This window comes from Canis lupus, chromosome 34 (genome assembly GCF_011100685.1).
Source record: "Canis lupus familiaris isolate Mischka breed German Shepherd chromosome 34, alternate assembly UU_Cfam_GSD_1.0, whole genome shotgun sequence".
NCBI lineage: Eukaryota > Metazoa > Chordata > Mammalia > Carnivora > Canidae > Canis > Canis lupus.
Window position 1 is genome coordinate 24,927,651 of NC_049255.1, and position 288,358 is coordinate 25,216,008.

Consider the following 288,358-nt stretch of genomic DNA (forward strand, 5'->3'; position numbering starts at 1 on the left):
GATCCCCTTCGTTTTCTATTTAATGGCATAGTTTGAGAAGAATAGATATTAACTCTTCTCTAAATGTCTGGTAGAATTCTCCCGTGAAACCATCTGGCCCTGGACTTTTGTTTGCTGGGAGTTTTTTGATTACTGATTTTTTTTTTTTTTCCTGGATATCAGGCTGTTCAAATTTTCTGTTCCTTCCTGTTTCAGTTTGGTTAGGACATATGTTTTTAGGAATTTAGCTGTTTTTTCTAGATTGTCCAATTTGTTGACATATAGTTTTTCATAATATTCTCATATAATTGTTTGTATTTTTGTGCTATTGGTTGTTATATGTCCTTTCTCATTTGTGATTTTATTTATGAGTCCTTTTCCTTTTTTTCTTGATAAGGTATGCTAAAGGTTTATCAATTTTATTGATTTTTTTCAAAGAACTAGTTCCAGTTTCATTGATCTGCTATTATTTTACTTTCTATATCATTTATTTCTGCTCTAACCTTTAGTATTTCCTTCCTTTTTCTGGCTTTAGACTTTGTTGTTCTTTTTCTAGCTCCTTAGGTGTAAGGTTAGGTTTTTTTTTGAGATTTTTCTTGCTTTTGGAGGGAGGCCTATATTGCTATAAACTTTCCTCTTATCTACCTTTCTCCTCTTAACAGGGAGTTGAAAATCACTCTAAGGCCTACCAGACATAGCTAACACAATTGCCTGGGAATAAAAGAACAGAAAGGTGGACATTTGCAGCCATTACACTTGACAGCTATAAGGGGTAAGAACACATTTGAGCTCCTTAGCGAAGTTACTATAACTTTTGGTAGTTAATCACAGGCCTCTGTAGTATTCTTCAATAAGGTTATTCAACTATATTTAACTACTTCTTTAAGTAGGATTTAGGATGTTTTCAGTTTACACACAAACGCACACAGAAAGACAAACACAAGCACTCACATATATGAACATGCATACACAAATAACATGGAGAAGCTAAAAATAAATTTAGATGAAAATACCAGAAAGTACCAGGTAGAAGAGGGCAAAGATGAGATGCCAAGAATCTGAGTCGTCATGGAGGTGATAATGGTGGTATACTCATGGAGATGGTGGCTATTACTTTTTAGTGTCTTATTGTGGCTAGTCATGATGCCAGGAATTTTACCTCAAAGAGGCCTACATTTGAACATTATATTTATTAAACTCTAAGATTCTTGTGTCCAGGTCAAAGGATGGATATGATCTAGGCCAAAGGTGAATATAACTTAGAAATCTAAAAACAGAATTGGAATTTGTGGCAAGAAACAATCTGCCTAAATGTGACTCAAATACCACAGACTCTCTCTCCTTTGTTACTGAATTTTCATAGATACTTTTGAATAGATATTTCTTCACTTCCTGTTTGCCTTTACAGTCATTTCCAGGAAAAAAAAAACACAATAATTTCCAGGAGCTTTAATTTTTTTGTTTTTTAAAAATTTGTGTAAGTAGCACTGGGAAGTGTATCACTGAAATTCCTCATGCTGTTGTGCCAGAAATCAATGTCATTAGTGTACTTTTTAATGGATATACAGTTGACCCTAAGACAATCCAGGGGCGGGGTCACTGATCCCCCCATGCATATAACTTTTGACTCCCTCAGAATTTAGCTACTAATAGCCTACTGTTGACCAATAGGTTACTGTAACATGAAGTCATTTAACACATATTTTGCATGTTATATGTATTATATACTATATTACAATACAGTAAACCAGAGAAAAGAAAATGTACAAAAATCATAAGGAAGAGAAAATACATTTACAGTACCATATTTGTAAAAAAATTTGCATATATGTGAACCCAAGCTGTTCAAACCCATGTTGTTCAAAGATCAACTATATTTCACAATGTTCTGAGACATACAGAAGTTGAAGATGTTTAAGAAATAAACTAGGAAAAAAAAAAAGAAATAAACTAGGGTTTTATAAATTTCATGATTTATTTCAAACATGGACAAATTCCAGCTGGAGTTTTTGGTCTTCAGTAATCAATCTATACAATCAGGCTCCGTGTAGGTGATTCAGGTAATTTATTATTATTATACAAATCTCCCATTGTATGTCTATCTTGGAGAGCACTGAAGAAGAAAAAGGATTGTTTCTCTTTCTTTTCATTGGATTCAAATCCAATTGTTTTTGGCTAGTTAATTTTAATCAGAGCTAGAAAAAAACCTCTAGATTTTATTTTAATCAAGAAGTTCAACTTGTTTTTTTAAATTAAAAATTACTTTTTCTGAGTTTTATTGAAAATCAAGCAAAGTGAGGGGCACCTGGGTGGCTCAGTCAGTTGAGCATCTTACTCTTGATTTCAGTTCAGATTATGATCTCAGGGTCATAAGACTGAGCCCTGTGTTGGGCTCCATGCTGGTCATGGAGTCTGCTTATGATTCTCTCTCTCTCTCTCTGCTCCTCCCTCCCACCCTCATCCCTGCTCTCATATACATTCTCTCTCTCAAAATAAATATTTTAAGAGATCAAGCAAAATGAATGTTAATTATGATACAATTTTTTTTTTTTTAGAATTGGGGCACTAATCTAGAATCAAATTTCTATGAAACTAAAAAATTTCCAAGCAATCTTTATTTTTTTTAAAGATTTATTTATTTATTTATTCATAGACATACACAGAGAGAGAGGGGGGCAGAGACACAGGCAGAGGGAGAAGCAGGCTCCATGCAGGGAGCCCGATGTGGGACTCGATTCCGGGTCTCCAGGATCACACCCCAGGCTGCAGGTGGCACCAAACCGCTGCGCCACCAGGGCTGCCCCCCAAGCAATCTTTATATCAGTTAGAATTGGTTTTGGCTACATGTAAGAGGAAAATGAAAATAACATCTACTTAAACACTTGGGATTCATTTTTTTCTAATATAAAAGAAAGAAAGAAGGTAGAGGAAGTGGTCCAATGTTGACATGATGCTCCAAAAAAAAAAAAAAAAAATTCGAAACTCAGGTTCCTTCTCTCTCTCTCTCTGCATATGGTTTTCATCCTCAAGGCCATTCATGGTCCAATACACTTACTGGAGCTCCAACCATGTCTATAACTCACATAAGGAAAAGAAAACTGCATAATGAATGAAAAGTGCACCTGCCAGTTGCATCAATTCCCTTTTCTGGAAATACCACAAAATTTATGAGAGGGCACTGCTTCCACTAGCAACATATTTCACAAAACATAGTTACATAGCTACACGTGGCATTGGTGAGGCTGGGAAATACTTTTCAGATGGACGTATTGACAGTTCAAATAAAAGTTGGATTCGTTTATTGAGAAAGAAGTAAAGGGTTTTGGATAGGCAATTAACCATTGTACAACAATCTCAAAAAACAGACAATCATCCATACTTCTGCTTCTTCCCGCCTGAATTTATTGAAGTTGCCTGTACAGCCAAACCATACAAAATATTTACACCTCAGACTTTTTCCCCAAATAACTCTCTCAATAACCTCAAGGAAATTTTAGCTGCTGGTGGACCTCACATAAGCTAGGGCTCAATGGAAAGTTAAGCACCTAAACTGTCAAGTCAGGCGGAGTTGAGTTGAGTCCTCTGTCTACACTCTATAGGTATGTGAGTTAATTTTCCTCAGTGTAAAATAGGCCTATTGAGGGAACCTACCTCAAAGAACTGTTGTGGGTGAAAAGAATGCAAGATAATCCCCAAGGACTGTGCTCAATATGGGGTGAGCATGTTGGAAGTTTTAGCTACTCTTATTCTCCTCTACAGTTTTCTTTGTCATTTATCCCACCTGGCTTTTAATGACTTTAATCAAAATAGATGTAGAGTCCTAATTTAAGCAGAACAAGAATGTGTGTCCTATTCTGTGTCTGATGACATAAAGCCACTGCATTGCTCAAGGGATATAACCAGAAATACCCATGCAGATTATTTACTAGCCTCTCAGGGAGGTACATGCACACATTTCTAGGACACAGCTTTTATTTGGCCTATAGTCAGTTCTCAGTAATCCTCATGCAGCTAAATGGAGTCCAGACATGTGGTCTCACTTATAAATGGTACCAATGGTGACAACTGGTCAATGTACTTTGGGGGCTAGCTTGGAAATGTCCCAGGTTATTGGCATAGAGGTTGGTCTTTCACTTAGATAACAGTATATGTCTTAGGCATTTTATTTAGCTTGATCTTCCTGAAGAAATTCTTCCATTTTAGACTTTGTGTTTAATTTGATCTTCCTGAAGAAAAAACAGTTGTAGAAAATCTCAGGGGTGCCTGAGTGGCTCAGTTCGTTAAGCATCTGCCTTCAGCTCAATCATGATCCTAAGGTCTTGGGATGGAGTCCCATGTCGGGTTCCCTGCTGGGTGGGGAGCCTGCTTCTGCTTCACCCTCTGCTGTTTCCCTGTTTGTGCTTGCTCTCCTCTCTCTCTCTGTCAAACAAATAAGTAAAATCTTAAAAAAAAAAAAATGGAAGAAAACCTCAGACACCCAGGATTAAGGAATAAATAATAATATATCACTACCCTTTGCCCCTCTGGTGAATTTTCTGTTTTGTAAAATGATTTCAAATTCTTTACAGCCTCTGAACTTCACAAGAATCCAGCAAGGTCAGCAAAGCTGTAGAAAGGATCATTTTCCTTGTTTTGCACACGAGGAAACAGACTCAGCTCTAAGTGGCCTACATTAAGTCATATGGATTTCAAGCTGCAGAGCCAAGACCAGAATTCAGGCCTTCTGACTACAAGCCAGTGCCTTTCTAGCTCTGCCAGAAAGCAAATCAGCGGGGAGGCTGCTGAACAGCTTCTGAGTTGTCAGAAAGCAGAATTTGCAAGTGGCTTCTGAAGCAGTACTGGTGACAGCAGGTGACACAGGGCAGCTGTTGTTATCAGATTACAATTTTGTGTGAGAAGTGTCCATAGAATATCCTTCATTTACCCTCAAGGAGTGAGTGAGATACACCTTCCTTTCATTCGTGTCTGAGGTCTTGCAAGGACAAGGTACCAGAGCAGTGAGAATTGGCACTTGTGATTAGCAAAATGACTCCCTGGTGAGAAGTGCCAAATGATGGTAGGGAGACAGAAAATAAAGCAAAGGCAAACTCACTCACTTTTTCACTCCTCTAAGATTATTTAACCACCCACCACACACCCTACACCTGCAATCCTGACTTAGCTATTAGGGACACACCTGTGAATAATAGGTCACGAAACCATCAATTATTTTGATGCTGAGGAGGTCACAGAAGAGTGGAAAGCAGCTATGACAAGCATTGTTCTAGACAGTTATGAATAAAGTGCAATGAAAGAAGGGGAAATGCTGTTCCTTTTTAGAGTGGTAACATTTGAACTGAGCCTTGAAATATGAGGAGCTTTTTCCATTGACACAGGAGGCAAAAGGGCATAATGGACATGGAGATAAGATGACATTTGTCATGGTCAGGGAATTTTAAGTAGTTCAAATGCAGTGAGAACATATGGTGTAGTCCTGGAGGTGGCCTGGTGGGAGAGAGAGGTAGAAATGGGAGGTGCATTTGCAAAGGTGTAATGGGATCTAATATCAAGGCGAAAATGAAGGGCTGAGGAATTTACACTTATCTCACAGGTGGTAGAAAAGGGTTGAATCAAGGGAGGGATGTGATCACATTTGCATCAGAAATAATTTTGTGGGGGTTAAACTGAGGTGGGTGGGTGGGTGGTCTGGAATGGACAGGATAAGTAACTCAGCAAAAATATGGATGCTTCCTTGGTAGTAGAGCTCTTTTTGTATTTTCTTTCCCTTAAATTTGATTTTGTTTACTTTTTTTTTCAGTAGTTTCTAGGCATTCTAGAGATATTAGTGCTCTTTCTAACCAGTCCAGGAGTTATGTCCAATAGTTAACCTGGATATTCATGAAATACTATGTCCATTAAACATCACTGCAAAGAGGACTAGGCTATGCACTACAGAGTTGCTTACATGCACATGGGGGGACTGCTTTGCAGCTGTGATGCCACGGAGCTACAGCACTCTCAAGTCTGTCTGTGCCCTGGAGCCCAGTGCTAGCCAATTTACCACAGATAATCTCACTGTACTTTATATGCAAAATCCTAGGCTCTGGCCTCTAAGCTGACAGTATTAGCTCTGTTAAGACAGATATGGAGAATGGGTAGCCCAAGGATTCTTGACATTTCTTATAGTAATAAGCCACAGAGAATCACTATTTAAAGTTTAACATTAAGAAGCTGTGCTTCAGGTTGCCCTGGGAAGAGTAATGATTAGCTACCTGCTAAAAAAAAAAAGGCTGTTCCAAGCAGGCTAGAAGATAGAAGATACCTGTTTCTATTGCCCAATGGAATCAATCAGTTTGGGCAGAGAAAGAAACAAGGTCAGTTGAGCTAAAAACTTGGTTTCAATGATTTAGTGTCCTGGATGGAATGATTAATTTCTGACTCAATTTTCCAGCCAGTTCAGTGATGAGTCAAGTTTTATGTACAGTACAAACCAGAGAGAAATGGGCATCTGTGATCCATTTTATGCAAGGCAATGTCTTTTACAACTTTTGAAATAAATCACAATCTACAATGTCTTATTAATGGGTTTTGCCATTCTTTTTTACTTAGAAACTATTTATGTTTCTTATGTGTCCTTAAATCTACTCTGTCAAAGTTTCATTTCTACCATATTCATTCAAGTGTCCACTCTCTGACCACGTATCTACTTTGAGTAGCAATAATAATAAGAATAGCTAACATCTACATAGCATTTCCAAGCATTATTCCAAGTATTTATTGCTTATTAATTTGTTTAATCCTCACATTATCCAAAAAAAAATTCTATTTTCTGTTTTCATAAAAATGTAGGAAAACTGGGGAACAGACAGGTAAAGAGATCTGGTACAGTCACAGTGCTCCCATGGCCAAGCTGCAGTAGAAAACCAGGGAATGTGTCTTGACTTCTCACATCACAGCCTTGTCAAAGGTTCATATAGGACAAGCACTAGAGATTGGTAGAGAATCGATGATCTCAAAGGCAATGTGTTCACCTTTATTGTCCAATCTCTTCTGATTTTCTTTTTGATAATTCAACCGAAAGCCAGTTTTTAATAGACTGGAGAAAGCACCTATTTGATATTAATATGCACTATGTATGAATAAAGGGCAACAAGCCTGTGTCCTTATCCCAGATACCACATTTGACAAAAGACTTCACAGCCAGTGGTGATTTTCATTAATTCTATTTTACCTGTTTCTCATCCATGCTTTGTTGCAAAAGATACCTAAGTGATTGGCATTCAAATGTCATTTATTTCAAAATGTCTGCCTCACATGTCATCCTAAATGTCATGACAAAACGTGAAAAGCTCTTCTTCCTCCTTGAATGGCTCTAGGAGGAAAGAGCAGGATCCCATAATGTCGGTGTGATCATATCAGGTGGGCTGATGTGAAAGTCTAGTAGTGCTGGCATCTGTACTGTAAGGTGTTTCGGACCTTCTGATTTTAGGGTTCTGGGACTCTGAGCCATTATTTTCTTCTGTGCCCGAATGCTTGGGATTAGAAGGTAAGGAGGCTCTCTGGCCTCTTCTCTCCTGATCTACAGTCCTGTACAGGTCGCTTTTTCATCTATCTTCCCATGCATCAAACCTGAACTATGTTTCCTCACCCTGCAGCTGAGATATTAAGCCATTGGTAGTTCATGAAAGACATGAAGAGAGTTTATTTGGGTACAGCCTTTCTAGTGTCTCTTCCAGATACCCTTAGAATTAGGAAGACATTTTCACAGCCTACAGCATCAACCTGCCTAGAACTGAGCTTTGGTAACTTAAAAGGAAAAATGAATTCCTATCCAATATTCTGAGTGTGTGATTTACAATGCTACTTAAAAAGCTGGTCTTGCTTCTTTTGCAAAGCATGAATAAGGAAGTGAATTCAAGTAGGAAAGTATCGCCTCTGGCTCCTGGCCTCACCCCCCAATCTCACCCTCCAGCTCCATTACCGATATAGCTGTGTCAATCTTTCAGCAAAATGAAATTTCCTCAGCTTTTTTCCTTTTGTCCTGTTGAGGTATGCATGCCTTTGATCATTTTCCTTCATCTGTCTACCCACCTCCTGCCTTGATATACTCTTCTATCAACCTTCTCTAGTAGAATTACATAAGTATTTTTCCCCATGTAATCATTTGAAAATGTTTTTCTTTAATGAAACAGTAATTAAATTGGAAGGATAAGTCTTATAAATGGCTACACTTTCAAGATGTGAAAGGTGGAAAAAGTAGGAGCATTACAGAGTGAAAGCACTCTATTTATTGCCTCTGGATGATCTGGTTTATCAATCAACCTTGTGATATAACTGGGGTAATACTAAACATGGTGTTTTATTGGCCTGGTGATTTTATTAATCATTGTTTTCTCCCTTGGCGCTCTCTCTCTCTCTCTCTCTCTCTCTCGATGCTGAAAAAGTTGAATATTTTCTTACCTTTCTTTCAGACTAGGTAGCCCCTTGACCCAGTTCTAGTCAGTATAAGTTAAAGGGAAGTCTCCTGGGAGATTCTAGGGGAGATACTTGTCTCCCTGTTAAGAGAGATATGCAGAAAGAAAAAGGTTGTCTCCACTGCTTTCTATCTCTGAGGACAATGATTGGAGCAGCTGCAGCCATCTTGCAGCAAGGAGGAGAACACCAAGGGGATTGCAAAGACATTGACAGAGGGGCTTAATGTCATTCAGTTGCTCAAGTATTCCTTCAATCACCATTTACTGAGTGCTTATTTTGTATCAGGCACTGTACTGGTGCTGGGAATTCGTATGTTCATATGTACAAAATAAACCAAATCCCTGTTTACAGGGAATTTATATTTTAGTAGGAGGAAAGACAGCCAATAATAAATACATACCAGCTAGAATTAGAGCTATGTAAAATATTAAGATGAATAAGGGATCTGGAGAATGATGGGGTGAAATTTTATATAGGTTGATAAAGGAAAGTCTGATAAAGTGACAATTGAGGAAGTGAGGGAGCTAGTCATGCAGATATTTGGGGCATAGGAAGGATTACTTCAGAAAAGGGGGAAAAGCATATGCAAAGGCCCTGAGCAGCAGGAAGGCCAGAGAGGCCAGAACTGAGTGAGCAACAGGGAAAATGGAGGAATGAGATAAGACAGATAGCAGGCATCCAGATCATTTAGAGGCTGGAGAAGCATGGTAAAGCTTTTAGATTTAATTCTGAAGGACATAGGAAATCTTTGGAAGATTTTGTGCAGGAAAGCAACATAGTACTTACATCTTACCTTTCTGGTGCTTAAAAAAAAAAAAAAAAAAGGTTTTGGCCAGTGGATATAGAAATGTTTTTTTTAAAAAAAAGAGCAAGGGAGGAAATAGGGAGACAGAAAAATATTATGTGAGAGATGATGGTGGCTGGCCATAGGTGGAAGTGGTGAAGTGGACAGAAAGGTTCGATTTTAGATGTATTTTGAAGGGCAAACCACCAGGATTTGCTGATGGGGTACCATGCAGAGTATTGGTCCAACAACGGCCTATCTTCGGACTTAATACATGAGAAATAATAAATGCCTCCTGTTTAAGTTGCTACTAATGTGGTGTCTTCTTACTTAACAGCTGAAAGTATTCCTAATATAGCTGGAAGCAAAACTACTATTACTTCAGATGTTCTTTTCTTCCCAGTTTTACAAGTTCAAAGAGAGTCATTAGAGTCTTGAGCTATTATGGATTCTTAGGCAAGGGTTTACCTATAAAATTTAGTTCATTATTAAAGTCCATTACAAATAGAATAATAAAAAAAAAAAAAACAGGCCTGGAGAGCTTATGTAATTTGACAAAAGTCTCACAGCCAGTTAATGAGCATTGATATTGCAATTCAGGTTGTAATCTGCATTCGGGTTACAATAAGAAAAGATTATAATACAAAATAGTTTCACCTATTTTTCCAGTATAGTTGGAAGTGGCTGAGCCAATTTCAACACAGAGCAGCAGTCTCTTGCTAGGCGCATCCAATGCGAGACAGGGCAGACTGTACGCCCTGCAAGGGCAGAGTTTCCTGGGTCTCCCAGGGCAAGTGCTCTGCCTCAATGCCTTTCTGGAAGCAGAGAAAAAGAATGGGGCCAATTTGCTTACGAGAATTTTGCCATGGAGACTTGGATGGGAGAAAAGGAGAAAAACTCGGCCCAGAAAAAGGATAACATAAAGACCCCCACACACACTTTTTTTTTTTTTTTTTTTTTTTTTAGGTGAAAGCAATCAATGTTGCTTTTTATCCTGGTGAAATGTATGGCAGGCCAGCTGCGGGAACGAGCCAATCTGGTATATAGGAAATGAGAAAGACTCCTTCTGGAGGCTTTGGACAGCTTCATGAGAGCAGAGCTGTCCAATAGAAATATAATGTAATGCTAGCCACATATGTAATTTAAAATATTTTAGTAAGCAAATTTAAAAAGTAAAAAGAAACAGATGAATTAAAGTCATATACTTAGCTTACCTCAATATATTCAAATATTAACATTTCAAAATGAGATGAGTCACATTTCAAATGCTCAGTAGTCACATGGGGCTAATGGCTACCACATTAGATGGCACATTTTCAGAGAACTAAACATAAAAAATATAGTTAAGGAGAAAATTTTCATGAGGATAAAACAGTCTTTTTTTCTTAAGGTTTTAGATTTTATGTATTTATGTATTTATTTATGTATTTATGTATGTATGTATGTATGTATGTATGTATAGTGCATGCGTTGGGGGAGGCGCAGAGGGAAAGGGAGAGAGAGAATCTCAAGCAGACTCCATGCTGAGCATATGGAGCCCAACCTGGGGCTTCATCTCATGACCCAGAGATCACCATCCCATTGGAAGTCAAGAGTCAGATGCCTAACCTACTAAGGTGCCCCAAAACACAATGTCTTATTAAGAACTCAACAATGTTACCTGTTTCCGTGTATTTCAACCAAACCACAGACCATTTCTAAGTTATTAAAATCTAGAATAATATTTGAGAAAGAATCTAGGACTTGGCAATGATGGGGAAATGAGTATAATAATACACATCAACACTGATATTGGTCCTAAATGAGATGATATGTACGTTCTTAAAAATAGGACAGTGTGTGAATATGCCTCTATGAATAGTATTTCTTTTATTTTATCAGAATATTGGTCCTTGGCTATGTAAACACTTCAAATATCTGTAGATGATTCTTTCCTTCTGATATTTTTATGCTCTTTGCTTTTAAAGTAATTATACATTTGGAAGCACTGACCATAAACACATTCAAATTCCCAGAAATAATCAGTCTGATAAAAACTTGTGGCATTTTCTCTCACTAATCAAGAAATATCTGAATCTGCACACGTGGAAAATCTAAAGACTTTCTGAATGTAGCTAAAAATGGGGGTTGGGGGGAAGAAAAATGCTGATGGTTTCTCAAGCGTTTTCTGGTCAAATATCTGATTTAAGGATACTGTATTCTGAGAGATAGACGTACTTATAAATATATAAACATATATTTTTTTCTGCATAATGTCTGAGATTTCTGAATTTCTCTGTAATTACATTTAGCAGGAGAAAAACATCCATGCCTGTGCTGAGCAGCTCCCAGCAATCTGTCAGCTTTTCACAGCGTAGTAACCTACTGATCGCTGCCTCAGCCCTTCAATAAATACGTAGGCTGCGTGCGTGTGTGCTTAGAGAACTTCACAGGTTTCCATGGATACAGGAATTTTAGTGCTAAGGCACATTTACTATCGCTTTTCTTGTCACCGAGAGTCCTGTAAACACTTGTGTTGTAAGATTTTGTGCAGAAATTTAGCATTTTGTAGAGGACCAAGTCAGAATTACCTTTTCCCAGATGCATTGTATGATTTTTCCCTTAGGGCAAAGTCCCTGAAATCATTTATATTTGTGGCCTCTTTTTAGTGATGTGCTTTCATTTATTAGACTAATAAAAGACAATAAAGGCTTAACTACATCATCAGTATTACTTCTAAGTGGCAGGTATTTATACTATGTAAATGCTACAATTAAAAAATAAGACAACTTGCTCTGAATTTAAAATGGGAAGAGGCAAGTAGGGAAAGCAGACATAGGAATATTATATATATATTTAATATTAAATATATATACATATAATATTAAATATATATATATATATTTAGCCATTTCTCTTCCTGAATACAGTGAAATTTAAATGTCATTTCCAAGATATCCTGATGTTATATCTATTGACCAAGCATAATTTGAACTTATTCTCTTACTCATATTAAGCTTTTTGTATATTTTAAAGACCTTCCCACAGATCTATGAGGATGGCAAGCTATGTGTTATTTTTCCTATTTCATGCAGGTATTACTGAGGCTTAGAAGGTTTAAGGAATGTGTGCTGTGTCATGCAGCTAGCAAGTAGCAGAACTGGAATTGGAACCCAAGACTCTTGACGCACTAGTGGTCTAAGTCTTTTTTCTTGGGTGGAATACAGGCAACTTCTTCTCTAGAAAGCGCACCCATTTCCTTCCTTCCGCGTTTCTGAGTACCTCTGACCTGGGCCCCATTCAATAGCTCTTTTCTTTATCTCTATCCTCTTGGTGGCCCCAGACACTTGGTTCAGCCTAATTCACCAAGTTCAGTAATTTCAAAAGCACATGACCATTCAGAAGCAGTAATCCTAGAGAGATCACATAGCCTGAATGTGCACTGCATGAAGACTCTTTAGGCAAACAAATTTCTAGATCTGATCCTACTGACCAAGAATGTACAAAGCAGACAGAATGAGAGGCTCGAGCAATTTGTGTAAAAATCTAGTCTGAGCAGACATGAAACTGGAAATTGCAGTCAGGAAAAAGGCTTTTACTTTAATAGCATGGATTTTGGGGCACAGGGGTGGAACTATTTGAGTGACTGTCTCAACTCTCACTTGCTATTCTCATGTAGCCAGCAGACTCTGTGTCACCTCAGCAAATATCTCAGCTGAGGCCAGGAGATCTTTTTAAGATTGATTTTTGTGCTAGGCCTCATTCACCTCAAATTTATACAGGCCTTTTGTTTTTTGTGGTGTTTTTGCATGTGGGTGTCTTTCTTGTTTTTTGTTTTTAATCTAAAAGGAAGATTTCACTTTCACCATCTAATACAAAAGGGAGGCTGGGTAAAGGAAGAACTCTCCATTAAGAGGCTTGATCTTGGTCCAATCCCCACAGACACTGAATGAGGAGCGTCCTGGCTCAGGCTTCAGGGCTACTGCCAGGAACTGAGTAGTTATGGGTTTGTTGTGAGGATCAGATGAGAACAAGGATATGAAAGTACTTTGCTGATAGAGAGAGAGAGAGAGAGAGTGTGTGTGTGTGTAAAATATCCATACACACACAAAAAGTGGCTTGAACACTCTGACATTACCCAAAGCCAATTGGTTTTAGTCTCCATGTATTAATAAGGCAAATGATGATTTGTTATATCACCGGGCTTTTTGCTTGAATGTGGACTTTATTCATTGAACAACAAACATGACTAAATCATCTCCATTATAATTATTTCAACATGTTTCAACTGTTTCAACCTAATTAGGCAACAACTGAGGGTGCTATGCATGTGGTGCTTCACTTAATATAATAGCTAAAATAATGGAAAATGGTTATTTCATTGTAATCTGTCATATGTTCTCAGTGTATACATGTGCAGCCCAAGAGATGCCAGGATTATGACTCTAGATTCATATAAACTTTGGTTATAACTACCTGATGTTAATTCCTCATTCTTTCTGACTGGAAATTTGAATTCTGTGCTGCTCATCCATAGAGTACCACTGAGTGATTAACTATCACTCCAATCTGTAGAAAGGAAGAGAGAACTACAACGCTCTCTCTATTTTTCCTACAAATTTCACTCAGGCATTAAATTAAATTTACCCTTAACCGAATGCATTTTATCTATACCTGGCAGGGATCTAAAAGTAAAATCATAAGATTTATTTCATTTTAATTCTATTATGATGCATTTAATCACAAATACCCCCAAAATGAAATGATAATTTATCATTTTGCCCTGACTGAGCAATCCTCCTTGGTTCACGTTCATGAATCCATAATACAGAGAGGAGACTGGATGATTAAGTGTCCGATTAGAGAAAACAGATTAACCTGGCAAACATAATAAATTTAACTCATAAGCAGGATGGCTTTATAAATACAATAACTCTCCTGTTGAAAATCATGAACCACTTCCTTCAGTGATGACTCAATTGAAATAGTTGGGGAACATAAAGCAAAGGCATGTTTATGGCTTTCTCTTTGACACATTCCATGAGTATTGAAAGACATATCTGATTCAGCGTAGAACTCTAAAAATATATTAAATAGGCAACATGCAATAAAAATATAAGATCAAAACAAACCAAAAGCCAACCCGAAGCAAGTGTTCTAGTTTCCACTTTGCCAGTAATTGTAGATCCTTCATGCTTTTCATGTCTTTCTACGGTTCTCTCTGTCTCCAAAGTTGTCAAAGCCAGACCCAGTTTCAAACCATGCAGATTCACCCTTAATTTTCATAACAGAACCTGATTCCTTTATAAAGGCAGCTGCATCTTTACATAATTCTTATCCCACTGTGACAAAACACATAAAATTAGCAATCTATTTCAGCCTCTGAATCCTTCCTTTTAGCTGAGATTCCATTTAAACCAGGGTAAAAATCTAGGTTATGACTTGTTTGAAGGAAAGGCCTGTGCAGAGCTCCAAAAAGTTCATTTAGCGGTCCACCAGGCTTTGCGTACTTGGCTGGCTAGGCTGCCCGGCCTCTCTAGTTTAGCAGTGAGACAGGGGATACTCTTCATCCCCAGCTTTATTTTTAAACTCACACGGCTTTATTCCTGGAAGCCTCTGCTGGCCTACCTGGCCACCCTGCTCTGTCACATGCACCCAAGTCATGCTGAATAAGGGATGGGCAGAACCAGGCCTTTGGTAGGGGAAGGGCCGGAGAGGTGAGAGGGGTAGTGCACGGGCGGAGAGTGTCTTTCTTTAAGGAAGGCCCATCCCAAGAGGAGCCAGGTAAATTTGCCACTGGGAGAAACTAGTACCTGGCTGTGGAGGGGTTGGCACACCCTTCCCCTCTCCTTTCTCCATCCTTTCTGTCCTCTTTCCACTCTCAAGTTGATCTTAGGCTAGAGGGAGGTGACAGGGAAGGTTCCCAAGGGAGCGACGGGGGGCGGGGGGGGGGGGGGAGGGCGTGTGCGACCTCACAGCTCTAATTTGGGCTCCGGATCGGGCTCACAAGTACTCGTCCTGTCAAGTTGTGTGTGTGTGTGTGTGTGTGTGTGTGTGTGTGTGTGTGTGGTGGGAGACTGGGAGGTTTTCTAAGGTCATCCCCTCCCTCCAACCTCTGCTGAGCTAAATAAAGACTGAGGTGCTCTCTTGGGGCACAGGCACGGAGGGTTCTTCCCCGGGCACAGGGATGTGTGCAGCGCTAGACGGGTGTGCACGCGTAGCGGTGCGGGGCACATTCACGAGTGTCCGCGAACCTCTCCGGGCTCAGCAGGACGAGTTAACTTGGTAACTGCAGCGCCTGGCACAACCGTGGATGCCACAGAAGTTTGGTAGCGCGGCCGGGGGTGGGGATGAGGGGCGACGGGTGCCGTCAGCGTCAGGTTCTGCGCGGGGGCTGCGCCTTGACCCCCGTGTGCGCGCGGGGGTGCAGCTGAGCTCCGCGCACCGGGCAGGGCCGCAGCCTGGCTCCTCCGGGAGGGCGGGGCCGCGGAGCATGCGCAGCAGCGTCGGGGGCGGGGCCCGGGGGCGCGGGGCTGGGGCGGCGGCGCTGAGCGGCGCTGCGCTGCCCCGGCCTCGACCTCCCGCGAGCGCGGGTGCAGCGGGCGGTGGCCGCTAGCGGACCCCAGGGCGACCCCAGGACGCCGGCAGCCGCCCCGGGCTTGAGCGAGGTGTGCTGGGCGTGGGCGTGGGCGTGGGCGCGGGGGACGACCGCCAGGCTCCCGGACACAGCCCTGTAGGCACCACCTGTCACGTGTGGAAACTCGAAGGACCAATAGAAAGCATCCACCCCCCCCTTTTTTTTTTTAAATTTTATTTGTTTATTTATTCATGGGAGACACACACACACACACACAGGCAGAGACCCAGGCAGAGGGAGAAGCAGGCCCCATGCGGGGACCCCGACGTGGGACCCGATCCTGGGTCTCCAGGGTCACCCCTTGGGCTGGAGGCGGCGCTGAACCGCTGAGCTACCAGGCGATCCCCCCATCCAGACCCTTCTTTGTTACAAATGGGGGACCTGAGTGAGTCTACGGGGAGAGACTCGGTCCCCAAGCCACAAAGCTATTAAATGGCAGAACCAGGACTAGAAAACTGGTCTTGCTTAAAAGGTTTTTTTTTTTTAAAACCCACCGTCCTCCATGAATACGGATAATAACACAAGTAATTAGTATTAGAAAATATTAGATTTGGGGAACGGTGACAGTGCTTTGGCATTCAGGACTATTAATAGGATTTACGTGCTGGATAAACCCGGCTACTCTGTCTTCCCCTGGGCTTGGACTTCTCATTCCCTCGTTCATTAGATACTTGCTCCGCAGATACTTGTGCCAGGAGCTCTGCCAGGAGCTGGAGGTGTAGAGACAAACGAGAAGCGGCCCTCCCTACCGAGCGGAAGAGATTATTCCCCGGACACCAGTAACTGACGCAGGTGTGGGAAACGCCATGGGTGCAAGATAAACACACGGTGGAAACGGCATCGCGGGCTGGCTGCAAGAAGACCTTGGGGAGGAGGGGGCCTCTGGCCTGGATCTCTAGGAGTGGGACTTTGGGGGGCATTGGGAAAGGAGCAGCCGTGTTCCAGGTAGTAGGTTCAGTGTTAGCAACGGAATTCCAGGTGAGTGTGAGGAATCACGGTGAGGTTGGTTTTCCTAGAACGTAGAGATGAGCACACGGGAGGGGGGGGGGGGCAAGATGGAGAAATCAGTAGTGGAAGAGGGTTCATCCAGTAGGGAGGACAGTTCATCTGGTGGGGAGATGGAACCCTCAGCTGTAGTGAGGATGTGGGACCAAAAGCCTTGCAGCTCCTTGGGGGTGTGCAGTGGTCATTCTGGGGGTGTGAGGCATCATGGAGCCAGCTCAGTGCGGTAGAACCAAGGATGAAAAAATGCAGCTGAGACAAGAAAAGGTCCAAATCGAATTGGGAGACTGTTGGACTAGGGATGGTGTGTGGTTGTGTTTCAGACTTCCAACAGCATTCTTGGGAGTAGTTTGTGGATAAAAGGGTTCCTAGGATTCCTGTAACACAGGTGGCCTCATGGACGTGAGCAGCAGGTAATCAGCCTGCCCCTGTCTGTGCAGGGGGAAATTCCATCTTTCCGTGCATCCGGAGGGACCAACAAGGAGCTCTAAACAGGGCAGCCTGTTTTGGCAGTTGAAACAGGAGATTTCTTTTACAAAGATTGTAGATTTACCTTCATGCCACTCTTTATTATAGACTAGACAATTCTGTGCACATCAAGTGTTATTTTTTATCTTCAAGGTGACACACAGACTGTAATAGAGGCCTTTATAAATGTATGTTTCATTGGTTCTGTGTTAGCTCATGGGTATGAAGCACAGAATTATTTTCTTGTTCCCAAATGAGATGGGTAGATGTGGTCCATGCAGATCAAATTACCCAATGAAGTTATAGCCATTTGCCTATGGTCTGAGTCGAGGCATCTTCTAGATGCTTCTAGCCCGACCTTGACACCTCTCCTGTATGAGAAGATCAGGGATTCCCCAAGATTCATTTCCCATTACTCTCTGATTCTGCATAGAAATGTTTAAAAACTTTCTGTGTTGTTACATGAAATATATATTCCATGTGTTTTTGCAGCTTCTCCACTTTTTTCTTTTTTTTTTTAGATTATACCATTTCACATTTATACCACAATGTTTGAGGGTTGGTTCCGATTTTTCACATCCTTGCTAACATTTAATATCTGCCTTTTTAATTTTAGCCATCCTAGTGGGTATGAAGTGGTATTTCACTGTGGTTTTAAAGATTTTATTTTTTTTTTAATTTTTATTTATTTATAATAGTCACACACAGAGAGAGAGAGAGAGAGAGGCAGAGACACAGGCAGAGGGAGAAGCAGGCTCCATGCACCGGGAGCCCGACGTGGGATTCGATCCCGGGTCTCCAGGATCACGCCCTGGGCCAAAGGCAGGCGCCAAACCGCTGCGCCACCCAGGGATCCCTTCACTGTGGTTTTACTCTGCATTTCCCTCATGGCTAATAACATTGAGTAACTTTTCATGTGATTATGGATCATTTTTATATTTTCTTCAAAGAAATATTGATTCAGATCCTTTACCGTTTTTAAAAAGTTATCTTTTGACTTGTACCTGTTCTTTACTTATATAGATGCAAGTTATGAGACCTAGAGAAAACATTTGCAAATCTCCTTTCTATCCATTGTTTTTCACTTTTGACTTTGAAGAACAAAAGTTTTTAGTTTGATGAGGTACAATTTATATTTTTCTTTTGGCATCCCTTCTCTGTTGGTGTCTGGGTTTTTGAGAAAATTGTTTAGTAGCAGTTCCTTTGGTTCACAATGTTAATCTGTGGTATAAAGAGCATGCAGTCTGGAATAAGAAGACAGATCTGGAATTGAATTCTGTCTCTGCCACTTACTACCTTTGTGATTTTAGGTCTGACAGTTAACTCCTCAGAGCCTCAGGTTCCTCATCTGTAAAATGGTGATCCTAATAATCAGCTCACAGTTGCTAACTGGTCCAACAGTGCGCTAGAAGGGCTGCTGCAGAAATGTCAGCAGTGGAGGCAGTACAATGTGAAGGGGAGAAGCAGTTAGGATCAGAAGCCTGATCTTGGAGGTAGGCTAAACTGAGTCCAGTTGTGGGTTCTGGCTTTTTCCATTGTGTGACTTTGGGTAAGTTTCCGAACTGCTATGAATGTTGTATGCCTCATCTTTAAAATGGGGGAAATAATGATCTCTACTTCTTGGTATTGACTTGAGGATTACACCTAGCACACTTACTGGGAAACAGAAGGGGAGAACATTAGAGCTGAAAGGGACCTTACAAGGCCCCCTCCCCTAACTACTCTCGTCTCACCTCCTACCACCACGCTGGAGATGTTATTTTTGTCAACCTTGAGTGTATTTCAACGTTCCCAATGACAGACTGTGATCTGCACAAGGTGCTCTGTTCCATTGTTGGATCACTTGCAATGAAGTTTTCCTCATATGCAGCTGAAATCTGTCACCATATAACCTCTACATATTTGTCCTCTTCTAGGTCCTGTATTTTTTAAAAAAAGCATTGATCTCTATTATTATTTTTAGGTAATTGTAGATTCACATGCAATTATAAGAAATAACACAGAGAGATCCCTTGCGCCTTTACCCAGTTTTCCCCAGTGCTAACGTCTTACAAAACTGTACTGTGATATCACAGACAGGTTATTGACATTGACATGATTAAGATGCAGAACATTTCCATTATCTCTAGGATCTCTCATGTTGCCCTTTTATAGTTACACCCACTTCCCTTTCACCACTTTCTTAACCCCTGGCAACCACTCTTTATTCTCTATTTGTATAATTTTGTCATTTCAAGAATGTTCTATAGATAGAATCATACAGTAACTTTTTGGCATTGGCTTTTTCCACTCAGCATAATCCTCTGGAGATTCATCCAGGATGCTGCATGCATCAATAGTTTGTTCCTTTTTATTCCGTGGTACTATTCCATAGTGTGCCTGTACCACAATTTACTTACCCACTGAAGGTCACCCTGGACTGTTTCCAGTTTTTAGTTAATATGAATAAATTGCTCTAAATACTCATATACAGGTTCTTGTGTACATATAAGTCTTCATTGTCTTCAATCCCCTGGGTAAATGTCCAGGAGTTATCAGAGAAATGGTAGTTACAAGTTTTTGGTAGTTAGAAGTTTTTAAAGAGTTTGCTTCAGGAGGGGCTATGCCACTTTATATTCTCACCAGCAAATGAGTGATACAGTTACTGTGCATTCTTGCCAGCATTTTCTGTTGTCACTATTTTTTTATTTTAGTTATTAAGATAAGTGTGTAATATTATCCCTTCATGGTTTTAATCTGCATTTCCCAAATGGCTAATGAGTTTAACATGGCTTACTTGACATCGGTGTCTCTTAGGTGAAATGTCTTTGTGTCTTTTGGTTATGTTCTAATTGTATTCTTTGCTCTTTTAATCTTGAGTTTTCAGAGTTCTTTATATGTTCTTGATACTAGTTCTTCCTCAGATGTGTGGTTTGCAAATATTTTCTCCCATTCTGTAGCTTGTCTTTTTGAACTTTTAACAGGATCTTTTGCAGTGCAAAAGTTTTAAATTAAAAAAAAAAAGTTTTAAATTTTGAGGACGTCAATTTGTCAGTTTTTCTTTCTGTGGATAGTACTTTCAGTATCAAGACCAAGAACTCTTTGTCTACCCTAAATCCTATGTGCTCCCCCCCATATTTTATAGTTTTACATTTAATTCTATGATCTGTTTTGAAATATTTTTGGTATTAGACATGAAACTTAGGTGGAGATTTGGGTTTTGTTGTATTTTTGCCTGTTGTTTTTTTGCAATGAATATTCAATTGCTCTAGTACCATTTGTTGGAAATCTTTTGTAAAATAGTATATGACCTTTGGCATGTCAAATTACCTGTTACTATTTCCTCTATCTTGAAAATGAGGGGGCTTTTGCTATAACTAGATGAGTGTTATTCAAGCTCCATTCCTAGAATTTCTGGGGCCCCAGAGAACCTCGGTAGCAGCAGCAATGAGGAGCAGATGGGACTCTCATGCTCCTTCCTGACTTCATCCAGGGCAGAGCTACTTTTGTGTTTTATATTTTTGTGGGTCCATCTGATATTTGGTTTAATTCAGGGCCATGCTGCTAAAAACAAGTTTGGAGAGCAGTGGATTAGGTAATGTCTGACGTACTTTTCTGCAATAAATTGCTGTAATTCTAAGCACTTGGTGTTGGAACTCACTTTCCCCTTACATATTAGTCTCCAATCTCCTCCCTTAGTTTCTTGAGTGGTTACTCATATGAGATGTTTTCCTTGTTATCCTGCCATCCCTCATTATAAATATGATAGGCTTCATGAAATCAATTAACTTACATTTCATAAATCAGTTTACAAACTATATGCCAGAATTGAAAGTGTGTTAAATATATTAAGATTGTGCAGTGGAATCATCTGTTCCACAGAATTATTGTGGCTGAAAGGATAAGGAGCTGACTGAAATCACACAAAAACCATGAGCCACCTTCTCAACAATTATAAACAGCCACCTCTGTTTTACCATCCACCTGTTTAGTTCTGGACAGTTCACAAAGCCTGGTTACTGCAGCTCACCCCCGGTGCCCTACTATCGGGAACTGTTTTGTACCCATACAGCCATGTAACCACATTTTTCATTTTCATACAATACTCAATAAATTGCATGAGATGTTCAACACTTTATTATTCAACAGGCTTCATGTTAGATGATTTTACCAATTGTAGGCTAATGGAGGTGTTCTGCACATGTATAAGGTAGGCTAGGTTAAGTTATGATGTTCAGTAGGTTAGATGAATTAAATGCATTTTGACCTATGATATGTTCAACTAACAATGGATTTATTGGGATATAACCCTAATGTAAGTGATCTGTTTGAAGGTTTCAATGGGTGTTTTCCAAAAGCTGGCATTAGCTACTGTATATTTTTTCCTATAAAATGGAATAATAACATAATAAGCTCAAATCATTGTTTAAAAAGTTAAATAGGGTTAATTGAAATAGTGCGTTTGAAAAAAATGTTACACTACAAAGTGCTCTCTGTTCAAAGGGTGATTATTATTGTAAGCTTGGCTAGGTCTCTGAATTCTAGTAGGCAGCTGTGTGTGCTTGCTGAATCCTATTCATGGGAAATGTGTTTGTTTATTTCATAGTATATTATCTATTTTTCCTTTTAGTACCCATGTGGCCAAATTCTGAACTCCATCTTAAGACTCAAACATATTTGACAGAGTGGTTAGACTTAATGGTTTCCATAAAGTTGTTTTAATAGTTATTTTTCAACAGATGGACAGCTTACATTTGGCTGCATTTCTGTGACAGTGTGATGATTGAAGTTTTCAACAGATGGCACACAAATACTTGGGAAAACACCCTCCCAATATTAAGTGTTGTAAAAAAGACTTTTAGAGTGCCAAAAAAAATGATAGTCTGTATTCCCAAGTCCTTAGCCTATGCTATTATGATTATAATTTAGATGGCTTGGAAATTTCCCTTTCTGGCACTTGGATTTATCTTGTAAATGAGCATACATATCTATATTAGATCTAGAAATGATGAGAAACGCTGCTGCCAATTAGAGATTCAACATGGATATAGCACTAAATCTCCTTCTGAGTATTGATGAATGTCTCTAACTTTCGCCTGCTGAGTCATTCTACTTCCGTGCCATACATACATAGGAAATGTAACCTTCCATAAAAATCAACTCAGAGACTTATATGTTTTCTGAAAAGTATTGACTTAAAAGGAAAATAAAAAAAGCTTCACCAAACTTAGAATTTTCAGACATATTCATCAGCATGGTGAACTCCCCAACCTTCCAAGTTGTCTCACTTCTACGATGGCCACCTTACCCTGTTTCTGGAATGAGTAAGTAAGAAATCAGACAGTAAGTGAAGCAGTAGGGGAATGGTGGAAATCTGTGGGGATATTTGTGGTTGTTACATGACAAAGAGCATTTACTGATATTTAGTGGGTAGAGACTGCAGTGCCTAGACCTGCACGGTACAGCTTGGCCCAAGAAATAAATGTCCTGTATCGTGCAGTATGATTGAATCTCTGGATGGCCACTCATCTGAGCCTGGAACTTATCTATGGTTAAGTTAAATTATAGAGTAAGTTTTGCAATACAAAGTATTTTTTTGCGCAAAACATTAGTGTCCACCAATGCCTTGTTCTTTGATTTTACTGTGCTGATACATGAAAGGCCAAAAGATTTCTCATCTTCTGCTTCTGAACATTGACTTTTTCCTGCCAAGTAAGTGCAAGTACGTGGACACTTTATTATATCTTTTAGTACGGTTGTGACTATATAAGACACGTATTGACACGTAAATTGACTTCCCTTTTATCTTCCAAATAGGGCACTATATTAATATTTTTGAAATTTTTATATATAGTTAAGTTATATAATCTATTAATTTCTGGATATATTTTTTTAATTTTTAAGGATTTTATTTATTATTTGACTTCCTCTCCAGAGGGAGAGGAAGAAGTAGGCTCTCCACTGAGCAGGGAGCCCAACGTGGGGGCTCGATCCCAGGACCCTGGGATCATGACCTGAGCCAAAGGCAGATGCTTAATTGACTAAGTCACCCAGGCACCCCTGAATTTCTTAATTTAAGGAGAGAATTATAAAATGCTTATTATTGTAAAGGAGCCCTAGGTTTGATCAGAATGAGAAGCATTGCTATAGAAAATTAAGCAATTAGCAGATAAAATTCTTTCTCACATCTTTTTCACTTATGTACACATAATTCAGTGTTGGGATCATTCAAAGAAAAGGATAGTGGCATGAGTTTAAGTCTTTAATAAGGAACGCATTCCTAATACATTCTGTGTCCCTATACTTGTATGGAAGTCTTAAATCAATTTTCTTTTGGCAAGTCATGTCAGCTAGATCTTCTTTGTCTCTGTCATTGCAGATGGCGTTTAATGATTGCTTTAGTCTGAGCTATCCTGGTAACCCCCAGCAAGGAGACTTGATTGAAGTATTTCGTTCTGGCTATCAGCACTGGGCACTGTACTTGGGTGATGGTTATGTTATCAACATAGCACCTCTAGGTAAGGTCTGTTTCCAGCAACATCTGAAAGCTTTTGAGTTTTCTTGTTATAAGAAGGAATCATGAATGAAATAATGAAATAAGACAAAATAGAAATAAAACATAGAAAGTAGATTAATCTATCTGAGACAGGTTTAGGGAAGGGCATGCTAAGACCAAAGGGGCATTGCATAAATCACAAAGGCCAATTAACATTAAGATTGAAAACCTCTGGATTAAAAAAAGAAACGCACCCAATTAAAAAGTAAATAATTCCCCTGGGGAGCATATTTGTCACAAAGAAATGATAAGAATCAGTGTCTTTCACACAAAGTTTTTCAATTTGTTCAACATTTATTTACAGATTACCCAGTATGTGCCAAATGCTATTCTAGATGCTGGGAATACTAAACACCAAAATCCCAAAAAACAAATGGGTAAAGAATTATGAACAGTTTGTAGAAGAAGAAGAGCAGAAACCATCTTATCTTTAAAGGTAGTAATCAAGGAGTTGTATAATAAAATAACAGGTTTTAGGCCTATCACTTAGCAAAGATTTAAAAATGATAACAGTCAGTGTGGATAGGGTATAATGAAATCAAAACAAGGATATTGTTGAAAGAAATGAAAGTTGAGAACATCATTCCTGAAAACAATTTAACAATATGTATTAAGAGTCTTAAAAGAATTCATGTGCTCTGATCCAATAAAATTGTACTTCTATTAGTTTATTCTTCAGAAATATTTATAGAGATGTAGAAAAACATTCTTTATAAGAGTGTTTACTTCTGTGTCATTTATAACAGTTTAAAAAATAGACAATGGCAATAACAGATGTTGATGAGGACTTGGAGAAAAGAGAATCCTCCTGCACTGTTGGTGGGATTGCAAACTGGTGCAGCCACTCTGGAAAGCACTCTGGAGGTTCCTCAGAAAGTTAAAGATAAAACCACCTAATTATCTAGTTATTCCTCTGCTGGATATTTACCTAAAGAAAATGAAAACACTAATTCTAAAAGATATATGTACCCCTATGTTTATTGCAACATTATTTACAATGGCCAACATACCGAAGCAACCTAAGTGTCCATCCATAGATAAAGAAGATGTGGGATATACACAATGGAATATTACTCAGCCATAAAAAAGAATGAGTTCTTGCCATTTGCAACAACATGGATGGACCTGGAGGGTATTGGGCTAAGTGAAAGAAGTCACACAGAGAAAGACAATTACCATATGATTTCACTTACATGTGGAATCTAAAAAAACAAACACCCCCCCCAAAAAAATACCCCACCCACAATAATACAAATGAACAAATAAACAAGCCAGAAACAGATTCATAAATACAGAGAGCAATAGGTGGTTGTCAGAGGGGAGGGATAGGGAGATGGGTGAAATATGTGAAGGGGATTAGGAGAAACAAAAAAAGAAATCAACAGTGGCTTAATGTTCAATATGGGACTTTGCCACAGAATATTAGAATATTCTCTGTTTGGCAGAATTCTTTAGTTGCAAGTAACAGAAGACAGACACAAACTAGTGTAAGCAAAAAAGCAAATTCATTGCTTCCCTGAGATAAACGACAAAAAGGGTAAAGATGGTACTGGCTTCGGGGATGCCTGGATATAGGGATTTGAACATGATTATGAAGACTCACATCTGCATTTTCTTTCTATGTACTGTCTTAATTCTCCCAGACTGTTTCTCTCTAGGAAGCTGAACTTATAACTCTCAACATCCTTAGGCGCTCATTCTTACAGTCCTGTGACTGAGTAGGAGAGAGCTAATCCCTGTCTGTTGAAGTTAGAAATAGCATGGAGAACTATCCTAATTGGTTTAGTGTAGATCCCTTGCCCATCACTGGACCATTCTGGGCCCAGGAGAATGAGATACTATCATTGGCCCACACAAAATATGGGTAGGTAATGGGTGATTCATATTTACATACTTACATAGTTTTTTCTGTATTTCCTAAATGTTTAGAAATAAGCACAAATTATTTTTTCAAGAAGCCTGGAGTATTTTTTTTTCCTTCAAGATACCTTTAGAAAGAAGCTTTAATAATCCTAGTCTTACTATCTTGGAAACATCTGAGAATTTTTAATGAAGTAGTTTTCGCAACAATTTGAGATATTTGCCTCCTGTTATAGAGGGTTGGAAATAGAAATGGCAAATAAAGTGACATTTACGATACAGAGCCATTAGTTTCTGCAGAGTCTAGTGATTAACATTAAGCAAAGCTATATTTTCTCTGCAGTTTTCACATCTGGAAAATAATAAAGATTGTTCTGCTCTTTCCTCATTTTCATGTGTTAGCTCCATATTAATGTGGTTCTAGCACAGAGCTTTGATCCTGTAGACTGAAATCCAGTTTCTGGTTCTATTGTTAACTATTCACATGATATTTTGCAAGCCAGTTTACCTTTCCAAGCTGTGATTTCCTCATCTGTAAAATGATTGCATGAGACTAGTTTCTAAAAAGTTTAGTGATTCTAACTAGGAGATACATGCTTTAAGAACTTGTAACATATAAGGACTTCCAGTGTGTAAGATGTTAACTGGAAATGCTGCTTGAATGAAAAGAAGCTTGGGAGGTAGGAAAAAAGAGGAGTAGAAAAGAAATTTTGCTTTTGGTCATTACTAAAAGGAAGAGTGTCTAAACACTGGTTACAAGGAGACTCTCCCTCTTATGATTTACTTGAACAAATAGACAACCATAGCAGTCTCAGGCAGATGGAGAGGTACCAGGGCCAGGCATTGGAGCTGGACACTGAACAATCATCAGTCCAGCCTCAGATACTGACAGTGGCAGGCCAGGAGACATAGGTCCCTGGCAGTCTAGGCAGATCCTTGCCAATTAAGGCAGCTAAGACGGAGTGGCAGGGGGTGGGGCATAGCACAGGGCCACATCTAGTAGGACGGCCTACCAGGTTAGGTTCAGTTTCAAGACTTAGTTTCTTGGCCAAAAGGAGCTGGCAAGATAAAAGTAGGACCCCAGCTTGATCCTAGCTGACCTGTTAGAGGACTGAGGTACCCTGCAGGTTTCAAATTGGATCCAAATTGAATCCAAGTGTAAAAGCAGAGGAAAGGATAAGGAGCACAGTTTCAACACTAGGACAAGCTTACTAATCAGAATGTACAAGTGCTGAGGTCCACAAATATTAGTTTGGAAGGGTTCAGATGCTGAAAAAGAGCCTGTTTTATAGAAAAAAATGGACAATAATCTTTGCTGTACTATGCTAGGGACATATGCCAAGATCTCTAATAATAATGCCACCTGATAGAGATCTTATTCTTCGAGAATGGGTAGTTTTCTCACCCAATATGCTTTGTGGGCAGATACAGATTTACAAAGGGTTTCCTTATATTCTTACTCCTATAGTATTAAGTGTTATTGATAAACACAGAATGAGTTGCTCAGCCTGGCACGATTAAGTGGCTTCTAGTTTGGTGGTAAATTAACAGAGCTGGCTTCAGTGATTCCATCACTTACAAAGGTGTGATTTTGCAGTTATATGGCATTGGGGTTCACGGGGCTGCATCACTCGATCTTGCTAACCAAAATTCTCCTTTTAGAGGATGGCATTTCTACATCATTTACAAGTGCCAAGTCTGTCTTCAGCAAGAAGGCCCTGGTGAAGATGCAACTGCTGAAGGATGTTGTGGGAAATGATACCTACAGAATAAACAATAAATACGATGGGACATACTCCCCTCTCCCTGTGGAAGAAGTCATGCAACGGTCAGAGATGGTTATTGGACAGGAGGTGGAATATGACATTCTTGTCAACAACTGTGAGCATTTTGTGACTTTGCTTCGCTATGGAGAAGGAGTTTCAGAGCAGGTGAGTTTTCTTTAGAAGGTACATAGGCATCTTCTTATTTTTTTTTTTTTTTTACTTAAAGATTTTATTTATTTATTCATGAGAGACACACATACACACATACAGAGAGAGAGAGAGAGAGAGAGAGAGAGAGAGGCAGAAGCAGGCTCCATGCAGGGAGCCCAATGCAGGACTCGATCCCGGGTCTCCAGGATTACACCCTGGGCGGAAGGCGGTGCTAAACTGCTGAGCCACCCGGGCTGCCCATAAGCAGCTTCTTACATTGGAAAAACAGTGACTACTGACCATAAGATTCCCAGGCCACAAACAAAATGAAAAGGACAAGAAAATATGAAAACTCCAAAGGATAAAGAAAGGAATTGAGTTGTCCAAGGTCATGGAGCAAGTTACTGGCCAGATTAAAGCTAGAACGTAGTCTAGCTAGAACGTAGTCATCATAAATTTGGGTCTGGAAAGAACTTGAAGCAAAATCAAGACCATAGATAGCTTTTCTGTCAGTCCTACTGCCTGTCCTTCAGGGTTTTGTTTTGTTTTGTTTTCCCATTTTCCTTCCACATAGCGGTCTCAAATCAGTAACCTCACACACTGAAAGAAACATTCTGCAAAGAATGTTGACGTTTTTACGTGGGAGTTCATTTGCCAGAAACATAGATGGTCACTCTGTGATTCTTTTCCATTAGCTGAGAGAGGCCAACTAATGACAGACATATTTTGGTGGGTTTGAAAATGATTTCTGCCAATCTAGTTTTGCAATTCTAGTTTTGAAGGAATTTTATGCTTTTAAGCAGATCCTTTGATTCATTGAGCTTTTGAATGATTTTTAAAAGATGGATCAGGGGATCCCTGGGTGGCTCAGCAGTTTGGCGCCTGCCTTTGGCCCAGGGTGCGGTCCTGGAGTCCCGGGATCAAGTCCAGAGTTGGGCTCCCGGCATGGAGCCTGCTTCTCCCTCCTCCCGTGTCTCTGCCTCTCTCTCTCTCTCTCTGTCTATCACAAACAAACAAACAAACAAATAAATAAATAAAATCTTTTAAAAAAATAAAAGATGGATCAATTATTTTTAAAGTAGTATGCAATGTTGACATCTCTCACACTATTTCGAAGTGTAGCAGATTCCTAACTAAAAGCATGCTTGATTCATTTGCCTTCTTTCTACCTGTCATGCCTTCAGTCCAATTCCAATATTGATGTTTTAACCTAAAGATTCATTAAAGTGATATAAGAGAATATATAAAGGCTCCCAGTATTTTGAAATGGTTGAATATGTCATAAAACATTACTTAAAAGGAATGAGTTTACAATTCTTCTCACAGAAGCTTGGGAAGATAGGAGAGGGAACATAATGAAAGGATACATTTGTTTTCATTAGTAAATAATTTAATTGGAAATTCATTTTTATTAGGAAATACATTAACATAATGAATGCTCTATTCACATGTAACAATAAATTACTTCTGAGCCAGAACACAGAGGATATCCACACAAATTCCTGCTCACTTTTACAGTGAAAACTAGTGGTATAGCTAGGAAATGGAGTCCATCCTTTTCCTTTGTAAATGATAAAGTTGTCCACTGTGTCGAAGAAGCAGTTTTTTTTTTTAATGTGGCTTTTTAAAAAAAGAATTAGAACCTTCTTTTTGCTTTGACTTTAATTTACAATCCCTCATCTTTTTACCTTTCATACCCAGAATCAAGACCCGTGAAAAATTAATAATTCTTCAACATCTAGGACTGTTCTCTAGCAGGTTCTGTTGAAGGCAGTGCAGTGACAGCCTTAAGAAGCCACCTAAACTTTGGAGTTTTGCTGACCTGAACTAGAACCTCCTTTTCCCCAGGTGTTAGCTGTTTGGCTTTGGGAACATTGTTTATCAGTTTCCTAATCTATAAACTGAGGTTGTTTGGAGGATTCTAAGAGATATTTGAAGTCTGTTAGCACACTGTACTATAAATTATCCATCCCCAAACCAGTGTAACTTAGAGGAGTATTATTTTTAATTACAATATTTTAAGATTTTTATAGATCTTTGTTGGTATTCTTCAATAAAATTTATGTTGATCTGATAGAAACTATAGCACTTGTATTGTTTTTCATTACTACCAATAATTAATAGCATTATTACTAGTATTAGCTAATATTGGGCTCACTTTTGGGTCTCCTCAGGGCTTTGAGGTCTTGAGCATAGAACTTTTTTGGGGGAATAGATATGTATTTCTGCAAATTTAAAAAACTGCAAGTGCATTAATAAAGATTAGAAAAGTGGGAAGATTGTGGCCACATCTTTTTCTTCTTTGTGCCTTTTTGTATTAAAAACTTAATAGACTTTATTTTTCAGAGCAATATACAGTTCACAGCAAAACTGAGCTGGAAGTTTAGAGTTCCCTCATATCTCTCCTCATCAGCCACATACACAGCCTCCTCCACCATCAGCATTCCACATCAGCATGGTATACTTGTTACAAAAGATAAACCAACACTGACACATTACCTATGAGAGTCGATAGTGAAGGAAGCAAGACTGTGTCACCCCACAACATATGTAGCATAAGGATTATTTTGAACTGAAGGCAGTTGAGAACAAACCCTAAAAGTGGGACATACATTTTCAAAGGTGTCCCTCTTGCCTTCTCTAGCAGGAAGGATAAAAGTTAATCATCCAGTGGTTATTGTTAAGACTCTTATCAGCCTGGAGAGGGCACCATAAAAATCTAAATAATATTAATAATTAATTAATTAGCCTTTGTCATTAGTTTTCCATATATTTACCTTTCCATGGTCTGCAACCCTGGGCAGCCTAAAATTGCTTTCTTCTGTCCTGTCATTAGTCTCCAAATTCATTGTTCTTTGTTGAAGATGCTATATAGGCCTGAATTCTAAGCCACCTCTTTGAGTTACTCTTTCCTGAGTTTCTCCCACGTATATATGAGATGAATGTATTAATAAACTTCTATTTTTCTCTTGTAAATTTGTCTTGTATTAGCGAGCCTTAGCTGAGAAACTAAAGGAAAAATTTTGCCTCTCCTAAAATAGTTTACATTAGGGTTCACTCATAGTGTAATGCATACTATAAATTTTGACAAATGTATAGTGACATATATCCATCATTACAGTAGCACAGAATAATTTCCCTGCCCTAAAATTCCTCAATGTTCTGCTTGTCTATTCATCTTTCCTTCCCTCTAAACTTCTGGCAACGACTGAGCAGTATGCATACTAAGCAATATGCATATAAAATTCCTCCATATCTTTTCATAGTTTGATAACTCATTTTTCTTTATCACATTCCATTGTCTGATGAACAGTCACCTACTTAAAACCATCTTGGTTAATTTCAAGTTTTGGTTATTATGAATAAAACTGCTAGAAGCATTTTGTGTGCAGGTTTTTGTACAGATAAAAGTTTTTAGCTCTTTTGGATAAATATCAAGGAGCATGATTACTGGATTGTATGGTAAGAGTATATTTAGTTTTGTAAGAAAACACCAAAGTGTCTTACAGTAAAAGTGGCTGTCCTTTTGCAATCCCACCAACAATGAATGAGAATTTCTATTTTTTCCACATCTTTAGCATTTGGTATTGTGAGCATTTTGGGTTTTAGCCATTCTACTAGGTACATAGTGGTATCTCATTGTCTTAATTTGCAGTTCCCTAAATATGTCTAAAGTTAAGGATCTTTTCATATGCTTCTTCGTCATCTGCATATCATATTTGATTATGTATCTCTTGAGATCTTTTGTCCATTTTTATATTGGGTTGCTTGCTCATTTTCTTTTTGTTGAGTTTTAAGAGCTTTTTTGCAAATTTTGAACAACAGTTCTTTTAACAGATTTGTCTGTTGGAAACATTTTTTTTCTAGTCTGTGGCATGTCTTTTCTTTTAAAAAAAATTTTAAGTAGACGTTTTCCACTGTTACAGTCTTAACAAGGTATTAAAATGTTCCTCTCTTTGTGCAAGATGGCAGTGCCCTTGAACAAGCAGACCCACCATACACTCTGACTGTGCTTCAGTGCATAGCACTGTAGCCTTAGAGTCTCAGGGGAAGAGGAATTTTGATAAGCCCTGCAGTCATCTGTGACCCAGCTACACTGTGTCAGGACACAATGCTCCAGATTCAGCTAATGTTTCACTGGGCATGTATAGATCTTCAGAATGAGGCCTTTATTATGGCCCACAGTCAGAAAGCCCTGAAAAAGTCTGAAGAGTTGGCTTAGGTGATTTTATAATCCTAAGTAAGTTGTAAAATAAAAGCTCTTGTTCATACTGGTTCACTGAGAATATTCTGGGATGTTATACTCTTGCTGGCCAGATCCCATTACACGTAACTCCAAGGGATTGTCCAAATAACATAGAATTTTGCCATCTAGAATATAACTTGAAATAAGTGTTTGGAATTTGGGAAACTTCACACACTGCCAGAAGTAGCTTCCTTGTCATTGCATCTGGCCTATGTGTTTTTGGGAGATTTTGGTTTAGGATCACATTGCTCTCCCAGGCCTCTTAGATTTGTGGGATTTCCCTCACCTCTTGTGTTTCTAGTGGCTGAAAGAGACCCAGTGAGTTAGGTCTGCATTTAGCTGGGGCCACCCTACCCACAGGATCCTGTCATTTTCCCAAGGTTACATCTTGCTGCCATTTGACTTTTCTCTAAAAAAATCCATTGAACCTTCTTATTTGTTCATTGCCTACCACATTTCCCTGTATCACACCTTCTTGGGAATCTCAGCATCTTCCCAAAATCATATTATAAATCAATTAGGCTTGATTTATAATCCTTGATCTTTGTCAGATTATTGATTTTACTCCTCTTTGGGATTTTGTGCTTTATCTTATATCTTCCTGTCCCTTTGTCTCCCCATGTGCTAAGTGGATAGTTCTATGCTACCACAAAGTCTGACTCTTCCCTGGGAAATAACTTAGGTGGTGACTCATTAAAAATTATGAATCAAATAATCAACCAAACAAATAAAGGTAGAATTGTAAACTAACATAGGATTTGTCAGTTGTTTGGCAGTGACATTACCCCTGGCATCTGGGGTTGGTGGCAGAGCAGGGAGCTACAATGCCAAGCCCTGTACCTGCAGACCACTGGATGGTATAATGGAATGAATGTTCCTGTCATTGTGCTTCTTTCTTGCCCTGACCCTGGTGGTCTTTTTCCATGTTGGAAGGAGGCAGCAGTGTGTGGCAGTCCTGTGAAGGTGGCAGACTATGTGGTGGAGGCCTGTGGGTTAGACAGAAGGCATGATCAGCCGTGAGCTGAGTCAAGATTTTCAGCATTTGGGTTGGTCTCTAGAGCCATTTGGGAGAATTGTTTTGCTTTATTTGAAAGCCTGATTCTTAAATCCCTGAGAACTGTTGTTTTCAGAATACCTGATGACTCTGAAGCATCTGAATGTGACCTTTGGGTCATAAAATTGCACTCAAACTCATGCAGATGGAAGGCAATATTAGCCGAGTGCCATGAAAATCATGAATATTCATTAGCTCCCTCATCATGATGATGATTAATACCCTTAAAGCTATAAATGTCTGAACTCCTTTATGGACAATTGAGCTTGAGAGTGGTTTATTTTAGTTTGTCTACATGAGAAATTAATTTCTGACACAATAGTTAACATCACTATTGACTTCTTTTGACATTTGTTTATAAAAGTAGAAATTGTATCTTCCAAATAAGAGTTTATAGATATTTAGCTTAGATTACATCTCTGAATTGTTTTGCTAGTAGACAAACTCAAGTTCAGGGAACACACACACATGTGCGCGCATACACACGCACACACACACACACACACACAGATATTCACCCTGGTATATACCCAACCAAACCAGTGTGTGTTTAGAAGGTAGGGATTGTTTAGAGGGGAAACATATGGTTCACGACTCAACCTATAACTAAATGTCTTGGTGGTATGACCTCAGGCAAATCACTTAACTTACCAAGTTTTGCAAAACAGGAGTAATACTACCTCCCACATATACTATCGTGATTGTTAGGAATTGTGCCATAATGAGTTAAAATTGTTGGGGGCCATAAAAATATGTGGAGTATGTACTTATGTGTATTTAGCTATATCTTTGTCATAATTATAAAAATTATAAGTTTATTCATACATACTTAATTTTGGATGAAGTTTGAAATTTATCCTCTGTACATTAAAAGGGTCTTCAGTTTAGGAAACAAGATAAAGTTGGGTTTAGGATTCGGGAATGCCTTTAGAATAAAATGTGTTTTCTGTTTGTTTCTTGTTTTGTTTTTTTTTGTTTTTGTTTTTTTTTTATAGGCCAACCAAGCAATAAGTACCATTGGGTTTATGACAGCTGCTGCTTGTGCCTTCTCACTCCTGGGCTTGTTTCCAAAAAGACAAAGAGCAAAATACTATTAACAATTTACTGAAGAAATATTGGAACTGAAGGAATTTGTGAGGAGGAGAAAAAAAAACTGGGATGAATACTTATTTTCAATGCATCATTATTGTTCCAAATTCCAGTGATGGATGGCAGGCTCTTTAATAAATTGCTTACTGATATTATCTCATCATTGAGCCATGGAAATTTTTCTCCCTACTAGCAAAGATTTGCTGTGGCAGCTTAAACAAGAAGCAGTAGCCTTTTGAGCAAGCCAGCAGAGGATCTTAACAAAATCACATCATATTTTATCTTCTGCCATAAATATTGTTTTCCTTTTTCCTGAGGGTGGTTATTTTGTACTTGCCAGAGGAATGAAGAACCATTTATATTTGATTTCAAAAGAAATGTTAGGAGCCCCACATTGTTGGGATTGACATCTAACTTCATATTCCTTTTCTGGTCAGAAAAGAAACTGGGAAATTGAGCATTTGGTTAGGCAGTTTGAGGAGCTTTGATTAACAATCCGTTTGAGAGTGCACTCCCATCTCCCTTCCTGTGTAGTTGGGGGTGGGGTGGGTGGGAGATGGGGTTCTTAGCTCCAGTGTTTCAGATCCAGTGATTTCCCTGGAAGTGACTCATTTGTCAGGAGTATGTGACAAGCAAAAGTGAGCAGTTACTTCTACAGAGCTACATTGTTCCCTTTGGATTTTGAAGCATTTCAAGGATTTGACCCTTTTAACCTTAGCAAGAGATCATTAAAGGCAGGTTTAAAGTGCCATATTTAGAAAACAATATCCCGTGTTACTGTTTAAGACTTTTACTGTAAGTCAAGGAGTGTCATGATTTTATTCTTGCATTTTATTGATTATGTGTTGAATGAAACAAATTACTTTTTAATACCTTCCCAGTGGAATTCTTGTTGGTAGCAGGTAGAGAAAAGTGAATGCAGGTCTCTATACCCTAGGATTGTATCAGACATTATAACATTACATTACAAACCACACTACTAGCCAATGATATCCCTCTTGTGCCATAATTAAAAGCATGGCATTAAATAAAGAAGATGTTCAAATAAATGGAGGTAGGAGGCTATGTTTAGGAACTAGGAATGTGGTAGATAAAGTAAACAGATGACTCAATGAAAGTCTTGGACCTGTTAAACTGATTTAGATTTTACCCCAGGGCAAGAAATACTCTACGGTCTAATTACAGGGTTAAGAATGATGACAGAAGGGATAATGTACTAGATTCAGGGCCAGTAGAGACCCTATCTCTCTTCCTTATTCCCTGACTAATCTCTTCTCTTTCTTATGATACCAGTTCTGTCTCCAGATAACCCCAAAACTTCCCCTTTCTCCACTGGTCCTCTGGGAGGTATATTTCTACCAGATACCATGATCCAAAATGACCCCTTCATTTTTATTCTAAATTAAGTTTCCCATTCCTTTTATGCTCTTCTTTCAAGCAATAATAATAATAATAAACCACTTTTCTAAGATTAACAAATAAGGATGAAGATGGCAGCCATTTAATGTGTTACTTTTCCCAAGGTGTACTTGTTTTTTTAGTAAAGGATGACTGCAGACGGCAAATCTTACCTAAGGTAGGAGATTCAAGTATGGTGGAATTACCATACCAGCCAATGGGAGAGGGAGCAGAACCTTTCTAGAGAACTCTAGACATTTCCACTCCAGGAGATAGTCCTCTCTATGCTATGTCACAAATGCACTTTTAAATTGAATTCAAGGATACATTTTACACATATTTTTCAGACTACAGTGGTTTTTTCAGCCTGAGAGGAAAGTTCACAAAGTTAGTCATTAGTCTTCCCATAAAAATGGCCATTCTTGGTGATGCGCAGATTAAAATTGTACAGTTTGTGTTTCCTGTAGGTAATCATTTGATGTGTGGTCATGCTCATTGTGCTTTTGTCACATATTTCTTCCAAGACTATTAAACCGTTCTCTGAGAGTACTTTTAGCAAAGTCAGGTGTAGAGTTCAATTTTATCATGCATCCCCCCACACATACAAAGTTGTGTGAAATAAATATCATCTATCAAATAACAAATATATTGTTGGAAAACTGGGTGGAGGAAGCTGTATATTTATTGAATAATGATTTTTTAAAAATATTTTTATGTTATTTAGATGTCATGGTGTATCAGTTAAATCTTTGATTCTAAAGGTCAAATTACTAAATACAAATATGCCAGTTCAAGGAAACTGAGTTGCTAGATATTTTAAGTTGACATACATTTCTTAATAATAATCGAAAAATCTTTTCATCCTTTGATCTTTCATTGGTAGTCACTAAGTTAAAATTTTTAAAACTTTAAAATTATCACTCTTTGAAGCTGTACATCTAAGAAAAGGTTAAAAAAGCAAATAAAATGTGAATACAGAGGGTTTATTTTTATAGGAATTGGCACTTATGCTGCTGGCTTGTATAACATAATATGTATTATTATTTACAGCAAAGCATTGCAGAAATGTTAAAAACATTTTTTTCAATCCTAAAGATTCCAGAATTCTAAAGGCATTATGAATCCATACATCACAGTAGTAGACACATCATTGGCACTCATGGGATGGAATTGGCGCCAATGAAGATCTTAAATTGGCAAAATCAGATTTATTGTTACAAGGAAAGACTAGTAGCTAATTTAAAATGTTCACTAGGGATATATGTCCTCTCAAGGTCACAGTGAGCTTGATATATTAGAGATAATTGTGTACCGAATATATTTGCAGAGGATGTAAGTTTTCTTGTGGCATTAATGTGGCCATTAATAATTGACTTAGATAACAAAAAGATGAAAGGGAACTTAAGGTTGGTTAGCAGCCCGATGATTGTCATGCTGTAGATACATACATTATGGGTATTTTTTTTTAAGATGAGCAACGCTGAGTTTGAAACAACTTTTCAGCTTAGAACTTGAGGTTTCATCTGTCAGTGGCAAAGAATAAATAGAAGTGCCATGCTTTTTTAAGTAAAAAGTATACTTTAACAGTTTATCCCATTATCTCCATGATTTACTCAGGATTTTCTAGCCCATTGACCACAAAACAATATACTTCGGGAGATGCCAACATTGGTGGAGTTTGCTTAGATATAAACTGTGCCCAAGCCAAGATTATATGCAATTAACACACACCTCCATCACTCTCCACACCCACACTTAACTACAATTAGAGCTGACTTTTCTGAAGTAAATGTCAATTCTTGTTTCTCTGTGAAAGCAATACAAAAGAAGCAAAAAGAGAAATTTTGTAACATTGGGGAAAGGTATGTATGTAAATGATCTTCTCAACTGAATATAAGGTTAAGTAAACTTGTGACAATTCATTGAGAGATATGCTTTCCCCCCACCCCCAAATTCTTTTATTTCTGTAGATGCAAATGAAAATATATTGGTGAAACTCTCAAAGATCAAAGTCTTCTTCAATTTTCCTTTGTTCTACAATGTTCATACCCCTAATTTCAGTTACATGAAAACTTGTGCATTTGAGCCAGGATAATGCTATGCAATTTGAATAATTTATTAGGGGGAAGAAAAAGATAATCGAGCAAGTGCATTCTCTTCCCTAACAGCAGAGGATACAATCCAAATAAGCATAAAGTTCTCTTTTGCAAGGTTCAATACCTTGAGAAATGCACTTCCTCTCCACTGGAATGGAGAGAGAAGAGGGTAGACTATCATCACCTTTCCACAATGGTTCCGTTTCAAGGAACAAGGAGATGTGAAGCATGTATGACAACAATTCTGATTACAGCCTCGTCCAAAAATGCTCTTCCGGGGTTTGGCCTCCCAATTCTGATTTTGCTCTTGGAATCTGTTCAGGGTCCTCATAGCCAGGATTGATGAATCCATTTTCACCATCACCTGAATAATCTGTTCTGTGTGTGGGAGGCCAGGTGGAATCTTCTGCGAGCTTTTTCTGCCAGTTCCTATACTGGCTTTTAGAAGAGAATCCACATTCTTTTTTGATCCATAGCCAGAGCTTTCGGTTTTGAAGGATGACATCCTGAGAAATCAGGCGGAGAAAACCATCAAACTATGATTCCACTTTCACCTGCAGCCAGGTTGCTCACCACTGTGCTCTGTTCCCCCAGGCCTTCCTCTGAGACCTACTCATTACTGCTGCTTCTGTGGCAGCTTCTCCCTGCCATCCCCACGAAGTCCCTGATTCTTCCCCTTGAGAAGGAAGAGTACTTGTGTTCATAGAAACCTGCCCAAAGCTTACAGCCTTTCATTTCTACAGATGTCCTAGCTAAATCCTGGCTGGTGATTCACTTAGAAGTATTTTACTGCCAGACTGAAATAACAAAATAATGTACTCAAAATCATGAAAAGAAAAAAAAATATCACTGCTACCTGCCACATGCCACATGTGAGTTGCCACATAATGGTTTTCTGAATGAATGGATGAACTCCAGGAATCAAATGGTTTTGCTTTCCTTTGGTGGGGGGAGCAGGGGGGGAGGGATTCCTCTTTTTTTCTTTATAATAGAAATGGTCAAATTTTGCATTCCACTTTTGGTGATGCTAGACTTTCTGTCATAATTTGTAGCTATGGTCTTAATAATTACTTTTTTAAAAAGATTTTATTTATTCATGAGAGAGACAGAGAGAGACACAGGCAGAGGGAGAAGCAGGCTCCATGCAGGGAGCCTGATGTGAGACTCGATCCCAGGACTCCAGGATCACGCCCTGGGCTGAAGGCAGACACTTTAACCACTGAGCCACCCAGGCATCCCTTAATAATTACTTATAATGATCATAAACCATATTTTCAAATTGCTGTATAACTAAACAAAAAAAATCTCTACTTTTGAACACATGAGTTGAGTCTAAAATTTTACCACCATCAATAATACTATAATGACTACCTTCATATGTATGTTTTTTCTCTCCTTTTGGATTATTTAAAAATGTATATAGTCTCAAAAATTGAATTCCTTAAATACTATGAGAAATTTTATACTCCTTGTATACAATGATATGTGTGTGTATATATATATTTTTATTTTATATATTTTTATTATATATAAATATGTATATTTTTAAATTTGATTGCTTCCTTTTCCCATTCATTTAAAATAAATGAATCTTTTTTTAACTTTCCCTTTAAAAAAATCAGTGCTCGACTCAAGCCTTTCACTGAGTAGATGAAGTCATTTAGTGACACTGAGTAGAAGAAAAATGCTATAGGGGAAGACTTTCAAGGGTAAGAATTGACTAGAATGAGCAATGGCTTCCTTTCTCTCTTAATTAAGGAAGCCCTTCTGAAGACAGTTCTTCACTCGAAAGGTCTCATTGAATTTTAGAGCTGGTAGGTCACCTGGTCTTGTCTCTACTAGCTTATGAGAATACTAGAAAAATACAATACAATGCCTTCATGGGAAATAAAATTAGAGTTAATTTGATGTTTTGCTTTCTATGCTACAGATCCTGAGAGCACTTCTCCGCAGTCTTTAGAGAATTTTAAATCACTCTCCAAGGTATTTCCCCCAAAGTGAACATGTAAAAATTTTACAAACCATTAATAACTATCACTTTTGGGGATAAAAGAGGTTGCTCTAAAAAAGAAGCATGTATTGAGACTAAGACCCTTTATTTATTTCCCTAGAGAGAGAATAAGAAGCATACGGAAATCACTTTACCTCTACAAAGAAAGCCACACAGAATTGGGTGAGGACTGCCACCAAAATCAAAACCCTCCATGATGTCAGGGTTGGGATAAGCTGTTAAAAAAGAAATACCAAAAAAATAAAAATAAAAATAAAAATAAAAATAAAATAAAATAAATAAAATAAATAAAAAAGAAATACCTTTATACGTTGCATACCTTACATTTTGAAAAGAAAAAAAATATCTTGTTTAATTTATATATTTGTAACAATTCTCTGAGCTTGGAGGATAGGCATTACTTTCTCCATTTCACAGATGAGGTCAGAACCTTGGCCAAGGATTCAAAGCCAATCAATAAATGGCAGAGCCAGAATTCAATTGAGAACCAGCTGCCTCTTGGCCTGTGCTCCCTCCACTGCCTGACAATAGACATTTGGTAAATGTGCTCTGGGTCACAGACATGAGACAAAACACTTTGGAACCTGTGTGTTCCTCTTCATTTTTGTCTTTTCAAATAGAGGGAAGAGAATACAAGATTAGGTCATTCATCTAATAATATTATTGCTTCTAATCCTTGCAAAGTAAGATCTACTTGGAATTTATTCAGTAAAATTGATACATGAGTAAAACATTAAGGGGACAGAGGTTCAAGTTACTTTTGAAACTAGGTGAACATTTTCTGAACAAGAGTTGGCAGCCCTAAATCTAACAGCTTGATGAAAGTTGAACCCACCCAATCCACTTCCTTTTAGGGATAAAGGGTACATACTGACCACCAACTATGATTATTTTAATAGGTGTGAACACTGCAACTTCCCATGCTGCATCAATAGCAAAAGACTAGTCACACGTGCCCTTTCTGACCCAAAGTAAAGGACAGGGACTTAGCTGCATTTAGGACTAAAGCCTCAGGTCCTTCGCAGCGTCTAAATGCTCACCGACAATTCTCATCCCTAGTCTGATGCTGGTTTTTTCAAAGTAGCATGTTGTTATTTTCTTCTGCAAGTACAGCCAGCCTTTCTGAGGGTTGTGACACAGCACCTGGGTGGCAGGGCTGTATGGAGAAGGCTGCAAGATGTGGCAGCAGGTCAGATCCTCACAGAGAACCTGGCCCTTGCCCTCCCTGCTGCCCTTCACCCCGTGCTGGTCTGGGAGGTCTCTTCTCCATCTCTTGGCCCAGAAGACATTTGCCACACTACTTTGGAATTATCTGCTTGTGGGATGGTCTTCCCTCCCAGCCCCTGAATGACTTGAAAGCGGTATCCAATCTTACTCATCCATGGAGCTCCAGTGCCAAATATACTCTAAAGCTTCATGATGTCTTGTAAGTGACTAAATGGTCTAGGTTTTCATTTCCTAACTGTGTCTGTGCCCACAGCCTCTCTGCTCTAGCATATAGCCTTCCTACCATCGGCTAATTAGTCTTTAAAGCCCTGCTGAAAAACTGCTCGGATGTCTTCAATGACCTCGTTGCTCTCAGGAGAGATCCCAACTGTCCCCAGCTGCCTTCATCTAGCCATGCCTTCCCCACATTCCACAGCATGTTGCCTCCATCTTTGCCAGTCTTTCAAGTGTTCTGTGAAACAAGCCTGGCTTTTGATTTTTATCTCTGTGACCCTACATTCTTTTGCATTTCCAAGACAAAAGTGTTTCTTTCAGCAGTTCTGTGCTTAGGCTGTTCTCCAGGTTGGAAAGATCCCTACGTCTTACCTAGCAAAATCTAACCTATCCTCTGGGCACAGATCAAGTTGCACCTCCTCTACAAAGCCTCCCATGATAGCTACAGGCCCTACGAGAGTTCCTCCCTCCTGTATTCTTCCCATTTCTATGTTATACCCTCTTCAAGCATGGGTGGTCTCAGGTGACCATGCCATTATTTCTCTTGAGGGTGGCTCATCCTCACAATAAAACTATAGATTGCAAATCAAAAGCCAATCCTTCTCTTTCTTTTATTTCTCCCACAATGCTGGCTCCAAGAATGGGTTCAATGACTTCTTCATAAATTTTATTTTAACCCACTGCACCCTGGATTAAGTGATGTCCACTGAAATAAAACTCCCTATAGTTGATGTCTGACAGACAGAACAGGATTGGCCTGTAAGTCTGCCTTTTCTTATTCCTTTTGTAGCTACATTATAAAGGACTTCTACTATATGTTAAAAAATTAAACTTGAAGAATTAGTTATTGTATTAATACATTAATTTGTTATGTTAGTATAACATGGAAGGATAAACTATCCACACATAGTATTTTTAGGTGTGAATAGGATAAATGTTCTCAATTAATAATATAGATCATCTGAAAACAATCAGAGGGCAGCATGTGAGAGTCAGGTCAATGAGAACTGCTGCTCTAGTAAATGAGAAGAGCCTCACAATATTAAATGGTCAGAGAGAATATGGTAATAACTAACTTGCAAATTATGGTGCAGATATGGTCCCATCATACATACGAGTCACTGCAAATGAGATGATGAATAGCACTTACCTGCATTCCATGGTATATAGCTTGAAAGTCAGAAAACAGAATGAAAACTGTGAGGCCCAAGGCAGACATCAGCAGAAATGAAAACATATCTGAAGAAACACCAAAATTATTTTTAGATGCTAAATGAATGTTTCATATAATTTGGCACACATTGCAGAATCAATGATCTCTGTTGGGCAAATACCGGATACATCTTCAGATGTTTTGATATATCCTCATATGCTTTAAAATATGTTCTAATGCTTATAAGACAAAGGCAGAATCATAACATCTTTCTTTCAAAGGCGAGGAGCAGAAAACTGCCAATTAACTATATAGTAAACTCCATAAAGGAGGCATCTCAGCTGAGAAGTCCGGGGGAGCTGGGACATCCTGCAGGGACCAGCCCATGTAATTGGTCACCAAAGAAGCCTGACTCTCTAGGCCCTTACACGTCTAGTGAATCATGTGTGAGTGGATAGTCGGTCCTCTTGGCACCACTTCATTCTTCTTTGGTTGTCTAGAGAATAAAGTCCAGGGGTCTTTGATTGACAGTCAAGGCCCTCCACAGTCTGATTTCTGATCTTCCTTAGGTATCTTAGGGAAGTTAAATCACAAACCTGCCACTTCCACAGAGGCCTTTGTTGAAAACATACCCTGTGTAGATAATATTTTTCCTGTCTTGGCAAGTTTCATTTTTTCTTAAGAAGGCAAATTCGAATACCATTTTCTTTTTAAAGACTTCTAAACCTCTCTTACAAAGTTTATTTCGTATGGCTATGTGCCACTCTGCTTTGCAAGATCTTCCTTTATGTATCTACTAGACTGTAACCACTTAAAAATGACTTTGTATGTCCTGTTTAGGACTCTGAACTAAAAGAATGAGGAACTCTCATGTACGTCTGCTGGGTTCTCTCTCTCCAACCCGCCCAAATGGCTTTGTTTTGGGGAGCTAAACTTCCCAGGATGCACTGTGTCAACACCACTGTTCTTAGCCCTCCAACCTCACCCATGCTTGTGTCTTTAGAGCTTTTAGGCACTTTGTAGATGGGGCCTTATAAATATTTTTGATAAGATTAGCACCTTCAGACCAAAACAATAGCATTTAATCTGTGTCACTATGATATAAATGATTCTTACGAGCTTTACAATTCACGAACAAACTAGATTTTCTAGTATATTCTAGATTTCTATAAAGTAGATTTCTCATATATTCTCTCTACCTCCTTTATTCCAGTGTTTATGGTCTGCCAGTCCCCAACTCGATATATATATGTCTATACCAATCAGCAATCAGAGGTGACTACCCCTCTACAGCTGGCCCTATTTTTTGAAGGAACCAGAGTTCTGTTTTCACTCTTGTGCACCAACACACTCCTTCATACTCTTCCAAGCTTCACTATACACACACACACACACACACACACGTATATATGTATATGTATACACACACACACACACACACACACACAACCAGATGCAACACCTCCCAGAAGACTACCCAGGCTTGCTTGGGAGGGGTGTGAGGCAGAGAGAAGAAAAGCAGGAGCAGTAGGATCAGTTATCTCCCAAAATAAAATGATCTGAGCAACTTGGTGATAAGAAGAGCCTGGAGATGGCTATATAGATTTTTCATTTATTTCATTGTCTTCATGTCCCAGGGACCCAGCTGCTGGGAAGAAGATGATGCTTCAAATGTCCATGCTGATGAAGGCCTGGCTGTCACAGCAACTGAGCTGAGTGCTAAGCATGTCACAATGTCCTTAGACTAATGATCTGAAAAGCAGGCCATGTGTGTGCACAAATGACCATTATGGAAGCAAAACTAGAAGGCCCTCATTTAATTCAGTTTTAACTGGAAAACAATGAAGAACTAAATGAATATTGCCTCCTCTGATCAATTGCTATTGATGAGGAAACTTGAAAGAGTGGGACTCCTTTTGCACAAGTAATTTGGAAAGACAGGCCCTGGGCAAGCCACTACAGGTTGTTTTCAGACAAAGAAGGGGAAGGGATCATAAATATTCACACCTGTTTCCATAAAAATTAAATTTGTATTTTTTTTATATCTCATCATCATAAAGTTGATCTCCTGTCAAAGTCTACTAAGAAAGATACAGACTTGTCCATTATATTAAAATAAAATCTCTCGGTATTTTAATAGTAGGCCTAAGGACTTTTGAGAGTACATTATTTATTATATTGTTAGACTATTTGTTTATAAAACTTTTTTATTTAAAATTATCAGTTATATTTGACATAGGGCTTGAGTTCACCCACAAGCTCTAAGTGACTATGATGTAACTAATCCAATTCTCACTTACTTCAATTTATGTAAAAAGATTTTGTAGCTATTAATCAAATAAAAGTACTAGCCAGTGCAATATATCATACCCTCCTTATAAAATATATTCACAATTTTAAAACAGGAATTATCAGTAATTAACCTTAAAACAGAAAGTGAAATCTTGATTTGTTGTGACAAAAACCAAGGGCATTATCAAACGTTGAATCAAAACTTAGAAATATAAGAAATTCAGGAAGAAGTTTATAGGAAATATAAAATTAAAGAATATCTTAGCACGCTCTCAAAATCTTTGACAAAACAGCTATCTATAAAAAGGGGTGGTGGTGAACAAAGAGTGTAAATAATTATTAAAGCAAGTTTAATGTAGTAAATGTATCTTTCTAACTTAGTAAGAGGAATGGGGCTTACTTTTCTAATATCTACAACTTACTTAGAAAATTAGAGATTACAGGTTATGCAATGAGATGGTATAACTGTAGTAAATTCTCCAAAGCAGAAATTTTATTGGCTAGATTCTCTGATCATGACAATAAAAGTAGAAATTATTAACCAAATTTAAATGAAAATTCCCTTCCAACATACAAATTTAAACCAAAATTCTAAACATCTATTGGTCAAAAAGAAATCAAGTCCATTTTATTTATAAGCTATTGAGAAGAAGAGTAGTAGGAGAATGAAAACAAAATCCCTGCCCACTTGAAAATGAAAAATCACTATTCTGAAATTAGTGAGTCAAAGAGGAAATTCAGTCATAAGTAGAGACACACGAAAATGTAAAGAATATAAACCAAACTATAATTATTCATCTTGAATGCTTTTCCAATTTCACAAAATAAAAGAAAACACATACATTACAAAGTCAATTCAAACATTACATTTTTTTTTCAGAGAAAGTAATAAGGGGGAAAGAATGGGAAAACCAAATATTAATAAGTTAGAAAATAGAGAATTATTAAATTTTTAAAGAAAGCCAGCAAAAATACATTTCTGCTAAGAATAAATAATACACAATGCATACAGGATGAGAAGATATTAAAAGAGTTATAGAGGGAATTAAAATTACAAGAAAATATCACACAAAATCTGATGCTAAGGCTCAATAATCTCAATGAAATAGAGCTATCTGTAAAAAAATTATTGCAAAAAGTTTAAAAAGAGGATATCTTAAATGAATCCTTTAAAAAAATCTTTCAAAGGAAGGAATTATTATTTTTTTTTTTTTATTTTATTTTTTTTTTTATTTATGATAGGCACACAGTGAGAGAGAGAGAGGCAGAGACACAGGCAGAGGGAGAAGCAGGCTCCATGCACCGGGAGCCCGACGTGGGATTCGATCCCGGGTCTCCAGGATCGCGCCCTGGGCCAAAGGCAGGCGCCAAACCGCTGCGCCACCCAGGGATCCCCAAAGGAAGGAATTAGAGACAGATGATTTTACTGAGTTCTTGCAAACTGTCAAGAATAGATTATTTCCATCTATAAAGTATTTTTCCTGGGAAAGAAAAAGTCAAAGAATTTTCAAGTCTAATACTGAAACCTAACAAACACTATAAAAAAAATCAGACTAATCCAATATAAAATGTAGGTATTAAAAAACTATAAAACTCAATTTAGCAAAAGTATAATCCATCAGAAATAAGTAGGTTTTGCTCAAGAATATGAATAAAATGAAAAAAAGCCATACTCATCTCAGTAGATGAATGAAATACATCTCCCATTCCTGATTTAAAGACATACTCTTGATTTCATGAAAATAAAGGGTATTTTCTTTACATGATGTAAATCTACCTGGAACCAATATTCAAAATCATATTTACAGGTGAAAACTATTAGAAGTATTTTTGTTAAGGAGTAGAGTGCTTTGCTACCATGGCTATTATTTAATATTATCTTAGAAATTCTGGACTGCACACTGACAGAAAATATAAATAAGCAATTTAGTTATTAGAAAAGAAGAGGGAACATTATTACATGCAGATGATATTATCTTTCTAAAACACTCAAGAATCAAGGATGAATAGCAAAGTTCAGAAAGGGTTCTGGATAGAAAATAAAGGTAAACAACACTATAACTTTTACTGGTATTAGTGATAAACAGTTAAAAAAATATAATGGGAAAAAAGTCACTCACAATATAAACAAAAATATTTAAAAACATAAAATAAGTTTCTTAAATGTTTAGGATCTATAATGGAGAAAGTGACAAATATTTAATAAAAGATGTAAAAAAGAAAGCATGAACAAATGGAGAAGGATGACATGTCTTTAAATGTGAGGAGAACTAAATTGTATAAACAAATAATTTTTTCCCAAAGTATCAGAATTCAAAAAGGGATTAAAAAAAAAAAAAAAAAAAGCCTTATAGGGATGCCTGGGTGGCTCAGTGGTTTAGCGCCTGCCTTTGACCCAAGGCGTGATCCTGGAGACCCAGGATTGAGTCCCACATCAGTCTCCTTGCATGGAGTCTGCTTCTCTCTCTGCCTGTGTCTCTGCCTCTCTCTCTCTCTCTCTCTCTTTGTATCTCTTATGAATAAATAAAGAAAATCTTAAAAAAAAAAAAAAAAAAAAAGCCTTACAGTTTGTTCTAGAGTTTATCTGGAAGGATGAGCAAGCAACAGAAGTAAATTTTTGAAAAGTGAAGATTAATGAAGATATACCAATCTTACTACTTATTACAATGTATTCTAAAACTATAGCTAGGGCAGCCCCAGTGGCCCAGCGGTTTAGCGCCGCCTTCAGCCCAGAGCGTGATCCTGGAGACCCTGGATCGAGTTCCACGTCGGGCTCCCTGCAAGGAGCCTGCTTCTCCCTCTGCCTGTGTCTCTGCCTCTCTCTCTCTGTGTGTCTGTCATGAATAAATAAATAAAATCTTAAAAATATATATATTATAAAAAAACTATAGCTAAATAAGTGAAACTATGACTTTTAAAATATAGTGCTATATCAAGAAGAGACTGGTATATTAATGAGACAGAAAAAATAGCATAGCAACTAATTAATTACATAAAATTTAATTTGTAAATATATAACACATATAATATGGGATGTCTGGGTGGTGCAGTTGGCTAAGCACCAACTCTCGGTTTCAGTTCAGGTATGATCGCAGGGTCCTGGGATCAAGCTCTGATATGGGCTCTGCACTCAGTAGGGAGTGTACTCGAAATTCTTTTACCCTCCCTCTCCCTCCCCCTTTTCTCTTCCTCCCCACCTCATGCTCTCTCTTTCTAAAATAAATAAATTAAAAAAGTATTTAGATATAATATGAAAACTCACATAATATACATTGTGTATATAATAAAGCCATAAAAATACATGAATATGTAAGTATGTCAAAGGTGGCATTATATTCAGTTGAGAAATAAATGATCAAAAGAAATATTAAGTAATAAAATCTGCTGACAAAACTAGTGACTAGTTGGAAAAAGTACTTTGATCTCTACCTCATACTATATGCCAATATTAACATTAGATTTAAAAAGCATTAAAAGAAATGTAAAAAGCTAGACAAAAATTAATCTACCTGATTACCTGGTTCTGTGAGAAAAAACTCTCTGTGCATAAAGGCAACGAGAAGAAAAATCACAAAGGAATAAGCAGCTCATTTAAATAAATGAGAAAAAACTGTGCATTAAGGTAATGAGAGTAAAATCACAAAGGGATAAACAGCTCATACAAATAAATAAGAAATATAACAACATTCTAATTGAAAAAGAATGGATAAAAAATGTAAATAGGCAATTCAGAGAAGAAGAGAGATGGTTAAAAATATGAGAATATGTTCATCCTCTTTGGTGATTAAAGAAATGCACAGAATGGTTAAAGTAACTTGCCCAATGCTGTAAAGCTATGGAGAGGTTGAGTATCTGAATTGATTAGAAAGTCTTTTACAAGGACACCTGGGTAGCTCAGTAAGTTAAGTGTCCGCCTTCGGCTCAGGTCGTGATCCTAGGGTCCTGGGATCAAGCCCTGCATGGGCTACCTGCTTAGTGGGGAATCTGCTTTTCCTTCTCCTTCTCCCTTTGCACCTCTCTCCCACTTCTGTTCTCTCATGTGCTCTCACACGCTCTCTCTCAAATACATTATTTTTTTTTAAAGCAGGTCTTTTACAAAGTACCTTGACATTTCTGTAGGTGCTTAAAATCATTCTTGATGACTCACAATGGGACAGGACTCATGAGACCATTTAATAATGCATGCATATGTTTATCTGCCAATGAGGAGGTTTCTGCCCAGGCTTCTAACCCCTATGAAAATTGTCCTTCAATACTCAATGTTTTTTTAAAAAAGTGAAACAGAATTATATTTTTAATTACAAGATAAAGTTGAGAAAATGGAGAAAGCTGAACAAAATAATGAAAAAGGTGGGTAACTGGACAGGGAACTTAGAAGAATGAGATCAAGTCAAGACAGCATTATATAACCAATAAAAATTTCAGCACTCAATTTTGTTGAGTTCAGCCATCCTTTCACCACTGAGTTGCAACTCTGGGAGGGTGAGGAAATGGAAAAAAAAAATATGAAAAGAAAAATTAAACTTTGTATACTCACAGTTTGTGAAGATGGGTTTTCGAAATGGCTTTCCCTTAGAGAAGATAAATGCCACCATGATGCAGTTAATGGTGGTGATGGGCCACAGTGTGGTACTCTCAAAACTTAAAATTGAACCAGGAATCAGAGTTGCATTTCCAGTCCCATTTCTCTCCAAACTCACATTTGTTGAGAAATTACTTTGGCTGTCCAGAAAGCATTTACTACAAAAGAATTACCAGTATTTATGGGATTTTTTATTCTATTTTTATCCAGGTGGTGGTAAAAAAATATTTTTCATTACCATGAGATCTCAGCTTTCAAATTGTTCCAGCCAGTAACTACCAAGACATATTTTGTTCACCTCTTACAATGACAAAGCAGAAATAAAATTTAAAACGAGTCAAAATTATTCTTTGTCTAGCATTCCATTTAGAACAAGTGACCTGTCTTGGAAGGGCTTGAATGATAATTTTCTATGGTGTTCCTTTCAATTCAGAATAAATGACCATGAGTGCCTGTGTATGCATGTGTGCGCACGCATCTGTGTGCATGGCAGGGTGTGTTGTGCACATGTGTGCCTGTGCATGTTGTTTTCTCTTCTTTTTTAGATTTTATTTATTTATGAGAGACGCAGAGAGAGAAGTAGGCTCTATGCAGGGAGACTGATGTGGGACTCGATCCTGGGACTCCAGGATTACATCCTGGGCCAAAGGCAGACACTCAACCACTGAGCCACCCTGGCATCCCTGTTATTTTCTCTTCTGTGGACTAATGTAAGCCTACTAATTTAGTCCCTAAATTTGAATCTTGCTTGAGTGTCTATGGCTCTAGTTTGCTAATTAAGTCACAACTTCTCAGGCAAGTTCAGAAGACCTTCATACTCTGGTCTCAATTTGCCATCCTGCCTTTATCTTTAGCCAATTCTCCTGTGTTCCTTATACTCCAAACATATAGGAATATTTTCTGTTCCTCAAGTATCAGTTTGTACACATCAGGGGCCTTATTCTCTCTGCATCCCTTTATCTGAATGTCTTTGTCTTTAATTCACTGGCAAGCCTAACTACTGCCCTCCGTTCTCACTTCTAGTGCTGCATTTAGCTCATTGCTCTGCAATTATTCATTTGCATATTTCTATTTTCTGCCTCTGGGATGAGAGTTCCTTGAATATGAAATTTCTCTTTTGATTTTATTTTGTTATTATTTTACTCAAATTTACAAATCCTTAGCACCTAACACAGAAATGACACAGAATATTTGCTCAGAAAAATATTTAAGAGATGGGTTTTCTCAGTCCAGATTGATCTATTTGCAATGTTTATTGTTTTTAAATAATCAAACTCACAAATTAGTTTCTATCAGCTTTCTTGTTCCACTTGAAACTTTTTACCTTATAATTGGTTAGGGATGAAATTAGCTCCAAATAAATAGATGTAAATCTTATTATCCTGGATTTCCTAGGGTCCTGAAATGTGCTTTGCATATGGCAGATGTTCAGTTAATGTTTGCTGAATGCACTAATGAAACAAATAATCAGGATGTCTGAGTGGCTCAGTTGGTTAAGCACCTGCCTTCAGCTCAGGTCATGATCCCAGGGTCCTGAGATCAAGCCCGCATTGGGCTCCCTGCTCAGTGAGGAGTCTGCTTCTCCCTCTGCCCCCACACCCTCCACTCATGCTCTGCCTCTCACTCACTTTCTCTCAAATAAATAAATAAAATCTCTTAAAAAAAAAAAGAAACAAATAATCAGTAGTCACAAAGTGTTTTTGCACAAAGGGGACAGACAGAGAGAAGGCCTAAATTATAGAGTTTAATATAAAAGTGTACCCCATTATACTTACATCACAGATAAGAAAGTTAAGGTCTAGTAGGGCATAGCTATTAGTTAGTGAGAGAGGCAGGACTACCTATATCCATCACCCTTTGGGTTATACCAACTTGGCTCTTGGATTCAATCTGAATTTTATTTCTCTAAGTATATGTACTCCAATTAGGAGAAAAATCTGGTTTTGAGGCAAAAATGAATTCTACATTCTACACTACACTTTTATTTCTCTAAGTATATGTACTCCAGTTAGGAGAAAAATCTGGTTTTGAGGCAAAAATGTATTCTACATTCTACACTACACTTTTATTTCTCTAAGTATATGTACTCCAGTTAGGAGAAAAATCTGGTTTTGAGGCAAAAATGAATTCTACTTAAATGAATTCAAGTAATACTTGAATTGTTGAGTTTAGGATCTAAATGATTATCTTAGACATCATTTGAAAGTTTTTAATCTTTCACTGATTCCTGGGGTTCTGCTGCTTTTAGGATCACAGTGGAGTGTTGTACAAGCCTTCTTTCAAAAAAAAACCAGATCCTTTCTGCCTTTCCTTTTGGAGGCCAGACAAGCTTTGTCATAAAAAATAAAGTTTCAATATCTTTGGTATAGTTCACCTCATTTTACCCTTAATTTATCATTAAAGAAATTAAAACCCAGGGAGGTAAAGAGCCTTGCCCTGAGTCTAGTGTTCAATGCAATAAGAATAATGGTACCATCAACTAATATTTTAAACATTCATTTTTAAAACTCAAACTAATTTAAGTAAATCTATTAAGTCAGGGGTCAGCTGACTACAGTTCACAGGCCAAATCCAACTCAACACTTCTTTTTGTAAAAAAAATTTTATTGGAACACAGTCACACCTACCTTTTTTTGTATTGTCTATGGCTGCTTTTTACTACAACAGTAGCATTGAATAACTGCAGCAGAGACTGTCAGGTCCATAGAGATCTCTACAAGTAATATTTGCTGACTTCTGGTCTATATGATCTCCAAACCACCAGGGAATGTCAACCAATGGTTGGATCTACATATCAACAACCAATGTGAAGATCTTTTCCCACCCACATGGCTCACTCCAGGACTCTACCCAATAACTGTGTTCTGTGTTCTACTCTGTCATTGGTATTTTGCAGTGTGGAGACACAACTTCTGTTAATTAAAAATTTAGTGTGTATTTGCAAACCAAATTGTACAATGGCATTGGGTACTCATTGTATCGCCTTCAGAAAGGAAAATTTAAAAAAACTGAACTTTACCTGTATCTGTAGACCTCACAATACCAGGGCTGCTGCTTCACATAGAGAAATGCACAGACTTGCACAATGCAGGTGAAACAAGTGTTCAAGAAGACTGAGAGCAGCAAAGGGGGAGAGAGGAGCTGTCCTGCAGGTCGGTAAGGAGCCAGCTTCGGGTAGGCATGAGTTGAACTCACTGAAAAACAAATGCATTTTCCACTATTGCAATTTCATTATTGACAATAAAAGATTGAGATGCGTATTATTTCGAGACTGGCATTAGGGTTCAGATTCAGGAAACACAAATGAGGATTTACATCTAGGTAAGCACATTGCCTAGGTACATATCCAGTGCTACCGGACTTTACCTCTCCCATACTTTTGTTTCACCTTCAGAAATTAAAAGTAATAGGTTTAAAAATCTTGTAAATAATACATTTACCATATTATATGATGCAAATATTTTCTTTAAACAACCAGACTGACCAGGAATGCCATAGACAATAAAAAGGTGGCCTTCCACATGGAAAAGCAGTACTATGATCTCTCTCTCAGCGGTGGTGGGAAGGTGGAAAGTTAAGATGAGGAGAATAAAAGGCATCAGCCTAGACTCATCTTCATACGCTGGGTATTTTTTAAAAGAAGTACTCACTTCATTATTCATTCAGCCAACGTTCTCTGAGTACTTCAGTGTACCAGGACAGATGCTAGAGGTATGTTCTGTTCTATCCTGAATAAGTGCATAAATGGAAAACTGCTAGAGCACGTTAGACCCGGTTAGGAAAAATAGCTCATAAAAAAATCTTGCTTCCAGATGAGAGTGTTAAAATGTATTATGGTTTTGATCTTAGGGTTGTTTTTTTTTTTTTAATTTAAAGGCTTGGCAATGGGCAGGTATTAAACAGAACAATTACAACAACAACACAACAAAAAAGATGACTGCATTCTTCTTAGAAGCCATATATTCTAACAAGTTGATGAAAATGGAATGTACTTTACTGTTTAGAGCAGTGCAAGAAAGAAGCATGGAATGGTCAGGAATTAGATACAGTACATTCAGAGGTTAACATTATAGTCATGTTTCAGTTCTTGTCTTCATATCTGTTGCCTTTTTTCCCCTTTTTTATAGCTGATCACTGGTTTCTTTGATGTAAGGAAGAAAGTAGGGTACATATGCTTAGGCTTCTGTTCATGCATGTAGGGGCAAGGCAGTAGGAGTAGGCATCCAGTTTGGGATGATAAACTTTAAAGTAGGTCTTCAGTTTGCTCAATGGGTTCTTGGGTAATCACATGAAATCTCTGGTGCTTCATTTTCTCATCTATAAAGTATAAGTGTTAGGAATGTCTCAATGGTCTCCAAAGTCTTCCAACTCATTTACTCTAAAGCTCCATAATTATCTGAGGCTTTGTCTTTACCAATGTAATCAATGTTTCCCCAGGAGGATGCTAGGCTACAGGTTGTTGGGGTATGCAGAGATGAGGAGGACACCTCATATGCCCCAAAGAGCTTGAAATCCAATGGAAAGCACAGATGGGTTGGGTAATAAAGAATTTGGCTGACCTTTATTCCCAGTTCCTGGGATGTATCCTCTAAAGTGTTGGGATTTCTTGAGTTTATAGGAGTGTCTTTTTATACATGGTAGCCCTGATGGTTTATATGAACAAGAGGATAGATGATGGGCCCGAAGAAAATTAGTGATAAAGCGATGACTCAATATGGAGCTGACCATGCTGCAAAAAAGCTAGAGATTGGGATCAACTTCATGGCCAATGATTCAACAAATCATGTGTATGTAAGGAAAACCCAATAAAAACTCTAGACAAGATACCAAAGTTCAGGTAAACTTCCCTGTTTGGCAATACTCTGCTTTGTGCCACACGTGGATGTGCCAGGAAGATAAGGGAAACTGACTCCCCAGGAAGAGGACAATGAAAGTATTAGGATCTTCCCACCATGGGATCCTTCCACCAGTTTTCACCCTGTGTGTCTTTCCCTTTGTCTGGCTCTGATTTATATCCTTGTGCTACAATAAAACTATAATCATTGATACGAATTACTAAAATTGAAGGGAGAATGAGAACCCCCAAATTTGCAGCCAGCTGGTCAGAAGTACAAGTGGGATGCCCGAACTTATGGCTGAGGTCTGAAGAAAGGGCAGTCTTAAGGAGGCTGTGCCCTTAACTTGTGACGTTTGGCCTTGTTCTGGGTAGTTGGTCTGAGAAATCATTGCATGGCATGCAAGGAAGGGGCACACAATGTGGCCTGTTGTCAAGACAGACTGTGCTTTGGGGCCACAGAAGGCAGAGGTTGCAGTACTTAGAGTTCTTTCCACTTTCCTATCTCAAGGAAGAAGATGGCTACAGAGAACATGAAGATGCTGTGGGTGATGGAGGGAGGTATAATTGTATCTCTGTGCATTTGTATCTACCTCTCCTCTCTTTCTCAGGTGCTCACTGAGTTTCTGACTTTTCTTTTACCCAGAGACTGTATTAGATTGAATTATTGGCCTCATTGTGGTAGAGTGCACTTTACTACTCTTTAATTTTGGTTTCACTGTGAGATTTTCTCAGGCCAAAGAGATGTTAGCAGAAGTTTGAGGCCTGTTTGCATGGCCAGGCTCACTCTGTGATCGCAATGAGAGCATGCCCAAGTCTGTCATTCCAGCCTGGCCCCAGAATGAAAAATGTGGAGCAGACCTGAATAAAACCCATAGCTTGGACCAAGACCAACTGATCTACATCCTAAAGCTGATTAGATTCAGCTACCCAGATCAGCTGAGTGACAGTTTATCCACAGAGCAAAGAGTGGGTATTATAAATCACAGAGTTTTGGGGAGAGGTTTGTTATACAGTGTTATTGTGGCAACAGCTGACTGATGGAGAGTCCTTACATAATGAATATTTTAATTTTTTCCATATTAGAAATTCTGATGTTTTCTAATCAAGAATCTGCATATCTGATTATAAAAAAATGGCCAGGATTTTAGGGTCCCTGACATGTTCCATAGACAATGCTAAGTGTCTTATAAACATTATTTCTTTAAAAGGCAATGCAAGGGGCACCTGGATGGTTCAGTTGGTTAAGGATCTGACTTTTGATTTTGGCTCAGGTTGTGACCTCAGGCTCCCCGCTGGGCATGGAACCTGCTTGGGATTCTCTCCCCACTCCTACCTTACCATGCTCTCTCTGACCCTCTCAGCCACTCACTTTCTCTCAAAATTAAAACAAAACAAAACAAAACAAAACAAAACAACACCATTTTCCGAAAAAAGCAATGCAAAATAGATATTTCATCTCTATTTTATAGGTGAAGAAACAGGTTCAGAGAAGTAGGGTCCCTATTTAAAGACCCACAGTTTGTGAGCAACAGGGTGGTAATATATCTGTCTAATTATAAAGCCCCTCATTCTCTGCTCTACAGCACATTGAAGTGGTGTGGATTTTGTAAATTAAAAAGGATATGAGGAGCCTTAAAATTTGAGTATGTTATTTTCAGCAGCCAGAACTTCTCCGAATCGTCCAGGTTTCCTTAAAATGGTGATGATATATGCTATCATGTTGCATGCAGAGTAATGTAAGCTTGTGAAGTGTTATATTTCATTCAGAATTAATCATTCCCTCCTCTGAGTTTCTATAGCCCATTACTCATTTTACTGCTATGTAGTGAGGATGTCTTGCATCAAATCCAGTCATTTGCACATGCACTCAGTAGACCGTGAGCAACCTGAGGGAAGAAACCCTGTCTCATCACACTTTCTGTCCCTCACTGAACCTGGTACAGGGCCTGCTATGTAGGAATTCTTAGCAGTTGCAAATTTTTATTGTCAAAGTATACTTTTTAATTGTTCAGCATCATTTGGATATAATGTACATGTGCTTCTTCTAAATAGTTGGCTTGCTTTATACTGAGGACATTTGAAATCATGTTCATCAAAAAAAAAAAAAAAAAAAAAAAAAAAAAAAAAAAGAAATCATGTTCATCAAATTTCCAAAGGCTCTTGAACTCACCTAAACTACATGCAAACTGTTGAATGTGCCTCATGAGATTTTGAAGGTGAAAAGATCTATATCTTCCATGAGAGTCTCCAAAGGGACCAAGACCCAAAAAAGGTGGGGAGTCTTTGAAGCACTGATGAAATTTATGTAAGAGAGGCATTTATATAATGGATGGGTTTCCTCCTACAGTCTTCTTCTCTGGACACTGCCTCCTTCCATATGCTGAAGTAGTTGGCCTAAATAGAGCTAAATTACATGACCTCATCTTTATTTACAGAAATGACTAGCTTAGAAGTGGACATTTTACACAAGTTGGGTCAATGAATTTTCTCTCCAAAATATTTGCAAAGGAGACACTGAAAGGCTGAGCTAATTAGCTGTGCAAAGGCAAACAGAAAGGTTATGGATATTCAATAGTAGAGTCACCATTTAGGGTCATTTGCAAGGCAAATGAGTAGAAGTCACACAAAAACAGTAAGAATAGAAAGAAGAAGAAAGTGATAAGATGGTCTCTTGGGAAAAAAAAAAAAAGTGGCCTCTGTTTTCTATTCTTTAGTGTTCTAGTCCTGTCCTCGCCCCTAGTGCTTCTGAGTTTCTATTCTTAGATTTTTTTTTTGAGAATTATATTCTTAAACATCCCCCTACTTCTATTTTCCTGATCTAATTTGAGTAGGTTGTGTTAAAAAGAGTAGAGATGCAGCTAGAGCAAATTCTTTTCAGAATGGCTTCTGCACTTCTTAGGGTCAAATTGTGCTTTGAGATGTACATTTTCTTAATTGACTTCCCCGACTTCATTTTACTTTCCTCCTTGATTTCCCTTTAATATATTATATCTTGTTTTATTAGCTGCCTTTGTGTTGCCACAAAATTTTATGGGAACAAGACAAGGTGTATACAGATAAGCAAGTATGTAAATAAATTAAATACATGATGGTGTTGTCTTTGTCCCATACTAATTCAGGCTTGAAGTCAAAAGCCCTAATCTGGGAACCCAGAAAGGCAGGTACCTTGGTGAGAGTGATTTGACACTGATGGTCCAATTGTCAATGACTTACTAACATTCACAGATGAATGTCAACAGTTCTCAACCTGAAAGCCAAGCTCTGTGATCTGACCCAACTCACCTCTTCACATTTTATCTCCTGCTGTTTCCTTTCACATACATGACACTGTGGTCAAATTGAAAAACTCATGCCCCAGCCTTCTCTTGCTCATGCTGCTTCATTCTATTTGAAGTGCCCTTCTTTTGGGAAAAGAATTTTGAAATCTGTCCCATCTTTTCTATTTTGATGCAAATGTTATTACTTCTTCCATGAAACCATCCTTAGTATTTATTTATTTCTTCCACTGCTATCTCTTCCCTAACCCCAGATTTTCAGAAATAATCTCTCCTTTCTCTGAACTCCCAAAGCACCTGTTGTTTTCTGGGACTCACTACTTTTGATGTGCATTTCCTTCATTCGTGTATGTGAATCTCCCACTGAACTGTAAATTTCAGTGATCAGGCTTTTTATGCCCTAGGCACCGATGTGTCTAACATACAGTAGGAGATGAACACATCTAAGAGGATGTTAAATGGGGCTTTTCCTTTGTCTGGGACTTTCCTTGCTGAGCCTCATATTTGAAGACCATAAATGGTAAATGGCAACTGAATGGAAAGAGAGATGACTGCCATATCTCCATTGACTCATTCAGAGGGATCCATACTGGTCTTTCACCTGTAAACATGCCTCTAACTCCAAGCAATTGTCTATGTGCGGAATACATAAAACCATAGAAATCATTAAAAGATTCCTTAAAGGGAGTTTGTTGAGTAGCAAGAACTGTGTTTTTTTTTTCCAGCATCACTCCAACCCAATGAAGGAGGACAAACTAGCCACTCCAGGAGAGACCAGAAGAATTTTGGTGGGTAGAAATTGGCTTGCTCATTCCAGTTGCAATATCAGAGGAAAGAGACAGGTGACAGCAGTGCGAGCAGGCTATATCTATTATCCGGTAGATCAAGTAGAAGCTATGGAAATTAGACAGGCTGGAGTTGTCTTGGAAGGAATCTGTCCAGTGGGGCAATCAGCTGGGGCTAGATCAGTAGAGAAAGGCTTCATAGTACATATCACGGGAAGGCAGTTGCTGAGAGGAATTCTGAAAAATCAGAGGGAGAAAGCACTACCCATGTCAAGGAGTAGTCTAGTCCAGAGGAATTCACAGGAATCTCTGAAGAGCCCAAGAACCACCAGTGGGTCCCATGTCAATTAGAATCAATGATATTGCTTTTGCAATGTTGGATATTTTTAAGCAATTTGTATAATTTACTTCTGAACACACATTTTAGATGCCTGCCATGTTAAAGGGAAGTTGACAGGATAGAACTACAATACCCCCATATAAGTAAAAAGGCCTTTGTTCTTACTGCTCCCAGATTCCCTGAAGCAAAAGTGGAGAGTAGGCAACACAAGGAAAGTAGGGACCATGGCCTTCTCTCCCATTGTTTGCTCAAAGATCAGGTTTGATCTAGAGGAAGAAGAAGTCTGAATTGGATGAAAACATGAAATGTTAGTTTATAATACCTAGGTTATTAATGCCTAAAGATGAAATCATTTTAGTACCTGATACTGACCAGGAAATGGTCTGCCTGTGGGATGACTGAGCTTTCTTTCAGTGATAGAAAAACAATCGGGTTTGAAAGCAGAGGATAAAAAAACAAACACTGGGGTACTTGGGTGGCTCAGTCAGTTAAGTGTCCAACTCTTGATTTCAGCTCAGGGTCATGAGTTCCATCTAGCCTGACATCCGGCTCCACACTCAGCTCAGAGTCTGCTTGAGATTCTCCCTCTCCTTCTCCCTATGCCCCTCCCTCCCTCTTTGCCTCCTCTGTCTCTCTCTCAAATAAATAAATAAAATCTTTTTTAAAAATCCAACCAAACACTACTACCCATGTTTTTGGATTTCTACTCAGCCTACTTGTGTGCAGTCCTATTCTGTTCAAGGGTTCATTGAGTTAGCCAGTCATTTCAAAAGAAGGGAAAGAATAGGTGTAAGGTGATATCATCCATCTTATGATGAGTGCTTACAATGTGTGATGCACTGCTGTACACGTCATATGTATTGTTTTATCTCATCCTCACAACCCTATGAGGACATTTCATACCAGGAAATTATTTCATAAATAGTTTGTAAAAGCTTTCAGAGATAAGGAATGGTAGAGAATGGCCATGCCTGCACTTTCATGCCACTGCCTGATAGCTTAGCTCCTGGAGCTTCCTGGTGTTTTTTTTCTCTTTTTAAGCATCATTGATGGGCAGCTCGGGTGGCTCAGCAGTTTAATGCCATCTTCAGCCCAGGGCCTGATCCTGGGGACCCAGGATCGAATCCCATATCAGGCTTCCTGCATGGAGCCTGCTTCTCCCTCTGCCTGTGTCTCTGCCTCTCTGTGTGTGTGTGTGTGTGTGTCTCTCATGAATAAATAAATAAAAGCTTTAAAAAAAAGCATCATGGACCATGTTCACAAGTAAATCATACAGATTGCTTAAAAATATCCAGTACTGCAAAGGCAATATCATTGATTCAAAATGTTTCTGTCATCTGACTATTAAGAACGTACAGAAAAAAATGTGTTAATGGACTACGAATATATATTTCAGCCTGAAGAATCAAAATTGTTGTTACTTACATCTCTGATGCTGGTAACTTCTGTCTTGGGGTTGATGTAATAAATGACTTCAATATCAGTTTCATGTTTTAAGATGTTACATGAAATTCTCAAGGTTATTAATATCCTGCATTACCTGATATTTTATGTGTTTTCATAACACTTCTATTGTTGAACAAGGAAAAGAGATGACTATGTCATTCTTTTTCTTTGCCCTCTGTTGAGGCAGTCACCTTTCTCACTTATTAAGAGTTAGTATAAAGCCCCAAGTTCTTTGATGGGAAATTCTTTATCAGTGTCATCTCAAAGGAAGGAAATGAGCAATAGCTACTGTGAGCCATACCTTGCTTTTGAGAGAATTCCTAGAATTAAATGCTAGCATTTGTTCTCACATGTCAAAGGCCTAGCAAAAATCTGGTTTCATGTCAATGCGAAGTATAGCTGAATAATGGAAAGTGACCTTTGAGTTTTAAAGATTTCCATTTCTAGATTTCTTGCACATTTTTCTATGTGCAAGACAGACACCTATGAAAAACTCAGAATACATTGACCATTTTATGAGGCTAAGATCTATCTGCTTTCAGGATATTTTAGTGCCAAATCTAAGGACTTCAAGCCTCAACTTGCTCCAAACACCTCTTTCAAAAAACTCACAGGTAATGTGGTTTTAGTAATAAAGGTGCATCTTTTCAGAAGCTTTGATTTGTGTGAGCATTTCTAGAATGCCATGGATAAACACAAATAATTCTGTTTACTAAAACACTTACTTGTTAAACAGACCATCAAGGTAATGGCTACATCTTGCATAAGATACTGGTAATTCCCAAAGAGCTGTAGTTGCTGAAAAGGAAATACAAGTAACTACAAGGGGGCACATGGTTGCTCAGTTGGTTGAGTGTTCAACTCTTGGTTTTGGCTCGGGTCATGATCTCAGGGTCCTGGGACTGAGCCCCGCCTTGCAGTCCATGCTCAGCAGAGTCTGCTTGAGATTCTCTCTCTCCCCCTCTCCACGCTCTCTTTCTTTCTCTATCTTGAAATAAATAAATAAGTCTTGAAAAATAAAGTAAATACAAGTGTTGCATCTGCCATTGTTATCATTGCCAAAACTCCTTCTGAAAGTAATCAGAAAGCAACAGTTATTTTATTTCCTCTTTAAAAAGGAAATAACTTACCTGTGATCTTTAGCATCTCATTGGAGAGAACAAAACCAGATCATGATTTTCCCAGTGTTTAACTTAATTCTATATTAGCAACAAGAGTTAATCAGTTGGGCCACAGTAATCTGGCAGCTGGAGTCTCAGCCTGGACAGTTGAATTCTCCACATAAGATACCCATGGGGAACGCCAAGTTTAAAATTTTGAAATCCAAGCCTCAAATCATTCAACAGGTATTTCTTTCCATCCTTAACCATAGATTGAGAACACAATTTTGTTTTCTTGGGGTCCGTTCATTTTCACAAACTGAACACCTCTACCCCAAGTAAGCCCATTTCAGACTTCAGTCTGGTATGCTTGACTTTATAAGGTTTGTGTAGACACAGAGCTTGTTTGAAGTTCATGTTTATGGAGTCATATGTAAAAGTCAACTTGTTACCTCCAGGAACTTGCTTTGCAATCCCTGTTGCAGCCAACTCTGTTTCTCTGCTTCATAGCTGTTGACTAAGCACTAAATTATGACCTGGTCTGAACCATTTGAGACATTTATGTAAATGAGAAATATTTCTGGATTTTGAGTGTGGACCCAAGGCCCTGAAGTTTCTGATCAAAGGTCTGCGGGGGACACTCTTATTCAGGTCTAGACCATCAGAATGAATGGCTGCAGAGTGTCCTGTCTCTGCGTAGACACAACTCTATTCATGAAGACTTTGGACCTGTGAAGTCTTTCATATTTTTCAGAAGACAAAATTGTTCCTCATCCTCCATAAATGGTTCCCCAAGGTTCTCATCCTCCAATTTTCTGTCTTCTTTACATTTTTTTCCCCTCATATCCTTTCTTTCTTCTCTCAGAACGGTATAGTTATACATACACAGATGAAATGGAACAGGGATAAATTTTCAAAGGCAGCCTTAGTTTTTGTTCTAGAAACAGCTTTCCTAGAACAATGAAGAACTTTGGAAATCCACCATCCTGACCTCCCAGAGGCACATAAAGACTTAGCCAAGGATGAGATCTAATGCGTTCTGAGTTATAGAAGCAGAACTTGAATCTAGGTTTCCCAATTCTCAACCCAGTTCCTGTTTCTATCCACCTGGTTACTCCTTAGCCCTCCATGTGTGATTTTTGCATGCAATTGCCTACCAGATGCTAGAGTCCTATGGTCCTTTCTTTAATCTCTCAAATGTCTTAGAAAAACAGTATAATATTTGCCTCCCTGAAGTGTTACCTGAGCCTGTTAGATCTTTTCACTTTTGAGCAAGTTATGACTGAAATAATGAAGATTACTTTCAACGTATACATATTTCTTCCATATAGCTAATTGGTTTTTAAATGATTATTTTTATCATTTAATTTCAGAAGTCCTTTTAAAAAATTTTTAAATGCAAATCCTTTACTAATGACATGTCTAAGTGTGTAAGTTCTGGGCAGGTTCAGGAGTAAAGTTCTAATATGGGAGCTTTTCTAGTTTTTGAGTCCTTCAAGGTCAAATTCAAATACTTCTTTTTCTTTTTTATCTCTTCTTAGTCTTTTGTCAAAAATATTCCATAGTTGGAGACTGATGCATTTCCTGCTCACTTATATTTAGGCTGTTCTGAAGCTCTTTTCATACTCCAAGTAAAGAAATAGATGCTTGAAGAGGTCAAGTGTCTCAGGTTATCTAGAAAAAAAACAACACTCCTAGAAAACTGATCCCTAGCTCCTTATTTCTAGCTCCATGTGTCATGTGCATTTATGCCAAGTTCCCAAGTTTGCAGACATCTAATTCGAGAAATGTCATTTATTTATAAAACATTAAATCCTGTGTAGGAACCACGCCCCAAAGAATAAACCAAGGATGTAAATGCAATTAAAACTGGGAATAAATTATTTAGGTTCATACCCAATAGAGCAGTGATGTACCAATAAACTGGATTAAGCCGTACATGGTCAAGTATTTAAATACCCCAAAGGATGAAACCAGAGCAGCTCGGCCTTCTCTGTTTGAGAAAAAATAAAAATAACTGGTTATGCATGATATACATCTCCCAGTCTCTTTTATATTTCAAACAGAGTTCAAGTTTAATAGCTTGTTGATATACATTCACTTAATCAATGATTCATCCTCTCAATTATTTATTGAAGTGCTCATTTGCTCATTCATCCTCTGCTTCAATCATGACCTCACTCACTGAGTCATACACACACATTTATTTAGAGCTGATGAGGTACCAGCATTCTGCTTAGAGTCATGGAGGATATAAATGAATTAGGCATAGTCTTTATTTTCAGTGAATTAAAAAGATTAACACAGATATTATAAACATAACACATCATGATAAGGTGCAAAATGTCAAGCATTGACTCGATTGTGACTCGTCTCGTCCTAACAACACTTGCTTCTGAGAACAGAACTGTGTATGTTTGGAGTCCCACAGGAACTTCAAACTAAAGGGCAGGCATTTGTGCACAGTGTGGATGTGACTCCAACATATGAGATGAATGGGGATTTGTTGGTTCCAATACTCCAGGAAGAACCTATGGTAATAATCTGAGCTGGTGTGGAGTTCAAAAAACATAAAGACAACAGTAAAAACTGCAGGTTAAAAAGTAAGTATTTTCTCCTCTTTGAAAAAAATTCTGTTTGAGCTGTTTGTTATTCCCTTAACTGAGGCTTGGTTCTATGGTGGGTGATGACTGATAAAGAAGATAGTGTGGGGAAGGAGCTTGCGATGGAGGAGTGGGAAATGTGACAAACAACCCCTTCTGTAGACTGCTCTTGTCAAAGCAGAAGCAAATTCACTTGGGGGGCAGCCCACGTCCTCCCTGGTGGCATGGACATCTGTGCTGCTCAAAGACTTTGTCAACGGAAGGGGTACCCGAGAAGGAAACTCTTAAAGCCAAACTAGTAACCACTTTGCCTCAGGCCTGATGAGAAGATTTGGGAGAGACAGGCCAGGATGTGCAGGCCAGATGTTTTCTACCAGGCTGTGAGACACAGCCATTTGTTTTCCACACAGAGAGTGGAGGAGCAGACAAGCTGAGGAAGGGCAACCATGTGAAGTCTGGACCGTTTTCTCACACAAACTTTGTGGTTTCATCCTCTTTATCCTTTTTTGTGTACCTTTCCAGAAAAATGAAAACACCCAGATTCAAGGGAAAGTACAAAAAACTATTCTGAGGAAGACATAAAGGCGGTTTGTGTTGGCCTCCAAAATTACCACTATTCTTAATGATTATGAATTTTAAGAAGCTAACTCATTTATTGATGCATTCCACAAATATTCATTGAATGCTCTGATGTATCCAGCTTAGTACTGGGCACAATAATACAGAAATGACTAAGGTGCAGTCCTTGTCATAAAGGGCTTCAACTAGAGCAACAAGTCAACCATGTTTCAAAGGATACACATGAAAACCTGTGGGCCTCTGCATCTAAAAATGTACCTCATTGCCCCTCTGGAGGATGTTTTCTCAGGAATAAGCATGCATCAAAGATGGCAAGGGTAAAATGAGCCTAACAGAACTGAACCATATCTAATTTTTATGAATCTATGAAGTATAAAAGCAAAGAGCTTCTACCCTGAAATCTTACTAAACCATCTGCCACTGGAGAAATTTTACATCATGACTTGGATCTTAAAACACTGCATCACACTCACAAATGCATTAGGCCACATGTGTGAGACAGAGCATCTGAAATTCAAATGCCACTGCCTTTTGGATGGGTCAAATAGGCACTTTGTGCAACTGTCCAAGAGTTTAAACTCCCTTCACACCTGCCAATCCTGCTTACCTTCCATAACTTCCACCTGAGAAGGCTCCTAGCCCAACTGGGCTCTTGGGCTCTTGTTAACTCTCCAGTTAAAACCCCGTTTCTAAACATGGCTCTCCACTTCCTCCACCTGGAGTATCCTCCCATCTCCTTCCTGTTTACACACTTACCATCCATCCTTCAAGTTCCAGCTCCCCTGCTGAAACCTTCCTTCCTGGCTTGAGCTATATCTGTACCTTTATGGAACCAAGGCAAAGATTTGTTTCAACCTTCCTCCACTGCACACATTTCCAAGCACAATATTTTAAAAAGCTCCATGAGTTGTGTTGATGATGGAAAACATGACCTAGAGAGAGGGTCCTGGGCACTCTCATTTTGTGGTTGTCATGCTATGAACCGGAGTTAAAGCTGTAGAAGAGAGAGTAGGGAGAGGGCTTGGAGGGAGTCTTGAAAGACAAAACCAGTAAAACACAATGCCCGCTAGGCTACAGGTGAAGAAGGGAAAGAGTTCAAAGCACTTTGAGCTTCTCAGGGCTTTAAGGACAAGAGAACACAGGAATAGGAGGAAGAGCTTCTCTGGAGGTGCTGATGTTTCGGGGTGCAGAAGAACACAGGTACACACCCTCTGAGATCAGGGGGATGTGTCAAGGTGTCCCTGCTTCACAACCAGACACAGGCATGGAATGTCAAGAGTGGCACTGTTGGGTGAGTGATTCCCACTAGTAGTTGCCCATTCAGCTACACAGACACACCAAGGGGCATGCTGGAGAACTTCACCGTCATCCGTTTTAAATAAATTTCAAGTTTTTGTGATCTCTTTCAGACTGGTCATGAAGATAGATGGAAGATTCCCCATGGTATTTTAGGAAGCTACAGGGGAATAAGGTTTGTGAAAAAGAAGATGAAATCTAACATTTTATTCTTCACTACATTTCAAATATGAGTAGAGTCAAAATCAGCAATGAGAATAGAGTGGAGTGAGGGAGCTATACTGAGAAAATAATCAAGTTTTTAATTCCTTCCCCTTCCCTCTATCATAGTTTTTCATGGGATCATTTGGGATATTTGCTGATTTGTATCTTGGAAATGTAACAGTATTTGGAGAAGCTATCTGATGCAACATTCCCTTCATGCTTCCTCACCCACACCAATCCCAGGGAGGAAGTTTCCAGTATGTACCTCACATATAAAATAAGGGAGAGGAGAAGTAAGAAATGGCAACTGGATTTTTAATATCAACCCTACCTTTCAACTATCCCCATGACATAGGCTTTTACCCTATAAGCCTCAGCAAAAGTCATTTTTTTGGTGGCTTTTACTAGCATTTCCAACCAGTACTAATGGCTCTTTGATTAGTGCTCTGATAGCACTTTACCCCATACCTCTGTTGTGACATTTATCACTTTAAATTATGGTTGAATTCTGTCCCGAGTCAGACAATGAGCCTCTTGGTCATGGGGGTGGAAGGGGAAGTAGTGGCTTACCTGATGAGCTGAGGCACACACTCAATGTTTGCCATTTTCGACGTGAAATGGGAAGCCACCGATGCCTCCTGCTCTGACAGTGAAATGCCTGCATGAGCCATTTTCAAAGCCTAGAATGATAAATCCACATCATACTCAGGACTCCTTGGGTCAGGCTGTAACTCTTCAAACACCATGAAGCAATTCTTCACATTGTTGAGTTTATAACACTGTAACCTTCCAGCCCGAAGACTGTGTTTATGCTGTCCCTTCACTTGGAGTACCCTCCCTCTCCTGATCCAGAAAGTCATCAATAAAGAGACACCAGCTAAATAATGACCCTGAGGTAGAAGAGTGGTGGGTGTGTTCACATCCATGTGTGTGTGTATTGGTTGTGGGATGTAGATGTGATAAGAAAATGGAAGCACTTATTCAAGAAATCCACTAGAAAGATAATAGCATTTGAGTAGACATTTGTGAGGGCCTCCCCCATCGGTTCTTATCACTCAGCAGGCCATCTTCATGAACAAAAGGAGAAGATATCTAACCCTCACCTTTTCCTGGTGGCTTGATCTAGACTATGGGCTAACTGCTAGGATGAAGTACAGCATCTTCACTGCAGACAGGGACCAGATCATATGAGTCGCAGATCATTCTAGGACATGTGTTGCCTCACTAAATAAAGGTGAATTCATTGTCACCAAGACTAGAAGCAGCCGAGAGAGTCACAGAGCTGACAGTGGCTAATAAGCAGGTCAGCGACTTCTTGATCCTACAAGAATTGGATGACCATAAAATGGGATTTCACATTTCTATAGTTCTGTAGCACTGCAAAGTATCTGTTACCATGGCTGGTACATACTAAATTTCTGTTCAGTAAATATTAGAATATTTCCTTCTTCCTCTTTTCTCTCTTAGTATTTTGTTTCTCTATTACATATTTTAGGGCCATCTACTTTATGTTTGGGTTAATATGATGTGTGATTCTTTCCCTAACCAGATAATGAATTTTAAGGAGGCAGAGACTATGTCCTTTTTAACATATTTATTTCCTTTGTTATAAATTCTACATAACTATGGGAATGGGTACTCATTTTAGGTTTTGAAGAGCAGATTAACAACTGGCTTCTCATGAAGTGTAAGTTAGAAAAATTTATAATAGATCTTTAAATGTGAGCACAGTTTTTCACAATACTTTGAAGAAAACATGTAAAAAAAGAAAGTAAAACAGCTACCTAGATCTTAAGTATCTAACAGTCTTTGGAAATACAAAGCAATCCTCTTCAGTTTTGTACTAAAAATTTTGTACTGAAAATATTTTCTTATTTAGAAAAATCTTAAAGGTAGTCTACTGTTTCAACATATCTTCAAAACTCAGAATCTAGGCATGTCTGGGTGGCTCAGATGCCTCTGGCTCAGGTCATGATCTCAGGTCCTGGGATCAAGCCCCAAGTCAGGCTCCCTGGTCAGCGAGGAGTCTGCTTCTCCCTCTCCCTCTGCCTCTCCCCGCTGCTCTCTCTCTCTCTCTCTCTCTCTGTCTCAAATGAATAAATAAAATCTCAAAAAAAAAAAAAACAGAATCTAAAACATGTGCTGCCTTCTATTGTAAATGGGAAGTCATCTGCTGAGAATCATTAATGTAGGCTTGCTATAGTTTGTAATGGCCAAGTAGTTTGGTCTATGAGTTCACTGATGGTAAGGATTTGTGGTTAAAGCCAACTTTTAGAAACTAACCCTAGAGAAGTTTGGCAGGAAAAAAAAATGTAGTTTATATATAATTAAAACTTTAAATCATCCATTTCAAATGTTTTCTTCACTAAGCCTTCACCAGTTGTGACTTCAGACAAAATAAAAAAGTAAAAATAAATAAATAAAAATAAAATAAAATGGAAGAAAAGAAAAAAAAAAAGAATTCACATCCCTGAGATTCACTCTTGTATCAATAACACGAGAGATTTAAACCAGCTCATCTTGTAAAGTCCCTTCTGGGTCTGAACTTTCCTTGTCTTTTTTTATTCTGAGAGTTGTCAGAAAACAGCAGAAGTGGCTCATCTGACTTTGTTCTTCTTGGCATCCAGCCCACACTCAGGTGTGTGGGGGGATATAAACAGCCAACTGATGAAGCGATTCCTGGCACAGGGGTGAGGAGACACACCCTGGGGAACTGTGGGGCCCTCAAGAGGGACAGTAGGGAACTGCCTGCATTGGTTGAAGTAATTTCTACTTACCCCACAGTCATTAGCCCCATCTCCACACATGGCCACATAGTAACTGCAGGAGAAAGCATGAGAGAAGTTAATGCCTTAATGCCTCACTTGTATAATTTCCATCATAACCAACTCACATGTGATGTGTGTGTGTATGTGTGTGTGTCTTGAACACACATGCAATGAGGCTGATGGAAAATGACTTGGAGAGAAATATTCCCGGAGGAATAAGGCCATTGTGTTATTTAAATTGTTTCAATCACACAGAAGTGATAGTGATTCTGCCAAAGACATCCACCAAGATGATCACACATTTCAAAAGAAGTCCTGGGTGACTGTATCGACTAGGACTAAGCTTAAGAACGTGCAGCCATAATCACAGCACTTCCCACACCTAACACACAGATATAACCTAATCCATCTGTGTTTTGGGGGCTGACGTCATTGAGAGTTTAGAGTTTAGTATACACTAGGAGGAGAAACACTTGGGAAATGGTTGAACAGATAGAACCAGAGACAGAGACATATAATCTTGATGCATCCTGGAGTAATAGGAGATAATATGCTCCCCATCGATACTGGTTTGATGTGCAAAGACAGCAACATAAACAGAAGAGCAAATATAAAGCTATTGACAAAGAAAAGGAATTTCTGATGCAGGACACACTCTGTCTTCTCTTATAGGTAAATAATACACCATAGGTATTGATTAATGGCAATACTATTAAAGGCTCAAGGACAATTTGCCAAAAACACACAAAATAACAAAATCAATACAGGCAAAAAATGAAGTTCTCAGACAATTTCCTTATTACTAGTTGGCATATAAGAAATGGTCATTTTTATAAGTCAAAAATGATCAAATGTAAATAAACTCAAGAGGTTCGACCTAATATTTGGCTATTATACATGAAGATTCCCCCTGCGGATGTTTCATGTGCTCACGTGCACGTCATGACTATGCACATTTGCTAAAGTGGCTTCCTTTCTTCAAGCTTAAAGCACATGTTTAGTCTTTACATCACACGAAGAATCTTAAATGTGTTAGTGTTCCCTGAATGCAGGCGAGAACTTGGATAGCCTTATGTGCATTGCCAGGGATAAAGGCAGGAGGTGTAAGATGGGGAAATTGAGAAGACAGTTCATTCTGAGGCAACATCTATCTTCCTGAATTGATTTTTCTTTAGGGGAATATAGCTTTTCAAAAGTAAGCATATAAATTGGCAAAATTTCTTAGGCTTTTGAGAAGAGTAAAATTACTTTCCTCAGCCACTATCATATAATGACCATGTAAGTGAAATAGTCATTTTAGACACCAGTTACTAACCCAGCCTCAAGGCATTATGGGATTTGATAGGCAGTTTCTTAAAACTTCCCTAAAAAATGCTTTGGCAACAAAAAATAATAGTGAAAGGCAGTCTCCTGGTTTTACCTACTGCTTATCATCAGTTAAGTGAAGTTTCACCATTCCCCTTTCCTTTTCACTTTCCAGAAATCTATAGCCCAGACATTGTAATGTTCCTAGAAAGCTGTAGGTAGGTCTAGTCTCAAAAACTACTTCATACTGATGTGACCTGGTCATCTATATTTTTAAGGGATGGAAGGAAGGACTTTTTTTTTTTTTTTTTAACTTTGGCTTCTATACCAAAACCCCTGCCAGGGCCAGATACAGTGAAAATATCTCTCCACCTCTTTCCTGGAGGACCTGAAATCATTCACATATCTTCTAATGGACTAATCTCAAATAATTCCAGGGGACAACTCACACACTTCTCCATTTTTCCTGTTCTGAACTATACAAGTCTCTATTTTTCTATTCTCCATGTTCAAGCTGAGAATTTTCATTTAAGTTATGCTGTACAGGCCACAGAAGAAATTCTGTCTGGGGTAGGCAGCTTCCAAAATGGCTCTCTGTTACTGCCACCTCTTAGTATTCATAATGTTGTATAAAGCCCTTCCTTGATTGTGGGCTGCACTAGTGACTTGCTTCTCATAAAGAAAATACAGCAAAAGTGATAGGATATCACTTCTGAGATGAGAATATAAAAAATGGTGATACCTCTCTCTCACTTGCTCTTCTTGCTTGCTCACTCTTGTGGAAGCTAGCTACCAGACTGTGTGCTGCCTTATGAAATGAGCTGTGTGGCAAGGAACTGCGGGTGGCTTTTGTCCAACAGCCAATGGAAAACTGGGGCTCTTACCCAACCACCCACAAGGAACTAAATCCTGCCAACAACATGAGAGGGAGGCTGGTGGCAGGCTCTCCTCCTGCAGCGCTGAGGGAGCTGCAGTCCTGTAGACACCCCACTGCAGACTTGTGAGAGGCCCCAAGACAGAAGACTCCATTAAGCACACCTGGATTTCTGACCCATAGGATTGAAAAATAATAAATAGTGTTATTCTAAGCTACTAAATTCAGAGGTAATTGGTTACACAGCAATAGACAGTGAATACATTCTCCTTTCATGCAATAATACCTACTTTAATTTCTGAAATTCTTCGACAAGACTAGATTTCTGTGCAGGTGACATTCTTGCAAAAATGGTTCCATTCACCAGAATCTAAAGAGAACAACAACTATTGCAATAATATCAGGATGAAGAACACCTCTTAAATAAAAGAACAGCCCTGAAAATCATTCCTGGCCATCGTTTGAATACAGCCTTGGGCGGTGTGTCATTAGCCCAAATGTCAGGACAAGGAGAAAGGGGACTCAACGCTTTACTCTTCAACTTTCACTTTCATCCCCCACCACAACATTATGACCTCCTTCCAGGCCATCTTTCTGAGATGGGATAACCTTGAGTTAATAACTGGAAAGTGGTAGAAAATATGGGACAAAAATGCTTGAGGAAATAAAGTTCTTTTTACTAAACACCATCTCTACAATTGCAGCATAGGTAGAGGAAAAGCAATAGATGAGGAGTAGAGAACAAAGTTCTATTCTCAGCCCTGGTCCAAGTAGGTGGGCAAACCTTCAACAAGGGACCTAACCTCTCTGAGTCTCAGCTGCCCCATCTCCTCAAGGAGGAACTGCACTAACAACTTTCTAGGAGCCTCTGGGGTCTAGATTCAATGGTCCTTGACTGGTAAGGCGAATTTTCAAGAAACTGCTAACAGATGGTTGCTGCCCTCAGCTTGTGCTCCACTTATCTCCTTCACACTGACAGTACAACCCTGCACAGCACTATTTTTAAATAGACACACAGAGGACAAGATAACAAATGGTTTTGAAAATAAACCATGGGGCCTTTGTTTCCTGCTGCTGTAACTTAAGAATCCTGACAGGACGGGGAATAGAGCTCAACCTGGCATGAGTTGGTGGCTTTCAGAGAGAGACGTTGACCCACAAAGTAGGTAGCTCATTTGGAATGATTTGGGGTGCTCCTTGCTGAGGAGGAAGAGATGGAGGGAGACTGAGATCGGGCTGGCTATGGGGGTGAAGAGCTGTACCAGAGCTTAGATTCTGGAGAGGGGGTCAAGTACCTGTGCAGGACCAGGTTGGGCTGGGCAACTTCTGAAGGAGCAGTGCCCCCTTGGGGGTGTTTACTCCCCAAATCTGAGACAACTTCACTGATCATCGCCTTCACTACTCTCTTCTTTTTTGCCTCACTAATTTGAGAGCAAAACAAAACATTTCATTTCACCAGTACTTACTTTTGGAAGCAAGCTGTTGAAATGCTGAAATATCACTTGGTATGATTTCCCACTCATTGCAAAATGGTAACAGCTCCCTCTTGTTCCATCAGGCACTGAACTGTTCCCAATGTTGAGGTAGGTTTCCTAAATTCAAAAGGGCATGGTTTCCACATGGGTTCTTAAGGAATGTCTCTGCTTTCCTATGTTTTATGAAAGGAAGTTCGTTCAAGTTACATAACAGGGAGAGGGCCAGCAAACGCATAATGTGTAATTTGTCCATGGAACTTAGACTCAGATGAAGGAAACACTCAAAATGTCCTCCCCAAATTATATGAACATATAAGATGTTGACAACATAATGCTCAAGATCCTGTCTTAGGACATAATACAGTGATGTATGTCTACTAAGGAAATGTTCCAAGGTACCAGTTAGTGATTCCAAGGAAGATTAGATAACATTCGTCTCTCCTCTTTCTTCTCTTCTTCATGCAGGTTTTTATTTCCTAAGATCTTTTACCATTCATTCATCATACATCATGCCCCAATTTCTTCCCTTTAAAATAGGCAGACTCCTTCTTTCGGGCCTATTCCTTATAGTACTTGCCTTCTCCCCACCTCAACAGGTGACACGTTCCCTCGTGGTTCCCAGTTCCTCCTGCATACCTTATTTTCCATTGCACCAGTTCAACTCCTTTGCTGAAACCCTTTCGGTCCTGCCCTCCACCCATCAATGTGTCCTGTCACTGCATTCTAGACCCACTTGGCTCAGCCCAAAGAGAGAGAACCCATCATATTGATAGCTGATCATGTTTTTCATGCAACATTTTCCAGAGTTCCTTACATTAGTCTAGGACTCTGAGTACAAATAGTATAGAAGGCAAGAACATTTTTTTCACTAGAGAGATCCATTTTAGGGAAAGCATTGTGTTGGGAAGAAAAATATTTTGATGTGGGAGGCTAGGCGATACATCCTTCCCTTTGCAACCCCCATTGCAAAATAGCCAACAAAGGTATGCTTAAAGCATTCCATAGGAGGTAAGGACAAGAGCTCCTTTTGCTTTCACCAGACAGTTAGAGAAGGAAAGTGTGGTGGGAGGGAGGCAGAGAAGAGGAGAAAGCCTGAGACTGTAATGTGACTTTTCCCAGTAATACCCAAAACTTCAGTAAAGGTATTAAACTGGTGAATGGGTAATGTGAGTGGACTGTTTGTTAAAAATTAGTGAAGAGGGATCCCTGGGTGGCACAGTGGTTTGGCGCCTGCCTTTGGCCCAGGGCGCGATCCTGGAGACTCGGGATCGAATCCCACGTCGGGCTCCCTGCATGGAGCCTGCTTCTCCCTCTGCCTGTGTCTCTGCCTCTCTCTCTCTCTCTGTGACTATCATGAATAAATAAATAAAATCTTAAAAAAAAAATTAGTGAAGACCTGAGCTTTATCATATGGCATAATCGAGGCAACATGCATTGATGCAGAAGCAAATGAGTTTGCAAGGAAATAAGAACCAGAAATCTCTCTCTCTGGTGATTTCAGAGAGAACATAGAGAGCTTTCATCTTCATAGCCAATGAAACGGGGTTGAGCCAAGTAGGGGCAAAGTCACTCTGTACAGTTGTGCAGTTTGTATACTGAACAAGGTCTACTCTACACTTAACAAGACAAAGGGCTATCAGCCTGGAGGAAGGGGAATTTTATAACTTATCGCCTGGAAGACCACCTCCTTGAATTCACACATAGGCAGAATTTCACATTTAGTGATGGGATGTCAGGCTGCAACCCATTTTCTTCACAAAAGCACAGGAAGTTTGCCATGTAGAGAAGCCTGAAACCTCTTAACCTCATGTCATGGACACAGCGCAATCTTAATGCCCATGGATCTGGGTGCCATCAGATAGACTTAACTTTGATTTCCTGCTCTGCGACTTGCCAGTTGTGTGTGTTGGGCAAGCTTACTTTGCTGGGCCTCAGTTCTCTCATTTGCAAAATGAACAATTTGTCAGCTGTATAGCCTAACTGGAAAAATCAAATGGGAAATATGTATGTAAATCATTGGTTCTCAACAATGACTGCACATCAGAATCTCAGGGAAGAAGGGCTGATGCCAGCTCCCAACCCAGAGATTTGGATTTAATCAATAAAACCTTGGCACTGGAAGCTTGAAACCTCTTCCAGGTGATTTCTTTGTGCAGCCAGGGCTGAGAAGTGCTGGTGGAAACACTAAATGCTTTTCAAACTGCAGAACTCTGGACAGCTGTGAGGGGTTTTGACTGTGGTGCCTTCCAATGCTGAGAGAAGGCTGCTGAGGCCAGGGCTGTGGGTCATCAGGCCAGGCCACTGAGGATCCTTCTAACATTTGCTCACATTCCTCCCCAATCCATTCTCTTGGTCCTCGATCAGCTGCCAAGTCACAGAGGCAGGAACAAAATCTTCTGGTTCATTGGCTTCAACAAGGATCACTTGGCTTCCTCTAGGAATCATTTCAGAATTCTTTGCCACAGTGATGGCTGTTTGAAGGTTGTCACCTAGATGACAAAGAGAGTCAGCTTGCTTTCTGTATAAATCTCTTGGCAGCCAGAATTGAGCCCTGCTTCCTCTGAGTGGCTATACCACATTGTTGGTGCTCTTTGGGGGGGCATTTCCCTCTTTCTGCCCTATTTTATTACCATTTGGCAGCACCTCTTGCCCAAGCCTGTCTGTCCCTAGTGATCAAAAACTATGTCTGTATCTCCCTCCCACAATAGCATCATGTCCTGAACATTGCATATTTACAAAACAGGCACAAATGAATAAAGACATGGTTAAGCACTGAGTGGTGAAGGTAAATTGATGGTTCTCTGATAGCATGGAACCATCCTGGGGATGTGGATTGCAGTCAACAGAGAATAGAACGCTGAAAGCTGAGCCATGCTTGGATTGGATCAGCACATGCCATGCCTGTCCACAGCCCTAGAGGACAGTCTAGCAGAGTCTGAACAGCCTTTACACAGAAGTCTCACTGAGGCTTCTGATGAGCACATATTTACTCTTGTGTTTAAACATTTACTGTGAGCCTACTAGCACTGTGCTAAGCCTGGGTAGGGAGAGGGCGGCATTAGACATAGACAATGAAGTATGATCTCTGCTCCCAAAGCTCATGGACATGTCAAGATTGATGCACATATGCCTGGTAATGGGAACCCAAGGTAACAGATGACAGTTAAGGACTTTTCCTTCTACCTCAGCCACATGAACCCATGCAGCTCATATGGTCTTTTTCTGAGGCTTGAGATACATTAAATATATCAGGCCTCCAGAAACACACACCAGTAATCATCACCATCCTGATGTGGGCTTCACTCAGTTCCTTCAAGACTGGTTTGGTTTCCTTTTTCAAGCGATTCTCCATTATGAGAAGTCCCAGAAATGTCAACTCTGACTCCACCTTCTCTCTTTGGATTCAGAAAAAAATCAGTATTAAAGCTTATTAAAGTCTTGACAGTTGAACTTTATTTCTTCCTTCTAAAACAATTTCTAAGTTTTATCAATGTAATACATGCATATGTTTTCAAAATCAAAAAGAACCCAAAAGCTTATGATAAAAACCCATAGTCCTTCTCTCCATACCCCTCCACCCCTTCTCCTTCCCAGAGGCAATCACTTCTATGTCTTTTAGCAACTTCTCCCAGTTTCAACACCATTTAAAAAAAATGTACTTATCTACCAACTCTTCTGTTGGTTTTTTAGACTTTTGTTAATTGTATTATTATTATTTTTTATTTCAAAGACTTTTTTTTTACCTTATAATCATTTTAGTTAGACATTGATTAAGTATGCACTGCATACGGGATATTATGATAATAGTTGCATATAGAATCACTCATTTCCACCTCCATCTGTAACCTCCAGAAAATACAGGACATCAGCCAAACATTTGAAAAGTTTTCAGAATTTAAAATTGGAAGCTCGAAGTCTAATTGGGTTACATTCATTATGTGGGACCTCTCTTCAGGAATGGAATAAATCTCAGGTGACTTTAAATAGTAAACATGAGGGCCAAGATCTCTTTCTTAATCTCATATTTTTTCTTTTTCTGTCCAGAGAGGAGTTAAGATTGCAGGAAGAGAGGGAGATCTAGGGATCTAACCTTGATGCATATGGTCAGTCAACCCTGATGTTGGGTCCCATCACCACCTCCACCTTCCATAGTATGTGACAGAGCTAAGCCTCAGTCTCTCGGGTTCCATGGGGTGAAGCAACTTCTGTCTTCTGCTATCTCTCTCTCTGACATGGTGTAGACTATGCTTCTTCCACCTGCTGATTTAGCTGCCACTCCCTCCACCTACTTTACATCTTACAGAAATGTATAGAAATCTCTCATCTGCACTTATCACTTGTCTTGTTTTCTTTGATATTGTTTCTTTTCTATCATGTTGGTAGGACTTGGGAGGGAGAGGAAATAAACATGTGGTCAGTAAACCTCTTTAAGAGAAAGGTCAGGGTTGGATTTCCTGATGAAAGATATAACTCACACTTAGATGGGAACATGGTGAAGAAACTTCTCTCTGGAGTAGAGAACAAGTTACTACATCTTCATTCAAAAGTCCATTCATCAAATAACTAGTCTGTTTTAGACCTTATTGTAGGCACTTTGGTGAATACTCAGATAATTAGATATTAATCTTGCCTTAGTAATCTCAGAGAATATTACAAAAGAAGATCTACCTAATACAGAATGTGTTAAATTCCCATCATTTATCTTCGTGACTTTCTATTATAAATTGGATTAATATTTTCTAATGAGCTACAGCTAAAAGAAAGATCCAGAAACCTTCTCACCAATTGATTCTGTTTTTGGTCTCTATTTTACGACTCTTGCTCTCTTTCACCAATTCAGGCACTTAAGCCTCTTGCTACTCTGCAACATTCCCAGCAAAATTCTGTGCTCACTATTCCTATTGCCTGCAATGTTCTTCCTCTGCATACCCATATGCTTTGCTCCCTTACTTTACACATATTTCTGTTCAAATGTCACTTTCCAGAGGACTCACTGATCACCTCATGTAAAAGGGCATTATTATCTATCTTCCCAATTTAGGAATAAGCTTCTGAGGGCAAAGGTTTTATTTTATTCGCATCTGAATCATCAGTGTCTTGAAGAGCATCTCAGAGAGTCAAGCTCAATAGAAATTTGCTAAACCAACAAAATGGAGAATTTTGATAAAGTATTTCTTCTATTTTCTAGTTTGGGATGTTTATTTTCTAAAAAAAAAAAGAAACTCTTCTATTTCCCTTTTATGAAACCAGTTTTTAAGAAGTTTTTGATTTTCCTGATTGGGAAACTTTGCTAAATATAATTTGATTCTAATAAAACTCAAAGTGTTTTCCTTTTCTCTGCTTGAAAACAATAACTAAATTTTAAGAAGCATAATAGGCTCCTGCTACTCTCTAGGAAAATCTGAGATGGTTGGAAATCTAACACATCACTTTATTTTGTTATATTTATAATAATGTCTAGTAACTTTTTAAGAAAGATTTTATTTATTTATTCATGAGAGACACACACACACAGAGGCAGAGACACAAGCAGAGGGAGAATCAGGCTTCCCTGTAGGGAGCCTGATGTGGCACTCGATCCCAGGACTCTGGGATCACAACCTGAACCAAAGGCAGACGCTCAACTGCTGAGCCACCCAGGTGCCTACTAGAGACTTTTAAATGAGAACATCACAGCCGCACTACTATGTGGCAGCAAGTTGGTGGCTATCCTCCTTGTCTTGCTACGTAAATTTTTTCTTCACACATATACCTGGCTTTTGTTATTAGATTTTTGTCTTGAAAAATTACAAAATCCTGTGTGTCTTCATGCTTGCTCAAGAATAGCTAACACCTTGAATGTTAAATCTGAGAGTGCCATTCATCTATTTCAAAATGAGCTTTGTGATTCTATTTAGAAGATTAAAATTTCATGGCTGAAAGCGTCCTTAAAGATCATCCAATCCTATACTTTAGAGATGAGGGAAATAGAACAGTGTAAGGAAGGGACAATGATTCCACTAGAGCAGATGGGCAGAGGTTGTAAATAGTTACACTGAGCCAAGGATATCCACATCTTATGCAAAGGTGCTAATTGTGTGTAAGTGAAGGTCTCTATCAGTGAGACAAAATCAAAGATAATAATGCATAGACAACTTGTTACTCAATGCTCCACAGTATCTCACTACTCTTTTGTCTTAGACAATTCAAAAATAACCTTTAAAAACTGAGAAACATGAAAAGAAACAAGAATTCACAGATCATCCTCTACTAAGGACAATTTATACCCTTAATATAATTAAGAATACTGAGTTCTATTTTGTGTAACTCAGCCTGCACTCACTACCTCTCCAGATCTGAGGAAGGTTACTATTGAGCGCTGAAAGAAGCAATCTGAAGGATGCTGGAGGTCTGTCACATTGCCCATTGTATCCTTCTTTTAACCTCTTTGTATGTGGGAACCCCAAGTCAGTCAGCCACATAATGTGGTTGAAGGAATGTTGATTATTTTTGATGGGATGATGGAATGCAGGGCAGAGATAGCTCACGGACATCTGGGAGTCAGGAAATCTGCACTGCCATCCTTGTTCTATCACCAACAATCATTGTGACCTGAGCAAGTCTTCCCCAGTGTGGTTTACAGTTGTCCATCTCCAAATTGGGAGATTGGATGAGACAAGTCTTCATCTCCAGGAGGCTTCTTGTGATTTGAACTGTCCTGTCCATCTCCAGTATTCATTTATTTGATGCACACATAACCTGCCTTAGTGCTGATTTCTGAGTTCCTTACCGGGCTAAATTCTGTACTTCTGAAAGCTTCTCTATCTTCAAGGCTTTATGGGCAAGGGCAATGACACGGAAACCTTGTATTGTATAACTCCTCAGTTTCTGTGGAAAATCCTTTGGCACTGTCAGGTGAGAGGAAAGAGGTAAAGGTAAGGTCATATTGAAGGCTGCCTAGCTCCTAAGCTAGACTCTGGGATCCCTACACTGTACCTTGTTTTAAAACTCCAAAAATACTTTGATAGAAAAACTATAGCTCCATCTAAAAGACACAAACAACTTCATCAGTGTGCTTTTATTATTTTGACAGAAATAAATGCCAGAGATGCACTGGCATCAAATGGGTATCAAATCCACTGGCTGGGTTTAATAAGGACTGGCCTTAGGACTGTGTCTACATGGAAATGAGGAAAACAGCTGATCCTCTAGATCAGGAGTCAGCATACTACAGGCCAAATCTGGCCAATTGCGTGTTTTTGTAAATAAAGTTTTATTGAAATGCAGCCATGCCCATTTGTTTACCATCTATGGCTGCTTTGGGGTCACAATGGCAAGGTTGAGCACTTGAGACAGATACCATGGTGGCCTGTAAAACCTAAAATATTTTCTACCTGGCTCTTTGCAGAGAAGCTTGCCAATCCCTGCTTTAGATGATAGATGATACAATGGCAACATTTGTGTATTTTGGCATAGTGGTCATCCGGGCCACCCAGGCTGCCCCTGTCATAAGTAATATTAAAATATTTATAAAATCTTTATGGTTTGTAGAATGCCTATAAGGGTATTAAAAGGAAGCACAGCATAATGGAAGTATATAGTGGCTTAGGTAGCAAAACACCTGATTTTTAGTCTCTATTCTACTACCAACTTGATTTCTTGGGCTTATTAGGTCTGTCTTCCATACCTCAATAGAATGAGAAAGAGAAGAACTCTGTGTCCCCATTCCACTCAGACTTTCTGTAATTCTAAAATGTTCCAGGAGGTGGGGATCAAGGAAGCTCCTAGCTCTCTATTAAATGCCCGGGTCGGAAATCACTGCAGTCATTATTAGCATATGTCAAAGATCTGAGGTAAGGACAATAAGAAGAATTGGAAGTGCTACCAGAAGGATGAGAGGTGAGAAGTGGCAGGCCCATATCCTTACAATAGAGCAGGAACAATAGTCACCAGTTGAAATATCAAGAAGATACTCACTTGTATCTGTGAGGCTGAAAAAAAAATTAAACAAGAAAATATAGGCCATCAGTCTGTGAAGGATAGAGTGATAGAGGTAATGGGAGTTCTGAGAACGATCAAAGTCAGAAAAAAAGGGGCCGATTCTAAGGTAAAAATGGCTCTAAGTAGAGGAAGAAGTTAAAGCAATCATTTGCCAAATCTAGAATTGTGTGCACAAGTTGATGGCTATCAGCAATCATAAGAAGAATACAGATGAAAATCAGGAGAAAAAGACCAATTTTATCCAAATGAACTCATTTGAATGCAACAATATTCTTACAAATCTGGGCTGCTGCTTAGAGGGTGCATATGTTTATAAGACTAAGAAACAATACAAATCAGCTCAAAATCTGGCCCAGAAAGATGAAATTGCTGTGAAAATGATCAATTACATTGCTCTAATACCATCTAATTTACTCTAATCACTTTTTTTCTAAAAGATTTATCTTGTCTATATTCTCTTTCCATTGATCTGCATGCACAAGGCTTTTTAGGTGGTGCCAGCCCCCAGAGGTGACGGGCGGAGCACCCCAGCTGCCGGATGAGTGCCGGGTCCAGACCTGTCCCATTGGTTCCCAGTGCATACTCTTCATCCTTGCCCTTCCCGGTGACCCTTACATAGCTTCCTGTTCTGGCTCCTGATGTTTGCTTCACATCTCCTTCCCGGAGACCCCATTGTGGTTCAACTTTTCTGGATGGACCAAAGTCAGATATTTACTCTCTGCCTTTCTACCTTGAAATTCCCACTTCCACTCTATCAGATCTACTGGGCCCATTTCTCACTCACTGAGAAATCAATCATGTCCACATTCATTGATTTAGACTTGTGTGCTTTGTATATTTGGGCTTCTAAAATATTTAAGCTCCTGAAAGAGAACAGGGTCAACTAAATTAGTACCTGTTTCAGACTTGCAGAACTTGGCCAGCATCTCCGGGGCACCCTTCACGTAGACATGGAAGTGATCCTCCCCTGCCAGCTGAGTGACCACAGACATCCTCTGCAGGCTTGAGGAAAATGGAAACTGGCGCAAGATGGCTATGGCTTCTACAGGACTCTGCGAGAGCACCAAGAAAGAGGGGGCTTAAGGTGCTTGTGAGTCTTGTGAGTGAGACTTACCAGGTGCATACCAAAAAGCAGGGTTTGCTCTGCAACAAACCCAGGGAGATCATGAAGTGGTGTATGTCACAATATTGATATTTTTTTGCCCATCTCTAAGGTGATTCCTTTATCAGGTCATTCAGTCTGCAAAGCTATTCCCCATGGCTGCTTGGAGAAATCCTAATTATCTTCCAGGCAGAGTTCACAGGTCACTCTCTCTGTGGTGCTCCTCTCTCCCACCTCTGGACTCCTGCAGCTTTTTCTTCAGCCTTTATTATAGCACTTGGCACATTGTCTTGCACTTATTTGCACCTATATGGATTTTCTTCCCACCCATGTAATCCTCCCACACAGAGCCCAACATGTCTAGCTCTGAAATCACACTATCCTTTAGCACCTCCTAGTATAGTGATCTAACATACTTAGGCACTCCATGAGTGTTTGTTGAATAAATTAAAGGACAGATTCATGAATAAATTAAAGGATAGATTCAGGAATGAAGGAATGAGCAAACCTATGGACACTGTTAGGGTAAGGCAAAATAATAGGAATTTAAAAATCTGTGAAAGTCAGGGGAGATTTACCAGTTTCAAGGAGAAAGAGCCATCTGATTTAAAAAAGCAAATCATACCCAACTGGCTTTTGGTCCTGGTTTTATTATGGTGTTTGAATCTAACATCCCAAATTTGCAGTAGTCTGCACTGCAATCTTCCATTATCTGTTTTAAAATGAAAACATCCATAAGATTCCTTAGAGAAAAATAATAAGGAAGAAATACCTCTCATTTGCATAGCACTCAGAATCTCTTCAAAGCCCCTTTCACATATTTTCTCTTCTAGACCATTATCCAAATACCATCATTGTCAAATTTCTATTATGTGGTTTTATATTAAGGACCTTATTGTAGAATGTCAAAAAGTCAGAAATATTGTGACTACAATTTAAGTAGTAATCGGTGGAAGAAATGCTAGTAACAGGCCAATGGCTCTTCTTGAATGGTATTGTCTAGTAACTGGAGGTGAGTTTAAGTAGAGATCTACTCTCCAATATAGCTGAGCACATTAGCCCTCAGATGAGTTAGGATTGGGTCTTGAGATAAACATGGAATTATTTATTATTCTATATCTATGTTACTATACCTAATTGGTTAGCTACAGAATCAGCCAGTTAGCTGCTAGCAAATTAGAAAGCATATCTGAAAATGGTTTGTATTCCTTGGATGTTACAACAGTATAAATTATATATCTGAGAAACCAATATTAACAGAAAACATGGGAAAGGCCATCAGATATGCAAATAAGAAAAGAGGAGGCAACATTTGGCTTCTGCTCTTATCAGTTACTTGTTTATAACCTTGGGGACATTACTCCATTTCTCCAGATCTCAAATTTCTTCTGAAAAATATTCTAATATCACTTCTATCGCTAAAACCCTTAGAGTCTACAAGGGCATTCCCCCCACCACCCCTTATGTTTCATGAAAGGTAACTAAAACCAAAGGATATTTAACTGGAGACTTTTTCACCCAGCTTTATTTTTTTTTAAGATTTTATTTATTTATTCATAGAGATACAGAGAGAGAGAGAGAGAGAGGCAGAGACACAGGCAGAGGGAGAAGCAGGCTCCGTGCAGGGGGCCTGACGTGGGGACTCGATCCCGGGTCTCCAGGATCATATCCTGGGCTGCAGGCAGCCCTAAACTGCTGGGCTACCCGGGCTGCCCCTTCACCTAGCTTTAAACTCAGTGAATCATCTTGCACTTTCATGCTTTGTTTGGGGTGGATACCACTGTTCTTAAAGACAGTCCTTACAGAGCTATTACAAGATTTATGTTCTTATGCAAGACCCCAACTTGTACATTATTTGTACAAATAGAAGAAACTCCACCCCCCACCCCCCCACCCCCAATGGAGAAGAGGCACTGTCAGAACCAGGATCAAAGTCACATATAGTAATAATTACTCTAAGCAGCTCATCATTATGTCAACGTTAATGATGCTGGTAAGGACATTGTTTGTAATGATTATGCTGATTCCTCTCCATTAAGATGCAGGAAAGTGATTACTGCTTTGTCTTTATGTCAGAAATCTCTCCACAGCAAATGCTAGAATTTTCACTTACTGATATCAGAAATTTCCCTGTTTACAGGACTCCTCTTTCATTACTTTGGCTTCTAGAAAACTACAACTTTGCCACTATACATCTTTAAATTAGCCTTTTTGTGAGATGTATTTCATGTCCCTGCAATCATTTGTTTTCCTCTCTTTACCATTCTGTTTAAATGTTGTCCTGCAGTTGATATATCATTGTCAGTAGCTTTAAAACGTGTTTTTTTTTTTTTGAGAGCAGAATAATGTAATGAATTAAATAGTTAGTGAATGAATGAGTGCCTCCCCCCACTTGTTGGGCACTTTATAATGCAAGCAGGCCCTGTAGGCTCATAGGTTCAATGCTTACCACAAGTCTGTATATGAGGTATCATTATCACAAATGCACACATGAGGTAATAGACTCAGAGTCCTGGTTCTGGATTTGGGGTCACAGAGCTAGAAAGTGGTGGAGTCGAGAGGTCCGCCACCATGTCATGACAGCCACCAGGAATGTTTTATAGTCTTCAACTGTCATTCATTCTCAACTCAGAAAACTAAACCAATTGGACTCGGGGACTTCAGTTTGGTGTCTAGACCTATACTGTCTAATACAGTAGCTATCAGCCACTTGTGGCCATTTACGTCTAAATTAGTTAATGTGAACAAAATAGAAAATTTAGCTCGGTTGCATAGCCACATTTCAAGTAGTTGATAGCTACATGTGACTAGTGGCTGTTATGCTGGATGGCACTGCTTTAGACTACTGTTTCTCTGAGGGTGTTACAGGGGTTACTTATACCATGTTTTGGCCTGTCTAGGTTTTCTGGTCAAGTAAGGGTTTGGTAATTGCTACATATCATACTCCTTCTTGAATATTCACAGTGTATCACAGTATATAAAAAAAATCCTATAGGGATGCCTGGTGGCTCAGTGGTTGAGTGCCTCCCTTTGGCCCAGGGCTTGATCCTGGAGTCCTGGGATCGAGTCCCACATTGGGATCCCTGCATGGAGCCTGCTTCTCCCTCTGCCTGTGTCTCTGCCTCTCTCTGTGTCTCTCATGAATAAATCAATAAAATCTTTTAAAAAAAGAAATCCTACAGTTAAATCAATTTTACTGTCTTAAAACAGCAGTTCTCAAAATTTTTTGGTCATGGAACCCTATTTCATGTTGCACTCATTGATAGAGTTTTTTGAAGCAGAGGTTGGGAAATTCAGGTAGAGTTAGGCATTCATCCACATAGTGTTATAAATCTCTGGGTTTCAACCAAAGTTAGAAAAAGTTTACCAGTCCCAGTAATGATTTCTTTAAGTTTTTCTCATTGAGTCAAACCAAAAAGCTGTTGCCTTACCCAGGCAGTGCCCTCAAACATTTTGAGGTCCAGTGGGTCTCCCTGGATGGTCCCATTGAGAAGGATCAGAGAGTGGCAACTGGCCATGGCAGCACACAGAGGGCTCCACGGCAAATCTTTGCCTGAAGCAAAGCTATGGACTTCCTGAAAACTGGTATAGAAGATGATTAATAAGTGAGGGTTTTCGACAAAATCATTTCACACATTCTGAAACCTTATCAACATAGAGTTTCAATAATACTTAACCCTTATGTTCAAATCCTTCCAGAGCTCCTCATACCTTATATAATAAAGTTGGAGTGCTTGGATATAAGCACAGAGACCTCTGTCAGATTACTTGCAGCCAGCGTCTACGTAGTAGGTAGAAGGTTCTGACTGACACCTGCAAGCTCTGCAGAGTGGGCTCTAGAAACCACACCCCCTTGCAAGAAGTCTCTGGGCCAGTGTAGTAGTGGAGTTAGAAAGGAAGACTGCCTGCTGGTTTCTTATCCCTTCAAGTAAAAGCACACCTAGACTCTGAAATACTTCTCATGACTCAGCCCTTTGCTCTTTGCCCTATTCCCTGAAACCCCTAGCATGTATATCCAACATCTGAAGCCCATTTTCCTCTATGACAGTAGACTGACTGGGTTTACTTTCCTCTCCTCCCATCTTACAGCTAAATAGTAATTGTGTCCAGTTGTTTCTACACACCTAAAGCTTACTTAGGGGAAGGGAAGGAAAAGGGAGGTGAAAGCTGCAAACATTCTATTCCCTTTTCACTGATCTGGCCAATAGAGGACAACACAGTGCCTGTCTGGACAAAAGCCTGGCCTGACTGTCTGAGCAACCAGGAGCTGAACCACCATGAATAGGGTTGAACCCAAGTGTCTTCTGCAATGCCACACTGCCTGTCTGATGTTATCATGTGCCAGGACTGTGTTTGGTCCCATCACTGTTTTGGGGAGTCCCTGCATGAATCCTTCAATAACAGAGCCTCAATCACTGTGAGGAGTATCCAGAGTTTAAGAGCCAAGGCATCTGCGCTTGGATTGAGAAGGCATACCTTGGTCCTGCAGTGAAGGGAGCTAAGGCTCTTCTGTCTTTAGCTGCATTTGGGGTTGCATCTCTGTGATCGCCTTCTCCCCTCCCATTGCCAGCTTTTAGCCCATATCTATAAAAATTCTAGCCACACATGCTTCAAGATTCTATCTCAAATGGTATCTCTGTCAGGTGGTTCTCCTCATTCCATTCATTTTCAAAATTAATTTGTACCTTTTATCTACTATGTTATTCTAAAATTCAGGACTGTGTGTTATATCAAGCTATCACTACTGTTTCTTCTTCTCTATTCTGATATGTGTGCCTTAATCATAGCCCTTTCCACAGCTCATATTGTACATAGAAGGTAGGTGGGTTTGTGCCCTTTTTTTCACATGAGATATGAGCTCCATGAGGGAGGGGATGGAGCTTTTCCTTTTTGGACACCCCCCACCCCCAGCCCACTAATCCCCAGTGAGTCTTTGCAGTTTTTAATTAAGCAGAGTTCTGATTTCACTCTTTGCTCTTTTATTTTATTCATTCAGCTCCCTACTCATCCAGCTCATTTTATTTTTCATGTGGAGTTTGAAGGCCTACTTTCCCTGTCTGATTCTGAACTTAGAACTCATTTAATAAGTTAGAATAACTGGAAACTAGTTCTAGTAAATTATCATATATATTTTATGTGACATTCATCCCTCAGATGGATCTAAGTAATACCAAAGTAGCCACACCAATCCCACATTCCATCTTTACCAAAGTGCCTACCAGTTGTCAGCAGTTGGGACCACCCCCCAGAGGTCCAGCCCATCTTCTGTAAGAGTGCCAGTCTGGAAAAAATTAGAATTAGTGTTAATATTATTTAGTTCTTCTAATTACAGCATGATTTAAACAAAACAAGCTTCCAAGAAATTAAAGTAGATCTAGTTGTCCAAAGCCCTTGTTTATAAGCATCAAGTTTTAAATCAGAGGGTACCTGAAGGAAAGATTCAGCAAGTGACAAATGATTCCCCAAAAGCCTATGTTGATAATTAAATGACTCTAGATACTAGTCATTACAATTAAATGCTAGTGTTTTGTTTTTGTATGTTTATTGTTGCACTTGCTGTTGTTAAACGAGAGGCATTCAGTGAATGGAAATCCAATAAGAACCAGTGTGAATTTGACTTTTCAGTTGGCACCTGCAGTCTTTCTAAAGCAGAGCTCAGAATTTTTCTTTCTTTTCAAGACTATTTATTTCATAGTCTGCCATCTGGTCTACAGCAATTTTCTAAAATATGGGTGACATGGTGACTGTCCAGATTGATAATGAAATGTTGATAAAGGGCTTTGAGAATTTAGAAAGAAATGAAGTGCTAATAATAAATATTCATTAATGCCCATGAGTGAGTTTTATTGTTAGATCAAGAGGAAAATGGTTGGGAGATTTGATTTGCTGTATTATAAGTATTTGTCCCATAATGTAACAGAGAAAGCAACATGGAACTGAGTACTGTCACAGCACTTTGAATTTGCTCATTGCTTCAAGTACACCATTAATTACAGACTCCCATGTCTTTATGCAAGAAGTCAATGCCCCCAATAAGCACAAAGCCCTACTACTTCAGCACTGTCAAGGCTAAGCAGAGTATAACCAAGCGCTGGGGTGTATCTCTTTTCAATACTGACATCCAGGTCTCTGTCATCACTCTTCAAAGTCATTTCTGTATAAGACACTGAATTTTCTAGTTTTCTATCAGATGACATTTCTGTCATTACAGGACATTAAATCTGCATAATGCTTTACAATGAAGTGCTTCCATTGCTTCCAATTCTTATAACCGAGTAAATAGGGAAAGGAGCTTCTCAGGTTAGAGGTGAAATGAACAGCCTTGAGGTTCAGTGGCCTGCAGGTTGAAGAGAAAGAACCAGAATCCATCCTGTCTAGAGTCTCCCACCAGATGACAAATGTTAAATAAATTTTGCAAAGTATGCAGAAAGGCAAAACTCATACTCGACTTCCAATTAAAAAATGAAGGGATCTGTTCAATGAATTCATTTGGACTTCATAGAAAGCTAAGACGCATTGTGTGAGCTATTCCTTGAAGAACAATAGCAAAAATCTCTTTGCTTCATTTCTTTCTTGTATTTTATAAGGGTCTCAACCGTGTGCTTAGTTTTCAAATCCTCTTGACTTGTTCCACTTCAAAAAAAGTTAGCAGCTTTATTCAAACTGAAATATTTTCCTGATGATCAGGTTATATTTTTAAGTATCAATATTTTGAACATGAAAGCAGAACTGATACCACAACAAAACAGAAATAGGACTGTGCTATTTTCTCTATGTGAAAATTATCCTTGTATAATAAAACTAGCCATGAACAGAAAGAAAACTAACTTACAGTTGCAGTTGTAAAAGGAAAAGGCAAATTTCTTAGCATAAATACTAGCCCAGGCTTGGGTTGAGAAGATAGAAAAGAGAGAATTTATTTTATAACACACCAACGTAAACTAGAAATAGATGACAACAAACGGACTCAGAAGCCCAGTGGTGAATGTCTTCTAAATGGAAATAATAGTAGATGGGGCTTCAATTAATTGTGGGGTGCTTTATTCCAACACCGTATTGGTAGAGTTTTACAATATGAAAACTAGAAAGACACTTAGAGATCATTAGAGTTCAAACTTCTCTTAAAAGATCACACAGAAACTTAGTACCAAATCCGGGATTTGACTTCTCATTTTGCTCATTCCTAATCCAGAGTTCTTTGCACTATATGCTGTCGTGCCATTGGGGTTTGGCCATGTGTACAGTCCCTCAGTCGTTCTGGCGAAGGAACACATGAGGATGTGGAGGAAAAAGCTTTATAGGAGATGTAAAATAAACTCGCTCTGGAAAAATTAGTTTTAGAAACAGATGAATCTGTAATGAACATATTTTCTAAATCTCCCTCCTATATTATAGATACTAGTGAGGTTCCTGGGTAAGTATTGGAAATCTCTACCAGAAAACTTCCCAGGGGTGGTTCTCTGGCCCTAAAACTAAAAGGAAGTTACTGTTAATTTAACCCTAGTGGTTCCTGATGAGTGGGATTGAGGAAAGGAAACTTAACAAGAATAGAATGGAAATAATCTTAGAGCTCTTCTACTTCCAGCTGGGGGCCAAGACTCATCAAGTCTACTCATGGTGTCGCTCAAGCTGGTCCTCTAGTCTCCATTCTTGCCATCCTTGCCTACGACAATGTCCCCAGATAGCTTCCCATCTCTGTCCTATCTCCATGAAATAAATCAATCACCCCAGAAGAAATAAATAAATCATACCTATAAAAATATAACCCATCTTCTTAAAAAAATGGTAGGGCTGTTCCTATTCTCTTTCACAAGGTTCCACACCTTAGCTTGGCACATCAGGCCCTGAGAAAATGGGCTCCTCTCTCCAGCTACGCTGCCTACCACACAGCCCCCAGTCTAGCTGCATCCCCATATGTCATAGGCCCTGATGTCCTTGTGCTTCTGAACTGCTTGCCTCTGACCCCAGAGCCCATTCTGTCTAACAACCAAAGCCACAGCTCAAAGGTAATCTCCCATCCACAGCAGGTAACTTCACCTTGATGTTCTGTTCATAGCTTTTTAAGCATGCATTTCACTGCACTATCATTGTCTACACTTCCAGTTTGCCTGCTTCCTCAGCTAAGTCATGTGCAGAGCAAGGAATGTCTCATTTATGGGGCTCTTGGCCAATGTAGATTAGTAAAAAAAAGTGCCAAAGCCTTTATCAGTTATTCAAATGTGAATGAAGTGAAGACAGACAGACCCACTGTGTTACAGCAGTTAGATTGGCCTGCCCAAGCAGAGGGTAGGATCTGAATAGCAGGTGGCTGAGGCTGAGGTCCCTCCATAGGAGAGGCACAGGAAGAGGTCTCAGGACCTGTTCCAGAGGAGTAATCCTCCCCATTTGGACATACTTCTCACCTGCCACTTCCAGGACCCTAGGCACAGGGACACATTCTCTAGTCCAAAATTTTGATAGCCTGGGGATCAAAGGCGAAAGGAGGGACCCAGTATATCAACACAGGCACCGTCCCCTTCCTCTCTTTTTTAGAAAGAAGCAGAAGAGAAGAAGGGAGTATGTTCCATTAAGTAGAGGAAAAATCACTTCTGGGGACAGAAATGTTTCTCACACCTTTTTTTTTTTTTTTGCCTGAAAAAGCCAGTCAGTCATAGAAGTTATTACAATAAGAGATTGCTTTAAAATCCAACACAAGCACAAAAATATTAAATTTCATAGGAAAGAAATTCACGATGTGATAGCTAAACCACTTCCTTAGAACTCAGTGGAGTGGGCTTCTAGAACAGGGTCTCACACTAGCTCACTGTGGGACCTTCTCTGGCCTCGGTGTTCCCAACCGTAAAAGGAGCACAGTGAGCCAGGCATTCTTGGAGGCTTTTTCCAGCTCTGCTGTGCCTTGAAATCATTTACCTCCAACCCGGAAAGTTTAGATCATACTTTGTCAAAGCACACGAGGTTTATTTGCCCGCACATATTGATTCTCTGCTGGGAGATACAGAAGATTTTCTTTTTCTTCAGCCTCTTTTGTGCATACACGATGCCTGTGGTCAGGGCAGCTGGCAGCACAGGAGGGACAGTTATGGTGAGGATGAGCAGGGCCATGGTTGTAGTATCTCTTGGAGAAACCTGGGGAGGGAGGGTCATACAGGTTAGCCCAGTAGAGCAGGCTGGCACCTTTTCTGGCACCATCTTCTGTAACACCACAGGAGTCCCAGAAGCTCAGACTATTCAAAGTGAGCCAATTCTCTTGGTGGAGCTGAGAGTTCTCTTGGGTGTACCTGAAGAAAGGACAAGTTGTCTCCCACCGAGAACAAAGGAGACTCTGTTCCCTATTCCATGTCCATCCTGCCCTTTCCTGACTCTGTTTCTACTTACTTAGCATTCTCTTCACCTAGAGCACCGTCCCTCCTCTGCTCATCGTAACACATTCTTTGGACTCCCCAGGAACTGAGACCATTTTGGAGTTGTAATATTTTACACACTGGCTTGATAGTTGGGTTATAAATCTCCGCCAATAGCTCCCAAACTCCTTGGGTGCAGCAGCTGTGGCTTATACATCCTTGAAGTCATTTTCAAGTGCATTTCATTCATTTCAGATACAGAGCCTAGCACAGTTTCTAACACAGAGGAGGTCCCAGCACACGTATTAAATGAATGGTGACCTGATAAAAATGAGGACCAAGATTCCGCTAAGATCTCAGCATGGATTATCTAATATAGGGAAATCAATAGTAAAAATAGATTTTTCTCACTGCGCATGTTCTGGGGCTATTGTGTTAGGCTACGTATGTTATTTAGTGACACCTTAGGACACCCTTACAATGTAAATATTGCTATTTTTTTTCTATTTAATAGATAAGGAAACTGAGGCTTAAAAATTAAATAACTTCCTCAAGCCACAGGCTTGCAAATTAAATGCTGAGGATCTGAACCCTGGTCTGTCCCACTCCAGGCTACAAATACGTGACCAGTGTGTTATACTACCAAGTCGGTTCTCATGGAGTCAAGATCTCAGTCAGGTCTGCAGAAATTCATGTGACTAATAAGAATGGAGCCAAGATCAAATCACAGGGTGGCTTGTTTTATTTTTCAAATGTTCTAGATACTAATGGCTTTGCCCTAGATTTTTATGAAATCAACCATAATTTTAGCCATAAAGTTCTCTTCTGAGTCCTGGAAACACAGATTCAGGTTCAGTAACAACGCCTGCTAGGTACATCATTGGTTCAATCTCAGTTTATTACAAAATCCATCATTCCTTGCTTTTCCCAACGACAGCTAGAGTGTTAACTCTGAGGCCTCAGCCCTGTCAAATCTTGAGCCAGTACAGACAGAGGCAGCCAACAGGGCCACAGGTTATGACCCACAAGAAGACCAGTTCTGTGATTAGGGTTGCTGCTTTGGGATGGAGAGGATGTACTGGATGCTGAGTTCTGCCCAGGAAACCTTCAGTCCCAATCACTGCAGGGGCTTCTTAGTCCATACAAGAGAGCTTTTTGCTTGTTTTCCTGCTCAATACTCCTGCATCCCAGATGAAACTGGCCTGGCACATTGCCTCAATGTGCTTTAACAGTTTGTGGAGCTTTTTTCAGGGTCCATTCTACTGGTGCCAATATACTCTGGCCTCCTTTGTCCTCACCTGACCTAGAAATGCTCCCTGGGGGCTTATATCAGACTGAAATGACTACTCAGAAGGCAAATGTGAGCCTGAATATTGCCTGGAAATTCTTGTGACTGTTCATCAGTATTTGCCCCTCTCCACAATGTTTACCCTTCTCCCCAATAACACAAATATAGAATGCACTAAAGCCGCCAATTTGGGCATTGTGATTAGGCCACCCATACCTAGTTTCATATCTATGCTTTCACACTTTTATTCACAATTTTTCTTCTTCCTTATGAGCCCACATTGCTAAGATCCTAATATGTCTTACAGAAGAGACCACATGGTTTACAACAGAATCCGACTCTCAGGACTAGAAAGGACCTCAGAGGTCATTTATGATGGGTGTCTCTCTCCAGCCAACACAACTATTAAGAGGGACATTCAAATGAAACCAGACACCATGAAGCTTAAAAGAAAGTGGAGATCCATGCTGCATACAATTCTGTAAAAATGCACATTTATAATTGTTTACTTTTATTTATTTATTTATTTTAAAGACAGAATGTGAGTGGGTAGAAGGAAAGGGGAAGGGGCAGAGGGAGAGAGAGAGAATCTCAAGCCCTGAGTGTGGAGACTGACACAAGGCTTGATTTCATGATCCTGAGATCATGACCTGAGCTGAAACCAAGAGTCTGATGGTTAACTGACTGAGCCACCTACATGGCCCTGTAAAAGTGGACATTAAATTCCATTTCAGAACCTAACAGAACACAGAGCAACTCATTGCCTATGTGGTTTGTCAGGTATGCCTTGGACAATATACACACTCAAATATCTCAACATCTTCAAATAATCCACATTTCTGGGCATGGCATTCAAGATCCCCTTCAATGTAACCTATTTCTACCTTGCTAGACTTAATCTCTCAGTTGCTTACTGGTTCCAGAAGATCCATCTGCATTCCTTCCTTTGTCCCTTACTCATTCTAAGTAGTACGTCCTTTCTGTTCTCTGATCTAATTGACTAAATCCTCTCCATCCTATCAGACTTGAGAAACATGTATTTCCTCTGAAGCTGTTTGGGCTTGGGTATTACAAATGCCACACATGCAGTAACCTCTCATTCTCATCCAAGTGGTGAAATGAGCTATGAACTTTGCAGCTTTTCATAGCTGTGCCATCCAATACAATTTTCACTAACCACATATGGTTACTTAAATTGAAGTCAATCAAATAATCAAATTAGTTAAATTAAATTAATTGAAAATAATTAACATGAAGTAAAATTGAAAGTTGTTTTCCTTTTTTCTTTTTAAAGATTTTATTTATTTATTCATGAGACACACACACACACACACAGAGGCAGAGACACAGGCAGAGGAAGAAGCAGACTCCATACAGGAACCCCGATGCGGGACTTGATCCCGGGACCCCAGGATCATGCCCTGAGCCAAAGGCAGATGCTCTACCACTGAGCCACCCAGGTGACCCAAAAGTTGTTTTCCTAAGTCACACTAGCCACAGTTCAAGCATTCAATAAGTACATATGGTTAAGGGCTACCAAATTGAACAGTGTAGGTATAAAGTAGTTCCATCACCTAAGAAAGCTCCATTGGACAATGCTGATTCCCAAAATGATGAGGCTAAAAGGTAAACTTATCCAACCCTTTTGAGTTAGGTCAAGTTCCTTGAGAAAGCTTTGCTATTAAAAATCTTACCCCCAATACTTACTCCATGGTACATATATACACCGAGGGCATAGAGGAAACCCACAGCTCCAAGGCAGGCCAGGAACACTATAAACTTGAAGGCATCGTTGTATAGTTTGAAGTTCAGAGGCCGAGGATAGAGGATGGATCTCACCAAGTCCCCTTTGGCGGTATTGTAACCTACATGAAGATAATTGCAGATGGAGTAAGGTCCTTTAATGCAGTTTTCCCCACACCCAAAATGGTTTGCATCAAATTAAGGATCGGTTAATAATGTCATTTGAATATGGAATGAAAACACCATTGTTAACAGTACATTTACATTTATTATTCTTACAAGTTTCCAGGAACAATAAATGACATTCACTTAGCCCTGCTCAATTTCTCTTGCTTTGAGTCAGTCCTTCAGTGATTCACAAAGTGCAGCTTCTCACTCATACATGAGACTGGGGAAAAGAAGCCTAAGGAACCAACAGACGCAGTCACCAGAGAAGATGAGGTGCTGAGAGAAGAAGACTTTAAAGCCCAAATATGTGTTGAAAATAATAGAAAATTAAGAGAAAAAGAAAGCATAAACAAGTAATTTCTTAAATATATGTGCCTTTCATCACATCATTCCTATGCTCAAAAGCCTTCCAGAGCCTCTTATTTTTTATAATAAAGTTTAAATTCTTAGGCATGACTTTCCAAGTCCCATCAATCTGATGTACTTCTATTTTGCTAGACTTTTAGCTATGCACTGTTCTCAGAAGACTCCAGTGCATTCTTTCCTTTGAATTTTGCAGAAACAGATTAGTGTGTCTTTTCAGCTCTCTGATAGGATTGGCTAAATCTTTCCCATCCTATCAGGCTTGGCTCAAATGCCACCTCATCAAAGAAATGTTTCCAGAATTCTACTCCCATACTTCATATCAAAAATAATTTCTCCCCTTCTTTGGAGTCCTTCTAACATTTAATCACATGACGTCTATCACTGCTCTCTGTTTAGTTAGCTCTAAATCCATCTGTCTCCTGCACCAGACCATAATATTCTTTAAGGGCAAGGAGTATCTCACAATTTTTTTTTCCTTTAGTGCTCAGGGCATAACACTTTATAGATACTCATAAATATCTAACTTATTGGTGAAAAAATGGACTACTAGATATAAGTCACTATTGTTAAGTGTGAAACATGCCTTAATCCCGCTGTTTGATGAACCTCTGGTCTCCTCAAATATGGCTTTGCAGGCTTTACAGAAAAGGAACAGAGCTGTCTCTAACCTATTACCTCAGCATTTCATAAGCTCAGATCAGGTGTTTTCCATGATTTCCATCCATTTGCTCCTGCTTATCAGCTGGCTGAGAGACATTCTCATGCCCACCGACTACTTTGAAGCAAAATTTGATATTTTTAATTAAAAAAATCAAGTAGAACAATTGAATCATAGGCTAACTAAAGCATAGAGATAACAAAGTGCAAGGTATGTTTTTGAACTTATGCATATATGGGCTGGTGAAACACAGGTCAGGGGTGAATATGGTAGCTAGGACTGGCTCACAGAAGGTGTTGGCTGTATCATGTCATGTGAAAGATTAGGAGTAATATTAGTAGTTTCGAAAAAATTTTTGAGCATGGTGTGCATGAACTACTTCAAAATGTTTTAGAAATATGACTTGGTGACAGATCAAGGGATAGGTAGAACAAAGGAAAAGACAAAGTATTTCAGGCCAAAACTGAAAGGGAACAACAGTCAAAAAAATATTTCTGTTGTAATAGTTAGACAGGAGATGATGAAGGGCCTGGAAAAAACACCAACTGTGCGGATGAAGTAGAGGGAGACAGGATTTGGGAGGTATTTGTAGAATTGACAGAATGTGGTGACCTACTTGGTGTGGGAGAAAGTGAGGAGTTAAAGGTGATGTGGAGACTGGCTAGATGGCAATACTGTCAACAGAAAGAGGAGGATGAGTCTTTTAGATGCTTTGACTTTGAAGAGTCTGTAGGGAACCCAAGTGGAGGTATCCAGCAGAGACCTCGAAATAATAACCCAGCAAGGAGCACTTTGAAAGGAAAATCCTCAAGCAATAATGGCTGGAAGTGTTTTCTTGGTAATCACTTAGAGTGGATGTAGAGGGAAAAGAAAAGAAGCTTGTGAACATAAAAAAACCAAAACCAAACAAACAAAAACTCACAAGAACATAGTCTTGCCTTTGAGGCAAGGTACTTCATCTCTGTACATGCTTCATCTAGGTAAGGTTTTTGTTTGTTTTTTTAGACAAGTTTTTTTTTTGTAAATTTATTTTTTATTGGTGTTCAGTTTGCCAACATATAGAATAACACCCAGTGCTCATCCCATCAAGTTCCCCCCTCAGTACCCGTCACCCAGTCACCCCCACCCCCCACCCACCTCCGTTCCCCCACCCCTAGTTCGTTTCCCAGAGTTAGGAGTCTCTCATGTTCTGTCTCCCTCCCTGATATTTCCCACTCATTTTTTCTCCTTTCCCCTTTATTCCTTGTCACTATTTTTTATATTCCCCAAATGAATGAGACCATATAATGTTTGCCCTTCTCCGATTGACTTATTTCACTCAGCATAATACCCTCCAGTTCCATCCATGTCAAAGCAAATGGTGGGTATTTGTCGCTTCTAATGGCTGAGGAATAGACCACAGCTTCTTTATCCATTCATCTTTCGATAGACACCAAGGCTCCTTCCACAGTTTGGCTATTGTGGACATTGCTGCTAGAAACATCGGGGTGCAGGTGTCCCGGCGCTTCACTGCATCTGTATCTTTGGAGTAAATCCCCAGCAGTGCAATTGCTGGGTCGTAGGGCAGATCTATTTTAATAACAAACCATTCAGTTGAAAATGGTGACAACTTAGAACAATAAGGGTCTGACTGGAAATGAGTATGGCTGTTATTATCAGAATATAGCAAAGTCCGTATTCCTAAACACAATTTTCCCAATCCAACTCCCTCACCTCTAAAATGGACTAAATTTACAAAAGTGAAATCTACCAACCTGTTTGCAAGACAACTGCTCTCACTGGCCCTTGCCCAGATGGCTTGACCTGGATAACTTCTGTCCCACAGAAAAGGACATGTTTCCGATAATCTTCCGAGCTGTGGGATTTCCAGGCCATGGTGTTCTCTGAATGAGTCAATGGTGTCTTTGTGACAGGTATACTTTCTCCTAAAAAAGATTATCTTTTGTTGATTCTGTGTGACCTGTGACCTCAGATAGTCGTTCAGAGCCGATATTTTCTAATTTCAAGAAAGTATACAAACCACAGCTATTCAGGTCTTACTTACTACATACACCCTGAGTCAGATGATTTCTTAAAGGATGCTAGTGATGCAAGCAGTGGCATACTTGGTTATATTTAAAATATTCATTTAAGGCCTACCTATATTTTCCATATTTCCATCTGCATGGTTTGCTGCTGTATTTTGAAAAACAGGCCATTTTAGCAAAGAGAGTTGCTACTCAGTTGTCCCCTTAAGTGTTCTTTAAGCCCAGATCTATGCTAGGCAGTGAAGGAGCTGTAAAGCATTTGTATAGCTATTATTATTTGCCAGTAATTTACTTGTTTATCTGTCCATTCAACAAATATTTTTAAGTGCTGATTTGTGCCAGGCACTGCTCTAGGTGCTGAGAATATAATAATGAACAAGACAGATAGAAATCCTGCCCTCAGAGACCCAAGGAGCCAAGCCACTAAACAGTAGTAAATAATTAATAAAAATACAGTAAGGTAAATATTTTGATAGTAGCACCAGGTAATCTGAAGATCTAGCCCGGGGTTCCAGGAAAGAGGTCCTGGACAATTAACAAATGACAACTCAAAAGAAAATGAAGCCAACTAGACCAAAGAGAAGAAGAAAGTGTTCTTGGAGAAAGTGAGAGCAAGAGCATGCTATGCTCTGGGCACCAAAGATGGTTGAGGGTGTTGGAACATTGAGCATGAGGGTAGAGGTAAGCTGTCCTGGAAGTACAGAGATGAATGAGAAATTATACCATCATAAAATCTATAAAATATTCTTCATGATCTTTTTGGAGCTTGTAGCGAAAGATAGAAACCAATATAGCAAGACAGGACATCTCTTTTTTCTTTCTAGTTCTATTCTCATTAATTAATGCTTACAAATAGTTAGATCAATAACATGTATCTTCATCTTTACTCTCTCCTGTGTTCTTGTTTTATATTTCTCAATGATGGGCTATTCATCCCAACCTGGATATCCCACTAGCATCCTCAAGTCACCGTATTATCTACAATCCATATTAATATATTCATTACTAAGTGTCCTCTTGGCTTTTTATGGTTACCACCCTTTTGCTGAGTGACAGGTTTATAGTCTCAGAATCACCTTTGATTCCTCCTCTTCCCATACTCTGCCCTCTCATGGACTGATTTTCCAACTCTACTGCTTTTTCCGTGTGATTGAGTCTCACTGACTCATTCTTTGGACTCTTGCATTTGAGTCCCAAAAGCTTCATTGGAAATTGCTGACTCATAGTGGTTGCCTTATCAATGGATTACCTGTAATTGCTTAGCTCCGTGACATGAAATACATTTTAATAATAATAATTTGAGACTATGGTAGAACTGATACCTCTTTTTTTATGAATAAGTATCTCACTCAAATCTTCCTGTCCTCCCAAGTTGGGAAAAACCTTCAGTCCTCCTCTGTGTCTCCTTTGCTATGACACTACCACCACACACACTATTGATCCCCAGATGGGGGGTAGGTTTCTCCACAACAAGCAATTCTGTGATACTGGCTGGTTGTCCTACAATTTAACTCAATTTTCCCTTTTTTAAAAAAGATTTTATTTATTTAATCATGAGAGATACACAGAGAGAGAGGCAGAGGCACAGGCAGAGAGAGAAGCAGGCTCCATGCAGGGAGCCCGATGTGGGACTCAATCCCAGGTCCCCAGGATCACACCCTGGGCTGCAGGCGGCGCTAAACCGCTGAGCCACCCTGGCTGCCTAATTTAATTCAATTCTTGCAGTATCTACCTAGCATCAGGTCCCACAGGTTAAGGACTCTGTCCCACAAGACTGCTTGCACTCTACCTCAGATGCTAATTGTAAATGCACATTGTCACCTGTGCTTTTGACTAATAAATCTGAAGTTTCCACAACCCCCTTCTGGGGTTCAATTAATTTGCTAGAGTGGCTCACAGAACTCAGGGAAATACTTAAACTTACTAATTTGTTAAAGGATATGATAAAGGATAGCCAGATGAATAACCAGATGAAGAGATATATAGGATGAGGTTTGGAAGGGTCCCAAAGGCAAACTCTCTCACTAGATTTTCAAAGCCACCACAAACTGAGCATCCCTGGCTCTTTTTCCTACACACTCCAGCTAAATGAGGCCACTTGCAAATCCTATTATTGACTTCCAGTCTTTGCCAGTACCATTCCTCTACTTTTCCTTATGGCAGGAAGACAGATTATTTAAGATAACAAAGAAAATTAGCTCAGAGTTCAAAAGGATACATTTCAGAGACAAAATAAAAATGCTAATAATACTTCCTGGATCCCATATTTAAAAAGCACTAGAATTAATTTAAAATTCCATCAGTCTTTTGCTAAATGTTCAATTAGCAAAATAACATGTCATATTTCTAATTTGGAATCATATTGATTATAGTTACACAAATTCAGTTTCTATCTCTTCTTCTAGGTAATAATTGAGGGCAAGGACTTTGACATGTATAACTTTTTATACTGCTCATTTTCCTTGCTGGCATGTAATAGGTTCAAAAGATGTATTTTTGCTGAATACCTGGGTGAATTGAATAAAAACAATTACCCACGTTTTTCTATGACTGGTTTTTCAAAGCTTGTTTTCTACATGGTGCATTTTTTACGTCCTAAGTTACAAGAAACTGTACAATTTTTATTAGTGATCTTGAATATTCTCAGGAAATTCCTTTACCCAAGCACTGTCCCCAATTCATTCTCTTTAAAACAATCATGATATTTATCCTTTGTCTGGATTTATCAGTTGTGTTCTAAGTGACTTTGGAAAAGGGATGGAACCTTTTTGACAAATCTCCAAATTGTTGTATTCCCATTGTTTTGAAATCAGCCTTTGTAAAAGCAGATACTTAGAGATAAGTTCTAATGTTTTTCTGCCTTTGAATCATAGAATATTAATCCACAATATATTCTTAGACTAATATTAGTGAAGAGCTTCTGCACACACAACCAACAGTATTGGTGGCAGGCAGGCATTCAATCAACCAGAGATGGAAGTCATTTGGAGATAATGTTCCAAAGATAACATTCAAATTGGATATGATTTTACACAGAAACGACTTTCAAGTCTCTTTGACGCTGTTCACATATTAATAAGGAGTCTCCTGCTTGGCCTTTCTTGGGATTCCAAGAATATTTTAGAAGGCCATAGAGTATTTTAGAAGGAAGAACACTCATCACCAACTTCAGTGGGCTTCCGATACCTGAAGTCCTGGCTGCTGTGAAGTGCAGTCCTCTCCCTTGTCCCCAGTGAGCAGGTGCCTCCTCATGGGAGCAGTGTTTGAAATGCCACGTCCTTGTTCACTTATATTTATGGGACCCTTCAACTGTAGGCTGTTCAAGAGTAGCGGCCATTTCTCATTTGCCTTGTGACTCCAGGACACAACACAGTGCCTGGCACAGAGTAGGTATTTCTGAACTTGATTGAATAAATGGATTGGACGAATGAATAAATGAAAGAAAGGGAGAAGTGAGAGGAGGAAAGGAAAAAGGAAGAGAGGGCAGCCCGGGTGGCTCAGCAGTTTAGTGCTGCCTTTGGCCTTAGGCTCCCTGCATGGAGCCTGCTTCTCCCTCTGCCTGTGTCTCTGCCTGCACACCCCCCACCCCCGGGGTCTCTCATGAATAAATAAATAAAATCTTAAAAGAAAGAAAAAAAAAAGAAAGAGAGAAAAGATCTGACCTAAAGATCTGACCTAGCAACTCATTGTAAGATTGTCTGATAGGATATAAATGTGAAACCACCAATTCAGGGAATTCCTGTGTGTCCAACTTGGATTCTCTATGTACTTCCCACACACATATTTCAAATACATCACGAATTCTAATGAGTAGAAGGAGAAGGAGGGGATTTTGGTGGAGTGAATACTACTGCTCTCCCCCATAATTACCCCAAACAGAATGAGGGAGCAGTAGTCTCAGGCCTAGGCTCTCAGGTCAAAAGTCCTGGATTTGAGTGTTTTGCCTTCTTCATAGAATTTATAACTGTTGGAAATTTATGTCATTTATCTATTCTCATATTTTCTTTTTTTAAAAGATTTTATTTATTCATGAGAGACAGAGAGAGAGAGAGAAACAGAAACAGAGAGAGAGGCAGAGATACAGGAAGAGGGAGAAGCAGGCTCCATGCAGGGAGCCCGACGCGGGACTCGATCCTGGGACTCCAGGATCAGGCCCTGGGCTGAAGGCAGGTGCTAAACCGCTGAGCCACCGGGCTGCCCTCTCATTTTTTCTTTCTCCCCACTAGACTGCCACCTCCATGAGGGCAGAATCTTATCTGTGCTATTCGTTGCTGTATCCTCTGCACCTACTAGAGTGTTCCATAAATAGGAGTTAAAACAGATTTGTGGCATGAATGAATGAAAAAAATTAAATGAACCCAAACAGCAACTCTACCACTTTTAAGCTCTGTGACTTTAGGAAAATGACTTATCCTCTCGTAGATTGAACAAAATAATATATGTAACATATTAGCACAATACCTAATACATATAAGAATTAAGAAGAATGAGCTAATGTGCCAAGAGAAAATTTCAAAATATTAACAGAATTTCCCCCACAATATTTATTCCCTTTTGCCTTTTGACCACTTTATGAGGAGCATAATGAAGGGGCCCATTGCCTCCAAAGACAGAAAGGACAGAGGAGTGAACAACTGGCTTTTAGGTTTCTGAAGTCATTCATAAGTTCAACAGTGAATTTTAGAGACCACCTGAGAATAAAAACAGAGTTTTGCTGTTTAATATCTATGCCTTCCCTCTACTACTTTTCTAGCTAAATAAAAATCCCTGGATTGGAGGTTGTAAGAAAATCCAAAGGAATATTAGATATTGTGTGTCCCTAAGAGAAGGTTTTGCAGGTGGACAGGCCTGGGACATTTCCCAAGCCCAGAGTGGAGTGGGGAGCCTCAGACAGAAGAGCTGCCCTAGACAAGACCCATCTCAAAACCTTACACAACCTCAAGTAGTCAGACTTGGGTCAGGGGACCTGCCAACTGGTGGGGATAACTGTCTGACTTATGCCACTGCTTACTCTCAAGGATGATAAGATTTGAAGCAAAAATAAATATGAAATGTAGTTATAAAATTAAATTTCTTTCATAATTGAGCTCATGGCAATAGGATGAGGCTAAGGAGATAAGGAGAAGGAAGATCCTTATTACATTGTAATGGGCATGTGCTATGGGTGAGACCACCCAGTAGACAAAAAAAAGGTGATGAGGCACAAGAAATGACAGTTTTATGCCCCTGAGAATCCTCTTCCTCCTCATTCCTGTGGTCCCTCTTATCTAGAAGCAAATGCCACTCTGACCCTGATATTTGCTAGCTGAACAATCTATTTTTTTTCATCTGGGTTTCCTTATCTGGAAATTGATTATTATCATAGCTCCTAATTTGTTTTATATTACGACAGAGTGAAATAGAAAAGTTTTTTTTATAAAATGTAAATTACGATAGAGCCACTAGGAGTATGTGCTATTTTTCTTCCAAATAAAGACATAAATAAAAACTTCTATATATGCCAAGATCTGGTTTGCATATGAAAACAAAAACAAAAACAAAACCCGAGTCACATTCGCAGACAAATGCTTTAGGAAGACATATATGGTTCCAAGAATCTAAGCATAACATGATTGTTCAATCAGGATCCTTTTTACAAATGCATCCACGAGTGGGCAGATCTACGTAGACTGCGTAATAATGTATTTAGAGCATGATGGTACTTAGATATTTCCGAAGAAAATAACGAGAAAGAAATATGTGTATTTCTGTTTTATGTGTCTGTCTCTAAAATCGACATTTATCAGTACTTAGGTGCCATAGACATTAATGCTGGTGACCTTGTTTTTCCAGAAACAGACTTAAGAAAAGCCACTTACTTCTTAAGATCATTTTAGGTCAGTTTTGCATATGGTTGAAAGGCAGCATTGTTTACCATCTCTACTTTTCTGGAACTCTCTAGGGTTCCTTAGAATCAAGACAAGAACTGTGCACCCAAGTTAGTAGACCCAGGATAGTAAACACTGGGATCGGTCCTCCCCTTTTTGTTCACAGTCATGTTCCATTGCCAATGAGAGAAGCCACCTTTCATGGACGGGCTGCTGGGAAATGTGAGACAGTTGCTGTCTTTGAGGGAGGAGGACAGTTTTTCTTGGGCTTGAGGTTGGCGCATCGGGTACTATGGCAACATTCTGAATGAAAGACACGATCAGTATGCAAACCCTCATCACTATCATTATAAGGCAGTTAGATTTCAACACACTAAAGGGGTATTTTGTAATTATACTGAGCATATTTATGTTTACTACATTTTCCTATCTCAATTTTAAATTAAGCAGACCCATTTTTAATGTGAAATCTGCTTGTGTTGAACAATTTAGGAATCAATAATGATTCTCTTTACATTTAAGTGATATTAAAAAGTGTGCGTGTGTGTGCGCACGTGTGTGTGTTTTTCTGTCTTTAGCAACTTGGAAGCAGAAAAATAGAACAGTTTGTAGGCACTGAAAGAAGACAAATGCTTTCTATTTTTGTGTTATTGTATAGTTTCTCCTTCTCTCATTATAACATGCTGTGTATTTTGGGGTTTTTTGACTAAAAGATATTTTATACATAATGCCTTGAGAATCACACAAATCCAAGTGAACTTTACGAAGTACAAATGAGAATGACAGTTCAAATCATTACAAGAAAACTGGCTTTCTGCTTATTAAGATCAACTGGAAACCCAATTCTAAAGAACAGAATTGTTATATGGCCTTTCCCTGAAGGGGCTTCCTTGAAACTGGGGCTTGGGTTTCTATCCACAGAGAGCAGGGTTCAATAAAATTTCTGCACCACACCAATTGTGAGAGATGGTCATTTCTGGTTGTGTTGTGTTTGGACAGGAATGTAAAGCATGCTCACGTTCATGAAGACATTGTTCATTAAGCAGCCTAATGCACTCACCCTCCTCTGGACCAAACCACCCTATTCACCCGACCCATCAGGAAATGAACCAACCACATGTATTAGACTTTTCTTCTATTTATACATTTTTTATTTGTTGTATTTGATTTTTAAATTATTAAATGTTTCCTGTTTGCCTATATGGAGTTTCCATCTGCTTGAGTACCCTGGTTGTGTCTCCCTCATCTATCTCTCCATATTTTAATATCAGGCTGGTATAAAGGAAGCAAGGATATGTTGATCTTTGCTAATTCTTGGCCTAGATATTGGACAGGAAAAAAGAAACTCATGATAATGGCTTACCTGTTAGCATGCCTTCATTCACCACACAGCTTCCATCAATCAGAATAGCATCACATGGCAAAGAAAACTTTCCTGGAAGAATAATAGTATCTCCAGGAACCAAGAGACGGGATTCCAGTTCCTGCAAACCTACACAACAGCAAAGTTTCCATGACTGGGTGACCTTTTCCAATTTTTACTGAAGAACGCAAGTGGCTGAGAACTCTTAACCAACTGTTGAACAAGGACTACCCTACATGGTCACTTGCTCCAGCTCCTTCCAACTCATTTGCAAAATCATAGAAAACAGGATTAGAGATTTGATTCCAGGGACATAGCAAAAGATTAGCTGGGCAACACAATCCCATCTAGATCCTAGTACTTAGGACTGTGCTCTGCCCACAGGAGATAATCCCGAGTACTGGTCATCTGAAAGATACCTCTTTACTGCCTCTTACTTACTGGGGCTGGGCTCCTGACCCCCCGTGACACACTCTGTCTTTGGATTGGGGCCTAATGTAAACCATTCAGACAGCATCTGTGGCCCTGGGGTGCAGTGCCTCACTCCTTGCAGAGAACCAAGACCACCCTACCCCAGGCTGAGTCCAGAGCAAATGCCCAATGTCCAGCCAGCCATTTACAAATGTTATTCAGGCCTGGATTCTGGATGACAGATTGAAATGTCATGATTCAGGTCTATTTGGGATGGTTAATAGGGGAAATCAAAAGCCTCAAGAAGGCTTACCCAGTAACATTTAAATGAGTGAAATACGGAAGGCAGAGGGACCTGGAAGCCACCCAGACACTGAGTGGAAATGGTTCAATCAGGACGAGGATGCAAGGTACCCAGGGTACAAAATTCAGTGAGGTGCTCACCTTCTGGGTCCTGCAAAAGCAGGTGAACATTTGCATGATCTTTCCTCCTTAAGGTTTGCATCTTAGAAGCCTTATTTGCCTCCTCTAGCCCCAGTCCTCGGTTAATCAGAGAAGACTTCTCAACTAACAATCAATAACAAAGGAGACTGACTCCCCAGAAATATTAGGATGCAGAACACATCACTTACCTTTGCCTTTTACCATGACTGTAACCTGGACTTTGTTGTGATCCTCCACGAGGTTGTGCAGCTTAACTGATTGCTGCCAATGCAAAACCAACTTTTAAGTATCAGATCGTCTGTAGCTTGAAAACCATATGATCTCAATGTGGTAAATACCAAGCCTGCCATCACAGCCAAACCGACAGCAGGCAAAGACTCAGGTTCTACTTTTGCTGCTTCTGAGTCCTTGCCCCGACCCCTATCCTAGCCACCCCCCCGGCCTGTAGCAACAAATATGCTATGATTTCAGGTGCAGGGAACGTGATGCACAATCATTGTCCCCAAGGACCAACTCCAAGGCCCTGAGGCCGCGCTTCCAGAAGGCACATGATGAATCAGGGGAAAAGTAACAAGAAGACCATGATCAGGTGACTTTCCCTATTGGTACCTGTTTCCCTGTCTATAAGACAATAAAGTTGAATTTGATCTTTCCATTGCAAGAGCCTGTGAATATTTGGGTTGTGTTTTGGTTTTAGGAACAGCCATACCCTCCCTTATGAACTGGTGGATTTTCACCTTGGGTAAGTCTGCAGACTGGAGCCTTGCTGCTTTGTTTGGAACCCTGGTGCTTCCACTAAGGCATTACTCAACCTGTTTATCTCCCTTTTCCTCATCTGAAAGTGGAGATAATAGCAGTATCTGTTTCAGGTGGCTTTTTTAAAAAAAAAAATTTATTTATTTATGATAGTCACACACACACACACACACACACATAGAGAGAGAGAGAGAGAGAGAGAGAGAGAGAAGCAGAGACATAGGCAGAGGGAGAAGCAGGCTCCATGTACCGGGAGCCTGATGTGGGATTCGATCCCGGGTCTCCAGGATTGCGCCCTGGGCCAAAGGCAGGCACCAAACCGCTGTGCCACCCAGGGATCCCTCAGGTGGCTTTTAAAATTAAGTTAATGTGGGATGCCTGGGTGGCTCAGTGGTTTAGTCTGCCTCCAGCTCAGGTCGTGACCCTGGGGTCCTGGGATCTAGTCTCTCATTGGGCTCCCTATGGGGAGCCTGCTTCCCCCTTTGCCTATGTCTCTGCCTCTCTCTGTGTGTCTCTCATGAATAAATAAATAAAATCTTAAAAAAATATATATAGTTGATGCTTGTCCTAGTTATCCCTTTGGATAGTACTCATTACCATGGTAAGAGATCAAAACTGTTAATGATTAATAAGAAAGTTGTTGCTGAAAAACAATTGTCTAAGTGCATCCACTGAGAAGACTCACTTGGAGTAGAATTCATTGAGATGTGACCCTGTGCAAAGTGGAGGAGATGGAAGCAGCCTGAAGAAGAGGAGGCAAGTCTCCTGGGATAACAACTCAGGAAACAAAAAGGCAGAGATGAGATGACACGTGGTCCACACAGTTCCCTACATGAACTGTAGGGGCGCCATCAACTGGGCATTCCTGGAAGGCGTGGGCCCCTCCACAGGGATATCAGTTACCTGGATACTCCTAAGTAGAAGAGATCTGAATACTGTCAGCAGTACTTAAACAGTACTGCCTCACCTCACTCAAGTATAAAACTTTTCCCTTTAGATGTTAGGATGAATTATTTTTATCTGTCCAATTGATGATTTTTAGCTAATGGTAGCCAATGTCAGCAGTCTAAGCCAAGCATTACACACAATTATACAACTTTCCTCTTGGGAAATAATAATAAATTCTGTGTTTTTATTTATACAGAACAATGTATTATTTCCTTCAGTTTTTTTTATGAAAAGCTACATTTCAAACATCGGACCAACTGAGTGAAAGAGTTGTATGACTGTTAGGTACATATTCAGTGCTCTAACTTGACTTCCTGAGGGTTGCCTACTGGGGCCTCCATTTTAATGATGGAGAAGAGTGAGAAAGTCAGTCATGGTTCCATGATAAGAAAAGTGGATTCAGTCAGGATTCCCAAGTTGTGGGTCAGATTTACCCACTAACCAGCCATGTACTCATATATAAGAAATTTCACTTTATAAGTTAGTTTTTTCCTCTCAAGAAACAAATGGCATTGAATTGAATCATTTTCAAGTACGTTCCAAAACTCAGTATGTCTGATGCTGATTTATTTTACATATCAGAGATTTATCCAAAGCCCCTAAGACTTCATAGAAGAAATACCCAACATTTATAATGGCTCACATTATTATTATTTTTAAACAGTTCATTTTTTCTTTTTTTAAAGATTATTTATTTATTTATTCATTCATGAAAGACACACACACACACACACACACACACACACACAGAGGCAGAGAAGCATAAGGAGAAGCAGGCTCCATGCTGGGAGCCTGTTGTGGGACTTGATCCCGTGACTCCAGGATCACGCCCTGAGCCGAAGGCAGGTGCTAAACTGCTGACCCACCCAGGGATCCCCTTTTAAACAGTTTAGAAGACTAAGGAACTACTCTGTGCCAGGCACTGCTGTAAGCACTTGGAATATATTGCTTGATATATTTATTTATTTATTACTCATCTAAATAATCCTACAATGAAAATGTTGTCTCCAATATACAAATAACAAAATAAAACTCAAAACTAAACACAAGACAAAATAGGGGCTTAAAATGCTAAAATAACTTGCCTACAATTATTTACTTACTAAGTATTAAGATTGACAGTGAAACCCACATTCATCCGACTCTAAAGCCTTTTCTGTTGATGAATACGTTCTCCTAAAGTGCTTGAAAATAGCTTTTTTCCTTTAAGAGGATAAATAACTTTCCTTATAAATTTCTTTAAGTTACTTTCTTGCTTAGCAAACTCTTTTAGTCAATGCCATAATAACTTCAACCTAGCTTAAGAGGATGATAATCCACACATTTGGAAATGGTGAAGTATGAGTTCATAATGATTGACTGTAACTCTCAAAACTCATTATAGCATCAAGCTGGATTTATTCATCAGTCTCAGCAGTCTGTGAAACCTGCAATGCTTCCACGCCTTTGTTTAAGCTTATACCAAGACTCACCCTGGTTTTCTTCTAGCAAATTCTTTCAAATCCTTCACATAAAGCCCTGCTCGAATGTCACCTCCACTCTGTAAGTCACTAACATTCCCAGAAAGAATTAATTGTTCTGCTCTCTGTGTTTCCACCTGTATTAGTGAACTGATCACATTCCATTACAGCTGTTTTCTTGTCAGGTCTCCCCTGTGAAGCCGACAGTTCAAAGAAGAGCCAAGCACTCATCTAGGTACCCCTGGAGTCTTTCACATAGTAGGCCCTCAGCAAACATTTATTTAATATAACTGAATTATTTTATTTCTCTTAACAGCACTGGAGAAGGATAATGTAAGCATCTTCTTTGAGCTAATGTACCAGGAAACTCCACAAACACAGGTTTCCATGACAACCAACCAGTTAGGAGAAAGCAAGTCACTGTGCTGCTTCCCGTGATTTGGAAGCTCCATGCCTGATTTTCATTAAGCGCCCTATGGTTTCTCCAGGCCCTGGTTAGTGGGACCAGGATCAGTTTCCAAGACTAATTTGCATATTGTTATTATTCCGCATCTGTGGCTGTGTGTCCTTGTGCTTGCTGTGGCTGGATTTCCTCCAGAGATGAGTGGTAAGGGCATTAACTCAGGTATCTTTTGAACCCAGCTCGGTCATGACTGAAGGCAACTCACTGTGGGTCAGACACTGTGCTATTTCTAGCAGCTCCCTGCAGTGCCAGCAATGGAGTGGGCGCTTGGGCTCAGCTCGGGGTAAATACCATTGAATGCCAACTCAACTTGCACTCACACCTGCACCAAACTTGTAACAAAGGGGCTGCCATGGGGTGTTTCTTGGCTTAGGCAAAGTTATTCTCTCTTTGTGGCATGATTCACATGATTCAGGGCTAGAGTAGATGCATGAAGATAATATATGCCCCTCCTGTCAACCCTCCCCTCTTGCAGTTTTCAAAAGCTGGTATTTGTTCAGCCTGATTTGGAGATGGCAGGAGATGCTCCTTCCATTCCTTGCAACCCCCTTCCTCAATCTCTTTGTAATAAAATGATCAAACAATCATTTTTCCCTGCAAGGAGACTCGTAAGTCGCTTTGAAATTTTGCTCCATGGATCAGTGTGAAGTATTTGACTTAGAGTCAGGAAACCCAGGGCCATGATCTGTAAACACTGTTATGTCACAGGCCTGAGCAAGTCACTTCACTTCCCTGATAGTTCCTGTCTCCTCCCTTTGAGGCGGTGAGAGGATACAACACTTACAAGTGTATCATTTTAGAGTTTGCTGTGCCCCATACAAGCACATCTGTCACGGATGTGGGAGCCCATTGCAAATTGTAAAGGCTAAAGAAATATTGATTGTTGAGGATTTGTGATTTAAACTGCAAAGATACAGTTTCAGGAAACTGGCTTATTTTGTATGGTGTTACAAGATGCCTTACAGGGTGGGTCAGATAAGCTTTTCTTAACAATTATGAATTGCTAATGGGATTAGTATCTCCTTGTTAAAGAAATCTTTCCCAATACTGTCATCAAGTGAGGTTCCCAGGTCAGTAACTATTTTAACCAAAGGCATTTTGTTAAGATGAAGAACCTGAATGTTCAAGATTCTTTAAGGATTTTAAAATGAATAGTAAGAAAATTACAAGTAGAAAGAACAGAGCATACTTACTTTTGGAAGAGGAGAGCTTTTTTTAAAAAAAAAATTTTTATTGGAGTTCAATTTGTCAACATTTAGCATAACACCCAGTGCTCATCCTGCCAAGTGCCCTCCTCAGTGCCCATCACCCAGTCACCTCAACCCCCCACCCACCACTATTACCCCTTGTTCGTTTCCCAGAGTTAGGTGTCTCTCATGTTTTGTCACCCTCACTGGTATTTTCACTCATTTTCAAGAGGAGAACTTTGTAAGCAAAACAGGAAACCCAGAAACTCAGAAAAGGACAAGAGAAACATATATCTGACTAACACATTTTTAAATATCTGGGAAAAGTCAAGGTAACAAAAACAAGACTAAAAAATGAAACTTTTCTACATGTATGATGGATATAAAGAGATAGTATATAGAAAAGAAAAATGCAAATATCCATTAGAGGAAAATGTATCTAATCTCACTAATAATCAGCAAAATGTAAATTAAAACACCAGTGGAACACGATTTTTAAAAAAATATGTTAGATTGAAAAATTTAAAACATAGTATATAACACCAAATGCTGGCGAAGATCTGGGGAAATGGAGAATCTTATATATTGCTGTTATTTTATTTGAGGAAAATAATATCTCAGTATCTATTAACATCCAAAATATACTTATCTTTTGATTCAACTACCTAGTTTTTGGTTGCTTTGCTAAAAAAAAAAAATTGTGAACACTAATATGTAAAGACACATCTATATTGTGGTTGTGTGTGATTCAGCTTACTTGTGGCAAAAATTGGAGAGGAAGCCCAATATATAGAAAATATACATATTTTCTATAAATAAAAGGATGGTTGAGTAAATTATAATATACCATGGAATGTCACACTACCATTTTTAAACATACTTTAGAATTATTTATTTACTTGGTGGTGGCCATTATATGTATTATAAAATGAAAACTACAAGCTCCGGATTAATGTACAAAGTACGTTCTAGTTTTAATAAAACAAATTAATAAATACATAAATGAAAGCCCATATAAGCTAGTACTTCTGTGCATTTTATAGATTAGAAAGAGTGAAAAATGTGTCCAGCTGATGATGACATTAATAAATAACTAAATGGATGTATTTGGGATCCTAGTATTTGAATTTGTCTTTTGGTGGATTCCTTTGGAACAACAGCTCTTAAGCTTTTAGCAAGCATAGCAATCACTCGTTATGAAACTGTGAAAAAGTACAGGTTCCTGTTGTTACCCTGGATATTTTGATTTAATAGGTCAAGAGCCTAGGAATCTTGAGTAATTCTCTCACTGAAACACTGCCCTCTAGAGGGAAGAATCAAACCTATTTTTTCTGTAACCCTTTCCCCAACTCCCACACAGGAGTCTCTGTGTTCCTTTTACATTTCCCTAAAGACAGTTATACCTAAGTTCCAAGTGAAGAAATGGACATTATAAGGAAACTTTAAAAGAGAGACTGAAATTTGTCATAAATGTGTAGATTGGAAATGTGTGGAGCAAACACAGGATTTAAGTTGGGGGAAATATGTGGAAACATTGAGGGGGCATAACACATCAAGTGGTAACACCACATTTACTTGGGGCCCATTGATTACAGGTGACAGTAACAGGAAATGCTATGAGGAGCAGGTCATTCATTCTCTTCCCTGGACTCCATATTGCTCACCTCTGCATCTCACAGTGTGTTTAGTTCATTCTTTTGCTCTCTTTCTCTACACAAATGTTTTTTCTACTTGTCCATACACAGGGATCAAGGGTAGCCATTGTGGTCCTAGCTAGGCTTCATTTCTCAGATCACATTCCTAATGGAATATAACAGACAGCTTCAAGCCTTTAGGCTTAGATCCCAGGCAAAAAGATATGTTGGCATCATTCCTGTTGATGGACTGGTTTCTACAGGGTAAGGTGACCCCTGTTGCAACTATGTGTGCCAGTGGAAGGAGAGCGACACCTGAAACAAACTAGTTGCAGGCTGCTAGAGCTCTGGGTGCTCCCAATTATCAGAGAAGAAAAGAAAGGTAGAGCACTTGCTCCAAAGATTGGGAGGTTGGAGAGAGTAAGGTTCATAGGTCCAGGCCCTGTTAAAGTCTGCTGTACTTTATGTCCTCAGGTTCTAAGAGCCACTGGCACATATTTATAATATATATCCCTTTTATGATTAGGGTAGTTTAAATAGGTTGCTATTATTTGTACACATCCTGACCTGAGTTGTTCATCTAGATATGTAGGCTAACACCTAATAGGGTCCAATGGGAATTGACTCCAGTCTACAACACATGTTTCCAGATTTCCAGTGGCCAGAAAATTTCTTACTAGTATTCTAAAGTTTTCAAAGACTCTTTTTCATTCCTTATTTGTGGCCCAAGCAAAATAATAGAATCCTGAAATGGTGAAACCTAAAAAAAAAAAAAAAAAAAAAAAAAAAAATAGAGTATAGCTTCTACTACTTACAGATGAGGAAAGTGAATCCAGAGAAAACAGTCCCAAGAGATGCACGATGAGTAAGCCAATGGTCGTTAGCAGCCCTGTCCCCTTGTTCCTGTGCTGCTTCCTGGTTCACATTATAGGGCTCTTCCCTTCAATCTCCATGTCCCCTCCCATCTGTCCATTGCCAACTTTCCCAACTCCAGACAAACTAATAAAAGCAGCAATGGTAGTATCACTGATAATAAGAACTAGCGTTTGGTGAGTGTCTACTGTGTACTAGGAATATAATATTCAAATTCATTTAATTTCTCATTTAATTCTCTCTCATTTGAAACATACACATACACACCTCTTATTGATAAGGAGGCTGATTATAATAGCGTCAAGTAACACGAATAGGAGAGGGAAGGGGGGTATTTTTAACTTGATTAGATAAGATCTTCCTGCCAAAAGTCCTTAGAGAGTTCTGTATTTTTCCTGAGAACATTTAGATGGTTCATGATGATACATTCAGGTGAGTATTTGTAGATGTCTCCCCAGTGAAATGAAAGACATAGTGGGAGCATTGTACTCACTGATGCTTGACTTAAGCCAGAAAGCATATGAATGGCTTACAGGAATCATTAGATATTCTATCAAGCAAAGATTTCTCAAAATCCAGGAACTAGAAATTCTATTTGTGGGCTTCACAATACATACATTTATCATATAACAAAGGTAAAAACTTAGGACACTGAAGTTTCTTATTGTGGCTGGAAGGATGTGACAGATCTTTTATTGTCCTGGTGTCTATTTTCATTTTTGTGCTCAAATGCTTAGACTTCACCAGAAGGATGTCACTCTTTCCCCTGACTTGGCAGCCAGGCAGAAAGTATTTGCCACCACCAAAGGCAGTTTACTGGTCACTGTTAATATTTTTGGGATTTAAATTAGTTTGTGAAAAAACACACCAGGGCATTCATTTCTTAAGGGGGGGGGGGGGAACAAAAAACAAAACCCAGAAACGAAATAAAGCTCTTTTTGTCCTCACTCTTGAGTTCAAAATATCTCCATTTATTTAACTTTTCATTTTTAGGTTCTGTTTTCTAACTCTTTATATACTTATTGCCTTTCTTTCATTTCTCATCAAAAACTTCATAACTCAAAATTTACAGGATCTAAAACCAGATAAAGAGCCAATATTAGACCTAATACTTATTGAGTGACTGAAACAGACTTGGAATAAAAGATCCCTTTCAGTGGGACTTGAGCCAATGCTCCATGTCTGCCTTACTGACATGTGCCCAGAGCTTATTTTACCACTATCTAGAATCATCTCTCTTCTCACGCTTATGGTTTTGACTTCCATCCTCAGCTATGCTATTAGCTTTACACTGAGGAAATATGGCTCACGCAGTAGCATATCATTTGATATGAAGCCCTGACTCTTTCACAAACCTATGTTCTGACCTGAAACTAACTCCCTTGAATCTTAGTTTCCTTCCCTTTAGATGAGGGATGAAGTTTGAACCAGTTCAGTAGGGCTGACAGAATGACACATTGCGCTGTGCCACCACCCACACCCCCCCCCCAACCCATATATACAAAGCTTAATTCCACACTCAAGTTTTCAAAAATATATAATAAATACAGCAAGACATCTTTTTGGGGTGGCCTCATGATTCAGTCTAATGACTCTTAAGCAAAGTAGAACATTTTCTAGAAAGATGCTGTGGGAAGCTGAGACTTGCAGAGGCTATGGAGTTATATGTGATATTCAGCAAAATTCTTTTTCAGAATGCATTGTTATATCATTTATAAGGCTTATTTTTTTCTAAAAAAAAAAAAGAAGGCTTTAAATGGCTATATGATGAACAATAATGGAAAGGTTCTACACTGGCATCATTAATCCATCAGAGCCTTCTCTTCCACTACATTCACAACAGCCTCAGAGTCCTTCTGAACATAGTATGCCATTGAGCTTTCAGTTGATAATTTGGACTTTGCAATGACATTTTCATCCACCTGCTAGTCCTGAAGCACTCCTCCTGAGAACCCTCAATAAGTCCTTGCTTTTTTCCTTTATGACATATTAACAAAGCAACTCTGCTCTCAGTGGAAACTCCAGAAGCTAAATAGAATCCCACTGTGATTTCAGCTCTTACCTGTCGCAAATCATACACACTTAAGACAATGGAGATAACAGACAAGATGATGATGGCCACAGAGTATTCTATGTAACCTTGGGACAGCCACAACGTTAGGGTAAAGGCTTGGAACACGTAGAATGGATTTAAAACCTGCAGGTACAAAAACAGCATTTGAGTTACTTTCATGGACCTTAGTGGCAATCAGGATATTTCTTTATAGAATTTTTTTCCCACTTTTTACAACACACAACAATCTCTAACATTTAAGAATTCACTTAGAACTCAATTTCAGTAGAGACAATGTCAAGCACAGAGAATACGCCATGGTGGATGCCAGGTTATGTTAAGCACTCAGAGCCTGGCCACAAATTGATCATTCTTATTTATTTTAAATTTTGAGAAGTATTTTAGGGACCCCTGGGTGTTTCAGTTGGTTAAATGTCTGCCTTCAGCTCAGGTTGTGATCCCAGGATTCTGAGATGGAGCATCGGGCTCCCTGTTCAGTGGGGAGCCTTCTTCTCCACTTCCCTTACCCTCTCTTCCCTGCTGCTCCTCTCTCACTCACTCTTTTGTGCACGTGTGAATAAATGAAAAATCTTTAAAAACAAAAAAAGAAAAAAATACTTTATCAATAAAAAAACTAATAACTTATTTTTTAATCCAATATTTACCCATAATGGAGGAGAACCATGATTTAGTCTCTTTTTAAAATGAACTTCAACTTTGACCATTTTTATTGCAGTTCCTTCTTCATGTGATCTCATGCCACAGATTGAATCCAGGTATGTGAGGAAAATGCAAGACTGCATTTGCATCCAGGTAATTTAAAAATTACAGACTGTTCATGTCACAGGTCTTAGCAAGATGCTTTGAGAGTCAGGCAAGTCTGCATGGGCCTGACCTTGAGCAAGAAGGGACATGGTACCCAAAACTGTGGTGAAACCCATAGGCAGAATGTATTCCCAGCCCAGAGCGGGCCATCTGTGCATGTAGTTTTTAGTTTCTTTATAATATCTTCAACTTTTTTTATTCACTCAATTTTCCCCATTTTGGTCCTGCTGACACTATTAATAATGATGGCAGAGAAAGCAAACCTGAGGAGCTAGACGGAGTCATATGATATATACACATAGTGTGAATCAAAGAGCCCATCTGAGAAAAAACAAGGATTATTTCTTGGTGAAGTGCTCTTTATGATGATTATGAATTAGATGAAATATTACCTAAAACCAGTACCATTCTTTTTTACCTCTACTTCCTATAATTTTCTAACATGCTAAATAAACTTCTCCTTTAGTCTCCAAGATGAACTGACATCTGGTTAGTTAAGTTAATAGGCTGTATCTTAGTTTCTCAAACCCTTGGATATATTTTTTACATTAAAAAAGCTCTTGTTCCTTAATGTTTCTTATTATTTCCATTGCAACATGCTTTCCTTACAAATTATAGCTCTTCTGTTTGTTTGGCATAAAATGCTCTAATTGTAGATTATGCGCTAATGATAATATGATTTTGAGTTTATATAAACTCAGTAGAAAATTGTTTAAATACTTCTTGTATAGGAAACAACAAAATCATAATTAATTTAGCTCCCTTATTCAATATTCTTCTTTTGAAACCAAATACAGAATAGTTTTACCCGCTTTTTTTTTTTTTTCCTACTAAAGGCCCAGTAAGTAGGTAGAGAAAATATTATCACTCCTTTCAAAATAGACAAAATTGATACCTGGGGGAATCTTTGGCAGTTTGAAAATGAATAAAAATTTTAAAAGCAGCTTGCTTTTTGGTGGTGGAGGAGATTGTGTGTATGTGGGAGCATGGGGTAAATGGGAAAATCTCAGTACCTTCTAATTAATTTTTTCTGTGAACCTTAGATTGGTTTAAAAAAAAGTATAATAAAACATTATTTTGAAAAACATGACTGGGATGCCTGGGTGACTCAGTGATTGAGCATCTGCCTTTGGCTCAAATAATGATCCCAAGGTCCTCGGATTGAGTCCCACATCAGGGTCCCCACAAGGAGCCTGCTTCTCTCTCTGCCTATGTCTTTGCCTCTCTCTGTGTGTCTCTCATGAATAAATAAAGTCTTCAAAAAAAATAAAAAATAAAAACATAACCATGCTAAAGAAACAAAATGTCCATCATTATAAATTAGCAATAGACTAGAAACATGCAGCATGGAGTGAAGACTAGCACAATTGGCCCACTGGGTTCCACACAAGTACTAGACAGTGATGGCTAGGAGCTTGGTGCCACAGGGAATAAGACCAACAGTTGCTCCACAATTGGCAGAGGCCAAACCAGTCTTGCTCCCCTACCCCAGAGAAGAGGCCAAGAGAAATCACCACCAGCGACTGTTCCCTGGCAGAGGGCAGAGTGGGAAAGAACAGAGTTCATGGTGCAACTGTGAACTTGGCCAACCCAGCTGGCCCAAGGCCTGTATCTCCTAGAACGTTGGGGAACAGAGCCAGACACCCAGGAGAGGCCCTGGTTCTGAAATGGGAGCTATGGGGACTGTTAAGAGACAAACTCAGAGCCATACGGGATGGCAAGTGAAGACGGAGAGAAAGAGAGAAGTGATGGCAGGGGAAATCCTGCTTCAGGGAGCTCACTGCTGCCACCACCACCACTAATAATAACTTCAGAGTACACTAAGAAAATATCCCTAAATAAATAAATAAGTAAACCCACTAACAAAGCAAAAAGTCATCCTTAAGAAAATCGATAGAGTAACATGAGAAAGATCAAACTAATACATTTAAAATAATCAAAAAGATCATAAAAGTAATAACAATACCCCCACCACCATTATAACCATCATCAAAAACTTAAGAAAACAAAACAAATGGAAAATTATAAAACAGGAACCTGTCTCTCACACTGGGAAGGGATTTTTTTTTAAGTGGATTTACTTTAAAATAGGGAGTTATTGAAAAGGACTAGTTAGAAATCCTGGAATAGGGGCACCTGGGTAGCTCAGCTGGTTAGGTGTCTGACTCTTGATTTTGGTTCAGATCATGATCTCAGAGTCATGAGATCAAGCCCTGAGAAGGGGCCCATGCTTAGTGGGGAGTCTGCTTGGGATCCTCTCTCTCTCCCTTGTCCCTCCCCCCACATGCTCTCTATCTCAAATAAATAAATAAATAAATAAATAAATAAATAAATAAATAAATAAATAAATATTTTTAAAAATCCCGGAATAAGGGGCACCTGGGTAGCTCAGTTGGTTAAGCAGCTGCCTTCAGGTCAGGTCATGATCCCAGGGTCCTGGGATAGAGCCCCACATCAGGCTCCCTACTCAGTGGGGAGTCTGCTCCTCCCTCTCCCTTTGTCCCTGCTTGTGCTTTCTTGCTCTCACTCTCTCTTTCTCTCAAATAAAGAAGTAAATAAAATCTATTTTAAAAAATCCCAGAATAAAAAAATATGTATTTATTGAAGTATCAAAAAGAAAAGAAAACCTCTATGGACAAGAAAAGCATAGACTAAAGACAACAGGGAATAACAAAAAGCAGTTATATGAAATAAAGATTTTGTTCAGATCAAAGTATCCATGTATTGACTAAAATTCCCCTGAGTACCAGGAAGTAAAAGTAAAGGACCAAAAAACATTTTTTTTTCAAAAACAGATGAAAATAATTACCTGTTTAACAAGCAGCTTCCATATGGGCTGGATTCCTACCTCAATGGCATTGGGCCCGCACACTAATCTTCTGTAGGAGATTGATCACCTATTAGTGCCACATCTAAAATCTCATTGGTAAGTGAGTATAAGCCACACTAAGCAAAAGTCACTGCTCTACCCGTTAAGCACTTTGTGCCTTTAATAAAAAATTAATGCACAAATCCTAAAATATTAACATTTTTTAAAATGAAAGTGCATGATGGACAAAGTTGTTTTTTCACTTAAAAAATATCTTAAGTACAATGCAACTCAAGCATCAAATTGAAGTTAGTAAAGCATTTTCAGTTATTTTTTAAGTAATTGTATTCTAAGAACAACTAAAAAGACACAGATGTAAAGATATTTCCTAGAATTCTCAGGCATTCTAGATTGTTCTTGATGTTAAAGATCACTTCCATCTTACCTTGGTCTCTTCAGTACCTAGGGCAGGCCTTCAATATGAAAATAAATACATGAATGAATGAGCCAATGAACTGGAAGAGCCAATATGGTCTTCACAGCTAAGCCTTTGTAATTCCACACATATGCATGTTCCAATAAGAATGTTGTATAGCATTTTATACACAAAATTATCTCATTTAATTGTCACAATGGTCCACAGGAAAGGGCCAATATCCCCATTTTGCCAATGGGAAAAACTATCCGTTTGGGTGTTTTGCCGAAAGTATGCAGATCTAGTATTAATTGTGACAATACAACTTTTAAGCAGAGATGACTGTCAGAAATAGCACTTAGCCTTTTATATGTATTACCCCTATGAGATTTCCTAGTATCATCTTTATTAGAAAGAAAGCTGAAGTTCAGATAAAGTCAGTAACTGTCTCAGAGTCTCAGAGCTGGAAAGACGTAGATCCAGGCTTCACACCCTGGTCTCCATGCCTCCACTTCACACTCAGTGAACATCAATGCTGCAATGTGCATGAGGGGTCCTTGAACTAAGGCATAAAATAGCTGAGTCAAGGTTTGTCTGACTTCCAAGCCACATCTTTCCAAGTACAATTCCTGCGTGCATGGGTTTGAGAGGACTCAAACCAAGGTTTTCTGACTCCATGTGTGAAAACACTGAGGTGCAAGGATGCTGGAAGACAGAAAGGTCAAACAGCATACACTGCTGGGTTGGGGATATCATGTGTCCCCAAATTTCACACTGGGAAGAGAACATAACCCAGGCCACTTTGGTGCTCAGGATCTTCTCTGGAATAAGTGGAAATAACCTGTTGTTGGCAAAATGTCAGAACTTAAAGTGTCAGAACTTCTCAGAATCCTGAACTTGGTCTTCTTTCTTTCTCTCTTTCTTTCTCTTTCTCTCTCTCTTTCTGCTTGGAATGCCTTTCCCACTTTCCTCAATTTATAAAGGGCCTTTCAGCCTGTGAGAGTCAAATCTGATGATAGAGCCTAATGGCATAATTTGAGATCTAACAGACCTGGATTTGAATCCAGCTAAGCCTTTGCTGCTCGTTGGACTTGAAGCCAGATTCCCCTGCATCTTTGCATGGCTTACTCTTTTTCATTCAGGTCTCTGTTCAAATAGCACTTCCTTGTTGGAATTTTCCTTAACAATTCTATTGACAATAGCCACCCTGATACCCAACTCAGATTCTCTTTATCTCCTTACCCTATTTCATTTTTCTCTATAGTGTGCTGATAATATGAATTTGCACTTTATTTTTTACATGTTAGTAGGCATACAAATAAGAGATGGTATCATTCACTATAATATAGACTTCTAGAGGACACTAGTATATCTTGAATGCCTAAAACAGGGCCTAATACATATAATGCATTCAATAATTATTTGTTGAATGAATATGGGGTGAGCCTCCATTCCCTTATCTATAAGATGGGTTTGATAATACATTCCTGGTAAAATTGCTATCAGTAGTATAATATAAACAAGAAAAGCATTTAGCACAAGTTCCAAGGGCATGGCAAGTTCTCAATAAATGCCAGTTATCTTACAAGTCTTCCTTAGTCCCATAGGCACAATTAACTGTGTTTTTCTCTCCTCTGACATGCCTCCTTTTCTCAGTGATAGCAAGCACCTCTTTGAATTAGAGCATATAGTTATATGTGTTTCTTCTCAAGTTTCCTAGACCCTCTTTAATGGCAGGGATGGAGCTTTTTCAATTTTTTTCTAGCATCTAGAGGCACACTGTATAACATAGAATGTTTCCTAAGTATTGGAATTAATTAATGAAGACCTTTGTGACCCATGTCTACAATTACCTCTCCCCTAACAAGGCTGAAAACCCAGCTTACAGAACTACAGAAGCACACGGTTGTGGAAAGTCAGTTTAGAAAGAAACAAGGCAAGTGCCCGATGCTCTTCATCTCTTTCTGTCTGGTCAGATGGTTCCCAGTGTTACCATCAAAGGGAGCTCAGCTCCTGTGAGGACAGACTCAGCAGATTAATACATGACTATAGATTATCCTCTTTAGGAATTGTCTGGGCCACGTTTGGATTGCAGGAGCCTGGCATGCTCCTTGTTGGTTGGTCTTTTCCACTATCTCTTGCTGTAAGGTATTGGGTGTTTAGGATCATGTACTCATCTCAATCTGAACACAAGCCAGGCAGGATTTTCAGGGACATTGACCAATGGCTGAGCAACCAGAAGTAATGGAAGGCTTGAAGCTGGGTTACATGAAGAAAGTTCCGGGGAACAGAGGAGATAACACATTCTGACTAAAAATCTGATAAGCTTTTGAGGAAAGAAAAGAGGCCCTGGATTTATTCTGGGAGGCCTTACAAAACTAAATAGGCTGAACAAAATTATGTAAACTTGCCTTAATATTCAGAACTAGCCCTTAGGGGATAATTTCTTTGGAGGCAGAAGGTCCCTCTCTAAAAGAGATTGAAATATTTCTTAACAGGGAAGCTGTGGAGGCCATTTCAGGGTTGGCTATGACCTACAGTTGAAGGATCACTGAGCTTTCCTGCAACCATTCCATAATAGTAAATCTGCTGGGATATATTTATTTCTGAAAAATCAAACATGAATGACTAGGAATACTTTCATCTGGGATGGTCTATGTCACTTTTCAATTTGATTATTTGTTCATTCATTCATTTATCAATTTATTTTTGATATAATGGTGGAGAATATGTTGTGTGCTGGGAACTTTAGAGTCCAGATAGTGAAGAATAGAGTAGGGGTCCTCAAGGAGGTAGGAGGACCATGTCAGAATCACTGGTGAGCTTTTTTAAACCACACATGACCATTCTGACTCCATTCTGATCACCCACCAATAGAGTCCTTGGCAGGGAGGGACACCTGAAGTCTTTTAAATAGTTAATGCTAAGCCAGGGAGTTCTGGCATGACCCACTTCCATGAACCGTGGAATATTTAGAGAGCAGGCTTATGGAATTAGAAAAAGTTCCCGGGCATCTAGTTCATGAATGAATAAAGATAGGAGTAGAGAACTTTCTAGAACATTTTTATTCCTAAGGCCCTCTGAAAATCCCTCTTCAGGATAATGTTATCTCTCCTCATGTCCTGATTTGCCTTTTTGCTACTGAAAAGTGACAGTGACATAAATATGTGCATTTTCCGTCTCTGCCTGGCTAATAGGAAGCCTAAAGAGAACATTGTATTTAGATTTTGTGGCTTTTCATTATGAGAGAGTTTTGTGTCTCTCCTCCCTTTATTTCTTCATGCTTTTCATGAAGGCAAGCTCAAATCTATTTAGAAAACTAATCCAATACCATGCAACCAACCAGTCCATCAATCACATTTATTAAAAAAAAAAAAAAGCCCTCATCTTACACTAAAAAATTAAAGAGTGTGGGAATAGTTCACATTCTACTTGCTCCCTTTACTGTCCAACTAAAAAAGCCCATAAATAAAATCTGCCTATATATTTATAAGGAAATTATCTCCTCTATTCTTCATATTTGGGAAACTATACTCTTTGTCTTGCTTATTAGGTTGCCAAGCTCTTTATTGCATGGACTAGATTTAAATTTAATTATGTATGATGTTTATTAAAGCTTGGCACTTGATAAATAAGGACAAACATGAGGTAGTCACACTGATGGGCAATCTTTCCTGTGGAAATGGTGTCCTAGGCAAAAGCCAAGTATATCTACAATAACCAACTAAATTTCCTAACTAGATCAATCCTTTGCTTGTCTGGTGCTTAATGCTATCAAACCAGTATGTTTTTAGTGACTTTGAAAACATTTTGTGTTCCAGCGTATTAAGTATTGCATCTGAAATGCAGTCATAATATTGTCTTTCTGTCTCTCAGAGGATTTGGAGGATGATGAAGCAGATGCCTATGAAATGACTCAAGATTTTTTGAGGAAAGAATAAAAAAGGCAACACAGAGGAGACCGTTTCACAGTCCTGAGGGAAAAGATCAGATATTACCTGATTGGTTTTCCTTTTTAATAAGTTTGCCTAAGATTAAAACAACTTAAAATATGTCTTTGTGTCTGGTAAATAAACTGGAATTATATGAGGTTGATGAAACATTATGGCAACAGCTCACTGATCAAAAGCCATTTGATATCTCAATTTCTTCTGGCAGAGTTCACTCTCAGGGAGTGTCGCAAACCATACCTGACCTCTTGTTCTTCACTGGTCAGGCCCAGTCCAAATGTGTGGTAGATGTCGTGGCAGGAGTTGCTGTCTTCTAGTAGCCTAGAATGTCAGGACAGGAAGCTTGCTTCAGTTCATGGCACTCAACAAATCAGTGTTTTTCCTTCATATCTTGATGAATGCTGAGAAGAAGTCAAACTTACCCAACTTTCTGAAACCTCTTCTCAGAGTAGTTCCAAACATACCTGATTTTCTGCACCTGGACACATTGCAGCTGCAATTACAAATATGATAGAACAGGTGTTATTCACAAAGTAAAGCCCATCAGGGGAGGTGAGGGCAATTTGGCACTAGTCCCTGTGTCGTGCTCACTTTCCTTAATACTTTGTTGTAATTCCCAGCCCAGCACTGTGACATTCAGAACTTCCATCCAATGAACACTTACATTATCCTTTTTAAAAAAAAAACAAAAAACATGCCATTACATTGCACTCAAAATTACTTACTTTTAATTCTGGCTTCAGTACGGCTTGGTTAATGACAGAGTGGCGGTCAGCCACCAGGGGTTCTTCTGGATTCTTGCTTATAGGAAACTTTAGTGTGGATAAGTAGAGGCATACAACCTTCTTCCTCATATATCTTTGAAATTTATCCTACAGAAAACAATCTAGCCAATGAAATTCTCAAATGTTATTTATTTAGTAAGACAATCAACCAAATATCTACCTAGACCAGTGATTCCCAAAGTTTCAGCTATAGACAAGAGCATCAGTATTATCTTGGAACTTGCTAGAAATGCAAATTCTCAACCCCACCACGAGCCTACTGAATCAGAAATTCTGGGGTGAGGTCAGCAGGCCATGTTTTAAGAATCATTCCAGGTAACTGATTTGCACTAAAATCTGAACCACTGTGCTAGAGCATGAAGAGAAAGACATGCTTTACAGGAAAGCTTTATATCCAGAAAATATTTTCCAGTTATCTTAAAAAATGACATTTAGGTGTTTAAAATGTCTACTTTCCCCTCAAAATATGTATTCTTAAAAACCTGAACTATCCTTCCTGTGTTATGTCTTTAAGAGTTATAACACTGACAGTCCCTGCTAATATAATGGCTAAAGGCATTGAGAATTAGTCTGACATGGTAGAAATTTCCCCAGGGTGACACGGAGGGAATGTCCTTTCTTCTTGAGTCAAACTAAGAGATGGCAAGTAGGTTCACATATAGTTTTGCCATCTCCAATTTGGGGACAAGAAAACACTTAAAGAAAGATCTACTCTAGAATGCCAGCCAGTCATTGGTTGTGCCACCAATGCAATGCTGAAGGGCTCTCACCGTTGTTTTTAGCAAAACAGTGTCTGCTTCTTGCAAGGGGCATGGGATACAGTTGGCCCACACCCTCCACTGGGGTTTCCAGTAGAACACCAGCAGAAGAAACCCACAAGTCAGTATGGATATTACAAGGCAGAGGGCTCTGCGTAGATTCTGGGTCCGGTAACCAAACACCTCCTGTAATGTAAATAAAACATGACTCTATTTTTCTTTTTTCACATAAACACACTATTTCGTTCCAAGAAACACAAGCTTTAAACACAGTGATATTAGTTGGGAAGGAAATCTGGTTTTGGCTAGTTGAATCAGATTGATTGCTTACAGCTGTCAGCTGATATCATAAAAAAAGAAGGACTCATTTTGCTACCCTGGCATATGTAACTAAAACATTAGACAGGAGGAGCAAGGACCAAGTTGACTTATTTGGTTTTAAATACTGTCAAGAGTCACCCCATGTTTTGGACCAGATTTACTTTTTTTGGTAAAAGTTTTTTTTTTTTTTTAAGATTTATTTATTTATTCATGAGAGACACAGAGAGAGGCAGAGACATTGGCAGAGGGAGAAGCAGGCTCCTTGTGAGGAATCCGATGCAGGTCTTGATCCCAGGACCCTGGGGTTGATGACCCGAGTGGAAGGCAGACGCCCAATTGCTAAGCCACTCAGGCGTCTCTAGGTATAAGGTCTCAAAAATTATTAATGTAAACTTACTGGAGGAAGATGATACAATGGGTGCAATAATAGAAATCAAGAGATTATCTGTGGACATGAAGTATTTTCAAAAGACCACTGATAGGAATTTACCCTGACAGTAACATGCTGAAATGTAGTTGGTATAATCCTGAATGGAGTGAAGACTTTGAGATGTGGTTTTAGGGGTACCACATAGCCAAAAACAATTGATTCTTTTATTTCAAGCCAATTTCTAGTTTCCATCCATCTTCCAAAATCAAGTTTCATAGCACTGGATTTTAAATTTCAAAAACTGGACTTTTAGTGTACTTGAAAGACCCAGAAGAATGTTGATTATGAATGACAGTATTACTATATTATTTTTTTACGTTCTGCTGTTATTTGTTTATGTATTTTTTGAATATATTCGGATTCTGAATTCCTATGTCCAGATCACAGAGATGCAATGTCAGGAAAAAAGTTTTTTTTTTTTTTCTGAGTTTCTATAGCATTTTTAATGATAGAATCTTTTTAATTTAATGCCAATTTAGATCATGTTATAACAAATCTCTTGGCTTACTATTTTTGAAAAGTTTTCATTTTTGAGATCGTGATTTTCATTAGTTTTTTTCTAGTAAAGAACTCTGTGGTAGATTAAGATTTTAATAATAGTTGTTGAAAGTAATCCTTAAGCATAATGAAAAGGTCACAGGCAGCAAAAATGTAAATTTGAGTCACTGCTCTACTAGTTATCAGTTATGTGACCTTAAGTAAATCATATCACCTCTAGAGAATCCCAATTTATTCCTTTACAAAACAATTAGAAATACATGCCTTACAGGGTGCTTGTGCTCAAATGAGATAATGTCTCCTTAAGTGCTCTGCAAAGTAATTACAATTTTAAGAGTTTCTTTCCAGTGCTCCTTAGTATTATCATACACCTGGGAAAAAATGTTCATTAAGTTTACTGATGCAGCCACTCTATTTTGAGATTATTCATGATGAGGTTTAAATGTAACTTAACAATGTGTTCACTCTGGTTCTAAAGCACATTTTCAGTTGAGTCTCCTTTCTCCCTTCCTACTTTCCTTCTGATTCTATAAACCTGTTTTAGTTTTATTTCTGAATGATAGTTTTATTAGACTCCAATAAACTGTATACATCAGTTCACATATTATGTTATAAATATGCATTATTTTACTAAGTTATTCATGGGAGCTTATAGCCAAAGTGTTCAAAATTGAAGCAAATCGTTTGGAATTTTAGGCCAGCTTGTAGCTGAAAAAGCACATTGCAAATGCCTCCCCCCCTTTTTTTTTGTTAACTTACATACAACAATGGCATGGGTAATCATAATTCTGACGCCCTTTCAGTTCTTTTCTATACGATATTTTTTTACTGAACTGACAGTGCCAGCAAGATGGCAATAAAATCACTACGACTACATACTGCTAATAACCTCATAAATTGGAATAATTCTTTAGAGAAAGCAAGGTGAAAAATTATATCAAGATTTATAAAGATGTTTCTATCTCTTGAATCAGTAATGTCACGCTTGGAAATATACCCTAAGGAAATAATACACAAAGTAGAAAATGATGTGTATAATGATGTTTCATACAGTATGGTCTGTAATAGCAAAGTTATTGGAAGAACCAAATGATAGCTAATGGTTCGGCAAGATGTGAAATATCAAAACAATGGGCTATGGTGGCACCATTAACCAGAAAATGTGTGAAGTCAATGTAGAAATATGGGCCATTCTACAATATAATATTAAGTGAAGAAAAAGACAAAGAATAGATAGAACAGATGGGAAAAAATAGTAACTTTAACCCAACAATATCTGTAATTATACATAAATGACAAAACAAAGATTGCCAGATCAGATAATTAAAAACTCACTATATGTTGTTTACAAGAGACATCTTTAAATACAAAGAAGCAAATAGATTAAAGGAGAAAGAAAGGGAAATGAACAATGCAAAGACTAACAAAGGAGAACTAGTATAGCTATGCTGATGTCAGACAAAAGAGACTTTACTTTTTTTAAAGGTTTTAGTTATTTATTTGTTTGTTTTTTTTTTAAAAAGATTTTATTTCTATTTATTTATTCATGAGAGACACAGAGAAGCAGAGGGAGAAGCATGCTCCATGCAGGGAGCCTAATGTGGGACTCGATCCTAGAACTCCGGGATCACACGCTGAGCCAAAGAAAGGCAAGTGCTTAGCTTCTGAGCTACTCAGGTGTCCCAAGATTTTATTTATTTGACAGAGAGAGAGAGAGAGAGAGAGAGAATAAGCTGGGGGAGCAGCAGGCAGAGTGAGAGGGAGAAGCAGGCTCTCCACCCAGCAGGGAGCCCAATGTGGGGGCTTGATCTCAGGGTCCTAGCATCATGACCTGAGCTGAAGGCAGACACTTAACTGACCGAGCTATCCAGGTGCCCCCAAAATAGACTTTGAAAAATAAATATTCTGAGAAGAAGGATACTTCATAATCCCCCCCCCCCAAAAAAAATCAATTCAACAGGAAGAAATAATAATTCTAAATTTAGGGGCACTTGTAATTTCAAAATTTGTAAAACTTAAAGTCAGTGTCATCATTGGAAATTTTAACACTCCATTCTCACTAACTGAAACAAATACATAATAGAAAATGATCAGAAGGCTGAAACAGGCATTTTACAAAGGAAGATTTCTTGTATAGCATTCAAGAAGATGCTCTATATCATGTCGTTAAGGAAATGCAAAATAAAATTACAATGATATATCACAGCCTAGAATAGCCAAGACAATCCCTAAAAAAAAAAAAAAAAAAAAAAAAAAAAAAAAAACCAAAACAAGTTGAAAGACTTACACAACCGGATTGAAAGACTCACTCTAAAATGACCCAGTGATAAAATGACACAATGGTATAGCCATAGAATAGCTAAAATTAAAAGGACTGAATATACCAAATATTGGCAAAAATGCAGAGCAATGGTACTCTCATACATTGTTACTGGAAATGTAAATTGGTACAGATATTTTGAAACTGTATTGCTAAAGATACATATACTCTATGAGCTAGTAACTCTTAGATTTTTGCACAGGTAACTGTATACGTTCATGAAAAGTTTTGCACAAAAATATTCCTATCAGCTCTATTCTTAAGAGCCCCAAACTGGAAACAATCTAAAGGTACATCAATAGGAGAAAGATAAATAAATTTTGTGTTTTCTTACAATGGAATGCTACAGAACAATTTTTACTTTTTTTTATTTTTTTACAAAACAATTTTTAAAATGAACTTCTAATGCAAACAACGGCATGTGTGAATTTCACAGACGTTATGCTGGATCAATGAAGTACAGTAAATCGATACACAACTTTATTCGTAGGAAGTTCCCAAATGAGCAAAAATAATTGGTGACAGATGTCGTCGAACTGTGCACTTAAGTTCAGTGCACTTTATCAACACCACTGTACTTATATATGCCGATAAAAAGTAAAGGGGGTTGTTTATTATACACTGTTCCAAGTAGGTGGGAGTTACTTTAATTACTTTAATGGAGTTAGACTGAGGAAGAGAAAATGGCAGTAAATTTTGAGAAGTAAATGAAAAGAGAAGAGCAAGAGAATTTCTGTAGGAAATGGAAGGAAAGTTTGATAACCTGGAAAGACTATAGCCTCTCGATGTGGATGATTGGGAAATGCTGATTTCCGCTGAGCAGAGACAAAAATCACATCCCTAATAATCAATAAAGGGGAAGTGGTTTCTGTGAAAGACCCTGCTTATGGTTGGGGACAGCACAATTAAAATGTCAGCAGATTTTTTCCCCGTCTGTTAAAAAATAGTAAGTAGATAGATAGATAGATATAAAAGAACTTATAAATGTCAGAGTAGCTTTCAGAAACATGAAGCTCCTTGAGCAAAGACGAATAGAAACAATATTTTTGCTTCCTTGACAAATTGGCTCCATAAACCTTGGTACATTTCCTTTCCATCATTTCTGAGTTTTCCCAAGGGTTACATGCTAGACTGGGACTTGAGGTTTTGGTTAAAAGAATCATTCTTTAATCTGGCATTCTTTTACTCAAATACTCTCAGTCAGCTTGCCAATGTTTGTGTAATTTGAGTTTATCACAGTGTATGTTTCCATTTTCACTCAGTTAATCTCAAGTATAATTTGAGTGTTCTAAGTGATTATTCTTCTGATGCAATAAGAGTCACTCAGATTTCTCCAAAGCATTAAACACCCATGGTAAGATCCACCAAGATGTGCAGAGTAGAGGAGGGAACCAGGAGCAATATGTGTACAGTAAGAAGATAAGTAGAATCTAGAGGTCTTGTAGATGTAAAGACACTGGGAACAGAGAGAGGGAGGGTCAGAATCTCAAACCCACTACTCATGGTTCCTTGCAGTAAAGTGGGTTTTGCCACCTACTAGTTATTGTGATCTCGGGATTTAACTTCTCTAAATCTGTTTCCATCTCTGTACTCAGGAGATAATAGCATACACCTGGAAGCATAGTTGTGAAGATTAAGTAGAGGTGTAAGGTGTTGTGCACAAAGGAAGCTTTCAATCAATGTTAGCAGGTGGCTTGGTAATGTGTTCAGCCAACGGTGGAGAGAGTTTTCAGTTTTGAGTGGCAATATACTGAAGCAAGGTGGGTAATAGAAACAGGCTAGTTCCATGGGGTGAGGAACACCGATCTGCCACCAATTAGTTGAGTTGAATTGGAGAGGTGTTGCACCATCTACACGTAGACTTTAATTGTACTCTCTCTAAACGGTCCCCTTACTTTTTTCTTTCCTGCTAAAATTCAGTAATCCCAGTACCAGGAGAGGTACCACATCTCGAATAGTCTGCTTCTAGGTCCAAAGTACAGAGAAAGTTGCTTGGATTAGGAGTAATAATAAAATATGCACATGACTTTCAACAGAGGCTGTTGCTAAAGGTCACAATTTAGAGCCTATCCAGACCTATCAGCACAGCCTCTTTTCTTTATACCCCACCCTATTGCCTTCAAGAAGCTCTCACTTCTGTTCTTCCATCACTTATTAGTTAATGGGATTTGGGTAAATGATTTGAATTCACTAAATTTTAGGTTTCTCATGTGAAAAATGTGGCTGGTTGTAAAATGCAAAGTAGTAGTCTGGTATAGCAGTTAAAAGCTGGAGATATGGGATGAGAAAACCCAGTTCAAATCATACAGCTCCCACTTAACCAGATATAAGACTTTGGACAATCCAGTTTATTTTTTCTGGTGATCTGATTTCCTCTTCCATAAATGAAAATGATATGAACCTTCATATCATTTGTTGTAAGAAACTAATGGGTTGTTGTAAGAAACTAATGAGTTAATGCATGCAAAGCATTTAGCACAGTTCCTGAAATAAATTTTGAGTGTGCAGGATACATTAACAGTTAATATTAGCTTGACTAATATACAGTTGGACAAAATTTCAGTAGATTAAAAGTGGCTAGTCCCATCAGAGTCATTGTGAAATGATTCAACCACAGGCAGCATTCAGAACTAAATCTTATTTGGGAAAAACGTAAGTTGTATTTCTAAAAGTGATTGATCCAATGGCTTAAATGGAATCTTTGCTTTTCCCACAGAGCACCAATTTTCAAAATCAAAGTCAAACACAGGCCAAAAAGAAAACTGCTCACCTTTGTAATACGTAACACTGAGAGAGGGCTTTAAAAAAAAAAAAGATTTTATTTATTTATTTGAGAGAGAAAGAGATAGTGAGAGGGAAAGGGAGAAGCAGACTCCCCACAGAGCAGCGACCCCCCCTCAATGCCCCCCGCCCCAACACCCTGGGATCATGACCTGAACAAAAGACAGATGCTTAACTAACTGAGCCAGCCAGTCATCCTGGAGAAGGGCTTTAAGATAAACACCAAATTGATTCTAAGATTAATGAGCTTAGTCACTATATATAGATGTAAGAGGGCATGCACACACACGGACCCCAATACAATCATCTTCGCTTGTACAGGAAGGACACCGTGTAAAAGGGGATCCTCCCTCCCAACATGATGTGACTTTGTATCTGTTACTTAACTGAGCCTCATTTTCTCAGTGTAAAATGGCTATCAGACTGCTAGCTCATAGCGATTGAGTACACCCATACATGGAGTGCGAGTATCTAAGATAATTTTAAAATCATTTTCCTTTCTTTCTTTTGTTAACAGGTACCTGAGATGGAACTAAGATTGGCCAAATTCCTTAGGAAAGGCGTTACAGGGTGCAGTTTAAGCTAAACATTGTTTCTTCCTAAAATTCTCTTTAAGAAGGATCCTCTTAGTTGTGTGGAACCATCCACTCGACTCTGCTGGTCTTTATTCCTGAATTTCCGTTGCATTGCAGCACTAGCATTTGTGCACGACTGGCCTTGTGAACAGGTCCTTTTGCATTTCTGTAAATCTTTTTATTCTTAAATTCACCCTTAATTTGTTCATCTAACTATTTGCTGCATACCCACCGTGCACAGGCACAGTAGTGTGGATCTTTTCTTTTTTTTAATTTTTTAAAAATTTTTATTGATTTATGATAGGCACACAGTGAGAGAGACAGAGAGAGAGGCAGAGACACAGGAGGAGGGAGAAGCAGGCTCCATGCACCGGGAGCCCAACGTGGGATTCGATCCCGGGTCTCCAGGATCGTGCCCTGGGCCAAAGGCAGGCGCCAAACTGCTGTGCCACCCAGAGATCCCCAGTAGTGTGGATCTTTTTGGGCGCAGTTCATAACACACTGAGTGACTCGAACCAACACTCTTGCAGCACAAGGCTGTAAAGTACCTACTCAACCAAATGGGACATAAATACCTCTCAGCACTGTAATTGCCTTCTGTGAATGGTGATGCCAGCTTTTTGCTGTGAAATTTTAGGCTTTTCCATGGGTGGGTATTCCAATAGCCTTAGAGGAAGTGAGCTCTTTGTGGGTAAGCATCAAATGTTTATAAAGTCCCTTGAATCATGGCCAAGGAGATATTATCTCTGAGTCCTTTGATGGGGCAAGAGTTCATCATGTTTTTTTTCTTTTTTTTTTTTTTTTCAAATAATCACAGCATCAAGTTTCTATTCATTATTCACAATCTACCTTTTGTTGTCTTTATCTGTATGTGCCAAATTGTGTTCCTTAATGTGTTACATGGGAGGAGGTTCTTACAACTCTGTCATATATCAAGTTTTTTTCTTTAACGTTAGAATAATAGTGTCTCTGGTTAATGAATCACGTTAGTACGGTCATTGTTCCTCACCCCTCTGTTACTGCTTTGGTTTGGCCACATGGAGTCATTCGTGTTAGTAATCATCACTAATCACCAAGCATTGTTGGGTGTAGCTTCATATATCTTCTCCTGCATTCATACCATGGAGTGTCCTTTGAGTAGGGGAAGAAAATGTCTTGGACTGCTTCCACTTTTGTCCATTTGGCAATGAGAACTAACCTTTCTCAAGCATTTAGGTGTCCTTCAGTCATCATAACCTACTCCATGAAATAGCATAGCTATTTATGAAAATACTTATTAGTAATGTCATCATTATAATAATTAATATTAAGTAATACTATAATAATTAGTATTATAATTGATAGTATTGATAAATCCCTCTAAATACACTATTATTTATAGATCAAAAAACTGAGTCTTGAGGATGTTCAAAGTAATTGCTGAAATAGTTCAACATCTTAAATCTTCCCCTATGCTTTCTTCCTGGAATAAGAAAGGCCCTTTCCTCTTTAGCAATGTGAATCAAAACCCAGTACCAAGCAGATGAGAATATTATCACTCTCAGCTACACGCATTCCCATAAAATCAACTACTAACATGTGGTCTCCCTGGAAGTAAAAGTGCACCTGAGGACCTTCTTTTGATGCAGCCAGGGGCAAGAGAGCAGCAGTAAGTAAGGGTCCAAAGGTAATGAGATGCATGGGTGAATCAGCAGGGACAATTTCGAGAGCCAGAATTTGCCTTAGATCAAGCACATGGGACAACATAGCATGTTCTGTTAAAGCTTATTTCTGGAATAAGAGCATCACCAAACAAGAGAAGTATCTAAGAGATTATTTGGTTCAAATTCCTTCCTGAAAAAAATAGGTATAGACCATCTTATGCCAGTGAGTGCCTAATGTCTGTTTAAGACAGGCTACTTGCTCATTTATAGGGTAGACTTTCTCTTGTTGGGCAGCTGTGGTGCATTAGTTCTTTCTTTCTTTCTTTCTTTCTTTCTTTCTTTCTTTCTTTCTTTCTTTCTTTCTTTCGAAGATTTTATTTATTTATTTATTTATGAGAGAGATAACACAAGCAGGGGAGTGGGGAACAGAGAGGGAGTAACAGACTCCCCACTGAGCAGGAAGCCTGACATAGGGCTCTATCCCTGGACCCCAGGATCATGACCTGAGCCAAAGGCAGACACTTAACCGACTGAGCCACCCAGGTGCCCCAGTGCATTAGTTTTCTATTGCTGCATGGCAAAGTGAGTGGCTTAAAACAACACAGATTTATTTTCTCACAGTTCTGTGGGTCAGGAGTCTTATTAGCTGGATCATTTGCTCAGTGTCTCAAAAAGCTGAGATCAAGGTGTCATGTGGGCTATGTTCCTTCTGGAAGTCAAGGACTTCTTTCAAGATCACATCGTTAGTGGCAGGATTCAGTTGTTTGTAGCTCTGAGACAGAGACACCCATTTTCCTGGTGGTCAGACAGCAAGTCCCTCTCAGGTCTCAGGTCTTAGAGACACTCAGAGTTCCTACCACATTTGCCACATAGCATAACATAACATAATCACAGGAATTAAAGCTCATCATATTTATGGGTTCCACCCTACACTCAACTCAAGGGAATCATCGAAGGGCAGGGTCGATGGAGAGTTGTCAGGTTAAATTCCGCCCCCACAGATGGTTAGAAAATTCTCCCATGATGGAAATAAATCGGAGAGGGGCAAGATGACGGAAGAGTAGGGTCCCCAGGTCACCTGTCCCCACCAAATTACCTAAATAACCCTCAAATCATCCTGAAAATATACGAATTCGGCCTGAGATTTAAAGAGAGACCAGCTGGAATGCAACAGTGAGAAGAGTTCGCGCTTCTATCAAGGTAGGAAGACGGGGGGAAAAGAAATAAAGAAACAAAAGGCCTCCAAGGGGGAGGGGCCCCGCGAGGAGCCGGGCTGAGGCCGGGGCGAGTGTCCCCAGGACAGGAGAGCCCCGTCCTGGAGACGCAGGAGCTGCACCGACCTTCCCGGGGGAAAGGGGCTCCAGGGAGTCGGAGCAGGACCCAGGAGGGCGGGGATGCCCTCGGGCTCCCGGGGACACTAACAGACCAACTGCGCCCCGGGAGAGTGCGCCGAGCTCCCTAAGGGCTGCAGCGCGCACAGCGGACCCGGAGCAGCTGGAGGGGCTCGGGGGCGGCTCCGCGGAGGGGGCTGCGGGGCGGGAGCGCGAATCCAATAGCGCAGGCCCCAGAGCACAGGGCGCCGGGTCACAGCCCAGGATCCGGCCTCCCCCGGGACAGGCAGAGGCCGGGAGGGCCCAGGACAGCAAGGACGCTCCTGCCCCAGATGAGCAGATCAGCGGCCCCGCCCCGGAGCCTCCAGGCCCTGCAGACGGAGAGCTCCGGAGTTCCTGCGGGGGCTGAATCCAGGGCTCCAGAGCTGCCCCGCCACTGCAGTTGTTCCTCCTGGGGCCTCACGGGGTGAACAACCCCCACTGAGCCCTGCACCAGGCAGGGGGTAGAGCAGCTCCCCCAAGTGCTAACACCTGAAAATCAGCACAACAGGCCCCTCCCCCAGAAGACCAGCTAGACGGACAAGTTCCAGGGGAAGTCAAGGGACTCAGTATACAGAATCAGAAGATACTCCCCCGTGGTTTTCTGTTTTGTTTTTTTTCTTTTTGATTTCTGTTTGCTTCCCCCACCTTTTTTTTTCTTTCTCTTTTTCTTCTCTCTCTCTTTTTTTCTTTTTCTCTTTTCTTTCCTTCTTTCTCTCCTCTCATTCTCTCCTTTTCCCAATACAACTTGTTTTTGGCCACTCTTCACTGAGCAAAATGACTAGAAGGAAAACCTCACCTCAAAAGAAAGAATCAGAAACAGTCCTCTCTCCCACAGAGTTACAAAATCTGGATTACAATTCAATGTCAGAAAGCCAATTCAGAAGCACTATTATAAAACTACTGGTGGCTCTAGAAAAAAGCATAAAGGACTCAAGACACTTCATGACTGCAGAATTTACATCTAATCAGGCAGACATTAAAAATCAATTGAATGAGATGCAATCCAAACTAGAAGTCCTAACGACGAGGGTTAACGAGGTGGAAGAACGAGTGAGTGACATGGAAGACAAGTTGATGGCAAAGAGGAAAAAAGAGACAATTAAAAGACCATGAAGATAGATTAAGGGAAATAAACGACAGCCTGAGGAAGAAAAACCTACGTTTAATGGGGGTTCCCGAGGGCGCCAAAAGGGCCAGAGGGCCAGAATATGTATTTGAACAAATCCTAGCTGAAAACTTTCCTAATCTGGGAAGGGAAACAGGCATTCAGATCCAGGAAATAGAGAGATCACCCCCTAAAATCAATAAAAACCGTTCAACACCTCGACATTTAATAGTTAAGCTTGCAAATTCCAAAGATAAAGAGAAGATCCTTAAAGCAGCAAGAGACAAGAAATCCCTGACTTTTATCGGGGGAGTATTAGGGTAACAGCAGACCTCTCCACAGAGACCTGGCAGGCCAGAAAGGGCTGGCAGGATATATTCAGGGTCCTAAATGAGAGGAACATGCAACCAAGAATACTTTATCCAGCAAGGCTCTCATTCAGAATGGAAGGAGAGATAAAGAGCTTCCAAGACAGGCAGGAACTGAAAGAATATGTGACCTCCAAACCAGCTCTGCAAGAAATTTTAAGGGGACTCTTAAAATTCCCCTTTAAGAAGAAGCCCAGTGGAACAATCCACAAAAACAAAGACTGGATAGATATCATGATGACACTAAACTCATATCTCTCAATAGTAACTCTGAATGTGAACGGGCTTAATGACCCCATCAAAAGGCGCAGGGTTTCAGACTGGATAAAAAAGCAGGACCCATCTATTTGCTGTCTACAAGAGACTCATTTTAGACAGAAGGACACCTACAGCCTGAAAATAAAAGGTTGGAGAACCATTTACCATTCAAATGGTCCTCAAAAGAAAGCAGGGGTAGCCATCCTTATATCAGATAAACTAAAATTTACCCCGAAGACTGTAGTGAGAGATGAAGAAGGATGCTATATCATACTTAAAGGATCTATCCAACAAGAGGACTTAACAATCCTCATTATATATGCCCCAAATGTGGGAGCTGCCAAATATATCAATCAGTTAATAACCGAAGTTAAGACATACTTAGATAATAATACACTTATACTTGGTGACTTCAATCTAGCGCTTTCTACACTCGATAGGTCTTTTAAACACAACATCTCCAAAGAAATAAGAGCTTTAAATGATACACTGGACCAGATGGATTTCACAGATATCTACAGAACTTTACATCCAAACGCAACTGAATACACATTCTTCTCAAGTGCACATGGAACTTTCTCCAGAATAGACCACATACTGGGTCACAAATCAGGTCTGAACCGATACCAAAAGATTGGGATTGTCCCCTGCATATTCTCAGACCATAATGCCTTGAAATTAGAACTAAATCACAACAAGAAGTTTGGAAGGACCTCAAACATGTGGAGGTTAAAGACCATCCTGCTAAAAGATGAAAGGGTCAACCAGGAAATTAAGGAAGAATTTAAAAGATTCATGGAAACTAATGAGAATGAAGATGCAACCATTCAAAATCTTTGGATGCAGCAAAAGCAGTCCTGAGGGGGAAATACATCGCAATACAAGCATCCATTCAAAAACTGGAAAGGACTCAAATACAAAAGCTAACCTTACACATAAAGGAGCTAGAGAAAAAACAGCAGATGGACCCCACGCCCAGCAGAAGAAGAGAGTTAATAAAGATTCAAGCAGAACGCAATGAAATCGAGACCAGAAGAACTGTGGAACAGATCAACAAAACAAGGAGTTGGTTCTTTGAAAGAATTAATAAGAGAGATGAACCATTAGCCAGCCTTACTAAAAAGAAGAGAGAGAAGACTCAAATTAATAAAATCATGAATGAGAAAGGAGAGATCACTACCAACACCAAGGAAATACAAACGATTTTAAAAACATATTATGAACAGCTATACGCCAATAAATTAGGCAATCTAGAAGAAATGGACGCTTTTCTGGAAAGCCACAAATTACCAAAACTGGATCAGGAAGAAATAGAAAACCTGAACAGGCCAATAACCAGGGAGGAAATTGAAGCAGTCATCAAAAACCTCCCAAGACACAAGAGTCCAGGGCCAGATGGCTTCCTAGGGGAATTCTATCTAACGTTTAAGGAAGAAACCATATCTATTCTATTAAAGCTGTTTGGAAAGATAGAAAGAGATGGAGTACTTCCAAATTCGTTCTATGAGGCCAGCATCACCTTAATTCCAAAACCAAAGACCCCACCAAAAAGGAGAATTATAGACCAATATCCCTGATGAACATGGATGCAAAAATTCTCAACAAGATACTGGCCAATAGGATCCAACAGTACATTAAGAAAATTATTCACCATGACCAAGTAGGATTTATCCCTGGGACAAAAGGCTGGTTCAACACTCGTAAAACAATCAATGTGATTCATCATATCAGCAAGAGAAAAACCAAGAACCATATGATCCTCTCATTAGATGCAGAGAAAGCATTTAACAAAATACAGCATCCATTCCTGATCAAAACTCTTCAGAGTGTAGGGATAGAGGGAACATTCCTCGACATCTTAAAAGCCATCTACAAAAAGCCCACAGCAAATATCATTCTCAATGGGGAAGCACTGGGAGCCTTTCCCCTAAGATCAGGAACAAGACAGGGATGTCCACTCTCACCACTGCTGTTCAACATAGTACTGGAAGTCCTAGCCTCAGCAATCAGACAACAAAAAGACATTTAAGGCATTCAAAATGGCAAAGAAGAAGTCAAACTGTCCCTCTTCGCAGATGACATGATACTCTACATAGAAAACCCAAAGACTCCACCCCAAGATTGCTAGAACTCATACAGCAATTTGGTAGCGTGGCAGGATACAAAATCAATGCCCAGAAATCAGTGGCATTTCTATACACTAACAATGAGACTGAAGAAAGAGAAATTAAGGAGTCAATCCCATTTACAATTGCACCCAAAAGCATAAGATACCTAGGAATAAACCTAACCAAAGAGGTAAGGGATCTATACCCTAAAAACTATAGAACACTTCTGAAAGAAATTGAGGAAGACGCAAAGAGATGGAAAAATATTCCCTGCTCATGAATTGGAAGAATTAATATTGTGAAAATGTCAACGTTACCCAGGGCAATTTACACATATAATGCAATCCCTATCAAAATACCATGGACTTTCTTCAGAGAGTTAGAACAAATTATTTTAAGATTTGTGTGGAATCAGAAAAGACCCCGAATAGCCAGGGGAATTTTAAAAAAGAAAACCATATCTGGGGGCATCACAATGCCAGATTTCAGGTTGTACTACAAAGCTGTGGTCATCAAGACAGTGTGGTCCCGGCACAAAAACAGACACATAGATCGATGGAACAGAATAGAGAATCCAGAAGTGTATTCTCAACTCTATGGTCAAATAATGTTCAACAAAGCAGGAAAGACTGTCCACTGGAAAAAAAGACAGTCTTTTCAATAAATGGTGCTGGGAAAATTGGACAGCCACGTGCAGAAGAATGAAACTAGACCACTCTCTTTCACCAGACATAAAGATAAACTCAAAATGGATGAAAGATCTAAATGTGAGACAAGATTCCATCAAAATCCTAAAGGAGAACACAGGCAACACCCTTTTTGAACTCAGCCACAGTAACTTCTTGCAAGATACATCCACGAAGGCAAAAGAAACAAAAGCAACAATGAACTATTGGGACTTCATCAAGATAAGAAGCTTTTGCACAGCAAAGGATACAGTCAACAAAACTCAAAGACAACCTACAGAATGGGAGAAGATTTTTGCAAATGACATATCAGATAAAGGGCTAGTTTCCAAGATCTATAAAGAACTTATTAAACTCAACAGCAAAGAAACAAACAATCCAATCATGAAATGGGCAAAAGACATGAACAGAAATCTCACAGAGGAAGACATAGACATGGCCAACAAGCACATGAGAAAATGCTCCGCATCACTTGCCATCAGGAAAACACAAATCAAATCCACAATGAGATACCACCTCACACCCGTGAGAATGGGGAAAATTAACAAGGCAGGAAACCACAAATGTTGGAGAGGATGCAGAGAAAGGGGAACCCTCTTGCACTGTTGGTGGGAATGTGAACTGGTGCAGCCACTCTGGAAAACTGTGTGGAGGTTCCTCAAAGAGTTAAAAATAGACCTGCCCTATGACCCAGCAATTGCACTGTTGGGGATTTACCCCAAAGATACAGATGCAATGAAACGCTGGGACACCTGCACCCCGATGTTTCTAGCAGCAATGGCCACAATAGCCAAACTGTGGAAGGAGCCTCGGTGTCCATCGAGAGATGGATGGATAAAGAAGATGTGGTCTATGCATACAATGGAATATTCCTCAGCCATTAGAAATGACAGATACCCACCATTTGCTTCAACGTGGATGGAACTGGAGGGTATTATGCTGAGTGAAATGAGTCCATCGGAGAAGGACAAACATTATATGGTCTCATTCATTTGGGGAATATAAATAATAGTGAAAGGGAATAGAAGGGAAGGGAGAAGAAATGGGTAGGAAATATCAGAAGGGGAGACAGAACATAAAGACTCCTGACTCTGGGAAATGAACTAGGGGTAGTGGAAGGGGAGGAGGTGGGGGTGGGGGTGAATGGGTGACGGGCACTGAGGGGGGCACTTGACAGGATGAGCACTGGGTGTTATTCTGTATGTTGGCAAATTGAACACCAATAAAAAATAAATTTATTATTAAAAAAAAGGAAATAAATCGGTCTGGGTTCTACCAACTTCTACGCTGTTCCTCACATCAGCCTCTCTATTGGAAGACAAGTGCCTTGACTGTTCTTTGGGGAGCTATTCCCAATGTCTTTTAAGTGATTCTTATTTGTGACATCCAGCTCTCCCTCTAAATACACTATACTACTTGTGTGAATCTTAAAATTAAATATAACTCCCTAAAGGTTTCCTAAGTAGTACAGATTATAGCAGAATTATTACTTTTTCTATTAGACTTCGATTGAGACATCCAAAGACTAATTTTTGTATAGCATTATCATCCTGGCAACTAAAATGCAACCACAACCAAATGAAGCTCTTTAATTACTTTCTCATGTACAGCTTCTGAGCCCAAGTCATGGAGATCCTCACCTTGTAGTTTGAGGATAACTTTAAACACCAACTCAACATGGAGGCCTGTTACACTGCATTTATCTCCTACATTCAATTCTAGAAATTTGACCCTTGATTCTGTTGCCTCGATTGTTATCTCTCCCTCAGAGTCAGTTGCATCTGTCAGATGCAGATTACATAAGCTTGTCTTCATCCGAGTTGTTAATATAAATGTTGAAAAAGACAAGAAAGAGCCAATAGGGTGTGATTTTTTATTTTCACTTTTAACCCTTTGAATAGGGTTTGTGTGTGTGTGTGTGTCTTTTAATGGAAGATGAAGAGTATATCACATTGTTTAAAATAATTTAAGCATTCCAAATTCCTGATTTTTCTTACTAACTCTTCACACACCGTTTGTCTTTGTAACTGTAGACCTCAAAAAATTATCACTCCCCAAGTGTAATCAGAGAAAGGGGAAATAGTCCCAACCTCAGTTTCACTTACCGTATGCAGTTACGCATTTTTCAAGTTGCACATCGTAAGTCCTGACTCCTCAGTTGTAAATGAACTCTTTATATTTTCATAGCACTTCCCACTCTTCGTATGTGACCCTTGCCAACCTTTTAAGTTCAGGAGGGGTAAGTAATGTTGTCCTTGGGCAACCAGTAAGGTCCCAAAATGTAGCCACACCATGGGGTCAGCCTTGGGTCCTTAATTAAAGCCCAAATCGGCTGTCTTAGAGTCTAGAAGTCCTCCACTGTTTCCCAGGAAAAAGTTTGCTTGAAGTGAGGTTCTCTCCTGCCCTATCTGTGTCCTCCACACCAAGTAGCCATTCTGCCCTTTAGAGCTACTCCCAGTTGTAATATTGACACTTAGTCAGTAGGTGTCTATACAGAGGAAGAGAACCAACAGAATGGCGAGCTTTGCAACTTATGTAAACAAAGCATCTCTTGTGTCTCAGGGGCAGAATCAAGATTATCTCCAGAAAGTAAATGTAGCAAGAATGGCCAAAGAGGACTGTGAAACAAAGGCTAACGTTGCACACAGTGTGCCTCCAGACATGCCTGACTGAGAAGAGATATCTATGTTCCCTCCGTAATTCAGAGAATTAAAATACTAGGTTATAAACTGTACAAACATGGCACACAGGGAAAAATAAAGAGCAACCAAAGATTTTCATGAACACTCAATCACACATTAAAAAAGACTTCAGGAACAGCACAGAATTGTTGATCAGTGAACACAGGTAAGTAGGTTTTAGTTCTTTAAATCCTTTTAGTCCGAAGATTGTAAGTGCTATACCATTGTCAAGATCAGTGTGGTGTGATAATAGAAGCCACTGAAGTGAACCATGCTCGTAATTTAAATTTCCTCATGGCCATATTAGAGAGGTAGAAAGAAGCAAGTGAAATCAATTTTCATAATATATTTCATTTAATCCAATATATCCAAATGTTGTCATTTCGGTATATAACCAATATAAAAGTTACTAATGAGATATTTTACTTTTTTTTTTTTCTTTTGATGTCTTCAAAGTCTGCTATGTATTTTATACATACAGCACATTTCAGTTTGGTCCAGTTACTTTACTAGTGCTCAAAAACCACATGTGGCCAGTGACTGCCTTCTTGGACAGTGCAAGTGTAAATGAAATCACTTATTTTCTTTAGGTTAACAAAAAAGGATCTGTGGAGAGAGGGTAGGTGTGGATTTCCCACAGACCTCATGGGGAACCGGGAGGCCAAGCAGGAAACTGATACCCTTCTGCTATGTGAACCATACCCCTTGGGCCCTTTCCCCATGCCGTGTGCCCTCCCTGTCCTGGCCCTCACACTCCGTCTCTCTCTTTCTCACTGCCTACCTCTAGACATGATTGGAGTGTAAACATCATGGAGCGTGAAGGAGGAAGTGGCCTGGATTTCCTGCCTGTCCCTTGCAGACTGAAGACCTTATGCAAGTTACTTTACCTACCTGGTAACTTTCTATGGTTTACCTATCTGGTTTCTTTTTATGGAATAGGATTAATTCTTTCATCACTGTGTTCTGAGGATCAAATAAAATTACAAATGTAAACTTGTCAGTCCCAAATAGACACTATAGTTTTCAAGCTTTTAATGATTTTCGTTTTTTTTAAAGATCTTCTTTATTTGTTTGAAAGAGAACATGCATGAGAGAGAGAGAGAGAGAGAACTAACAGAGGGTAGACGATGAAGAGGGGGTAGAAGGAGAGGGAGAAGCAGACTCCCCACAGAGCAGGGAGCCCAATGTGGGGCTCGATTCCAGGACCCTGGGATCATGACCTAAGCCAAAGGTAGATGCTTAGCCAACGGAGCCATCCAGGGGCACCAATGATTGTTTTTCAAGATGCATATATGTTTGGTAGAAAAGGTAACAGAGAAAAAGAGAAGAGAAAACTTTTGAAAAAATATGCATTAAATCCCATGCCACACTACAGTTTTATCAGTACTTGGTGGTTAAAACCACCATATATTCTTAGCTAACGTCAGCTCAAAGCATACTAAGCCTAAGTTTTACAGATATACCAAAAATATAAGAATAAAAAAAAGTTTCAGTTTTTGCCTGAGTTTGCCCAATTACATGGAAACCCAGATGATAAGGGGGAGACACCTCAGTGAGCACCATGTGGGGTACACACTGAATACTCTACAAAATGTCTTAAGAAAGAAGGTTCATTCAGTCTGATGCATATGAGGGCGGCAAAAACTCATCTAGAAGACAATTTTCTTAGCCCTTACCATTTCCCCAACTATAAAATCATGCCCTCAGATTTCAAGGAGCCTTACCATACTTAAACCTCTGCAGTTCCTAAAGCCAGTCCAATACACTAGCACCTGCCCACAGCCTTAGGGACTCTGAGAAGACTAATCACAAAAGGGAAGACTCACCAGTTCATTCTCCTCTCCTGGGTTGAGCAAAGCCCAGTGGTCCTTACTTTTCTCTTCCATTTAAACCAGAACTCGTGTGTCCCTCCAGGTTAACTCTTGGGGAAAGTCAAAAGCAGCTGGGGCTTATGTGAACTCAGAACAGTCATCACTTGTCACCGCTGTTCTTAGGTGCTTTTAAAATCCCTTAGCACATACCTCATCTATTAGGCTAACAAAGAAAAGAAAGGAAATACTCTCCTAAGCCACAGGATTTGTCCATTAATCTATCTGCTTGTTTTGTTTCTTTCTTTTTTTTTTTTTCTTCCCCTCCCTGGTGTTTATTTGCTGAGCTAAATGTGTACGCCTCTAGACTTAAGTTGTTGAACCAGAAAGACGAATACTTTCCTAGGCTGTCCATAAATGTCTCAGCTAATGAGCCACCTTTCTAAAAATCCAAGACAGAGGCACCTGGGTAGTTTGGTCAGTTAAGTGACCAAATCTTGATTTCAGCTAAGGTCATGGTCTCAGGGTCATGAGATCAAGCCCCACGTGAGGCTCTATGCTCAGTTTAGAGTCTGCTTGTCACTCTTCCTCTGCTCCCCACTTTCTCTCTGTCTCTCCCTCTCAAATAAATTAATAAAATCTTTTTTTAAAAAAGACAAAAATATTATGACAAAAAGATAAAAATATTATCACAGTGAGAGATGAATAAGAACCCTGTGGACTTTAGAAAAGTAATGGACATGTTGGGGTGACAATGGGAATGTAAGGAAGAGGGGTTGGCTTATGATGGGAAATGTAGCAAGCAATTTGGAATCAGAAAAACCTGAATTATAATCCCTGCTCTAGTGATGACCCTGGACATATCACTTAAAATCTGAACTTTAGGTTTCTAATATGTAAAATATCAATAATAATTATAGAGTTGATATGAGGATCTAAGATGATATTTGAAAAAAATCAACTAAAGCACCTGTTACACTCAATAAAAGGTAATCATCATCACCATCATTGTAACACTAATAGAGAAGAGAGTTTTTAAGAAGTAAATATAATAATAATAATTTGATTCCTTTCACTTTCTCTTTTCAGTTTGCAAAAAGTTTTCAAATTAGTATATAATGTGGGAGGAAGGAGAAAGTCTGATTATTAGGGATATCATGTATATTTCCATGATTGTATAACCACCAGTGAATTTTATACTTTTATTTTTAAAAAGTACACTGGGATCCATTCAAGGCTTGGTTTATTTGTTCACTATAAAGATTTTTCTTTTTTTTTTTTTTTAATTTTCTTTTTATTGCCTCTAATCCACTGAGCAAAATCCTTGCAACTTTGACCATGGAAGAAAATTTACTGGGAATAAAGACTACAGAGAATGACACTTGACTTTTTCCACTGAGAGAGGGAGTTATCAGTTGTCTTGAGGGGGAACCAGAGCCGCCTTGAAGTTTAGGATAGTTCAATGTGCTCTCTGGCCCAGGAGGAAGTAGTCGGTGAAAGTAAACAGACAATTTTTCATGCCAAAGAGGCTACTGAGGTATCTTCACTAAAGAATACTATGTAATCACAAATGTTACATTCTAAGTATCACCAATCTAAGGTAGACTCAGATTTGGAGAAAGGAGTCCTGAGTTTTCATAAAACCTAATTACAGACTCAAGGAGCAGTGCTCATTCACTTCCTACCCATCAGCTATTCACTCATATTTCTGGCTAAAAGGACATGTCCTTTGTCTGGGTGGCCTGACTTCAGCTAAAGCACCAGGATGAGTCATGATTTACCTAAGAGTGGGCATATGACCAATTTTCAACAGTAAGATGCAAAGGAAAGACAATGAGGGGCAGAGGTCTTCTGGGAAAGATTATCCTATTTTTTTAAATTATCCTATTGATGAAAGAAATGGAATATTTTCTACTCATGCCAATGAAGGTGGAGCAAAGGACAAATGAGCTTAGATCCTTATGATACCACTGAGCCATGGCACAAAGCCTGAGACTACTAACTCTAGAGATTTTCCAATGTATAATGAGATGTTCTTAATAAAACTGTTGCTGTTTGTGGTTTCTACTGCTTATAGCCAAAAGGCACAAAATATAACACTCATCAAAACTTTGTTCAACTTGGGCAGCCCTGGTGGCTCAGTGGTTTAGCGCCGCCTTCAGCCCAGGGTGTGATCCTGGGGACCTGGGATCGAGTCCCACGTCCGGTTTCCTGCAAGGAGCCTGCTTCTCTCTCTGCCTCTCTCTCTCTCTCTCTCTCTCTCTCTCTGTTTCTCATGAATAAATAAATAAAATATTAAAAAAAAAACTTTGTTCAACTCTTATTCAGTTAAACATAAACTCTTCTAATAATCACAACTGTTCACAAATGCCTCACAGGTAATGAACTTCCCAACCCCGGAGATGTGCATGGTATCATTTGGCCTATTCACCATAGAGATAATTAAGTCATTGGTCAAAGTTTGTATCAGAAAATCTTGAGGTTCTGGAAGTACTGAGCACTTGCTTTAGCTGCCAGAAGATTTGCTCTGCAGAGAAAATAATCACATCTGCTTTAAACCCTACCTCCTGGAGGATCTGCAACAGATATTAAAGGTCAAAGGATCTACTTTCAGATGTCCATAAATAAGCGAATGCCAGTCAGCATTCAACATAGCTTAGTCAGCCCTTTGAAGGCCACAGGTGGAAGAATCACCAATTGTGTTTATATTTGTAGCAAGTGGGTGAGGATGTAAGAGTGAGGGGCTGGGGAGAGGAGGAAAGGGTCTCTTGTAGGGGGAACAGCCGTGGCATTGGTGGAAATGGTTTCCTCTAGGCTGCTCAGCCACAGCACTCAGGAGGATGTAACTTCCATCTGAAGAGACCAGATTCTTGATCTCCTGTGACTGGAAGCAAAACACAGTACATCCTGGTGAACCCCGAAGGCAAACTCCTTACTAATGAAAAGAAATTGCCAGCACCATATGCCATAACGTAGGGTCTCCAGAGACAGAAGGGGAGGAAGGAGCAGAATGAAGAAATGCAAAGGAAAAGGAATGAAATGCTCACCTCACACAGGGGCCTGAAGAACTGATTCCCTCAGAACCATAGTTTAGACCTTATAGGACTTTACTGTTCAGAGGGAAGCCAAAGGAAGTAAAGGACTAAGAGAGTATCTCATCTCCTCCCACAGTCCCTGTCTCAGGACACAATTTCCAGAAAACAGGGAAGAAACATGGAGGTGGAGAGAGGTTTTCAGAGCTACACAGCAAGATAAGGCAGACCCAGAACTCAGAGCCAGGTCTCTGGTCTGCGTTCCAGCTTATTTCTACTAGGAAATACTTCCTCCTGTTGTATTTTCTCTAGAACTCTTCTCCGATTCTGGAGAGGTGAAGGACGTGGGGAACTATATGGATTAGGAGGAGAAATGGGATATCTCCTTCTCTAGTCCATGAGGCTTATGAAATGAAGAGGTAATGGGCATAGTGGAGTATGTTAGAACCACGCCTCACCCTCCTACTTGTCATGGACAAGATTCCCCATCTCCACTTCCCCATGACCTAAAGAGAAACTAGTCTGGATTTGGATGTCTTCTTATCTGGATTTCAAAGCTCCCTCTCTGTTCTCTCTGCTAACAACTGGAGCCTTACTAGAGCATCCCACTTCATGAACATTGTTGAATGTCCCCACTGGCAAGACTCTTAAGGTAAGGTAAGCTGACTGCTTGAACAGCAACAGATGATAACATCTGTCAATGGTTTAACATAGTGGAAAAGTGGGTCTAAGATTGTGGTGGTGGGAGGGCATTGGTGGAGCAGTGGAGGAAAGAGGAGGTCTCCTCTGAGCAGTGACCCTGAGTCCTAGGGTCGTTCCCTCTTATGTCTTCATGATCTTCAGCAAGTAGCTTCTGAGGCTGCTGTGATTATGCAAAAGGGGGGATGCATGGAAGATAATCATTGAAGGTCTACGGACCAGTCCTGAAAGAGGTGTTTTGTACTTTTGCTAGAACTCAGCCAGATGACTATATCTGACTAACCACACAGATGACCAGGAAATGTGGCCCACCTGTGTGCCAGGAGGAAGAGGAAATCAAACGGTGGTCGCTAGCAGTCTCTCCCACACAGATCCTGTGAAGAGTAAAGGAGTAGATTAGTCTGGATCCTTTTCCTCAGGTGACTCAGGGTCTGATGAAAGAGGCAAAACCGTAGAGGTGACCGTTATACAAGACAAAGAGGAAGGCCTGGGTTATTGAAGACTGAGAAAGAACATCCCTGAGGGGCCCTAATATCAGACAACAGGATGTGCAGTGGCCTATGCATCTGATTCAGTGACCTTGTGAGCTCTTTGCAACAACCACGAGGTTAGGAAGCTACTCACGTTTCAATACATGACTAATCCTCCATCTGAAATATGGACTCAAACATATGAGCAAACGTCCGTCTGCTCATTAACTGCACTCAATCTGCCACCCAAGCCTTGCCCCTGCACCCCTAAGGACCACTGCACCAAAACCCACACATTCTCAACAGGTTAGAACAGAGCAGAGGGAGCTCCCTGTAGGAAACACAAATATGGGCTGTTTAAGGTGAAAGCATGGTTTGTCTTTCCCATTCCCTACTTTAATTTTCTGTTTAGGAGATCTACAAGTTGAAAATTTGGTGAATATATCAAAACTTAGTAGTAGTAAAATTCTATCTTATCTGGGGAGAAAAAAGAGCCCAAACTGTGAAAGGGGGCCTTCTCTGATAACTCCTTAGCTTCTTGCTGTCCTGCTAGTTCATTTAGCAAACAGCTTCCAAGCTCTCAGACCAGGGTTAGAACTGAATGGGGTTGCAGATATGAATCAGATGCTAACCTTGCCCTTAGTGAGTTGACAGTTTAATAAGAAAGCAAGACAAAAATATGATCCCACTATGGGGCGATGAAATGGAATAAGCCAAATGGAGAGAGGGTTGGAAGAGGGAGGGAGCTCAGACTCCAGAGGCTCCTTTTTACAAAGATGTTGTGTCTAGTGGTTTATTCAGCTTTGTGGGATCAGAGAGAATTTTTTTTTTTCAGAGAGAATTTTGAATAGCTGATGAACTTTGTAAATTTTCTCCTTCCAAGAATAATACACAAATGTACATGTGCAAAAAATTTTACTTAAGTCAGATTTTACCTACCTACTGCTTATCTGGTCCAATCCCTTCATTTTATAGTTCTTCATTAATTTGTTGAACAAATCCTTCTTGAGAGCTTACTTTCTATAAGGCATTGCTCAAGAATTGGGATGACAGCAGGGGTCAAAGCAGACAGAAGGTGCCATCCCATGAAGCTGACATTTCAGCAGGGAAAGAGTGACTGCACGAATAAACAAGTGAAATCCACAGTTGGAAGATAGTGATATTGCTCTGGAGAGAAAATAAGGTTAGGAATGTGGACAGGTAAGTGGGGTCAAGAGTGAGGAGGGGCAGAAAGAGATATGGAGTTGCATTTAAAATGAAGCGGTCAGGGAAGACACCATTGACAAGGAGATATTGAAGCTCAGGTATGTGGTTACCTGGGCACAGAAGGTTCCAGGTGAAGGGAATGTCAGTGTCAAAACTCTGGCACTGGAGGCCAGGAAGGAAGCCAGTGTGCCTACAGTGATATATGCCAGGGGCAAAGTCATAGGATGGAATTGAGGTAGAGAGGCATTGGTATTAGTATTATTTGGCACTCAGAGCAAATAATTCCTTCTACCTCCTTCTCTTTATGACAAATGACTTTCAATTTATGAAATGAAGTGAATCAAAACAACATTGGGAGGAAGAGTAAAGGGACTCTAGTCTCGCCTCATCCCTTGAACACAGCTTTATAAATATCTAATCATTTTGAACATCCAAGAAAATGATCTGAGGACTGAGAGAGCAAACTGCACAACTAGAGACTGAAAAAAGAAAAAAAAAAAAAGCCACACTGTGGAAGGTAGGAGCTGCAGAGAGCTGCGGGTGCTGCGGAGGTGAAGGAGCCCTGATCATGGGGAAAGAATGAGAGATGAAGAGAGAGAAAGAGTGAAAGCTTGCACAGGGCACTGTACAAGAAAAACTCTTTCCCCAAAACCGTTGACTGGGAAAGGGAGAGAGAGAGGGTGAATACTGCAAATTTTATAAACAGTGGACCACAGTGTCTGAAGTTCAGAGGTCTGAGCCATCGTCAGGGTTGTGCCCGACAGGCTTAGCTATGCTCCAGTGGCGGTGGTGAAGCAAGGCAGAGTTCCAAGACTGGGCAGCGCAGTCTGAGGATCCCCTGGGTCTCAGGGGGAGAAGTGGTTCTCCTGCTTGGAGTGCATTTGGGAGTGGCAACACAGGGACAAGAGGTGACACAGGCCTGTGGGCACCATTGAGCTTCCCCTTTCCCTAGCAAACACATTGCTAGGAACAAAGACATTGGCTGAAGGCAACAACCCTTGGTTCTGGCTTTAGCTACACTTTATCATGAACTCCAAACCACTGTGTAGTTGGGCAACCAATTTGGGGGACAAGCGGGCCCCAGCCACAGTGCAGCAAGACCCTCCACCAGAGGATCATTGCGAGTCTCTGCCTGGGGATCTCTACAATTTGGAGTTTTGAAATCCAGGCACATACCTAAGATAAAACACAGGAGTGCTGTGCTGCCTGGCAGACGGACAGCTTGGACACAGGCAGGGTGAAGGCAGAGACCATCTGGAAGCCTGGTGAAGCAGGAGAGCTACATTCTTGTCTCACAGAGTTGAAGAATGAATCTCGCAAAGGAGAGTAAGTAAAGCCATAGTTTATTAAACAAGCATATGGAAGAGGCTCTCAGGAGTAGAGGGGTCCCAACAGGGCTGCTGCTGGATGCTTGTAGGGCTGCTCTTCTATTGAAAGCCAACCAGAGAACCTAAATTTTTTTTAACATCTTCATTGATAGCAGCCTTGCTGAAAGGACTAGTGATAACTTCTTTAATGGCCCATTTCCCTTTTAGGGTCCAGTAATTCTCTGGAATAGGACCCCACCTCTGACACCTAGGATAGGGTGGTCTGGTTCATTTATCTCTGGTTTCCTTTTATCTCCACATCACTGGGATTTTTGTGAACCTGATTCCATGGCTCCCTACCTATCTTCCACTACCTAGTCCAGCCTGTCCCTTAATCACTGGGACACAAGAGACACAGGAGACTTACTCATGGGAACACAAGAGACTGGGACACTGGGGCACAAGAGAAGTGATTGTACTTCAGTAGAAGTGGCTTCTAGGATAAATATGACTAAGGGCTAAAACCATAAAGAAGCCCTCTTTGTTTGAGGTCTAGCCTGACCAGTATTATAAGGAATCACTGGCAAGGGGGGGAAAATACTTATCTTGAGGTAAGAACATCCCCAAGTATATCATCCAATCAAATTATAAAGAAAATGGGGTCATCCATTATCTTCACAAGTTTATAATTAACCCCATACAGTGGGATACGTTCTGGCTTTAAAGGGGTGATTTTGTCATCCAAGCCATACAGAATTGGTCAAAGGGCTAGTTGATTTATTAAATTGCTGGGGAATTGTTTAAATAATCATATACCTATGGGGTCCTGTTATTTTCTCCATAGAATAAAAAGCATAAAGATTATCTATACATGAGCTATTGTGTAGAAGTAGAAAAGCTATTTCTCTGAAGTTTACCTCAAGTAGTCTAGCTTAGGCAAACAACATTCATTTATAGACAGAGCTATAATTTAACATCTGCAAAGATGTGTTATTGAAATATAGTTTCTCTCTATAATAGCCGTCATTTTTTAAAATCAGAGGTAGCCAAATCAGGACTGACCTGTCTGCAAAACAAGTTCAGTTTTAACACGTTGGCCTAATTATTTACATAAGCTCAGCAAGAATATTGATCTTTTAGATCTTATAGATCTTTTAGAATCTGCTTTGCTGGAACTTTTCATAAGGAATCCCTAGGTTGAACTTTTAGTAACCTCTCCAGGCCAGAAGCCAAGCCAAGCAAGTACCTACCATCAGACATGCCTGCAATACCTGTAAATGGGGGCTAGTTCCTCTTTATGTGGTCCCCAAAGTATCCTGAGGTTCCTGCACTTGCCAGAAGTGACATTTTTAACTCACCTGGTGAGGCTGCTGGGAACTCTGTAATGCAAATAGAGTATCAGGCCAATATTTTCTTTTCTTTTTTTTCTTTTTTTTTTTTTTTGTATTTTTTTAAATTGGTGTTCGGTTTGCCAACATACAGTATGACACCCAGTGCTTATCCCATCAAGTGCCTCTCTCTGTGGCTTTATGGCTCTATGTTTCGTAAGTCAACCTTAGTTCCTTAAAGCTGTTTGGTCATATCTGCGCTTATGCTTTCTCTCAAATATGACATTCCAGCAAAGCCCTGGTAAAATAATTTTTCCAATGGTGTCTTATTGACAAGGAGAACCGATTCTTATTGAATTTATGCAAATGACTATGATCAGCATGGAAGAAAGAATATATACTGAGACCTTTTGAATTTCAGAGGGTTCAGGTTAGAGAGAGAAGTTAATGTTTTAATTTGTTTACAAATGAATACTTTATCACATTTCAGTAAGTCATAGATATCTTAAGAGAAAATTTTCTTAACCTACGAGAACAAACATGAGAGAGTCAGCAGGTTTTAAACAAGAGTCATAAAAAACTATAATCACTTTCCCCAATTCACTTAGTCCCATATTACTAATTCTTGTTCAGTTTGAAAGCACCTTTAATTAGTTTTGGAAATTCTTACCCATTTTAGTTTTGATCTTAAAGAAATTAAAACCTGTATTTGTCCTAAAAATCCTTTATATGGATCTCCTTAAAGATGAAACGTGTCTTGCAAAAGAATAAGAACAAAAACTATAAATGACAAAAGACTCAAAAATTGACATGGTTAAACATCTGATGAGGCTATAATATAGCTGGCAAGGAAATCTGGTTATTTCGTGACACATAATACTTCAGTTATCAAAATATCAAGTGATGACCTTATATTAAAACATTAAGGGGATCCCTGGATGGCTCAGCAGTTAGCACCTGCCTTCAACCCAGGCCTGATCCTGGAGTCCCGGGATTGAGTCGCACATCAGGCTCCCTGCATGGAGCCTGCTTCTCCCTCTGCCTGTGTCTCTGCCTCATGTCTCTCATGAATAAATAATTTTTTTAAAAAATCTTAAAAATACTAAAATTTTAGGAATTGCATTTCATCTCTGGAATAGTTATAGCATTTACCGAAATGTAACCTAAGGCTTATCATTTGTTTAACAGTGCTTCCCAAGTAACTTAACATACCAAATAAAAAGGCCTAATGAATCAAAGAGACTTCATTCACACTTTAAATATTGGGAAGTATTTTAAACCCTAGAAAGTTTTTAATTGCATGCCTAAATAGGAATAGGGATGTTAAAGACCTGATAAAGACAAAACATAGAAACTGGTTTTTCTCGGACAGCGAAGAGAAAACAACTATTACATTTTCTTTTCAAGGCATACCAACAATTCAAGAAAGCCTTTGAATAAGAGAAAGACTTTTAATCTTATACTTGTGTACTTTTAAAAGATGGGCACTGAGGGGGGCACTTGATGGGGTGAGCACTGGGTGTGAGGCTATATGTTGGCAAATCAAACTCCAATAAAAAAAATACACAAAAAATCAACTTTGTATTTTAAGAATAAGAAATAAACTCCTGATATTTGGTTATTTAAAAAAAATAAAAATAAGTAAAATCCCTTCATTTTAATCTCAGTCTGTCCTGCCCGCACCTAAAATTCCTTTCCAAAGATTTCCCTTTATGAAGCTTTCACCACTTTTTTGGCATTTAGATTTTGTCCCAAGCCATTTCTTTTCGAACCAGTCTCAGGACAAAATTACCTTCTTTTACCTTTAACAAAAATGCATTCCCATTTCTTATATCTTTTTTAATGTATCTTCTATTTTTTTCATACAGAGTTGCTTCTCTTAGCCCCATCAGTCTTAGTTACATTTAGCAGAATTTTTCACTCTTAGAAATCTTAGTCTCCAGTGAAAACTAAGTAGTAACCAATTGTGAACTGTTATACCAAAACTCTTTTTATGACAAATTTATGAATTAAGCACAAAGCATGTTTACCAACAGACTCAAATATCCTTAGTTTCTCTGCAATAAGAAGTCAAAAGCACAAATATATATCTAGTAATCAATGCCTTAGCATTTTTCCTATTTGGAGAATACCTAGAAGTCCAATGAATTTAATCCCAATTACCATCCAAGTAAAACTTTAAAGTTACACGTTACTAAAGATTTTGAAAGCTATCTTAACAATTACCCATGAAAACTTTGAGACAATTAACCATCATTTTAAATCCTTTTTTTTGCTAACAAATTGCAACAGAGATAACATGAGCTTATTTGACCTTTAGCAAACCTCAATAGAATAAAAGTTGTATATTTAATGCTAATAACATTAAAGACGTGACTGTCTTAATTAAAGCAACAAACTTAAATTAGTTTAAATGCTGACTATGTTTCACCTGGGTCCACTTTTAAAAATCAGTGTGTTCCCTATTGCCAATTTTTACCTGAGGCACTGGTGGGGAAATCTGAAGTGAACAGTATCTATAGGTTGCCCTCAAGGTGATGCAGAAACAGGAGGAGGGGAGGGGGAAACTAAAGAGGCAAAGAACAGCCAGAAGGCAGAGAAAACGGGTTCCCAGTTCTAAAGCTCATCTGTTTGGACAGGAGAACAGGGGCCATATTTTTCCACCAACAAATGGAATTAGATAGACCATATCAGGCCAGAGAAGACAGGGAATTTCCCCAAAACAAAGAGAAGCTGCTTGGGAAGATTCCTTAAAGCCCCGTCCTGAGGTACATTAACCACACACAGTTGGCTCCAATTATAACCATTAACCTGGGAAAAATGAATGAGGGACAAGCCCCCACATCTATTAGGAAGAGGAACAGTGAGAGTCAGAGTCTCCTTTGCTAGGGAAGGCCTGTGTTTCCTCGTGGAGTTATTCAGAGGCCTATTTAGACAATTATCCAATATGTCAGGAGGGAGTTTACCAGCCAACGTGTTCAGGCAAACACAGTCTGCAAGAGGCCCTTAGGTGGGGGTCCTGATGTAGAGCCCTGTTCTCTGCAACTGATAGATCCCATGGAGACCACACAGTGTTACAGGAGATCAGTCCTTTCCTAAATTTTGCAATCCAAATTGTTTCCAGTGGGTTAAATTGTTTCAGCAATTTAATTGCCCTCCTTGTTTCAGCAAGGGAGAGTCCTTGGGAACTGAAGAAGAGACCATGCCTTGCTATGAAGGGCACCCTTTATTATACCTTGCCTTGAAGAACCCATCATATCTAACCCATGGAAAACACTAGAAAAATTTTGCAAGGGGAAACTACTCAATTTTGCAGTACCCAACCCAGAGGAGTACTGTCGGAGAATGGTTTGGTTCTCATCTCACAATCCCAGTAGGAGTCAGTTACCCTGTATCTATTACAGAGAGGTGACTATGTAGGTGTCCCTACATATCAGCTCTCCCCTGTGAACCAATACATCTCCTGGTTTGAGTACCCAAGGTTAAAGAGTGTCCTAACATCTTGGGTTGAAGAGGGATCAGGCTGGTGGACGTAGTAGCCACTCTTACCTGTCCATTACCTGATCCTCCTTGTCTTCTCCGGATTTCCCCCCAAAAAGTCTGGCCTAATCATAGGGTTTAGCGAGGTTAACAGTTTAAACTTTGAAATTCTTTTTAGAAGGCTATGAATGTGACCAAAATAGCTAGGGTCTCTCAGTGCTGCTAATGGATGAGGCTCCCACAGGGTTTGACCCTCAGGCCAGTCTCTATCCTTTTACATGTCTCAGAGACCCCAAGGTCACCAAAGGTACCAGAAGGGCAGGTTCAGAGCTCTGGATTGCCAGTCCACCTATGAGCTCCCCCTCCCCCTATGAACCTTAAACAAAACAGGGGATCCTTTTAATGGCCTCCTTCTTCTGAGCTCTCTTGCTTGAGCTCTCATTGTTTGGTCATGTAAATTTGCCCGCATTCCCTAGCTCCAAGACGCCTGATTAGTCAGGCCAATTATAAGCCAATTTCGATTATGTTTCCTGGTCTTATCGCTGGGAGATTTTTCTGTCCGTATACCTGAAGTCCCATTTGCAAGCATGGCCCTGTTGAGGGATGCAGACCCTGAGATTTAGCATCATTATAATTCCATATTTTTGTTGTTGGAGCAAGAAAGCATCAACAATATGACCCCCTAAAGTCCCAGCCACTAATGCAACCAATCAAGGGATTGGCTGGGGCTTTGTAATTAATTCCCTCCTTAATGCCCAAAATATTCCAAAGGGAGTAAATGCCCAGGAAGCATCAGGCTGCCCCCAACTTATCATAAAGAGACAGTTTTGATCCTGCTTGCTGAAAACTTGGGTTTTAATTCCTGATTGTGATTAAACCTAAATTATACCTAATAGAAAAACATGAGGAAAAGGTTGTTCCTCCTAAACTAAGTTCTCATGAAATACACTTTTGAAAAAGTCTTATATCTACAGAGGGAACATTCTTCCTGGAATGAATCCCTAATTAAAAGGGCATACTGATCATGGGGGTTGGAAGAGCCCTAAAGGCAAAGCAGCTGAGGTGGGAGAAAGTCATTTAAAAAAAAGCCATTGAACAGAAAGGAGAACTGAGTAGGTTGGGGCCAATATTCCCTTTCTCTGAGGAAGGGGGGATTGGCCAAACCTTTCTCCAGAAGCCTGTTACTGGAGTCTTAAGACCAGCGGCCCCTCTAGTCGCCATTAACTGGCCCAGTTTTGCTGTTTGTTAAAAGAAGAGGTTATCCAAGGGAAGACATCTCCCCAGAAAGAAAAGAGTTCACTTTTACTCACCCTTTGGTGGGAGTGTTCCCAGGTTTTGGTATCAAAATGAAGTGGAGAGTTAGGTTCTTGTCTCACAGAATCGAAGAATGAATCTCGCAGACAAAGGAGAGTAAGTAAAGCCATAGAAGTTTATTAAGCAAGGATACAGAAGGAGCTCTCAGGAGTGAGAGGGGTCCCAACAGGGCAGCCACTGTAGGGCAGCTCTTTTATTGAAAGCCAACCAGAGAACCTAAATTCTTTTAACATCTTCATTGATAGCAGCCTTGCTGAAAGGACTAGTGATAACATCTTTAATGGCCCATTTCCCTTTTAGGGTCCAGTAATTCTCTATTGGTCACAGGACCCCACCTCTGACACCTAGGACAGGAAGGTCTGGTTCATTTATCTCTGGTTTCCTTTTATCTCTGCATTGTTGGGATTTTTGTGAACCCGATTCCGTGACCCCCTATCTATCTATCTATCTATCTCTACTACCCAACCCTGCCTGTCCCTTACTCACTGGGACACAAGAGAAGTGATTGTTTGCTCTTCTTTGAGGGCTCTTGAAGAGAAGCAGGCCTGAGCTTCCTGCTCTGGGGAGGGGAGAGCAGGGTGAGGCTTCCCCTGCTAACCCAGCCATCAGCCCTGACTTCAGGGAGCAAAACAGTGCCACCCAGTGGAGGCCGGAGCTGCTTACACCAAGTCGCATCCCCTTGTGCCCCCCAGGTGTACCTGCACTGGGTGAAGTCAGCCTGAGAATTAGAGCAGCAGGCCACTCCTGCCAGAAGACCAGCACAAGCCGCTTGGCCACACCAAATCTACTGATTAGCAAGTGCTTCAAAGCCTCAACTCTAGAGGAAATAGGATTTAGCTTCTTTTTTATATTTTTAGTTTAAATTTTTTTTTAATTTATTTATTTTTATTTATTATCATTATCATTATTGTTATTATTTGGATCTAGCTTCTTTTAGTGAACAGACCAAAACATACCTAGGATCTAGTTTCCTTTCTTTTGTTTTCTGTTTTGTTTTGGTTTTTGGGTTTTTGTGGGTGTTTGTTTATTTGCTTGTTTGGCTTTGGTTGGTTGGTTGGTTGGTTGGTTGGACCTCTTCTTAATACAGCCATTACTCTCAGGAGGAGGAATACCATAGGCTTTACTAACAATTACACACACACACACACACACACACACACACACACGGTGACCTAGATATAGTGAAAAGATGAAGGAATTTGCCCCAAAAGAAAGAACAGGAGGAATTCACAGCCAATGATTTGATCAATACAGATACAAGTTACTTAAAACAATAGTCATAAGGGTACTAGCCGGGATTGAGAAAAGCACTGAAGCTACTAGAGAATCCCTTACTCCAGAAATGGAGAGAACTAAAAACTAGACGAGGCAAAATCTTAAAAATTGCTATAACCAAGATGCAAAACTGAATGGATGGAATAACAATGAGGACAGATGGAGGCAGAGGAACAAATTGGTGATATAGAAGATAAAATTATGGAAAATAATGAAGTTGAAAAAAGGAGGGAAAGAAGGGTATTGGATCACGAATGCATACTTAGGGAACTTGGAGACTCCTTAAAGCATAATAACATTCATATCATAGGCATCCCAGAAAAAGAAGAGAAAGAAAAAGGAACAGAAGGTTTATTTGAGCAAATTATAGTTGAAAACTTCCCTAATCTGGGGATGGAAACAGACATTGAAATCCAAGAACTGTAGAGAACACCCATCAAATTCAATAAAAGCCGGCCATTGCCAGGACATATCATAGTCAAATTAACAAAATACACAGACAAGGAAATAACTGAAAGCAGCAAGAGGAAAAAGTTCTTAACCTACAAGGGAATACAGATTAGGTTTGCCGCAGTTCTGTCTACAGAAACTTGGCAGGCCAGAAGAAATGGGGACAATATATTCAAAGGGCTGAATGGGGGAAAAAAAAAAAAACAAAAAAACACACAGCCAAGACTACTTTATCCAGCAGGATTGTCATTCAGAGTAGAATGAGAAATAGTTTCCCAGACAAACAAAAACTAAAACAGTTCACGACCACTAAACCAGCCCTGCAAGAAATATTAAAGGGGACTCTTCAATGGGGGGGGAAAAGACCAAAAACAACAAATACTGGAAAGGAACAGAGAACATCACCAGAAACACCAACTTTATAAGCAATACAATGGCCCTAAATCCATATATTTTAATAATCTCTCTGAATGTAAATGGACTAAATGCTCTAATCAGAAGACATAGAGTAGCAGAATATATAAAAAACAAAACTCATCTATATGCTGCCTACAGGAGACTCATTTTAGACTAAAGACATCTGCAGATTGAAAGTGAGGGGATAGAAAATCATCCATCAAAAGAAAGCTGTAGTTGGGTGCCTGGGTTGCTCAATCAGTTAAGCATCCTACCCTTGACTTTGTCTCAGGTCATAGTCTCAGGGTCGTGAGATCAAGCCCTGCATGGGGCTTGATTTTCTTTCTCTTCCTTCACCCTCTGCCTCTACCCTTCCTCCCCTGCCACCCCCTCACACTCCTGCTCACATTATTTCTCTCTCTCTGTCTCCCTTTCTAAGGGGAAAAATTTAATTTAAAAAGGAGAGAAAGAAAGAAACCTGGATTAGCTGTTATTATACCAAACTAGATTTTAAACCAAAGACTAATAAGAGATGGAGAAGGTCATTATTTCATAATTAAGGGGTCTATCCGTCAAGAAGATCTAACAATTGTAAATATTTATGTCCCTAACTTGGGGGCAAATATATAAATCAATTAATAAACAAAAAGAAATTCATAGATAATAATACAATAATAATAGGGGATTTTAACACCTCACTTATAGTAATGGACAGATCATCTAAGCAGAAAACCAACAAGGAAACAATGGCTTTGAATGATGCACTGGACCAGATGGATTTACAGATACATTCAGAACATTTCATCTCAAGAAACATTCTTTTCGAGTGCACATGGCACATTCTCCAGGATAGATTACATACTAGGTCACAAATCAGCTCTCAAGAAGTACAAAAAGATGGAGATAATACCATGCCTATTTTCAGACCACAATGCTATGAAACTTAGACTCAATCACAAGAAAAACATTTGGGAAGACCACAAATACATGGCCATGAAAGAACATACTACTAAAGAATGGAAATTAAAGAAGAAATTAAAAAATATGTGGAAGCAAATGAAAAATGAAACATGATAGTCCAAAACCTTAAGGAGAAAAAATGAGTGGGAAATATCAGAAAGGGATACAGAACATAAAGACTCCTAACTCTGGGAAACGAACTAGGGGTGGGGGAAGGGGAGGAGGGGGGGGTGGGGGTGACTGGGTGGCTGGCACTGAGGTGGGCACTTGACGGGATGAGCACTGGGTGTTATTCTGTATGTTGGCAAATTGAACACCAATAAAAAATAAATTTATTATTAAAAAAAAAACCTTTGGGATACAGCAAAGGTGGTCCTAATAGGGTAGTATATTGCAATACAGTCCACCTCCAGAAGCAAGAAAACATACAACCTAAGCTTATATCTTAAGGAGCTAGAAAAGGAAGAGCAAATAAAGCCTAAAGCCAGCAGAAGAGGTAAATAATAAATAAATGATATAGAAACAAATCCCCAGTAGAACAGATCAACAAAACTAGGAGCTGGTTCTTCAAAAGAATTAATAAAATTGATAAACCCCTAGCCAGACTTATCAAAAAGAAATGAGAAAGGACCCAAATAAATAAAATCACAAATGCAAGAGAAGAGATCACAACCAACACCACAGAAATAAAAACAATTATAAGAGATTATTATAAAAAATTACATGCCAACAAACTGGACAATCTGGAAGAAATGGACAAATTCCTAGAAACATACAAACTACCAAAACTGAAACAGGAAGAAACAGAAAATTTGAACAGACCCATAACCAGAAAAAAAAAAAAAATTGAATCAGTAATAAAAAAGCTCCCAACAAACAAAAACCCAGGGCCAGATGGCTTCCCAGGGGAAATTTACCATGCATTTAAAGAAGAATTAATACCTATCTTCTCAAACTGTTCCAAAAAATAGAAGGGGAAGGAAACTTCCAAACTCATTCTATGAGGCCAGCATTACTTGGATTCCAAAATCAGACACAGACCCCACTAAAAAGGAGAATTACAGGCCAATATCCCTGATGAACATGGATGCAAAAATTCTCAACAAGCTACTAGCAAATCCAGGCTGTCTGGGTGGCTCAGTGGGTGTAGAATCTGCCTTTGGCTCAGGTCATGATCTCAAGGTCCTGGGATTCAGCCTTGAGTCCGGCTCCCTGGTCAGCAGGGAATCTGCTTGTCTCTCTCTCTTTGCCCCTCTCCCCACTCATACACTCATGCTCGTGCTCTCTCCCTCTCTCTCTCTCTCTCAAATAAATCAATAAAATCTTAAAAAAAAAAAAAAAGATACTAGCAAATCCAATCCAATAGTATATTAAAGAATTATTCACCACAATCAACCGTGATTTATTCCGGGGCTGCAGGAGTGGTTCAATATTCAAATCAATCAATATGATACACCACATTCATGAAAGAAAGGATAAGAACTGTATGACCCTGTAAATAGATACAGAGGAAGTATTTGACAAAATACAGCATCCATTCTTGATAAACATTTGAAAAATAAAAAATAAGTAAATATATATTATATAATATTATGGCTTTAAAATATGATAGGGGGTGAATCAAGTCCTTCCTGTTTGTTATTCCACATTAAAAAATTAAAATAATTTTTGTCAGAATCTAAGACTTTGCCAATTATAAAGATGTAGATTAATTAGTTGAGCTAATTAAGATATTAAGTTTTTTATTCATTAACATCATATATATTCTCTTTTATCACTTTTATATTTTTTATTATTTTTAATTTTTTATATAAAATAAAATATTATGTATCAGAAAAAACAACTACAGTTTTGGCAAGAAAATAAACATAGACAATAGAATGGTCTTTTATTGGATTTTGTTTATAATTAGGCCAACAAAAAGAATTTTGAAAAATAAAAAAAAATATTTTTCTACATAAAAGAAATAATGGATCAATACTTTCTAATTATGTTAGTATATTTTTACAAAAGCAATATACATTGCAATTAATAGTAATGTTGCAGTAACTAATAAATGAATTTCAATAAGATCAAAACACCTGAAAAAGGTAAAGTTTGGACAATTATCAAATTGTTCTACTGATGTAACATTTCTTTTCTTGACCCATTCTTTAATTTTAAAACAATTAAAAATTTGAAAAGAAAAATAAATTTTAATTTTAAAGATATTACTCAAAGTCAGTGATATATTTCAAGTATGAACTAAAATTTTCACTTAGTATACAGAAATATTTCAACTCACAATGTGTACCTTGCTTTATTCTTTTTGAGAAAAAAACCTTGGAAGGAAAAAAAAACTAGATAACCAAATTGGAGCCAAGGGTTGGAAATCTGAACTGTCTAACCAAGGAATTAGATTTTATATAGTTGGCAAAAAGGCATCCCTTGGACATGCGTAGTAACTCACAGATCTGTCCTGTCCGGCTCTCTTCCATTCCATTCTGCTCGCACATATGAAAAGCTGCCATATGCAGTGCACTCACTGTTCTAGACCCTAAAATGAGAATCCAGAGATGATTGAGGCTTGAACCGGACCCTTGAGCTCAATCTACTGGAGTCATGCTCCAGAATCTAAATCTTCTGTACTTTCTACTTTTCCTCCAGCTGCTCTTGTGACCCACATCACAGAAGGTGTTTTGACAAACTCAACCATTCACTGCTCAGCTCTGTCCTTTGGGGCATCTTCTTCCTGTAGAAAGTGGATGATTCAGAATCTGTTGACAGAAGTTATACTGTTTGAAAATGATTGATTGTTAGAATATCTGAAATTTATAGTAGAGAATAAGGCAGCCCAAGGATTTCTGATGAAAGCATGTGAAGCAAAAGGAAAAAATATTCCACCTCACCCACTGACAACTGATTCCTGATGCATGAGGAAAAGTCTCCCCCTCTTCTGCTAATGGCTTTTCCCTGAGGCTCTCATTTCTGCTCTTATTCTAGGTCTGGCTGCTAATCCAACTGCCCTCTGTTGGGCGGAGACATAAATTAGGTACCTGAGCTAGCTCTTCCATGGCCCTCATGGGAGGCAAGTACCGGAACTTGGATCAAATCCTAGGCTCTACTTGATCTTCATTATAAAATTGGCTTCCGATGCACTGCAGGTAATATAATTTGGTATGGACCATTGAAGCAAATATTCTTATTCATTTAATTGCTTACGTTGGGGTTTTAAAAACATCACCTTTTCAGTCATTAAATAAGTACTAAGTGATTTCATCTGTTATGGAGTCAATTATATTTTCTGAATGGTTTATGTGTCCGGGCTTGGTAGCCCTTGCTGCTCATGGGTCCAAAAACTTTGCTTTGGGGTGCATTCCCATAGCATTTTACACATCAATCAGTAATGGTTCTTATCACATCCAAGGGAAAGGACCATTCTTCAAATCCAAGCACTTAGTTCATGGAGTGGCAGATAGGGTAGGTGCTCAATAAATAATACATAAATGAATAAATCACACTGTCCCTGCCTAGGGAATCTGCTTTATGGTATTCCATTTTTTTCAGATTGGGCAGATGCTTACAGAGTTTTTCCTTTAAAATAGCAGCAGAGTGGAAAATAGAACTAGAGCAGATACTGTCTGTGGTCTGTGTGGATCCTTGTGTAGTGCATCCCATGCCTCAACTGGCGTTTGTATGTTTCTTCCAATGACCTGCACCTGCCACTCTCTGCAGAGGATTATTCTTGAGCCCCTTTGCCTGTCCTGGCAAAGACCCAAAAGTGCCTGGAGCCACCCCCACCTGGCCCAAGCAGTCCTGAGTCAATGACTAAGGCTGGAGTCTGAGGCTCTTCTCCCTTGCCAGGAACTGGGACACTGGGGTGAAGTTTACACCCTGAAGTTCCTTGGCAGCATCAGGTTGAGGTTTAAACTTTCCCCGAATTCACATTCTTATTTGTTTCTTCTTCTACCCTCTCACCAGTTTCTCTAAGAACAGTTCCTTAATAAAATAATTACATACAAACCCATGTCTCAGTGTCTGTGGAAATCCAACTTCAGAAAAGAACCAAGGGTTCCTGATATTTGTACCCCCTGAATCTATGTAGACACCATCTACTCATTTCTTTTGGGGAAAGGGAAACCACCTACTATATGAAATTTCACCTTGCCATGCCCTCAACTTGCTCTCACCCAGTAACCTCACCTCAGAGCCTCTAATTTCTTCTGTCCCTGTTATAAAATTTTCCATGAAACAACCTGAGTTTAGGCTAACCATTTTTTCTGCCTAAAGTATTAAAATGTTCCAGGAGAATTCAATAGCTCATTTTATGCTGCTGGAAACATATTGACTATTGTCAAGGACTTTAAGCTTGCCAAGCTTATGCCACATTGCCCGAATACTCTGTGCATTTAGTAGCTGCATAGAAACAGAATGTTTGTTTAATTTAATATTTGGAAAAAAATTTAATTTTTGGGAGGGCTTTCTGTATGACTGGCTGCAAGAACAAATCTACACAGACTGCCAGTTGCATGGCTTGTTTATCGAACACAGTAAATGCCAGTGAGAATGACTGTCAAGTGTTAACTGTATTTGTCAGGTAAGTCACCAACCAGGGTCTGACTAGTGGCCAAAAGTGCCCCAATGCTGTCAGATCAATACCATGGTGAACACTAAACCCTCCTCTCTGCCTCCCTCACTACTACTGAAAATGCTGATAAGTACTGAGATCACTGAAGGATGCTGAACAGAAAGGTGATAGCATTTCTGAAATCGGTGTTGTTTCTGCTCCAAGAACAGGGGTTCAATTATATCTGTCAATCTAAGAGGCTTCCCTGGGAAGAAAACAGCCTTGACGAGTTGAGATGGTTACAAAGCCAAGGTATGAATTTATGTATTCCAAAGTGAGCTGGATCCCGTGGTCTATTCTAAGGAGAATATAGACCTCTAAAGTGATGTTTTGAAACAAATTAATTTCTTACTAATCAATCCTAGATGATCTAACCAGGTTAGGGAGATGAGAATTCCTTTGAGTTATCCAGACCTGGGCATGGTTCAAGATCATTTATTTTTTTTCTCCCTTATCTGAAGAGTGAATCAGATGGATAATTTAAGGGGCAGAGTTTTTGCATAAATTTTCAACCAGCTCCAAGAATACAAGACATTACACATCATTCTATACTTTTGCCTCTGGCTAGTGGCAATGCTTTCCTCATTGAACTTAGCTGGTAGGTAATTGTTTTGTCAAGAATGGAGTACTTAGAGTTTTAACAAAGAACAGGGATAACTGGGGTCTACTCAAAGGAAAGATGTCTGACTGTGGGATTTCTTCTCACCAGAATCATAAAAATAAAATGGAGTAGAGAATACATGGTGACAAATACAGTATTTCCAAAGGAAATACATCACAAAAAGTTCTCAGCACTACAGGAGTTGGCAAGAAAAATTATAGATAGGGACAAGTGCAATATATCACATTTAGGGAAATCTAATCTAAATTACTCTCTTAGGATTACATCTGATTCATCATCAGAATCACCTGGAGAGTTTGATAAGGCTACAACTCTCCAGGACCCATCCTAGAGATTCTCTCACTATGTCTGAGGTTGGGACCAGAACTTTATTCCTAATAAACCCCTTGGGGATTTTCATGGTGGGTCGTTTGAGAACCATGTTCCAAAAGAAGCCTATGAATTTCCATGGACTATTTCCTGGAGACGGCGAACTAACAACATGGCAGCAAAGAGACCAAGTAAACACTACCTACAAATACGTCTGAATCTGGACTACTTTGTGCAGATCTTTGCATTTCATGAGAGTTTTGGTAGACTCGGACGTCATCCAACAAGGACCAATTTTAAAAAGCAAGCCTTCAGGAAGATCAGATAATGGGATGACAAGGCTGCAAAATGAAGTCTAAAAAAAAAAAAAAAAAGTTAACTCTTTAGAATTCCAAATAATTGATTCTGTAAACAAAGGCTGGAAGTAGGTCATTCTATACCTTATTTTAAATAAATAAGAATCAACAGACTACATAAAAAAGAATAATTTTAAATAATTAGCAAATTGTGGATAATTACATTTTAATTAAAATAGAATTATAGTCATTCAATCCTAAAAGTTTATATGTGTTTGTTCATTCGTTCTTCATTTATGCATTGTTTTATCTACTCCTTTACTGATTCATAGAACACATTAAACAGCTATACTCTGTGCAAGACTAACACTCAAGAATCCTCCTTAAAGTTTTAGAGATGAAGGAAAAGAAGTTATTGCCACATTTAATTTTCTTGATTTTTGCAGTTATGAACAAGGTAATAAATAATATTCCCATGCCAATAGTCAAGGTATCCAAGATTTAGATGCAGTGGCTAATTTGCTCAAATCACAAATCAGGAAATCTGGGTTAGAGCTCTGGCCCCTAAGCTTGTACTCTTAACTGACATATACCCCTGCCCAAAAGGGCATTAGAGATTGCCTTTATCTATCCAAGTGTTATCAGGGCCACGCATGTGTCAGACATGCATTGGCTGAGAGCCAATGACTTCAGCTAGCATGACTGCTATGCTAACAACATCCGGCTCTGCCCTCATATAGGCCCCAGGTGCAGGCCCGGACTCCTGCTGAGCCACCTACTCTTCTCTGGACATCTGTGCACTTTCCCGACTGTGCTAGGGTGAGGTGTGGGCAGATACAAAGATTTGGTCTTTCCCAACCACAAATCTTGGCATCCAGACCAAATCAGTGTCCAAGATTCATTTAGGGAGCATCCAAACCTATGAAATTGTGGCTAGATTCTTACAACTATCAAGTTCACCAAATTCTCGAGGCTAGTTTTGTTGGGTGAAGAGAGAACTGGCTTAGCTTTTAGGAAAGGGCATCCAGCCAGCTGTGCAGCCACTTCCTCTTGGGCTTTGCTCTGTCACTGAGAGGCCAGGGACAGAGTGGCTTTAGGGCTCTGCGGAGCTTTCTCAGAGTGCTTTCCCCCTAAATGTCCGTATGCACTTTCACCCAATAGGCATTCACCTAATGGGGAGGAATCTTGCCTATCTTTAGAACCTATATTTCCCAGGTCACATAAACCTGGAACAATAAATAGTCCAAAACAGGATCATAGAAGGCCCACCACTCTGAAGTCCTTCCTGAGTCATTGAGAAGTTCCACAGGAGCCGTCTACATGTGATGCTGCATGCAGGGCTCCTGGTTACACCATGTTCTCTCCTCCTGCACCCTGGATTGGCTGTATGTACAGGCTACCTCTTTGAGATGAACTCTACTACTGCCTGAGGCTTCTGTGGGCCTTGTCTGACCCTGAGCTTGGTTGCCAGGGACTTCTCTGACTACGTGATCACTCTGTGTCGCCTGGCCATACTCCAGGCCATACTCCATCTTCTTCAGCCACTTTCTATCTCCTTTCGCCATTTGGAGATATGCTTAGACTGTCCATGGCACCTGTGTGTCTCTGCATGATACCATCAGCCACTAGCAAATCATTTCCTGTCTGTGCTCCCACAGTCACATCACTGCCAGGTGACAGAGGCCTCAGGTGGATTCCCTCTGTCCTCCTTTCATTACACTCTGACACAGAGATCACAGGACGAGTCTCTTTCTCTGCCTCTTCCTCTCTCTATCATAGCTTTCTCTTCTTCAAGTCCTTGCAAAAGCTCCTAAAGTTAGAGTGAAACCAGAGAACAGGTAGAAAAATACATACCCAGTTGTACCCAAACTTTTCCCTTGTTCTCTAATACCCAATGTTGGTTTTTAATCAAGTTTGCTTGCCTCAATTTTCCCTCCCCTTGGATTGGGTATATTCCTGGGAGAGCCTTTGTAGGCACGCAAATTCGCCTCTAAGGTCCCCTACGTATGAGAAAGTCTTTGCACCATGTTCCTAACTCTAACTCCACAGCACACCTCTGCACCCCTCCAGGTTTGCAGAGCCAAACTGAGTAAGCTCAATGTTGAAATCACTAAACTTTGCACTTTTTGTTGTTTTTATTCATAGTCCTATTGTTTTAGTTAAGTTTCTTTGTACTGAATAGAAAACAGATGTTCATGGACAAAGGAGGAAAAGTAAATCAACAAAATATCCCAGTGATTATATTTTTTTATTCAGTCATGCCACACAGCTGCTTGCTGAGCCCCAACCATTGCCCTGTGCTAGGTTCAATGTGGGTAGATGAGATGAATCAGTCCTGGTCCCTACCCTCAGAGAATGTTCTCTCTAGTTAAAGTGGGGTTGAGGGGGAGTTGGAGGAAGTCAAAACACTACAGGACCATAATATATGGTAAAAAGAGCTGTCTGTTGGGACACCTGAGTGGCTTAGCAGTTGAGAGTCTGCCTGTGGCTCAGGGTGTGGTCCTGGAGTCCCGGGATCGAGTCCCACGTCAGGCTCCCCTTGAAGATCGTGCTTCTCCCTGTGCCTATGTCTCTGCCTCTCTCTGTGTGTCTCTCACGAATAAATAAATGAAATCTTAAAAAATAAAAAGAGCTGTCTGCTACACAAAAGACACATTATGTGGCATGTGAGCAGCATGTAGACAAAAGAGATCTGCCTTCTGGCTTGGCAGACAAGGTGGCATTCTAACTGGGTCTTGAGAAATGGATGGGATTTGGGTGTGGAGATAAGAGTAATAATTATTGGTGCCTCCAAACAGAAAGCAGTATGAACAAAAATATTGAGTTAAGGAAGTAAGTTCTTGTGTGCCTGGAATGAGTGAGTTACTGAGTGCTGTCAAGAATGAGTGAGCTACTGACTGCATAAGGAAGTGAGTTTAGCACACAGCCAAGAGAGAATCCATATGACCCTAAAATGCTGTACAAAGCAGAGGCTGAGCAAAGTTCACGCAGAGATACAATGCTTCTGGAGGCTGAGGTCAGAAACCAGAGCTGTATCTGCTCACACGAAGTAGACTCACAGGGCTCTGGTTATAGGATTTTACTCCTCAGCTATGGGAGTTGACCTTTTCTGTGATTGATGATCAAATTCAAGAGAACTTCTATGAGAACTAAAAACCCTTTCTGGAAGCAATTACACTTGTGACAGCAATCCATTGGGTAGTTGCTTTGCCTTGCTTGCCTTCTTGTTTCTCAGTACTACAAACATTTCATCCAGGAGAAACAACATGGGAGAGTGACAGAACAGGGAACTCTTTGGCAGAAGTTCTGTGTCTGAATGTAGCTCTAGCTCCCCTATGCCCTTGACAAGTTACTGTGACTTTTGGAGGGTCTGGAGGATAGTAATCCTTGCCCTGCCTTCCTCCTATGATTGTTAGGAGGTTTAACTAGGAGAATGAGTATGAATGTATTTTGTAGACTGCAGCGCCCTGTTATAAAGCAGGGAATAATTGTATCTATAGTGTTAGGAAATGCCTAGAACTTTATAAAGATGTTTCTTTGATTCAACATTACTGGAATAGACCGCACCATTTTGTTAGCCAGAGTGAAAGACTTCACTGCAGAGAAGGAGAAAGATTGATTTTAAAACACTAGAATTATAGATTATACTTGCCTCTTTTGTACAGAATAATTTATTACGGCATAAACTAAATACAAGGCTCTGAATAATCACTTTCTCATTCATCACATCTGCAAGTGTGTACATACACACTTCTGTGAGCTCATAAGGACACAGATGGCACAGACATATTTCCATTCTCAGATCATTACATGTTTAGTGAGAAAAGCCCAGAGCAAGGGTTCCTTTCTGTGGGCCAGAGCTGTGTACCTTGGAGTAAACATATGGTGAAACTCTTAAATTATTAGGATCAGATGAGTGTCCTTTTCTCCTCTGAGTCCTGGTCAGACAAGTGTATTTGGTGCAGGTAGCTCTGCCCTCAGTTTGGGGTACTCTCTCATGTCCTTCACTGAAATTTTCAAACTTCTTTTTCTATGAAAATACACACATCAGAAGTATTCCCCAGCTGTCAGTTTGGCAATCAGGACCCATCAGTGGACACCTGTTTTCTAGAATCTTATCTTCATCAAAAGCCCCCTTCCAAGGCACAGAGCACAAATGGGCCCCCTTTCAAGCCCATTTGTCTACACTGTAGGACCCCAAAGGGCTGAGAGCCTGTTCTCCCCAGCCCATCTCCTCACAATAGGCAGTCTGATATTCTATGTGGGCAGTGACGATGGACGGTTCATATCATAGTATAAAACTGAGACATGTGCACATTAAGCCTGGAAGGTAGCTTGCAGGTAATTAAATTCCATCTGATACTTGACTTCCATCTTTAATTTGTCTTTGGATATCCACTTGTACCTCCAATGCCATGGAGCACACACCTCATGAGGTCACCAGATTCCATTTCTGTTGGGACAGTGGTCTTTGTGTTAGACTGAAGCCATTCTCACCATGCCCTTTACCCAGTGATCATGCCACCTGGCACAGGTGGGAGCCTTCTCTCCCACGGAAACCCTTCAAGTATTTGAAAACAACTTTTACATCCCTTGACTACACCCTGTCAGCCTTGCTTTTCCAAGTTAAGCATTTTCTCACTACCTCTAAGAGATAGTTTATTTCAAGTACAGTCTTCAGAATAAATCCCTTTTGACAAAGATTTTAGATTCAATCCCCAATTGAATCACTTAGGACCAAGGCAAGAGCAACTCAGAGTCTCAATAGACACTCATAGGTTTTAGTTTTGTTTTGTTTGGAATATACTTGCATCCCAAGCCTGGCAGGATTCCTGGCATTTATTTGAACATCAGGCCCTGGTATTAGCAACAGGTTGCCTCATTCCACCTGGCAAATAAGAAACTCATTCTTTGTTTGACTGTGAGATCACCCCAAACACCCTGCCCTGCTGAAGCTTTGTAATTAGGAGGTATTTGGAAACAACAGAAGGTTTGCTCAGAAGATCTGTGTCTGAGGCCTGGGTCAGCTTGCCTTATTCTGAATCTCAGTTTTCTCACCTGTAAAAGTAGATGATAAGTCCTTCCTTGCCTAAGTCCTGAGAATCATGCAATTCAAATGAGCTAACGGAGGTGACAGCACCTGGTAAGGAGTTCTTCTAGATATGACTGCACATGTTGCTCTTGCCCATCACTAGGTTGTAGACCATCTCCAGCTTGCCCTGTCCACAACCCTCCACTCTTAAAAAATGAGTAAGCTATAAGTCCTAGAAAAAGACATTCAGGGCAACCATATCACTGCTGAGGCTAACTTTTAAAAGGAAACATTTCCTTCTGGACCAAGGAAGACAATCATTCTGACTATTTAAGTGATTCTTCACACCCTATTTTAAAACCAGAAGCAACAAGGTACTTTCATGGCTGAGAAACATCATGTTCTCAGAATTATCTATAGCCACAGAGCCTCCAACCATGCTCAGGAATTCGCCAGGGGAGGGAATACTTGTAGATGCTATTGATAAGTAACAAAGCTAGCCTGAGACCCACCCACTACCTAGAACATTCACTTAGGATTTGATTTTTGTAGTGAAAATTCTGCTTTTGCTTTAAAATATTATTTGTGTATTTTATCCTAGAATTCAGAGTTGTCTGCTGAGCTAACAGAAACCTGGGTGTTTTCTATGCCAAATTAATCTAATATAATAAAATTATAATAGTGATAAAATAAGGGCAATTTTTATTTTCTGAAAACTGAAGCCTCAGATTTAAGAAATGTGTAAATTATGTAGGGACTTAACATCAATGATAACATACAATGTTGTAGCACAAGACTATCTTTTCTCCAAAATAATAGAGCAGAGGAGTGGAAATACCTCGAGTTGGACAAGTGAGATGTGGAGTTCCTAAAACAGGAGAGGCTCACAGGAGCAAGAGATGCAGAGCTCAGAGAACAGTGTCAGTATTTCTGGAACACAAGTTGGATAAACTACATAATTTGTGGGGCTGAGTGCAAAATGAAAATGTGGGGACCTCTGTTCAAAAATTAAGAATTTCAAGATGGCAACAGCAAAGCATTAAAATGAGTGTGGGTCTCTTCTAAGCATGGCCCCCTAGGTGATGGCACAGGTCATATGCCCATGAAACCAGCTCTAAACTCAGACTGTACTGTTCAGCTACTTTGCCAAGTCACTGATGAATAAGATGTGAGTAGTGGAAGAGATGCATGCCTCTTTTGGGATGAGGCAGTGGAAAGCCCTTGTGTGATCTCCAGACTCTTCCTTCCCCATCACAGTAAACATGGAATCCTTGTTTTCAGTCAGTGGGACTGACAGATTGAAGCAGTCACCACTCGGAGGAGAGCTAGTCGATAGAATCACCTGGACCACAAAAGAAACTCTTGTGTGGTAAGCCACTGAGACAAGGGAGTGGTTTGTTATTGCAGCATCAGCTTTGCCCATCCTTACTAGTACATAGGGGAAAGCCAGAAGCAGAAGAAAATGTCTCAACCCTGAATGTACTATAAAGGAAAGGAAACCAAACAGTGAAGATTGGTGTGATGGTTCCCATGCATTTGTTTTTCCACCAATAAAATACAAATTCAAAAATGATCCTTCACTATGACTACACATAGTGCTATTTTCTCACAATTCATTTAAAAAATATGTTATCTAAGAAGAAAGATTATATATTCTTCTTGTCCTTTAGCCTCTCAGGCTCTTGGTCAATTGCCATCCTTGGCCCATTCTTATTTCACTAACACCATCAGTATTTTCAGAAGCCAAGAGGAAAGCACTCTTCTGGGGCAGTGTTCTGCTCTGTAGAAAGTATTTTATCAAGTAGACTCTAATTTGCCACCACGATTGGATAGGGTTTTTGATTCCAAAAACTCCGTTGATTTTAGAAGAGTCTATTTGCTTGAAAATCACTGAAACTCATTCCTTATGTCATTGTTTGTTTGTCAACTTCGATATCACGCTGGCTTCAGAGTTGTTCCTCATTGCTCTCAAATACTGGATTGCTGTAAGACACTCCACTTTCACACCCTGGCGTGTCAGAGTAGGACATTTGGTTTAGCAGCGGCCAACTAGGGTCATTTGCCAAGGTCCTCTGCAATATCCGATATTGGCTTTTTGATTGATAACCGAAACACCTTTTGAATGACATCCACAGGGCTCGGTTTTCAATGATGGCCTCCTGCAAAACAAAAGAGTTACTCTTTACAACCAGAGGTCAAATATTTCCAGGTGATGGCCCTCCACAGACCCTAAGAAGGAACCACCACATTGGTTGCTAAGATCCAGCCTGACAAAACACTTGAGGCCTGAACAGACAATTTCAGTGTGGTTTCATGGGTTAGGTCTCAGCCTCTCAAACTTTTCCACTTAAGGAAATCTTCTGGCAGAAGAGAGAGGTACATAGTTTCAAGAATCTGGAAATAGCTTGAAGTAGTCTGCTCAGGGATGAAATTTCTTCTGACTCTCATATGCAAATTAAATTTAAAATCATTCAAATTCTGCAGTCCACTCCATACCACATCTGTATTTGATTTACTATAAATTCACTATAAAATATAAAATTTTATATTTAGAATTACCCCTAAATGGAATTACCCTATAGAAAGATGTGGCTTTGGTGTGCCCTAGCATGTAAGTGCATAGTTGTGAACATAGGTCAGTAAAATTGGAATACGCAGCCTTGGCTGGACAGATCTGGATTCAAGTTCTAGCTCTGACACTTAATATGGGCAAATTAATTACCTTCTCTGAGCCTCAGTGAGTAGAAAAAGGAATTCCTTCCTTTTATGTTTGTCATAAAGTTTACATAGCTATCCTCAAAATGCAGGGCATGGCATGGCATAGGTGCCTCTCTTTCCCCCCCTTCTGAACTATTTATTTAACAAGTGGCTAATGCACTATGTTGACTGCGGCCTCTGACCTTCACCTACAAATATTTCATCGCAATGCATTTTTTAAGAATACAAAGGATTTGTCTCTTTGGAAACATTTTAGACTGACTTTTTATTTCATCGGTTATACTAAGCTTCAAATAGAGCCCAAGTTATAACTTACAACACAGAGTGCAGGAGAGATTATTTTGTTAATTTTTCATTTGTATCATATGTAGCCATAAAAGCTAATCATCTTAGAAGCTATCATGAGAGAAACAAAAAGAAAAATATGAGAAGCCTGCTGTCCCACAAAATTAGAACTCATTTTGGTGTCTGCCAGTGGTATCTTTGCTAAATGAAAGAGTCAATTCTATGGAATTCTACAAGGAACTTTGCCAGAGTAGTAATTTTCCTAAAATCCACCCATCTTTGACATTTGAGTTCCTTTGTCCATAGAAATAATGGGAGTAGCTAGTCTTAGTCTTTCTCTAAAAATGGATCATCTGCTACTAGGCTGCTAAAGACCCACACAGCCATTTAAAGAGCATCTTGCAAACCTCAGGGCTCACCTAGTCAAACTTGTGATTCTACTTTCCCACACCAAGATTTTTTTTGTCCTTCTTAATTAACAAGAGAACAGTAGTTCTCCTTAGAGCTAGAATAAGGCAGGATCATAGGTATCCTGTTAATGGTCTTTAACTTAGCAGGTTTGAAACAAAACAAATGAAACAAAGCAAAACACACACACACACAACACACACACACACACACACATACACCCTCACAGACAGACTTTAGTGCTGTATGCCATGCATTAAGTGTTTACAGAATTCTAGAATTACATAGAATTATGATGACCTGTGTCACTTTGCTGCTCTGGAAAGGGAAACTAAAGCACTGAGAAGTGATCTGTCCTGCCCCTCTATATTAAATGTAGAACTAGAAACAAAAGGAAACCCTTTAAGAATTACCATTTCTTAAAATAACAGAAAACAAAACTTCAGATTGGCTACTAAAGTAATTCATACATACATATACAAAATACACATAAGTAATAAAAAAGCGAGGAGAATTAAAGCTATCCCTGTTTACTCCTCTGCCTTTTATTTGGAGGTTACATCATGAGAAAGCAAAGTAAGGATAAGGTTCCATTCAAAGCTGTTTGCTGGGCTGCTCTAAGATTAGGGGTAGAGTCACACATCTTAGTGGACCAGGCAATATTCAGGACTGTACAAAAGGAGGCCAGCCATCCCTCATGCCTCTCCCCCAAAAGCTCTCTGGACCATTTCTGTCACAGGCCAGCCAGGTAACATGGAGTTAGCAAGCCCATCCTAAGAATCTCTAGCATCTGCTGTCACACATACCTACAGCTACCTGAGGAAAATATCTCGTTGCATCCATGACAGTCTAGGGTCTTCACCTACTCTGCTAGGCTCACCGCGTAAGGCAAGAAATCTCAGTGTCCTTAATTCTCCATTGCTACTGCCTTCACCATAGACTGAAATGGCTTTGGTTTGTTCCTGTGTGCCTACTGACAGCAGAAGGGTAACTTCAAACAACTGGAGTCTGCCGTGAAAGAGCCAGTGGGGGATGGGAGCTGGGATCCCACAGTGTTATTTCTCAGTGTGAAAGTTCCTGGGAACCCACACTAAACATCCATACCTGTCTCCATTTCTCACTGGACAGAAGAAACAAAGGAGAAACTTAATCTTTCATGAGTATCAAATTACCCTCTCCATCTGCTGCAGGTGAGCAGTGTCACTTCTTACATTTCATCACTGAACCAAACTTTACCCAGCTTCTATGAGAATAAAGCAGTTTAGATACTGGAGGTACTGAGATGAGTTCCTGCCAGCATAATTTATATCGATACACAAATAACTGTGGTGTTTATCCTCTTGCTCACCATAAAGTGTGAACAATCAACAAGATCATCAGAATCCGCCTCACATTGTGCCCTAGCACATGACACATGGTCAACAACTGTCTGTGGGAAGAGTGAGTGAGCAGAAGAAAGCCTAAATGATTGATAGATTCAAAGCAATTCTAAGACCTTCCACAAACATCTAGCCTTCTAAAATGGAGAGGTGAATCCTTCTGCCTATACAAACAAGCTAGCTATTAGAGGGTGGTCGGGGTATGCTACTCTTAGGATTTCAGAGTGTCTTCAAACTGAAATCTCAATGTTCTCAGTAATGAAAAACCTGAGATCAGATGCTTATGTAAGGAAAGTGCTATTCACCCAGTAAATCCAAAAAAGCAAATGGATAATGCTGGCCATATTTTGCCTTTCTGACATTTCCTTGGGAATCTACAAGAACCTCCCCTATCCCCTCCCCCAATAAGACCATTTAAGTGTGTGTTAAGCAACTACAGAATACTAAATAAAAAGTTTGGCCAAAACCAACCATGAAGCTGCAAAAAAAAAAAAAAAAAAAAAGAAAGAAATACTAAGTACCACAAGAGATAATATGATAATAATAGTTGATATTTATTAAACATTTACCATGTGCTTTTTCTGTGTTCAGGTTTCATGCTACAGTAACCCTATGAGGTAAGATACCCTTATTATCACTGTTTTTCAGATGAAGAAACAGAAGCACAGAGAAGTGGAATAGCAGGTGCTACCCAGAGTCAGGCAGCAAGAAAGGGTGGAGCCAGGATTTAAACTCAGGTTGACTACTTCTGGCTTATGTTCTTAACTGCAAATATTGTAGCAGTTGAACGGCTTCCTTCCTGGCAGACTTTGTTGTTCAGTTACCCTATTGTGCCTTCCTCCCAACTTTTTCCTGTCCACCTAAAAGGAAATAACTCACAAATAATCTAAGCCAATCTGTCTAATTTTTTTGGCATAGATCCACTCTCCCAGAATCCTTTTCTACTCAGGACAACAATAAGATACAGTTCCAACCAATGAGGCTTAAGAGACTGGGTGGCTGTAGGGAATTATTTTGTTTCCTCATAAGAGGTTCATATCTGAGGGGGAAAAGCTTGCTGGTGCCTCTCCTTTCATTTTTTTCCTGCATTAAAACGGAGATGCTGCCCAGCTACGTAGAAAATATCTGGACACCATAAGCAATACACACAAACATGAAAGGTCAATATCTAAAGATGGGGAGACAGAAAAGTGAAAGGTGATTCACAACAACACCATTGAGTTACTATACCAGCCCTGAAACCACTTACCTCCAATCTTCTTAAGTGAGTCAGTAAATATCTTTATTGTTTAAGCCACTGTTATTTGCCTAACCCATCTATGCTTTGGGAAAGATTCGTGAAGAGGATGGTACTACAGCCGTGCCATGGAGGATGAACTAGCATTTCAATATGCAGACATGAAGGCAGATGTACTAGAGAGAGGAAATAATGTGATCGTGCCAGAGACAAGATACACACATAAAGTTATCCCTTAAAGGGCAAGATTCACCCTTCCGCAACTAGGTTATGAGGATACACATGTATCCTTTATTAACTTGGTGGCTTTGGAGACCCTATGGGCTAGCGTGGTATTTCTCAGTATGGTTCCTTGACCAGCAGTATCAGAATCACCTGACAACCTGTTAGAAACAAAAATGTGTGCCTATTCCAGGCCTACTGAATCAGAAGTGCTGGGGGCCTCTGCCCCTCTCTCTCTCTCTCTCTCTCTCTCTCTGTGACTATCATAAATAAAAAAAAAAAAAAAAAAAAAATTAAAAAAAAAAAAAAAAAGAAGTGCTGGGGGAAGGGCTGGGCAACCTGTGTTTTAACAAGTCCTCCAGGTGACTCTGACACCCACTCAAGTTTGAGAGGCCCTGGTTTTGCATACAGAGAGAGGCTCCAGTACCTTAATTCTATGCCCTGATCTGCCACCAGCTCCTGTGCATTTTTTACTTTGCCCAGTATGGAAGGTTCTGCAGGGAAATCAGGTTCCAGGTACTCTCTGCCCGCTGTGAATCGCTGGAACAAAGCTGGATTTGCAACCAGAAGTAGGGGTGGGGATGGATAGAATCCTGATGCTCACCTCCCCTTTGACATGGATGCCTTTTCTTGGGATGCCCCCTGTTCTCCAGTAGGCTTTGAAGAATGGAGAGCTTGTCTAAGAGAACTGAAGGAGGAGAGACTGAACCATGTAGCCAAAGAAATAGGAAGCACAAACTCATTTTACTGAGGAAATGGAGCAAATGGGAGATGAAGAATAAAAGCCAGGAAAAGCTCACTATGAATCTTATTTCCCATCTGTAAAGTAAAAGTAATAGAAGTTGTTAAGTGCAAGAAGCCAGACACAAAAGGCCATATATTATGTGATTCCCTTTATGTGAAATGTCCAGAATAAGCAAACCCTTAGAGACAGAAAATAAATTAGGGGTTGCCAAAGGGTAAAGGAGGGGAAAGGGGAAATAAGGAGCGACTGCTAACAGGTACAGGGTTTCTTTTGGGGTGATGAGAATGTTCTAGAGTTAGTGGTGATGGTTGCACAACTCAGTGAATATACTAACAACCACTGAATTGTACACTTCAAGAAGGAGAATTTTATAGTATGTGAATCATATTTAATTTCAGAAAAATTAATTGAATTGGTCTCTATTTGTGGATTTTAGAAACGAACAGGACCTTGGATATCATAATCCCATTCTCTCCAGGTCCACTCTATAGATGGGTAAAATAACCCCTTGTTTGGAACTCACCAGGGGAAAGCACCATTGCTCATGTGGCCGAGGAAGGGAGCCCCTTACACTGCTGAGTCTGATCAACTAAAGCTGTTCATTTTTTCAGACTCCCAAAGAATGCCCTGTCCCTCCCTGCTCCAAATGATCAGCAGCCCCAGGGCACTTACCTCCACAACAAGGGACACAATGAAATTGGAGCTGAGCATAATGATGATGTAGAGCCTCCACACAACAGGAGTGCAGAGCAGCTGGTGAGAGATGGAGAATCACTGTTAGTTTGAAGACAAATACTAGAAAAATGTTCACATGTTCACGGTGTACATTTTCATAGGTCATAAATCATGTATGTGATATAGACATGTGTGTAGGTGTATGTCACATACATACATCTTAGATACACATACGTATATATAACACATATAATAAGGCGTATATTTTTATGCATGTATCAAACAATACGGAAGGATTATACTCCAAAATTCCAATGATTTGTAAACTAGGATTGTTACTCTATTTTATCTTTCTTTCTTCTTCTTATTTTTTGGTTCCCCATAATTTCTGAATTTCCTGAGATAAATGTGATTAAAATGTGATAAATTTAATAAAAGTAGTTTTTGTTTGCTTGCAGTCATTTGCTTTTATGAGGGAATACAGGAATGTGGTTCTATTTCTCAGAGGCTCTGAGGGTACACATGTCAAACCTCCACAAAGGGCACTGTTGTCCTCTTCTCTCTGGTTCCACATCACCCCTCAGCTGAGCCCTGCTCTTTGGGCCTTGAGTCAGGGCTCACCCTTAGGACTGTGTGTACAGCTGCATGGATGGTACCATGATGAGGATAGTCACCAATGGAGGAAGTGGGGCTGAAATCAAGCTGTCACTTCATGCCTTTTTTCCCAGTTTCTCTGCATCTTTCCCAATTCCTCCCATGCACATTATATATATAATGGATGGATAAATTAAGGAATGAATGGATGGATGAATGAAATGAAACCAAACGCATACTGCTATACTCAGCACTGCTTCATACACTGCTTTCTACGTGGGGGGGGAGGGGAGATTAAAATTGGTACAACTCCATGGAGGGCAGTGCTAGTAAAATTAAGAGTTCAAAACCATTTCTTGGAATTTATCCTAGAGATATATTTGTACATGCCTGCAATGATATATGTATACTGTTATTTCATTACAGCTTTTTTTATAATAGCAAAACATTGGAAGCAACCTAAATGTCTATCAATAGGGAACTACATATAAATTATGGTATGTATTAGCAAAAAAAAAAAAAAAAGGAATGAGGAAGCATTATGAACTGTTACAGGACAATTACCAAAATACACTGTCACATGAAAGAACAAGGTGAGGAACCATGTGTGTGGTTGTGGCTGCCATGAACACACTCCATGCAGGTTTCCTACTGGGGGAATAAGTGGCAGGTGCTCCAGTGCTACCCTCGAAATCTCCACCACGCTCACCTTAAGGCCACACTTCCCAGGGTTTACTCAAAGCTAATAACTGAGGATGGCACATCTTCTTATTGCATTCATTCTTGTGAGACACTAGACACCTGTGATGGGCAACTGTGGCTAGGCTTTCTTAGAGCTGCACTGCAGTCTGAATCCCTACTCATCTGGTCCTTCTTCCCTCCTTGCCTCCTTCATAGGGGTCAGACCCACATCATAGTGTGGGGCCCTCCCTCTCTTCTTCTGGCTTCCTAATGTTCTTTTCCTTACAGGCATTCCCTCCACAACTTGCTTACACACCTCATCTCACCTTGCCATTTCCAGCTCAGAAGACCTGGACGAATGTAATAGTCTTCTACTACTTGTGTAAAAATGTGGGAGGATATACATGTCAGAAATATATATGTGTGTATGCCTTTGTATAAAATATACCTGAAAGTACATAAAATAAAGTAGTGTCATCAGTTGCCTCCAGAGAGGAGACCTGATAGCTGGGGAAAAAAGATGGGAGGATATAGAGTTTCTAACTTGAATTTTAAACTGTGTGAATGTGTTTTCTATTAAAAAAATCATGCAATTTCTTAAAAAATGAGCAATAACTAGACAGCATGACTCCATTTAAAATAAACTTCATAAATCAGTCAATGCACATTTATAATATATGGTTTCAAAGATAGAAGGATATAATGAATAATGGTCACAATTTTCTTTGCCTGCATATTCACTTTCTAAAATATACCCCCAATTTTGTGCAATAATAAGAAAAGATAATTATTTTTAAGGTGAGCAATAATTCTCTGCAGACTCATTTGCAGTCATGTTGGCAATGACCCCACACAGGTTCTCCCCAAGCTAAACAGACTCCCTATTTTCTTGTACTGGAGGAATCACACTCTCCATAAGAGTCTTGACTCATAAAGAATGTGACCAAACCCAATATGTCTTAACCCTAACTTCTACAGGATTTAGAAGTTCTAAGTTACTTAGAAGACTAGTGGGCAAAGACTACCTCCATGAATATTTACTCTAATTCATGGACATATTTAACAATAGTGGCAATTACAGGTTTAACACAGTGACACAATCATCAAAATGAAAACCAAATGTAGACATTAGTTTGTATGTCACATGTCAAGAAGAGTTTGTGAAGATTTTACTGGTTTGCAATAACTAGACAGCATGTGAGCTCCCTGTGCTCATCTCCACATAGGAACCTAATCTAAAACAATCAGTGAGTCATTTATTGCTATTATGTGCCATAGGCTATGTCAAGCTTTAGTAATATGAGATGAATAAGATAAATAGGATAGGATCTTGACCTTCATGAAACATGTCTTTGAGATGGAGAGGTGGGCAGGTATGTTCACATAGCTTAAGTAATAAAAGCTTAAGCTAAGTAATAAAAGCTCATTTCCTTTCACCATCTCTTCTCTATTCTATTTATTGGTCTAAAGGATATTTGGTAATAATGAACTAATGAACTTCTAATTCAAAAGTATAGGTTAAAGGAATAGAAATATATATTTTTCCATGCTCGAAAATTTGTCTCTTAAGGAATTTGAAATTTGTCTCAAAGTGACACAATTTAAGAGAGTTCATGAGGTAAGGTATGGGTCTCTGCAAGCAAGTTTTGCAGACATTAAATATGAACATATAGACAAACATGTTTTTAAAGAGATTTTTTAAAAAAAGACATAAATACAGATTTGAGGATTAGCGGAAAACATGTTATAGGCAAACTGTTTTCAACAACTTCACAACAGAAGCATTTAGAAAAAATTTCTCTCACACACTTGAAAGAGAATATATATAAATAGATTTTTCCATTCTTATAGGGATCTTTTAAAAGAAAAATGTTCAATGTTTCTGGAATATTTGAAATCAAGACTAGACATAATCTGACTTCCTGGCCTGTTTAAATAGAAAATATGAATAAATTCAGCATTGTTTTTAACTTCACTATTCCAAAAAAAAATCAGTGTCAAGAATCTATGTCAGTTGCAATCGTGACCTGCTTCTTGAAGTCAGGGTTTTATACAACTGTAAACCATCATTACATCCCAGAGATAAGACTTACATCCAAACGCCTATATAATTCTGGAATATCAGCAAATAGAATGAATAGACACACACTCAGCTGTATGACCAGCACAAGGACAAATATATCTGAGGAAATAAGAACACAAGCTATCATTTAGAGAAATCAGAGTATAGAGCGTCACATCTATTGATAGACATATTTTATATTAGCACTGATTAAATTTACTTGATTTCTACATCCAAACACAGCATAATAAATGGAAAGTACTCATTTCAGTGCAATGGGTCTCACCTCCACAATGTCTATGCATGTCCTTGGGGCAAGTGGAAATTTTCACATACATGTTGTAAGTTTCAATTAGTAAAAGTGGGAAATATAGAGAGAGCAACACTGACATAATACATTTTCAGAAAATGCCTTGAAGACATTTAAGTATCTGAGTCTCTAAAGAGACTGCAGGTGCAAAACACCTGCCTCAAATCTTTTTCTGGAAAAAAGAGGGTTGTAAATAATCAAAAAGTTTAAATTGCAGTCATGTACAGGTCAGCATTTGACTGCTTTTTCATCCCAAGAAGGAGAATGGCAACATAGTTTTCTCTGAACAAACAAATTTTTATGAGGATATTGGTTCTTCAATTTGTGCTTCTAAATTTTTCTAATTAGAGAGATAGGGGTAACATACAAATAAATGTCCCAAGTGCTAACCAGGTCACCCTCTTCTCCTAACATATTCCCCATGCCCACCCAGAATGTAAGAAGAGGCAGGTACTTTGGCTCAACGCTTTCACAATCACTGTGGCCAGATTCCTACAGACTGGACCCACTCCCACCCTGCCAATGACACAATGCCATCTTAACCATTGTCTTCATGACAGGACTCATGTTCTAACTGAGTGCTGTGACATTTCCTCTCTACCTCCTCTCAGATGAATTCTGACAAGTACTGACAAGTAAGGAAATAAATGAGCCATCCCAGTTTGGAGTGGTGCCATGAAAAGACACCTACAGACAAACTTCTGGTGAAGGAAAGAGGTAGAGAAGGAAACCCTAGAATTTAATGCACCTTTGAGGGAAGGAGCAAAGGATGAGGCTGCACAATGTGTTTTACAGAGCCCTAGAGTAGAAGTCAGGAGACACAAGATAAGCATCAACTCTGCAGCTGCTCCCTGAGTGACCCTGGAATGTCTGTTCCCTCTGGTGATCTCTCACCTTGATTTAATACAGTGCTACTCACAGTTTGTATAGATGGGCTGCCTAAATGGTTTTCCTTTAGAGAAAATAAGAGCCACAATGATACAGTTGATTGTTCCCAAGAACCATATGGTAGTGTTCTCATAGCTTGTGAAGGCACCATTATTTCCAATTTTTCCTGGAGCAGTTGGAGAAATAGTTAACTTTGAGATACTTTCATTTTGCAGTATGCAGGCACTAAAAAAAAAGAAAAAAGTAATGAAGTAAGATGGTAGGTCTTTATGGAACATTTATATCTACAGGACTCCATGTCCTTAGTGTAATTACTTATACTTTGGGAAAGAATATACTGGAAAGTAAAAAGAAGGAAACCAGCACAGGTAGATCTATATTTTGGATAGATAAATAAATAAAAAATAGATAGATGATAAATAGATAGATGATAGATAGATAAGCAAGTTATTTATTCAATAAATTGGATACCCATCATGTGTATTTTGGCTGTGTGGGAAAGATGTGAGTAAGCCATGATTCTTCCCTCTCATGGCTTAAGATCTCTAAACATTTATAAATAGGGTGACCATATAATTTGTCATCCAACAAGAACAGATTTGAGTGTTAAAGGAAAAGACAAATATCATCAGAAGAACTAGTAGGTGCCAGAGGAGACATGGGTAGGGGAATTGGGAAAAGAGATAAAGAGGATTAAGATATACAAACTTCCAGTTACAAAATGAATAAGTCATGAGGATGCAAAGTACAGCATAGGGAATATAATCAATAATATCATAATAATGCATGGTGACAGATTGTCACCACTTACCGTGGTAAGCACTGAATTATGTATAGAATTGTCAAATCGATAGCTTGTACACCTGAAACTAACATAACACTGTATGCCAATTATACTTCATTAATTAATTAATTAATTACAAATAATTTCATTGTGATATCAGGCTTAAAGTGAGGCTTCCCAGGCAAAGTATAAGCATGGTCACCCTAGATATAAAAGATGGTCATAGATCATTATGACACAAGACAGGCAGAGGTAAGTGCCAATGAATAATATCCTCAAACTGTGTTATAGAGAAGAGATCACCAGAAATTTTCCCAAGGGACTTCAAGAAGTCAATGCTCCTAGGAGAATGAAGAATGATTTGCCTCCTGTCATAGGGGCCAGATGACATTTGATAGAAATTAGAATGTGAGATGCTGGAATTGAGGCTGTGATAGTACCTGTGCATCTCCATGGAATACCAAGGCTGCCTCTGAACCAGAATGAAGCCCACAATGTGCATAGCCAGGCTGAGAAGAATGTTGAAAATCACAGAAAGCAGCAGAGGTGGAGAGATCAGCCGTCCTGCAGGCCTGAAAGGCACCAGCTTGGGGTAGGCACCATTCAAATTCACTACAAAATAAATTCAAGTTTCATATTTGTGAGAGCAGGAAAATGTTGTATTCTTCATCAGAAGAACAGTATAACTTCTTGGGCCCATACATCCAAGCAAATTGACAAATTGAAGTACATCATTGTTTTGAGGGAACAAAACAATGAATGGATTCCAACTCAAATCATATGAGGAATTCCTAAGAGAGTAGATAGGACAATCATAAGGCATTTTTTATTTTTGTCTATTGAATGAGCAAAGGCTATCAAATTATAGGTGAGGCATGATGAAATGCATACTCTCATAGACTGCTTGGGGGAATGTGCATTGACACAAACCTTCTGCAGGGTAATTTGACAATAAATATGAAAAGACTGAAAGCTATTCATAGCACTTGACACAATCATTCCTGGAAATTTATCCTAAGCCAAAAAAAATCAGAGATGTAGAAAGATGTTCATTACTGCATCATTAACAGTAAACTATGGTACATCTACATAATGAAACAATGTGCAGTCACCAAGAAGTAATGCTTTAAAAAAGTCAATGACAAAATGAGGAATGACATCAAAAAAGTGGCAGAGCAGGCAACTCCTTCCACAGAAACATTGAAAAACAAGCAGAAACTGTCAAAACTAACTTTGTCAGAATGCTGAAAAACAAAGGTTTACAGCAATCAAACAAACATTGAATCAAGAAAAAGGCAACTTAAAAATGGTAGGAAGGCTTTGTGTCATTTTAAATTGCCTTTGCCCTACCCCCTTCTCAGCTCAGTGACAATCTCAAAGTTGATCATTCACACTCCTAATGTGGGAAGGACTCTGGTGTCTGGTTGTCTGGTCACAGAAGGGGAAGAGCAGACTTCATCACAAATTATTGTATAGATCTATTTTTACCTGTCTGGGGGTTACCTGAAGCACTGGTGCAAGGCACTCATCTCTATCTCACCTAATCCAAAACTTAACTCAGGGCAGCAGCATATACTGTTTAAAAATATTATAAGGCTAACCAACTACCTATAATCACCCAGGGCAAAAGAGGTGAGACATAAAATAACAGCTATTATAAAGAAAGGCTAAAGAAAGTTTCTTTGGGAAATTAAGGCACTCAAAAGCACCTGTGTATATTGGGGACTATAGAAAGCCATGCACACACCTAAGGCAAGATACATGCTTAGAAAAGACCAGAATAGCCCCTCAATTTCCAGCTCTGGATGATCTCTGCATTCAGCGTAAGCCTGCTAGGTGTTGAAGTGCCCCAGTGAAGAACAAATCTGCAAAGACTGGGAGAGGTTCTTTGCTCATAATTTTAAATTCGTAGAAGTCGAGAAAATCTTTGTCAAAACACTAGCTGAACAAAAGCTAAAGCAACAGAGATTTCATTGACCATACATAATAACTGATAAAGTCTTTGCATAAATAGTTCAGGGAAGTCAGTAAATAAATGGACTATGACAGCATTCAAGAAATAGCAAAACAAAAACCACAAGCCCTAGGGAAAGGGATCAATCTGATTTTCAGAGTTATGACATGGTAATATTTAATGGAACAAAATAAATTGACAGAAATCATCTGGGAGGAAGCATGGACTTTGGACATATTGGACAAAGACTTTAAAACAACTGTTTCAAATCAGAAAGCAATGTACGAACTAAATGAAAATATCAATAAAGAGAAAATATGAGAAGGTGCCTAAGAACCACAAAATCTTATTAGAAAGCATAGAGTAAATCTATAACACCTTAGATTTGACACTGGATTCTTATATGTGATTCCAAAAGGATGAATTATAAAAGAAATAAATAGATACACTGGACTTAACTATAATCAGAAATTTTGTATAACAAAGGACATTATCAAGAAAGGGAAAAAAAAAACCCTACAATGGGAGAAAATGTCTGCAATAATGTATCTGAGAAGGTTTTAACATCCACAACATTTGAAGAACTCTAGAGCTCAACAACAAAAGACAAAAATCCAGTTAAGAAATGAGCAAAAGAGTTGAACAAACATTTCTCCAAAAAAAGATATATAAGTGACCAATAAGTATGTGGATATATGCTCAACATGATTAATTATTAGGGAAATAAATTCAAAGCCATAATAAGATACCATTCTGTACTGACTAGGATGTGAAAATAATTTAAGTAAAATAACAAGCGTGGATGAGACTATGGAGAAATTGAGATACTCATACATTGCTGGTCAGAGTGGAAAATGATATATACTCACTCTAGAAAATAGTTTGGGCATTTCTCAAAGAGCCAAATATATGATGACCATAGGACCCAGCAATTACATTCCTATGCCCAAAATAATTAACAATAGGGACTCAAACACTTTATGCAAATAGTCATTGTAGCACTTTATAAGAGCCAAAAGGTGAAAGCAGCTCAACTCCATCAACAGATAAATGGATAAACAAAATGTGGTATATACATAGAATGGAATATTACTCAGCCATAAAAAACAAATGAAGTTCTGAGACATGCCACAACAAAAGTAAACCTTGAAAACACTATGCTAATTGAAATAAGCCATATAAAAGAACAAATATTGCATGGTTTGATTATATGAAATATCTGAATAAGGAACTTTATAGAAACCAAAAGTAGATTACAGATTACCTAGCAGAGGCTGGGAAGAACAATGGGGAGCTGTTATTTAATGGGTACAGAGTTTCTGTTTGGGGTGATTAAAAAGTTTTGGAAGTAGACAGTGGTAATGGTTGCACAACACTGTGAATGTCATGCATGCTCCTGAACTAGACAGTTAGAAATGTCTAAAATGGCAAATTTTATGTTATATACATCTTACCACAATAAAAAAGAATTAAAATATGTAATGACATTAAAAGATTTTAGGGGAAGGGAAGGAAAATAAGATAAAAACAGAGAGGGAGGCAAACCATAAGAAACTCTTCTTAACTATAGGAAACAAGCTGAGGGTTGCGACACGGGAGGTGGTGGGGAGATGGGGTTACTGGGTCATGGGCATTGAGGAGGGCACATGATGGAATGAGCACTGGGTGTTATATGCAACTGGTGAATCACTAAATTTGACCCCTGAAACTAATAAAATACTATCTGTTAACTTTAATTTAAATAAAACCTAAAAAAAAGTACTTATAAAGTTAAATGAAAAAAAATGTATGCACAACTATCTAGAGAACATAATTCAGATTTCTTCATTTATACGTATACATTAAAATGCTTTAATTGGTTAGTTCTGAATGGTAGAACAAAGGTGGGTTTTTTTCCTTTGTCATACCTTGTGATGTTTTCTATCTTCATTTTACAACGAATATGTATTAGTAATCATAAGAACAAAAATAATCAAGTTATTTATTAAAAAATAAAGAAAAACCTGGAGATGCCTGTTATTGAGCAGGGAACAATCATGAAAGAAAAGAGGGCTGTTTTCAAAAATCTGGAAGAAAGACTGTCCCAGGGAGAAAACTCAGATTACCCTATGCCACTGCAATGGCAGAACAAAGGTGAATGGAAGCTACACAGAGATAGGTTTGACTTGAAATGAAGAACTCTCTTAACAGTATGGACTGTCCAAAGGTGTTCTTTCCAGAGATTTGGCAAGTATTTAATGAGCCCCTTGGATATGTTAGGCACTGTCAATAGTATCAATAGCATTGGGAACATAGCAGTAGTCAAGACAGACAGGGTGCTGTTCTCATCACTCACGCACACTGGAAGAGGGAAGGCAGGAAAATGCAAGTAAAATATTGATAAATATAATTTCAGATTGTGAAAAGAGCCATACAAGAAAAAGAGAGCACAGTTGTGCTTTCTGCCTCTGCTACCACCATTCGCCTTTGAAAAAGCTTGTGGCAAAGGGGAGCAGAAAAAAAAGAAGCAAGTTCTGAACTTTGCCCTTGACTGCACCCACCCTGTAGAAGAGGGACTCATGGGCACTGTCAGTTTTGAGCAGTTTCTTCCAGAGAGAATCAAAATGAACAGAAAAGCTAGGAATCTCAGTGGAGGGGTTTTAACTACTGAAAGGAGCAAGAACAAAATTACAGCAATGAAGTATCTCATCAAAAAATAATTGAAAAAAAAAAGAAAAAGAAAAAGAATATTTGAAGAAGAATAATCCATGTGATTGGTTGAGCGTAGTTGCTAACAGCAAAGAGAATCATGGATTGCATTACTTCCAGGTTAACCAGGACAAGGAAGAGGAGGAAGATGAAGATTAAAATTCATTTATCTGGAATATTTGTATGCGTTCTTGAATAAAACTTGGGAACAAATAAAATAAAAATAGAGCACAATTATGTGATAGAGAATAATTGGCTTGGTGACTACTTAAAGTGACCTTCCTGAGGTGGTGACATTTGAGCTATGGTCTGAATAATAAGAAAAAGTCAAAGCCATATAAAGATTGAAGGGAAGAGTGTTTTAGGCAAAGGAAATAACAAAAACAAAGGCACTGTGGTCACCATGAGCTTGGTAGTGCTCAAGAGAGTGAGAGACCAGGGTGCTGGGAACAAGGGAATAGCAATGTGGTTGGAAGTAAAGGCAGAGAAGCAGGCAGGGGCCAAACAAAGCATTTTAAGCATGTGGATGACAATAAAATTTACTTTTTAAAAATAACACTCTTGCTACCCTTGGAAAGGTATATAGGGGTAAGGGGAAGCCAGATCAGTTGTGAGGTTGTTGCAGGAATCCACAAGGGAGGTGACATTGCTCTATGACAATGACTACAGAGCTGCATATTGAGAGGAGGGATGCAGGATGGCTTCTGCAGGTACAGCCAAGGCTGTGAAAGGTAATGAAAAGAGAAACTAAGGATGACTCCAGGTCTTAGTGGTGTTATTTTACTAGGATGTAAGGAAAGGAATTTTTATTTGCTTCTTTCTTTCACTGATGTGTTCCAAGTGCCTATTCCAGTAAGTAACACAAACTAGGCACTCAGTCAATAGTCAATGACTTTGCTGAATATCAGATCTGGTACAGGATAAGAAAATATATTTATATGCAGATAGGAATGATCCAGCAGACCAGAGAAAAGCTGATGATGGTGGAGAAAGACATGATTACAGAAACAAAATCCTTGGAAGGTAGGAGGAGGTAGTATTAAAAGTACAAGTGCAATTGTTGGCATTTATTGTAGCAGGAAAGCAGAGAATATGGTAAAGATGATGGGGAGTGGGTAAGTGGGGGAATCCTACGGCAGGGAAATTGGGGGCACAATTCATGTCAATTAAGAGGTGGCAGTGAGAGTGGCCTAATGGCAAGATAACCTTTAATCTCCATTCAAAACCCCAAAAGGCTAGGATTTAAAGATGGAAAACATAAACGCCATTCAGCTTCTATAAACGGGGTGCATACTGAAGTCAGCATTCTTGATGTTCAAGGTGCATTTTTCCTTTTAAATGTTCAGTGACCATTATGGAAGCCCCATATTTTGTGCAAAACAGCAAGATGACTAACCAGATTTTCCTTTGTTAACACTTTTCTTTTAACCTAACACTCAAAAGGAGGGATCCTATTTCCTCTTTCCCTCTCTGTATGTATCCTCGGGAATGAGTCCCACAATCCTGAGGCTATAGCTAGTATCCCTCCTGATGGGCCTTCTGGGGCAGAGGGAAATATACTGAGGGGAGCAAAGAAAGTTTTAAACATGTCTTACTTGTTATGCCAATAAGAGTTGTGATGGCCAGATCCTGGAACAGAAACTGGTAATTTGAAAGGCTGTTTGTCTCCTAAAAATAAAAAGGAAAATGACTCAAAAAAAGTTGTGACCCTCTGGATGAAGTCTGATGTTAACTGCATTCATTTTGTCACTGCAACATAGGATTTTACAAGGAGATGGTGTGGCCAGGGTCCTGTCCATGTAGGTGAGAGTATCAAAGACAAGGCTGTAAAATGCTCTCTAGCCAGGAGGCTACCTTTGTGTGCTTTCTGGGCTGAGTCCTTTGTACATCGGTATCCCCTTATTGAGGGGGACATCTTACTCTAGTAGATTCATCTCTGATCTCTTTTCTTCCTGCTAGCAGAAAAGTCAGGGTTTGGTCTGCCACAATAGGACAGTGGGTTCCCAGGAGTAGCAAGTGATAAATACGTGGTGATCTTACCAAAATTTTACTGATGGAAAAAGAGAATAACTGAACTCACTATTTGCATTCTTGGGCATTATTAGAAAGTCCTGATAAAGCACCTTGATATTCTTGAGAAAAAAGTGTTAAAGTCTTACTGATTTCAAGAAACTTGCTTCCTTGCCCCCCTCTACTTTAAGTGGAAAGGAATAATGATGACCCATGTTTAATTCTATAGCATGAATTACTGGGATTCCAAAATAGGGCCAAATTTACATACATAACTTCTCCTTCTCCAACCCATTCATTAGTGAGTGGGAAAAGTCATAGATAATCTGAAAATAACAACCAAAACCGTCAATCCGTCAATCCAGAAGCAAGAGGGCAGTACATAGAGATGAATCTAAGGAATCAGCAATATACTGCTTGTACGAGCTCATGAGAGTCAACTGCCAAGTTTTCAGGGATCTTTTTGAGCTGTTTGTTAAACACAGCCACTATAAAAACTTAAGTCATACAAATCTACCACTAAATACATTATGCTAAAAACAAAGCTAATAAATGACCCAAAACCAACGCTTCCTAATCATTATCCTACATTATACTGTTATCTACGCTCTTTAAGATAGTTACAACCCTTGTGTCTCTGAAGTGCAAGTACTACGTAATGGCATGCTATTGCATATCTCTTCCCAACTCGATGCTCAGTGACAGCCGTTAAGACAGCTCGAAACCAGCCATGGTGGGAGTATTTACACCATGAAAGTTGGCAAACATTAATAACCAGGGCTTGTCTTTCCAGGGAGAGCCGGCTATGAAACATTTACCAGCACCCCAATCAGAGAATCGTTTCTTTAATGAACAGTACACTGGAGTAGAGTCACACTGGACTTGGGAAGATAGAGACCTGGTCCAAGCAGGCAGAAGCAACAGTGAAAAAGAGGGAGTGTCTGCTGTGTTCTGATCCTCAGCTACCACTACTACATAAAAAGTGTCTGTCAGAGAGTCAGAGAATTAATACCATCAACTTTTCCTGCGTATATTCATCTATTTCTGATTTACTTTCAAAATAAAGGTAACTTTAGAAGGGCTGTTGGTGCTCGCATCTCCCCACATGCACTCTTCCTTAGAGGCACTGCAGACTGGGAGGGCACCACCACTCGTTTCAGTTCTCACTAACCAAGAGCTCAGGTCCCAAGTCATACCCAGTAGAGCAGCAGAACACCAACATACTGAATCATGCTGTACAGAGCCATGTACTTAAACATGCAGAATGAGGTGACGAGAGCTGCGCGTCCTTCCCTGTGTGAGAAAAGAAATGAAAAATAAGGAAATGAAAGGAATAGAAGGAAATGAGGTCAGTTACTCTGTGCTGTTCAGCTAAGTGCAGGAAAAAAACCTCAAAAGCCTGATTATTTGACTGTTTGTCTGACAGACTGGGAGCTGGCTTGAGCCAGTGGGAGCTGGCTGTCAGGATGCTAAAATGACTAAATTTTCAGGAAACACCGATTCCAGGCCAAAACCCACAGGCTTGGTTCAGCTATAGAGCCCAGGTTGAGTGTTAGTCTCTTCCTTTGTGTGGGGCCTTATGTGAACCCAGAGTAAGAGGGATTGGGAACTGGTCCCAGATCTCATACCTATGCACTGATGTCATTTGGAAGGTCAGTTTCCTTCTAACACAGTTTCTTCATCTGTGTGAATTAAGGGATTTAAATAAGATTGCTGACTTGGGGGCTATTTTCATGCAGGTGTTTCATTTCATTCAAATCTCATTTGGTAGGATGCCTGGGTGGCTCAGTGCTTGAGCATCTGCCTTTGGCTCAGGGCCTGATCCCGGATTCCCAGGATCGAGTCCTGCATTGGGCTCCTTGCATGGAGCCTGCTTCTCCTCCCTCTGACTGTGTCTCTGCCTCTCTTTCTGTGTCTCTCATGAATAAATAAATAAAATATTAAAAAAAATCTCATTTGGCAGTGCCAACTTTTTCTGAAACTGGACTAGAACAATACCTACAGTTAAATTAGTCACATATGGAATTTAAATAGACTGGAAACAATGAGCATCCTTGTTTCTGTTACTGTTGATTGACGTTGAGTAAATATATATTGAAAGCATAAAGTAGATTACTTATGAACTGTCACTTTTATGTCTTTCCTTGGAAAGAAAATAGAGTTTAAATTTCCTTCTGGTCATAATGTTTTCCTGGGATTCCAAAACCTGATTTCAAGATAGGCTTTTTCCTGTTTGGGTGCTCTGCTGCCATCAGTTGCTTTACCAGAATGTAGTTCCTCTTCATCTCTCACCTACTCAGAAATGCTTTCACATACCCCTCACCTATAGCAGCCAATTCCACCTCCCCAGCCCCCTTCCTACTTTTCTCATTACCCTGATTTATCCATGCATGTGTTTATTGCCTGACTTCTTCACCAGAAGAAAGCTTTATGAGATCAAGGGATGTGTGATTTACTTTCTTCTGGGTCTCCAGCGTCTCTACTAGTCCCTGGCACTAAGTGCTTACTCTATAAATATTTGTCAAATACATGCATAATTTTTTTAAAGATTGGGAGGAGCTAGCCAAATCATTATTTTAATGTGGTGGGAATAGTATGATATCTGTAGATAAAAGACATTTAAGTAAAATTTAATGTTTTAATAATTTCTAATCCTATATGGATGTTTGAGCTTGGGCACATCAATGAAACCTCAATTTTGTTATTTGCAAAAGAAAATAGTGACCATTCTTACATTTTAAGGCTATTTTGAAGCATAAGATAGTAGGTATTAAAGCACTTCACAAACTGTAGATACATGCTAATTGTAATAGCCCAAAGCGGCCACAATGCTAACCATCTCTATCATTCAAATAAAATATAGCAGAAGTACATATTCTGGGAGGCAGAGATAAAGCACCAGGGGAAATTTTAGTAGAAGCAGCAAAAATGAATAAATATTTTGAAAATATTTGGGGATGGGAAGGATATTCCAAAGAAGCATAAAGAGTCAAGAGGAAAAGAGAGAAAGTGGGCAAGAGAAAGCTTCTGTACATCCCCCATTATAAAGCATCTAATCAGTGTAAAAATAACAATAATAAGAGTATGAACTACATTTTCAAAGGGAGTAACAAGTTCCAGATTCCAATTTTCTAAAAATAACCTGTTGAGTGATTTTCATTAGAAATGTCACTATTCTCCCATAGTTATTTTTAACTCCTGGTAAATCCACTTGGGAGTAGATTGGTGGATTGCATTGTCCTGCAAGGCACCTTCCCCACCCAGGAACAGAAAGTTTTCCTGCTCTTTTCCTGGCAGCACAATAGGATCTGCACCTGAAAGTCAAGAAAGATAAAAACAGTGCTGGTGCAAAGTGTCTACTTACTTGATAAGGTGAGGTACACACTCAATGTTTGGAGTTTTTGAAGTGAACGGTGAGGCCACAGATGCCTCCTGCTCTGATAACGAGATGCCCACGTGAGCCATTTTCAAAGCCTGAAAGCAAAGGGTCAGCTTACTCTCCAAACACAGTCTCATACATCTCTCCTGAAGCCACATGAGAGAAGTCCATCAAACTAGCTACAGAGTGGCTTGTGGACCCAAGAACTAGCCAGGAGCTGACCAGCTTTTGGTCTGCCTACTGTGTAAGAAAGAGATGGCACTGGGACACTTAGCCATTTGGTCTATACTGACCACTGAGCCATTCTATGGCTTTAGTCCAAACCCTCCCAAACTCTCCACATCAATTTCTCCACCAAAACCAATGGAGGTAGTATACATCCCCGGGATATTGTCTCTAAAGGACGTCCGGCAAGCACAATCAGGTGTAAGTCCTGGTATGTCTTAGTGTGACTTAGTGTCTGAGTGTGCCACTCACTGGCAGCTACTTACCCCACAGTCATTGGCCCCGTCACCGCACATACCTACGAAGTAACTAAAAGGGAACCATGTCAATTGTAAAGGGTATCAAAGCAATTTGACCTGCTAATTTCTCTAATTAAAAAGATAAGGTGAACTTCATTACTGAAGGTTCAAAGTGATTATTTATTTTAAGGGAGTTTTCCTAAGAGTCTAGTTTGACACAAGTAAAGTGTGACTCAGCAGTTTCCACAATAGAATGAGAAGTCCAGTGCACCATTCCTGACTCCAAGCATTTCAGGGAGACCCTGCACGTCACTGTTTAGGAAGCTGCTTTGTTGGCTGTAAAGGGGAGGCTCGCAGTTATATGATGTGACAACATGGCACAGTGGCACGGTGGAGAGGGCATCAGATTTGAATCTAGATTGAGACCTTTGACCTGATCATTTTGCCATTTTTGGCCATCATTTTTCCTTCTACAAAGGGTTATGAGTATTTAGTGAGGCGCTGTATGGAAAAGCATCTTATAATCTCTAAAACGAGAAACAAAAATTACTTGTTGGTGCTCTTAATAGGAAAGAAAATTCTCAACAGGAAAGAATATCTGCCATCTCAGCAGTCACTCAACTAAAAAAGGCAGCACCAGGCTCAGACTTTGAAGAAAGAAAACACAACCCTGCTTCAGGATCGCTCTTCAGGGCTGAGTGCAGACTGCTGGCTTTATTTGTTGACAAAGATTATGGATAGTCTGCTTCTAAGGTAGGAGTGCTCTGACCGCATTTACAGAATTGGCTTCCACACTGTCATACGAAGGCGACTCATTTACTGTCTGGGTTTGCAACCATGTGGAGAAGACAGGGCTTTGTGAATCGAGAAGTTTGCCAAGTGACTACATGAAGTAGGAGTGGGTAGGAGTAGGAGTCATGTCTATGTGGTCCAGCACCAGAAGTAAAGAAAGCTGCCAGGACTTGCTGGGTTCTATTAACAAGAAATAAAGGGTTCGAAATGATGCTTACATTACTTGAACGTCTACTCTGTCATGAAGACCCATGCGTTAGAAGAGAACTATTTTTTCTGATTTAGGACAGAGAGAACGCTCTGTCATATAAATGTTTTAATATTTTTAAGGTTATATGAATCTTTTGTCATACGAATCTCCTTATGTCATAACTGTGATGATAACTTGTAAAAATAAAGTTTAAATTCTCATTGAACCTTTAGGAGCTGAACTCAGACTACCCTTTCAGGTTCCTTTTTCACCATACACTTTCATGCCCCATATATTCTGATCCAGTAGTTCTCAACTCCGGATGCAACACTGACTTAATTTGAAGAGCTTTGAAAAAACACTGATGTCTAAGCCTCACATGAGCAACTGAATCAAAATCTCTGGACAGTGGGGTCCCTGTATTGCTACTTTTTCAAAGCTCCTGAGGTAACTGTCATATGCAGTTAGGTTAAGAACCACTGCCTTAGCCAAACTAGGTGACTTCTGTACCTCACACAACTCTCCCTGACTGTCATGCCTCTAGGCACTTCATACCACCTGAGTTGGCAAAGAACCTACTCCAGTTTCTGAAATTCTTCCACCAGACTGGATTTCTGCCCAGGAGACATTCTTGCAAAGATGGTCCCATTGATCAGTATCTGTAAGGAAACCAAGAGAAACTTTTTATCATGTCAGTTGGGCATACATGAGATAATTGACAATACTCAGAACACTGGGTAATAAAATCCATGAATGACAAAAATAGTTTGTTTACAAGAAGTCCATTTTTGGGTTTTAAGACATTGAGACCTGGTCACTAAATAAATTACCAAGGAGACCAAAAATCAGTAAAGACTTAATAAAAATATTTGATTAAAATGATGATCTTCAAGAATCTAGTGGAACTGCCATAGAGAATGTGGTCAAAAAATCCTGAGCTTCATGGAATCTTGAACCAGTAGAGTATGAGGAATTGCAAGATACTCAGAGGTTAGCGACCCAAGAAAAGGAAAGGTTGGAACTGCTTCTCAGAAAATTGTTCAGAACAAGTAGAAAAACAGCCTAATGATGAAATAGTGACAATTTGTAGTCTTTAATTTAACCATACCAACTAGACTTGACCAATTGTGAAGCTCTGATATCCCAAGCCTAATTTGGGTTATGGAACATCGATGGTTTGGAGATATTAAACCCATACTAGTTCCATCCACTTGAGCTTTATTCTACAGGGTCTAAATGCTTCTGTCTTACATCTCCATGTACCCTGCTCTTCTGGGCACTAACTCAGCTTAATGTTCCATCAGCCTCAAAGCCTTTATTCTTTTTTTTTCCTTCTTAAATAGTTCCTAAGAGGATAATAAATTGAATACAAGCAATTTATTTTTGGATTACACTGGACACAATCTTTTTCTAGTTTATCTACGTGTTATACATAAAACTTACCTGCCCCCTTATGGGTTCATTCTGCATCAGAAAAGTGTTAAGTTTGACCCTCTTTTGTATAGAGTTTCTCTATCGAAAAACCTAATGGAATTCCTCTATTTTTGGCCTGCCTTCTTATATAAATACTGGATTTCCAATATGCTAGGAGACCCCTCACCATAACAATATAAAGACAGCCATCCAAAAGCAATCCTTATGACTTGAGAGTCCCTAATACTTTATTCCTATAGATGATGAGAAACTGGCTAATCAAATTTACTAATTTTAAATCTAGTAGGAAATGAGACAACAAGAATATTTGCCTCTTTTATGATATATTCAATAGATATATCTTGAAATTACTTAAGAACATGCTCTGTAAGTGACATCATCAGCATCTTTACTGGGGGATTGATACCCTCTTAGAACTTACCTTTGGCAGTAGGCTGCTGAAATGTTGACTTATAACCTGAAAGGATTTTCCACTTAAGGCAAAGTGGTAACTTCCTTCTTTGCCATTATCAGAGACTTCTTCCCTGATATTAATGTAATTATCCTGCAAAGCAAGACCCAGTTACTTTAGACAGTTGATATAGTGGTAAGGGGGCACAAATATATCAGAGAGAAGGCATGATGAGAGTCTGGGGTCTCTCTTTAAGAGTCACATTCCACCCCTGATTCCTCAAAGAAACACTTTCTCTTTGCTCGATCAATCTTTGCACATCACAGCCTCTAGTGAATAGGAGAATAACACTTACTCATGTCCTGTTCTCATCCTGATTTGATCTTGGTGAATCCCAGAGAAGAGCACATTTCACACATTTCAAGTGTAAAATACAAAGCAGTGCAGCTTAACAAATCTCTTCCTAAAGTGAGAACCTACAGTTTTTTTTTTCTTATAGAATTAATATTGTTCCACAAGGACACAATAGAGATAAGATACTGACAAGATTAAATGAATAAAACTTTTTCCCACCCTGAAAACATAGTCTAATTTTCCAATGCACAGAGCAGTTTCTCTCCCAGGGACTAAATCTCCTTTGGATCCAATGGAATGGCTAGCAAGCAAGAGGAAGATGAGAAATTAGATTCACAGTCCTCATATAGAGCCAACAACTTTATTACACTTAAAAGAATGAATTCTTCTTGGCACCCAGGAAAGCACTATACATTAAAGCTTGATAGGAACAGTATGAGAAACTTATAGGAGTTCTTCAAACTGCATATGTGTGAGAAATATGTTGATCTTAAGTCACTTGCACATCTCAGCCAATCAAAGCTGCTCAGTAGCCAATACTGAGTAGCCAACACTGCGAGTAAGATACTACGGCAGAACATCTATTGTTAGGTATACCTGATTGCTGTATGAAATGTGTTTCTTATTTTCTACTAATTTCCAAGATATAGATGCTGATGAGGATCCAGTGGTTTCATTCGCTTCAATGAGAATGACTTTTTGGCTTTCAGAAACCATTCCAGACTTTCTAGCCACTGTTATTGCAGTTTGAAGATTGTCACCTATAAGAAAGGAGGAAGATAGCAAGATGAGGTTGAAGAAATAGAACCAATTCATGTAGGGCCTAGAACACTAGGTTAAGGAGTTCAGAACTAATTTTAGGTGTGAAATGAAATAATTTCTAAGTCTCTCTCACTCTGATTCTCCATGGATTCACGATCCCTTTTGTGATTCTTGTTGTTCTTCATCTGGTTACTTCAAAACCTACCAGTATATATATATATATATATTTTTTTTTTTCCAGAGAATGAGAGGAAAAAATAAAAAGGCAAAATTCAAATCTATTTTCACCATTTGTTAGCTTGGTAAACATTTAGCAAAACCCCACTGATTTAATATAGTATCAGGTGGTTCCTCTTTCAGCCAAACTGGAATAAGACCACTAAAATCTATCTCCCACTGATTACAATGTAAAACTATGGGAAAAATAAAAAAGCAACTCTCCAAGGATTTTGAAAAGTAAACAGAAGCAGGCAGAATGTGGAAGGGAGTCAAATCTGGAGAAACAATCTATAATATGATGATATTCTTGGCTTTTTTTTCCTCTTTCCTCTCACATGTTTGACCCGAGTGTGAACCCCAGTCCCAGAGATGTGAAGGAAGCAAAAACTCCAAGAGAAAATTAGTCTTTCTGGCCAGAGAAACCAGAAAAAAAAAAAAAGGCCTGAAGAATTATGGGACAGACCCTGGAAAGGAGAGAACAATACAACAAAACTAATAGTATATGAACTCAACTTAGAGTTGTATATATGCAGAATAAACCCAGAGAAGAAGAGTAGAAACCTCAAGAACTGAGCTATAATATTAATTGCCTCTCATGTCTTAGTGTTTTGCTTATTAAAATAATAAAACCTCAACATTCTCCACATGATTGTAACAGGATTCAAAGTCTTGCAATATAATATTTTAAATGTTCAGGCTATTAAACATACAAAAAAAAAAACCCTGGAAAATGTGGTCAATTCTCAAAGAAAACAACAACAACAACAGCAACAATCAACAATTGCTTGTCCAAGTATGATTCAGATATTGGACTTACCAGACAATGTTTTTAAAGCAATTCTTATAAGCCTTCTCCATGAGATGAAGGTTAATACTCTTAAAATAAATGACAAGATAGAAGTTCTCAAGAGAAAAAAATATACTTTATAAATAAGAACAAAACTACTACTTCAGAATTGAACAGTATAACATAACTGAAATAAAAAATTCACTGGATGCTCTCAAAAAGCAGAATGGAGATGACAGGAGAAAAAGTCAGTGAATTTGAAAATAGATCAATAGAATTTATACAATCTGAACAATAGAGAGAATAATTTAAAAACAAAAGAACAGAGATGAAAGAATAACAACATTCATGTTATTAGAATCCAGGAAGGAGAGGAGACAGGAATGAGAACAGGAAAAAATATTTTGAAGAAACAAGAAAAGTCTCCAAATATGGTAAAAGATTTAAATTTATAGATTTAAGAAGTTCAGTGAATCCCAGACAAGATAAACTCAGTGAGACCATACTGAGAACTATTATAATCAAATTTCTAAGAACAAAGATAAAGAAAATATCTTAAAAGCAGCTAGAGAAAAAATACATTATATATTAAGGAATGATTATTCACATTATCACAGATTTCTCATCAAAAACTGTGCAGGCAAGATGACAGTGGAATATCCTTGAAGTGCTGAAGAAAGAACTATCAATTCACAGTCCTATAGCTAGTGAAAGTATCTTTCAGAAATGAAGGAGAAATAAATACATTCTTAGAGGAAGAGAAACTAAGATAAATTGTTGCTAGCAGATATACTCAAAAAGAAATCCTACAGGTTTTTTAGGCTGGAAGGAAATGACACCAGAGGGAAACTTGTAACATGAGAAATAAAAACATAGCAACACAAATAATAAAGATCTAGGTAAATATAAAAGTCTATTTTTCTTCATTTGTGTGTAACTCTTGCTTATTGAAAGTAAAAACTTTAACATGGTCTTGTGGGGTTTTTCTTGTCATGTTTGTGACAACTATAATATAAAGGAGAAAATGCAGAGGATGTTTATGGTCATAAGGCTTCTTGAAATGATATGTACAGATGTTGTGATTCCTAGAGCCACCACTAAACAATAAATAACACCGGCTTACTATCCCTAACATGGCTTTCTTCAGGTTTCTACCAAAGTATTTATGAGACTCCCCAGAACTAACTGGTGGGCAGGGGCTTCCCTACCCTGAGGTTAGAGCCCTGAGAACTAATAGGTCACATTATTGATGGGCCTTCAGTGTAGTTCGCAGACCACACCTGCTAAACATTTCTCTTCCTCTAACATTCAACAGCAAAAATCATCATCTCTGGGTGGCTCATATCTTCTTATAATGTAGATTTTATCTCAAATGGCCCCTCTGAGAGAGGACACCACATATAAATTAGCCAGCCAGACATGCTTTAACCACATTATCCTGTTTTGTTTCATGTACCTCATAATTCTTGTTACTAGCTGTTATTTGATTGATTGATTGATTGATTGATTGGTTGGTTGATTGATTGATTGATTTTCTATCTCATCCCACCTGAATAGAAACTTGGCCAAGAGCAGTAACTTTGCTTTTTCTGTTACCAATCTCCAATGGTGTCCAACCCACAGTAGGTAGTCAACAATCTTTGGGAAATTAGTGAATCTTGATTATTCCTACATCAAATTCTTTGTTTTCACGTACACTTTGTTCTATACCTGTGACCATTACAGTCCTTATCCGGGCTGAGATGAGCTCTTCCAGAACAGGTTTTGTCTCGTCCTTCAACCGATTCTCCAAGATTAGCAATCCCAGAAATATCAGATCTGATTCTACTTTGTCCCTGGAAATGTATAGGTATATAATTGAACATAAATAGCACATTATGGCCTTTCTTAGGGAAAGCAAAACAAAAACAAAGGCAAATATGTTCCTATCAAAGTGGTTCTCACCCATCCACTTAAGTATCATTCCTTAACCATTGAATACATGCTGGGAAATATCCAGAAAGAAAACAGGAGTGGACATGAAGGATACTGAGACATTTACCCTGACTGAATCAATTGAGAGAGACAGTATTTATTAAGCAAAAGATTTGCCTTAATTTCCATGGAGAATGAGTTAAATGACCCAAAGTTTTTCTACTGTAGTTAGTCTGATTTCTAGCTCTTCACCTGTTAGCAACTACCAGAGAGGAGTTCTAGCTCTGGTACAAAACATCATGAAAAGTAAGTGAGGCTCAAGAACAATAAAACAAAATGTCAGTTTCTCCATAGTCCAAGCCTATCAGCAATACTATTTTAGCCCTAAGAGGTATGCTGCTCAAAAAACAGCCCCTCTTTTAAAGCCAAGCTCTTCCTTTCACTTCCTCCCTCTACAGGCAGCATTGTTCTTCTGCATAAAGTGTGAATATTTCTGCAAGGAAGTGGAGCCTCTGAGGTTTCCATCCACTACAAAAACATTTCCAAGACATTCCACAGAACTAAGTGCAGGGAAGTATATTTGGGGTGGGGCTGGGGCAAAAATTCTTCCATGATTCATTTATCTGAGACCCAGACTCCTCTAGCAGACACAAGAGCTAAACATCAGCATTGCCTAATTCTGAGTGAAATATGGATGAAAGCAACACGTAGAAAAAGACCTTGCCTTGCTTGTCATGGACATCTCAATGCTGAGCCTCATGTTAACCAGGGGCATGGACTACAGTTAGTCATGCTGCTAGGACACTGCTAACACCTCCACCAGAGTGGCCAGAAGGAAGTGGGCATAGTTTGCACTACTCACCCCAGACATTTCCCATTATTTTGAAATTGGCAGTAAGTCTCTGCATAATCTGGTTCCAGAATATCTTCCAGGCTTTCCCTATCACTAAATTCTTCACCCACACTAACCTCCAGACAAGGTGAACCAGACACCATAGCTATGCTCTCTATTCAACCATCACGAAACATTTGCTCTGGATTGCCATAAGACATTCTTTCTTATGTCATGGAAAATGTTGTAAGTTCCCCATGATCTGCCATTGAAACCTTTCCCATTTATATTTTGAGGGCCAGTTCACATGCACCTCCCCATCAAAACCTCCCCAGGTAGAAATAATTGCTCCCTTAGCATCTTACCTGTACCTTAATGCAGCATGCATTTTATTTGTTCCTTTATCACTCACCATTCTTTGATATCTGATCACTCTCAACAACTTGAGGGCAAGCCTACATGGGTCAGCAACAGTCTCAACATGCATGTGGTGCCCAACACAGAGGAAGTACTTGGCTAGGGTACCCTTAGTTGAAATGCTCTGGTGTCTGGTGTGATCATTTTATTTAACAAGCAGCCTAGGAAAATTTATTTCTTCTCTCCGAAATTCTACTGCCAGAGGGTTCTCATGGAAAGCAAAGCCATTACAAATACCTAAATAAGGGCAAGGAATAAGACTAAGGGGAGAGAATATGCAGAAACGACAGTGGCCCCTAACTCTAGAGATTTCATGTTTAACCAGGAAGACATTGGACTTGACCACCTTAGTAAAGAAGGCTGGGAAAAGCATCATCATGCCCAAATAATGGTCCTATGGAATTAGAGCCCTGAGAATCAGAGAGGAAGATGTAATCTTTTTTTGCGTGGACTGATTGGAGAAACTTTCCTGGAACAGGGGATATTTGAGCTATTCTTTGAAGGATAATTTAGGTGATTCCTGATTGAGGCTTTAGATATTTTCAGAGATGATATGACATAAGCCAATCATAAGGCTACCAGACTGGGTCAAGAAAATGGCCACATGGTCTACCATCTGACATAGTCCTCAATCTACCTTGGCATTCATATTTCTGGTTCCTCTGGCACATGGTGTTCATAGGGTTCAATACACAATAATCCGAGACTATACTTCTAATCCGAGACCTTCCACTACCTTGCTTTGTGACCATGGGCAAATCACTTTCTCTGTCTGGTAATCTATTTTTTCTTTTGTAAAAGAAGGTGGTAAAACTAATGGATCTCTGTGATCTCGTCTAGCTCTAGCACTACATGATTCTTCTTTTCATGAGTTTCAATGGGAACCAAGAAGTAAAGAGAAGTGGTCTCTTGAGGGATCTCAAGCTCTGCAACTTGGAATAGTGAGCTATCTTTTCCTGCATCTAACACAAACATTATACCTGCTTCTGAAACATCCAAAAATAATAAAGAATGGGGAATGTAATACAAAGGGAGCATTGTCAACCACAAGATAACCTCTCATGTTCCTAAAATCCATGTAATCTTTAAAGGATGAAATATGCAAAAGGTGGGCCAAAAACACTCAGAGAAATGATATCAGTGTTGGAAGCACTCTGAGTAAACACACACATATGCACAAGCATGCACACACATACCCCCTAGAAAGAAAGAATGTTCTGCTCTGATTAGAGATTAGCAAAGTTGAGGTAAATTAGCTTAGTTAGGAGTAGATGTAGTGGTGATGTGGCTTTAGCACAAACTGACAACCTAAGATTAGATCCTATTAGATTCTACAAGTGTTTAGATCTTACCAGACTTTGAGAAGTTGGAATTTCAATGCTGTTACCCAGGGCATGTACCCTCCTACATGCCACAGCCCTTGCCATCCCCTATTGTGCCATTCCTTACGTGCCTTCTCCATTAGTGCTTTGTTATCTGCACCAGCGCCAAAGCCATGATTTTGAGACTTGTAGATAGGCAAATATATTATTATAATAATCAGAAGCAGCAGCACAGTAGCCAGAGTCTAGATATATATCTGTCAATGAGTTCTCAGGAAATAAAATTTGAGTCTAGTTCGGCCATATCCTAGACTCAAGTATTTTTTTTTCTTGAAAATATAATATCCAATCTCAAAGTTCACTTTTAGCCTTCTGACTTGAGCAGCTTGAATGGCCTGCACCGATTAAATTACAACAAATACCCAGAGTTGTAATAGCCAAAGATTTGAGGGTCAGTCTAAGCTAGCCACAGGAATCCAATACTCAGTGATTTTTGATGAGCCACTTCCCTCTTTGGGCCCCACTGGCCCTTCACAAAGTGACAGAGTTAGGGCATATTGGTGGTTCTCACCCAGCAGGAATGGTACCGCCTCTAGGATATTTGGAAACTTTCTAGGGATCTATGTGAGGTTTTCTGCAATGAACCAATGCACAATGAAGAATTCCCCTGCACCCTACATGCCTTTTGAATATTTACAGATTATTCATGGACATTAAAAAAATCATTTGTACTTTCCTAAGCCAGTATAGGCTTATACTGTTCATACTGTACTATTATATACTGTATAGGATACTGTACTATAATATATCTAATACTATGTTAAGCAAATACAAACTTTTATATTTCCCTCTGCTGTGTTTTATATACAAACATAAAAACACAAAGTATTTTTGCATGTCCTTGGTATTCTGTTGAATTTTTCAGGAACTTAACTACCATGTAAATTCAAAAGAGATTGTGCTGTTTTATTCAGTTTTACCAAGAGTTTATAACCATTTCAGAGTCATCTCACTGACAGCATGACTGCTGGTGGTACTTGAGACTTCAATATGTAAACACACCTGTATCAGTCTACATTCCTAGCTGTTCCAGCCTACCCCCCACCCCTCTGTGATTCTACACACAGGTGCAAGCAACATATTGCTTCAGTTTGATTTAGTGGAATCAGCTAAGTAAACACTGAATTATTACTTTTTGACGTGAATTGTATGTTTGTTTCTATTTTTACTATATTAGAGGGCATTATATTTATTTTTTATGTAGAATATATGCAGATCATATGACCCATGAGTTTTATCTTAAAGGAAGCAGTACAAAATGTAATTATAGTAAGAGAACGTTGAATCTGACAAGGTTGAACACAACTATATTAAACCTAAATTTATATCAAATTTAAAATCCAAAATAACAAAATAAGGCTTGATTATCTCCACAGCAGTGTTACCCATAGAAGCTGACACAGAGTATTGGACATGACAGTGAAGGCGAAATAAACACAGTAATCTCTAAACTGTGGAAAATAAAACAACAAATTTGAACTAATAAATACTCTAGTCCATTTTAGCTTTCAAACACCCCTTTTACATATAAAAACTTTCTCTAGAATGGATCCTCTGAAGCTTTTCTTGTTTTCCTACAAGCATTGTCTGGATTATGTGTTAAATCTAAGCTCTATTTGTTTCATTGAGTACTTATTAAAAACTTATTTCAGATAAATGTTGTTTTCTAACTCTTAACCAGTTTGCTAACTCTAATAAAAAATTAGCTACTTATATTTGGTTCAAGCTAGGGGCATAACTCACAATTTCAAATTCTCTGAAACATGGGTTATATTCATATATCTATTTTCACAAAGCTGTATAATTACATTGCACTCTATAGTTTATACAGCTATTTCTCATAAATTCTCTCAGTGTTCACATCAGCTTTGTGATTGAGGCAGGACAGGGATGACCATATCCTTCTTTATCAAGTTCAGAAACACTTTATGCACACAGTTCCAGCAAGCTATGTTGCTCAGTCCACTGCCCAGTCCACTGCCCAGTCCACTGTCCAGCAAACCAATTTGCCTTATCAAATTCTCCCCACTTACCTTGTCAAGGAGGTGGTGTGATGATCCATTTCCAGCTTCTTATATGCCAGGGCTATGACTCGGAAGCCCTGTGTTGTGTAAATCTGAAGTTCGCTAGCAAAACTAGTTGGTACTGTTCAGAAAATAATGCAAGATTAGTATGCAACATTTACTCAGCCAGTACTGTGGAGAAATTCTTTACAAATAGATCCAACTAAACAAACAAACAAACAAACCCAAATAGATCCAACTTTTTTCCAAGAAAACATACTTCTAAAAAGATACATGAATAAATCAGTGGGAACCCTAAACATAATTATATCATCAGGGTTGATCTCTTGGGATCCAATGAAGTTGAAATGAGAATAAAGGAAAGAAAGAAAGAAAGAAAGAAAGAAAGAAAGAAAGAAAGAAAGAAAGAAAAGAAAGAAAGAGGGAAAGCATGAATTCTTTTTTTCTCTAGCTTAACCTACAAACATTTATTGAGAGTCTACTTACCATGTATGTGTCAGATGTTGTATCTGCAGAGACTAAGCCGCAGGCCCTGATCTAGAAATCTCTGTCTAGTAGGGCAACAGCCAGGAGAATGAGATGATTGCCATTGCAATGAGATCCAAACAATTGCAATGTGCTATGGAAACACTTCAAAGAGCTTATACCAAGCCCTTTGGTAGAAAGTGGGTAGATGAAGGAAGGGGAAAGGCATTTCGGCCAAGGGAGCATCATATCTCAGACATAAAGACACGAGACAAGGAAGACTTCAGTAGTGAGTTCAGCTCAGGGGAAGCACAAGTGATGATAGGAGTGGTAAGGTATATCTGGAAAGTGTGACAGGAGTCAGATCATGAAGGACCTATATATAATCCTAAAGGAGTTTGAGACTATCCTGAAACCTGTGGGAAGCAACTGAACAAATAAAAGCAAGAAAGTGACAATATGGTCATACTATGTGGTGGAAAAACCAATCTGGTCACAATATGAAGGGTGAATCAGAATAAGGACATTGGGGACAGGGGGCTGGTTTGTCAAATATTAAAGTGATCTGGTGGAGGGATGATAATGCCTGAATTGATGGAGTGACAGAGCCATGGGTTAGCAATTGATAAAACAAAGGCTCTGAAAGAGAGGGAGGAATCAGGGGACAAATCCTAAATTGGGGGTAGTAGTGTAACTTGGTAGTAAGTACTGTTCTCCAAAATGGAAGATACAGAAAGTTAGAAAGAGAAGTATTGAGTTTGGGATGCCAGTTGAGTCACCACATTAACAATGATCAGTGCAATTAGATTCATAGATCTAGTGCTGACAGGACATATTCGGGCTGGAAATACAGATTTGTCAGTTGTACTATAAGTCTATTCACTTACCTGTCTCAGGTTGGCAAAAGCTGGCCACCCTTTCTGGTGCACCTTTCATGAATGCCAGCCGGTCACCCCCTATCTCTTGGGCAATGACTGTCATCCTCTGCAGTGCTGATGAGAATGGGAACTGATGCAGGATTGCAATTCCTTCCACCGGGACCTGGTTGAGGGATGAGGAATGGAGAAGGACATACCCACATAGCTCCTAGCTATTAGGAATTAACTAGTCATCCTTCAATCCTTATTTTCACAAACACAGGAAGCAAGCTCTTAGCAATTTTCACATATAGATTTCAAAGAAGACACATCTGTGTTCTTTCAAAATTCTAGGCCTGATGAGATTTTCCCTTTGAGTTTGGGCATTGTGGGACAGATAGCAGGCAAGGCTTACCTGGCTGGCTGTTTCGCAGGGCTTAACTACCATGGCATGTGCTGGCACTCCCTTGATGTGGAAACCGTCCTCAGAAATAGCCATCTCCTATTTCACAAATGGGATATTTCATTGTAGAGATTTATTTCTTGTTCATCCGCTAATACTAGGTTCAAACTCACTACTTGAGAAAATCCTCAGACCACTTCAATGTATGCTTGGTGTCTCCTCCCTCAGCTAGATGGAGGTGAACCAGAGTTAATTCACCACAGGGGAAAAAAAGTGCATTGGAAATGCAGCAGAACTTGAAGGGCAGATACTTCTGAATTATTCATGCAATTTATCCTGCTTTCTCCATTGGAATGTGCTGCATAAAGGTTCATCCTCCACTTCTGAAGAGCTTAACTTGAAAATAGTGAGCATGAAGAGCCAGACTTGTGTGTGAGGCAAGCACCATACTGTCTTTGTTTTCCTGGAGTCTGATGCTGCTCCTGCCCTGCCCTGCCCTGCCCTTTCTGTCTAATTTGAATCCATAGTCCTCAGGGCCAGGCAGGGCAGGGACTGTGATGTGCATGGCTAGTGTTAAGTAAACACTCAGTAATTGCTGAAATAATAACCCTAAATCATAGTCAAAGGAACCTTTTACCCGAAGATGTCAAAATGCTTTGTAATCATATCATCCAACAGTTGACAAAAATCTCAGAAAGGAAATTGTCATTCCTACTTAAAGATACAGAAACAGTAACCCAGAAAGAATGGGGAACCAGCAAAGTTATATCAGATAGTCACAGAAGCACCCCCTACTAGAGCTGGAAGGGACTCCAGAGATTGTGTCCTTCAGTGGGGAGAACACATGTATCACAGGGGCCTAGAGCTGTGCCAGGATGCAGGGGGTGGAGGCGGGCTTGTGGCTAAGTATGTGGAGGGTGCTTCCCTGCACCTCATGTGATGCTCCCCATCTTCTATCTCAGCAACAGCAACTCCACCTGTTGTTTTTTTTTTAAACATTTTTTAAAATTTTTATTTATTTATGATAGTCTCACAGAGAGAGAGAGAGAGGCAGAGACACAGGCAGAGGGAGAAGCAGGCTCCATGCACCGGGAGCCCGACGTGGGATTCGATCCCGGGTCTCCAGGATCGCGCCCTGGGCCAAAGGCAGGCGCCAAACCGCTGCGCCACCCAGGGATCCCAGTTTTTTTATAGAATGCTTCTGAATAAGTTTTGCTTTTAAGATAAGATTCCAGTTTGGTTACTTTGTTTTGTTTTGTTTGTTTTATAAGAACACTGCTGACTGATATAATTCAGTCCTGTCATTTTAAGGTCACAAAAGCCAAAGGCCCAACAAGAGGGATGACTTCACAGGGTCAAGCAGTCAAAATAGAGCCAAAACTAGAACCAGGAAGCCAGCCTGCTGGTCCTGAACTATACCATTTGTTCTCTCTCTCTCTCTCTCTCCCTCTTTATATATATATATATATATATTTATTTATTTATTGGTGTTCAATTTGCCAACATATAGAATAACACCCAGTGCTCATCCCATCAAGTGCTCCCCTCAGTGCCCGTCACCCAGTCACCCCCAAGCCCCACCCACCTCCCTTTCTACCACCCCTAGTTCGTTTCCCAGAGTTAGGAGTCTCTCATGTTCTGTCTCCCTTTCTGATATTTCCCACTCATTTTTTCTCCTTTCCTCTTTATTCCCTTTCACTATTTTTTATATTCCTCAAATGAATGAGACCATATAATGTTTGTCCTTCTCTGATTGACTTATTTCACTCAGCATAATATCCTCCAGTTCCATCCACGTCGAAGCAAATGGTGGGTATTTGTCGTTTCTAATGGCTGACTAATATCGAAAGATGAATGGATAAAGAAGATGTGGTCTATGTATACAATGGAATATTACTCAGCCATTAGAAACGACATATACCATTTGTTCTTAAGCCTACTGCAAAGTCTCAACAAAAGTTCTTTCGTGGTTTCCCTTTCTATTGTTTCTAGCCTTAGAAACAAAATCAATATTCAATGAATAGGAATAAAACTTTTGGTAACAATGAGTTATCCTAAACATGGGAGCCAGTGCTGTTTCCAAATCCCCATGTTCTAGAAAACTTTAAAACCAGACATTGCTCAAGAGTTGGAAAATAATTATGCAATAATTATATTGTCTCAAGAGATGGAAAATATATAATAATCATAATTATATTAATGCTACTAACCTGTAATATGCCAGGCACATTACCAGGGATTTTTTAAATGCATCATTCCATTTAAAGCTTACAATAATCCTACAGTGGAGATACTATTACCAATTGCATCATACAGATGAGGAAACAGACTTAGATTAGTTTCCCTGTCTCTACTACATGTAACTCTATATTGTAAACCTCACGTTTGTAAGCATTGAATAACTATGAAATCTGGGTTGTTCTGGCATTGGAGAAGCTCCTTAGGTTCTTTGAAGAGCATGGTATTACCCAGGTGGTGGCTTCAAACATCTTGAGATCCAGAGGATCTCCCTGGATGGTCCCATCAAGAAGGATCAGAGAGTGGCAGCTGGCCATGGCCGCACACAGAGGGCCCCACGGCAAAGACGTCCCTGAGGCAAAGCTGTGGACTTCCTGAAAGCTAAAGGAGAAAAGAAAAGAGGCTTCAGTGCTCTTCCTCCATGCCAAGATGGAGCTTCTGGAAGTAAATATCTATTTAAAAATTAATTTAGCATGGTTTGTTACGTTAGTACCCAATCTCTAATCTTCCCAAATTGCTTCATTTAGCTATCATCCTTCTAGAAGTTTAGCAAGTATGAGAAAGGTCTTTGAAGTTCTTACAAACTCTCTCTCTTCCTTACTCTCTTTCTGGAACTGATTTAATTCCAAAGGCGTGGGAAAAACTAGAAGTATCACCCTTAGTTTGAAGCACATCCCCATTATCTTTTCTTCCTCTGGGATTACACAGGAACCGCTAGCTGTGCTGACAACGTGCAGTTTCCAGACTTCTCACCATCCTAATAACTCTTTTTTGGAAAAGTTTTTGTCATAGTTTGTCTTCATATGCGGTGTCTGGGATCAGATGATTATTTCTCATGATATGGACATTTCGATTCTTTAAATATGTCCTCTAGCCTTTTATTCTTGAAAGCATCCACATCACAGTGTGAATTCATAATGCAGCCATATTTCTTCCTGGCTTCCTCATTCAAGCTTCCCTAGAAGTTCAAAAACCTCTTGGCTGATTACTGATCCTGTTGATCGTGTCTATTTTTATATATCAAAAGTTCAAGTTGTCTTAGTGGTTTTCAACATACCCCCTAATATTTCAGTAAACATTAAGCAATCACCAGCAGAGTGATTAACACAGAAGCTTGAGCTCACACTAAAAAGTAAACACAGATCAAGGAGGACAAATTTTATTTTTAAGGTGGCACACACACTCCCATCACTATGTAATTCTTGAGTTCCTGAGGATTGGACCAACCTCTGGCTTGCACAACAAATAAATAAAACTGTTGCTTTCATCTTTGTCCTTGTATTTTCATTTGAATGTTTTTGGTTCATCCCCTTCAATAGTCTAGAGAGCCTCTGATGGTTCTTGAAGTATCTGGCACATTGGCCTTTTTGGAAAAGGTAAGAATTATTAAAGATAAGCTTATCTTTTACAAGAAGATACTTATAGTGAATAGGTCAGATGCTTACTTCTTATCTAGTATTGAGTAGGTTTTGTCTGGTGTTATTAATTAAATTTATCAATCTTTTTTCAATTTTTAAACTTCCTTTTTAGTCATTTAAAGCCAACTTTGACCTTTCTGAGGGAAGAAAGGAAAGGAGGAAGAAAAAGTGGCAGTCCTAATTAATCAATCAACAACTTAAACATTATATTGGTTGTTTTTATTTAAATTTGATACACTACTCTTAGAAAGTTTTGTGAACAAGATGATGGCAATTCAATAGGTAGAAAAGCATTCAAAGGATGGAACATAGTAAGTTCATTTTAATTAAACATTTGCTGTGCATGTACTATGTGTGCCTGGTATAATGCTACCACACTAGGAACACAATTTTAAGTAAGAAACAGACTGCTCTCAGGATGCTCACATATTTGAATAAATATATACATTTTTTTGTAGAAGCTGAAGCAGAAACATACTAGCGAACAGGAAGACCAGGTATATATCTAAATCTATCTTTGAGAGAAAATGAAAACTTTAGAACGTTTAATAGTTATAAGAGGTTTCTTCTGTGGACTAAAGTGGCGAGAATCACTAAGATTTATTTTTTAACCCAGGAAATAGACTTTTGTTTATTAATCATATTTTAATATCAAAGTGTATTAAACACCTATAATTACAAATCTTTTATGGATAATTTATTGTCATCTGCATAACGCAGAAGAACCACCATGTGCTTTTAATGTATTAGATGTTTTTGTGGTGGAATCTGTAAGTGGGAGAGGGAAACATTTTCACTGAATAACTCAAAATGTAAATGTCAAGTGTTTCTGTTCTGATCACAAGTGGAGACAGTGGTCAGAAGCAGACAGGGCTGCAAAGTCAGACATGGCCACAAGAGGGCCCTGAAAAATCCTACCACCCTGAGCTGAAAATTGCCAAAGAGGAATCTTTTCTGGCCAGACAGAGTTTCTGGCAACCAAAAGGTGGGGTTTCCAGAACTCGGATACCAAGGAAAATAAGTGCATTAGCTACGGTTCCACAGGTGTTGTCTTCCTGCAATTCAGTGTACACAAGTCCGTGTAGTGCTTCCTCCTGGTGCACCGCAACGCTTCTGTTTGTACAAGCAATGTGACCTCCCAGAGGGACAGTGTCCTAGTATTCTCCACACTAGGTACACTGGGTCAACTTCAAGCCCCTGACTAATATGCTGACAGAAAATTACATTCATTCATTCATTCATTCATTTATTGCAAATTACATTTTAGCAAGGACTTGAAACCATCTCCTAAGTAGCACCCGGCAGTTTGCTAGGGGGAAGGGAGATAATGCATGTTTTAGTAAGACCAGGAAGTGTTCAAAAAAAGACATTACATAAAGATACTGTGTTAACCACTGCTCCAAGGCCAAAGCCAAAATGTCTTCATTATTAATTTACAGAGGAAAATGTGGAGTATTGTTTCTGGGAAAAGAGAAACACCAAAGCATTCAGTTCAGGGTACTCACCCGCTCCTATCGCAGGGCAGGACTCCCCAGAGATCCAAACCATCCCTTGTTAAGGTGCCTGTCTAAACAGAAACAAGCACTTGGTTTACTCCAAAGATTGGGCAGCCCCGTGGTGACAGCCCATAGGGTATGTTTTAACAGGGAAATATGTCATGAACACGTTACTGAGATCAGTACTTCAAGGAAGAACACAATGAGGTGGGTATCTGGGGTCCTGGATGGAAGCTCTGATGAGCTTATACCAGTTGTCTGGCCAAGCTGGCAATAAAAAGAAAAAAACAGTATTTGCCTCACATACTCCAGAGCCTGGTTTTAAGGATCTAATGGTAGACTGAATGGACAGGAAAGCCTCAGTAAATCTGTAGGAGCTATAAAATGAGTGAGCTCCAGTTTTTATGCAGAAGATAAAAGCATGTCATCAGAATTAAGTAATGAGTGAATTTTTCCCTGCTCTAAACAGATGGTTTGCTATTTGACACTTAAAAAAAGTTGCTTGTTGGTATTTCTCTCAGTGCAGGATAATGAAGTAAGTTTTCCTGGAGCTTTTGGACTCATTTAAAACATCAGCTATATTGGGGCACTTCAGTGGCTCAGTCAGTTGTCTGTCTTTGACTCAGGTCATGATCCCAGGGTTCTGAGATCAAGTCCTGCACCTGGTTCCCTGCTCAGCGGGGAGCCTGCTTCTCCCTCTCCTTCTTCCTGTCACTCCCCCTGCTTGTGCTCACACTGTCTCTCTCTGTCAAATAAATAAATAAAATCTTAAAACAACAACAACAACAACAACAAAAACACCAGCTCTATGACCTGGGCAAATTATTTAATCCCTTTGAACATAGAGCCCTTACTTATAACATGCTTATAATCAGATAAGGTTGTCGTGAATATCAAATAAAGTAATACAAATAAAGTGCTTAACTTAATGTCTGACATATAGAGCATGACTAAATTGTAATGATAATTACTCATAATTATTTATTACTTATTTTATTCAAATTCATGTTATAATTGTCTTTCTCACACCTGCTTCTTTTGCCAGGCCCAAGGAAGAGATGACCCCACAAATAGAACATCCTTCTTTGTTATGCTGGTTTGCTGACAAAATAATACGGAATTGCTGGCAAGAGCCATGTTAACCTTCTGACTTTGGTAGATCTCTCTGATCTCCAAGTACTTATATAACACTTCTCTGATCTCCTTCATTCTGTCATCAAAAACCTCAATGTACTATTCAATGGGCATAGGTTTTAGGTTGGGAAGATGGAAAAATTCTCAAGATGAATGGTGGTGATGATTGCACAACAATGCAAATGCACTTAAAGCCGCTTACAAATGGTTAAAGTGGTTAATATATATTTTGCCACAATAAAAAATAAATTAAGAAAAAAAGAGAACAACAATTTAGAAAGCAAAAACACCTCAAAGGCTCCCCACTGCCTAAAGAGTACATAAAAAATTCTTAGGCAGTCATTAAAGGTTTCTCCTATTACTAATGTCTTACTCTGGTCAAAACCACAAACTCTATTGCTTTCCTGTATCCATTTGTGTACCCATATTTACCTGCCTCTAATACCCTTGAACTGAATTAATTTTCTTTATGTTATGATGATTTGACAGCTTAGAAAAACTTTCTAAGGAAAGACTGCATCTCTGGAGCTAGCCAGTTCTTACACAGGTAACCAGGATCTCAGCATGCTTTTGACATGCAAACTAACCAATCCTCTACTGGACCCCTTCTCTTCGGGAGGCAATAGTTCACCTTCCTCATCCCAGGGCCAAGTGCCAGAGACCATCCTACAGTCACAAGCTCACCCACATCATTCAAACAAGCCAATCATAAGCTATGGTCTGACTTGCCTTCCTTAGAGAGACCCCAATAAAGACCACGCCTGAGCATTCCCCTCACTCTTGCTTTGTTTCCTCGTCAAAGCCTGGCATTCCTCCTGTGGCCCCACAAGGTGAGCAGTGCCTCTCCTTACCAGAAATGTGAATAATGTTAAACTTCTTTCAAAGGCATTGACCTCTCTGTAGTCATCAGTCATATTTATAAATGAAGACTTGGGCACAAAGCAGCCCATCTTCTCCATCTTCCCTTCTCATTGCCATACTTCCCCCCAGTAGAGGCATAGGTCGAAAGAATATACTCCAGAGAAGGTAGAATAAGAGGCTGGTTTGGAATAACTGGCATATAATCAAGGATAACTTTAAGCAATATACTACAGATGGGAAAATATGGTAAGGATTTGACTGGGGCTTTCCTATAACCAAGTCCTTTTACCTAAGTAAAACACAAGTTAAATAAATTTTTCTTTTTTTTATTCATTCATTAATTCAATCAATATTTATTGAGCACTGATTATATACCTGGCAATATTCTTAATATTAGGGATACAGCAGTGACCATAGTAAAGGGTTAAGTTTTGTTCTTTGTATGGAGTTTTGACTGGGGAGGGACAGAGTGCTATTTTAATTAGTTGTATTTGATAGAATATTGGAGCTGGAAAGATCATAAAATCTCCACCTATTCAGTACCTACTCTCCCTCCTCTAAACTCCAGAATCTCAGAGCTCAAGAAACATGCCTTTCCTAGATCACACACCCTAACCAGAGATAAAATGAAGTCTGATGCCACATCCTGTTTCCTGCCCTAAGGGAGTGTGAAGCACCTCCACCCAATGACAATGATGATAAAATGACGATGAGAAGGAGGATGAAACACACATACCTTGTCAAAGCAGACAAGGTTTAACTGTCCACATACATTGATCCTCTGGGGACTGATGCAAAAGATGCCTCTCTTCTTCAGCCTCCTCTGGGCATAGATAATGCCCGTAGTCAGAGCAGCAGGCAGGGCAGGAGGAACTGCAATTGTGATGACATCGAGGGCTTTCTTCACTATCTCCTCGGGAGGTTCCTGGAACACAACGTCACTCTGCAGCTATTACAGGTAAATCAATCCTGAACACCATTGTGCACATGGCTTTTTCCTTTTTCCATTTTTTTTTTTTACTTATTTGTTCAAATTCCCAGAAATTATATAAGTGGTTCAAAAAGTATGAGTACGGCTCTCATATATTTTCCAAAGTGCAATGAGAAAGTTTGTAATGATTCCTACTACTACCACCAGGGAACCATGACCTCACCAACACTGGGTATCTGGGTTTTATCTTAAACTCCTTATTTAGGGGATCCCTGGGTGGCGCAGCAGTTTGGCGCCTGCCTTTGGCCCAGGGCGCGATCCTGGAGGAGACCCGGGATCGAATCCCACATCGGGCTCCCGGTGCATGGAGCCTGCTTCTCCCCCTGCCTGTGTCTCTGCCTCTCTCTCTCTCTCTCTCTGTGTGACTATCATAAATAAATAAAAATTAAAAAAAAATAAACTCCTTATTTAATAACTACAAAACACTACATTATTGGAAGAAAGATATTCTCAGATTAAATGAAAAATTATTGTAAGGGGGAGTGTTCAAGACGAGAGGCATGTTGATAGCTCAATGAACAGTGTTTTGTCTCTCTAGATCAGATTGTTAGAATATTACTTAGCAATCAATCACTTATATTGGGGAACTTTGAGTATGTGTGCAGGTTTCAGTGTTTGGCTTTGTTTCCCAGATTGTAAACCATGCCTGACATAAAGGTTAACATGCAGAATATAAATTATACATAGATGAGTGTGTGTGTACATGTAGTAAAAGAACAAAAACAGTTTACCCCGCTGAGCACATAGACGCACAAAGTATAGATCATCCCAATGGTTGCTGTCCCCACAAGGCACAGGAGGAACCTGATGGCATCCCTGTAGAGCTTAAAATTCATTGGCTTTGGGTAGAGAATGGATCTCACGAGGTCCCCTTTTGCAGTGTTGAATCCTAAAGTAACAAACACACAGTCCACATTCTCAGGATGACACATCCTCCTGCTAGCGCTCTTCTAAGCCTCAACATGGCCTTTGTTTTTCTCTAGAGAGATTTAAACAGTGCTTAAGCCAAAGACAACTAAAGGATAATTGGAAAAATACCTGAGCGCTGCAAAGGAAATATCTCAACATACCCATTTCAGAGCCTATTGCTCTCTGATCTTTGTTCTCTCTACTTTCAATTTCAATGCATCTCAGAGCAAGGAAACTACCACAGTAGGGTCAGAATACAGCTTTTCCAAGTGTAACTTCATTATAAGGAAACGACTCATGAACATTCTTACATACATCCAAGCACGCGTGCACATTAATTGAATTGAAACCATAGGGCCAGTAAATACCAATGGACTTAATTTCTAATACTTTTCAGTGTAAAGTTTTCAGTTTCTAACCCTGATGAGAAGGAACTTGGGATTTGGGGTTAAAAGATCTAAGGTCTAGGCCCAGCATCTTTGCTGTGCCGGTTTGCTATATGGCAATAGTTCATAAACTATAAAACACATAAAAAACTGTCATCAGTATTAGTTTTACTAAAAGGCATACACCATAGTGCAATTCACACTTAAAATACATAAATTTACATACAGTTGGTTTATTACCTAAAGACTATTCCTTACCTCATAAATTTAAGGAACTAGACAAAGGGAACAAAAATATTTCCTTAAAGTAACAAAACAAAAGAAGAGATGTTGACTCACCAGTCTGCAGCACCACTGCTCTCACGGTCCCAGAGCACCCTCCCTTGGCTTGGATAACCTCTGTCCCACAGAAGAGGACATGTCGTTTATAGTCTGCTTCACTCTGTGTTTTCCAGGGCTCAGAGCTCTCCAGTTTGGGTAATGGAGTTTTAGTCACTGGAATACTTTCTCCTATAGAAAAAATACATCTCATTTTGTGAGGTGAGGAAACTTCACTCATTTAAATCATGCATGCATTCACTCAGCATGTGACAGACATTTGTTTTAAGCCTGCTATGGTAGCAGGGACAACCCTAGGTTTTAGGGCTACAAGGAGAAAGAAATATGGTTCTTGTTTTTAGGAGATTTGTAATCTAGACAAATAAGTATAATGTTGTATTATGAATACTGTAAGTTTTGTAACATCAAATGTGGGTGCTTAAAAAGGCTAGAAATAGCTATGTAGGGAATAGCAAGTTGTACAATCCAGAATGTGGAGCATGAGGAGTAAGTGGCCATGAGAGCTGTGTAGGAGCCAAAGCCTGGAGGGCCTAAGTGCACATATTTAAGGGTTTAAATGGGTTTTATAAGCATTAGTGGCAGAAATGGGTGGGGAAATAATTCACTGCTCTATTCAGGAGTGTAGTATCATATTTGTGTATAAAGGAGTCTGCAATACAGGGAGTGGATTGAAGTTTGGTGAGGCAGGAGGCTGGGCATTCCATTGGAGAGAACGAGGTCTGAGCTATGACAGTTGGCAGTGGGAATAGAGAGGAAATAATGGATTTGAGAAATGAGGAGGAAAGTAGTTACAAAATTTGGGGAGATTTTTCTATTGGCAGGTCACAGGGACAGAGAAATTCAAAATGGCGTCCTGGTTTCTGACATGGGAAAATGAGCAGAGGATGGCAATAGTTATCAACACAGGGATTACGGGAGGAGGGAAGAATTGTCTTATGGTCACCATGAGTTGGAGATGCTTTGTGGAATGGTTCTTTGAGATGTCTTGTGTTTATTTATTTGGGTCTGGCATTCAAGAGAGAGGCCTTGACCAGAGACATTTAGTCAGAGTTCACCAGACTATGATTAAAGCCAAGGAGAGATGAGATTACTTAGGGACCATGTGTGAGGACTGAAGGGAATAGGACTAGGACCTAGCCCTGAGCAGCACCAATAGTCCAGGATAGGGGGGAAGAGGGGCAGCACAGGACAAGGAATGGCATAAACAGTGGTAGAAGAACTTGGAAAAACAGTGCTGTCTTGGAAGGTTAAGAAGAGAGTTTTCCAGAGGAAGAAATGGTCAGAATACTTAAAAGCAGCAGAGAAGTCAATAAGAAGAGAAATATGAAGAATCCTTTGAATTTGGCCATTGAGAAAGAGGTGGATTTTGTCAGTGTGGTGGAAGGGACAGGTTGCAGCAGGTTGAAGTCCTAATCAAGGTGGTGAATGAAGTTATGGAAATAATTAGGGCCTGTTTTGAGAAACAAACCTTGTAAAGCCTTCCACTGGTATATATATATATATATATATACACACACACACACTAGGGCCACTTTCGCCAGGAAAATGGTATTTAGCATTGCAGAAGTCCCAGCACTAAGAGATTTTTACAAACCTATGTACTCTTTATAGGAAGAAACCTGGCCTGCCACACATTTAAAATTTTTTTGGTAAAGTTAACAGAAGAAAGATGTGTTCTTGTCTCTATTTCATGCCTTCCTGGTCTGCCCAGGAGAAATGGATTCAACTTGGGCTTTCGTGGGAACCACTGTATGTCATTGTGTCTTCTTGCCCCCTAGTCCATCTGTGAAAAAGACGTTATGATTCTTCTTTATCTTACAGAAATGCTGATACCACATCTCCAAATGTACACATGAGAACTCAAAGCACTGTGACCTTGAACAAATCAAGCAGGGAGGCAGAAGGAGAAGGAGAAGCAAGATCCTTGCTGAGCAGGGATCCTGACCCAGGGCTCCATCCCAGGACCCCAAGATCATGACCTGAGCTGAAGGCAGACGCTTAACCGACCGAGCTACCCAGGTGCCCCTTCAGCATGCTATTTAAAAATGAAATATAGGTAGTCCAAAATTCCCAATGTGTATTTTCAAAGTAATAGATGTGCCAAATCCTGTGTCATGAACTTTTTAACATGTTCAAGCCAAGCCAGGAGGAGCTTGGACTTGACCTGGGTTTCAGGATGTCATCAACAGGTTTCAAATCCTCCAAGTTTATCTGAAGATATATTTTGTGTGAAAACACTAAACATAAAAGTCACAGATGATTCTGAAATGTCTAATGATCTCCACAATCTTTTAAGGTAAAATGACAGGGCTGTAATACTCTTGGTTCAAGAAGAAAATGCTAAGCACTCAGAAAGTTATAACTATATCAAACCTAGCACATGGAAAGCAGCTTTAATTTGAACTCTCAGAACCATCCAGAGCAGGACAGGTAAGTAAAACTTGTGAGAGTGGGAAGGTCCCACAAAACCCCTGTGCTTTGCCATGCTTTGCCATTGTCATCAGATAGAAGAGGAACCTGGGAGAGCTCACAGAGGCTGTAAGTTGTGAGACAGGACCCTACCTGTCAGCATGCCTTCATCTACCACACAGCTGCCGTCAATCAGGATGGCATCGCATGGCATTTGTACTTTGTTCCCCGTCAAAACTAATAAATCTCCAGGTACCAGGAAACGTGATTCCAGCTCTTGGACTCCTGCTGAAAGTGCGAGATGGCAGAGTCAAGTCAGATTTTTTTCCTCATAAACACATAGCCCAACATCTACCTTAATTGGAAATCAATGAAAAAGCAACCAGGGCATTTCCAAAATGGGAGCCGTTCCTCAACATCAATTCAAAATCTGGAAACTATAAGAAAAAAGTAATAAACTGCAAAAAATAAAAACCTTTGTGTGGCAAAACAATAAATAAATAAGCAGGGGGAGAAAACTAAAGACAAATTAGAAAACATATTTGAAACTTACATTATATGAAAAAAGATTAATATTCCTAATACATAAAGAACTCCTAAAAAAAGAGATGTATAGCAAATGACTATAGTAAAATTGCTGGAGATGTTAACAGTTCTCACACGCACACACAATGCAAGTGGCATGTTAAACATTTGAAAAGATCTCATTCTTACTCATAATTAAAAAATTAAAATCCTTTCCTTCCTACCTACCTTCCTGTCTACTTTCTTCTAAACTTCTTTCCTTCCTCACTGAGTCCCAAAGCTATAGGGGTTGAACAAGTGAGGCATCCTTGCAGAAGGTTGGTGGTGGGGATGTGCATGGCAGCCAACTGCAGGTTTTGGAGCCTAACAAGGATAGACAGGTGTTTACATGGCCTGGTGCAGGGTGTCAGAGCCCAAAGAGGGAGAGAAGGGCCCCCATGGTGACAGTAGCCTGGTGTGGGATGTTGGAGTCCAAGCAGAGTGAAAAAGGTATCTACATGGAGGTGGGAGGGAATATCAGTAATGATGGGTGGCAGACTACACCCAGCAGCGATTGATAGAATAAGTAGATATAATGAGGCTAATGAGAGCCAGGTTTCCCACAAAGATAGCAAATTACAAATATAGACAGAAATAAAACTAGACTGAACTCTGCGGTATTGAATTAGAATTGGAGACAACAATGTAAACTGATGGGTTTTCAGTAGATAAATAGAGAAATAATATAGATGTAAATGAATATGTATGTGAGAATACATACATATATAATATGTTTGCTTTTTTTGTGCATACATTCACTAATTCTAAGAGGGCCTGGGAGCAGTGAAACCCCAATAATAATGTGCATATTTATTGCCCACATTTTGTTTTCTAAATTCTATTCCTCCCCCTAAAAAAGAATCAGGGTTCCTTAAGGAAATGACTGGTTACAAGGCTGGGCCAAGAAAAGTATCATATAAGCTAGAACATTTAGTTGCAACATTAAGTATAAAAGTGCTGGAGAAAAGATGGAGAGAGATAGAAAAAATATCAAAGCCAACTTAATGGGCTCTCATTGCCTAAATCTGTAATGATTTGAGCATCACAGTAAATAATGAGAAATGAACTATAACCCATAAAATAAAATAGGAATTCATGAGTCCATCTGACATAAATAAATGGATAAATAAATGGGGAGAAAAGATGCTTTTTCTTACAGTAAAATTACATTAATGTAGGAGAAAAGACACAAGTAGAAAAATCACTATTTGGCAACTATCAAAGTAATAATATAGCCAAGAAATAGAAATGGATACAACTAGTAGGTAAATTTAATGAGGATGGCTTATTTACATAGTCTCAAAGTATCTCTTAACAAAATAACTATTAATTACAAAGGAGAAAAGAGTAAATTTACAATGGAGAAACCTGGCAGATAATATTTAATTAATTGATCCAAGTTAACATTACCAGTAATAGGACAAATTTAAATTATGTACCACCTGAGAAGAAGCAATGAGGACATGGCATCACATTTATGATATTGTAGCCCAAAGTGCATAACCTGAATTTAACTATGAGGAAACATCACACAAATCCAAAATGAGAGGCATTCCATAAAATAACCAGAGTCAAAGGAGTCAAGGTCACGAAGTCAAGGAAAGTTTGAAGATTAAAGAGGTAGTCAAACAATAGTATTGTGTGATCCCAAATCCTTTCTTATAAAGAACATTATTAAGGGGCCCCTGGGTAGCTCAGCGGTTGAGTGTCTGCCTTTGTTTCAGGTCATGATCCCAGGGTCCTGGGATCGAGTCCTGCATCAGGCTTTCTGCGGGGGGCCTGCTTCTTCCTTTGCCCGTGTCTCTGCCCCTCTCTCTGTGTCTTTCATGAATAAATAAAATCTTGAAGGAAAGAAAGAAAGAACGAAGGGAAAGAAAGAACATTATTATTATTAATGACCACTGGCATTATTACTAAGATCACTGGCAAAACTTGAATGGGGTCTGAGCATTTGCTATTAATATGTCAATATTAATGATATTAATGGTTAACTGTCTTTTATGTAGGAAAATGTCCTTGTCTTTAAGAAATATACATGAAAATATGTAGGAGTCATGGAGCCGTATGTTGGCAACTTGCTCTCAAAAGGCTCGGGGGAAAAAGTTATTTGAACTCTACTTGCACCTTTTCTGTAAGTTTTATTTCCTTAAAATAGGGGGGAAAAGAGGATGCCTGGGTCACTCCGTGGTTGAGCATCTGCCTTTGGCTCAGGGCGTGATCCTGGGGTCCCTAGGATCAAGTCCTACATCAGGCTCCTTGCATGGAGCCTGCTTCTCCTGTCTCTGTTTCTCTCTCTGCTTCTCTCTGTGTCTCTCATGAATAAATAAATAAAATATTTTTAACAAAAGGTTTTGGGGGGAGAGCTACATCTAACATTGCCCACCTAGCTAATTAGAAAAATCTAAAGGTTTGCCAGCATATTCTGTCTACAACACTGTGAAGAAACAGGCACTCTCACATATTTCTGGTACAAATGCAAGCTGGTATAATCTCCATGGAAAGAAATTTGGCAATATCTATCTAGCAAAAATACATATACACATTTATTCTTTAACTCAGCAATTTTACTCCTTGAAATCTATATCAAAGATAGACTGGTGGAAATATGAAAAGACAGACATATACACAAGCCTCTTTATTACAGCATTATCTGTAAAAAACTGAAAAAAATAGAATAAAATCCTTCAACAGAGAACTGATTGAATAAACAATGGTTCCTCCATACATGAGTACTAGAAAGCTAAAATAATGAGCAAAAAATATTTATATATCCCACTATGAAAGAACCTCTAGGAAGCATGGTTAAGTATGTAAATACATCTGAAACTAATATAATATTGTATGTCAACTATGTTCCAATGAAAAATAAAAGTATGTAACGCATATACACTAGGAAATATGAGCTAAACACATATACCCCTGTAACCTAAGCAGCAAGATAAATATATATGCAATTCTGCATATATACTATATAGATATGGATATTATATATAATTTCTTTGCAGATTTTAAATGTAAGAATAAATAAAAAAGACAGAGAGACTGCACAAGGTAGAGAAAAGAAAGATAGGAGCCAGACTCTTCTGAATGTCTTGTCTTACAGATTTAATTTTTGAACCATGTAGATATTTTATATGATTTTATATAATTCATATATTTTATATATTTTTAAATAATATATATTTGTGAAAAGCTAACACTAAAAATCTAAAAAACAAATGAGATGAACCTATCGAGTTGCTGGCATAACCATACAAAGAACCATTTTGGGTAACTTTGAAACATAAGTTTTTTTTTTTTTTTCGTTTTGAGTATAATTTATATGCTTCAAATGGTATGCCACAAACAGAGAAAAAGAAAAAACTTCAACAAAATCTCAAATTGTTTTTAGGAATTATATTCCTCCCAGGTATTTTGACTTTCTATTCTGAGATTACTATATATAAGGGATAGAGTAAAGGAGGAATTTGTTGCTGTCATTAAGAATCACTGAGGGGGGCACTGGATGGGATGAGCACTGGGTGTTATTCTGTATGTTGGCAAATTGAACACCAATAAAAAATAAATTTATTAAAAAAAACTAAAAAAAAAAAAGAATCATGACTTTTGAGATAGAGAAAGGAGAGACAAAAATACAATCAACAAACTTAAGTAAAAAGCCCATAGTTCCAAACTTGATTTAGAAATGTCAGAAGATGGGGCTCCTGGGTGGCTGTTGGCTAAGCATCTGACTCTTGATTACAATTCAGGTCATGAGCTCAGGGTTGTGAGGGCTCTGTGCTAGACATGGAGTGTGCTTAAGATTCTCTCCCTCTACCCCTTCCCCATCCTTCTCTCTCCCTTCCTAAAAAGAAATGTCAGAAGACTAGGTCTGTCTTCTGAAAAGGCTGAGTAACAGTGATTAACACCATAAAAATTATCATTCTGGGGATCCCTGGGCGGCCATTCTGGTTGAGGTCTCTAACTACCATATTTAAGGGCTCTTTGGAAAAATGAATGTGGCCAGGTTTGGAGCAAGAATTGTCCAAGATAAGTTTGGAATATCATATCATCATATCATATCATATCATATCATATCATATCATATCAAAAAGAAATAAAGAGTACTGGGGTCACAGCAAAAGAATTCAGAAGCCAACCTGAGGAGGCACTCAATGGCCTAAGATGAGACAATTAGAGCACAGTAAGAATAAAAGTCGCCAAAGATGGAAATGTGCCAACAATGTTTAACATCATGCATCCACAATGACACTAAAAAATCCTTTGGATAATGCTAGAAGATCAACACATTATTTTGAAAGCTAGTATATAAAAGGTAATAATAAAAGATTAACCTTGTCTTTCTTAAACAAACTGAATCTGAGAGTAATGAAATAGTTGTAGAAATACTACCCTTAGTATGTGAAGATGTTATGATAGAAATAGAAATTTAAAACTCCTAATGAAATAGTTAATCTGGGTCAGAAGCATTTATGTCTGCTAAAATCACAAAAAGAAAATAATTAGATAGTATGTACCTCCCGTTGGAAGTATGTGATATCAACTATGAAATATTCTTGCCAAAAACTCAAGCCTCAGATCTAACTACCAATTTTTGGAAAGTTCAAGCTATAAAAAATTATGTTAAATAACTTTATGAATATGTAATCAATATAATCCAAACTATAGAACCCATAGGATGAATCATTTACTTTCTTCAATAAAAAAAAAAAATTGCAAGGAAAAAAATAAGATATATAGGAGGGAGCACATAGAGTTCAAAAAACCTGAGACATATTAACTAATTGCCATATGTAGACTTTATCTGGATCCTGATTTGAAAATATATATACATGTATAAACACACACTTGTGATTCAATTGAGTAAATTTCAACCCTTTTATATAATTGATTTTTTATTTTTTTAAAATATTTTTTTAAGATTTTATTTATTTATTCATGATAGTCACAGAGAGAGAGAGAGAGAGAGAGAGAGAGAGAGGCAGAGACACAGGCAGAGGGAGAAGCAGGCTCCATGCAGGGAGCCCGACGTGGGATTCGATCCTGGGTCTCCAGGATCGCGCCCTGGGCCAAAGGCAGGTGCCAAACCGCTGCGCCACCCAGGGATCCCTGATTTTTTAAATTATGGAGTTATTTTACTTTTTTTAGGTAAAGGAATTAAAAAGGAATCTTTATAGTTTACATATATACTGAATTTTTTTCAAATGAAATTATATGATATTTGGAATAGTTCCAAAATAATACAGACTGAGGGAGATAGTAGAACAGTTGAAAAACAGATTCAATGTGTTGATAATTATTGAATCTGAGTGACAGCTATATGGGGTTTCATTATTGTATTCTCCCCATTGTTGTATGTATGCAAACTATTTCATCATAAAAAGTTAAACAAGAAAATGAACAGGGTATTTTTAAAGGTGAAGATTCACTTCCAGCCATGATGTAGTAAAAAGTAAAAAGGAGTGGATTTATCTTCCCACCCAAAACAACCAAAACTATACAAAATATATGAAACAATGGTTTTGAACACATAACATAAGCAACAAAACACAGGAAACAGGTGAAGGTGACCTACAATTGCGGCACTTTCTGCCTTTAGAGAGTTCCCAGGCCACTGTGCAGGGGGGAGGGAACCCAGACAAAATCTAGAGGTCTTCCTGACTTCAGAATACAGACATGACAGTCTATAGAGACTAATCATCACATGCATTTGAGGTAACTACCAGCAAATGAACAATTGAACATTTACATTTAAAAATACTATTCATAATAGCATCAAAATCATGAAATATTTAGGAATGTATCATAGAGTGTGTAAGACCCATACGTTGAAAACTGCAAAACATTGCTGAGAGAAATCAAAGAAGATCAAATTAACAAGACTGAATACTGGAGACACATACTATGTCTATAGGTCAAAAGACCCACATTTATTAACATGCCAATTTTACATAAATTATCTATAGATTCAACACAATTCCAATGAAAATCTCATGTTTTTTCTTGTTAGAAATTGACAGGTTGATTCTAAAAGTCATATGAAAATGCAAAGGTCTTAATATCACCAAAGCAACACTGAAAAAGAAGAACAAAGCTGAAGGACTAACATAACCCTACTTAAAGATTAATTATAGTCATGTGGTGGCATTGGTAAAAAGATAGGCAGATAGGTCAGTAAAACAGAATAGGGAGTCCAGAAACAGATCTATCTGTGTATGAGCAACTGATTTCTGACCAAGGTACAAAGGCAAATCAGTGGAGAAAGAATAGATTTCATCAAATGGTATTGGAACTTTGAATATCTATTTGCAAAGAGTCCATTTAAAAAACTCAAAATACAATATAGATCTAAATGTGAAACCTAAAACTTTGAACATTCTAAGACAATGCAGACAATGTAGTTTTTGGTTTTTTATTTGTTGCTATTAATCTCTAAGGGATACTAAAAACCATCCTTGGCTTTCAAGAAATTAGGAGCCCTTACCCACCTATCATGAATTTAACATTATTTGATATGGCTGGCCTTATAAATTATGAATTCCCAACAGCATTAAATTATCAAGTAGAAGAGTTATATACAAAATAAGACCTAAACAGATGTTGAAAGTCCAAGTGAATTTCAAGAACAGTTTTCTCACTTCCCAACATGTTTTCCCAATTCTGTCATTCTGTTGTCTCTTCCTCAACCTACATCTAAGACCTCAGATGAAGTTTTTTGTGGACATTATTAGACAAGAAAGAATCCCAAACATTTCATGGTATTAGATCCTGGCTTAAAAGAGTCCCAAAATAACTATGGAGAAGAAAACCTTCACAGTGGGCAGAACTCCACCTATTATTATGTTAACTTTCCTATTGTACCTGAAAGGAGAAAAACTAGAAGACCAGATCTATGCTATTTTACAGTAAGGAGCAAAGAATTGTCTGGAAAGATTGCAAGTATATTTGTACATTAGAAGGCTCATTAATGATGTTTAGTATGGAGAAGGCCTCTTATACCTGGAGGAAAGACAAAACAAAACAAAACAATATACTCATGGCTACCAGCTAGCCACCAAGGACTTCACCAATAGGCTCATGAAAGGAAAAGGTAGCAGTGTTGCTGATTATTTGGGAGTTCAAAAACATGTTCCTCTACTCACCAAAGCCAACTCAGTTATAAACCCTGCAAAGCACACTGTTTTTCAGCAACAATCACAAACTCTTAGCTACCATAAGTAAATAAAGCCAAGCAAGCAGCCTGGGTTTCACTACCAACTTGTAAAACAAAATGGCAATACATGATTTGATCTTATGTGGCTCTCTCTCTCTCTCTCTCTCTCTCTCTCTCTCTCTCATGCAAGACATTTCCATTTTGTAAAGAACTCTATTTTGTGAAGGTCTAAGGTGAAGTGTGAGAGGGGGTCATTACTCCATATTTTATGTAACATTTTGATCCTGGAACCCAAATCATTTCTGCTTAGGCTACAAATTTTAAAGGTTTTTGTTTGTTTGTTTGTATTACAGGAAAATATCTGTTGCAGTTGTTAATTATAGCCCTCTCCTCCTGGGAACCAGATAGATATGTTCATGAGGGTTGGATAAAGACTAGAATTATACCCACCAGGCTATATTCATAATTACTATCCCATTTTAAAAACTGTGGATGATTTCTTGATAAAATGAATCGTTCAGACTATTCAATCCTTTAGATAAACTTCCTACTTTGTGCTCCCAAACTTCCTATGCAATGAAGTTTTTAAATACTGTTAACTCTGTTCAATCTACCCTAATCTTTAACAGATTCCCCAGGTGTATAAGGTTTCCAAGTAAGTCTCCAGCTTGTAACCCTTCATATTGAGAAGGATCTGATGAACTCATTCTAGGAAGAAAATCACCAATATTTTCCTCCTGTATTGAATAAAAATGCATTATTGAAAATCAAAAAGTACCTCACCTTAATTTATTGAATAGATATTCATTAACAATTTATGTATTAAGCACTTATATACATTAGGACACCATAGAAAAGCTTGATAACCTTGGATTAGGCAAAGATGTCCTAGATATGATACAAAAAGCAAGATCCATAAAAGAAAAATTTAATAACTGGACTTTAACAAAAGTAGAAATATTCATCCTTTGGGAGACACTGTAAAGAGAATGGAAAAGATAAGTCACAGAGTGAGAAAAGAATATGCAAATCATATTTGTAGTAAAGGATTTAGATTCAGAATATAGAAAGAACTTCTTCTCAAAAGTTAATAATTAGAAAACAACCTAATAAGCAGAAGATTTGAACAGGCATTTCACCAAAGAAGATACATAAATAGAAAATTAGCACTTGAAAAGATGGTCAGTCCCATTACTCATTAGGGAAATGCAAATTAAAGCTACAATGAGGTACCACTACACATCTGTTAAAATGGCTAAAATTTTTTAAACTGACCATATCAAATGTAGACAAGAATTTAAAGCAACTTCGGTTCCCATATACTGCTGTTAAAGAATGTACGATGGTACAAACAGTTTGGAAAATAGTTTGGCAAATTTCCTAAAAAGTTAAACATTTACATGCCTATATGACCAGTCATTCTACATTTCTGTATTTTCCCATAACAAATAAAAGTGTAGTCCATGCAAAAAAAAAAAAAAAAAAAAAAAAAGTGTAGTCCATGCAAAGACTTGAACCCAAATTTTCATTGAGGCATTATTTGTAATATCCTAATTCTAGGAACAACCCAAATTTTCATCAGTAGGTGAATGGATATACAAACTAGTCTATCCATATACTGGGATTCTACTCAGGAACAAAAAGGAATGGACTATTGACATACTTAACAAAATGAATGCATTTTAAAATAATTAGGAATTTGATCCCAGTAAAATCTATCCAAAATGTATTATAAAAGACAAAAAAAGTCTACTGTATGATTCTATTAATATAAAATTCTAAGCATGCAAAGTGGTTGTCTGAGGATGGGGATGGGTAGAGAGAGGTTGAGAAGGATGATTGCAAACAGGCAAAAGACAACCTTTGGGGGTAATGAGTAGTCATTATCTTTATTGTGGTGATAGTTTCATGGATAGTTACACAGATGTATATAAGTCAAAATCTATCAAATTGTACATTTTAAATATGTTCAGTTAATCAATGTCTACTTTACCTCAATAAAGTTGTTTTTTTTTAAATAAAGTTTTTTTTAAGGTGAAAATGTTGCACGTATCTCATTCTTTTAAATAAACGCACAGGAAAAAGGGTATATGAAGATGAGAGTAGTAGAAACAGTCAGAGATACAAATTTAAATCTTGTTTTGATTTCATATGAACAATACATAGATCTAAAATAATGAGACTTACCTTTTCTCACAAATACAGAGACTGTAATGCTATTATGTGACTCAACTAGACGGTGGAGTTTTATAGATTGCTGAAAAAGAAGAACAGAAAATAGAAAAATGCTTATCTATTTGAAGATAGGTACCAGGTATTAATTCAGTAAAGTGCCGGTCTCTTTAAAGATAGAGCAGTGTCTTGTTTCCAGCTGAATACACTGACTAAAAACGAAAGACAAAGTAGCCTATCAGTCAACTGAAAAGTCATCCAACTTGCTGTGCTGCTCACCAGCAATAAGAAGTATGCGTTCTTTGATAGAAAGGAATTTCCCAGCATGCTCTGTTCACTCAAAGTAATTTTTGATAACCATAAATTTTATGTTTAGTTATTTCAGTAAAGAACATCAAGAATAATCATTCAAGATATATGTTTATACCTAAATAGCTTTGAGAACTAATAGTCATTTCTGCTTTGAGTTACACCTCATCAGAGTTCCTAATCTATAACTTCATAAAGAGTTTGGTGGTGCCTGATATTTCCTCATAGTATATGTTATTTTAATATATGAAATACATGGGACATTGAGAGTGAATCAACAAGAAGATAGAAAAGAAAAATAAAATAAAATTATGCTAGATTTCACATTGATTAAGAAACTGTTTTGTAAAAGAACTATGTGGGTTAAAAGAACTATTAGGGTTAAAACTCCTAATCATTTAGTATATTCACTTATTTATTCCAATTTTGCCATTTAAGACAGCCCCTAAATCTCCTTGCATCAAATCATTTACAAATATGATTAATATGTCCTAAGAATGATTAATAGAATAATATAAGGTGAAAGAGTATTCTATTAACCTATTCTTTTATTCATTTTTGCTTTCACTCAACCTTTATTAAATAACCTTTATATATCAGAAACTATGCTAAGAGGTGAGGATAGAATAGTCAAAAAAGTTCTAGCAAGGAATTTACAACCCACTGGGAAAAACACTTTCAGTCAAATAATCACAAACATAAATGTATCATTATGATTAGTAATAAGGAAAAAGATGTGCTTTTGGAGCATATATAGCCAATGGAAGCAATAGAAATCTTTCCTAAACAAGTGACTTTGAATTAAATAGATTGTTTAAAACTTCTGAACATTATAGAGCATTTGGCCCCACTGGATACCATTGGGAAAGGAACCTGGATACTGGAAGAACCAAGATGGGAGGAATAGTTACTTTTTATGTACACTATTTTGTTCTATTTGAGCTTTTTAAAAATCATGTCAATATATTACCCTTTCTACTAAGAAAAAAAATAACAAATTTAAAAAGGGAATTAAAAAAATTTTAAACTACCCATGGCCTTAGGATTATAGTGGTGACCTTAAGAGTTCTTTAATGGAGTCACAAGAGAGAAAATCAGGTCAGTATAGTGAGAAGTGAGAGGGAGATGAGGAAGTGATGAGAATATGCATAAAGAAGTTTTTCTGTAAAAGGGAGAAGAGAGATAGAGTAGTAGCTAAAGGTAGAAGCTTGGTCAGGAGAAAGGATTGTTACCTGGCTTGAGCATGTTTAACGTTGACGGAAAGGCCCTTTGGGTGGGGAGTAGAGAGATCATTCAGTGACTACATAAGCACTCTGAGCAAGTGGGAAAGGGTACTATTGCAAACACAGGCAGAAGGCCCCTTGTCCTCTGTAATGAGTGGACCGGGCAAGAGGAAGGGAGAGATGGGTCATTTGGCAGTTGGAGAGTGGGGAATTGAGCAAATTCCTGCCTTATTGTTTCTGTCCTCTTTGTGGAACAAGTGGTGAGATTATCTGCTGAATTAGAGGATAAGTGGAATAAAAGCATTTGAGTATCTCATGAAAGGTGAAGAGAGATTTGGTTTGAAACCTTAATTTTGAGAATGGGAGAATGCATTGATCAGGGACATACAGAAAGCTTGCCCAGATGAGGATAGCATTCATGGATTTAGAGTGTGATCAACCAGTCTGTTCTACATGACTTTTTCCCAACAGCACTTAGATTCCCTAGTGTGGGCATAAAGAAAGCCAAGTGTCAGACTCAGGCTTTGACAAGTCAGTACCAACCAAATAAAAAGAGCAAAAGAGTCATTATTAAATAGACTCTTCCACCTTCCACCCTCTTCCACCATCTTCAAGATACAACAATGTTAGAGCACCTACTTTTTCATTTATTCATAATTCATAGATATTTGTAAACTCTTCTCATCAGCCTGAGTAAACTAACGGGGGAAAATTACTCAGAAGTCTAGGAATTGGGATGTGAGGGAAGGAAAAGGACTAACATTATTCAGCATCATTACTTGGGCTATATATTCACAAACTTGGTCTCATTTATTGTGGAGTGGGCAATGACGATTTCCTGATTCCTTTTTCTAACAAAATTTCAATAAAGTCTCTACTGTTTCCTTTCTGCAGCCACAAGATTGGTGGGAAAAAAACTCACCTCTCTGAGATCATACACCGTCAAAGCTATGGACATGATAGACATGATTATGATGGCAAAAGCATATTCCTTATAGTCTTCACTAAACCACAAACAGACACTGAAGAGTTGAAATATGTAAAACGGATTTAAAACCTGTTGGCAGGAAAACAGGAAGACAAAGGGGATATTTAGTTTTCACTTTTAGCTCTTCATTGACTTGTTTGCTTTCATAAGCATCTCTGTGACACAAATTACCCCACACAATATTCTCATTATTATATTTATCCAGCAATTGCCATGTGCCAGACACTGCACTAAGCAACTTTACCTGAATTTTCTCATTTAATTTCCATAATTACCTTATTACCCAGAAGCTATTACTTATCACTATTGCAAAGATGGAGAAGCTGAGCCTCAGATCTTGACAAACTGCTCAAGGTCACACAGCTGCAACAGTCAAGATTAGGGCTTGAGCTCAGGCAATCTGGCCCAGAAGCACTTACTTTTAATCACTGCTGCACCTTATAATTTACAAAGTAGTGTCTCATGGGTCCTCATGTTGACCATTACAAGGGTGTAGAGTATGGATATCAGGTCCAGTTTACATGTACTGGCCATCAGAAGAGTGAAATGTTCAGGTCTACAGTTAAAATGTTCTCAATTCTGCTGTTCTACCCTAAGACACACCATCTGCCATCTTCAAAGCCATCAAAATGCTTTAGATCAATGGATAAGTTAAAGACTACAATTGCTCGTAAGTAGAAAGCCAAGCTGCAAGTGGGAAATTGTCACCAGAACAACTAGAACACTGTGGGAGAAAGGAGAGTCTAACTCCAATAGTCGTTAGCCTGTTTTGGTTTAAGACAGTTTGCACACTTACTCAAATACTCTGGTTGATTTTCATTTGTCTAGGATGGGAATAGTAATCCTTGACACTGGTTAAGGAAGGAGTGCACAGAAACATTTCCTATCAGTTTCTTTTGCTTCCTTTCATGCCTGAAAGAAAGCTTGCTAGAAATATTGAGAAAATAGCTTTATATAAAGCAAGTAGCAAAGTGCAGAAAAAGACCCAGAGTATAGCTGTATGGTTATAGCTTCATAATAACCACTGCAAAATGAAAAATAAGCCCTGTGGTAGTCAAAGAGGAAAAAATAAACTCAGTAAATGATGGTCAAGTCCTTTTTTCCCCTCCCACACACACATTGAGATCAAGAGAACTAATAAGGCCAAACAGATGTTCTTCTTCCTATAATTTTAGATGCTGAGGAAATTGTATATGTTGTCCATAAGGAAAATCTTGAGTTTTTAACTTTTTAGTTATTATTTTAGTTTCACAAAGTTGAGACAGATTAAGACACATAGAATTAAAAAGGAAAGAAAGAGAAGAAATGTATGTTCATCTAGTTATAGAAGGATAAGTAGACACATGAGCATCATCTTCTACTGTATCAGGCAATGTATGCAAAAGATGGTCTCCAAGAAGAGTAGAAAATAGGTATGAAGAAACTATATTTTGTATCCTTCTGAAGTATTCCAAATTGCAGTTACTTATTAGCAATTAGCATTCTTGATAATTTGACTAGAACTAAGCTTCTTTATTCCCTACCCAGCACCAAGAGAAAGGACAGATTACCTCCTTGATGAGTAGTTTCCAAATTGGTGTGATTTCAACATCAATAGTGTTAGGCCCACATATTAGCCTCCTATAGGAAAGATCATATATAAGTCAGTCATTAATAATAAAAATGACACTCATTTTTCACTCATTCAAAAAAGGGTCTATTCACTTTCTCACAATCAGCATAAGCCCCCTTTGTTACATGATGTCCTCATCCTATCAAAATAACTGAGGAAGGGGAGAGTTCCCAAGGGTAAAATAATAAACATGATCATATTGCATCTACTGAATTAGATTCTTTCTCAGGTCTAAATATTTCCCTGATGACAATATTGGTATTTAATTGAGCCATTGTCTCATTCAAGTAGTTTCAAGGTCTACATTCTCTCAACTCTGTCCCCAACTTTGGCTGTGTGGATGTGGGATGGAGGAATCATTACGAGAAAATCATTCTACTGTTTAGAAATGTCAGACCTACCTTCTTACTCCTGTTCAGCTCTGGGAAGCTGCAGAATTTGTTTTAATGTGAGTGAAAAGATGTTGGGATCTCAAAAATAGCTTTCATACACAGTTATACAATCCTTTAACTGAAAACCTAGAGATATGTTTCTTTGATTATGTAGATCAGTGACCCTTTCTGAGTTATTTTGCTGTTGAGAACACTAGCCAGTTTCTTCGTTCCTTCTACATAGATGTTCAGATCAAATAGCTTGGCCAGGGATGCCTGGGTCGCTCAGTAGTTGAGTGTCTGCCTTTGGCTCAGGGCGTGATCCTGGAATCTGGGGTTGAGTCCCACACTGGGCTCCCTGTGAGGAGCCTGCTTCTCTCTCTGCCTATGTCTATGTCTCTGTCTCTGTCTCTCTCTGTGTATCTCTCATGAATAAATTAATAAATCTTAAAAAAAATAGCTTGGCCAAATATATTAGAACAGTGTCTCTGGAACATAACAGTGCCTTATGAACTTTAGTATTCATACAGATGACTTCATGACTTGTTAATGTGAAGATTTTGATTCAACAAGGATGATGTGTGGTCTACAATTCTGCATTTCTAACAAGCTTTTAGGTGATGCTGATGCAGGTCCCTTCAATTAACGGAAAAGGGGCTGGAGGAGAATGTAAGAATCATAGAAACTTAGGACCAGCAGGGCCTAAGAATCCTTTACAGAATCCTTCTCTTGTTAACAATTAGGCAACCAAATCCCAGGGATGAGAAGTTACTTGCCCAAAACCACACAGTGAATTATTGATAGACTCTTAAATTCAATACTGTGCCCTTCCGAAGCCTTGCTCCTCTGCCCAGGAACTAACTGACTTGGAATCATGGAGCTGCAGGTCTCACACAATACTTTCTGCTGCTCTACAATTATTATTCAACTATGTTATCTTAGTATAATATATATTTCCTGATTACAATCAAAACTGGCTCAACCTCATTATTATAACCTTGAGAAGCATTGTACAGAGTAGAAAGAGAATTAAACCAGTCAGAGTATGAGACTCAGCTCTTCTTCTATCACTTCCCATCTGTGTGACCTCGTTCAAGCCATTAAACCTCTGTGAGCCTCATGCATTATATTGGGATGATAAGGATATTTTTTCTACCTCCCCCACAAGGCTGCCCTGATGAAGTGAGATAATGTATGTACATGCATTTAACAATACTGAACAGAGCATTATAAGGTTTTCTGATATTGACTGGCTCTCTGTTTGGCTAATGGCAACTGTCCTTTTGAGCTGATATAGATAACAGTAGGTATAGTACCTAATCTCTTGTTCTTCTTTTGTTAGACCTGATCCAAATTTTAGGTGTATCTTGGCAGAACTGAGCCAGTCTTCCAAACAGCTGAAATAATAATAATGAGAAAGACATATTTAGAAATAATGTTTTTGAGATAAATTTCTCTCTTTTTGATGAAACTGCCAAAACAACTTACCCAATTTTTTGGAACTGTCCTTCTAAGTTGTTCCAAACATATCTTATTTTCTGCACTTTTATGCATCTCACCTGCAAAAGAAATGTACTAAGAAAGTCTCTAGTATAATGATCAGTAAATACATAGAAGTTTAGTGGCTAAAGAAGTATCCGTGGAAGGAGCAAAGACAGAGCCCTAAAATACTTATTACGATTATCCTTTCCTAAATTACCCCAACCTTCCCTAATACACAAATGGCACTCTTTATTAGAAGTGTAACTTCAGTTGACATATATCATAGGCCTACTATTTGGATAAGCATATGAATAAAACTCAGTCTTAGCATTCCACTATTTGATAACCCAACAAGGGAAGAAAATGTTAAGTGGTCAACTCTTGTTTTCAGCTCAGGTTCTGATCTCAGGGCCCTGATCTCAGGGTCGTGAGATGGAGCTCCGAATTGAGCTCTATGCTGAGCGTGGAGTCTGCTTGAGATTTTCTTTCCCTTTCCTTCTGCCCCTCCCACTAGTGCTCATGTTGTCTCTCTCTCTCTTTAAATAAATAAATAAATAAATAAATAAATAAATAAATAAATAAATAAATAAATAAACAAACAAACATCTTTTTAAAAAGAGAGAAAACTATACCATACAGCCAAGCATATATGTGTCAAAGAAAAATATAATAAAGTAAAATTTACAGTATTAAAATAGAGAGAGGGCAGATGACCGAAGGCATCATAAAGGAGATGATATCTGAGCTGTGGCCTTGAAAGGTTGGAAGACTTTTGCTCAGATGAGAAGGGAAAATGGCATTTCAAAAAGATTATGCACAAGTTAGTTGTGCCACAAGTTAGTTGTGGGGAGGGGCAAATGAGTGGGCATTTTGACTGCAGACTGAGAATGAGGCTGGAAAGATAAATAAAGATCAGAGTGTACAGCCTTAAATGCTAGGATGAGGTATCTAGGACTTTTTCTTGTAGGCAATGGACTTGCAGAGAAAACTATAGAAGACACAATGACAAAGATTAGGCAGGCAGCAGGTTCTAGAAAACAGTGAGGAGGCTATTGCAAGAAAATGTGCTCCAGGAAGTGAGGGTCTGAGGGTGTGGGCAGTGAAAAGAAAAGGTAGGATTAAGGGTAATGGCAACTATGCATTCTTGTTTCTGGTTCCTTTAAGCAATTTTATATGCAAATCTGATTCTCCATTAACTGGTTATCAACTAAGCACAAGGAGATACAGCAAGACTGTCATACTGTTATGGAGCAACGGTTATAATCTCATTTTGTCCATTGGAATTAATTGTGAAGCTTTAAAAAATACTAATGCCAGGCAGCCCTGGTGGTGTAGCGGTGCAGTGGTTTAGCGCCGCCTGCAGCCCAGGGTGTGATCCTGGAGACCCTGGATGAGTCCCACATCAGGCTCTCTGCATGGAGCCTTCTTCTCCCTCTGCCTGTGTCTCTGCCTTTCTCTCTCTCTGTTTCTCTATGAATAAATAAATAAAATCTTTAAAAAAAATACTAATGCCTGGGTCCGGCTCCCAAGAGATTCTGATTTTATTTGTCAAGGGTGCAACCTGGCCATAAATATTCTTAAATTTTCCTCAGATAGTTCAAATGTACAGTCAAAGTTAAGAAACAGTGTTCTTCCTTTTATAGCTACTCTGATAATTGTGTCCTTGAGAAATTCGAGTAAATTTCTCTATACCTTAGTTTCCCTATGAATAAACTGAGGCAACTGAGCAGATCATCTCTAATTTCCACTGCAGCTTTTCCGAGTATGTATCTATACCCATAGATAGTATGGTCCACATAATCGTTCAATTCTAGACGTGGAAAGAGCATATAGCTGAAACATCAGTAAATATTCTATACATTTTTTTTTAGTAAATAAGTGAATGAATGCTTTGTACAACCACATGACAACTACAAATAAAGGTTAAATTCCTAAGCTTCAAGATCTGAGTTACACTAAATGAAGCTTAACATTGTTCAATAAAGATATACGTGCACACAGGTGCACGCGCACATATACATATATACATAGTTACCTGGTAAGAGTGTTAAATGCTAGATGTTTTATTTTACAGAATTGATTTATTTCAGCAAGATAGGTTGCAAAATAACTTCAAAAAAATAAATCCTATTTTCCAATTTATTTTCAATGTATAAAATTGGAAGTGCACCGCTGCTGGGAGTGATTCTTTCTTCACAAGCTTCAAGTTGAAGGAAGGAAAGAGGGTATGAAGGTAGTCATGGCCCATGTAGGGATCTCACGCTTCTTGCCTTACACCTGCCATCCCTGTTCAGTCCCTGCAGTTCTGCAAGCAGAGCTGGACTGTACTCATAGCTACTGCCTGTTGAGTACTTGGGGGGCTTTTTATACATTCTCTCTGGTCTCTAGTCTTTTTCATCATCTTCTGGCAGGACAGGGGTTACTTTCACCTTCACTTCATCCTTGAGGTTCATTTTGATTTAATCATTTACCCACTATCACACTTATTAAGAAGCAGGGGTTGAATTTGAACTCAAACCCAACTGGCTCCCAAAGTCCAGTCTCTCAAGGGGCATGATGTTCATGCTAGTCTCAGAAGGTCTGGATAATCCCATTGTTGGCAGGTTTCAAGCTGTATAAAGTGAGGGTTGCCCCCTTTTTAATTCCATAGGTTCAAAAATCTAAGTTAGAACATTTTTAAAGGACAAGCTGTGGGAGAAAATGAGGCTCCTGCTCCATGAGGGAACCTAAATCCAAAGGACATGAAGGCACAGACTGAGACTGAGAAGCTTATAAAACATAATAGACACAGAACATCAGCAGGTGAAGGCAGCAATGATGGGGAATAAGAGGTGGCCGGTAAATTTTACCTCAGGCCAGAAAATAGAAAGTTCTATTATCTCCTGATAATTTCTTGAGGCCATTCCTCACAGAGTGAGAAGAATGACCCCATCATACACCTTTCAAATATCCTTACATTTTCCTAGCAAGAATCATCTCAGCCTGGAGTTGCTCTGCCTCCCTCATACCCTTCAGAGGCTCTGGATGCTGGTAAGAGAATATTAAGCACAAAATTTGCATGGGGGGGGGGGAGGAGTTTACTTGCACATTTCCTGGAACTTCATACCAGGAAATAGTAATTAGGACATCAAGGGTATGCTGTGGGGTGACTCATCTTTCTGCTCAGAACCAGGAAGCTTGCCCCTGCCGAGGGTTCCTGTTCCTCATTTCTTGTTGGAACACATTGTGAGTGTCCTGTTTAACAGGTTAAGCACTGGGATTTAGTTTTGCATGATATCCCATGATGATCCTTAGTCTCCTCTTAGCCTGCATCTGTAAACCTGACAGAGCTCCTTGCCGCATGTCTCCAAACTCTCCCCGAAGGGCCCAAATGGTTGTCATGTTGGTACTGTTGCTCTTCTGACTGTCACCATCAGTATTATCATGGCTGAGCCTGTGGCACCTCCTCCAATTTCAATGAAGTTTCTGTCCTTTATGAATGTAACTCACACAGTTCACAAATCACCTTAATATCTACCTTTTCATCTTAAGTTTACAATGGCCTGAGAAACAGGCACAGAAGGAGTTATTGCTCTCATTTTATAAATAAGAAGTTCAAGGCTCAGAGAGGCAAACTCTCTAAGCCATATGTGGTAAATGAAGATATCAAGCCTGGTGCCAGAGTTTCCATTTCAAGACCTCTGACCTTCTTTACATTTTGTTTATTTGACCATTTCTTCATCTCATTGTCTACTTATTTGTTTGATGCAATTAAAGAACCTGGAGGTCAATAATAATCTGAGGTCAGGTCCATAAGATCAATTTGGGATGTCTACTTTTCCAGGTGAATAACCATGTGACAGATTATGCAATCTGTTAGTTGAAGGTGTTTGACCTCTTTTATTTTTGGTAGTTAAGACAATTGGATGATAACAATGGACAATAAACTGCTCAGTAATTGACTTTTATTATTTTTAAAAACTGACCTTGAGCTCATAAAACTGAACAGCTGTCTACACATGCATAAATTTAAGAAAAAACAGTCTGTCTTATAAAATGCTTTTAATATGAATGTTACCTAGTCATAATCTAAGTAGTACTAATTTAATATGGAGAAGAAGGAGTAACCCAAATACATTTGAATGACAGAACTCAAAATAAGATCATTTTGCAGACATAAGCAAAACCCCTGGGATGTTTCTGGGTGACTACCTCTACAGTAAGAGAAACCCTATTTCATAGATTATCATGTGGGACCTGATGCTACAAAGTGTTAATGTGTACTGAGCATTTACTATGTACCTGGTACCATATTGATCTTTGTATTCCTTAACTTACTGAATGTCATTAACGAACATTGGAGGTAGGCATTATCATGATAATTTTATATATGAGGAAAGAGGCTCAATAGAGTTTAGTAATGGATCCAAGGTTATACAGTTTAGAAAGATGAAGCTAAGATTTGAACTTAGTTCTAACTCCAAAGTACACATTCTTTATAATGTTCTCTGCATACTGTTGAAGATTGGCATGGTGAAGGATCTAAACTTATATTTTTTGGGTAAAAGATTAAATTTCTCTAACATCAGCAGTTGCCACAATTTACTTACCTTTAGGTCTGGCTTTCTGATGGCTCTATTTATGACGTACTCCTCATCTGTAATGAGAGGGTGGTCAGGAGTGACACCAGATGCGCCGTTTAATGATGACAGGTAGATCCACATTATCTTTTTCCATGAGTAAGTTTGGAATTCATCCTAAGGAAATAGACACCAAAACCCCCATGAAGTTAAAATAAGTCATTGGGCAAAAATTCAACCTAGGATACATCATTGTAACATAATCCTATAAACTTATGAAGTTAATAAACCTTCTACACAAAATTACATGCCCTTGAAAACTAGTAGATAAAAAGCCTTGAGGGAAAAAGCTTGTCATCATTTACTGAGGAATCTGGGTGTGAATATGAGATAATGGCATATATAATAAAACTCAAGGGTAGGGAGGTAGAGTCTCAGAAAAGAGCTAGTTATCCCCAGTATCCTCCAAGCTATGAGGCCACAGCCAGATGCAACATTTCACAGAAAAAAAAAAAAAAAAAAAAAGGCAAACAGATAAGCACTCTAAAGGGTTTCTGCTGGTCTCTGAGGGTGGGGAAACCAGATCAATCAAACCATCCCAGTGTTTCCAGGCTTAACCTCAATTCTACCTCTTCTGGGACAACCCCTATAACACCATCTTGCTGGGGTGGGGGGTAGGGTCTATCATTGTACTGACTCCCAAAGATCCTAACCACCCTCTCTTGTGCTCCAAATCACTTTCTGCCTTGCATTCTCTTAGTTCATCCAGACCATCTGGAAGATAGAAACCATGTTTTATTGTCCTTTATATCCTCATCCATGTGGAAAACTGTGACCTGCCCAGTGAGACAGAATGAATGGATGTTTGCCCATGACTGAATGCATGGACTGCAGGTGCCCAGAGGTGACTGTCCAAAGGTTAGCATGACTAGGATTGAAAGAGGTACCTTTTTGCATAAGCCTAACTGAAGCTGCTTCCCTTGAAGTTCACTGCTGACTTCATCATAGAATAAAACCAGAGCGAGTAGAACTGGATTAAGTAACAGGTACTACAATGGTACCTCAGAGACAGACATGGCAATAACTGTGGTTATTATTTGAATGGGCAAATGCTATGCGTAAAATCCACTAGGCTGACTGGAACACCACAGGAGCTAGGAAGGATGGCAAAGGAAGTCCACCCTGGGAAACAATTTGTTGTCTAAGGAATGCAGGTCAGAGCCAGGAATGGTCTCCACCAAACCCACGTTTGCTGGGAAGAGTGTCTGAGCTGATGCTGCAAAAGGACAGAGAAGAGAAGATACACTCATTGTTGGAGCTAATCTCTTGCATTGATTCTCCTCAAGAGAAGCCCACCTTCATGGCTTTGCTCTTTTGGCTTCCTTATCTTGGAATACACGTCCTTCTCTATTCTCTTTAAGCCTTCATATGGCTAGACTCTAACCATCTCTTAGGGGTCAGCTCAAAGTTCACATCATAGGAACCTTTCAAATTTCTCTTGGTGATCTTTCCCCCAAACCATCGGGGTACTTGAAATGTTTACCACATTCTACCTTGCTGCATTCCCCTTTACCTGTCCAACCTTATCACTCTTCTTAGACTGTGGGTAGGGACTGCATCTGATGGGTATCTGTGCTCAGCCAGGCCTAACACAGCTTCTGAGAGACAGATGGAGACAGAGAGGTAGAGTGGGGGTGGGAGAAGAGAAGAAAGCAAAGCAAAGGGTGTATGGAGGAAAAGGGGGAAGAGGAGGGAAGAGAAGAAAAGGAAATGAAAAGGGTGAGGACCGGAGAAGAAAGGAAAGGTAAAAACAGAAATTTGAAAGTTAATGGATTAATTCTAAAAACCAGTAGACTTGGCTGTTATCCTCATTAAAAAAAGATATTTATCTAAATCAAATTAAACCAGATTTGGATGGTGTTACCTTCAGGGCCTAAAAATGACTGAAGATGGCTAAATTTCTAATGGCTGAGCCACTGAACTGGGGGACATCTTTTAGGTACTGTGGGACAGGCGACAATTCCATAGGACATATCTTGACATTGACATAGTTTAGCATCATACAGCTTTGTCTTTGACCACTTCAAAGGCAGTGTTGCTGTAAGGGGATTTTGTTTGAATATCTAATAATAATAAAAAGTGTTAAAATTTATTTAGCACTTCTGTTCCAGGTGCTCCAACAGCAAGGCTCAGACCAGACCAGTCTGGTACAGGTAGCAAGGACAGGACCAAGACTTAAAGCCAGGTCTTCTCACTCCAAATCTTGGCTCCTTTCTCTTTGTTTCAACATTGCCCATGGTTTCTGTGGCTCATGTAGGATGACAATTACCCTGAAATCTGCACCATATAACAAATAGCATCCAGTTTCTCATAATCTCTGCTCTTTTGGCATCAGAGAACCTGATTTCTAAAATCAAGCTGTCACCCTTTGGCCCTGTGTGACAGCAAACAGACCTCTAGACTATAATGTCTAAAAAATGGAATGGCAAAGTAGAACACTGGAGCTTCCAAGCTCCCCCAGGTCAGTGTTAATCCAATGTAACAACTGAATGCCTTAGTCTAGGTACATACGAGACCAAAATTCATCTATATGCCTCCATCTTATTATATAAGCCGTATTATAATTAAATAAAGGTGTTTGGATATATTTGCCTTTAACTTTATTTCTTACCATCCCCTCTACCCTCCAAGCTCTATAACCCATAATTCTATATAATGAAAAGTATAATTCCTTTTTTTTTTTGAGAGACAGAGAGAGAGTGCACACACACACAAGCAGGGCAAGGCAGAGGGAACCCCACTCCAGGCTCAATCTCACTACCTGAGATTATGACCTAAACTAGAATCAAGTGTCTAGTGTCTGACACTTAACCAACTGAGCTATCCAGGCAATCGATATAACACAAACTATAATTCTATAGGTTAAGTAAAGATACCGTAGTGAGATAACCATTTTTCTTAGAGTAGGTAATAACACTGACTTTTCTATTATTTATTGCTGTGTTAAACACTGTAAAATCATTCATATTTTTAAAGAAATTTACCCAACTTTTTAAGAAAAAAAAAAAAAAGCAAGCAAAGAAATGGATGGAGAAGTGTGTCAGTGTGAGACAGTCACTCTGTATTACATCATCACCTTCTCCCAGCTTTTGGTTTGATATTGTCCAACATGGAAAAAGCACAGGCCCCTTCCTTAGCAGACCTTGGTTCTGAACCATCTTGAAATCCTTGTAAGTCTCTGAGCCTAATTTTCTGCATCTTGAAGTAGGGATGAGAATACCACATTTCATGTATGCTTGAAGGATTAAATGCAATAATACATAATGCACCTGGTCTAAGGTCTGGCCTGTAGCTGAGTACAACAAATGCTCGCTGGCCTACGGCTCTGTGCCTCATTTTCAACATGTTGTTCCTGAGAGCTTTCTGTAAATAAGAACTCACTTTACCTTTGAGGAAATGTGAGAGTCTCTGAGAGTCTTTCGATTTATTTGTCTTTTTGGAAAAAGAAGCAGTTTTACCTGGAAATGGCTATCCCACTTCACTCTGTTTCCCAGCTCTCTCAAGCAGTTAATGATCCATAAGAGACTTAAGTGCACCAGAGGAACTACCACTTTAAATAACTGCTTTGTAATGCAAATAATCCAAACTGTTTGCTGGGCAAATCCAGACTTTTAACACCTCAAGTCTCACTGAGCAGGCTTTACTACTTTTTTTTGCAAGAGAATTAACCAGATCAGTCCCTGAATTCTTAAAGTAGAATTTAAAATAATTCAAGAGTGCATTTCAAAGAACTGAATGTGCACAGGGGACCTTTGTTTGACCTGGACAGAAAGGTAGGGGTGGGGGAAACCTGGGCATTTTATATTTCCTGTGGCCTTACAATTTCTGAAGTTTGAAATGCCAAGCTAACTTTTACATTTGCGCAAAGCGAGTGACCTTGCTTATCTTTGTACAACTTTTTGTAATACACATCTTATCTGTTAGAATTTTAAAGTAGTGTAATGGTCACTCTAAGTTCATGCCAATGCTGTGACTGACCTCCTTGTGTAGGAGTTTGCTCACACAAAATGTACTTCCGAGCTTGTCTTAAGAAGAGTAACCCATTGCAAAGCTCCAAAGAGATATCAGGAGGTCAGTACTTTTCACTTGGAGATGGATACGATTGCAATGCAAAAAGCATGAACTCTTCCTAGTACTTAGAGATTTATGGATAAACTAATAACTTATATTTCTCAGGTTCTTTCTAAAGTGCTGTGCTGCCTTTACAGACCTTTTACTTTGGCAAAATACTATTCTTTCTATATTTAGTTATCACTTTTTTCTTTCCTTTCCCCCTCCTGATTATACCCACCGATACTCTTGATGCCTTGACCTCATATTCCCAAAGTTGCTTAGCTGGAAAAAAGTTGACATTGGCTAGAATGTAGTATTTAGTTATAAAATAAAGAAATAAAGTTCTAAACATTGAATAAGTCTCACCCTAATTATTGTCTCAGCACTCTTGGGATATGTTGACCAAAAAAAGGCATGGGGGAGGGGCAGTGGATGTGGTGGTAGAGAGAGTGGACAAAGCAGGAAAGTTATATGACAAAGCAAAGGCTTTATCTATGTTTGAGGGTGGGAATGGAAATCCTGAACAATTCAGCATATATTTTTGGAGAGATTGAATATTTTGTAATGAACATTTTCTGAGGGAAGAATGGGTAGTGAGTTAGCTGGCTCATTGTCTGAAATATCTGGAGATGAACTCAATCTATAACAGGCAAGTTATTTACCCACTCTCCAGTCACCCTCCACTTCCTCTTCTTGTGTTAAGTGGGGCTAACAGTCGTATCTGCCACATTGTCATGAGAAACAAATGAGACTGTAGGTGTAAGGTGCTTTGGTGAAATCTGTGCCTGGCATGTAGTCATTCCAGGGTTCTTGGTTACTACACACTTTGTAAAACCAATTTAGACTTTTTATTTGTTACTTCTTACTGAGCACTGCATTTCCAGATATTTTAGACAATGAGTCAATTGAACCCCATCCCCCAGTATGACTGCATTTGGAGATAGGGCCTTCAGGAAGTAATTAAGATTAAGGGAGTCATAAGAGTGATGTCCTAATGTGAACACAGAGAGAGGGTAGCTGGCCATTTGCAAGACAAGAAGAAAGATCTCCCCAGAAACCAATCCTACCAACACTTTGATCTTGAACCCCTAGCTTCTAGAACTGTGAGAAAATAACTTTCTGTTGTTTAAGGCACCCAGTTTGTGGTATGCTATTATGGCATTGTGAGCTAATGCATTACTCAAAGTAGGTCAAGAGCAACACAGGGAATGAAACCAAGGCACTCAGGTTCCAGACTCTACTCTTCCACAGTTTCACACTATTGCCTCGTGGAGTCTACTTGCTGGCCAGGGGACAATAAGATCTCCAGTTCCCACTCCAGTTCAGCTCTTGATAGAAGCTTTTCTTTCACTGCTTACAGCTATGGGACCCTGAACTCTTCTTTGAACTCTCTATGCTTCTATCTGTAAAATGGGGGAAAAGAAATCTGTACCGGAGAAGACTAAATGAGGCAACATACATGCAAACATCTCACAGAATATAAATCACATTACAAATGGCCCTGTGTTAGTAATCACAACTGTATGGTACGGGCAGAAAAATAGACACAAAGATCAATGGAACAGAATAGAAAACCCAGAAATAAACTCACAATTATATGGTCAATTAATCTTTGACAAAGGAGGAAAGAATATGCAATGAGAAAAAAACAATATCTTCAACAAATAGTGTTAGGAAAATGGACAGCTACATGGAAAGAATGAAACTGGACCTCTTTCTCACACCATACACAAAAATAAATTCAAAATGGATCAATGGCCTAAATGTGAGACCTAAAACCATAAAAATCCTAGAAGAATGCACAAGCAGCAATTTCTCTGACATCAGCCATAGCAACATTTTTACTAGATTTGTCTCCTGAGGCAAGAGAAATAAAAGCAAAAATAAACTATTAGGACTGCATTGAAATAAAAAACTTCGCACAGTGAAGGAAATAATCAACAAAACTGAAAGGCAACCTAGTGAATGAGAAAATATATTTGCAAGTAACATATCTGATAAAGGGCTAGTACCCAAAATACATAAAGAATTGGTAAATTCAATGCTCAAAAACCAAATAATCCAATTTAAAAATGGGCAGAAGACATGAACAGACATTTTTCCAAAGAAGACATACAGATGGCCAATAGACACATGAAAAGATGCTCAACATCACTCATCATCTGGGAATGCAAATCTACATCTCATTAACTATAATGAGATATCACTTCACACATATCAGAATGGCTAAAATCAAAAACATAAGAAATAAGTGTTAGTGAGAATGTGGAGAAAAAGGAACCTTCATACACTGTTGGTGGGAATGCAAACTGGCGCAGCCACTGAGGAAAACAGTATAGAGGTTCCTCAAAAATTTAAAATAAAACTATTCTATGATCCAGTAATTGGACTACTAAATACTTACCAGAAAATACAAAAACACAAATTTGAAAGGATATAGGTACCTCTATGTTTATTGAAGCTTTATTTACAATTGCCAAACTATGGAAGCAGCCCAAGGGTCCATTGATAAATGAATGGATAAGGAAGATGGGACACACACATACACACACACACATGCATTTGAATATTATTCAGTCACCAAAAAAGAATGAAATAAGCTATAGTTACTGTTTTCAAAAACCCTATAATCTAATAAAAGAAAAAAAAAACTATAAAAAAGGAATGAAGCATAGTGGGAAAAAACTCAAGATTTAGAGCGTCAGAAGACAGGTGCAAGTTCTTTGTCTACACTATTTCCTTTTCCTGACCGTTTCCCATGTGCTCCTTCCCACCAGCCATCATCACCTTTAGAGCTCAAGAAAGACTTTCTTGACTTAGTCAAAGCCCTATTTTACAATCCTACCATAACCATGAGCCTTTCCTAAGTAGCACTTATAGCAGTTGGATGTTCACATTTATTTGTGTAGTGATCTAATGAACTTCATGAGGTCAAGAACCCTGATTTTGGGGGATCCCTGGGTGGCTCAGAGGTTTAGCGCCTGCCTTTGGCCCAGGGCGTGATCCTGGAGTCCCGGGATCGAGTCCCACATCGGGCTCCCAGCATGGAGCCTGCTTCTCCCTTCTCCTGTGTCTCTGCCTCTCTCTCTCTATGTCTATAATAAATAAATAAGTAAATAAATAAATAAATCTTAAAAAAAGAACCCTGATTTTACTACTGTTATACTCTACCCCCTGCCCATGAGCTACCACTATGGCTGGCACACAACCTGTGCTTATCAATTTATGAAGGGGGGGGAGGAGGGAAAGAGGGAGAGAGAAAGAGGGAAAGGAAAAGCCTGGGTGACATTTACTAGGTTTACTAGACTGCAAAGATATAATCTGTATCCTCATCTGTAAAATAGAGACAGGTGATAATGCCCTTTTTCCAGGGTTGTTATGAGAATTATATGAAATAGTCAATGAGATGCTGTTTTATAAAATATGAAATGAATAGCATTTTAATACAAGGCAGATTGCAAAAAGCATTATAGTAGTCAGGAGTGAAAATATGGAGCCAAAAGAGAATGAAGGAAGGTAATTAATTCCCCCAAAATTGAGTCAGAGAATGGATCATCAATGGAGAAGGAGGTAGATGGCTGAGGGATGAGAGGCTTTCATAAATAGAAGTAGAACACCTACTTTCTATATTCACTCTATAGAAAATGTGTATGTGCGAATACGTGTGTGTGAGCGCACGCGCATACATGTATGAGCTGATTCCTCACCAGAATATCATTCTACTGGACAGAGATTTCCATCTGTTTTGGTTACAGCTATATTCCCAGCACCTATAACAATGTGTGGTATGTGATTGGTGCTCAGGAAGTATTAAATGAATGAATAAATAACTGAATGAATGAAAAGGACAAAGAATAGCAGAAGAAATGCTATGAGTAAAAGCACAGACCAAAACTGTCTGGATCCCTTAGGAAATGGTGTTGATATGAGGCACCTGGGGCTTGGAGAGACCAGGCTGCAGAGGAGAAGGGAGAGATAAGTCAGAAATCCAGACACGTGAATACAAACCCCGGTGGCTGAAGAGCATCCAGGGGAGCTAGTGGACTCTCGATGCCATCTGCATGGCTGATTTGCAGAATTTCTGAGTTTTTAAACTAAAGCCCCAAGCAATGACACCTTTAGGTGAAACTGAGGGGAAATGCTCCCCACGGAAACACTGAAATGAAACACCCTGACTCAGCCTACTAACCAATCCTCACATCCTCCTCTGCACATCATGTGTCTTTGACAACATGACATATGACAGGGAAGGAAAAAAAAAACGCATCTGTAATTATAATAAAGATGAAAACCATGGAAATCATCAGGAGCATCTGAATTCAAAACACCAATGAATGTAAATCATGTAATTTGCATAGAAATGTGGCCACCCTACAGATATCAGTTAAAATTCAAAAGTAGATGAATAATGAATAAAATGCCACTTTTAAAATTATAAAATAGAAGTGTAGTTACTCTTATATTTTGGAAAAATCCCACTCTTAGAAGTGCTTAATAAGAGATGGGGAACTGAAAATAAACGGAGTGCTAACGACTTTTAGTTAGTACATCATGGCACCCCCCCTTTTTAATGTTAAGAAATGACTACCTAATCAGTATCTGCGATAATGATCCATAATCTTACCAGTGTGAGATTGATGATAAATACCAAGTACTGATTTTTTAATAACATGAAAAATAGATATACAACACATTTTCAGGTAAGAGTCTTTTTAGCCTTAATGGGAAATTCTTATAGTCCAGCTATTATAATACAATTCAAATAAAAATTTTTAAGGTGTCATTTAATGCAAATAACCTAGCCTCAGATTTTTAAGCTATTGGTGCCCAAAGCTTATTTCTATCTAAGGTTCATATAGTAAGAATGTTTGATATAATTGAGTTCTTGTCTAATTACATAAAGACTAATTTAGAACCTCATTTATTTGGAGAGTCTCTGGCATAGCAAATCCATTTAAAATGACACATAAGAGGAGGTAATTAAAAATTAAAGTTGAAATCAAGATGAAAAAGGAAAGATTGAGGATGGTTTAGACTGCTCTGATTAGTTGTGGAGGGCAGTGAAATGGGAACGGGGCTTAATCGGCTTTGAAAGAGACAAAGAAAGAGGAGGAGGATGGAACACAGTACCCTAAGGCACCAGTCTTCTTAAAATTTTCCAATATGTATCTGGTTGCAAAGCTGACCACATGCAACCAGGAGAGATGATTGTTTGAGCATGGATGATGAATGAGTACTGGGGATTCACAGGCACTGGACCTCTTCCCTATGTCTCCCATCCTGGAAGGAATGCTCCTGACTAAAAACGGGAGGACACAGTATCCAAACAATCAAACAATTCTATGTGGTGCATTTAGTCTATAGCAGGTTCTTTTGTATAACAGCCTCTTCTATATAGCAAGTTCTCTGAGCTGCTTCAGCAATAATACACACACACACTCAAAATGGTCTTTGATCATGTATTTTACAGTTTGCAAAGGGCTTTCATATACATAACCTCACTTCATTCTCACATCAATGCAAGCGAGAATGAGTGCTTTTTCTAGCCTATTTTCCAAATGGAGTCCTGAAAGGTTGGGTAACACTCCTGAGGTGTAACATACTTGGGGTGCTAGGACCAGGAGTCAAACCTCTTGACTCCGAATCCCAAACTGCACATTCATTCCCTGTTGGTGACAACTTGTTTATTTCTCTTACTGGATGTTTCTTTCTCTTTTCTTCCTCTTCACTTTCCCTTTATCCACTACCCTCCAGTTTTCTCACTTTCCTCCCTTCCCTTGCCATTTTCTTGCTCATTTCTTCCTATTCCGATTTGTGCCTTGACTCTGCCAGCAATCTCAAAGAGTACAATTTGGCCGGCCAGCCATTCTCAGATCCAAAGAGTCTGGTGGTACACTCTGAAAGGGCAGAAAAGCTTTTCTGTTCCTGAAGTTATTTCTGCTGCAGCAAGAGCATTGCCCCCTGAGAACAATAGTAGAACTTGGAAGGAGGTTCCTCCAGGGTCATTGTTATAAGACTGTTGCTTACATCTCCTCTTGCTGTATTAAATAGTGTGTTTATTTAGAGAGATTACTATATATAAAAATAAGCTAAGAGCCCAGCAGAGGTTGATTTATCAAAATGTGGTTGTCATTCTGGGTCATTTGGGCTGATGTGTTGTTAGTCAGCCAGAGAAGGTTCTTTTTGTAAGACTGTACTTTGACTTCCATCAATAGGAATATCCACCTCAGCCTGTCAGCCACCACATATTATGGAATCCCTACAGCACACAGGAACTAGGGATGTAACAATTAGCAAGTGAGAAATAATTCCTTCCCTTGTGGAGCTGACAGTCCAGCATAAACATGAACGACAGACGTTGCTTAAGTGTAATGAATGTTAGGAGGTAGTGTTAGCTGAGCAAATTCATGGAAACTCACCTAACACCTGTACCTTGTATTAGCAGAGAGAGACAATGAGCTCAGAAAAAGGTGGCTGCTTTTTTTTAACTCTAGCATATCTTCAGGATGCAACACACTCCCTCAAAGACCATGGCTCTCTCAAATCGACAGAAGACCACATCCTCCTCAGAGGGGTACTCCCCATCTCCTTCCTACCTCTCCCAATCTCTTCCTGCAGAGTTGCTCCAGGGGAAATGGGGTAGGTGTGATACATCAGGACATGAGGGGAAGCATCCATGCAAATTTTGTAGCTAGTAGCCTGACTTAACTATTTCACATTACCCATTACTTTTAGCTACTCCTATTGTTATTTCAGCCCTAATGTCCATAAGACTCACAAGTTTAAAAGGAATACCCAGTGAGGTAGGTCTTCTTCTGAAATACTATCATAGAGAAATTATTGAGTTCTTGGTAAATAAATGCAAGGCTGTGATGGAACTTGCCAGGTGCACATCTCCCACTGCCATCCTGTAATGAGATGTCCAGGAAAAAGGGTCACCAGGTAAAAGCCAGGTACACACTTACTGTTGTCTTCAGCAACACGACGTCTGCCTCTTGCAAGGAACACGGCACACAATTTGCCCACACGTGCCAAGCGGGTCTCCAGTAAAACACCAAAGGGAGGATCCCAAAGGAGAAGATGGATCCAGCAAGACAGAGAGTTTTCCGGCAGCCTTGAGTCCGGTAGCCAAATATCTCCTGGGGAAGAACCAAAATGACCGCAAATACTGGTTAAGCACAATAAATAGCATTTGAACCAACTGGAATTTGGGTGATAAAACTGGGGATAGAGATTGAAGAAGTTGAGGAGAGACTGAGAAGGGGGAGAAGGATCCCTGACAAAGTACCATATGATCTCAGGCCTCTGAGACATTGCAATCAAACTGGGAAATTCAGTAAAAATTAAATGAGTTACTATGTACAAGTGCTACACATGTGTTTATCACAGCTGCTGCTCATGCTGCTGGTGCTGTTACTTCTACTATCATCTAGCCGTTTTCCCAGAAGTAGACTTGAAATTCTACCCTTTGGTTTAATGGCACTTTTTAGATCTAAGAATTCCTTGTGTCAATAGTTCAGCTCCTGCTAGGATTGCCTGTTAGAATAACAAGGGACCTGGAACATGCAACTTTAAATCAGCCACCTTCTCTGTCTCACCAGATAAAGATTACATTACCAGAATTGTTTCTGTGATCTTTGCTGAAGGCTGCTTTAATGTCGAATTTTGGGGAATCTTCCTCTTATTAGCAACGCATGCAGGTGTTGACTGTCTGCCTCAGGTATCGTTCACATTTGGCATGACTTTGATTAAATGTTCACATTAACTCATAAATATAAACTCATGGCCAATTTTGCCACCTAGGATGTCTTTCTTTACATGAATCCTCTTTTGTTCTAAACTCAAGTTCTTGTTCTCCAGCTGCCAAGCCTGGAATGGTTCAGCCCCCTCATCATTCCTGAAGCAATGCTTTGTTGATCTTACACTGAGCAGGAACCCAATCCTAAATCCCATACTTGCTCTGAGTCTACCCTATCATCTTTTCCCATGTGCTTTTTTTTTTTTTTTTTTTAATGTTCCTACACTTGGGAATAGGTCAACTTCTGCTCCACAGCCCAGACATTGTATCATTTTTGAATGTTATATTTAAAAGTTTCTTTATATTGTCCATCAGTTGAGCCACCCATGTAATATGTCAGAATTATGCCAATTCTAGAAGCACAAATCTCCCTGTTACCATGTATTATTTTATGGGCTATCCAATAGAGCCCTCTATAGTTTCTAAATTGTCTTCATGTTCATTCTCTAAACAATATGAGCATGAATTATCTTCATTTTCCAGCTAAGAAAACTGAAATTTAAAGTTATTATAAAAAATAATAAAGAAAAATAAATAAGAAAATAAAGTTATTATATGTAATAGATATGATTAGCAAGTATTATTGGTAACAATGATAGCAGCTAACATTTATTGAGCACTCAAAGCCCTTCTCCAAGCACTTCTCACTTAGTTGAAAGAGATTACATGTGTTTCTAAAGCATAAAGCTCATCAGTAACTCAAAACTGGACCTACAATCTAGACCTCTTCAGCACAGGGAAGATAATTTGAGCTGGTCATTTCCATTCTAAGGCTCTTCTTCATTCTGTCTCAGATTTCAGTTCAATTTAACAAACAATTTCTAAATGTCCACCAAACAGCAGACATGTGCTAGACACAGAGATGAATGAGACAATGCCTCTAGCCTCAAGGAACTCATTACTTTAATGAAAAGAGAAACATACAAACAGATAAGAACAAACAAGGTTAGAGGAATAAAAGGGTTAGATAGAGGAATGACTATATAAATTGTCATCTAAATTGGGTACTATTAATAAAAACACTGGTACAGCAGGAGACCAGAAGTACCAGTCAGGCCAGGTGAATATCCCCTAGTTAGACCAGAGTATTGCATTCAAAGCTTGCCTGTTCTCAGTTCTGTGGACACTACATCAGTTAGTAGCTCATCCCTCAAAATGCAGAGGGAGCCATCTTTGCTACTCTGCACTCTGTCCACCCTTACTTCCTACAAAAAGTAGTCCATCAGCCAAAAAAAAAAAAGAGAGAGAGAATATTGAGAAAATTTCAGAAGAATATCACACCCATGACAGTCTACATGCATTATGAAATAGCACACTATCCCTTTCTTTATCTTTTCTATTACCCACAGATTCCCCCGTTCCCCCTGTCCCTGGAGATCTAGGTCCTTTGCATTCCTGAGGGTTTAAACTTTGGCTGCTGGGTGTCCAGATCTTCTCCTCTGCAGATCCCTATACTCAAGATGTCACACTTATGGTTTCCAAAGCAATGGTTTCAACTACCTCAGCCAACAAAACCCCTTAAGAGTCTATAGACCCTATACCCAGATACACACAGATGCATGCAAGTAAATCTCTCCATACTTAGGGAGTTCCAACAGTCTAGGTAAGACCCTGCCCTAGAAAGTTCACAAGGCTGAATCAAATCTGATTCACAAGCTCTTATACTTAGGGCCTGACACTGGGTGAGTATTTGTGTGAAGGCAATGCTTTTGGAAATGCACATGAGAGGGTGATGAGAGTAGGACATTGACTCCAGGAAGCTTTAAGGGTAATGTCATCACCTCAGTCCTCACCAAGTCCTAAGAGTGGCTCTCAGCCTTCTAGACTCAGAGATTGTTGGAAAAACACCTCTGGCAGAGAAGATTAAAGCTCACCTGGTCCAAGAGACTGGTTGGAATGAGAGAATGATATGCATGTAACCTTCACAAGACAAGATGAATACATGGGTAGGTATTAAAAGTTTGTTCTTTTCCCAAAAGCACCATCTCCAGGAGTGATTGTCCTGTCAATGGAGCCAAATGCAAGCATAGTGCTTAAAATGGGCTCTGGACTCTTCTCTGACCATCTCCCACCCTAACTGACATGCCTGCTAATTCATTCAATCAAATTACAGTCAAATCCCATTAGAGTGGGAGCTATTTATTCTCTTTAAGACAATTCTGCATTTCTTTCCTGGTTTCATTAAATATTTGAAAATTTAAGTGATTTTTAAAAATAGTTTATCTCCCTTAAGATAATCTTATTTAAATAGTGAAAGGGAATAAAGGAGAAAGGAGAAAAAATAAGTGGGAAATATCAGAAAGGGAGACAGAACATGGAAGACTCCTAACTCTGGGAAGCGAACTAGGAGTGGTGGAAGGGGAGGAGGGCGGGGGTGGGGGTGACTGGGTAGCGGGCACTGAGGTGGGCACTTGACGGGATGAGCACTGGGTGTTATTCTGTATGTTGGCAAGTTGAACACCAATAAAAAATAAATTTATTATTAAAAAAAGAAAGATGAATGGATAAAGAAGCTGTGGTCTATGTATACAATGGAATATTACTCAGCCATTAGAAACGACAAATACCCACCATTTGCTTCGACGTGGATGGAACTGGAGGGTATTATGCTGAGTGAAATAAGTCAATCGGAGAAGGACAAACATTATATGGTCTCATTCATTTGGGAAATATAAAAAATAGTGAAAGGGAATAAAGAGGAAAGGAGAAAAAATGAGTGGGAAATATCAGAAAGGGAGACAGAACATGAGAGACTCCTAACTCTGGGAAATGAACAAGGGGTGGTAGAAAGGGAGGTGGGAGGGGGGTGGGGGTGACTGGGTGATGAGCACTGAGGGGGGTACTTGATGGGATGAGCACTGGGTGTTATTCTATATGTTGGCAAATTGAACACCAATAAAAAATAAATTTAAAAAACAAAGTTTAAAAAAAAGATAATCTTATTTACCTTATTTCCAAATTTTGGATGTGAAGGGACTATTTCACTGTACTAATTTGTTCTGAATGAATGCAATTTCTATCAATTTCTATCAACTCTTATCCTCACCACAAACCCTACTCCAATTTCTACCTCAGTAGCTTCTTGTTTGATACTTTGTAACTTCGAAGGATGATTTTCCAAGGGACCCCTAAATTTAGTTGACTTCTAGATCGAAGGGAGATATTCTCAATCTGAATGACCTATTCCAGAAATCTTGAACTGGATGCTCAAGAAGAATGGCCTGCAGATAGGTTCTTGTTGGCCTGGTCAGCATTTCTTAAAACTTTATATTGGTCCTCCAGTTACTTTCACATAAAAATTCTGATTTCTGGCTTTTCTTTAAAATAAATCAGAAATCGTGACAGCACAGTACCCACATTCTTATACTGGAAGAATCAGCTGGAAAGCACCAAAAAACCCAGGAACTATCCCAACACCATCCAGTGAGATAAAGAATAAGGCCTTACAGTACAGTCATACAATGGGATCTTACACAGCAGTTCAGGCAAATCAGCTTCAGCAACACTCCACAACATGGATGACTCTTAGTGACACACTAGTAAGTGATAAAAATCAGTTCAAACAATTACATCAGCATGCAAGCATTTTTACAAAGTTGAAAGCAATGAAAAATAAAATATATTTTTGGGATAGAGTTAAATAAAAGAAAGCTACGTTGGAAGGAAAACAAGGAATTGACAAAGATATGATACAGGACAGTGATTACCTCCACTGAGGCAAGGCAGGGCCACAATGTCAAATGCAAACTATTGTCAAGGTCCTAGCTTTTGTTGGGGGTGGTGGAATCATCACGTTATTATAAAGAACCAATTAAAGAGCTAACTGAATTAATGCAATGCAGCATTGACAAGTAATGAGAGTGTCATGAACCAAGGATTATGGGTGATCTAATCGTGAGCACCTGAAGTTTTAAGGAAAAAAGGACGAAAATCAATCAGAGTAAGAGATGCCCGCTTTAAATGAGTAGTTGCTCCTCTATTTCTCATGGTTCCTGCCATACTTTCTCCTTTCCTCAACACTAAGGCCATATGACAGATTCTTTTCTCATCTCATATTGGGCCTGCTCATAAGATTACAAGCCTCATCCTGTACACCAGTGGTTCTCAATCAGGAGTGGATTCTGCTACCAGGGGACATTTGGCAATAGCTAGAGACATTTTAAATGACTTTCAACTGGGTGAGAGATGATACTGACATTGCTTCTAGGTGGAGGCCAGGAATGCTATGAAATAACCCCCCATCCATGGCAGTCAAACATCCTGTAGTGCAGAGGACAACTGCCCCTCAACCTCCACAACAAAAACTTCTCTGGTCCCAAATAATGCTGAGGTTAAGAAACCTGAGTAGGTATTGAGTTTCTCCCACCTAATCTACACAGGTCTCTAGGTCCTAGTGCCTAAGATGTTCTTCTCAGTACTCAGAGGAGAACTAGAGAATTTTAATACTGAAATCTATAGTAAAAAAAAGAATTTACACTTTATGTCAAGTGCCCAATAAGGTCAATAATGGGTGCAACAGCTCATTTTGCAGATGAGGAAAACTGAGGTGCAAAGAGAGAAAGCAAATTGCCCTTGTGGTCTGTCTGTCTCTGCCTGTGTGCATCTGTCTCTTTCGCCAAACTGAATCACTTCCCACCACCTGGTTCTGCCCTGGCCACGCCAACCACAGGCACAGAGTCCTTTCTTCCCTCAGGGTCTTCCCATGGCTGGCTATCTCTGTGGCAGCCTCCTTTAAGTGTGTTCTTCTCAGAGAGGACTTAGCTAATCTCCTATATAATGATAAGACCCTGATCTCACCCACCCTTTATAAGACTTTTTAAAAATCATTTTCACAATTTGTACTTAGTATTTTTTGCTTGCTATTCTAGCTCCCTCCTTTCTACCCTCCACAGGACTTTAAGTTCTATCAGTTGAGGATCCTTTCAAGTTTATTTCCTCTAATACAGTTTACCCAGCACCTGGCACATTATCTGTATATGTGTTGAGTGGATGGATAAGTAGGTTAGTGACAGGAAGGAAGGAAGGAAGCAAGGCAGGACGGAAGGAAGGAAAGAAGGAAAAAAGGAAAGAAGGTTGATTGGTCTGTAAGTTCTATCAGTTTAAGATCCTTTCAAGTTTATTTCCTCTAATACGGTTTACCCAGCACCTGGCACATTATCTGCATATGTGTTGAATGGATGAATAAGTAGGTTAGTGACTATATGGAAGGAAGGAAGGGAGGAAGGAAGGGAGGGAGGAAGGAAAAAAGGAGAGAAGAGCAAGAAGGAAAAAAAGAAAGAAGGTTGGTTGGTCTGGAAGGTAATGAACCCTTACTCTTCTTGTTCCTAGCCCTAGTTTAACAGAATCTCTCAGATTCTCTAAAAATTAAATCATTCCACTGATATGGGGAAAAGGAAACATAAACAATCTCAAGACTATTCTGCCTTTGGTCATTAGGAAATGTATTTGCATTATACTCAAGTTAATCTTTAGGACTAGGTTTCTTAAACAAGTGCTTTCATTTTCATTTTCTTCCTCTTTATTGTCTTCTCTGGGAGTTGAAAAGATGCTAAAGGTAAGACTGAGTCTCACAAACTCCTTCCTTCAACAGAGGTGTAACAAGGGCTTGGGAAGCAAGAAGCAAACTGATTTGGACATCTTGTCCTCAAGCTCCTGCTCTGGACCAAAAGGTGTGTTCACAATTGCCTGTCAGTAAGTTATACTAATTTCTCAGTCTTGGAAATTTCTTTACAAAAAAACCAAAACTATTTTAGAAATAGATAAAGAAAATACCACTGCTCCAACCAAAAAAAAAAAAAGACGACTTTGGAAATAGATAAAGAAATATATCACTACTTATCAGCTGAGTTAAGTTTTTCCATTCCATTTTCCATTAACAGTGTTGACCTCAGGGACACCTGGCTGGCTCAGCGGTTGGAGCATCTGCCTTTGGCTCAGAGTGTGGTCCCGGGGTCCTGGGATCAAGTCCTGTATCAGGCTTTATATGGGGAGCCTGCTTCTCTCTCTGCCTGTGTCTCTGCCTCTCTCTGTGTGTCTCTCATGAATAGATAAATCTTAAAAACAAACAACGTTAACATCCATTGACTTGTGGCAAGGGTGTGCCTTGAGGGAATCCTTAGGAGTCTAGTGACCTGGGTACCATTCACTATCCTATGATAGGCAAATGAAATGCCCCTTAATTTCATTCCCAGCTGTGGATTCTCACTTGTCTCTCATTCCTAGCTTAGGAATGTCATCTCCTGGCCATTGACTCCTGGTTCTCTTGCTAAAGTCTTACCTCACACAATTACTATTGGAAACAGTGGAACAACACTGGTGTTGTGTCAGGCCCCGGACGTGAGGAACTCATCATAAAAATGTTTACGTGCTACCTCTCAGAACAAAGTCTTCAGGTGTCTTTCCTTAAGTTCAACTCGAATTGCCCACTGTGTCTAAGGCCAAAGGTAAAGTAGGTCTGCTAGAGATTCTCCAGGAGTATTGTTCATTGAAGTGGACTTGGGGAAGATTGGAATTTCAACAGCCGGGAAAGAAGGGTAGGAGAAAAGGCACTCAAAGTGAAGGGACTAGCCCAGAGCAGAGAAAAAGTCTGAAACATGGAGGTGTATTTCAGGACAAAATGTCAGCTTAAGGTATAATAAGGTCATTATACTGTGGTGTTACAATTAACCGGGTCACGTCAGGCCTGATAATGTACTTTGGGGTGGGACTAGGGATTCAGGGATGTGTCCTCTACTCCAGTGGCCTCTATAGCCAGTGGCCAAAAGTTGCTGAACCCTTAAAATCTATACCTCCATCCTTCTCCCTCCACACCCAACAAGTGGACTTCTCATGGCTTCCCTAAAACTGCTGTCCTCAGGTGAAATCAGGGGAAGAGGCTGCTGCCTACAGTCTTTTAGCTGGGCAGCAGTCTGATTATGGAAACAGGAAGAACAGATGTGTATGGGACTTTAGTGTTCTTTGACTAAGCAGAGTTTCTTCTCCACCCAGGATGCTGCCAGCCTGGGCTGTGGAAACTCCTCTTGGTCGCACCATTTGGCTGGCTGAAAAGCAAACTGTCCCGCCTGTCAGTGGCAGACAGGGTGGAAATACTCTGCCCTGTGAATAATTGTCCATCTAGTTTGGCTGAAGCTCATGAAAAACCAGTTCATGTAAATGACTTCTATTATGTGCTTGTCACACTAAATATATATTTTTCCACATTATGATTTAATCTTCGCAACTCTATAAAGAAGTTAATACCAGCCATGGGCAAGAAATAAGGAAGATAGGGTTTAAAGACGTTAAAGAATGTATCCTTAGTCATCCTGCTTGTAGATAACAGAGTCAGGTCCTTCTTACTTAAAACTGTTTTCTTCCCCACCCCGGTCTGCCTCTCCTGAAGGCATTTCATCCTCAGCTCTGACATTCTCACGTGGCAGAGGTCATGGGGGACAAGACTTGAACTCCTGCTAATTGCTCACATTTGAGTTAGTGGGGTTGCTGCCCAGACAAGTTCTTAGGTTTCCCCTTAAACAGGTTTTCACAAGCTCAAACCGCAGAGGGGGAGGAAATAGGCAAGAGAGACTCCACCTAGCAACCAGACGGTGGTGGTTTCTGCCAGCAACATCCTAATCTTCTGGTCTGGCGATCTTAGGCAAGAGGCATTTTCTAGGTTCTCGTGTGGTGCTGAAATTAAAACTTCTCTTCTAATGATGTCTGAGTGACATAAGACAAAGCACAGACAGGTCAGTATGTGGGACTACTGGCCTGTCTGGGCAGCCTACTCACTGAACATGATAGAGACTCAAGATCGGGCAGGGCATGGGAAAAGACCACACTTAAAGGCCAAGGGTTCAAGACCGGTTTTGGTCTACCATTTACTAATTTTATAGTCCGGAAGTCATTACCCCATCTAAAAGTTAAGAACACTAATGCCTCCCTCACAAAACTGTTATGACAATGAAATGGAATAACAGAAGTGGGCACATTATTCAAATATAGGTTGTTGTCATTATGAGGGCAATTAGACTTAAGGTTAATTATTAAACCCTTAAGGACACCCTGACATATCTGGCCTCTCCTTATCATTGGGATCTCGGCTTCCTTGACCACATGGTCTCAGGAAGCTACCCAATCACTCTCTAGCACATCATCCTATGTTAAACCTGTATGAGCCCTTATCTCCATCTGATATTCTTGTTTATTTTTTTTGTGATCTACTCCTAGCATGTAAGTTCCACAAGAGCAGTGCTTTGGTCTGTCTTGTTCTTTGCTGAATCCCTGGCACAGAACAGAACAGTTCTCGGTACATGATAGGCCCACAGATACTGTTTGAGTGCATCAATAGCTCTGGTTATATTGTTATTTCTTAGATTGAAATATTATTAGACTGGTAAACAGAGAGGTAGAAAATGGTAAGCATTGGCTATTAGCACCTGATGAAGCATAGCAAATATCTGGCTAAATATCAGTTTTCAGGAAGAAAGCTGAGATTTTTTTAAAAAGATTTATTTATTTATTTGTTTGCTTGTTTGTTTATTTACTTACTTACTTATTTGAGAGAGAGAGTGAGAGAGAGAGGAGAATCTTCAAGCAGACTCCCTGCCCAGCATGGAGCCCGATGTGGGGCTCCATGAGATCATGACCTGAGCCGACACCAAGAATCAGACGCCTCACTAACTGAACCGCCAGGCCCTCCAAAAAAATTCTTAAGATAATTCTCAAATAAGGGCACATGGAGAGAGAGCATAGGAAAAGCAATGATATCCTCTCAAAGTCAGCCTTATACTCTTTGACAAATAGAGAAATTTTCCCAACAATAGGTTATATCCCTAAGTATTATTTTTGTTTTTCTCTCCAGATATTTGTTACTTACCATAGGATTTTAGAAAATGAAAGAGGGAGAAGTATTCTGTCATGAACTCTAAGAGAGGGAACGATCAAAGAAGACCTGATCCTGTATTTCTTTCACAATGAAAAGAAATTTCATTTCTTTTCACACTGATGAAAAGGAGGTCCCACACCTCCAATGAAGCAAACTCTACTTCCTAGGGAAGGCTGTTCCATTTTCAGACAACCCTACTAATAATTACACCATGTGCTAGACATTAGGCTAGGGCCCAGCAGGTGTACTCTGCACTCCCTCCCACTTAGTGCAAACACACACACACACACACACACACACCAAGCATTGCCCTTTCAACCATTTCCACCTGTTCAACCAACATAAAATTAATATAAATATATCAATTTCCATCACAAGTTTATGCCTAAACAAGGGCCTGTGTAAATAAAAATCATTTTGAAAAGTATCATGTGACCAAGCTTTCTCATTGAGAAGGTTGGAAATCTGTTCCACATAGTGGCAGTGAGTTGAAAGCATGTACTAGAACAATGGTTACTACCTGTTTTTAGAGTGAAGAATCCTTTCTTAGCATTGCTGGTGAGAGATAAATTGTCAAGACCACCTTAAAAAGCACTTTGCACAGTGAAGTTAAAGATACACACACACTGTGCGATTCAGTAGTTCTACTTGCAACCATCTTCTCTACAGAAACTTGTGGACCTGTGTACCAAGAGATACAGACAAGAAAAATTCAAAGCTGGAAACAATCCAAGAGTCCATTGAAAATTGAACTGACTTTTTAGAAAGTATAGTCTTATCATGTTATATTCTGACACAATGCAAATAAATAAACTATAATTTTGTGCAGTAATATAGATACATCTCACCAATATAATAAGCAGAAGAAGCAAAACACAAAAAAATATAATCAGTGTGATTCCAATCACAGAGACCTCAAAAAAATTATTATGGGATACAGACATAATTAGAAAAAATATTTTTAAAGACAAGAAAATAATAATTATACAAGCCAGGTGAGAGGTTGCTTCTGTGTGGAGTCGGGGGCAGAGAGCAGAGATAGGTCAAAATTAGGGCAGGCCCCAGGAGAACATCTGGAGTGCAAGCAGTGTTCTATCTTCTGACTCAGGCAGTGATCATATGGCTTTGAATTATTATTAAATTAGCTGTATATATTTTTCCACACATTTATATGGCATTTCAAAAGCTGCCACACACTTCCAAATGAGTGTGTTCTACTTTTGCTTGTAAAGGTTATACCAATGCTCATTGGGCATGAATGGCCTTGGACTCAAAGCAATAACTTTAACACTTATCAAGAGTCACAACCCACAGTTTTGCAATCACTGGTGTAGGGGAAAATATTGGTTTGGAGATGGAATTTTAGTCTGAACCGTGGTCCTATGAAACAATCCCTTTCCTCTCTCTGGGACTCAGTTTCTCCATCTGTTAGAGAGGTGGTTAGATTATATGATCCCTTGAATCTCTCTAAATTTTGATACCTATAATTATTGTAACAATAAGAACTTCCCTAACACCAACTGTGTGACAGCTTCGAGTCACCTCAGAGGTATCTACATCACAAATCCTTTCCACGGAGATACTTGCCTTCACTTCAAGGCTGCCCAGGTGACCTTCACTCAAACTTCAACGTTCTTTTAAGGAAAGATAATGGATGGTTATTGTTGCACCATTTGTGCAAATTGGTGCTAACAGACTGTGCAGACCACCTGCTGGAGAACTATCAGACAGCCTTCTGGAAGAGGGAGTATGCTACATGCAGGAAGCCCCATGCTTGGCCCCGAGAATGGGAGTGACTATGCCAAAGTGTGACTCCTTCGCCACTGGCCATATTCACTAACTTAGCATCAGAGTTCCCCCAGTGTGACAAGACAACTTGATTCATTTCCATAACTGGTATTCAGAATTGAGCACCTCCTTGGGAAAGGCTCCTCACTCTTCAGTAAAATGTCACCATCAACCTGTGAATGCATGATTCTGGTTGTGGCTAATGGAAGAAGGACTTCCTAATCTGCCAGAGAATTTCAAGCAAATGGATGGATGCAGCGAAAGGTGAAATTAGGATAGGTAATGGGGAAATGAGTAACTTGTTAAGAATGGAAAATTGAGGGATCCCTGGGTGGCGCAGTGGTTTGGCGCCTGTCTTTGGCCCAGGGCGCGATCCTGGAGACCCGGGATCGAATCCCATGTCGGGCTCCCGGTCCATGGAGCCTGCTTCTCCCTCTGCCTGTGTCTCTGCCTCTCTCTCTCTGTGACTATCATAAATAAATTTAAAAAAAAAAAAAAAAAAAAAATTAAAAAAAAAAAAAAAAAAAAAAAAAAAAGAATGGAAAATTGAGAGAATAGTGGGGCAGAAGGGGAACCAAAATTTCTACCTTTTTTAAATATCCTGGGATACCACCCTGTAAATGCTCTTTTACAGCATTTTGCAGCATGCTTTTTCGTTCACTGGCCTCCATTTTTTTCCAGATCAGTGAGTTTTTATCTCAACTCATACCCAAATCATTTTCAAATTTCACAACATCCTATTAATGTCCCCTACAACTGTTTTTTCCAAACTGGTGAGGCATTATTCTATTTCTTAACCTGGACGATGGTCAATAAATGTTCACCTTATAATTACCCATTCTGTACAAAAGTATTTGTGCACTTTTATATAGATATAGAAGAATGTATTTTATAATAAAAGAGACGAAATGTCACACACTTTTATACTGGCATCAGTGTAATTTTGCTGGTTCTTTTTTAATTAAGTTCTTTCCCTATTTTTTATAATAATGACCTTCTGAAAGGCCAGTCATTCTGCAAGAGTCCAAATACTAATAGCTACATTCCCACTAATTTCAAAGATAGCAAATGACCAATCATTGGCTGCTTTTATTTTAATGGGTATCTATATATTTTTAGAAATAATAACACTTGTCCCACAAGGGACAATGGTGAAAAAAGAGCCAGACTTTTTGTTTATAAAGAACTTAATCACTTCACCATATCTATGTATATCAAATTATTGCATCATACACCTTAATTTTATACAATATTACACGTAATTATATCTCAAAAGAGCTGGGAAAAAATAAAGTCTATGAGCCAGAAAGAAATGAAAACTTAATCTTTGTTTTGCTATTTTGCATTCTAAAAATAATTTAGGTGTATTTTTTATTAAGATTTTATTCATTTATTCATGAGAGACACACAGAGAAAGAGAGAGAGAGGCAGAGACACAGGCAGAGGGATAAGCAGGCTCCATGCAGGGAGGAGTCTCGATCCCAGGTCTCCAGGATCAGGCCCGGGGCTAAAGGCGGCAGCTAAACCACTGACCCACTGGGGCTGCCCAATTTAGATGTATTTTTAATCAATATAAATTTAACTCTAAACTCAACAGAAGAAGGAATTTACTCAGCACAGTGCTTCCACATCTTTTCCATATAATGGTACCCGTAGTAAAATGACAATATTTGCACAGTGTAGATCAGATAAATAGATGAGGCTGCCTAAAACTAGAGGTGATCAATATCCCAATATTCCTCTAAGAACTTCTGTCATCCATCTCTAGCATCTCAGTGCTATTCATGGCACACCAGTTTGGTAGTCTTGCCCTATCATATATTTATAGCAAAACAATGCCTTTGTCTTTTCTTATTTTCCTCAGTCTAATCAGATTCATATCAGGCAGAATTACACCTAAACTGAGTATATCCTATAACTACTCGCCATTCCTAGAAATATCTTATCTTACTCAACAATATATTTTACTCAAGCGGGTTTTTTTTTGTTTTTGTTTTGCAAAATACCTGCCCTGACCTCATTGTTTTCTCTCCCCAAACCCCCCACCAAAAGTCCTAACAATCTTTAAAAACACTATTCATGTAAAATTTTCTCTATGATGACTCCTCAGTCAGAATTGATCATAAGTTTAAACTCACTAACCACACACTCCTCTCTCTGCATTACCATGACCACTACTACGCATCCAGTTTTATGACACAGAAATCTAGGAATTTGCTTTAATATTCTTCTCCTTCTCCCTCAACATCTAATTAGCCCAAGGTCTATTGGTCATCTCCTAGATATTTCTTAGATCGGCCTCCTCTTCTCCATCCCTGATACTCCTGCCTTGTTAATTCAACCAGGGTTCACACTAGAATCACGGCAAGAACCATTATGCCCAGCTTCACTTCTCTCTACACTGTTGTCCACATTGCTACAGAATTACTTTTCTAAAGCAGACATCTGATTTCACTTCCTTACTAGATTTACCAATCATCCCAGTTTGCCCAAGGCTGAAGGGTTTCTCAGGATGTGACCTTTGCTAATGCCCAGGAAGTCCAGGCAAAGCCAGTGTGGTTGGTTACCTACTTAAAACCCTTAAATCCTTTTAGAATGGCATGTGGAGTTCTTCCTAATCTTCCCATACTATCTCTTCAGCCTCAACTCTCTGTTCTTCCTGTCCCACTCCACCACACACACATATACCCTGCACATCAGTGTTGCCAAGCTACATTCAGTTCTCCGAATGGAATGTGCTTTGTTCCTTTACATCTCAGTACCTTTGTACATTGTGTCTCCTTGACTTAATATGTCCTTCACCCTAACGGGGCTTGCTGGAAAACTCCTGTTCATGCATCTAGATTCTTTTCAATTGGCACTTTTCCACTGAAGTCATCCCAGAATTGACTGTAGCTTCTTCTGTGTTCTCACAGAACTTTGCATATTCTGCTATTATAACACTAGCCCACTGAAGTCTATCCTCCACTAGATATTGAGCTCTAGGGCTTTTCTTTGTATACATAATAGCTTTCACAGGGACTAACACATAGGTAGTGCTTAATAAATGAGGGAGGAAGGAATGGAGGGAGGGAGGAAGAATGGAACAAAGAGGATAGAAAATAAATGACCTGTAGACCAATCTTCTTCAGGAACATAGAAGCAAAAATCTTCAACAAAATTTTAACAGATAGATTTCAGCAATATGGTAAAAGAATTATACACCATTACCAAGTAGTACTTATTCCTAAGATATGAAGCTACATTAACATTCAAAAATTAATCAGTGTAATCCACTATGTTAACAGACTAAAACTAATTTTTTTATTTTAAAAATAACATGATCATATCAATTGACACAGAAAAATGCTTTTGACAAAATTTCACACACATTCATGGTAAAAATTCTTAGGGAAATAGTAATGAAAACTAACTTCTTCAACTTGATAACAAGCATCTTTAAAAACATACAGGTAACACTATGTTTAATAAAAGGGCTAATCATGATCATAAGATTCAAGATAAACATATAAAATACATTAATTTTATTTCTATGACCTACTAATGAGATAAACAATTGTGAAAAAATGAGAATTTAGTGGAAACAAGTCTACCTGATTTCAAGAATTATTATATAATTCCCTAGTGTTATATACTTTCTTATACTTAGACCTATATAACTCTGCCCAATTGATTTTTGACAAATACGCAAAAGCAATCCAATGAGGAAAGAAATAGTCTTTTCAATAAATAGTGCTGGAGTGAGCAATTGGATATCCACATTACAAACCCATTGCAAACCATGTATTCAATAAAGAACTTGTATCTAGTATACATAAAGAACTCTCAAAACTCAACAGTAAAATATCAAACAATTCAATCAGATAATTGACAAAAGACATGAAAATACACATGGTAAATAAGCACACAAAAATATATTCAAAATAATTAGCTATTAAGAAAAGTTTAATTGAAACTACAATGAGATATTACTATATAGCTATATAGAGGATGGTTAGAGATAAATGGTCGTAATGGTTAAGATAAAAAATGGTGAAAAGAACAAGTGCTGGTAAGGATTTGGAAAACCAGGATCACTCATACATTGCTGGTAGGAATGTAAATAGTACAACCACATTGGAAAATAGTTTGGTAGTTTTTTTAAAAAACTAAACATATAAGTACCATGCAACCCAGCTATTGATCTCCTGAGCATTTATCCCAGAAAAAATAAAAACCTATGTTCACATAAAACTCTATTTACAAATGTTTACAGCAATTTTATTCATAATAGCCAAATACTGGAAACAACTCTGATGTCCTTCCATGGATGAATGGTTAAATAAATAAATGATTAAATATTCCATGAATGTAATATCATGGAAAACTACTCAGCAATAAAAAGGAATGAACTATTGATACACACAACTTAGATCAATCTCCAGGGAATTATTTTGAGTAAAAGAAGTCAATCCCAAAGCTCACATACTGTATGATCTTATTATATAGCATTCTTGAAATGAGAAAATTATAGAAACAGAAAGCAGTAGTAGTTGCCAGGATTTAAGGAGTAGGGATGAATGGGAAAGAAATAGATGTGGCTATAAAAAGGCAAAAACAAAGGATATTTGTGGTGATGGAAATGTTCTTTACTTTGACCTATCAGCATGAATTCCCTGCTTGTGATATTTTACTATAGTTTTGCAAGACATTACAATGGAGGAAAATGGGTAAAGCATACACAGAATCTTTGTGTATTATTTATTGCAACTGTATGTGTATCTATGATTATATTTATTTAAAAAAAACTTTAAAAAATGAATGTGTTGGACTAGATTATCTTTGAGTAGTTTTCTCTATCTGAAATTCCATGATCTGGGGGGCTCTAAGGGTCCACTGGCTCTTGGTTATACAGGGTGTACTATTTCCAAAAAATGAAGATTCTTACACATCTGGACACCAATGTTCATGCTGGTAAGTAAGGGTCTAGGCAACCTCAAAATGAAGATAGCTATGTAATTACATCAGATAGATCCTACAGAGCTAGATCTATTTAGAAATGGAAAAAGGAGATGCCTGGATGGCTCAGTGGTTGAGCGTCTGCCTTCGGCTCAGGTCCTGATTCCGGGATCCGGAATCGAGTTCCACATCCGGCTCCTTGTGGGGAGCCTGCTTCTCCCTCTGCCTGTGTTTCTGCCTCTCTCTGTGTGTGCATGTCTTTCATGAATAAATAAATAAAATCTTTAGAAAAAAAAAAAGAAATGGAAAAAACAGAGGCCAGGAAAGGGGAAACTCCTCACATAAAATGAATGGTTAATGGAAGAATCCAGATGAGAAAGAATGCAAGCTTTCAAACAGGGCCCTTTCCACCACAGCAGTTTGTAAATATCTACTGACCACGTTGACAGCCAATTAAATCCTTAAACAGCACCCAGCCTAAGCCCTTTCAGGGCTGTCCTAAACATCCATGGCTGATGGATGCAAAACTTGGACAACCTTAACAAATAACATTTTACTATGGCAATAAAGAAAAATATTTTTTAATGAAATCAGAAAAGAGAGAGAGATCAGAAGGATAACGGTAGAATCAGCAAACTTCTGTAAAGTACCAGATAGAAAATATTTTCAGCCTTGTGAGCTATGTGGTCTCTCTAACAACCATTCATTTCTGCCATTGTAGTATAACAGCAACCAGAGATAATCTGTAAACAAATAGAGGAGGCTGTTACTAACAGAACTTTATTTTCAGATAAGTCAGTAGGCCAGGTGTCACTCATAGTCAATAGTTTGTGGACCCCTGCCACAGAGAAACAATGGAAACATTTGATCTTTTCTCCTATAGTGATAATATCTACCTAATGAGGTTACTGTGAATAAAGTATCATGTGGAAATGCTTAGCAATGGTCATAGGACCTAGTAAGTAGTCAATAAATGGTAACTATGCCACATGAAGATTGTTGAAGAAATTAAGTGTGTTTAGATTGAAGAAGAGACGCAGGAGGGATGAAAACAAAAGGACATGTAAGAACAATTTTTACATGCATGAGAAAAGGAAGCTGATTTCTGACAGGTGGCCCCAAAAGGCAAAAGAAGTAGAATTAATGAATTCAGATTAACAGAACCATATCTCCGTTCAATGTAGACGAGTCTTTATAATAGTCATCATTGTCTCACAAGGAAATGCCCTGTCTTACAGCAAGTTTCCCTTTCTGAGGGCATTTAAGGGAAGGTTGGATGGGTGAGGTAAGGAACAGGAGAAAGACAAAGTTTGGATTGCTGGAAAGTGGATTCTATGGAAGGGGTAAAATGAAGTATAGTAAATCAATCCTCTTCTCTGAATTCTAATCCTTATTTACCTATAGATCCGTATACTATTTCATACAGACTTAGAATGTAACTGTAACTAGCTATATTCATCCACCATTCATTCATTTACCCCCCTAATATATATTGTGTATTTATAATTTTTTTAAGTATTGGAAATAAAGCAGTGAATAGGTCATCAACAAGTCATTAAGAATTAAATAGAAAAACATAATCCTCCCTTGGGGAATGAAATATTCCACTTTTATTTGTATATTACTTGGCTATTTTTTAATTGGCCAATTAATTACCCAGGGATACTCTGTAGGCAATTATTTCAGTAATGTTAAAACTCAAAAATAAAATTGTTTTCCTGTTCCAGGAGCTTGTGTAAAAATTCAGAAGGAAGATGATTAGATTTTTCTTCCCATAAAGTTGAAAGCCCCCACCATCAGGCCTTTATTAAAGAACAGATACTCTAACTGTGTCCACAGGAGATAGAATTTGCTACCAAATAATAAGAATTATAGCTTTTACTTATTCCTCCTACAGAAGAAATAGCAGAAGGAAGCTACATGGGAAATTTTCTGAAATGAAAGATGAAGGCCCTCTCGTTTGTTACTAGAGGCTCATTGTCTGCTATGGTCAGAACTGACCCTTTATATGCACATGATGCTTTCTGAAATGCTGTTAAGTAAAATAGAAGCTTCGCAACTTCCTAGTATGCACTCCTTCTTCATAGTTCTCTGGGATAGACGATGACAAATGCAGCATTTCTGAGCATCTAAAGCAGATCCCATCCTGGCAATTCCTTATTATCCCAAATCTCTACTGCTGAGAAGGATTTTGAAAGAATGTGCACATCTCCAAAGGGGATGATTTAAGGCCACTAAGAAAGACTCTCTGACTTAAAAAAACAAATCCCTCTTGTACATGTACACAAGAGGCAGGGGAGAGACAAGGGAGAAGGAGAAGTTGACTCCCCACTGGGCAAGGGAGCCTACCCAGGCTCAATCCTAGGACCCTGAGATCATGACCTGAGCCAAAATCAAGAGTTGGCTGCTTAACCGACTGAACCACCCAGGTACATCTGTACTATGCATATTTTAATCAATAAATATGTTTCATTTTTAAAATCTGAAAAATAAATATATATGTTTTAAAAGCCCTTTTCTACTTCTTCACAGATATCTAAAATATCAGTAGCAAAGCTCCAAATTTTATATTCTCTCTAGCAAAGAAAATCATGTGGGGGACCTGACCACCTTAAACACTATTGTTCAGTTCCATTAAATTATTATTTATTGATTCTCAGGTTGGAAATTCCATTTATCCATTTATATTTTTTGTTGAAACCACTAGATCCCCATTTATCTCACTTTTTTTTGTCTCAAACCACCCACCTTACCACTCTCAACTGTGTTTCATGTAGAGCTGACTCTGACTCCAACTCCAGACGTGGCCATGTGACTAAGATCTTGGTCTTCTTCTGGCCACGCTAATAAGTTTGGAAAGGGAAATTATCTAATAATATCCAGTGAGAAAACAAATGAGTATTTTGCTGAGACTATTGAATGAAGGGCAATTTTTTTCCACTGGTGTAATACCTGAGGATAGGTAATATCCTCAGTTACCAGAGGGTCCCATGCAAAGTTTGAGAATAAAACCATTAGGGTCAAATTAACAAAGGTCAATTACTTCTAAGTGGGAAATCCTCTATCAAGATGAAAGCAAAAATCATGGGGATCCCTAGGTGGCTCAGTGGTTTAGCACCTGCCTGTGGCCCAGGGCATGATCCTGGAGTCCTGGGATTGAGTCCCACATCAGGCTCCCTTCATTGAGCCTACTTCTCCCTCTGCCTGTGTCTCTGCCTCTCTCTCTCTCTCTCTTTGTGTGTGTGTGTCTCATGAATAAATAAAATCTTAAAAAATAAAATAAAAAGCTGAAAGCAAAAATCAATTGATGCTGTATGAAGTATAGTAGCAAATAGCCTTTTATGAAGTATATAGTAGCAATAACCTTTTACAACTAACCATCCTGAAACCAAGATTCTACAAAATCAAGCCCAAGTAACTGCTAGGAGAGTGTAAGAAACTTCCATCTGAAACCAACTTCAGATAAAGATAGAGGTAGCTATCATGGAGAGGATGAATAAGAATATTAATAAAGCACAGCACTCCCGCTCCTCTAAGCCCAGACACAAAGGGACTGCCTAAGAGTAAGTAGAACAAGGACAACAGGTAACTTCTCTACCCCTACTAGGAGCTAAGCATTGAGTGACAAGCCAAGGAGGCCACTGCTGGAGAAGGGGGGAGAGCACGAGGAGAGACCGCTTAAGTGATGCAGGCATGCACAGATGGCTGATTCAGTTCCAGCACCTGTACCCGTTTACTTCTGTACCTAAAAGATCAGAGAGCAAAGACTTCTGTGAAAAGAGACCTGGAGGTTTTTGCCTCTCACAAGCTTAAAATGAACCTGAACCTGAAGTATAAAATAACTGCTAAATTAATATGGTCTTGGGCTTATTTAGCAGTTGTTGAAGTGGTCATAGTAGTGGTAGTAGTACTGGCAGCAGTAGCAGTAGCAGTAGTGTTGGTGGTAGTAGAATAGTAGTGGTAGTAGCGGTAGTGGTAGTAATGGTGGTAGTAGTGATGGTAGTAGCAGCAATGGTAATGGTAATGGTAGTGGTGGTAGCAGGGGAGATAGAGGTAGTAGTAGTGGTGGTGGGTGGGAGCAGTGGTGGCAATAGTAGTAGTAGTGGTGGTGGCAGCAGTAATAGTAGAAATAGTAGCAGTAGTGGTAGTAGTAGCAAGGCCACATCAAAAACCTAAGGCTAGAATAGGAGCTTTGGAAGCAAGCTGCCTAGGTTCCAGATCTGTTTTTGCTGCTTCCAGACTTGGACAAATTAAATAATTTCTCAGTGCTTCCTTTTGTAAAATTGGCATTAACCACTCAAAAGTCAGTAAAGAAGATAAAAACTCTTGTTAAGATTGTGCACAGAAATCTTCAGTTCAACTTATAGGAAACATGTTAAGTAACTTCAATGTTGCATATAAGATACAGACATGAAATAAGATCTGTCCCTGCTTGTAACAACTCACAAACTGTTGGGGGAGGAGAATAAACACATGACTCTACCTAGAAAACCTAGTGAAATTGCCAAAATTGGCATTCAGATCTACTCCAGACAAGGAAGTGCTTAAGTGTGATCCAGGGACTCCCAGATGGCTTTAAGGAAGGGAATCAGATCTGAGATGGGTTCTGGTGAATGTGCAGGCCTCTGATGGCCAGGTATCTAGGTGAAGATATATCCCTGGCAGAGACAGTCCATAATGTATTCTTGGGAAAACAAGCAGAGCACATCTGCATAAGCAGAGAGAATGGCAAGTAAATAATTGCCTGTTGAAATTGGCTAAAGGAAAAACCTATACAGGGTGGCTTGGTTTCCAGGCTGAAGATCCTTCCTTTGCTCAGTGATTCCAAGTTGAAAGAGAACAAAGTTGCAGGAAACTGTGTGCCATAAAAATCAGCCTTATTTTTCCATTAAAAAGCAAGAAAAAGTAACCACTTATCTAAACAAACTCATTTGTTGGATTCTTTTGTTTTTGAACTGGCGTCAAAACATTGATCTCTTTACTGATTCTGAGACTCGAATACCAGAGCTTCAAAATCATCTACCCATGGCTCCAAAATAGATTCTGGAAATGCTAAAATATACAGTCCCAGCCAGAGTGCTGTGTGTGTAACCACCAAAATCAGAAAGTGTCCTGGCCTGAGGGACATCTTTCTCTGGAAAGCTTGCAGCGCACTGGGCCTCCTCTCTGTTCTGATTTCTGAGGGGGCATCTAGGGCAAAGCTGTGCTTGTTGTCCAGAAAAGTAGCCTTAGGCTGAGGACAGGGTTAAGGAGGCAGTGTTCTGAGCTTCCTTCCATCTCTATCTAGGCTATGGTTTCAGACAGCTCACCAAGGTTTACATGACTGACATCCAGAAATAACTGTAGTCCATGTAGGTCAGTGATCCCACTTGGCTAATCTTCACAAAGCTTTAAAATAATGACAAAGCCTTGAAAATGGCACCAGGAATGAATATCTTCTGGACACATCACCAATGCACCAATGCTGTTGAAGGTCAAGTTGCTGTGCTCTATGTCTTCTGTAGGCCTGAGGAGCCTATAGGGTTCAGCACTGGTTAATCATTTATCAATGGATTTATTTACTCTTTACCCATAATAAACATTCATAAAACAACTGTCATAAATTTTCAGTTCTCACTTGATGTAATGTCTCCATATATGTTCTCCTTTCCTTGACTAAAAGAACTCATAGCGCTTTGGAAAAAAAATAGGAAGTATCACTTAAATTTCTTAAGACATTTCATAGTGATTTTATCCACCTATTTTAAAACTTTCGATATCATATCCTTTACATGTGTTGGAGAGAACCTCAAGAAACCACCTGCATTGGTCCCTGGTTCAAACTAGTAAGGTATTATCATTTCCACCTTATCAATGAGACAAAACCAAAGAGAAGTGACCATGATTTGCTTTACGGGTATAAGAATAAATAATGGCAGAGCCAACACAACAATGCTAGTCTCCAGTCTCCTAATGTTGTGTTTCTTTCACTCACACCCTGTTATTTTTGCCACCTAATTAATAACTAAAGTAATGCATCCAGAATTTAGCAAAATTAAGAGGCAGTAAACCAGGACACCTGGATGGCTCAGATGATTAAATATCTGACTCTTGGTTTCAGCTCAGGTCATGATCCTGGGGTCATAGAATTGGCCCCAAGGCAGACTCCAAGCTCATCAGGGAGTCCGCTTGAGATTCCTTCTCTTCCTCTTCCTCTTCCTCTGCCTCACCGCCCCCCCCCCAATAAAGAAAAAAAAATCTTTTAAAAAAAGCAGTAAACCATTATGCTTAAATCGGGGTCTTAAGCCATAGCCTTCCATGTACTTAGCCAAATGAACCTGGTCATGTTACTTAACCTCTCTACATCTCAGTTCCTACATCTGCAAAAGAGAGATGATGATTCCTCTTAGGGTTTCTGAAATAATTATATATGTTATTATGTGTAAGGTTCCTAGTCAGATCAATCACCATATAAATATCTGCTACTACTGTTGCCATTTCCACTCCCAACCTGTTCCTACTTTTCCCTATGGGATTCAGCACTTGTATCATCTTCTCCCATTACAGACACCCTTAATCCTATTCATCCTGTTCACCCTTGGTCTATGGATTATGAAGTCTTTGCAATTCTAATTCCTAAGGACCTTTCCAATCCATTCTCTACTCAGCATCCTCTATATCAAGGCTATAGTTGCATACTGAATCTCTTCTTTATATACTCCCCAACTTGATTCTGTTACAGTTTTTTCATGGACTAGTGTTTAGGCATCATTAGAAAGGATAAAATATGCACTCATTATAGTGTCCTGTGAAGTCTTTCACATTCAGGCCCTCACTTACCCCTCCAGGGAAATGAAATGCCATCTTCCCCCTTGACTGCATTGCTCTTCTTCTGTGCCCCATAGCTCTGTGTGCAAAACTCCCTCAGTGGCACTTGTTTTATCACAATTTCATTATGTTTACACCTCTCACTCCCCTACTTGGGCCTGCTACATAGTCACGTGTCTGTGTAATCCCACAGGACCCTGCTCTCTGAAGGGCTCTGAACTTGGTTTAGTGCTCTGTTACAGCCATCTTGAAATTCCTAATAATTGTTGAACAAGGGACAACTCATTTTTATTTTGCACTATGCCCCACAAATTATGTACCCAGTCCTGCCTGCTCGACTGTGAACTCCTTAAAAACAAAAGCTTTTTGCTTTTCACTCAAAATCCTCCTTGGTTAGCACAGAGAAGTCCTGGCACAGAGTAAGCATTTGGTAAATATTTGTTGAGTTTATACATGAACAGATGAAAGGATAGCATAAAGTATCTCATAGAAAAATAGTGTAGATGGCTAATTAACTCTGAAGAATAAGCTTTGTTTATGCGTGGGAGAAAGAGGAGTCAATTGATAAATTCACAAAATGATTGGCTATTCCAAATAAATAACACAAAATTTCCCAAGTTTCTTTTTTGATTATTCAAATTGTTTATCCCTTTAAGCCCTGCTTGCCTCCTCATTCTTCTCAGGATAAAAAAATTACAGGTTAATGGAGCTTGGAATTACGTTATCAAACATGCCCTTACTGTTTGTGCCAAGCACTATGCTAAATTCTGGGAATAGTGGGGAAGGGAATGGGCAGGCCACAGAAAGGTGAACTAAGCAGGGTTCCTGTCCTCAAGAAGCAATTAAATCTCACTCTTCAAGAATTTATATCAAAGATGAGTTGACTTCATGGGAGTTCTGCAGCAATGAATCAAGAATAAAGACACTAGACTTGGCCAGTAGCCCAGCTTCCTGAACATTTCAGCTGACAAAATGTCTCAGTCTGAACACAATTCTCCCACTATGAGATCTGTGGGTTCACTAGTTAACATTGGCAACCAACTCGGAGGTGCTCATGGAGCATAATAAATAAGTGGCTATTGAGGTGGGGGGAGGTGCTTTTGCTTCCTGGTGTTAGAGAAGAAAAGACAAACATCAGTTATGAAAGTGAGCCAAATAATGGTGAGGACAGATGTCCCTTGCTCATGCTGAAGGCACGATAGGGCTTCCAATGTGGCAAAGACCACACACCACCCTGCTGCCTTATTATGCACTCATTGCAGTACTAATTTCTTGCTGTTCTCAAAAACAACATGGAAGTTCAAAAAGAGTTTCTCTTGCTTTTCCTGATTCAACAGGTTTTACTTACCCATTCTACTAGTTGATATAACAAGAGTGATGACATTAAGAGAGTCTAGTCCAAAAAATATGAATGCCAATAAACATATAGAGATGTGCTCAATTTCAAATCAAGGAAATGCAAAAATAATATAGCCATCAGGTGTCATTTTCACATATCAAATCAGCCCAAGTTAAAAAGATTGATAATGCTCAACACTGGCAAGTATGGTAAAGAAAGCAAGTTTTCTCAAAAAAAGATTGCTAGTTAGAGTATAAATTGGTACAAGCATAATCATCTGAAAGGCAATTAAGTATTACGTATCAATGAAAATTTAAAACACACACTCCCTCTTATATATCAACGCTATTTCTAGGACTTTATCCTAAGGAAATAATCTGACAAATATGTCAAATTGCACATACAGAGTTGTCCATCACAGCCAAAAAATTTAGAATTAACAGAAGCATACAACATAAGAGATTTGCTTAATCTAGTATAGTTCATCCACATATACTTTAAGCTTTAAAATCATTATGTGGAGCTACAATTTTCAAAAGGAAAATATAGCCATGAAATATTTTTAGATACAATGAAAAGGACAGTTTAAAAAACATATATATGAGATAAATCCATTTTTTGTTTAAAAAATACATATTTTTGAATATGTGTATTATGCATGCTTTTTAGAATAGATTGTGATTGCTTTTATTGTGTTTTGGCATGATGCATAGCACAAATAAATGGATAATATCTAAATACAACATGCTTTCTGTATTTAGACATGTATCAGGAAGAAGAGGGAAGTCTTGGGGATCCCTGGGTGGCTCAGCGATTTAGCGCAGGCCTTCCGCCTAGGGCGTGATCCTGGAGTCCTGGGATCGAGTCCCACATCAGGTTCCCTGCATGGAGCCTGCTTCTCCCTCTGCTTGTGTCTCTGCCCACCCCCCCCCCCTCGAATAAATAAAATCTTTAAAAAAAAGAAAAAGGAAGTCTTAAATAATACGCTCAGAGATATGCTCAGAGGTAAATATTTCATAACTGGCCTTCAGGTGAGGCAAGATGCAAGTCCTGTGTAGCATTTTCTGATTTCTAAGACATAAATACTCCCAACATTATTTATTTCAGTCTACTGAATATGAAGTCAAAAGAAATTAATAGTAACACACTGTGTGTAGTATGTAGTGTTTCCATGATACAAACACAGAGATGTATATAAACACAATGGTATAGATAATATTAAAATGTAGTAAAAAAATTAGAAAGCTTTATACATTAGATGAGTTAGATACATTTTCACTTTTTATGTCTTTAGAAGGAGGGTCGACTATGCTGATCATGTCTGAGTGGAAGATTTATGAATCATATTTACTTCATTTTTTAGATTTTTCTATGTCATTTCAATATTCTTATAATAAACTTATGTTATCTTTATAATCAGAAAAACATACAAGGTTTTTTTCTTTCTTATTTGCTAGAACCTAGGAAAGAAAAAAATCAGGAAATATTACTTTTAAAATAAGTCTCACCAGAATAAAATACATCCTCAAAAGGAATATGATTTCATTAGATTATAACAAAGGATAACAGTGAGCAATATTCTAATTAACTAAGCCACAATATTAACCAGATAACCACTTTGTTAAGTCATAGTGTAAGGAAATGAGAACTTAGCCTATCTGAGTCATTTAAAAATATAAATATGTATCCACTGTATTCAAAGGAATTTGGGTTCCCAGGCGGTCTGATACTCTTCCTCCACAAATAAGGAAACTCAGTCCCAAGAAGGGTTGAGGTTTTCCCAAAAGAAGGACTATGAGGCTGGGTATAAGGTAACTCAGCTCTTTTCCATGTATAAGTGGTCTCTATGACTTGAGAATAAAAGTAAACAGTCCTTACTTACAGTTATTTAATGAGAAGAGATGACCTCGCTTTGGGGTTAGTAGTCATTCAATTGGTTAATTGCTAAAGCCCTAACTCTTCCTATTTTTGTTTAGATAATAGCAACTTACATTTACCTAGAATTTTATACTTCTTAAAACACTTACCCCAGATTATTTCAGGTGATCCTCATAAGAGCCCTGTGAGACAGGTAGGATAAGAAGGACCACAACTATTTGACAGATACAGAAACAGGCTAAAGCAGTAAGTGAGAGCTGGGCCTCTGGTCCACTTGCAGTGCTGATTAGGAATTAGTCTGCTCTTTGAGGCTATTGAGGCAGTCGTCCAGATAAACCTGCTCTGAAGATTACTTTCTTCCCTTTTCTTCCTTGTCCTTCTAACAAATTCTTTCTTCTTGTGGCTCCTGTCTCATTTCACACTTAATGTTACTTTCATATCACCTAGAGCTGCTCTTTCATTCCTATTTCTTTTATTCTAGAATGGAAGACAGTCCCAGGCATACTTAGGCCTGGAGGTATTCTTGTTCTTCTTCATTGGACATGAAGGATAACTGCTAGAATGTTGTTTTCTCTTGAAATTTGAAGTCATTTCTATGATTGGAGGAATGCCTTCTGCAAAGGTCCAAACGGTGTATATTATAAAGCAAGAAACTATAAACATTTTGATGTGGCACATTTCTAGACAATTTTTGGCTTTCTAAAAGGGATTAAAATTCAAGTCAGAGGATGCAGACTTATTCAGGAAATTCAAGTTTACAAATTATATACAACAAAACCGATACTGGGGCTCTAAGATCCAAAGTTCTCCCTACGTTTTGTTATCTTAAGGAAGTGTGTTAAGAGTACAGTATCCTGTGGAAGAACTGAAAGGTATCACTGGGCTATGTTTAGGTCCAGAGACAAAAGGGGTACCAACTTAATTAATGTGGTGCCTCAGCTCTCGGATTTATTGGCCAATACCACCTTCGACAAGCAAATTCTCAGTGCATCAATTTCTTCATCTCTAAAGCAGGAATCATAGCGTGTACCTCACAAAGTGTAGTAAAAACCAAATCAGCTAGTGGCCAAGAAAATACTTGGTAAACTAAAACTCACTATAAAAATATGTGAAATATCTTTAAGATAACTTGATAATTTTGTGAGATCTTATCATTCGCAGTACCACAGATGGACCTAGAAGGTATTATGGAATGAGATAAGTCAGACAGAGAAAGACAAATATCATATGATTTCACTCATATGGGAATCTAAAAAAAAAAACAATCAAAAACAGACTCATCAACACAGAGAACAACCTGATGGCTGCCAGAGGGGAGAGGGCTGGAAGAGTGGACAAAATAGGTGAAGGGGACAAAGAGGTACAAACTTCCATTTACAAAATGAAAAAGTTACAGGGTTAAAAGTACAGCATGGAGAATATAGTCAATAATATTGTAAAAACATTGTATGGTGGCAGATGGTGACCACACTTATTGTGGTAAGCATTTCATAATGTGTAGAAGTGTCAAAGCACCATAGTGTACACCTGAAACTAACATGACATTGTATGTCAATTATACTCTATCAAAACCAAATAAATAAATGAATAAAAAGAGATTTTCAGAACTTTGGATGTTTACAGCTCTGGGCAGGGGGTGGGGGGTGGAGTAGTGAGTTACAAAGGGACAGAGGCAGACACAGCAACAGGCAGGTGGCCAGGTTTCTCCAGGCGGAACAAGATGGAGAGCTCAAGACTGCATACTAATGGCCGCACCTCCGCTAAGACTGCTGGCCAAACGAATCCGGTCCAGAAAACACAGAGCCCCTTTCCATACCAAAGGCCCTGTCCTAACTGGACTTTCAGCTGTATGCAACATGAAGTTGACACCCTGATGCACTGGGTGGTGCCCTTATGAAGATGAACTGCACAAAATCACACGCTGCAGTGTGTAGGCTAGAGGACAGTCGTTTTCCCAGCACGAGGAATGTCTGCCAGCAAGTGGATCACAGTTAATGACTATTCAGTGACAAATTGTCAAAGAGCAGAAATGAGTGTATGAGAAAAGAGTGGGTGTGTTTCCATCTGGGGATGTGAGGGAGGAGCCCCTGCCTTCTGGTGAAGAGCATTCCAGATGAGGGTCAAATTTTCAACTTTATATACAGAATAATAGGATATTGACCCTCCAAAGAAAACATTTTGGAGAAGTAAGGATTGTAGCGAACATAGCATCAGAAAGTCATTTCTAGTGATATTTGTGTAGGGCCTAAAAATAATTGTCATTGTCAGTCCAATCTGAAAGAAGTAAGGAGATGGTTAAGAAGCCCATGTTGATTTGGGTGTCTTTTATTCCCTTATAATTTTTTCAGCTTTGATAGCAGAAGGGATCTACTCCTGAAGGTCCAAAAAAATGTTGTTGCTATAGGAACAGGTAAGCAGATTAAACTTGAAAGACCAGTTTAGGAACAAAGAATTTAATAGTCAGGGCTAAAGCAATTAACCAAGAAAAAATTTAAATAAATATCTTTTGGGTTTGTTATTTCTATATTAATTCCAGGAAGATAGAATGCTATTATAGAATGGGAGTATCACATTTTAACATTTTAATTACACCATTACTGGCTTAAAAGACTATGCTTACACAATTAGCAGAAAGGCCTTATTAACCAGAAGTACACATTTCTAACTCTCTCTTGATTACATTGTAATTGAGAAATACAGTTTAAATTCAGCAAGAACATAAGAATCATCTCTGATTTTCCTATAATTCCCTAGAGGAGAAACACATCTAAAATAAAAGAGACAGTCAACTACAGAAAGTTTTCTGTAACTAATCTCTTTAGCTAAAGACCTATAAGCAAAATTTTAGAAGTAAACAGAGAAATTTATAGGCTGATAATTGTTAATATTTTATGTTTTCCCTTCCAACATTCTTTGTAAACACAGATACTTGAAGAGAAGACAGAGACTCAGCTGCACTCCTACCTCACCGTGGCTGTTCCACTTCTTCCTATCAAGACATACACTGCTCATAATAGTAGGGATTTGCTGAAATTATTCAAGTTCTGAACAGAACGCGCTAGACTCCTGAGGCTCAAAAAATCATCATAAAATGGCATTGTGCTTCTCTCCCTTTCTGTTTTATTTAAAAAGGAAAACTTCTTGATAAAATGAAGACAGTTTTAATTCCAGCCAATTTCTGCTGTTAGAAATTACATTTATGGGAGAGAGAGAGAGAGAGAGATGTCTTGGACACTACCTTTTTTTCACATAACACCAGAGTCAAATTGCAGAGGATCATGTGAGTGTGTCTGAGAGTTTGCATGCATGCGTGTGTGTGCCTGTAGGGGGACAGTATTGGAGGCTGGGGAATGGGAAGAAGGGTATGTGGCTAGAATCTTACCATCTCATTCTCTTCTCCTTCATTGAGCAGAGCATGCTGGCCCTTCTCAAACTGGTCCCCCATGAAAAAGTGATTCCACTCCTCCTCCCTGGCCTTCCTGAGCAGGAGCCTCCAGGACCAACTTGCCGAGCCACCGCAACTCACCAGCTGATAGAAAGAGTTAATGATCCTCCAGGTTAAGACTCCTTCTGGAGCACACACCTACTCTCAGCAAATGACAATACTTAGCAAACTGAACTCCTCCCACGAGTCACCCTCTGCTCGGAGGAATTTCTGCCTTGCTTACTGCATTGTCTCAGAGCAGCTGTCCCAAAACAGGCTGCTCCCATGCCGGTCTTTTTGTGCCCAACTTCCAGGGAAAGAACTCATTGCCTGCCCAGTGCCTGCCAGCATAAGACATCTGACTGCAAATCCAACAGGACAATGCGGAGTTGGCAGGACCTTTCCAAGGAGTGGGGGAGCGGGCTCAAGAGCTCCCAGGTCACTGCTTTATTCACAGAGGCTAAGGAATTGGGGGTAGGGAGGGCTAACAGAGCTGCAGATTTTATTCCATTAATAAAAGCCCCAATGCACCAGCTTTTAATAGTATCCTCATTCATTTTGCTTAAAAAAAAAAACACAAGTTAGGACTAATCCTCTTCCAAAGTTATTTGTAGCCACATTTCTTTGTGTATGCAAAAAGCATTTGACTTAATGTGTATGTGGAATTAAGTTTGCTTTTGTGAAAAACGTAGAGAAAGAACAAAGGTGTAATCACACTATTTTATGAGTTCCCCTTTCACTGAAATGTTGGTGGTTAAACTCTTAAGGAGGTCTAGGAATTAAATATTCGAGTGACTTTGTGGCAAGATTCATTTTTTAATTTAACCACGTATCCATTCAACATACATGATCTGAGCATAAGGACTACACATCTGCAACCCTCAGACTGATGTAGGAATTCAAACATGCAAATAAATATGATAGAGGGTGTTTTGTTATTATGAAAACTGGAACGGAAGTCTAAGATAACTGTCAGAAGTCTCTACATGATGTAGGGGAACACACATCCATATTGGCTTTGGAGAGAACCCTGGATTCGAGCTGCTTGTTCACATTGGTTGAGCTATGTGATTATTTTGCCTACAGAAGCTGTCTCTTCTCATCCAGTAATATGAGGCATTGCATGAGGACTTGTGAAAGCATATTGCACAGCACTGATCAAGCGCTGTTGGTATAATTAAATTAAATGTCCAATTTAACAGCAGGCAATAGAGCATAGCAGTTAAGGGTGTGTGCTCTGAATTTGGAGAGCCTGAGTTTGAATTTGGGCTGTGAACCAAGGTAGGTTACTTATGCCATCTTAGGATAATAAGTTCCATAAACTTCATAAGCCTCCATTTCCTCACATAAGTGAGGAATAGTCCATGGGAAACAGTATGTATTCAAATAAAGCTGAGTTTATTTTTACCTTCGCTGTGCCCACTCATTCCTTCAAGCTACAACTCTTGGCACTAATATCCCCAACCTGGCCCTAGTAGCCCTAAAAAGACCAAGACTACAGTGTGTGTGTGTATGTGTGTGTGTGTGTGTGTGCACGTATGCACATGTAAAACCTTGATCAAATAATAAAGTATAAGCAAGATAAACATTAAAAAATGCTAAGCTATTATAATATTAATTACAATATATATATATATATATATACTATTCACTGAATTTCCAAAGACTGTTAGCACAATTTAATCAAATAAATAAGTGAAATTGGCATTTGATCACAACATCAAAATATAGGAATATGGGATTTTTTTAGGGGGGATGAAAACGTTCTGGAAGTAGATAGTGGTTGTGGCTGCACAACTTTGTGAATATACTAAAATTCACTGAATTTTATACTTTTAAAGGGTGAATTTTATGAATATGATTATGTCTCAACAAAAAATTATACCTCAAAAAAAGTTAAGTGAACATGTTAGAATTCTAGCCAGCAGTCATTCCAATGTTTAGCAGACAAATAAACAAAACAAGATTTCACACTTGATCTCAATTTATTGTGGTTGAGGAGTGTTACTATGTGAAGTGGTGAAACCATACTTGTGCTGGTGTGCAGGTAAGAGAAGAGTGTTTCCTTCTAGCATCCATAATTGGTAATCCTCACACTGTTGCCTTCTGGCTAGGTTCCTGGACGCATTTGGCAACTTATGCACCATTGTGGGTGAAGATGAGTGTGTAACTGATTCAGAGTTAAAGGAAAACCCTCACACAAACTTACTTCACTCAAGCAATCAATCTGGTTGTGCAATAACAATACTTAAACCACACTCGAATAGCAAAATCCATCTCTAGGAACACAAAGGAAAAAAAAAAACTTTTGTGAAAACCAGGAAAATCCATAGAAAATCATTTCCAATAACATTGCCCAGGAGAACTGCGGACTTTGAAACCGTGACAGTTTCTTCACATTCCTCAAGGAGTTCTAATAGTAAAACATCCCAGTGCCTTTCTGGCAGCATGACCTCATGGGTGATACTCTTCCAGATGCTATGCACGTTTATTTGGCATATCCAAAGTGTTCTGCAAGGGAGTTGCCTTTATTTGGCTAGGAAAGCCTTTGTGTGGAAGAAGCATTTGAGAAGGCCTTGAAAACAGGCAATAGATGGAGATGTTAGAGCTCAGAATGGGAGTGGGGCCACAGGAAAAAATATTTGAAGTGAGGAAGCCATCAGGAGGAGAAACACACAGGCTTGTCCAGAGTGTGTCCATCGCCTTTACAGTAACCAGGGTATGTGTATGACGGAAGAAGAGGGAAGTGAGAGGTGGCAAAAAATACAGATCAAGGGCATTCTGGGAGGTCTGGAATTTGAGGCCTACGTGTGGACTTAAAACAATGAGTAACCAGTGAGGGCAAATTGATGTCAATAAATGCGCACATTTCACATGATCAGCCTGTGTGTAAATATAGGAATCGTTGCATAAGTAGGTTCTAAAGTGACTCAGTCTTTCTAGATAATGTATACCTTTGGAGAGTTCCCTTGGACACTGGAAGTTACATCTTCAATTTCCCTCTTGGAAAGTGTATTCTTTTCATTTAAAAAATAGACTTTTTAGAGCAGTTTTAATTTCACACCAAAATTGAGCAGAAGATTCCCATATACTTCTTCCCTATACATATCCTTCCCCACTATTGGGAACCCCCATTAGAGTGATCCATTTGTTACCATCCATGAACCAACCTCAACTCATTCTTTTCTTTTTTTTTTTTTAAGATTTTTATTTATTCATGAGAGACAGAGAGAGAAAGAGAGATAGAGAGAGAGGCAGAGACATAGGCAGAGGGAGAAGCAGACCCCCTAGGGGGAGCCTGGTGTGGGACTTGATCCCAGGATCCCAGGATCATGACCTGAGCCAAAGGCAGACACTCACCCACTGAGCCACCCAGGTGCCCCATCGACTCATCATTTTCACCCAAAGACCATAGTTTATGTTAAGGTTTACTCTTAGTGTTATACATCCTGTGAGTTTTGACAAATGTATAATGACATATATATCCACCAACAGAGTAGTTCCACTACCCTCAAAATTCTCTCTGCTCCCTTTATTTCATCCCTATGTGTCTCCTAGCCCCTAGAAACCACTGATTCTTTTACTATCTCAATAGTTTTTGCTTTTTCCAGAATGCTATGCAGTTAGAATCATACAGTATGTTGCTTCTCAGAGTGACTTCTTTCACTTAGTAATATGCATGTAAGTTACTTCCATGTCTTCTTGTGCCTTGATAGCTCATTCTGTTTTAGAGTTAAATAATATTTCATTGCATGAATGTACCACAGTTTATGTATCTGTTCACTTCCCAAAGGACCTCTTGATTTCTTCCAAGTTTTGGCAATTACAGATAAAGCTGCATACATTCATGTGTAAAATTTCATGTGGACATATGTTTTCAACAATTTGATGATGCCATTAGCAAAATGCAAATTAAAACGAGATACCACTGTACCCCCATTAAAATGGCCAAAATTGAAAGCACTGACAACACCAAATGCTAACAAGGATGCAGAGCAACAGGAACTCTCCTCATTCATTGTTGGTGGAAATGCAAAATGGTACAGTCACTTTGGAAGACAGTTTGGGGGTTTCTTACAAAAGTAAACATCTTATCATACGATCCAGCAATTGTGTTCCTTGGTATTTACCTGAAGGGACTTAAAATTTAAATCAGTCTGTCTCTCTTCAATTTTGCTTGTTCAATATTTCTATTCTGCACTACATGTGCTTCACAGGTATGATACAGCGTGGTGAGAATAGCAGATATGGATTTGGTGTGGTCTGAATTTGTATCTTATCCTTTTGCTGATGGATTCCACTTACTCATTTATTTAATACTTACTTGATTAACTTCAGTAAGCCAAGAATTGTACTAGATAAAGAATAGAGATTAATAGAATATGATCTTGAAGAGTTAAGGCTGCTGGAAAGTAAGACCAGCATCAAAATATAAATTCCAAAGCATGTGCTAATAACTACAAAAGAGTGGCAGAGGGAGTTGAGGTAGAGAGTGAGGCCAGGAAGTTTCCATGGAGGTAAAGAGCTCAATGCTGGGTTAGATAAGTAGGGAAAACCTTATTGAAAAAGGAGACAGAAAGCAAAGGCACAGAGGACTTGCCCATGAGCTCATTCAGGGACTATGAATCATGCACAGATGCTGATGACTTAGAATTGAAAGTCCGAAGAAAAGTTGTTTCAGCCATTCCCGGATTCTTCCTCTGCACTCATTTGCTTTTAAACACTCCATCTAAAATAAGAATGAAAAAGGAAAGAAAAAAAGAAGAAGAAAATAAATAATTAGCGACCTCTTTGTTGATCTGGTATCTTGGCTTGCTTTCCTTTATCCCAGGAGCAAGCCTGCTGCTCTGAGCAATTCTCAACCTCTTTGGGTGTATATAATAGATGTTAAGTGGGAATAATGGCAGTACTAGTCTCTGCCAGGACTGTGGGGATGCTGATACTTCACTAGCCTAACCCATTTAGATGGTGTGAAGATAAATGGTAATAATGTTTCATCATATATTAATTTCCACCTTTCATCTGAGAACTCCACAGCATATTACAAACATTACTCCTTGCAACATCTCTGTGAAGTACGGAGGTGAGTAATATTATTGCCCCCACTTGAGAACTAGAGAAACTGAGTCACAAATGGGTCACAAAGAACTGTTCAAGGTCATGTGTCCTCAGCATGGAGTGGAACCTGAAACATGCGCAATGTTGCTGCCTTGCCATCATTGGCAATGAGCTGCCTCAAGCTTCTTCTTCAATCCCCATTATCCAAAACTGATCTTTATAGAGTACTTGAGATTTTTAGTTGTGGAACTTTATCTAAACTCAAGGTTTCACTCTTATTGTTCGTTAGCCTAGCCTGCACTAATGCAAAATGTATGCATGATACTGGAGCAAGCAAAGATGAGATGTCCCAAAGAGGAATTACCTGCCTCAAGGTGGTGATGTGAAGTTTAATTGAATTAATTAATGTTTGTAAAACATTTAGCAACACTTAGATTAAAGGGTCTAATACAAAGAAACAGGGCTTCCCCATTAATTACCAAAGAAAAGAGCTGGCTAATGGCTGTCTCTATTTCTCAGAGGCATTGCTCCTGGTTCTCTGTACTTAGCACTGGGGTCTGACCTTCTTTAAGGTGGCTTGCGGTGGCCCATATATCCACACTTAGAAAAGCCCCATCCCCTTGCATTCTGCTATTTCCAAAAATAAAATAAAAGACTCTTCTTCTCTGGAGGTAAAGCGGTTTCTCTTCTGTGGAGCTTACCTTAGTTGACCACTAATGTGATAATTCCAGGTCATGAAGGACAGTCTATTAAAAAAATAATAATAATTTAAAAAGCCAAGAGAGTAAATCTCCAGGCAGAAACTTCATGCCAGTGTACTTAATTTTGAGAACTTTTAAGCTAGAAATTTAAAAATACAAAATAATACATGGTAGAGCACAACTATTAAGAACCACAGGAAGAGCCTGGGTGGCAGTTAAGTGGCTGACTCTTGGATGCCTCTCGGGTCATTATCTCAGGATCCTGGGATAGAGACCCACATCAGGTTCCCTACACAGTGGGGAGTCTGCTTGAGGATTCTCTCTCTCTGTCTCCCTGTGCCCCCACCCCCACTTACTCTTTCTCTAAAATAAATAAATAAAGCTTAAAAAAAAGAAATCACAGACTTAGAAGTTACTAAAATGGCCTCATTGTTTCTCAAGTGAGGAAAAAGTTCCAGGAAGACTATATCATGATTTGCCCAAGGCTACAATCTGTGAGAGATGGGACTCAAATCAGGGACTCAAGTGTTCATGTAGCACTGTATTGCTGTCCACCTTTTGTAAAAGAATCAGAGTAAGATATTTGAAACATTCTCTCTAGAATACTTAGAAGAGAATTTCATTTGAAAAGTTTGATTTAAATAAAAAATTCCCAGAACCCACCAATTGTGTAAGGCTATGACCATGTCACGGAACTGTAGAGTGTATCCAACTGTTTAAGCAGGATAGAGAGGGTCTGGGACATGGCATTGGACACATCCACTGGGGTAAAGAAAGGAGTGCTTGGGGAACTGACGAAATCACAGAGACTAGCAAAGGAAGTTCAATATAGCAAGCAACTGAAACTTAGGCAATCTTCGCTTATAGTTCAAGAGAGCAGTTGGTCAGGAGGGTGGGGGAAAGGACATAAGACAGAAGTGGAACATTCCCAGCAAGTAGATAGAGTCCAGCCATGAGGCAAGTGATACCTGGAAATCTAGACAAAAAGCTGGCTCCAGGAGTCAGTTCCCTAGTGACCAGTCCCAACCAGAGACCTCAGGCCTGGGGTGAGATTCAAGTTTGAGGTCAGAGCCAAGAGAATGACTAGCCCTAAGTTCTAGGAAGGATATGGACTCAATGTAGGCCACCAGACAGAATCAGGGCACCACCTCTGGTCACTCTAGCAGGGAGTGTGACATTGTTGAGCAATAGAAAACCAGGCAGGGCTGGGTTCAGAACCTCCACCACGGGCCCAGAATGACCCAGGCACAAGGTCGTGAGCCACCCAGTGGGAATCAAGAACAGATGCCTGCCAGAGATGGAAAGAGAGGGACACAAAGCCAGGACTTCTATCGGGCCCCTCTGTTTACCTCCTTCCTGGTATCCACTCAATGCTGGTCATTGCTTTCATCAACAAGAAAGCTGCACAGAAAGTAGGAGACTTTCTAGCAGATCAGTCAATGATATTTTGGGAGAAGACTGAAATGCACAACTAATGAGGTTGATAGTTTTTATTTGTCCATATTATATATATCTTTCAAGACCCTGGAATATGTAATTTCCTGATGGAAAAAAAGAGTGGAAAGTGAAACTAAGGTACTCCTAGTACTCAGACCCTCCCCCATTTAGTGTGGCATCAGAGGGGGCTCTCTGAGTTTTTTTTCCTACCCGGAAGCCTCCATTAATCTGTCAAAGCACCTCAAATTAACAAGTAAGTGAACATTGTGTTTGCCATGCAAACACAACTTTAAAATAAATCTTCCAGCCTCCAGTTTAGTCTCTGTTCTTCCAGAGGGGCTTGGGAGCTGCCACTGTCTTGGCACTTCCCTCCTTTACAAGTCCCTATGAAACACACACCTTTCTTCTTGTGTCTGCCATAGGAGTATTACTGTTCTTTCCCCATTGGGACTTCAGCCCAGTCTTCCCTGGCTCCAGGGCTCTCATAGTTGGCTGGTTTTATGCATCATTGTTGCTCTGTGTATTTCTCCTTCACCCTGCAAGAGGCAGCATTGAATGGCAGAGGTTATTTTACCAGTGGTAGCTGTCAAGTCACTTCAGGAGCTTTTCCACTCCACAAGCCCTGGTCCAAATCCAGGCCTACCAAATCAGATTCTCTGGGAGACGATACACAAGATCCACATTTTTTGCAAGTATAGGTTATGTTACGCTTGCATTACTTTATTTTTTTAAATATTTTTTTTCAATTTTATTTGAGAAAGGAAGCACAGATGTGAGGGGTGTGGCAGAGAGAAAGGGAAAAGCCAAACCACCACTGAGCAGGGAGTCTGACTCAGGACTCAATCCCAGGACCCTGAGATCATGACCTGAGCCAAAGGTAGCCACTTAACCAACTGAACCAGCCAGGCGCCCCTGCTTGCACTACTTTAAAAAAAAGGTAAATAAGGAGATAGCTATTCTATGAGATGGCTCGATAATGTATATATGTACAGCCTAGTGTCAGAAAACTTATAAGACATACTCCTGGGTGGCTCAATGGTTGAGAATCTGCCTTCGGCTCAGGTCATGATCTCAGGATCCTGGGATTGAGTCCCACATCAGGCTCCCCACAGGGAACCTACTTCTTCCTCTGCCTGTGTCTCTGCCTCTCTCTCTGTATCTCTCATGAATAAATACATAAAACCTTTTTTTAAAAAAGAAAACATATAATAATATTTTAAAAGAAAAGATACTAAATATAAAAATCTAAAAAATATAAATTTAGTAGTAGAAATCGAAGATAAATTGTACTTGGAAATTTTGTCATATATATAAATGGAGGAAAAAGACAATTTAAATGTTTTTATTAATCTAAGATACATACAAATTGATTGCTTACTTGAAGGGTATCAGCCTATTTGTGCGACGGCATTCAGGGCAGGACTTGCTAACCAGGAGACCTCCCAACCCTGGCCAGCCTGCCTACCTGGGCCTTGCAATGGGCTTTCCTGGCTGCCACCTGCAGGCCTGGTACCAGCCTATGGTCTTCATGACAAAAGCTTGGATGGCTTCTGACAGATTGGGGAATCATCCAAATAAGCAATTACCTGGGCAAAAACCCAATAGGAGGGTTAACAAGCTG

The 288,358-nt window shown here is 39.0% G+C and overlaps 3 protein-coding genes, 1 long non-coding RNA gene and 1 pseudogene across 19 annotated transcripts; 3 read left to right on the forward strand and 2 right to left on the reverse strand.

Moving 5' to 3' along the window:
- Nucleotides 1–14,840: 14,840 nt before the first annotated feature.
- PLAAT1 (phospholipase A and acyltransferase 1) lies at nucleotides 14,841–34,166 on the forward strand. Of its 9 annotated transcripts, XM_038583718.1 has the most exons (6): nucleotides 15,732–15,864; nucleotides 16,516–16,811; nucleotides 18,614–18,796; nucleotides 23,662–23,800; nucleotides 27,361–27,629; nucleotides 33,910–34,163. In XM_038583718.1, exons 4-6 carry the CDS (start codon nucleotides 23,662–23,664, stop codon nucleotides 34,009–34,011), a joined length of 510 nt encoding a protein of 169 aa, XP_038439646.1. In that variant the 5' UTR covers nucleotides 15,732–15,864; nucleotides 16,516–16,811; nucleotides 18,614–18,796; the 3' UTR covers nucleotides 34,012–34,163. The 9 variants fall into 9 exon arrangements, with proteins under 9 accessions (XP_038439645.1, XP_038439643.1, XP_038439649.1 ...); XM_038583717.1 differs by lacking the exons at nucleotides 15,732–15,864; nucleotides 18,614–18,796 and adding an exon at nucleotides 14,841–14,980; XM_038583715.1 differs by lacking the exons at nucleotides 15,732–15,864; nucleotides 18,614–18,796 and adding an exon at nucleotides 14,841–14,980 and having other exon boundaries at nucleotides 16,516–16,625.
- A 380-nt stretch (nucleotides 34,167–34,546) lies between these two features.
- Nucleotides 34,547–39,744, forward strand: LOC119867511. The gene is made up of 3 exons (XR_005383914.1): nucleotides 34,547–37,263; nucleotides 39,428–39,480; nucleotides 39,609–39,744. It is a non-coding gene; the product is annotated as an uncharacterized LOC119867511 (long non-coding RNA).
- On the reverse strand, nucleotides 36,860–142,740 carry ATP13A5 (ATPase 13A5). Of its 2 annotated transcripts, XM_038583711.1 has the most exons (30): nucleotides 142,510–142,740; nucleotides 123,549–123,722; nucleotides 122,719–122,865; nucleotides 122,416–122,486; nucleotides 122,234–122,314; nucleotides 117,629–117,698; nucleotides 114,004–114,138; nucleotides 104,809–104,881; nucleotides 103,766–103,894; nucleotides 96,263–96,433; nucleotides 93,281–93,438; nucleotides 89,882–90,070; nucleotides 86,164–86,225; nucleotides 84,376–84,526; nucleotides 81,570–81,656; nucleotides 80,738–80,894; nucleotides 78,632–78,749; nucleotides 75,133–75,257; nucleotides 74,191–74,351; nucleotides 71,854–71,979; nucleotides 70,678–70,757; nucleotides 68,218–68,260; nucleotides 66,011–66,120; nucleotides 62,655–62,751; nucleotides 60,384–60,456; nucleotides 51,995–52,169; nucleotides 48,931–49,133; nucleotides 42,099–42,187; nucleotides 39,643–39,723; nucleotides 36,860–38,003 (listed from the first exon to the last, which is right to left on the reverse strand). In XM_038583711.1, exons 1-30 carry the CDS (start codon nucleotides 142,567–142,569, stop codon nucleotides 37,746–37,748), a joined length of 3,654 nt encoding a protein of 1,217 aa, XP_038439639.1. In that variant the 5' UTR covers nucleotides 142,570–142,740; the 3' UTR covers nucleotides 36,860–37,745. The 2 variants fall into 2 exon arrangements, with proteins under 2 accessions (XP_038439639.1, XP_038439640.1); XM_038583712.1 differs by lacking the exon at nucleotides 122,719–122,865.
- Nucleotides 142,741–167,896: 25,156 nt separating this feature from the next.
- ATP13A4 (ATPase 13A4) lies at nucleotides 167,897–279,917 on the reverse strand. Of its 7 annotated transcripts, none has more exons than XM_038583723.1 (31): nucleotides 279,786–279,917; nucleotides 279,500–279,646; nucleotides 249,672–249,845; nucleotides 238,624–238,770; nucleotides 234,041–234,111; nucleotides 233,869–233,949; nucleotides 232,120–232,189; nucleotides 230,504–230,638; nucleotides 228,065–228,134; nucleotides 218,314–218,448; nucleotides 215,752–215,922; nucleotides 214,849–215,006; nucleotides 213,863–214,051; nucleotides 211,141–211,202; nucleotides 208,448–208,598; nucleotides 205,992–206,078; nucleotides 205,607–205,760; nucleotides 204,264–204,375; nucleotides 199,396–199,520; nucleotides 196,515–196,678; nucleotides 195,594–195,716; nucleotides 194,318–194,397; nucleotides 192,784–192,826; nucleotides 192,278–192,387; nucleotides 190,110–190,206; nucleotides 188,499–188,571; nucleotides 182,702–182,873; nucleotides 181,509–181,702; nucleotides 180,311–180,399; nucleotides 176,940–177,020; nucleotides 171,220–171,432 (listed from the first exon to the last, which is right to left on the reverse strand). In XM_038583723.1, the coding sequence occupies exons 2-31, from the start codon at nucleotides 279,560–279,562 to the stop codon at nucleotides 171,220–171,222; spliced, it is 3,594 nt and encodes a 1,197-aa protein (XP_038439651.1). In that variant the 5' UTR covers nucleotides 279,563–279,646; nucleotides 279,786–279,917. The 7 variants fall into 7 exon arrangements, 5 of the variants coding, with proteins under 5 accessions (XP_038439653.1, XP_038439652.1, XP_038439651.1 ...); XR_005383915.1 differs by adding an exon at nucleotides 176,127–176,341 and having other exon boundaries at nucleotides 171,301–171,432; nucleotides 279,500–279,904; XM_038583725.1 differs by having other exon boundaries at nucleotides 167,897–171,432; nucleotides 218,314–218,445; nucleotides 279,500–279,903.
- Nucleotides 183,174–187,062, forward strand: LOC102151378 (annotated as a pseudogene).
- Nucleotides 279,918–288,358: the final 8,441 nt, after the last annotated feature.

Excerpts from the sequence above, each read along its gene's own strand:
- ATP13A5 (XM_038583711.1), bottom strand. The coding sequence starts at position 142,569 with ATGGAAGAGAAAAGTAAGGACCACTGGGCTTTGCTCAACCCAGGAGAG. Across the intron at positions 114,139-117,628 it reads GGAAGCTGCTTGTTAAACAG|GTTTTAAATCCATTCTACGT; the intron begins GTAATTATTTTC and ends TTGTACCTGCAG. Across the intron at positions 84,527-86,163 it reads GTCCCAACTGCTGACAACTG|TTTTCAGGAAGTCCATAGCT; the intron begins GTAGGCACTTTG and ends CTTCTATACCAG.
- ATP13A4 (XM_038583724.1), bottom strand. The coding sequence starts at position 279,562 with ATGGGGGACCAGTTTGAGAAGGGCCAGCATGCTCTGCTCAATGAAGGA. Across the intron at positions 234,112-238,623 it reads TCAGAAAGCCAGACCTAAAG|GTGAGATGCATAAAAGTGCA; the intron begins GTAAGTAAATTG and ends TTTCTTTTGCAG. Across the intron at positions 218,449-228,064 it reads CTCTGTATTTGTGAGAAAAG|CAGGAGTCCAAGAGCTGGAA; the intron begins GTAAGTCTCATT and ends TCGCACTTTCAG.
- PLAAT1 (XM_038583717.1), top strand. The coding sequence starts at position 23,662 with ATGGCGTTTAATGATTGCTTTAGTCTGAGCTATCCTGGTAACCCCCAG. Across the intron at positions 23,801-27,360 it reads TATCAACATAGCACCTCTAG|AGGATGGCATTTCTACATCA; the intron begins GTAAGGTCTGTT and ends TTCTCCTTTTAG. Across the intron at positions 27,630-33,909 it reads GAGAAGGAGTTTCAGAGCAG|GCCAACCAAGCAATAAGTAC; the intron begins GTGAGTTTTCTT and ends TTTTTTTTATAG.